Source organism: Heptranchias perlo, chromosome 12 (assembly GCF_035084215.1).
Source record: "Heptranchias perlo isolate sHepPer1 chromosome 12, sHepPer1.hap1, whole genome shotgun sequence".
NCBI lineage: Eukaryota > Metazoa > Chordata > Chondrichthyes > Hexanchiformes > Hexanchidae > Heptranchias > Heptranchias perlo.
This window is the reverse complement of record NC_090336.1, coordinates 29,483,029-29,771,386: the sequence shown is the minus strand read 5'-3', so window position 1 is coordinate 29,771,386 and position 288,358 is coordinate 29,483,029. Positions and strand designations below refer to the sequence as shown.

The 288,358-nt window shown below is 42.8% G+C and overlaps 3 protein-coding genes and 2 long non-coding RNA genes across 10 annotated transcripts; 1 reads left to right on the top strand and 4 right to left on the bottom strand.

Moving 5' to 3' along the window:
* Positions 1 to 51,563: 51,563 nt before the first annotated feature.
* pik3c2a (phosphatidylinositol-4-phosphate 3-kinase, catalytic subunit type 2 alpha) lies at positions 51,564 to 183,694 on the bottom strand. 2 transcript variants are annotated; one of them, XM_067993875.1, is made up of 34 exons: positions 183,319 to 183,694; positions 181,770 to 181,824; positions 147,496 to 148,722; positions 135,793 to 135,893; positions 134,870 to 135,027; positions 119,986 to 120,106; positions 118,356 to 118,467; positions 116,975 to 117,054; positions 116,829 to 116,892; positions 115,422 to 115,568; positions 110,013 to 110,058; positions 104,894 to 105,116; positions 99,121 to 99,243; positions 96,265 to 96,432; positions 94,350 to 94,461; positions 91,434 to 91,573; positions 89,261 to 89,449; positions 85,103 to 85,196; positions 83,650 to 83,744; positions 76,486 to 76,666; positions 75,263 to 75,364; positions 72,934 to 73,026; positions 72,255 to 72,384; positions 71,091 to 71,227; positions 70,001 to 70,170; positions 68,902 to 69,058; positions 68,187 to 68,296; positions 66,683 to 66,890; positions 64,648 to 64,772; positions 64,432 to 64,549; positions 63,867 to 63,948; positions 60,787 to 60,896; positions 60,142 to 60,267; positions 51,564 to 55,056 (listed from the first exon to the last, which is right to left on the bottom strand). In XM_067993875.1, exons 3-34 carry the CDS (start codon positions 148,636 to 148,638, stop codon positions 54,874 to 54,876), a joined length of 5,148 nt encoding a protein of 1,715 aa, XP_067849976.1. In that variant the 5' UTR covers positions 148,639 to 148,722; positions 181,770 to 181,824; positions 183,319 to 183,694; the 3' UTR covers positions 51,564 to 54,873. The 2 variants fall into 2 exon arrangements, with proteins under 2 accessions (XP_067849976.1, XP_067849975.1); XM_067993874.1 differs by lacking the exon at positions 181,770 to 181,824.
* A 12,418-nt stretch (positions 183,695 to 196,112) lies between these two features.
* Positions 196,113 to 197,717, bottom strand: LOC137327703 (uncharacterized). The gene is made up of 3 exons (XR_010964527.1): positions 197,616 to 197,717; positions 197,000 to 197,145; positions 196,113 to 196,134 (listed from the first exon to the last, which is right to left on the bottom strand). It is a non-coding gene; the product is annotated as an uncharacterized lncRNA (long non-coding RNA).
* Positions 197,718 to 211,723: 14,006 nt separating this feature from the next.
* Positions 211,724 to 216,984, bottom strand: LOC137327702 (uncharacterized). The gene is made up of 3 exons (XR_010964526.1): positions 216,896 to 216,984; positions 214,182 to 214,340; positions 211,724 to 214,073 (listed from the first exon to the last, which is right to left on the bottom strand). It is a non-coding gene; the product is annotated as an uncharacterized lncRNA (long non-coding RNA).
* A 272-nt stretch (positions 216,985 to 217,256) lies between these two features.
* LOC137327928 (nucleobindin-2-like) lies at positions 217,257 to 266,813 on the top strand. Of its 4 annotated transcripts, none has more exons than XM_067993871.1 (13): positions 217,259 to 217,391; positions 226,428 to 226,565; positions 242,634 to 242,741; positions 248,747 to 248,873; positions 249,864 to 249,967; positions 250,287 to 250,472; positions 251,711 to 251,801; positions 253,546 to 253,604; positions 256,104 to 256,196; positions 258,470 to 258,559; positions 259,074 to 259,244; positions 261,879 to 261,963; positions 263,259 to 266,813. In XM_067993871.1, the coding sequence occupies exons 2-13, from the start codon at positions 226,428 to 226,430 to the stop codon at positions 263,369 to 263,371; spliced, it is 1,365 nt and encodes a 454-aa protein (XP_067849972.1). In that variant the 5' UTR covers positions 217,259 to 217,391; the 3' UTR covers positions 263,372 to 266,813. The 4 variants fall into 4 exon arrangements, with proteins under 4 accessions (XP_067849973.1, XP_067849974.1, XP_067849972.1 ...); XM_067993869.1 differs by having other exon boundaries at positions 248,747 to 248,879; XM_067993872.1 differs by lacking the exon at positions 263,259 to 266,813 and having other exon boundaries at positions 217,257 to 217,391; positions 248,747 to 248,879; positions 261,879 to 261,971.
* Positions 266,814 to 268,833: 2,020 nt separating this feature from the next.
* On the bottom strand, positions 268,834 to 287,985 carry si:dkey-10o6.2 (uncharacterized protein LOC100124608 homolog). 2 transcript variants are annotated; one of them, XM_067993500.1, is made up of 8 exons: positions 287,927 to 287,985; positions 281,825 to 282,006; positions 277,158 to 277,282; positions 276,600 to 276,666; positions 275,571 to 275,724; positions 274,728 to 274,873; positions 272,819 to 272,929; positions 268,834 to 269,116 (listed from the first exon to the last, which is right to left on the bottom strand). In XM_067993500.1, the coding sequence occupies exons 2-8, from the start codon at positions 281,975 to 281,977 to the stop codon at positions 268,913 to 268,915; spliced, it is 960 nt and encodes a 319-aa protein (XP_067849601.1). In that variant the 5' UTR covers positions 281,978 to 282,006; positions 287,927 to 287,985; the 3' UTR covers positions 268,834 to 268,912. The 2 variants fall into 2 exon arrangements, with proteins under 2 accessions (XP_067849601.1, XP_067849602.1); XM_067993501.1 differs by having other exon boundaries at positions 268,834 to 269,037.
* Between the last annotated feature and the right edge of the window lie 373 nt (positions 287,986 to 288,358).

The window sequence follows — 288,358 nt, the reverse complement described above, 5'->3', positions numbered from 1 at the left end:
GCCAGCTTTTCCTGCAAGGAAGAGGGACGTGTGTCAGTGAGAGTCCTGCAAGATGTTTGTGTGATGTGGTGATCCTGGTTCAATAGCTACCAGTCTGTGTGAACTGTGAGTTGTGGGTGCAAGACTTGCAACAATGCTAAGTGTGTGAGGCAATCGCGATATCGGGCCCCCTGCTGACACGTGCAGCCAATCAACAGCGCAGGTCGCTCTGGCAGCACACAGCAATCATTTAAAACAGCAGGCAGCACGAATGTAACGTGCTTCCTGCATTGCTATGAATGGATGTGGGTTAATCGTGTATCGCGATCCCCACGTCCATTTTCAGGGTTATTCAATTTAACCGCCAGTTTTCCAAATACATCCAATCATACTGCTTTTATCCCGTAGGCCCTGTCTTCCATCCTGGTCTTCTCCTTGAAGATAGGATAAGTAGTTTATTCCTGGATTATAAATATTCCTGGATACAGGTGTTCAGGAAAGATAGGGAAGGAAAAAAAGGAGGGGGCGTTGGCAGTATTGATTAAGGTTAAGGAGAATATTGCAGTGCGAGAGAGAGAGGATGCCTTGGAGGGGTCAAGGACAGGATCTATTTGGTTCGAGTTAAGAAATAATAGAGGTCCCATTCAATGTTCCCTCGAACTTTTATCGTCCATGTGCGGAATGAATTTGGGTTTGTGCACTGATATAAAGGGTGTGTGCGCTACCGTAAAAAAAAATCAGATCTTTATAGAAAACATTATTCAGGATACATAACAAACAGAACAAATGTACAAAATAATGGATCATTGTAACAAGGCGAGCTGTCAAGAATTTTTAATTGAACAAAACTGGTTATAGAAATCTCAGAAGTAAACACTGTTACCGGAGGAATGGGGACATCCTGATTGAGACCCAGAGTCTGTCGATGAAAGGCCAGATAATGGAGAAGAGGGTGGCTGTCTCTGGTTCAGATGTTTTTCTCTTCTGTCTCTTCCTGCCTTTCAGTGTTTATATATTTTGTCCAAGTTTACTTCTTTACTTCTCCACCACTTGACAGATGAAATTTGATCTGCATAAGCATATCAAGGTGATTTTCTTTCAAACCGTTTTGTGATTTTTGTTTTCTATTATTCTTAAGGATGAAGTCACGCTCACAATCAGCACTTGAAGCTTGAAACTTTGCACATATATCCACTAGTTGAGAAACCACAAAAATTGTACCATTCTGCATTTTTTAGAGTGAAAGTCACCGTGTCCCGAAATGTTTTCAATGACTTTGTTTCAATCTTTGCTGCAATTAAGTACTTGTAGTCATTGTATTGTCTCACAATGAGCTCCTTCTCATCCATGATGTTTTGCCCAGAAGGACTGACTTGAGCAAGGATCAGGATTTGTCTGTATTTGTGAACCAACTTTTCAACATTCTCAGTGCCAAATTCATAGCTGATTTGTTGTGGAGCAAGTGAAGCAAAGTTGAAAGCGGACCGTTCATTGAGTTCATTTTCTGGGAACCTTTTTTCCAGATGATCACACAGCAGGGATACGAATGTCAGAATGGAGTCTCCCTTGAATGGTTCATCTCTTGTACATGATGCAATGAGATTTTTCACTGTGTTGCACCAGAAGACTGTCTCAGCGAGATACTGTCCTCTGATCCTGCGGATCTTGGCCCTCGTTAAATGTACAGCTTCGATTGTTGTTAAACAGTTCTTCTGTAAGCATTTGCACAATTCTGCTAGCTCAAACAGAATATCATTCAATGCCACTATGGTGATACGGTAAGTAGAGTCTGAGAGCTTCTTCAGGCAATACTTGGCAACTGGGTCATTGTTCTCTGTTTTTTCATGTTCAAAGTATTGAAGAAGAGCATCGTAATTGCGCATCAGAGCACCAACAGCAAAACATTTCGATAGCCACCTCACTTCATTGAGCGATTGAAAGGACACAGCTTCACATTCTGTGACATTTGCAATTTCCTCAAATTGTCCTTTTTGAACTGAAGATCTGCAGAAGACTGGAAAAATGGCTCTCAGCAATGACTCGATTTCCTTTATCATTGGTACTTTTTTCCAGACATCAACTATTCCCAAATGGTCTCGATGGGCCACACAGTGTTGCCCTACGAAATGTGCAATGGACTGCTTAAGCCGTGTGGCACTGCCATTGTTTTTTCACAGCATCACAGAAATGTGTGCAATTCAGTAGCTGTAAAAGCATTGGAGGAGGATGGGGACGTGAATTTTTGTTCATTTGTGGCTGTGGCGAGCATAATTGATTTAGGTGGAGATTGTGTAAGATCAGTGGCTGCAGTGAGCAGCAGGGAGCAGTAAGGGTGAGGTGAATGTGGAGGATTCAAAGGAGAGGCGATGTGGAATGTGTCATTGAATGCAGTAGTAAGGATGAGGAGAGTGTGCGCGTGTCAGTATGTGAAGATTTGCCTGGTGAGAAGTGGGAGGTTCGTTCTCGATTTTATTGTAAAGACTGAATCATGTGGCTGGTTGAGGCGGCGGTATTGGACGTTGGAGGGAAAAGCAGTGCAGCAATTAAGATTTGTGTGGTGAGTGAGTGTGGAGGGATGGAGAGAAAAGGCAAAGTGCATGTTTGTGGAGGTGCATTTTTGTTTGGCGTCAAGCAAAGAATTGGAAAAGGCTGCGTCCCACTCTGTTGGTCAGGCTGCACTGTGGCATCTATTCACAGGTGCGATCCCACCACTGAGCAGCACGGGGGATTTGACCTGCTCCGTTTCCGACCTGGGCCGGTTCACCCCTCTTTATCAGACCTGGTGACCCCAGATTCTCCCAGGAGCACCATGTCGATGCTGATCTTAGTACGGACACCCGATCGACACAGACCGACCACAGCCCAGAACTCCTGATCTCAAACAATCCTGCAACCTCAGCCTCCCCGACGCTTGGATTACAAGTGCGTGCCACTGCACCCGGCAGCTCCCAATGGTGTTTCAGCTGCCTTCAGTTTAAAACAGCAGCAGCTGCTCCACTGCAGTTAATACTACAAATATGATGCCGTGCTTCATTTGCTCACCTGGTGACAATTATTGCGCAAGCTCATCCTCTCTTGTGGCAATCAGCGAGAGCATCAGCAGCACTCGAGCAAATGCAATTTTTTGGCCAGCTATAAAATTACTAATATATCCAGAGATACCACGTGCTTCCCCTACTCCCCATCAACTCTCCTGGCCTCCTGTTTGAGGATGGGTTAAATAGTGACGAATTTGAAAAATGGAGATGCGGGGACCTTGCAATGCAGCCTGGAGATGAATTGGAAATTAAAATGAAACTTTTACTGTGTCTCTTTGTGTTGTATTTTTAGTGGGAATAAGGGAGTCAAAAGCTACGGGAGTTGCTAGATTGGAAGTACAGCTAATGGCAGAAGTGAAAGAATGAAAAGAGCATGGAGCCAGATTGAACGTGAGTTGTTGCGAAGCGAAGTTCTGCAATTTCGATGTGGGTCAAGTGTGGGCGGAGGAGGAGAACATGAAGTTTGCGCTCTCTTGTGGCTGTGGCGAGCATAATTGATTTAGGTGGAGATTGTGTAAGATCAGTGGCTGCAGTGAGCAGCAGGGAGCAGTAAGGGTGAGGTGAATGTGGAGGATTCAAAGGAGAGGCGATGTGGAATGTGTCATTGAATGCAGTAGTAAGGATGAGGAGAGTGTGCGCGTGTCAGTATGTGAAGATTTGCCTGGTGAGAAGTGGGAGGTTCGTTCTCGATTTTATTGTAAAGACTGAATCATGTGGCTGGTTGAGGCGGCGGTATTGGACGTTGGAGGGAAAAGCAGTGCAGCAATTAAGATTTGTGTGGTGAGTGAGTGTGGAGGGATGGAGAGAAAAGGCAAAGTGCATGTTTGTGGAGGTGCATTTTTGTTTGGCGTCAAGCAAAGAATTGGAAAAGGCTGCGTCCCACTCTGTTGGTCAGGCTGCACTGTGGCATCTATTCACAGGTGCGATCCCACCACTGAGCAGCACGGGGGATTTGACCTGCTCCGTTTCCGACCTGGGCCGGTTCACCCCTCTTTATCAGACCTGGTGACCCCAGATTCTCCCAGGAGCACCATGTCGATGCTGATCTTAGTACGGACACCCGATCGACACAGACCGACCACAGCCCAGAACTCCTGATCTCAAACAATCCTGCAACCTCAGCCTCCCCGACGCTTGGATTACAAGTGCGTGCCACTGCACCCGGCAGCTCCCAATGGTGTTTCAGCTGCCTTCAGTTTAAAACAGCAGCAGCTGCTCCACTGCAGTTAATACTACAAATATGATGCCGTGCTTCATTTGCTCACCTGGTGACAATTATTGCGCAAGCTCATCCTCTCTTGTGGCAATCAGCGAGAGCATCAGCAGCACTCGAGCAAATGCAATTTTTTGGCCAGCTATAAAATTACTAATATATCCAGAGATACCACGTGCTTCCCCTACTCCCCATCAACTCTCCTGGCCTCCTGTTTGAGGATGGGTTAAATAGTGACGAATTTGAAAAATGGAGATGCGGGGACCTTGCAATGCAGCCTGGAGATGAATTGGAAATTAAAATGAAACTTTTACTGTGTCTCTTTGTGTTGTATTTTTAGTGGGAATAAGGGAGTCAAAAGCTACGGGAGTTGCTAGATTGGAAGTACAGCTAATGGCAGAAGTGAAAGAATGAAAAGAGCATGGAGCCAGATTGAACGTGAGTTGTTGCGAAGCGAAGTTCTGCAATTTCGATGTGGGTCAAGTGTGGGCGGAGGAGGAGAACATGAAGTTTGCGCTCTCTTGTGGCTGTGGCGAGCATAATTGATTCAGGCGGAGATTTTGTAAGTGCAGTGGCTGCAGTGAGCACCAGGGAGCAGTAAGGGTGAGGTGAATGTGGAGGATTCAAAGGAGAGGCGATGTGGAATGTGTCATTGAATGCAGTAGTGAGGATGAGGAGAGTGTGCGCGTGTCAGTATGTGAAGATTTGCCTGGTGAGAAGTGGGAGTTTCGTTCTTGATTATATTGTAAAGACTGAATCATGTGGCTGGTCGAGTCGGCGTTATTGGACGTTGGAGGGAAAAGCAGTGCAGCAATTAAGATTTGTGTGGTGAATGAGTGTGGAGGGATGGAGAGAAAAGGTAAAGTGCATGTTTGTGGAGGTGCATTTTTGTTTGGTGTCAAGCAAAGAATTGGAAAAGGCTGCGTCCCACTCTGTTGGTCAGGCTGCACTGTCGCATCTATTCACAGGTGCGATTCCACCACTGAGCAGCACGGGGGATTTAACCTGCTCCATTTCCGACCTGGGGCGTTTCGCCCCTCTTTATCAGACCTGGTGACCCCAGATTCTCCCAGGAGCACCATATCGATGCTGATTTTAGTACGGACACCCGATCGACACAGACCGACCACAGCCCAGAACTCCTGATCTCAAACAATCCTGCAGCCTCAGCCTCTCTGACGATTGGATTACAAGTGCGCGCTACTGCACCCGGCAGCTCCCAATGGTGTTTCAGCTGCCTTCAGTTTAAAACAGCAGCAGCTGCTCCACTGCAGTTAATACTACAAATATGATGCCGTGCTTCATTTGCTCACCTGGTGACAATTATTGCGCAAGCTCATCCTCTCTTGTGGCAATCAGCGAGAGCATCAGCAGCACTCGAGCAAATGCAATTTTTTGGCCAGCTATAAAATTACTAATATATCCAGAGATACCACGTGCTTCCCCTACTCCCCATCAACTCTCCTGGCCTCCTGTTTGAGGATGGGTTAAATAGTGACGAATTTGAAAAATGGAGATGCGGGGACCTTGCAATGCAGCCTGGAGATGAATTGGAAATTAAAATGAAACTTTTACTGTGTCTCTTTGTGTTGTATTTTTAGTGGGAATAAGGGAGTCAAAAGCTACGGGAGTTGCTAGATTGGAAGTACAGCTAATGGCAGAAGTGAAAGAATGAAAAGAGCATGGAGCCAGATTGAACGTGAGTTGTTGCGAAGCGAAGTTCTGCAATTTCGATGTGGGTCAAGTGTGGGCGGAGGAGGAGAACATGAAGTTTGCGCTCTCTTGTGGCTGTGGCGAGCATAATTGATTCAGGCGGAGATTTTGTAAGTGCAGTGGCTGCAGTGAGCACCAGGGAGCAGTAAGGGTGAGGTGAATGTGGAGGATTCAAAGGAGAGGCGATGTGGAATGTGTCATTGAATGCAGTAGTGAGGATGAGGAGAGTGTGCGCGTGTCAGTATGTGAAGATTTGCCTGGTGAGAAGTGGGAGTTTCGTTCTTGATTATATTGTAAAGACTGAATCATGTGGCTGGTCGAGTCGGCGTTATTGGACGTTGGAGGGAAAAGCAGTGCAGCAATTAAGATTTGTGTGGTGAATGAGTGTGGAGGGATGGAGAGAAAAGGTAAAGTGCATGTTTGTGGAGGTGCATTTTTGTTTGGTGTCAAGCAAAGAATTGGAAAAGGCTGCGTCCCACTCTGTTGGTCAGGCTGCACTGTCGCATCTATTCACAGGTGCGATTCCACCACTGAGCAGCACGGGGGATTTAACCTGCTCCATTTCCGACCTGGGGCGTTTCGCCCCTCTTTATCAGACCTGGTGACCCCAGATTCTCCCAGGAGCACCATATCGATGCTGATTTTAGTACGGACACCCGATCGACACAGACCGACCACAGCCCAGAACTCCTGATCTCAAACAATCCTGCAGCCTCAGCCTCTCTGACGATTGGATTACAAGTGCGCGCTACTGCACCCGGCAGCTCCCAATGGTGTTTCAGCTGCCTTCAGTTTAAAACAGCAGCAGCTGCTCCACTGCAGTAAATACGACAAATATGATGCCGTGCTTCATTTGCTCACCTGGTGACATTTATTGCGCAAGCTCATCCTCTCTTGTGGCAATCAGCGAGAGCATCAGCAGCACTCGAGCAAATGCAATTTTTTGGCCAGCTCTAAATTACGAATATATCCAGAGATACCACGTGCTTCCCCTACTCCCCATCAACTCTCCTGGCCTCCTGTTTGAGGATGGGCGAAATAGTGACGAATTTGAAAAATGGAGATGCGGGGACCTTGCAATGCAGCCTGGAGATGAATTGGAAATTAAAATGAAACTTTTACTGTGTCTCTTTGTGTTGTATTTTTAGTGGGAATAAGGGAGTCAAAAGCTACGGGAGTTGCGAGATTGGAAGTACAGCTAATGGCAGAAGTGAAAGAATGAAAAGAGCATGGAGCCAGATTGAACGTGAGTTGTTGCGAAGCGAAGTTCTGCAATTTCGATGTGGGTCACGTGTGGGCGGAGGAGGAGAACATGAAGTTTGCGCTCTCTTGTGGCTGTGGCGAACATCATTGATTTCGCCAGAGATTTTGTAAGTGCAGTAGCTGCAGTGAGCAGCAGGGAGCAGTAAGGGTGAGGTGAATGTGGAGGATTCAAAGGAGAGGCGATGTGGAATGTGTCATTGAATGCAGTAGCAAGGATGAGAAGAATGTGTACGTGTCAGTATGTGAAGATTTGCCTGGTGAGAAGTGGGAGGTTCGTTCTCGATTTTATTGTAAAGACTGAATCATGTGGCTGGTCGAGGCGGCGGTATTGGACGTTGGAGGGAAAAGCAGTGCAGTGCAGCAATTAAGATTTGTGTGGTGAGTGAGTGTGGAGAGAAAAGGCAAAGTGCATGTTTGTGGAGGTGCATTTTTGTTTGGCGTCAAGCAAAGAATTGGAAAAGGCTGCGTCCCATTCGGTTGGTCAGGCTGCACTGTAGCATCTATTCACAGGTGCGATCCCACCACTGAGCAGCATGGGGGATTTGACCTGCTCCGTTTCCGACCTGGGCCGGTTCACCCCTTTTTATCAGACCTGGTAACCCCAGATTCTCCCAGGAACACCATATCGATGCTGATCTTAATACGGACACCCGATCGACACAGACCGACCACAGCCCAGAACTCCTGACCTCAAACAATCCTGCAGCGTCAGCCTCCCTGACGCTTGGATTACAAGTGCGCGCCACTGCACCCGGCAATTCCTGCTGGTGTTTCAGCTGCCTTCAGTTTAAAACAGCAGCAGCTGCTCCACTGCAGTAAATACTACAAATATGATGCCGTGCTTCATTTGCTCACCTGGTGACAATTATTGCGCAAGCTCATACTCTCTTGTGGCAATCAGCGAGAGCATCAGCAGCACTCGAGCAAATGCAATTTTTTGGCCAGCTATAAAATTACTAATATATCCAGAGATACCACGTGCTTCCCCTACTCCCCATCAACTCTCCTGGCCTCCTGTTTGAGGATGGGCTAAATAGTGACGAATTTGAAAAATGGAGATGGGGGGACCTTGCAATGCAGCCTGGAGATGAATTGGAAATTAAAATGAAACTTTTACTGTGTCTCTTTGTGTTGTATTTTTAGTGGGAATAAGGGAGTCAAAAGCTACGGGAGTTGCTCGATTGGAAGTACAGCTAATGGCAGAAGTGAAAGAATGAAAAGAGCATGGAGCCAGATTGAACGTGAGTTGTTGCGAATCGAAGTTCTGCAATTTCGATGTGGGTCAAGTGTGGGCGGAGGAGGAGAACATGAAGTTTGCGCTCTCTTGTGGCTGTGGCGAGCATAATTGATTTCGGCAGAGATTTTGTAAGTGCAGTAGCTGCAGTGAGCACCAGGGAGCAGTAAGGGTGAGGTGAATGTGGAGGATTCAAAGGAGAGGCGATGTGGAATGTGGTAATTGAATGCAGTAGTCAGGATGAGGAGAGTGTGCGCGTGTCAGTATGTGAAGATTTGCCTGGTGAGAAGTGGGAGGTTCGTTCTTGATTATATTGTAAAGACGGAATCATGTGGCTGGTCGAGGCGGCGGTATTGGACGTTGGAGGGAAAAGCAGTGCAGCAATTAAGATTTGTGTGGTGAGTGAGTGTGGAGAGAAAAGGCAAAGTGCATGTTTGTGGAGGTGCATTTTTGTTTGGCGTCAAGCAAAGAATTGGAAAAGGCTGCGTCCCACTCTGTTGGTCAGGCTGCACTGTAGCATCTATTCACAGGTGCGATCCCACCACTGAGCAGCACGGGGGATTTGACCTGCTCCGTTTCCGACCTGGGCCGGTTCACCCCTCTTTATCAGACCTGGTGACCCCAGATTCTCCCAGGAGCACCATATCGATGCTGATTTTAGTACGGACACCCGATCGACACAGACCGACCACAGCCTAGAACTCCTGACCTCAAACAATCCTGCAGCCTCAACCTCCTCGACGCTTGGATTACAAGTGCGCGCCACTGCACCCGGCAATTCCTGCTGGTGTTTCAGCTGCCTTCAGTTTAAAACAGCAGCAGCTGCTCCACTGCAGTAAATGCTACAAATATGATGCCGTGCTTCATTTGCTCACCTGGTGACAATTATTGCGCAAGCTCATACTCTCTTGTGGCAATCAGCGAGAGCATCAGCAGCACTCGAGCAAATGCAATTTTTTGGCCAGCTATAAAATTACTAATATATCCAGAGATACCACGTGCTTCCCCTACTCCCCATCAACTCTCCTGGCCTCCTGTTTGAGGATGGGCCAAAGAGTGACGAATTTGAAAAATGGAGATGCGGGGACCTTGCAATGCAGCCTGGAGATGAATTGGAAATTAAAATGAAACTTTTACTGTGTCTCTTTGTGTTGTATTTTTAGTGGGAATAAGGGAGTCAAAAGCTATGGGAGTTGCGAGATTGGAAGTACAGCTAATGGCAGAAGTGAAAGAATGAAAAGAGCATGGAGCCAGATTGAACGTGAGTTGTTGCGAATCGAAGTTCTGCAATTTCGATGTGGGTCAAGTGTGGGCGGAGGAGGAGAACATGAAGTTTGCGCTCTCTTGTGGCTGTGGCGAGCATAATTGATTTCGGCAGAGATTTTGTAAGTGCAGTAGCTGCAGTGAGCAGCAGGGAGCAGTAAGGGTGAGGTGAAAGTGGAGGATTCAAAGGAGAGGCGATGTGGAATGTGTCATTGAATGCAGTCGTCAGGATGAGGAGAGTGTGTGCGTGTCAGTATGTGAAGATTTGCCTGGTGAGAAGTGGGAGTTTCGTTCTCGATTTTATTGTAAAGACTGAATCATGTGGCTGGTCGAGGCGGCGGTATTGGACGTTGGAGGGAAAAGCAGTGCAGCAATTAAGATTTGTGTGGTGAGTGAGTGTGGAGGGATGGAGAGAAAAGGTAAAGTGCATGTTTGTGGAGGTGCATTTTTGTTTGGCGTCAAGCAAAGAATTGGAAAAGGCTGCGTCCCACTCTGTTGGTCAGGCTGCACTGTAGCATCTATTCACAGGTGCAATCCCACCACTGAGCAGCACGGGGGATTTGACCTGCTCCGTTTCCGACCTGGGCCGGTTCACCCCTCTTTATCAGACCTGGTGACCCCAGATTCTCCCAGGAGCACCATATCGATGCTGATCTGAGTGCGGACACCCGATCGACACAGACCGACCACAGCCCAGAACTCCTGACCTCAAACAATCCTGCAGCCTCAGCCTCTCTGACGCTTGGATTACAAGTGCGCGCCACTGCACCCGGCAATTTCTGCTGGTGTTTCAGCTGCCTTCAGTTTAAAACAGCAGCAGCTGCTCCACTGCAGGAAATACTACAAATATGATGCCGTGCTTCATTTGCTCACCTGGTGACAATTATTGCGCAAGCTCATCCTCTCTTGTGGCAATCAGCGAGAGCATCAGCAGCACTCGAGCAAATGCAATTTTTTGGCCAGCTATAAAATTACTAATATATCCAGAGATACCACGTGCTTCCCCTACTCCCCATCAACTCTCCTGGCCTCCTGTTTGAGGATGGGCTAAATAGTGACGAATTTGAAAAATGGAGATGCGGGGACCTTGCAATGCAGCCTGGAGATGAATTGGAAATTAAAATGAAACTTTTACTGTGTCTCTTTGTGTTGTATTTTTAGTGGGAATAAGGGAGTCAAAAGCTATGGGAGTTGCTAGATTGGAAGTACAGCTAATGGCAGAAGTGAAAGAATGAAAAGAGCATGGAGCCAGATTGAACGTGAGTTGTTGCGAAGCGAAGTTCTGCAATTTCGATGTGGGTCAAGTGTGGGCGGAGGAGGAGAACATGAAGTTTGCGCTCTCTTGTGGCTGTGGCGAACATCATTGATTTCGCCAGAGATTTTGTAAGTGCAGTAGCTGCAGTGAGCAGCAGGGAGCAGTAAGGGTGAGGTGAATGTGGAGGATTCAAAGGAGAGGCGATGTGGAATGTGTCATTGAATGCAGTAGCAAGGATGAGGAGAGTGTGTACGTGTCAGTATGTGAAGATTTGCCTGGTGAGAAGTGGGAGGTTCGTTCTCGATTTTATTGTAAAGACTGAATCATGTGGCTGGTCGAGGCGGCGGTATTGGACGTTGGAGGGAAAAGCAGTGCAGCAATTAAGATTTGTGTGGTGAGTGAGTGTGGAGAGAAAAGGCAAAGTGCATGTTTGTGGAGGTGCATTTTTGTTTGGCGTCAAGCAAAGAATTTGAAAAGGCTGCGTCCCACTCTGTTGGTCAGGCTGCACTGTAGCATCTATTCACAGGTGCGATCCCACCACTGAGCAGCACGGGGGATTTGACCTGCTCCGTTTCCGACCTGGGCCGGTTCTCCCCTCTTTATCAGACCTGGTGACCCCAGATTCTCCCAGGAGCACCATATCGATGCTGATTTTAGTACGGACACCCGATCGACACAGACCGACCACAGCCCAGAACTCCTGACCTCAAACAATCCTGCAGCCTCAGCCGCCCCGACGCTTGGATTACAAGTGCGCGCAACTGTACCCGGCAATTCCTACTGGTGTTTCAGCTGCCTTCAGTTTAAAACAGCAGCAGCTGCTCCACTGCAGTAAATACTACAAATATGATGCCGTGCTTCATTTGCTCACCTGGTGACAATTATTGCGCAAGCTCATCCTCTCTTGTGGCAATCAGCGAGAGCATCAGCAGCACTCGAGCAAATGCAATTTTTTGGCCAGCTATAAAATTACTAATATATCCAGAGATACCACGTGCTTCCCCTACTCCCCATCAACTCTCCTGGCCTCCTGTTTGAGGATGGGCTAAATCGTGACGAATTTGAAAAATGGAGATGCGGGGACCTTGCAATGCAGCCTGGAGATGAATTGGAAATTAAAATGAAACTTTTACTGTGTCTCTTTGTGTTGTATTTTTAGTGGGAATAAGGGAGTCAAAAGCTACGGGAGTTGCTAGATTGGAAGTACAGGTAATGGCAGAAGTGAAAGAATGAAAAGAGCATGGAGCCAGATTGAACGTGAGTTGTTGCGAATCGAAGTTCTGCAATTTCGATGTGGGTCAAGTGTGGGCGGAGGAGGAGAACATGAAGTTTGCGCTCTCTTGTGGCTGTGGCGAACATCATTGATTTCGCCAGAGATTTTGTAAGTGCAGTAGCTGCAGTGAGCAGCAGGGAGCAGTAAGGGTGAGGTGAATGTGGAGGATTCAAAGGAGAGGCGATGTGGAATGTGTCATTGAATGCAGTAGCAAGGATGAGGAGAGTGTGTGCGTGTCAGTATGTGAAGATTTGCCTGGTGAGAAGTGGGAGTTTCGTTCTCGATTTTATTGTAAAGACTGAATCATGTGGCTTGTCGAGGCGGCGGTATTGGACGTTGGAGGGAAAAGCAGTGCAGCAATTAAGATTTGTGTGGTGAGTGAGTGTGGAGAGAAAAGGCAAAGTGCATGTTTGTGGAGGTGCATTTTTGTTTGGCGTCAAGCAAAGAATTGGAAAAGGCTGCGTCCCACTCTTTTGGTCAGGCTGCACTGTAGCATCTATTCACAGGTGCGATCCCACCACTGAGCAGCACGGGGGATTTGACCTGCTCCGTTTCCGACCTGGGCCGGTTCACCCTTCTTTATCAGACCTGGTGACCCCAGATTCTCCCAGGAGCACCATATCGATCCTGATCTTAGTACGGACACCCGATCGACACAGACCGACCACAGGCCAGAACTCCTGACCTCAAACAATCCTGCAGCCTCAGCCTCTCCGACGCTTGGATTACAAGTGCGCGCCACTGCACCCGGCAGTTCCTGTTGGTGTTTCAGCTGCCTTCAGTTTAAAACAGCAGCAGCTGCTCCACTGCAGGAAATACTACAAATATGATGCCGTGCTTCATTTGCTCACCTGGTGACAATTATTGCGCAAGCTCATACTCTCTTGTGGCAATCAGCGAGAGCATCAGCAGCACTCGAGCAAATGCAATTTTTTGGCCAGCTATAAAATTACTAATATATCCAGAGATACCACGTGCTTCCCCTACTCCCCATCAACTCTCCTGGCCTCCTGTTTGAGGATGGGCTAAATAGTGACGAATTTGAAAAATGGAGATGCGGGGACCTTGCAATGCAGCCTGGAGATGAATTGGAAATTAAAATGAAACTTTTACTGTGTCTCTTTATGTTGTATTTTTAGTGGGAATAAGGGAGTCAAAAGCTACGGGAGTTGCTAGATTGGAAGTACAGCTAATGGCAGAAGTGAAAGAATGAAAAGAGCATGGAGCCAGATTGAACGTGAGTTGTTGCGAAGCGAAGTTCTGCAATTTCGATGTGGGTCAAGTTTGGGCGGAGGAGGAGAACATGAAGTTTGCGCTCTCTTGTGGCTGTGGCGAGCATAATTGATTCAGGCGGAGATTTTGTAAGTGCAGTGGCTGCAGTGAGCAGCAGGGAGCAGTAAGGGTGAGGTGAATGTGGAGGATTCAAAGGAGAGGCGATGTGGAATGTGTCATTGAATGCAGTCGTCAGGATGAGGAGAGTGTGTGCGTGTCAGTATGTGAAGATTTGCCTGGTGAGAAGTGGGAGGTTCGTTCTCGATTTTATTGTCAAGACTGAATCATGTGGCTGGTCGAGGCGGCGGTATTGGACGTTGGAGGGAAAAGCAGTGCAGCAATTAAGATTTGTGTGGTGAATGAGTGTGGAGAGAAAAGGTAAAGTGCATGTTTGTGGAGGTGCATTTTTGTTTGGCGTCAAGCAAAGAATTGGAAAAGGCTGCGTCCCACTCTGTTGGTCATGCTGCACTGTAGCATCTATTCACAGGTGCGATCCCACCACTGAGCAGCACGGGGGATTTGACCTGCTCCGTTTCTGACCTGGGCCGGTTCACCCCTCTTTATCAGACCTGGTGACCCCAGATTCTCCCAGAAGCACCATATCGATGCTGATCTTTGTACGGACACCCGATCGACACAGACCGACCACAGACGAAAACTCCTGACCTCAAACAATCCTGCAGCCTCAGCCTCCCTGACGCTTGGATTACAAGTGCGCGCCACTGCACCCGACAATTCCTACTGGTGTTTCAGCTGCCTTCAGTTTAAAACAGCAGCAGCTGCTCCACTGCAGTAAATACTACAAATATGATGCCGTGCTTCATTTGCTCACCTGGTGACAATTATTGCGCAAGCTCATCCTCTCTTGTGGCAATCAGCGAGAGCATCAGCAGCACTCGAGCAAATGCAATTTTTTGGCCAGCTATAAAATTACTAATATATCCAGAGATACCACGTGCTTCCCCTACTCCCCATCAACTCTCCTGGCCTCCTGTTTGAGGATGGGCTTAATAGTGACGAATTTGAAAAATGGAGATGCGGGGACCTTGCAATGCAGCCTGGAGATGAATTGGAAATTAAAATGAAACTTTTACTGTGTCTCTTTGTGTTGTATTTTTAGTGGGAATAAGGGAGTCAAAAGCTACGGGAGTTGCTAGATTGGAAGTACAGGTAATGGCAGAAGTGAAAGAATGAAAAGAGCATGGAGCCAGATTGAACGTGAGTTGTTGCGAATCGAAGTTCTGCAATTTCGATGTGGGTCAAGTGTGGGCGGAGGAGGAGAACATGAAGTTTGCGCTCTCTTGTGGCTGTGGCGAACATCATTGATTTCGCCAGAGATTTTGTAAGTGCAGTAGCTGCAGTGAGCAGCAGGGAGCAGTAAGGGTGAGGTGAATGTGGAGGATTCAAAGGAGAGGCGATGTGGAATGTGTCATTGAATGCAGCAGCAAGGATGAGGAGAGTGTGTACGTGTCAGTATGTGAAGATTTGCCTGGTGAGAAGTGGGAGGTTCGTTCTCGATTTTATTGTAAAGACTGAATCATGTGGCTGGTCGAGGCGGCGGTATTGGACGTTGGAGGGAAAAGCAGTGCAGCAATTAAGATTTGTGTGGTGAGTGAGTGTGGAGAGAAAAGGTAAAGTGCATGTTTGTGGAGGTGCATTTTTGTTTGGCGTCAAGCAAAGAATTTGAAAAGGCTGCGTCCCACTCTGTTGGTCAGGCTGCACTGTGGCATCTATTCACAAGTGCGATCCCACCACTGAGCAGCACGGGGGATTTGACCTGCTCCGTTTCCGACCTGGGCCGGTTCACCCCTCTTTATCAGACCTGGTGACCCCAGATTCTCCCAGGAGCACCATATCGATGCTGATTTTAGTACGGACACCCGATCGACACAGACCGACCACAGCCCAGAACTCCTGACCTCAAACAATCCTGCAGCCTCAGCCTCCCCGACGCTTGGATTACAAGTGCGCGCCACTGCACCCGACAATTCCTACTGGTGTTTCAGCTGCCTTCAGTTTAAAACAGCAGCAGCTGCTCCACTGCAGTAAATACTACAAATATGATGCCGTGCTTCATTTGCTCACCTGGTGACAATTATTGCGCAAGCTCATCCTCTCTTGTGGCAATCAGCGAGAGCATCAGCAGCACTCGAGCAAATGCAATTTTTTGGCCAGCTATAAAATTACTAATATATCCAGAGATACCACGTGCTTCCCCTACTCCCCATCAACTCTCCTGGCCTCCTGTTTGAGGATGGGCTAAATAGTGACGAATTTGAAAAATGGAGATGCGGGGACCTTGCAATGCAGCCTGGAGATGAATTGGAAATTAAAATGAAACTTTTACTGTGTCTCTTTGTGTTGTATTTTTAGTGGGAATAAGGGAGTCAAAAGCTACGGGAGTTGCTAGATTGGAAGTACAGCTAATGGCAGAAGTGAAAGAATGAAAAGAGCATGGAGCCAGATTGAACGTGAGTTGTTGCGAAGCGAAGTTCTGCAATTTCGATGTGGGTCAAGTGTGGGCGGAGGAGGAGAACATGAAGTTTGCGCTCTCTTGTGGCTGTGGCGAGCATAATTGATTTCGGCAGAGATTTTGTAAGTGCAGTAGCTGCAGTGAGCAGCAGGGAGCAGTAAGGGTGAGGTGAATGTGGAGGATTCAAAGGAGAGGCGATGTGGAATGTGGTAATTGAATGCAGTAGTCAGGATGAGGAGAGTGTGCGCGTGTCAGTATGTGAAGATTTGCCTGGTGAGAAGTGGGAGTTTCGTTCTTGATTATATTGTAAAGACTGAATCATGTGGCTGGTCGAGGCGGCGGTATTGGACGTTGGAGGGAAAAGCAGTGCAGCAATTAAGATTTGTGTGGTGAGTGAGTGTGGAGAGAAAAGGCAAAGTGCATGTTTGTGGAGGTGCATTTTTGTTTGGCGTCAAGCAAAGAATTGGAAAAGGCTGCGTCCCATTCTGTTGGTCAGGCTGCACTGTGGCATCTATTCACAGGTGCGATCCCACCACTGAGCAGCACGGGGGATTTGACCTGCTCCGTTTCGGACCTGGGCCGGTTCACCCCTCTTTATCAGACCTGGAGACCCCAGATTCTCCCAGGAGCACCATATCGATGCTGATCTTAGTGCGGACACCCGATCGACACAGACCGACCACAGCCCAGAACTCCTGACCTCAAACAATCCTGCAGCCTCAGCCTCCCCGACGCTTGGATTACAAGTGCGTGCCACTGCACCCGGCAGCTCCCAATGGTGTTTCAGCTGCCTTCAGTTTAAAACAGCAGCAGCTGCTCCACTGCAATAAATACTACAAATATGATGCCGTGCTTCATTTGCTCACCTGGTGACAATTATTGCGCAAGCTCATACTCTCTTGTGGCAATCAGCGAGAGCATCAGCAGCACTCGAGCAAATGCAATTTTTTGGCCAGCTATAAAATTACTAATATATCCAGAGATACCACGTGCTTCCCCTACTCCCCATCAACTCTCCTGGCCTCCTGTTTGAGGATGGGCTAAATAGTGACGAATTTGAAAAATGGAGATGCGGGGACCTTGCAATGCAGCCTGGAGATGAATTGGAAATTAAAATGAAACTTTTACTGTGTCTCTTTGTGTTGTATTTTTAGTGGGAATAAGGGAGTCAAAAGCTACGGGAGTTGCTAGATTGGAAGTACAGCTAATGGCAGAAGTGAAAGAATGAAAAGAGCATGGAGCCAGATTGAACGTGAGTTGTTGCGAATCGAAGTTCTGCAATTTCGATGTGGGTCAAGTGTGGGCGGAGGAGGAGAACATGAAGTTTGCGCTCTCTTGTGGCTGTGGCGAGCATAATTGATTTCGGCAGAGATTTTGTAAGTGCAGTAGCTGCAGTGAGCAGCAGGGAGCAGTAAGGGTGAGGTGAATGTGGAGGATTCAAAGGAGAGGCGATGTGGAATGTGGTAATTGAATGCAGTAGTCAGGATGAGGAGAGTGTGCGCGTGTCAGTATGTGAAGATTTGCCTGGTGAGAAGTGGGAGTTTCGTTCTTGATTATATTGTAAAGACTGAATCATGTGGCTGGTCGAGGCGGCGGTATTGGACGTTGGAGGGAAAAGCAGTGCAGCAATTAAGATTTGTGTGGTGAGTGAGTGTGGAGAGAAAAGGCAAAGTGCATGTTTGTGGAGGTGCATTTTTGTTTGGCGTCAAGCAAAGAATTGGAAAAGGCTGCGTCCCATTCTGTTGGTCAGGCTGCACTGTAGCATCTATTCACAGGTGCGATCCCACCACTGAGCAGCACGGGGGATTTGACCTGCTCCGTTTCCGACCTGGGCCGGTTCACCCCTCTTTATCAGACCTGGAGACCCCAGATTCTCCCAGGAGCACCATATCGATGCTGATCTTAGTACGGACACCCGATCGACACAGACCGACCACAGCCCAGAACTCCTGACCTCAAACAATCCTGCAGCTTCAACCTCCCCGACGCTTGGATTACAAGTGCGCGCCACTGCACCCGGCAATTCATGCTGGTGTTTCAGCTGCCTTCAGTTTAAAACAGCAGCAGCTGCTCCACTGCAGTAAATACTACAAATATGATACCGTGCTTCATTTGCTCACCTGGTGACAATTATTGCGCAAGCTCATCCTCTCTTGTGGCAATCAGCGAGAGCATCAGCAGCACTCGAGCAAATGCAATTTTTTGGCCAGCTATAAAATTACTAATATATCCAGAGATACCACGTGCTTCCCCTACTCCCCATCAACTCTCCTGGCCTCCTGTTTGAGGATGGGCTAAATAGTGACGAATTTGAAAAATGGAGATGCGGGGACCTTGCAATGCAGCCTGGAGATGAATTGGAAATTAAAATGAAACTTTTACTGTGTCTCTTTGTGTTGTATTTTTAGTGGGAATAAGGGAGTCAAAAGCTACAGGAGTTGCTAGATTGGAAGTACAGGTAATGGCAGAAGTGAAAGAATGAAAAGAGCATGGAGCCAGATTGAACGTGAGTTGTTGCGAATCGAAGTTCTGCAATTTCGATGTGGGTCAAGTGTGGGCGGAGGAGGAGAACATGAAGTTTGCGCTCTCTTGTGGCTGTGGCGAGCATAATTGATTTCGGCAGAGATTTTGTAAGTGCAGTAGCTGCAGTGAGCAGCAGGGAGCAGTAAGGGTGAGGTGAATGTGGAGGATTCAAAGGAGAGGCGATGTGGAATGTGTCATTGAATGCAGTTGTCAGGATGAGGAGAGTGTGCACGTGTCAGCATGTGAAGATTTGCCTGGTGAGAAGTGGGAGGTTCATTCTCGATTTTATTGTAAAGACTGAATCATGTGGCTGGTCGAGGCGGCGGTATTGGACGTTGGAGGGAAAAGCAGTGCAGCAATTAAGATTTGTGTGGTGAGTGAGTGTGGAGAGAAAAGGCAAAGTGCATGTTTGTGGAGGTGCATTTTTGTTTGGCGTCAAGCAAAGAATTGGAAAAGGCTGCGTCCCACTCTTTTGGTCAGGCTGCACTGTAGCATCTATTCACAGGTGCGATCCCACCACTGAGCAGCACGGGGGATTTGACCTGCTCCGTTTCCGACCTGGGCCGGTTCACCCCTCTTTATCAGACCTGGTGACCCCAGATTCTCCCAAGAGCACCATATCGATGCTGATTTTAGTACGGACACCCGATCGACACAGACCGACCACAGCCCAGAACTCCTGACCTCAAACAATCCTGCAGCCTCAACCTCCCCGACGCTTGGATTACAAGTGCGCGCCACTGCACCTGGCAATTCCTACTGGTGTTTCAGCTGCCTTCAGTTTAAAACAGCAGCAGCTGCTCCACTGCAGTAAATACTACAAATATGATGCCGTGCTTCATTTGCTCACCTGGTGACAATTATTGCGCAAGCTCATCCTCTCTTGTGGCAATCAGCGAGAGCATCAGCAGCACTCGAGCAAATGCAATTTTTTGGCCAGCTATAAAATTACTAATATATCCAGAGATACCACGTGCTTCCCCTACTCCCCATCAACTCTCCTGTCCTCCTGTTTGAGGATGGGCTAAATAGTGACGAATTTGAAAAATGGAGATGCGGGGACCTTGCAATGCAGCCTGGAGATGAATTGGAAATTAAAATGAAACTTTTACTGTGTCTCTTTGTGTTGTATTTTTAGTGGGAATAAGGGAGTCAAAAGCTACGGGAGTTGCTAGATTGGAAGTACAGCTAATGGCAGAAGTGAAAGAATGAAAAGAGCATGGAGCCAGATTGAACGTGAGTTGTTGCGAATCGAAGTTCTGCAATTTCGATGTGGGTCAAGTGTGGGCGGAGGAGGAGAACATGAAGTTTGCGCTCTCTTGTGGCTGTGGCGAGCATAATTGATTTCGGCAGAGATTTTGTAAGTGCAGTAGCTGCAGTGAGCAGCAGGGAGCAGTAAGGGTGAGGTGAATGTGGAGGATTCAAAGGAGACGCGGTGTGGAATGTGGTCATTGAATGCAGCAGTCAGGATGAGGAGAGTGTGTGCGTGTCAGTATGTGAAGATTTGCCTGGTGAGAAGTGGGAGTTTCGTTCTTGATTATATTGTAAAGACTGAATCATGTGGCTGGTCGAGGCGGCGGTATTGGACGTTGGAGGGAAAAGCAGTGCAGCAATTAAGATTTGTGTGGTGAGTGAGTGTGGAGAGAAAAGGCAAAGTGCATGTTTGTGGAGGTGCATTTTTGTTTGGCGTCAAGCAAAGAATTTGAAAAGGCTGCGTCCCACTCTGTTGGTCAGGCTGCACTGTAGCATCTATTCACAGGTGCGATCCCACCACTGAGCAGCACGGGGGATTTGACCTGCTCCGTTTCCGACCTGGGCCGGTTCACCTCTCTTTATCAGACCTGGTGACCCCAGATTCTCCCAGGAGCACCATATCGATGCTGATTTTAGTACGGACACCCGATCGACACAGACCGACCACAGCCCAGAACTCCTGACCTCAAACAATCCTGCAGCCTCAACCTCCCCGACGCTTGGATTACAAGTGCGCGCCACTGCACCCGGCAGTTCCTGTTGGTGTTTCAGCTGCCTTCAGTTTAAAACAGCAGCAGCTGCTCCACTGCAGGAAATACTACAAATATGATGCCGTGCTTCATTTGCTCACCTGGTGACAATTATTGCGCAAGCTCATCCTCTCTTGTGGCAATCAGCGAGAGCATCAGCAGCACTCGAGCAAATGCAATTTTTTGGCCAGCTATAAAATTGCTAATATATCCAGAGATACCACGTGCTTCCCCTCCTCCCCATCAACTCTCCTGGCCTCCTGTTTGAGGATGGGCTAAATCGTGACGAATTTGAAAAATGGAGATGCGGGGACCTTGCAATGCAGCCTGGAGATGAATTGGAAATTAAAATGAAACTTTTACTGTGTCTCTTTGTGTTGTATTTTTAGTGGGAATAAGGGAGTCAAAAGCTACGGGAGTTGCTAGATTGGAAGTACAGCTAATGGCAGAAGTGAAAGAATGAAAAGAGCATGGAGCCAGATTGAACGTGAGTTGTTGCGAAGCGAAGTTCTGCAATTTCGATGTGGGTCAAGTGTGGGCGGAGGAGGAGAACATGAAGTTTGCGCTCTCTTGTGGCTGTGGCGAGCATAATTGATTCAGGCGGAGATTTTGTAAGTGCAGTGGCTGCAGTGAGCAGCAGGGAGCAGTAAGGGTGAGGTGAATGTGGAGGATTCAAAGGAGAGGCGATGTGGAATGTGTCATTGAATGCAGTCGTCAGGATGAGGAGAGTGTGTGCGTGTCAGTATGTGAAGATTTGCCTGGTGAGAAGTGGGAGGTTCGTTCTCGATTTTATTGTCAAGACTGAATCATGTGGCTGGTCGAGGCGGCGGTATTGGACGTTGGAGGGAAAAGCAGTGCAGCAATTAAGATTTGTGTGGTGAGTGAGAGTGGAGAGAAAAGGCAAAGTGCATGTTTGTGGAGGTGCATTTTTGTTTGGCGTCAAGCAAAGAATTGGAAAAGGCTGCGTCCCACTCTTTTGGTCAGGCTGCACTGTAGCATCTATTCACAGGTGCGATCCCACCACTGAGCAGCACGGGGGATTTGACCTGCTCCGTTTCCGACCTGGGCCGGTTCACCCCTCTTTATCAGACCTGGTGACCCCAGATTCTCCCAGGAGCACCATATCGATGCTGATCTTAGTACGGACACCCGATCGACACAGACCGACCACAGCCCAGAACTCCTGACCTCAAACAATCCTGCAGCCTCAGCCTCTCTGACGCTTGGATTACAAGTGCGCGCCACTGCACCCGGCAGCTCCCAATGGTATTTCAGCTGCCTTCAGTTTAAAGCAGCAGCAGCTGCTCCACTGCAGTAAATACGACAAATATGATGCCGTGCTTCATTTGCTCACCTGGTGACAATTATTGCGCAAGCTCATCCTCTCTTGTGGCAATCAGCGAGAGCATCAGCAGCACTCGAGCAAATGCAATTTTTTGGCCAGCTATAAAATTGCTAATATATCCAGAGATACCATGTGCTTCCCCTACTCCCCATCAACTCTCCTGGCCTCCTGTTTGAGGATGGGCTAAATCGTGACGAATTTGAAAAATGGAGATGCGGGGACCTTGCAATGCAGCCTGGAGATGAATTGGAAATTAAAATGAAACTTTTACTGTGTCTCTTTGTGTTGTATTTTTAGTGGGAATAAGGGAGTCAAAAGCTACGGGAGTTGCTAGATTGGAAGTACAGCTAATGGCAGAAGTGAAAGAATGAAAAGAGCATGGAGCCAGATTGAACGTGAGTTGTTGCGAAGCGAAGTTCTGCAATTTCGATGTGGGTCAAGTGTGGGCGGAGGAGGAGAACATGAAGTTTGCGCTCTCTTGTGGCTGTGGCGAGCATAATTGATTGCGGCAGAGATTTTGTAAGTGCAGTAGCTGCAGTGAGCAGCAGGGAGCAGTAAGGGTGAGGTGAATGTGGAGGATTCAAAGGAGAGGCGATGTGGAATGTGTCATTGAATGCAGTAGTCAGGATGAGGAGAGTGTGCGCGTGTCAGTATGTGAAGATTTGCCTGGTGAGAAGTGGGAGTTTCGTTCTTGATTATATTTTAAAGACTGAATCATGTGGCTGGTCGAGGCGGCGGTATTGGACGTTGGAGGGAAAAGCAGTGCAGCAATTAAGATTTGTGTGGTGAGTGAGTGCGGAGAGAAAAGGCAAAGTGCATGTTTGTGGAGGTGCATTTTTGTTTGGCGTCAAGCAAAGAATTGGAAAAGGCTGCGTCCCACTCTGTTGGTCAGGCTGCACTGTAGCATCTATTCACAGGTGCGATCCCACCACTGAGCAGCACGGGGGCTTTGACCTGCTCCGTTTCCGACCTGGGCCGGTTCACCCCTCTTTATCAGACCTGGTGACCCCAGATTCTCCCAGGAGCACCATATCGATGCTGATCTTAGTGCGGACACCCGATCGACACAGACCGACCACAGCCCAGAATTCCTGACCTCAAACAATCCTGCAGCCTCAACCTCCCCGACGCTTGGATTACAAGTGCGCGCCACTGCACCCGGCAATTCCTGCTGGTGTTTCAGCTGCCTTCAGTTTAAAACAGCAGCAGCTGCTCCACTGCAGTAAATGCTACAAATATGATGCCGTGCTTCATTTGCTCACCTGGTGACAATTATTGCGCAAGCTCATCCTCTCTTGTGGCAATCAGCGAGAGCATCAGCAGCACTCGAGCAAATGCAATTTTTTGGCCAGCTATAAAATTACTAATATATCCAGAGATACCACGTGCTTCCCCTACTCCCCATCAACTCTCCTGGCCTCCTGTTTGAGGATGGGCTAAATAGTGACGAATTTGAAAAATGGAGATGCGGGGACCTTGCAATGCAGCCTGGAGATGAATTGGAAATTAAAATGAAACTTTTACTGTGTCTCTTTGTGTTGTATTTTTAGTGGGAATAAGGGAGTCAAAAGCGACGGGAGTTGCTAGATTGGAAGTACAGCTAATGGCAGAAGTGAAAGAATGAAAAGAGCATGGAGCCAGATTGAACGTGAGTTGTTGCGAAGCGAAGTTCTGCAATTTCGATGTGGGTCAAGTGTGGGCGGAGGAGGAGAACATGAAGTTTGCGCTCTCTTGTGGCTGTGGCGAGCATAATTGATTCAGGCGGAGATTTTGTAAGTGCAGTGGCTGCAGTGAGCAGCAGGGAGCAGTAAGGGTGAGGTGAATGTGGAGGATTCAAAGGAGAGGCGATGTGGAATGTGTCATTGAATGCAGTCGTCAGGATGAGGAGAGTGTGTGCGTGTCAGTATGTGAAGATTTGCCTGGTGAGAAGTGGGAGGTTCGTTCTCGATTTTATTGTCAAGACTGAATCATGTGGCTGGTCGAGGCGGCGGTATTGGACGTTGGAGGGAAAAGCAGTGCAGCAATTAAGATTTGTGTGGTGAATGAGTGTGGAGAGAAAAGGTAAAGTGCATGTTTGTGGAGGTGCATTTTTGTTTGGCGTCAAGCAAAGAATTGGAAAAGGCTGCGTCCCACTCTGTTGGTCATGCTGCACTGTAGCATCTATTCACAGGTGCGATCCCACCACTGAGCAGCACGGGGGATTTGACCTGCTCCGTTTCCGACCTGGGCCGGTTCACCCCTCTTTATCAGACCTGGTGACCCCAGATTCTCCCAGGAGCACCATATCGATGCTGATCTTAGTGCGGACACCCGATCGACACAGACCGACCACAGCCCAGAACTCCTGACCTCAAACAATCCTGCAGCCTCAGCCTCCCCGACGCTTGGATTACAAGTGCGCGCCACTGCACCCGGCAATTCCTAGTGGTGTTTCAGCTGCCTTCAGTTTAAAACAGCAGCAGCTGCTCCACTGCAGTAAATGCTACAAATATGATGCCGTGCTTCATTTGCTCACCTGGTGACAATTATTGCGCAAGCTCATACTCTCTTGTGGCAATCAGCGAGAGCATCAGCAGCACTCGAGCAAATGCAATTTTTTGGCCAGCTATAAAATTACTAATATATCCAGAGATACCACGTGTTTCCCCTACTCCCCATCAACTCTCCTGGCCTCCTGTTTGAGGATGGGCTAAATAGAGACGAATTTGAAAAATGGAGATGCGGGGACGTTGCAATGCAGCCTGGAGATGAATTGGAAATTAAAATGAAACTTTTACTGTGTCTCTTTGTGTTCTATTTTTAGTGGGAATAAGGGAGTCAAAAGCTACGGGAGTTGCTAGATTGGAAGTACAGCTAATGGCAGAAGTGAAAGAATGAAAAGAGCATGGAGCCAGATTGAACGTGAGTTGTTGCGAATCGAAGTTCTGCAATTTCGATGTGGGTCAAGTGTGGGCGGAGGAGGAGAACATGAAGTTTGCGCTCTCTTGTGGCTGTGGCGAGCATAATTGATTTCGGCAGAGATTTTGTAAGTGCAGTAGCTGCAGTGAGCAGCAGGGAGCAGTCAGGGTGAGGTGAAAGTGGAGGATTCAAAGGAGAGGCGATGTGGAATGTGTCATTGAATGCAGTAGCAAGGATGAGGAGAGTGTGTGCGTGTCAGTATGTGAAGATTTGCCTGGTGAGAAGTGGGAGTTTCGTTCTTGATTATATTGTAAAGACTGAATCATGTGGCTGGTCGAGGCGGCGGTATTGGACGTTGGAGGGAAAAGCAGTGCAGCAATTAAGATTTGTGTGGTGAGTGAGTGTGGAGAGAAAAGGCAAAGTGCATGTTTGTGGAGGTGCATTTTTGTTTGGCGTCAAGCAAAGAATTGGAAAAGGCTGCGTCCCACTCTGTTGGTCAGGCTGCACTGTAGCATCTATTCACAGGTGCGATCCCACCACTGAGCAGCACGGGGGATTTGACCTGCTTCGTTTCCGACCTGGGCCGGTTCACCCCTCTTTATCAGACCTGGTGACCCCAGATTCTCCCAGGAGCACCATATCGATGCTGATCTTAGCACGGACACCCGATCGACACAGACCGACCACAGCCCAGAACTCCTGACCTCAAACAATCCTGCAGCCTCAACCTCCCCGACGCTTGGATTACAAGTGCGCCCCACTGCACCCGGCAATTCCTGCTGGTGTTTCAGCTGCCTTCAGTTTAAAACAGCAGCAGCTGCTCCACTGCAATAAATACTACAAATATGATGCCGTGCTTCATTTGCTCACCTGGTGACAATTATTGCGCAAGCTCATCCTCTCTTGTGGCAATCAGCGAGAGCATCAGCAGCACTCGAGCAAATGCAATTTTTTGGCCAGCTATAAAATTACTAATATATCCCTAGATACCACGTGCTTCCCCTACTCCCCATCAACTCTCCTGGCCTCCTGTTTGAGGATGGGCTAAATAGTGACGAATTTGAAAAATGGAGATGCGGGGACCTTGCAATGCAGCCTGGAGATGAATTGGAAATTAAAATGAAACTTTTACTGTGTCTCTTTGTGTTGTATTTTTAGTGGGAATACGGGAGTCAAAAGCTACGGGAGTTGCTAGATTGGAAGTACAGCTAATGGCAGAAGTGAAAGAATGAAAAGAGCATGGAGCCAGATTGAACGTGAGTTGTTGCGAAGCGAAGTTCTGCTATTTCGATGTGGGTCAAGTGTGGGCGGAGGAGGAGAACATGAAGTTTGCGCTCTCTTGTGGCTGTGGCGAGCATAATTGATTCAGGCGGAGATTTTGTAAGTGCAGTGGCTGCAGTGAGCACCAGGGAGCAGTAAGGGTGAGGTGAATGTGGAGGATTCAAAGGAGAGGCGGTGTGGAATGTGGTCATTGAATGCAGGAGTCAGGATGAGGAGAGTGTGCGCGTGTCAGTATGTGAAGATTTGCCTGGTGAGAAGTGGGAGTTTCGTTCTTGATTATATTGTAAAGACTGAATCATGTGGCTGGTCGAGGCGGCGGGATTGGACGTTGGAGGGAAAAGCAGTGCAGCAATTAAGATTTGTGTGGTGAGTGAGTGTGGAGAGAAAAGGCAAAGTGCATGTTTGTGGAGGTGCATTTTTGTTTGGCGTCAAGCAAAGAATTGGAAAAGGCTGCGTCCCATTCTGTTGGTCAGGCTGCACTGTAGCATCTATTCACAGGTGCGATCCCACCACTGAGCAGCACGGGGGATTTGACCTGCTCCGTTTCCGACCTGGGCCGGTTCACCCCTCTTTATCAGACCTGGTGACCCCAGATTCTCCCAGGAGCACCATATTGATGCTGATCTTCATACGGACACCCGATCGACACAGACCGACCACAGCCCAGAACTCCTGACCTCAAACAGTCCTGCAGCCTCACGCCTCCCTGATGCTTGGATTACAAGTGCGCACCACTGCACCCGGCAATTCCTGCTGGTGTTTCAGCTGCCTTCAGTTTAAAACAGCAGCAGCTGCTCCACTGCAGGGAAATACTACAAATATGATGCCGTGCTTCATTTGCTCACCTGGTGACAATTATTGCGCAAGCTCATACTCTCTTGTGGCAATCAGCGAGAGCATCAGCAGCACTCGAGCAAATGCAATTTTTTGGCCAGCTATAAAATTACTAATATATCCAGAGATACCACGTGCTTCCCCTACTCCCCATCAACTCTCCTGGCCTCCTGTTTGAGGATGGGCTAAATAGAGACGAATTTGAAAAATGGAGATGCGGGGACGTTGCAATGCAGCCTGGAGATGAATTGGAAATTAAAATGAAACTTTTACTGTGTCTCTTTGTGTTGTATTTTTAGTGGGAATAAGGGAGTCAAAAGCTACGGGAGTTGCTAGATTGGAAGTACAGCTCATGGCAGAAGTGAAAGAATGAAAAGAGCATGGAGCCAGATTGAACGTGAGTTGTTGCGAAGCGAAGTTCTGCAATTTCGATGTGGGTCAAGTGTGGGCGGAGGAGGAGAACATGAAGTTTGCGCTCTCTTGTGGCTGTGCCGAGCATAATTGATTTCGGCAGAGATTTTGTAGCTGCAGTGAGCAGCAGGGAGCAGTAAGGGTGAGGTGAATGTGGAGGATTCAAAGGAGAGGCGATGTGGAATGTGTCATTGAATGCAGTAGTCAGGATGAGGAGAGTGTGCGCGTGTCAGTATGTGAAGATTTGCCTGGTGAGAAGTGGGAGTTTCGTTCTTGATTATATTGTAAAGACTGAATCATGTGGCTGGTCGAGGCGGCGGTATTGGACGTTGGAGGGAAAAGCAGTGCAGCAATTAAGATTTGTGTGGTGAGTGAGTGTGGAGAGAAAAGGCAAAGTGCATGTTTGTGGAGGTGCATTTTTGTTTGGCGTCAAGCAAAGAATTGGAAAAGGCTGCGTCCCACTCTTTTGGTCAGGCTGCACTGGAGCATCTATTCACAGGTGCGATCCCACCACTGAGCAGCACGGGGGATTTGACCTGCTCCGTTTCCGACCTGGGCCGGTTCACCCCTCTTTATCAGACCTGGTGACCCCAGATTCTCCCAGGAGCACCATTTCGATGCTGATCTTAGTACGGACACCTGATCGACACAGACCGACCATAGCCCAGAACTCCTGATCTCAAACAATCCTGCAGCCTCAGCCTCCCTGACGCTTGGATTACAAGTGCGCGCCACTGCACCCGGCAATTCCTGCTGGTGTTTCAGCTGCCTTCAGTTTAAAACAGCAGCAGCTGCTCCACTGCAGGGAAATACTACAAATATGATGCCGTGCTTCATTTGCTCACCTGGTGACAATTATTGCGCAAGCTCATACTCTCTTGTGGCAATCAGCGAGAGCATCAGCAGCACTCGAGCAAATGCAATTTTTTGGCCAGCTATAAAATTACTAATATATCCAGAGATACCACGTGCTTCCCCTACTCCCCATCAACTCTCCTGGCCTCCTGTTTGAGGATGGGCTAAATAGAGACAAATTTGAAAAATGGAGATGCGGGGACGTTGCAATGCAGCCTGGAGATGAATTGGAAATTAAAATGAAACTTTTACTGTGTCTCTTTGTGTTGTATTTTTAGTGGGAATAATGGAGTCAAAAGCTACGGGAGTTGCTAGATTGGAAGTACAGGTAATGGCAGAAGTGAAAGAATGAAAAGAGCATGGAGCCAGATTGAACGTGAGTTGTTGCGAATCGAAGTTCTGCAATTTCGATGTGGGTCAAGTGTGGGCGGAGGAGGAGAACATGAAGTTTGCGCTCTCTTGTGGCTGTGGCGAGCATAATTGATTTCGGCAGAGATTTTGTAAGTGCAGTAGCTGCAGTGAGCAGCAGGGAGCAGTAAGGGTGAGGTGAATGTGGAGGATTCAAAGGAGAGGCGATGTGGAATGTGGTAATTGAATGCAGTAGTCAGGATGAGGAGAGTGTGTGCGTGTCAGTATGTGAAGATTTGCCTGGTGAGAAGTGGGAGTTTCGTTCTTGATTATATTGTAAAGACTGAATCATGTGGCTGGTCGAGGCGGCGGTATTGGACGTTGGAGGGAAAAGCAGTGCAGCAATTAAGATTTGTGTGGTGAGTGAGTGTGGAGAGAAAAGGCAAAGTACATGTTTGTGGAGGTGCATTTTTGTTTGGCGTCAAGCAAAGAATTGGAAAAGGCTGCGTCCCACTCTTTTGGTCAGGCTGCACTGGAGCATCTATTCACAGGTGCGATCCCACCACTGAGCAGCACGGGGGATTTGACCTGCTCCGTTTCCGACCTGGGCCGGTTCACCCCTCTTTATCAGACCTGATGACCCCAGATTCTCCCAGGAGCACCATATCGATGCTGATCTTAGTACGGACACCTGATCGACACAGACCGACCATAGCCCAGAACTCCTGATCTCAAACAATCCTGCAGCCTCAGCCTCCCTGACGCTTGGATTACAAGTGCGCGCCACTGCACCCGGCAATTCCTGCTGGTGTTTCAGCTGCCTTCAGTTTAAAACAGCAGCAGCTGCTCCACTGCAGGGAAATACTACAAATATGATGCCGTGCTTCATTTGCTCACCTGGTGACAATTATTGCGCAAGCTCATCCTCTCTTGTGGCAATCAGCGAGAGCATCAGCAGCACTCGAGCAAATGCAATTTTTTGGCCAGCTATAAAATTACTAATATATCCAGAGATACCACGTGCTTCCCCTACTCCCCATCAACTCTCCTGGCCTCCTGTTTGAGGATGGGCTAAATAGAGACGAATTTGAAAAATGGAGATGCGGGGACGTTGCAATGCAGCCTGGAGATGAATTGGAAATTAAAATGAAACTTTTACTGTGTCTCTTTGTGTTGTATTTTTAGTGGGAATAAGGGAGTCAAAAGCTACGGGAGTTGCTAGATTGGAAGTACAGCTAATGGCAGAAGTGAAAGAATGAAAAGAGCATGGAGCCAGATTGAACGTGAGTTGTTGCGAATCGAAGTTCTGCAATTTCGATGTGGGTCAAGTGTGGGCGGAGGAGGAGAACATGAAGTTTGCGCTCTCTTGTGGCTGTGGCGAGCATAATTGATTTCGGCAGAGATTTTGTAAGTGCAGTAGCTGCAGTGAGCAGCAGGGAGCAGTAAGGGTGAGGTGAATGTGGAGGATTCAAAGGAGAGGCGATGTGGAATGTGGTAATTGAATGCAGTAGTCAGGATGAGGAGAGTGTGTGCGTGTCAGTATGTGAAGATTTGCCTGGTGAGAAGTGGGAGTTTCGTTCTTGATTATATTGTAAAGACTGAATCATGTGGCTGGTCGAGGCGGCGGTATTGGACGTTGGAGGGAAAAGCAGTGCAGCAATTAAGATTTGTGTGGTGAGTGAGTGTGGAGAGAAAAGGCAAAGTGCATGTTTGTGGAGGTGCATTTTTGTTTGGCGTCAAGCAAAGAATTGGAAAAGGCTGCGTCCCACTCTGTTGGTCAGGCTGCACTGGAGCATCTATTCACAGGTGCGATCCAACCACTGAGCAGCACGGGGGATTTGACCTGCTCCGTTTCCGACCTGGGCCGGTTCACCCCTCTTTATCAGACCTGGTGACCCCAGATTCTCCCAGGAGCACCATATCGATGCTGATCTTAGTACGGACACCTGATCGACACAGACCGACCATAGCCCAGAACTCCTGATCTCAAACAATCCTGCAGCCTCAGCCTCCCTGACGCTTGGATTACAAGTGCGCGCCACTGCACCCGGCAATTCCTGCTGGTGTTTCAGCTGCCTTCAGTTTAAAACAGCAGCAGCTGCTCCACTGCAGTAAATACTACAAATATGATACCGTGCTTCATTTGCTCACCTGGTGACAATTATTGCGCAAGCTCATCCTCTCTTGTGGCAATCAGCGAGAGCATCAGCAGCACTCGAGCAAATGCAATTTTTTGGCCAGCTATAAAATTACTAATATATCCAGAGATACCACGTGCTTCCCCTACTCCCCATCAACTCTCCTGGCCTCCTGTTTGAGGATGGGCTAAATAGAGACGAATTTGAAAAATGGAGATGCGGGGACGTTGCAATGCAGCCTGGAGATGAATTGGAAATTAAAATGAAACTTTTACTGTGTCTCTTTGTGTTGTATTTTTAGTGGGAATAAGGGAGTCAAAAGCTACGGGAGTTGCTAGATTGGAAGTACAGCTAATGGCAGAAGTGAAAGAATGAAAAGAGCATGGAGCCAGATTGAACGTGAGTTGTTGCGAATCGAAGTTCTGCAATTTCGATGTGGGTCAAGTGTGGGCGGAGGAGGAGAACATGAAGTTTGCGCTCTCTTGTGGCTGTGGCGAGCATAATTGATTTCGGCAGAGATTTTGTAAGTGCAGTAGCTGCAGTGAGCAGCAGGGAGCAGTAAGGGTGAGGTGAATGTGGAGGATTCAAAGGAGAGGCGGTGTGGAATGTGGTAATTGAATGCAGTAGTCAGGATGAGGAGAGTGTGCGCGTGTCAGTATGTGAAGATTTGCCTGGTGAGAAGTGGGAGTTTCGTTCTTGATTATATTGTAAAGACTGAATCATGTGGCTGGTCGAGGCGGCGGGATTGGACGTTGGAGGGAAAAGCAGTGCAGCAATTAAGATTTGTGTGGTGAATGAGTGTGGAGAGAAAAGGCAAAGTGCATGTTTGTGGAGGTGCATTTTTGTTTGGCGTCAAGCAAAGAATTGGAAAAGGCTGCGTCCCATTCTGTTGGTCAGGCTGCACTGTCGCATCTATTCACAGGTGCGATCCCACCACTGAGCAGCACGGGGGATTTGACCTGCTCCGTTTCCGACCTGGGCCGGTTCACCCCTCTTTATCAGACCTGGTGACCCCAGATTCTCCCAGGAGCACCATATTGATGCTGATCTTAATACGGACACCCGATCGACACAGACCGACCACAGCCCAGAACTCCTGACCTCAAACAATCCTGCAGCCTCAGCCTCCCCGACGCTTGGATTACAAGTGCGCACCACTGCACCCGGCAATTCCTGCTGGTGTTTCAGCTGCCTTCAGTTTAAAACAGCAGCAGCTGCTCCACTGCAGTAAATACTACAAATATGATGCCGTGCTTCATTTGCTCACCTGGTGACAATTATTGCGCAAGCTCATACTCTCTTGTGGCAATCAGCGAGAGCATCAGCAGCACTCGAGCAAATGCAATTTTTTGGCCAGCTATAAAATTACTAATATATCCAGAGATACCACGTGCTTCCCCTACTCCCCATCAACTCTCCTGGCCTCCTGTTTGAGGATGGGCTGAATAGTGACGAATTTGAAAAATGGAGATGCGGGGACCTTGCAATGCAGCCTGGAGATGAATTGGAAATTAAAATGAAACTTTTACTGTGTCTCTTTGTGTTGTATTTTTAGTGGGAATAAGGGAGTCAAAAGCTACGGGAGTTGCTAGATTGGAAGTACAGCTCATGGCAGAAGTGAAAGAATGAAAAGAGCATGGAGCCAGATTGAACGTGAGTTGTTGCGAAGCGAAGTTCTGCAATTTCGATGTGGGTCAAGTGTGGGCGGAGGAGGAGAACATGAAGTTTGCGCTCTCTTGTGGCTGTGCCGAGCATAATTGATTTCGGCAGAGATTTTGTAGCTGCAGTGAGCAGCAGGGAGCAGTAAGGGTGAGGTGAATGTGGAGGATTCAAAGGAGAGGCGATGTGGAATGTGTCATTGAATGCAGTAGTCAGGATGAGGAGAGTGTGTGCGTGTCAGTATGTGAAGATTTGCCTGGTGAGAAGTGGGAGGTTCGTTCTCGATTTTATTGTAAAGACTGAATCATGTGGCTGGTCGAGGCGGCGGTATTGGACGTTGGAGGGAAAAGCAGTGCAGCAATTAAGATTTGTGTGGTGAGTGAGTGTGGAGAGAAAAGGCAAAGTGCATGTTTGTGGAGGTGCATTTTTGTTTGGCGTCAAGCAAAGAATTGGAAAAGGCTGCGTCCCACTCTTTTGGTCAGGCTGCACTGTCGCATCTATTCACAGGTGCGATCCCACCACTGAGCAGCACGGGGGATTTGACCTGCTCCGTTTCCGACCTGGGCCGGTTCACCCCTCTTTATCAGACCTGGTGACCCCAGATTCTCCCAGGAGCACCATATCGATGCTGATCTTAGTACGGACACCTGATCGACACAGACCGACCATAGCCCAGAACTCCTGATCTCAAACAATCCTGCAGCCTCAGCCTCCCTGACGCTTGGATTACAAGTGCGCGCCACTGCACCCGGAAATTCCTGCTGGTGTTTCAGCTGCCTTCAGTTTAAAACAGCAGCAGCTGCTCCACTGCAGTAAATACTACAAATATGATGCCGTGCTTCATTTGCTCACCTGGTGACAATTATTGCGCAAGCTCATCCTCTCTTGTGGCAATCAGCGAGAGCATCAGCAGCACTCGAGCAAATGCAATTTTTTGGCCAGCTATAAATTTACGAATATATCCAGAGATACCACGTGCTTTCCCTACTCCCCATCAACTCTCCTGGCCTCCTGTTTGAGGATGGGCTAAATAGTGACTGATTTGAAAAATGGAGATGCGGTGACCTTGCAATGCAGCCTGGAGATGAATTGGAAATTAAAATGAAACTTTTACTGTGTCTCTTTGTGTTGTATTTTTAGTGGGAATACGGGAGTCAAAAGCTACGGGAGTTGCTAGATTGGAAGTACAGCTAATGGCAGAAGTGAAAGAATGAAAAGAGCATGGAGCCAGATTGAACGTGAGTTGTTGCGAAGCGAAGTTCTGCTATTTCGATGTGGGTCAAGTGTGGGCGGAGGAGGAGAACATGAAGTTTGCGCTCTCTTGTGGCTGTGGCGAGCATAATTGATTCAGGCGGAGATTTTGTAAGTGCAGTGGCTGCAGTGAGCACCAGGGAGCAGTAAGGGTGAGGTGAATGTGGAGGATTCAAAGGAGAGGCGGTGTGGAATGTGGTCATTGAATGCAGGAGTCAGGATGAGGAGAGTGTGCGCGTGTAAGTATGTGAAGATTTGCCTGGTGAGAAGTGGGAGTTTCGTTCTTGATTATATTGTAAAGACTGAATCATGTGGCTGGTCGAGGCGGCGGTATTGGACGTTGGAGGGAAAAGCAGTGCAGCAATTAAGATTTGTGTGGTGAGTGAGTGTGGAGAGAAAAGGCAAAGTGCATGTTTGTGGAGGTGCATTTTTGTTTGGCGTCAAGCAAAGAATTGGAAAAGGCTGCGTCCCATTCTGTTGGTCAGGCTGCACTGTAGCATCTATTCACAGGTGCGATCCCACCACTGAGCAGCACGGGGGATTTGACCTGCTCCGTTTCCGACCTGGGCCGGTTCACCCCTCTTTATCAGACCTGGTGACCCCAGATTTTCCCAGGAGCACCATATTGATGCTGATCTTCATACGGACACCCGATCGACACAGACCGACCACAGCCCAGAACTCCTGACCTCAAACAGTCCTGCAGCCTCACGCCTCCCTGATGCTTGGATTACAAGTGCGCACCACTGCACCCGGCAATTCCTGCTGGTGTTTCAGCTGCCTTCAGTTTAAAACAGCAGCAGCTGCTCCACTGCAGTAAATACTACAAATATGATGCCGTGCTTCATTTGCTCACCTGGTGACAATTATTGCGCAAGCTCATCCTCTCTTGTGGCAATCAGCGAGAGCATCAGCAGCACTCGAGCAAATGCAATTTTTTGGCCAGCTATAAAATTACGAATATATCCAGAGATACCACGTGCTTCCCCTACTCCCCATCAACTCTCCTGGCCTCCTGTTTGAGGATGGGTTGAATAGTGACGAATTTGAAAAATGGAGATGCGGGGACCTTGCAATGCAGCCTGGAGATGAATTGGAAATTAAAATGAAACTTTTACTGTGTCTCTTTGTGTTGTATTTTTAGTGGGAATAAGGGAGTCAAAAGCTACGGGAGTTGCTAGATTGGAAGTACAGCTAATGGCAGAAGTGAAAGAATGAAAAGAGCATGGAGCCAGATTGAACGTGAGTTGTTGCGAATCGAAGTTCTGCAATTTCGATGTGGGTCAAGTGTGGGCGGAGGAGGAGAACATGAAGTTTGCGCTCTCTTGTGGCTGTGCTGAGCATAATTGATTTCGGCAGAGATTTTGTAGCTGCAGTGAGCAGCAGGGAGCAGTAAGGGTGAGGTGAATGTGGAGGATTCAAAGGAGAGGCGATGTGGAATGTGTCATTGAATGCAGTAGTCAGGATGAGGAGAGTGTGCGCGTGTCAGTATGTGAAGATTTGCCTGGTGAGAAGTGGGAGTTTCGTTCTTGATTATATTGTAAAGACTGAATCATGTGGCTGGTCGAGGCGGCGGTATTGGACGTTGGAGGGAAAAGCAGTGCAGCAATTAAGATTTGTGTGGTGAGTGAGTGTGGAGAGAAAAGGCAAAGTGCATGTTTGTGGAGGTGCATTTTTGTTTGGCGTCAAGCAAAGAATTGGAAAAGGCTGCGTCCCACTCTTTTGGTCAGGCTGCACTGTAGCATCTATTCACAGGTGCGATCCCACCACTGAGCAGCACGGGGGATTTGACCTGCTCCGTTTCCGACCTGGGCCGGTTCACCCCTCTCTATTAGACCTGGTGACCCCAGATTCTACCAGGTGCACCATATCGATGCTGATCTTAGTACGGACACCCGATCGACACAGACCGACCACAGCCCAGACCTCCTGACCTCAAACAATCCTGCAACCTCAGCCTTCCCGACGTTTGGATTGCAAGTGCGTGCCACTGCACCCGGCAGCTCCCAATGGTGTTTCAGCTGCCTTCAGTTTAAAACAGCAGCAGCTGCTCCACTGCAGTAAATACTACAAATATGATGCCGTGCTTCATTTGCTCACCTGGTGACAATTATTGCGCAAGCTCATCCTCTCTTGTGGCAATCAGCGAGAGCATCAGCAGCACTCGAGCAAATGCAATTTTTTGGCCAGCTATAAAATTACTAATATATCCAGAGATACCACGTGCTTCCCCTCCTCCCCATCAACTCTCCTGGCCTCCTGTTTGAGGATGGGCTAAATAGTGACGAATTTGAAAAATGGAGATGCGGGGACCTTGCAATGCAGCCTGGAGATGAATTGGAAATTAAAATGAAACTTTTACTGTGTCTCTTTGTGTTGTATTTTTAGTGGGAATAAGGGAGTCAAAAGCTACGGGAGTTGCTAGATTGGAAGTACAGCTAATGGCAGAAGTGAAAGAATGAAAAGAGCATGGAGCCAGATTGAACGTGAGTTGTTGCGAAGCGAAGTTCTGCAATTTCGATGTGGGTCAAGTGTGGGCGGAGGAGGAGAACATGAAGTTTGCGCTCTCTTGTGGCTGTGGCGAGCATAATTGATTCAGGCGGAGATTTTGTAAGTGCAGTAGCTGCAGTGAGCAGCAGGGAGCAGTAAGGGTGAGGTGAATGTGGAGGATTCAAAGGAGAGGCGATGTGGAATGTGTCATTGAATGCAGCAGCAAGGATGAGGAGAGTGTGTGCGTGTCAGTATGTGAAGATTTGCCTGGTGAGAAGTGGGAGTTTCGTTCTCGATTTTATTGTAAAGACTGAATCATGTGGCTGGTCGAGGCGGCGGTATTGGACGTTGGAGGGAAAAGCAGTGCAGCAATTAAGATTTGTGTGGTGAGTGAGAGTGGAGAGAAAAGGCAAAGTGCATGTTTGTCGAGGTGCATTTTTGTTTGGCGTCAAGCAAAGAATTGGAAAAGGCTGCGTCGCACTCTGTTGGTCAGGCTGCACTGTAGCATCTATTCACAAGTGCGATCCCACCACTGAGCAGCACGGGGGATTTGACCTGCTCCGTTTCCGACCTGGGCCGGTTCACCCCTCTTTATCAGACCTGGTGATCCCAGATTCTGCCAGGAGCACCATATCGATGCTGATCTTAGTCCGGACACCCGATCGACACAGACCGACCACAGCCCAGAACTCCTGACCTCAAACAATCCTGCAGCCTCAGCCTCCCCGACACTTGGATAACAAGTGCGTGCCACTGCACCCGGCAGCTCCCAATCGTGTTTCAGCTGCCTTCAGTTTAAAACAGCAGCAGCTGCTCCACTGCAGTAAATACTACAAATATGATGCCGTGCTTCATTTGCTCACCTGGTGACAATTATTGCGCAAGCTCATACTCTCTTGTGGCAATCAGCGAGAGCATCAGCAGCACTCGAGCAAATGCAATTTTTTGGCCAGCTATAAAATTACTAATATATCCAGAGATACCACGTGCTTCCCCTACTCCCCATCAACTCTCCTGGCCTCCTGTTTGAGGATGGGCTGAATAGTGACGAATTTGAAAAATGGAGATGCGGGGACCTTGCAATGCAGCCTGGAGATGAATTGGAAATTAAAATGAAACTTTTACTGTATCTCTTTGTGTTGTATTTTTAGTGGGAATAAGGGAGTCAAAAGCTACGGGAGTTGCTAGATTGGAAGTAAAGCTAATGGCAGAAGTGAAAGAATGAAAAGAGCATGGAGCCAGATTGAACGTGAGTTGTTGCGAAGCGAAGTTCTGCAATTTCGATGTGGGTCAAGTGTGGGCGGAGGAGGAGAACATGAAGTTTGCGCTCTCTTGTGGCTGTGGCGAGCATAATTGATTCAGGCGGAGATTTTGTAAGTGCAGTGGCTGCAGTGAGCACCAGGGAGCAGTAAGGGTGAGGTGAATGTGGAGGATTCAAAGGAGAGGCGGTGTGGAATGTGGTAATTGAATGCAGTAGTAAGGATGAGGAGAGTGTGTGCGTGTCAGTATGTGAAGATTTGCCTGGTGAGAAGTGGGTGTTTCGTTCTCGATTTTATTGTAAAGACTGAATCATGTGGCTGGTCGAGGCGGCGGTATTGGACGTTGGAGGGAAAAGCAGTGCAGCAATTAAGATTTGTGTGGTGAGTGAGTGTGGAGGGATGGAGAGAAAAGGCAAAGTGCATGTTTGTGGAGGTGCATTTTTGTTTGGCGTCAAGCAAAGAATTGGAAAAGGCTGCGTCGCACTCTGTTGGTCAGGCTGCACTGTAGCATCTATTCACAAGTGCGATCCCACCTCTGAACAGCACGGGGGATTTGACCTGCTCCGTTTCCGACCTGGGCCGGTTCACCCCTCTTTATCAGACCTGATGACCCCAGATTCTCCCAGGAGCACCACGTCGATGCTGATCTTAGTACGGACACCCGATCGACACAGACCAACCACAGCCCAGAACTCCTGACCTCAAACAATTCTGCAGCCTCAGCCTCCCTGACACTTGGATTACAAGTGCGTGCCACTGCACCCGGCAATTTCTTCTGGTGTTTCAGCTGCCTTCAGTTTAAAACAGCAGCAGCTGCTCCACTGCAGTAAATACTACAAATATGATACCGTGCTTCATTTGCTCACCTGGTGACAATTATTGCGCAAGCTCATCCTCTCTTGTGGCAATCAGCGAGAGCATCAGCAGCACTCGAGCAAATGCAATTTTTTGGCCAGCTATAAAATTACTAATATATCCAGAAATACCACGTGCTTCCCCTGCTCCCCATCAACTCTCCTGGCCTCCTGTTTGAGGATGGGCTTAAATGGTGACAAATTTGAAAAATGGAGATGCGTGGACCTTGCAATGCAGCCTGGAGATGAATTGGAAATTAAAATGAAACTTTTCCTGTGTCTCTTTGTGTTGTATTTTTAGTGGGAACAAGGGAGTCAAAAGCTACGGGAGTTGCTCGATTGGAAGTACAGCTGATGGAAGAAGTGAAAGAATGAAAAGAGCATGGAGCCAGATTGAACGTGAGTTGTTGCGAAGGGAAGTTCTGCAATTTCGATGTGGGTCAAGTGTGGGCGGAGGAGGAAAACATGAAGTTTGCGCTCTCTTGTGGCTGTGGCGAGCATAATTGATTCAGGCGGAGATTTTGTAAGTGCAGTGGCTGCAGTGAGCAGCAAGGGTGAGATGAATGTGTTGGATTCAAATTCTCCGAGGAGCACCATGTCGATGCTGATCTTAGCGCGGTCACCTGATCGACACAGACCGACCACAGCCCAGAACTCCTGACGTCAAATAATCCTTCAGCTTCACTCTCCCTGAGGTTTGGATAACAAGTGCCGGCCACTGCACCCGGCAATTCCCAGTCCTGTTTCAGCTGCCTTCAGCTTTTAACAGCAGCAGCTGCTCTCCTGCAGTAAATACTACAAATATGATGCCCGGCAGCTGGATTTCACTCAGCAATTTTGTTTCAGTTGCCCTCAGTTAAAAATTACAGCCGCTGCTCCACTGCAGTAAACACTGCGAACGGAATGCTCTCCTTCATTTGCTCATCTCCCCGTCTAGAATCCACTCCATGAAGCATAATGAGAAGTCTTCTCGTTTCTTCTTCCAGAAACTGGAGCGACCTCTGTGATCAGCAGCCTGGAGGTGAAGACAGCTCGCTGATGTCTTCACAGGCCGACATACTGTGGATCAGCAAGCCCTTTTCTGCCGGGCTGGATGACGGAAAGCTGACAGACAGCACGCCCTTCCAGTCCTTCCTGTCCGTTATCACAGAGTCTTAGAGTACAGCGAGTGGGAGAGAATGGATCGGTCGTGGACCTTGGACGAGCTGACAGAGGCTGTCCGGTCCTTCGAGAAGAACAGTCCTCCCAGAAGCGGTGGCTTACCGGGGAGAAATCAGAAATTGATAACACATTTCCTTGCTAAATGTCAACTACAACATTCTGTCTGAGGTCATTGCCAACAGGCCCATGTCTGCTCTGGAACTGGTGATCCACTCCGATCAGACCTGTGTTGTATCCAGCAGGAAAATCTCTGAAAGTCTTGCGCTGCTCAGGGATACGATTGCCTCCATGCAGGAAGGGCGGGGAGTGGGGGTGTCGGGCGGTGGTGAATGCCTGCCTCATCAGCTTGGACCAGGAGAAGGCCTTCCACAGAATATCCCACACGTAGATGATGGACGTGCTCTTCAAAATGGGGTTTGGGACGGGAGTCCGCGATTGGATCCGACTTCTCTATGCGGACATCCGTAGCGCAGTCCTGATCATCGGTTGTGAGTCTGAGAGCTTTCCGCTTAGATCTGGAGTCAGGCAGGGCTGTCCTCTCTCTGCGGTCTTGTTCATGTGTCGTATAGAACAGATTGCCGCGCCCATCAGGAAGGATGGAGGTATCAGAGGGGTGATGATCCTAGGCAGAGGAGGCTCTCAGGTTAAGGCCTCCCTGTACTTGGATGGTGGTGAGAATGGCCCTCCCAGTGCAGGCTTTCCAACACGCATGGAATCTCAGCATCACCGCGAGCTGCCCTCGAGGCTGCGGCGGGGACGAGACCATCATCCATTTCCTGATGGACTGCCCCTTTGCACAGAAGATGTAGGGAGAGATTTGTTGGTATCTGTTCCGGTTCATCCTCAACAGCTCGGAAACACAGGGCGCTGTGCTCTATGGACTGTTCCCCGGGACGCACATCGAGACAGATATCAACTACTGCTGGAAGACCATCTGTGAAGGAGGCCCTTTGGTCCACCCAAAACATGGCAGTCTTCCAGCTGAAGTAGCTGTCCACAACCGAGTGTTGCCGACTGGCACACTCCAAGGTCCAGGAGTACATGTTGCGGGACGCACTGAAGCGAGGTCCATTCTAACCAAAAGCTCCAAGGGGAAAGGCCACCGTATAAAGCCATCCCACCTTGTATTGTACAGAATGTATTAGAAAATATGTACTGTGTTTTCAATTGTAATGACAGGATTGGAGTGTGTACGATCCATATTGTATTGTTTTAAATTGTAGTTGCGTCTTAAATTTTATGAAATAAAGTAAATTTTAAATTTTTTTTAAAACTGGTACATTGCAGGCTTTTGTGACACTGAACAAGAACATCACGATTTCAGCAAATGAAAATTTTTGGGTAGAAACAAAATTCCTAATTCATCCATCCACATTCCACCTCAGCACAATTCTGTCAGTGCCGTGGAAAATGAGAGGTTGTTGTCACCTTTTAGAATGGCAAGCAGTGTGTCATCTGTCTGTGGGACTTTGAGTGAGTATCTCTCAGCTTCATGTTTGTTATTAGGATTCCAGCACGGAAAGTGCAGAATGATTTATGACTAAAAATTTCTCACTTTGAAACACAGTTCTTCCTAAGTGAAGCAGGCTCGGCACAATCCGTGGGTGCTGCATGTACCCCACGGCCCCTATCTTCTGCCCAGTCTGAAATCTTGACCACGCTCCCATCAAAAAGCTGTTGAAGCCAAATCACTTGAAAATTTCAATGGAGATTGATAGATATTTGGAGGGTAAACGTATTAAGGTTTCTAGAACCAAGGTGGGTAAATGCAGTTCAGATACAGATCAGCAATGATCTAATTGAATGGTAGAACAGGTTTGAGGGACTGAATGACTGACTCCAGTTGCAGGCCTTCTCCTTGAGGGTTGGACGGGTAGCGCCGACTTTGAGCAACGAATTGCGGTGATCTTACAATGTGATCGGGAGAGGAATTCGAAATTGGAAATTAAAATGAAAGTTTTGCAGCGTTTTTTCTGTTGTAATTTCTGTGGGAAGAAGGGAGTAAAAAGCTGTGAGAGTTGCTGGTTTGAAACTACAGTGAATGGCATCAGAGAATGAATGGAAAAGGAAGGAAAAGAGCAGAGAGCCTCATTGAGTGTGAGTTGCTGCGGAGTGAACTGTCTGCAATTTAGTTCGGTCAAGTGTGGAGGAGGAGGAAGACATGAGGTTTGGAATTTTATGTAGCTGTAACGAGCATATTTGTTTGAGCTGGAGATTATTGCAAGTGCAATGTCTTCAAAATTTCAATTGATCCAGCATCCACAACCTTTTGTGGGAGGGATCTGCACATTTCCACAACCCGTTTTGTGATTTCACTCCTAAGTGGCCGAGCTCTAATTTTAAGTTTGTTCCCCCTTGCTTTGGAATCTCCCCACCAGAGGAAATAACTTCCTTGTATCTATTCTATTGCATCCTTTTATTAATTTAAACACCTCAATTAGATCATCCTTCAACCGTCTACAAGCCAAGTTTATACAACCTCTCCTCATATTTTAACCTTTTAAGCCTGGTGTTATTTTGGTAAATCTGCACTATATCCCCTTCAAGGCCAAAATATCCTTTCTGATGTGCAGTGATCAAAGCTGAATGCAATATTCCAGATGGTGTCTGAGCAATGCTCTGTACAACTGAAGCACAACTTCTTCCCCTTTGTAATTGTAAGAAAAGCATTTGCTTCGGCTTTCTGCTGAATATATCGACCACCCAAGTTTAGGTTAGGCACCTTAATGCATAAACAGCTCACACTTATAAACATAAGATAGCTCGGAATTGTAGGATAGTCGCTAAGGATCACAAAATGGCCAAGTTAAAACTTACCTCGAATACAGAAGGACAGGCTGAGCAAGGTAATGCTGAAAACTGCTGAGATTGCAGGTTTCGAGCATTAATCGATGGTATTGAGAATATGGCGACCATGGGCATGTCAAGATGCAGGGAGTTTGTGTCTGCACAGACCCTGAGCAGTTCTGACAAGGGGACAAGTAATGTGAATAACAAATGTTTAAAGTATGAGTCATAGCCTGGAGACAGAGAGAATGATAGATGTGCGAGCCCAAGGCGGGGTAGTGGGTGGGGGTGGTGGGGCGGGGTTGGGGCGGAGGGTGTGCTCAAGGTACAGCAGAACTAATGTGTGATTATGTGTATAGAAGTTAGGATGTAAAGCGTACTTGTTAGAATGTTCTCAGAGCAAGAGTGGATCATTCAAGTGCTATCACAAGGACCTACGAGATTGATCACCTCAGAACCTCGGTGTTAAGCTTTGTCAGGCTGTATCCCAATGTCTTATTTAATATGTTATAATTGTATTTTTGCATTTTGACACCTTTACGACTTATATTGTAACTTCTTAATAAAACCTTCATACTTTGGAACAAAAAATCCTCTGGTCTCTTTGAGCAAGAGACCGATCCTTTAACAGATTACTCACATTTGGCAGGCAACGAGGAACAAGAGTTGCAGTTTTGTATGAAGTATATGTGTTTGGGTTGTTGTACCTGTTAAATAAGCTAAGTTGGGATTATGAGTTTTGGGTCGTGAGAGACCTGTGTAATAGTTCAGGGGTGGTAGCGGTGGGTTGTTTAGCATGGCAAGAGATTAGATCCTTGCACGGACTCATGATTTTGCAAAAAAATGTTTCTTTTTAAAGGGCGTGTGTTTAGCCACGGCCGATGAGATTGATAGTTATGGGAAGATGGGAGGAAAGCCAATAAAATCTCTGGTGGACAAAACAAAGAAGCACATCCAGGAGAAACGAGGAACTTGTGCCTTATTAATTAAAAACTGTCAGACTTTGTGTGAGGTTGAGGACAAGATGAAGGAACTGGTAAAGGAGAAGAAAATGAAAGAGGATGATTGGAAAGTGGGAGTCTTGTTGTTTCAACTCCAAGAGTTAGGGAGGTTGAGAGAGGAAGTTGAAGTTCTGAAGGGTTGGTTGAAAGGTAACGAAGAAAAGAGGAATAAAAAGGAGACAGAGGGGAAACGACATCCTGAAATGCTGCGGGGTTCAGTAACATACCCACAGACACAAGTTGTGAGCAAGACTCAGAAAGTCACAGAAAATAGGGCAGAAATGGTGGAGTTTAGATAAAAATGGGAAAAAGCAAAAACTAAAATAGATGAACTAATGGCGGCCGCTGGAACAATGGCTGGCCAAATGAAAAAGGGAAGAGAGGATTGTCAAAAGGGACCTAACCACGATAAATTCCACAGAGAAATCCAGAAACTTAGATAACAGCTTAATTCACACCGGGGTATGGTGCACATGGCTGTTGAGACATGGATGAGGGGAAGAGAAACAGTGTGAAGACTAATAGGATTGAATAGCCACCCAATTAATGGGAAGCGAGACAGATCATCGATAGTGGGATAAATTCTAGGAGTTCCTCGGAACAAACAATTTGAAACATGTCAATTGACTTTCTATTATGTAAATGCAAATAGCGTCACTTGAGAATAAGGAGTTTGACCAGCTCTGTCTTATCAAACAAAGGAAACAAAGATAATCTCATTGACTGTTGAGTTACTTTGGGCACCTTTGACCTTGTTACTTGATAAAAAAATCCCAACAAAGACGGTCAATCCAGGGAAAGATCAATCAAGTACAGGGAAGTCACACCTCACTCTAAACAAGCACACAGTAATTTGCAGAAGATCAGTGCATGGGAGGAATGTCACACATGGCTTGAGTGAACAAAGAAACAGCAATCTTTGTTGGGAAGTGGCCGTTTCAAAGCCAGTTGTTTTTGAATAGTGTTTGAGTGGCAAACAGTCTGTGTGTGTTCAATTGCTTTCGGTGGGCGTGTCCACGAGGAAGAGTGGCATGAAAAGACCACGTCTTTGGTTGTTGGTGAGTACAATACTGAAGGTGATGTCTCTACTGTCCCCAGAGACAGGCTGGAATTAAAGAATGCTTATCTACGTTGGATTGTACTCTGATCAACTGCTCTCAACGCTGAACTTAATAAAGGGTAGACTTTCTTTTAAATGGAAGAATTCTGTTTACTGCACATGTTCTTTAACATTGATGAGCCGAGCCCTGTCCTTTTATTGTGTGCTTTTCGAAAACACCTCGGGTGGTTGACACCGGATGGATAGCGACGATTTACATCACCGCGGACTCGAGCTAGACGAGCTCTGAGGGATAAAAGACCCACTGTCAACAAACATGCGATGCCTTCGTGAAACCACAGGACTTAGGAAAAAGGATATATTTTAGAAACATAGAAAATAGGAGCAGGAGTAGGTCATTCGGCCCTTCGAGCCTGCTCCGCCATTCAGTATGATCATGTCTGATACTCTATCTCGATACCATATTCCTGCTCTCTCCCCATACCCCTTGATGCCTTTTGTGTCTCGAAATCTGTCCAACTCCTTCTTAAATTTATCCAGTGACTTGGCTTCGGTAGTAGAGAATTCCACAGGTTCACCTCCCTCTGAGTGAAGCAATTTCTCCTCATCTCAGTCCTAATTGTCCTACCTCATATCCTGAGACTGTGACCCCTCGTTCTATACCCCACAACCAGGGGAAACATCTTTCCTACATTCAGCCTGTATAGCCCTGTCAGAATTTTATACGTTTCAATGAGATCCCCTCTCATTCTTCTAAACTCTAGTGAATACAGGCCTAGTCGACCCAATCTCTCCTCATACGACAGTCCTGCCATCCCAGGAATCAGTCTGGTGAACCTTCGCTGCACTCCATTTATACTCTGCCTTTCTGTTTTTCCTTCCGAAGTGGAAAACTTCACATTTATCAACGTTATACTGCATCTGCCATGTATTTGCCCACTCGCTCAACTTGTCTCAATCGCCTTGAAGCCTCTTTGCATCCTTCTCACAACTCACAATCCCACCTAGTTTTGTGTCCTTAGCAAAGTTGGAAATTTTACATTTGGTTCCCTCATTAAAATCATTGATATATACTGTGAATAGCTGGGGCCCAAGCACTGATCACTGCGTGCCACCCGGAAAAAGACCCATTTATTCCTACACTCTGTTTCCTGTCTGATAACCAATTTTCAATCCATGCCAGTATATTATCTCCAATCCCATGTGCTTTAATTTTGCACACTAACCTCTTATGTGGGACTTTATCAAAGGCCTTCTGAAAATCCAAATACACCACATCCACTGGTTCTCCTTTATCTATTCTGCCAATTACATCCTCAAAAAACTCCAGTAGGTTCGTCCAATACGATTTCCCTTTCATAAAACCATGTTGACTTTGTCCAATCCCGTTGATATTTTCTAAGTGTCCTGTTATCACATAATAGACTCTAGCATTTTCCCTACTACTGATGCTTGGCGATCCAATCTGTCGTTCCCTGTTTTCTCTCTCCCTCCTTTTTTTAAACAGTGGGGTTACATTTGCCACCCTCCAATCTGCAGGAACTGTTCCATAATCTATAGAATTTTGGAAGATGACACCAATGCATCCATTATTTCCATGGCGACCTCTTTTAGTACTCTGGGATGCAGATTATCAGACCCTGGGGATTGATCGGCTTTCAGTCCCATTAATTTCTCCAGCACGATTTTTTTACTAATACGAATTCCCTTTAATTCCTCCTTCTCACTTGATCCTTGATTCTCTAGCATTTCTGGGAAGTTATTTGTGTCCTCTTCTGTGAAGACAGAACCAAAGTATTTGTTTAATTGCTCTGCCATTTCCTTGTTCTCCATTATAAATTCTCCCGTTTCTGAATGCAAGGGACCTACATTTGCCTTCACCAATCTTTTTCTTTTTACATACTTGCAGAAGCTTTTAAAGTTTACTCTCATACTCTATTTTCCCCCTCTTAATCAATCTCTTGGTCCTTTTTTGCTGAATTCTAAACTGCTCCCAATCTATTTTTTCTGGCAATTTTATATGATTCCTCTTTGGATCTAATACTATCCTTAATTTCTTTTGTTAGCCGCTTTTCCTTTTGTGTTTTTGTGTCAGAAAGGAATGTATAACTGTTGCAATTCATGCATTCATTCCTTAAATGTTAGCCATCGCCTATCCACCATCATGCCTTTTAATGAAGCTCCCCAATCTACCATAGCCAACTCACTCCTCATACCCTCGTAGTTATCTTTGTTCAGGACCCTAGTTTCAGATTGGACTACTTCACTTTCTATCTTAATGAAGAATTCCATCATGTAATGTTCACTCTTCCCTGAAGGACCCCGCACAACAAGATTATTAATTAACCCCTTCTCATTGCACAATACCCAATCTAAAATAGCCTGTCCCCTAGTTGGCTCCTCAAAGTACTGGTCTAAAAAAGCATCTCATACACACTCCAGGAATTCATCTTCCACAGTATTATTGCTAATTTGGTTTGCCCAGTCGAAATGTAGATTAAAGTCAGAAGGCACAGGCTATTCTGCTCGGATGGCAGAAAAAGAAATAGGAAATATTGATGGCACTTCAAGAACAAGTGAAAGGGAAAAGTGTAGAGCAGCAGAAAGAAAATGTACTTTAGGCACTACAGATAAAGTGAAATCTAGACGGTGTAAAGTGATTAACCCAGCATCAAAGCTGAAGGACAGGCTAGAGTGTGTAGTACCCTTGTTACATGCATCTCTAATTTTCTGTTTGATGCCATCCCCTACATTACCACTGCTGTTTGGAGGCCTATAGACAACTCCCACCAGTGCTTTCTGCCCCTTGGTGCTTCTTAACTCCACCCAGACTGATTCTACATCTTGATTTTCTGTGAGTAGTACTTAAATAAGAGGGTAAAAAACATAAAGTTGCATAGCGTTATAATGTGATAGTGGCCATGATACTACTATACCAGTTGTACAATCCTCAACCTCTATAGATATCACGGAAAGAGGTATTTTTTTATTCGTTCATGGGATGTGGGCGTCGCTGGCGAGGCCGGCATTTATTGCCCACCCCTAACTGCCCTTGAGAAGGTGGTGGTGAGCCGCCTTCTTGAACCGCTGCAGTCCGTGTGGTGAATGTTCTCGCACAGTTCTGTTAGGAAGGGAGTTCCAGGATTTTGACCCAGCGACAATGAAGGAACGGCGATATATTTCCAAGTCGGGATGGTGTGTGACTTGGAGGGGAACGTGCAGGTGATGTTGTTCCCACGTGCCTGCTGCTCTTGTCCTTCTAGGTGGTAGAGGTCGCGGGTTTGGGAGGTGCTGTCAATGAAGCCTTGGCGAGTTGCTGCAGTGCATCCTGTGGATGGTACACACTGCAGCCACAGTGCGGCGGTGGTGAAGGGAGTGAATGTTTAGGGTGATGGATGGGGTGCCAATCAAGCAGGCTGCTTTGTCCTGGATGGTGTCGAGCTTCTTGAGTGTTGTTGGAGCTGCACTCATCCAGGCAAGTGCAGAGTATTCCATCACACTCCTGACTTGTGCCTTGTTGATGGTGGAAAGGCTTTGGGGAGTCAGGAGGTGAGTCACTTGCCGCAGAATACCCAGCCTCTGACCTGCTCTCGTAGCCACAGTATTTATATGGCTGGTCCAGTTAAGTTTCTGGTCAATGGTGACCCCCAGGATGTTGATGGTGGGGGATTCGGCGATGGTAATGCCGTTGAATGTCAAGTGGAGGTGGTTAGACCCTCTCTTGTTGGAGATGGTCATTGACTGGTGCGAACGTTACTTGCCACTTATGAGCCCAAGTCTGGATGTTGTCCAGGTCTTGCTGCATGCGGGCTCGGACTGCTTTATTATCTGAGGAGTTGTGAATGGAACTGAACACTGTGCACTCATCAGTGAACATTCCCATTTCTGACCTTATGATGGAGGGAAGGTCATTGATGAAGCAGCTGAAGATGGTTGGGTCTAGGACACTGCCCTGAGGAACTCCTGCAGCAATGCCCTGGGGCTGAGATGATTGGCCTCCAACAACCACTACCATCTTCCTTTGTGCTAGGTATGACTCCAGCCACTGGAGAGTTTTCCCCCTGATTCCCATTGACTTCAATTTTACTAGGGCTCCTTGGTGCCACACTCGGTCAAATGCTGCCTTGATGTCAAGGGCAGTCACTCTCACCTCACCTCTGGAATTCAGCTCTTTTGTCCATGTTTGGACCAAGGCTGTAATGAGGTCTGGCGCCGAGTGGTCCTGGCGGAACCCAAACTGAGCATCGGTGAGCAGGTTATTGGTGAGTAAGTGCCGCTTGATAGCACTGTCGATGACACCTTCCATCACTTTGCTGATGATTGAGAGTAGACTGATGGGGCGGTAATTGGCCAGATTGGATTTGTCCTGCTTTTTGTGGACAGGACATACCTGGGCAATTTTAAGAATATGGAGACCTTGGGCTTGTCAAGATACAGGGATTTTATGTATGCATAGACGCTGAGCAGTTCTGATAAGGGATCAAGTAATGTGAATAACAAGTGTTTAAAGAATGAATCATAGCCTGGAGACAGAGAATGATTGATGTGCAGGCCCAAAAAAGGGTGGGGGAGGGGGAGGCGGAGGCTTGAGGTACAGCAGAACTAATGTATATGTTGGGATGTAAAGCGTACTTTAGAATGTACTGAGTGAGAGTGGACCGCCCAAGTATCATCACAAGGACCTTCGAGTGATTGCCTCAGAATCTTGTCGGTGTTGTGCTTTGCCAGGTTGTATCCCAATATCTTTATTTAGTATGTTATAATTGTACTCTTAAAATACAAGATATTGGGATACAATATCATTGTAAAGAATATTACAACTTATATTGTAACTTCTTAAGAAAACCTTTATACTTTGGAACAAAACAACCTTTTTTCTCTTTATGGAAGGGACTTATCCTTTAACAGATTACTCACAGTATTCCAACCCCTGAGATAAAAGGCCAACATTCCATTAGCCATGGAAATAATACAGCACAGAAGGGGGCCATTCGGCCCATCATGTCCGCGCCAGCTGGAAGAACAACCAGGTGCCCATTCTTATCCCACTTTCCTGCACCCGGTCCATAGCCCTGCAGCTTACAGCACTTTAGGTGCAGGTCCAGGTACTTTTTTTTAAAAAAAAGAGCTGAGGGTCCCTGCCTCTACCATCAATTCGGGCAGCAAATTCCATACACCCACCACCCTCTGGGTAAAACAGTTTTTCCTCATGTCCCCTCGAATCCTTCCGCCAATCAGCTTAAATCTATGTCCTCTAGTTCTTGAACTTTCTGCTAGGGGAAACAGGTAATTCCTGTCTACTCTATCTCGGCCCCTCATAATTTTGTACACCTCAATCAAGTCTCCCCTCAGCCTCCACTGCTCCAAGGAAAACAACCCGCGCCTATCCAATCTCTCCTCTTGGCTGCAATTTTCAAGCCGCCAACATTCTTGTAAATCTTCTCTGCACTCTCTGCAGAGCAATTACGTCCTTCCTGTAATGTGGTGATCAGAACTGCGCACAATACTCCAGCTGTGGCCTTACCAGCGTTTTATACAGTTCCATCATTACATCCCTGCTTTTGTATTCTATACCTCGGCTAATAACGGAGAGCATTCTGTATGCCTTCTTCACAACCTTATCTACCTGTACTGCCACCTTCAGGGACCTGTGCACATGCACTCCAAGGTCTCTCACTTCCTCCACTCCTCTCAATATATTCCTGTTTACTGCGTATTCCCTTTTAATGTTTGCCCTCCCTAAGTGCATTACCTCACACTTCTCCGGGTTGAACTCCATTTGTCACTTTTCCACCCACTCCACCAACCTATTGATATCTTCTTGGAGTCTACAGCTATCCTCTTCACTATCAACTACACAGCCAATTTTTGTGTCGTCTGCAAATTTGCCAATCATGCCCCTTACACTCAAGTCCAGATCATTAATATATACCACAAACAGCAAGGGACCCAACACTGAGCCCTGTGGCACACCACTGGAAATGGATTTCCATTCGCAAAAACATCCATCGACTTTTACCCTTTATTTCCTGTTACTGAGCCAATTTTGGATCCAATTCGTCACATTTCCCTGTATCCCAGTCTGCCATGTGGGACCTTGTCCAATGACTTACTAAAATCCATGTAGACAACATCCACTGCACTACCCTCATCAATCCTCCTTGTCACTTCCTCAAAGAATTCAATCAGATTTGTAAGGCATGACCTTCCCTGAACAAATCCATGCCAACTATCCCTGATTAAACCATGCCATTCCAGGTGACAGAATCAATACTGAGATATAGGATAAACTAATAGTTTCCCCACCACCGAGATAAGACTGACCAGCTTATAATTGTTTGGCTTTTCCCTCGTACCCTTTTTAAGCAATGGTAGTACGTTTGCAGTCTTCCAGTCCTCCGGTACCTCCCCTGTATCTAGTGAGGATTGGAAAATGATCATCAGAGCATCCGCTATTTCCTCCCTGGCTTCCTTCAATAGCCTAGGAAACAATCCATCCGGCCCTGGTGACTTATCAACTTTCAAGGAGTCCTGACCCTCTTGTACTTCCTCTCTCGCTATGTTCACCTTATCCAATATTTCACACCTCTCCTCTTTAACCACTACGTCCGGATCATCCCTTTGTGAATAGGAGACAAAATATTCATTTAAAAACCCTACCCACATCCTTTGCTTCTACACACAAGTTACCCTTATCATCCCTGATGGGTCCCACCTTTTCCTTAGCTATCCTCTTGTTCTTAATGTACTGATAAAACATCTTTGGGTTTTCTTTAATCTTACGAGATAATATTTTTTCATGCCCTCTCTTTGCTTTCCTTATTTCCTTTTTTACATCATCCGTGTACTTTCTATACTCCTCTTGGCTTTCTGCAGTATTTAGTTTTCTGTGACAGTCATAAGCTTTCTTTTTCTGCTTTATCTTGCCCCGTATACTTCTAGACAACCAGGGAGCTCTAAATTTGGCAGTGCCACCCTTTTTCTTTGAGGGGACATGTCTGCATTGTACCTGTAGAATTTCACTTTTCAGTGCCTCCCACTGGCTTGCCACTGATTTCTCCTCAAGTAGTTGTGTCCAGTCCACTTCTGCCAAATCACCTCTTTAGTTCTGTAAAATTTGCCTTCCCCCAATTTAAAATATTTACTCCTGATTTAACTCAGTTTTAGCATTATTATGGAAAAGGACAAACAAAAACTAGCACAACCCGTGTGCTAGTTTTTATCCCTGTAGTATATAACGAAACAAATTCTTAGAGCTAAAAATTTAAAGGCGAGACATTTCTTTGGAAGGATTTTACTCTTTTTTTCTTAAATTTGCTGCGAACATCAACTTAAATTACTCCTCAGGTGGAATGGATTTCCACATATCTACTCAATATTTGCTGGACTTTCTAACAGCACAACCCAAGTCAGAAGATACACAAACATGGGATTTTTAAACTGACTTTATTAAAAACAAGTTACATATTTAACATAGTTATGGAGTCACATTTAGTCCATTAGGATGTGGACAGGATTTGGATAGAAATACTGTACATCTTCACTAAGTAAAAAGATAAACATGATCTGGACATAAATTTGGTTCTTGGAGCTACAGGTAATGTAGATCATTCAAGGCAACATTTTGTTCCCCAGTGTGCTTGTTCTGCTAACATTCACACTTAATACAGTCACAGTGTCAAGTAGTGACAAAATAAAACAACACAAAATCACCACAATAATGTGACCTCCCCAGCCCCACACAAGTCATTTTCAAAATGTCATTGTCCCCCACTTAACAACTCGTTTGCAAAGGTTTATTATGAGACAATCTCTGCAAATATTAATTTTCAATGATAGCATGATTAATACAAAAAGGCAGTTTGTCATACTGTTTAAGGCTAAAATTCAGTTTCTCTCAAGAGTCCTAAATTCAACCTACTGTAGTGAAAATAAAGTCTTCAATTGCACCATTCAGCTACTCTGAAGGGGGTTCTGTCAAAACCCTCCCATTTGAAACTTTCGTTACCTTCTGGGAAACATCTTCAAACAGCCAACTATTAATTTTAATGGAGGTTATTTCCTCAGTCTCCAATGAGGGTGAAGATTTAGAATTTTAAAATACAAGACAAGGACAAGACATCAGGTATTTACATTAAAAAAAGACGAGCAGCAACATTTCATTTTTGCCATACAAAAGTGAAGTGTAATGAAGAATTACTTGTACATGCATTCAGTTGGAAAGGTTGAGCAAGGCACATGAATGATTTTTACAGGTGGGATTTGTAGAAATGGTGCACCATTTCTCTTCCTGTTGGAGGGGAATCCTTTTGCTTGGATCTAAACTTCAGCTCGTCAAATTAAATCTACATTTTTTCAGCTCAGTCCTCTTTAAAAGTTCAAGGTAGTCGACATCCAATGGAACATACGCAATTTAAAAAAAAAAATTAGGCAAGTTGATCTGATTTGAATCCACAGGAGACTGAAATGTGCCACAACGTAGATCTGAATTTGGATGGTTAAAGACTACAGCCTGAAGAACCTCACAGAAAGAGACATCTATTTAAATAAACCACATGGAAGTTTCCACAATGTACATTAAGCTGCATTATATGCAACATCTCAATATTTCGGCAGAAGGGAATAAAGCAGCAAAAGAGCTATAGACTTCTCACATCAGCACAGTTGAAGAGGCATTTTACATAAATTGTTTTGCTGTTGATTAGGACAACCCTAGTTAAGTGAGACATTTTAAAGGAACAAACTACTGCATGGTCAGTTTGTGCAAATGGGTCTGATTCGGAGGTCCCCACGGTTACACAGGGCAAAACTGCAAGCTTGCAGCAACTATGCTAGTGCATAAACATTTACAGGCGAGCAGGCTGGAGTGAAGGCTCCTACCTGCCAGCATTGTATCCGGTTTGAACTCTGCTGCAAAGGAAGACACGTTGATGTGGATAAATACAAAGCCTGTCCAGTTTTCTGCAGTGAACAATTCTGCGTTTCCACGGTGATCTGCAAGTCTTGCACACGGAGCAGCAACAAGTGCAAATGTTGCCAAGGAGAACAGCCGACATTTATGAGAACTGAGCATCTTGTGCAAGGCTGTGGTAAAAGGACAGATTTTGAAGCAAAGAAGGTGCAATGAACCATTCTGGTGCAGCAGCAAATACAGTTTAAAGTATCAGCACATCTTCCCTGGACTTCCTTTACATCTTTACTGACTCTTGGAAACAAATGCACACATATCCCTCAGTTAAAACTCATTATGCTGAGTATTTCAATTGCATTTCTGTAGCTGGACAATCATCCCGCAGCTTATTTTTGTTGGGGGTGGGGGGAGGGGGGGGGGGGGGGGAGTCAACCCTAAAACGTTTCAGTCATATGTGTAAATCTCAGTGAAAAAGGGAACATGTGGTTTTCCATGAAATTGCCCATCACTCAGTGCCTCTTCACAAGTGGCGAATCTCAGCAAAAAAAAACGTACCCTCCAGGTGAGACCCACTTGCACTCATCTTTGATGTGCCTTTTCAATTATAACTGGTCGCTTTTATATTTAAAAAGCTTTGAACACTTAATTTTTAATTGGTTACATTTTACTTTTCTACATTGAGACAGTGCCCTTGACTGGAACATAGAAACACCTGAAAGCAAGATGGGAAAAAAAAAGCACGAGAAACCCACATTTCATTGAATAGCCAAAATCTTTTAAATTTTGCTAACAGTAATACTTAAATATGAGACTGCAAAGTCACAATATCCCTCAGCTCAGATTTGGACCTATATTAAAACGTACAACAGTACAAGATCTACAATTGAATTCATAATTCCACCCTAACCATTTTGCTGTTCATCATCCACTTCAGGGCACGACTAGCAGCTTCACCTTTCACACAATTGTGATTTCACGACCCATGTGTGAAATGGTGAGTGGTCGTGCAAGCCTTTTTATGTGTTCATTTTGTACCCGTGCTTGCACTTGTATGGAATTATGTTTGCCTGCAGTGGTCATTAGTTCTGGATCTTCTACAGTGGTGTTAACCACAGTAACCCCAGAGGCTGCATTACCAGAAATTAACAGTCTCCTTCACAGATCACAGCACACAGTGGGGTGGTTAGGTACAAAACTGAAACTTCAATTGGAAAAAAAAAATTACTGCAACTTCCAGATTAAAATTTGAACTACAGAATTAGAGGTTACCGAAACAGTATTTTCAAAATTTGAATCTTTATTCTACGTGTACTATACAAAAAGGGGCACTAAACCACTTTCATCTTTTTCCATTCATCTTAAAGCAGCCCAGTAACGTGCAATAACAGCAATTAATACCCTAGTGACTAATCTGATTTGTGCTGTTCCCCAGGAAAAGTTATGTGCCTCTGAGCAAGTCAGTGAACTTAGCACCTTTAATTCAATTTAGACCTTGCAGCCGCGACAGAGAAAGGCACCAATTCTAGTTTGCAAGCAGTGAAGTGCTTCAATATTTTCTTTTGGCGCATACAATTTCCCACCATTCTTTAATCTGTGATATTCAAAAATAGATATAAAATGAAAGCAACATTAAGTGCATGCAACCCTTTCTTTTTGTGTGAGATTTCATCAAACAGATTGGTCCACTGGTGATGTGCATCTGCTCGAATTTGCATTTGTCCACAGTTAAATTCTTCTTTTCAAGTAAAAAAAAAATTGCAGGAGTCTGGGTTAGGCTTTTCTTTGCAACTTGTTCTACTTTCCACACACTTTTTGTGAGGCGTGGGGCTTACCCATTGGACGCAGCAGTCAGTTTATACCAGTTAACCGTTTCCTTGCTTAAGTCAAACTCTTTCAGAGTTAACGTAATGCCACCCAGGTAAACATTTTCTCGTAATGACTCTGCGCTTAACACACTCAGCTGCAACTCCCTCTGTTTGAGTGATTCTTTACTGTATCCACTGTACACCAACTAAAGGAGAGACAAAAAACATTCTTTATAAAACTGGAATTGCACATTTCAAGTACACCTTAATATCTCCATATTCTGTGCCCATCAGCTAGTTGCAGGTTCTCTGTTTGGGAATCTTACAAGTGAACTGAAGAATGTTTCTCAAAAAAGGAATAGGTTGCAAGATGTTCCTTGGGACTTCCATTACGTGCACAGCTCTCTCCTTATGCAAGAAGTTTATTAGGATAGGTCGCCAATGACCTCAGTACAGCTGGAGGCCACCATGTACGCAAGGTGTAACTTTATTTTGCAGGGGCCATATGAGGGGAGTCCAACCCATGGCCAGTCGCACCAATCAATCAAAGTCTATTGAGTTTAGTTACAGCTGACTGGTGCTGTGATTATTAATGATGAGCAATCAAGTTGAGTTCATAGGCCAGAGATCGTTATTTTGGGTACACTTTCAAAAAGTCCATTTACAATGAGAAATCAATTTTCATTTACATAGTGGCTTAGTGTAAAAAATACCTCGAGGCTTTCTACAAGTGAGGGAGAGGAGATGCCGGTGATGGACTGGGGTGGACAAATGTCAGGAGTCGCACACCACCAGGTTATAGTCCAACAGCTTTATTTGAAATCACAAGCTTTCGGAGCTTTGCTCCTTCGTCAGGAGCAAAGCTCCGAAAGCTTGTGATTTCAAATAAAGCTGTTGGACTATAACCTGGTGTTGTGCGACTCCTTACAATTCTACAAGTGAGGGAGAGGAACAGCTAGTGAATAAACATAAAACCTTGGGGCCGAAACTCTGATGCAAGAGTGGCGGAGTGGAACGCATGGCTGCCCAAAAGGAAGGGAGTGCACCATGTCCTAAATTGTGGGGACAGGTCATTAGTATGTTTAGGTGGGTGGCCCATGTTTGTAAGGCTGCAGAGGTGCCTGCTGTGTTCCACTTGCCAGTGCCTAGCCACTCCTCCATGTCACCACCCCTCACTTCCCCCCCTCTCTCCCCACCCCGCACCCGAGGTGCGCTAAAGGATTTTTGATTGCAATGGGAGCTGTAACCCTTGACAGTATAAGATCGTGAATCCCCTCTGGGATTGATCACCTGACTTTTGTTAAGGTCTGGGGCACAGTCAAGGTGTCACTGGAGCCGAGAAACACAAGACTTTTTAAGGGCATAAAGGGTTTGAGAACCTTCTGTAATGCGAAGTGATTTATTTCCAAGTGAATTCTTTAAACCATTTTAGCAATTGGTATTAAATAATCTGAAAATAAAAAGCTGGTACCAGTAAAAGTGACCATGAAGCTGTGGGATTGTCATAAAAACCCAACTGGTTCCCTAATGTTGTTAAGGGAAGGAAACCTGCCATCCTTACCCTTCTCAAAGGGCAGCTAGAGATGGGGAATAAATACCAGCCTTGTTTGCAATGCCCACATCCCAAGAATGAATAAAAAAGAAAATGGGCCGCATCGTACAGTAAAAATAATGGTGAGGCTAACAGGGCTCAGTGTTATTTATGTGCAAATTGGAAAGCAACTTCTTGTGACCGCACATGCTCAGTTAAACATGGAAAATCCGGAAGATGCAATGCTCCTCCAAAAGCTGCACGAAAATGGCATCTCGCTGTCTGGCTCCCTGTTCAAATGCGTTGAACTCACCAAAAAAAAGTCAAGTCATTTCAAGTCTAAGTTCCATTTTAACGGCGTGGTAAATGTTAATTACTGCCAAACAACCTGTCTAGCACTGAAAATTAACTTTTACAAGTGTGGAGTCTCATTCCATCAGATTTTAATTGTTGTTGGAGATTTTTTTTTAAAATGTACTTTTTAAAAAAAAAACTTTTGCTTTGTCTTTTTTATCTCTCTCAATCCAATCTTTGTTTCCTTCTCTATTTCGCTTTCTGTACCTGATTTGACAGTGAATTCACTATTCTAACTCGATGCTATTAACGATTCGTCAATCTGATTGGTTATGGAGACACACAGCTGCTTGCCCTGTTCAAACAGGTTCCAGATGCCCTGTAGAGGGCACAGTGTTGAACAGCTGTCCCGTTGACAGTAACTTGCCGTGTAAAAACTCAAAGTTTATGGGCATTTGCAAGTCTAACCAATGGATGGCGCCACTAGACTGCCACTCACAGCAAAATCTGGCCTATTGTATTTTTTAAAAAATGGGATGCTGCAGATGTGCCACTGTAAAAGGGCTGGATTGGCCTAAATCCATAACACAAGCTGTATGAGAAAGTGTAAATAAGTTAGGAGTCTATTAAATATGAAGTCAGTTGTAAATGAGTTAAGAACTAAAGATTAGGTGACAGAACCAGGCAGTGGGCAAAGTATAATGAAAACTATTGACCCTTCTAACATAACAATGTGGTCAGATGACAGGAAAGCTGTAAACACTTCAGAAACTGCTACAATAGCTTGTTTGGAGAACCTTCCTCAAACATTGCAGCAGCCGCAGGGTTCTCTTTTGCACTTCCCTTTTCTTAGCCCCTCCCATGCAAGACAGTACGTGCAGAATTGTACACTCCTCAGGTAGGAATACGGTATAAAATGCTTGGCTTTCAGCCATCAGGTTTGCAGTCGGAACTGAGACCAGGCTAGATACTTCCAGGGGATGTGAATGCTGGCTGGAGCCTAACCCTGTGGAGCCTCGGGAACTGGGTAGAACCCAGCCCCTCGCCACCTGACCAACTGAGCGGGTAATATGTTTGCCTACTTGGGTTGTTAGTTACTGCTTAGCTATCATTGTATTGCAAATCAATCTGTTAATTTAATAAATCTGTTCTTCACCAATATGGAATCAAGTCGAATCATTGGATAAAGAAGGGGTATTCTCCTAGGTGAAATACACTTCTTACAGCTGGCATAAATCAACGAATTCAAACCAAGAGTGGAACTGCAGGCACTATGATGGACTAAGACTGAACAGGGATGCTCCATTCAGTTAGACAAAGGCACACAATTTACCAATAGCATCACTAGCTGCAGAGAGAAGCCTTGTCCGGCATGCAGGGAGTGGGAGACCAGCCAGCAAATTTCATTTTAAGGGAAGTGATTTGTCCCGGCAAAGGATTTCCAATTGGTGAGAAACCAGCATTTTCACCCCCGGCAGACATCATTTGCAAAACTGCTGGCCTCAGACAGTAAATTACACTACTTGAACTAAGGTCAGATAGCCACAAGGTGTTATCTCACGCTAAGTCACTTGCTCAAATTATGTGAAATTCTCAGGATCTTTGCTTTTGTTACTGCCAAACTCGACTATTTTTTTTATTCATTCATGGGATGTGGGTGTCGCTGGCGGGGCCGGTATTTATTGCCCATCCCTAATTGCCCTTGAGAAGGTGGCGGTGAGCCGCCTTCTTGAACCGCTGCAGTCCGTGTGGTGAAGGTTCTCCCTCAGTGCTGTTAGGAAGGGAGTTCCAGGATTTTGACCCAGCGACGATGAAGGAACGGCGATATATTTTCAAGTCGGGATCGTGTGCGACTTGGAGGGGAACGTGCAGGTGGTGTTGTTCCCATGTACCTGCTGCTCTTGTCCTTCTAGGTGGTGGAGGTCGCGGGTTTGGGAGGTGCTGTTGAAGAAGCCTTGGCGAGTTGCTGCAGTGAATCCTGTGGATGGTACACACTGCAGCCAGAGTGTGCCGGTGGTGAAGGGAGTGAATGTTTGGGGTGGTGGATGGGGTGCCAATCAAGCGGGCTGCTTTGTCCTGGATGGTGTCGAGCTTCTTGAGTGTTGATGGAGTTGCACTCATCCAGGCAAGTGGAGAGTATTCCATCACACTCCTGACTTGTGCCTTGTAGATGGTGGAAAGGCTTTGGGGAGTCAGGAGGTGTGTCACTCGCCGCAGAATACCCAGCCTCTGATCTGCTCTTGGAGCCACAGTATTTATATGGCTGGTCCAGTTAAGTTTCTGGTCAATGGTGACCCCCAGGATGTTGATGGTGGGGGATTCGGTGATGGTAATACCGTTGAATGTCAAGGGGAGGTGGTTAGACTCTCTCTTGTTGGAAATGTTAATTGCCTGGCACTTGTCTGGCACGAATGTTACTTGCCACTTATCAGCCTAAGCCTGGATGTTTGTCCAGGTCTTGCTGCATGTGGGCTCGGACTGCTTCATTATTTGAGGGGTTGCGAATGGAACTGAACATGCCCATTTCTGACCTTATGATAGCGGGAAGGTCATTGGTGAAGCAGCTAAAGATGGTTGGGCCTCGGACACTGCCGAAGAACTCCTGCAGCAATGCCCTGGGGCTGAGATGATTGGCCTGCAACAACCACTACCATCTTCCTTTGTGCTAGGTGTGACTTCAGCCACTGGAGAGTTTTCCCCGATTCCCATTGACTTCAATTCCAATGCTCTCCTGGCCGACCTCCCATCTTCCATCCTCCGAGCTCATCCAAAACTCTGCTGCCCGTATCCTGACTCGCACCAAGTCCCGTTCACCCATCACCCGTGCTCGCTGACCTACCATGGGTCCTGGTCCAGCAATGCCTCAAATTTAAAATTCTCATCCATGTGTTCAAATCCCTCCATGGCCTGGGTCCTCCCAATCTCTGTAATCACCTCCAACTCTGCAACCCATCGAGAACTCTGCATTCCTCCATTTCTGGCCTCCTGTGCATTCCCGATTTCCTCCGCCCTACCATCGACGGCCATGCCTTCAGTTGTCTCAGCCCTGAGCTCTAGAATTCCCTCCCTAAACCCTTCTACCTCTCCTCCTTTAAGACATTCGTTAAAACCTACCCATTTGACCAAGTTTTTGGTCACCTGTCCTAATATCTCCTAATGTGGCTTGGTGTCAAACTTTGTGTGGTAACGCTCCTGTGAAGCGCCTTGGGACGTTTTGCTATGTTAAAGGCGCTATATAAATGCAAGTTGTTCTTGTTAGTGTTATCGTCCTTGCACAGATCTCCTATGATTCTGTATTCGGCACTTAGAAATACCATTTCAATTACTGTTCTTCAGAACCTGCAGGCTTTGAGCCATCAACGTATTCAAACAGAGGTCAAAAGGCAAACCTTTTAAAAGGGACTGTCTAGATTATCTCAGGACTGAAGCTTTTGGAAGCACCAATATACAAAATGCTGATACTCACCATTTCATTGTAGGTTGGGTTTTGAGTTTTCCTTGATACCTTGGTTTTGTGCTTGGTTATTTTGTGTGGATCAGGAAGCAAATAGGTTTTTACATAAGGGTTTGGATCTGCTCCATCCTCAGTTACCTATAAAATATAATTACCAAAAAAGATACCAAGCAAAATACTAAATGTTTTGTCAGTTAAATGCTAGTACGAAACTGCATGCTTAATGCTTGCAATGACATTACGCAGTGCATTCCTGATAAGTCACTTTGTTGTTGAAAAAAAATGCAATTGACCAACAAGGTTTTCATTTCTAAAATATTTTAAAAGGCAGGAATAAAGAAAAAGCAAGAGTCATTTTGTGTCTAATGGAGAGCGAGAGCAAAATCAAGTGTGCGAGGTGAGTGAATGGAGTGAAAGCATGAGTGTAAGTTCGAGGTGAGTGAAAAGAGACAGCAAAGGTGCGCGTGACGAGTGGAAAAGGCAAGATCGCAAATGAGAGCAAGTGCGAGCACGAAAGTGAGCGCTCCAATGTTATTTGGTTGGCCTCAAGGGACCCAAGGACAAAAATCATGTGATTATCACATATGTACCAAGGGAAGAGGTGAGAGGGCCCTGCTGGGAGGCTAGTGCTCAGCTCTGAGCATGACTGTTACTTACCAGGTCTCTGATGTGCATTACCATGATGAATAGCGTACTGTTTCTGTATGAAATAGACAGCTTAACTTCTCCTCCCACTTGACCTGTGGTGGGACTTGGTGGAACAATTTCTGAGGAGATATCAATTACAAAATATGCAAATTACAAATGGGGAAAAAGCCCCACTGTAAATACATACTGAACTAATTAATCACAAAACATCGGGCCATAATTTACTGTAAGCAGTGAACAAACTACACCCGTTTGTTAGACTTGCACTTGTCCATAGACATTCCAATAGGTTTTGCACAGCAAGTTGCTGTCAGCGGGAGAGCCAAACAGGGCATCTGGGAGCTGTGTGAACAGGGCAAGCAACTGTGTGTCTCCTTAACCAATCAGATTGAACAATCGTTAATGAGCAGTGCAGAATCTGAACCAGGAAGTGTAAGTTAGAATAGTGAATTCAATGTCAATTCATGTATAGAAAGCAAAATAAAAAGGGAGGGAAAGAAAGATTGGATTGAGAGAGATAAAAGAGACACAAAGAAAAAGTTTTGAATAACCTTCTTTAAATTAAAAAAAATCTCCAACAACAATTAAAGCTGAAGGAATGAGATGCCATATTGGTAAAAGTTAATTTCCAGTGCCAGAGAGGTTGTTTGGCAGTAATTAAGACTTATCACTCTGTTAGAAGGGTGCATAAACTGGAAAGGACAAGCCCTAACATTGTGTGGCGAGTTTAGTCAGTATCTACGACAACAGTGCAGGAACTTCATGTGCTCAATACATTTGAATGGGGAGTCAGTCGGCGAGATGCTGTTTTTGTGCAGCTTATGGAGGAGCGGCCCATCTCAGAGAGCAACTTTTGGATTTTCATGTTTAATGGCTCATCTCTGCACGCCTGAAGTTGCTGTGCGATTTGTGCATAAATAATGGTGAGCACTGTTAGTAAAATCTGGCCTATCACCTTTAAACAAGATTGGCTACCCATAACCAGAGGATCCTGCAAGTCAAGTTTGTGTCGAAATAAAATCATTCACTGTTTTGGTTCAGAATAAAATTCCCTTTTGACCTAAAGAAATCTTAATGGGGCTTCGCTAAATGACTCAAACTGAACCGGACAGAGACTTGGAAAACTGCAAGTTATATCCTTAGCCTGTGCTCAGTTATCTGATCTCAACTGGGGAGGCAGGAGAGCAAAATTGGTGTCTGCATCCTGGGGAAGTGGTGAGGGAGAGAGAAAAAAGTAGTAAGAGAAGATAGGAGGAGGAGGAGGAAAGAAACAATAGTCAGCCATGGATCCTGCTCCTGATCACTCTCTTGTAACCTGCCCTGGATTCTGTTTGTGTCAATACTGGTCAAGGATAGGACTGGGTTAGCAGTGATGCTCATGTCAAATGGCCTGTTAAAACTCACTGTATGGGCTTAAAGAGTTTTGCCAGTTGGGTGAAGTGCTGTGCAGGTTACAAGAGCGTGCTCAGGGAAATGTACCCCAGCTTGGGCTATTGCCTGCAGGAGAACGGGCTGAAAATTGCTCAAAAAAATGTCAACAATTGGTATATGCTGCAGTGAATTGTGATTAAGCTGAAGTAAAAGGGGAAAAGTCAATCCCTCATTCAACAGGCTAAGCAAGATTTGGAATATGAAGAAAAGGGAATAGATTAACTCAAAAACTAAAAAAAAAACCTGGATAAACCTCACGATTCTTTTTCTCATTCCCAATTCTCCTCCTCTTCTTCCCTATCCTTTTCTGATCAGCAGTTTCGCTCCAGGTAGTTCATACCAGCCAGCATTCTTCCTAATTGAGCCGTGCAAGTACGAGTCCGAGTTTGGAGTGGAGAGGAGGGGATGAGAAGGGTCAGGGTTTCCAATGTTGACTGCAAACCATGCTAGGCAATGAGAGCAATTAGGGCAACCCATTGCTAATGTAATGAAAGCAATCTCCACTGTTTAGGATTCACCATTTTGCCTCCCTTCATTAGGCTGTAAAAGCAAAGCAGCCAGAGTTTCCCTTGAAACAAGATGGAAACAAGTCTCGGCAAAGGTTAAATAGCTCCCGTAAGATTAAAAGAAAAACAACTCTCCCTTTGGACAATTTTGCTTTACTTTTTGTTCCCATCTCTAGAGAGCAAGTGCTTTGTGACCCAAACTCCCCCTTTACTTCTGGCAACAGTTGCCAGTCTCCTATCGCCTTCAGGTTTCTGACAACATACAAAGACCCAAAAAGAGAGGAGGAGACAAATAGATATGGGAGATGGTTCATGAACTAAGTAATATGGGGGATTTAGAGTTAGTTCCAAGACTCCTTTGCAGGCTACTCATGTGCCAATTGAAGAGAGATTCTCTCAGAAATTCTGTGGAACAGAATCTAAAATGCTGTCAATCAATCATCTGGGTCAAAAGGTTACAGGAATGTAAACGCACAAGGCCAACTTTGCAATTTGAGCTTACTGCAAGAGCAGGCCTTAGTCCAACTGCAGATTTATTGACCCACATTTCTGTGGGTCTATCATGCTGTGGGTTCCTTGGAGGTCCAGTTTTTTGTATTTAGGAATGCAGCTTGACAGCAGAAGAACCAAACCTCTGAGGAAACTTCTCTAATGTAAAGTATTAAGATCTGACAACGTTGCCCATTGATTTCAGAACTGAAGGCATTATGCAGCAGTCACATTACTAAGAACACTGCTGCCTGAAGCAATTTCTAGGTGTACAAAACAAGCTCACAGCACACGATGACTGATCAGCAACCATAACGAGCTACCCAGAATGGCTAAGGTTTAACAGTGTTTCTGTTAGATGCTTCAGTTATGAATCTAGCAAACTTATGCCCTTTCATGCCCCTGTAAGATATGAAGTGGGATTTCTAAATACATCAGAAATTGTTTAACAGGTTGTAACACATTAGTGGATGTAACGACAATTTGTATGGAATTTAAAAAAAATTTAAATCAGCAAGTTCACATGTTGAGGCAAGCTATGATGCAAATGTTTAAGTTATTAAAGTTTGCATCACCAAATCTTGATAGGTGGCACAACCACACCTGAACAGAAAAACAAGGAACGCTTGTTTTGTCAGCAAAATAAAATTAGTTTTGCATTACCTGCGGGTTTCACTATTCCATCAATTCCTTCAGCCTTCTCATCCCGGCTCAGCGGGCGGAAAAAGGTGTAGATGAGATCACACTGAGGACAGTAAACAAAAATCAGTTTTTACGTTTCAGCTAAAAACATTTTATAGTGCACAGTGCGAGCGCAGCGGATACCGAGCGAGCAGACCACTAAATTTTACAATAATGTATTTGCTTAATTTAAATTGTGGAGAGAGTTATGATTCTCTTCTTCGAGCCTCTGCACTTTCCCCAATATGTTAGCTGATTATCTCTGTTCTTTAGGATCACCATCCTCAGTCATCTCAGTGATGCTCTTTAATCAACTGTCAGTCAATACACAGGAACGACTTATCTAAGAGATGGCTCAGCCATGTCATGCAGTGAATTTTGGGAGGGAATCCACATCCTACCATTTCATAGCACCAGCTTATTGTACAACTGAGTTAGATGAAGAAAACGGTTTTGAGTGCCTCTTGTATACAGGCCCAAACACAGGGCAACCTTTGAGAGCTGAAGCGTCTCAATTTTATTCCTAATTCCATTTTTTAATTCTTACCTCAGCTACTTCAGTTGAGCCATTCATCAGACACTGCACGTAATTATTGAGCTCCACCTTCCGCTTGGAGGCCACATCCTTAATGTGCGTTCGCCCAAGGACCACTTTGTTGGGGAAGCTGGAAAAACAAAGGCTTATTGTCTAACTTGCCATAAACAAAAAGGAGTTGTTCATAAATTGAACAGCATTTCTTTCTTTTTAAAAAAAAGAACCTACCCTGGAAGTTTCCACAGGGGGAAGAGGATGCCCAGTTTGTTGTGCAGTTCCTGGAATTCATCAAATGTTCTGAAGATAAATGTTGGAGCAATCTGTCCTTCCCGTAATACCCTCACCACATATATCTGTACAGTAAAAATGGCAGCGGTTAAACAATTCCTTATCCATCATCTCTTCAAGGTAGCGACTTATACTGGATACAGCTTCCAGGGTTGTAGACATTGCACCTTGCCAATTAGCAATTCCTTGCGAGTGTGAACCTCGATAATAAAAAAAACTATGACAGGGCGGCATCAGAACCAAATCTGATCCTCTCTTAATCCAACATCTACAGGCAAGTCACTAGAAAGCAAAGAGCAGCTCGGGTCCATGTCAACCTTTCCCTTCCTTAGACTGGAGAAGCTGGAGTTCAGCTCTTGTATCTTCACTGCCACTCTAGCCAGACCAGCACACTTTGGGGATGAACCTGATCCCTTTCTGGTTTGTGTGGCTCAACACCACACCACATGATTTATTTACTTAAAAAAATAACTCATCAGGAGCTCTTTGAGCCAGTTTCAGTTAAAACTACAGGATAGAACATCTGTAGCATTCTGCAAATAGCGGGGTGTTGAGTTTCCTTTTTAAAAAAAACAACAAAATCCCATTTAAAAAAAATACAAATAACCTATGACTTGATAATGAGATTACAGACACAGCATTTCTTTACTGGTTCACTACTAAAGGAATACTCCAGAGGAGGGCCCTATCCTTCAGTATTTGCAAATGAAGCCCTGCAAATTATTCTTAAGTTACACTTGAGTTTCAAAATTTACTATAAGTGTGGCTGCCTTCCTGCTCCCTCTCAACTGCCACATCAGGACCGTAACCTTGAGATTACATTTAGGATCATGATGTCACTTCTTAATGGCTCCCATCACCCCCACTGCTTAAATGAAAACAAGCGGTGGGGGATGTTGAAAGCAGAGGCTAAATGTCTAGTTTCAAAAGTGGAAAATGCGGGGACCCCGATCATAGGCCAGACATTTCAGTGTTGAGCTTTACAATTTTTTGAGCTTCTCTCATCAAAATTAGTAATGGGATATTTTCTCTCATGGAAGTTGAAGGCAAGGTCATTGTGGGGTTCTATCCTGGAGTATGTATTCCTTTAAATATTCTTAACTGACATCCTAAAAGTGAACAAGCAAAGAAATACTTCATTAGTAACCACCTTGACGAATATCATCTTCATGTCAATTGGACACACACATATATACGTGCGCAGATACACACACACGCACACACCACCCGACTTGATTAACTTAAAGGTTCTCATTCACCCTATATAGCCTTCAAGAGATACAAATAATTTCAAGAATCGCTTTTGTGCGCTGGTTCCAATATGTAATTCTGGAGAAAAAACAAGCACTATTGCCTTGAAAGTTTGTTAAGTTGCTATAGTCCTCTTAACCAATTAGATTTAACCAGCTGCTTTTACCCACGTCTCCCTACTCCCCTCCCTGAGAGCTTGTTTCGTGTACTCACTTCCAATAGTTTAACAGTTTTAAGCTGCATATTTGAGTACATAAACACACAAGCGTTATTCCCTTCTGTAGTCCTTGACCAAAATGGCAGACAGACAACCTATTACTACCCTTTACAAAAGTCATTCTTTAAAATGGCCTTGGACACGTGGAACCCAAAGCAACCCCGAGGAATGCCTTTCCTTCGTCTGCTGTCTCCCTACTGTGTCACCTCTGAGGTTGCGAACTATGTGGGGAAATTGCAGGCACAAACCTGTGTTCTATCACTGAAGTCTAAACCTGCCCCTAATGATATGAGATTACAAAATTATGTATTTCATGGAACTGAGAAACCGTGTGGTATCTGAATGTCCAAGATGGAATGACTGCGACTTTAACCAGCACGACATTAAATGTGTTAAACACTCACACTAAATGCTTGTTTTTCTCCCCCCCACTGTTTGGATCTGACACCTGGGTGTACTGGCAAATGAAAGCCATCTGTAGCATTTCAGAAGCTGAGTAATACTTACATAATATTTGTCAGGATTGTATCTCTTCTGATATGTGTAAACAGTCACTTCTTTGATTCGCCCATCTTGTTTTAAAGAATAGGTTTTAGGGGAGAACGAAAGGATAGCTTGTTCATTGGACGGTAACCCTGAAAACCGCAGTTGAGCCAAGTTGTGAATGAGAAAGTTAAACTTTGTAGCCACACTGCCTAAGCTGGACTCTATCAACCTGGAGTAGAAAAGATTAAAAAAAAACTGTCAAATTGCATCCATTTTAATTCAAGTCGAGACAGCTGGTCACATCTGTAGCATTTACTATATTCCAGGGGTATTCACTTTGAGCCAAGTGCCATAACTCCAAGAAGCGGCCTGCTGAAGGATCACGCCTACAAACACAAAGTAGCGGTAAGAGCAGTATCGAGACGAGCTGCTCGAGTGAGACCAAACTGCTACTCTCTGCCACGTCAATAGGACAGGAGCACTGTGCAGGAGTCATATTGACATACACCTTGCAAAAAAAGTCAAACTCCCAACTCCACAAAGCTTTCTGCAGCCATGTCTTCCATGGAGCCTGGAAAGCAACTGCAACTTAATCTGCAATAATCCTAACTCCGAAAAAGCAACTTCTCTTCCAATACTGCCCAGTAGAGCAGCCGGCAAATTCCTTTAAAAGTCCTGGAGAGCTCCTCCAAATAGCAAACCAATTCAAGAAAAGAAATCCCCATCCAACTCCACTTCTTGATCGATATAATTGAGCATCAACTGGTCTGAACTGGAGCAATTCCAGGAGTTCAACCAATCAATTGAGAATTGAATTGATCCCAAACTTCCATTGGCTGTTTATGGTCCCACAAGCGACTCATTCCATTTACAATAGGGAATCACAGTGGTGGAACTGGGTGATGAGATTGGGGGAAGAAAATGCAGGACACTGAGCAAGGCCCGCACAACGGAGGACAGATGCCATATAAAATTACAAGGTTGGACAGAAAACACACTAGCCCATTTAAAATTATTTTTGACAGAACAGATTTGATGCATAGTCAGCACAAAAATTTCACTTTCATTGCTGTTCAAAATGTTTTTCTTTTGCATAGTGTACAGAAATCCAAACCCCCTAAGTAATTAAATTGGGAGCATTAACCCATACTCAGTCCGTTTCAGGGTCAGGACGTCTCCCTCTCCTCTAAGGTCGATTCCTTTTAATGTGAAGTTGCTTAATTCATTTACTTTTTTTTTTAAAAAAGCACAAAATTCTGACTTTTCTGTTATTTACATTATCAGTTCAAATCACTGGATAAATTAAAAGTTTTTAAACACTAAAATATGACTTTGAATTATCAATAGTAGACTAGAAACTCCAAACCACCAGTGACCAAACTGAAGTTATAGAGCTTGAGTTTCTGTACATCTTATATGAAGGCATAGGATAAATTCAGTGTTCAATCATGTGTGTGACTCCTTATATAGTCACTTCCACCTCATTGTGCTTTAGTTTGGAGAGTTAATTTGCAGTTCACCGTACCTGGTGAAAAAGATGGTGGCTTCAGCATCAGTCGTCTGGGGCTGCAGAGCATCCTGGACATACTTCAGATCCTGCACATTAGTCAGTACTGGTAATCCAGAAGGCAGTGTCTGGAAAAAGGTCAGACGTAAACAGTAGTGGAAATGCTCACTATTTTATCACTTAAGAAAAAAAACACAATACAAATCGCCAGGACATCACCATGGAAGCTGGTCTAACAGGTATGAAACCATAGAGGCATATCAGTACCTTACACGAACCACCAGGAAAAGAAGTGACTGTAGTTATACATCGATACACAAAGGTAAAAGGAGGTGTAGAAAAAATTAAGTTGTGTTTTTCCTTCAACCGTATGATTTCCTGGTACCATAGTAAAGTCTTAACACAGAATTCAGATAACAGATCTTTAGAAAGTAGGTGCATTAAGAATCACAAGGCTGTAGTTTCTACAGAAGTCTTAAAAAGGTAACCAATGATTTAACCATCTCATTTCTTCTTCAATCCCATTAAGGGGCTAGCTTATCTTTGTTTTGATGTAGAGCCTACACCCAAAACATGAAGCCGTCTTTTCTCTTTTCAGACACTGACAGATCTGCTGTCAGTTTTTCTAGCATTTTGTTTTAATAGCTGAACTTAAGCTGGCTGCTCTATTTCACTCATTTCTTGGGAAGCTCTTGCGTAAATGAAGGACAACCATATAAAAAGTGTGCATTACCAGCGACAGGAGATTCAGGAAGTGGTTGGCATGCTTGCGGATGAGATTGTAAGACTGACAGCACAAGTCTACAAACAACTGAAAGCGGCTGGTTGGCTTCTCCCCACCGTTAATCACATAAGCCATGTCGGAGGTCAGCACAAATGGAGCTCGATCCCTGAAGGAAAAAAAAGATATGAATGAGTACCCACTTACAAAATACTACAATGTTTTGTATTTTTGTGCAACATTGTACCCCTTAACACGATGGCAGCGAACATAGCCAAGCCAGATCTTTATCTTCAATGTTATCACACGTGCACATCCTAGCAGGAATCACTGGCCGGTGATCAGGAGTGGAAACCCAGGCCGATTCGCCCTCGACATCTGCCTAAAGGAGCAGTGCGAACAAAATCAATTGTACCAGCTCTATTCAGTGTCCGAGCTGACTTTAGCTAACTCAGCCCACACTAGGGACCAAGCCACAGACCTGCATCACAACGTGCACCCTCGATGAGCCACCAATGCAGCTTGATATCAGGCCAACTAGTGCTTGATGCTAGCTCTGCGTGCCTGAAATAGATATAATTCTTAATCACCAACATCCCTTACTGTGTAAAAAAAAAATCAGAGAAAAAAGCAAATACTAAATCTAAAAAGGCTAAAAAAAACCTTCAAGTGCCTGTACCTCATTTATTTGTGATGTGGAGATGCCGGTGATGGACTGGGGTTGACAAATGTAAGGAATCTTACAACACCAGGTTATAGTCCAACTGTTTTATTTGAAAATCACAAGCTTTCGGAGGCTTTCTGACGAAGGAGAAAGCCTCCGAAAGCTTGAGATTTTCAAATAAAACAGTTGGACTATAACCTGGTGTTGTACGATTCCCTCATTTATTTGACCACTAGAGGGTGCAAAACTTAAACCAATCTTATTCACTTGAATCTTACTGACTTGAACTTGTGCTTACTCTTTGGTTTTGCTCACTTACGCAATACTTAGCACAAGATTTTAATGCAAATATAGCTATTCTGGGAATTGTTAAAAACACATTACATTCGTAAAAAAAAAATTTGAGCTGGAAAAGATTTTTTAGATTAAAATTGTAAAGAAATTCACCTTTTAAAACTTCCAAACATCTGTGCATGTCCAAGAAACTTCCCAAAATCTATATGGAACATGTGGCCGGTTGATCGGAGCATGATGTTGTCATTGTGACGATCACATATCCCTAGCACGTAGGTAGCTACGCAGCACCCCGCACAGGAATAGATGAAGTTTTCTGATGCCTGTAGAGTTGAGGGTTTAAGAAAGTTAATTTGCAGAATTATGCAAGCACACGTACTGAATAATTCACAAAATTTAAATTGTAATTCAGGTCGTCTTAACACAATAGTTGACTATTAATGCAATGACGCACACACCATCAAGGTAATGACGCACACACCATCAAGGTAATAACGCTTGCAGATCTGGGTGGTGTTGTGAGGCAAGGCCAGAACTTCTTCAACTCCAGCTCACATTTCCAAGATGTAAGTTTTTTCCCTGCCAGCTATAAGGGTTTTACACGAACTGGCTTGGAACAGTCTCAAGCCTGCTTTTAATGGTTTTGGATGCACAATATAAAGTGATTATAAGTCAGCACAATTAAGCAATCTCATTCAGCAGCCAGTCACAATTTCTGGTTGGGGCAATAATGGTACAGTAGAAGAGTTAAGGCACATTGCTGGTACAAAATAGAAAGAGTACCACTCTGCCATCTGGCAGATACTCGACTCGACCTGGCAGCATTCAATTGACAAGTCAAAAGGCGGCTAAACATTGCTCCATTACTGAGCCCTGCATTGACAGAAGTGTTGTGTTTCAGGTCAGAGGTTAAACAGAGGCTTCATCTGAACAAAGATCTCATGGCACTATCCAAACAATGGCAGGGAGTTTTCCCAGCATCCTGGCCAACATTCCTCCTTCAACCAACACCACCAGAAACAGATTAACTGGTTATTCACCTCACTGCTGCTTGGGGAGTTTGCCACCATACAAATTGACTGCTGTCTTTCCTGACATCTACATGGGTCACTAGGTTTCGAAAGAATTAATTGTACATGAAACAACTTGGGAGATTTTCAAGAGATGTGTTGAGCGTTATATAAAACTGAAAAAAATAAACCATGTGGAAATAGGCAGCTCTCTACTGCAAGCATTACTCCACCTTCTCATATTCTTCTTCAGTGGCATTGTACTTCCTCAGCCATTCTGCTAGTGGTTTGTCCTTGAAGGAGCCAGTCACTCCATACTCAACTTGGATTTTTCGAAGTGTTTCTGAAGCTGGTACAAGCTCAACCATACCTACAGACAATTGAACAGAACGTAAAAAAAGTCAGGATGAGAAAAGGCCTCTCAGTCCCTCACATCTCATCCCTCTCTCGGCATTTAACAATCATGAAAAATCTTGATTTGTATCTGTACTTCCTTGGTTGATAAATGATTCCCAACATTTATAACTGAAGAAACTTTTCCCTCCAACATCTGTTTGGAATTTACTTTTTGCAACAGTCTATTTACATCCTCTAATTGCACTTTCTGACCTGCTTTTAAGTATTTTACATACTTCAGTAAGGCCCCACTTAATCACCTTCTGTCTACATAGAATCACAGAAAGATTACAGCGCGGAACGAGGCCATTCGGCCCATGGGGGAAGCTTAAGCTTCTATAAATCGACACAAAAATGCTTTCTGGAAACTGGAGGAAGTTGTGCATGTCTCAGGGTTCAGGGGAAGTAAGCCACTCAGGCAATGCTCACATGCTTTAAAAAGGAACAAAGTCTTCATATAAAAAACAAAAAGTGTGATTTTGTTTTAATTTGAATGAGGGCTCCACAATATTTTAAGGCGTTTATCCAGTGAGTGGCTGAACTATACAGACCAGGAAGGTCCCGCATTTAATCCCTCGTCTGCTATATTAGCAGATTTCTGTGGAAAAATTGGCCCCAGTAGCCTAGGAGTGGGGGAAGAGTGAGCCCAACCAAAGAATGTGTATTTCTCAAGTAGATTGGTGTGCATTTGTTAAGTTGCCACACATCAACTGTCTTTGAAGTGAACAATGACCTCGTGACATTGAATTTACATGCTAAATCTGCACTAACATTTTTTCAGTCTCCTATGTTTTACTAGGATTTAAGTTTGTGTAAGATTCATTCCCTTCTACAGCTGTGCTAGGGGAAAGGTTTGCTCACAGAATCTCAACTGTAATTAGGAGTAAAAAAAAATGTTGGAGGTTTTATACAATTCGACGCAAGAAGTATGCAGCCTGTAGCAGTCCTTTGAAAGCCTACTTGTGCATCAATGTCATCTGCACAACCCAACTATGACATACCTCTGTCCTTCCCTGTGGAGATGCATTTGAAGATGACCATGCGCAAGTCCAACCCTTCCTGAAGCCAAATTTTGTCCATAATCTTGATCATTTGCAGTGCCAGCATGTCCTGTCGCAAATCTTCCCCAATCTGGGTGCAAGGGAAAATACTGAATCAACGTATGCTTCATTTACAGAGGAAAATTGTAAGCCTATAGATCAGCATTATTCAATTACTATAGAACTAACATTTATAAACGTGTGTTGGATTAAGCAGAAAGCTGGTATGGAGGCTATAGCATATAAAACTTGATAATGAGCACCTACTTAAATAAAAATGGAGCAGATTCATAGGCCTTTAGCTTCATATTGCGTTCACACCATTATCTGTCAGTACCAAACTTACAAAACTATTTCTCATGTATATGGGCTAGAGATTGGCAGGTTACAGAGGTAGACCAGCAACACAGAAATGAGCTTCCAGCACCATGGCACTTAAAATAGGGAAGCAAGAATAGTTTAAAAATGGTTGGGAAATGCAATTAATGACCTCGGTTAATGATGGGTGAAACAACAGCAATCCTAATCGGTGCATTTGTTTTCACTGACTTAAAGTGCAAGCCGCCACATCCTTCAGCTTCCTATTTCCTTCCACCCAGAATTTCAATAGGAGCAGGTCCCATTGTAAATGCCAACATACCTTAAACATAACATTGATTTCATCTCCCAAGGGGTCCGCATTCACCAGTGTTACCTTCAGTGGAACTGCATTGGAACTGAAGAAGGAACAAGCCTATAATCAAAAGAGACACACAGTCAGAAAAGAGGAAGTCATATTAATAACCAAAACCTTGAGGGAGATTATTTGGCACATTGCAGAACACAAAGCTAATTACACATGAGTTAAAGGTCTCTTCTGAAAGGCAGCAGCTCAGACAACGCAGCACTCCATCAGTGTGGGACTGAAGTGTCATTAGAGAATAGGTGCCCTCGCTCATAATGGGGCTTCAAACCACAATTTTTGGACTCAGTTGAGATTGCTACCAACTGAGCCAAGCAGCTAGATGAAACAGGTCCTCTTAAGGTTGAGGAATGGCATGTGGTGTAGATTAGTTAAAAGTGAGCAGGAAAAACGATCTGGTGGACAGGTGGGTGGAAAGTTACAGAACAAACACAAACTCGACTGCAGTACATACAAGGTGTTGAGAACCAGCACTAAATACTGCAAATCTTAAAAGATGACAAGCTACGTTCAGGTTTGGTTTTGTACATGGTGCACAATATAAGCTAAACATCTAGCCATGCATTGGTTGCAGAAGGTTGCCAAATTACTACAAAACAGCACACGAGTGGGCATCATGCACTATGTGCAGATTAGTACGATCCATGTCAAGGTGTAGCTTAGACGTAGGATTTTAACTGTAATCGACTTTGGGAAGATATCGCTTATGCAGCTTTTGCTTCCCCCAGTACCACTGAATTAAAATAAAAAAAATTAAGTTTTTTCAAATAATATGACAAGAATTTGGATTTCATTCAATGCTTTAAAATTTTCAGCAAAATATTATGTAGATTATATGGCAGAAAAAGGCAACACTTGGAAACAATCATTGCTTAAGAGGGTTAATCACAAGTACGCTAAACTGAAATGCCAATACCTGACCCCCAGTTAAAAAGTAGGAAGCAATTCATTACCTTGCAACTTTGATAAGATAACAGATCAAAAGCAAACTTATAGAAACTGGACGACTAAGTGCGAGAGAATGTCAGCAAGACTAAAAATAACCTTCAAATTCAAATTGTAAACAATTTTACAACACCAAGTTATAGTCCAGCAATTTTATTTTAAATTCACAAGCTTTCGGAGGCTTCCTCCTTCCTCAGGTGAATGTTGTGGAAATTCAAGGCAAATGTTTCCATGCAGCTACCAGAATCATCACAGTTACTATCATAGTATAATACAGCACAGGAGGCGGCCATTTGGCCCATTGTGCCTGTGCCAGCTCTTTCCAATTAGTCCCACTCCTCTGCTTTTTCCCCATCGCACGGTAAATTTTTTCCCTTCAAGTATTTATCCAACTCCCTTTTGAAAATTACTATTGAATCTGCTTCCACCACCCTTTCAGGCAGTGCATTCCAGATCATAACAACTCGCTGCATAAAAAAATGCTTCCTCATGTCACCTCTGGTTCTTTTGCCAATCACCTCAAATCTGTGTCCTCCGGTTACCGACCCTCTGCCACTGGAAACAGTTTCTCCTTATTTACTCTATCAAAACCCTTCATGATTTTGAACTCTTCTATCAAATCTCCCCATAACCTTCTCTGCTCCAAGGAGAACAACCTCAGCTTCTCCAGTCTCCCGGCATAACTGAAGTCCCTCATCTCTGGCACCATGCTAGTAAATCTCTTCTGTGCCCTCTCTAAGGCCTTGACTTCCTCCTAAAGTGTTGTGTTCAGAACTGAATACAATACTTCAGCTGAGACCTAACCATTGTTTTATAAAGGTTTAGCATAACTTCCCTGCTTTTGTACTCTATGCCTCTATTGCTAATGCCCAAGATCCCTTATGCTTTTTAACAGCCATTTCAACTTGTCCTGCCACCTTCAAAGGTTTGTGTATACACCCCCAGATCTCTGTTCTTGCACTCTCTTTAAAATTATACCATTTAGTTTATATTGCTTCTCCTCATTCTTCCTACCAAAATGTATCACTTCACACTTCTCTCTGTTAAATTTCATCTGCCATGTGACTGCCCATTTCACCAGTCTGTCTATGTTCCTGAAGTCTGTTACTATCCTTCACATTGTTTACCACAATTCAGTGTTTTGTGTCATCTGCAAACTTTGAAACTATACCCTGTATACACAAGTCCAGGTCAATAATATATATCTGCTTTCTGCCCCTTAACCAATTTTGTATCCACGCTACCACTGACCCTTTAATCCCATATTCCGTAAGGAGAACATAAAACTATGTTCAAATTCCATTAAAAGGAAGTTTTGATGAGTTATTCGATTTCTGCATACCTTAACATTTAATTCTTTTGCTACTAGGCTTGGATTGAGGGGCAGGCGACACTTATTTTTGAAGAATGATTGAACACGATCCATGCCTTCCTGAAGGACAACCTAAAACGAAATGAAAAATGCTAGTATTTAGTAATGATGTGAAGTTGCTTCACCCATTGCTGCTTTCAAGGATTAATATTCCTACAGAGCACAGAATGAAAACCATGTAACACCATCACTGGTTTGGTGCATTTTATAGTTGTAGAAGTACGGGTGAGAAAAGAATGAATAATGTGCAAAAAAGTAGGCACGAGTCTAAAGCAGATTTCCCCATTTTGTACACACACCAGTGAATGCTGTAAAAGTATTCTCCATAGACTTGCATTTTTGCAAGCAAATTAGTGTTGTTGAATATTCAACACAAAGCCAATGGTCTCTGGGGCCTGGAGGGAGGGTACAGATGGTCACGACGAAGGTTAGCAGCAAAAAGAAAAGGGAAGCTTCCAGGTCACAGCAAGGAAATAGTTTTATAGCCCAAATGTAAATAAGAGCTTTAACAATGGGTGAGGGCACGTGGTCTTTCTTTGTTGCAAGGGCCAGCTCACACAGTAAAACAATGCATAAAAGCCAACAAACATTTTTCCCGGCAGCAAAACACTTATTGGCTCAAATCAGGACTGTCAACTTGTAGCATGTGATCAAACAGTCTAACATAAGGCTCAAGGGAAAAAAAATATTGTATCTGTTTAAAAAGTGCAACAGCGGAAAAAACAGGAAAGAACTGAGTAGAAATAAAAATGCTCTGCAACTTAGATTTTATCAAAATATAATGAGGGAAAGATAGGTAGGAATTCCATATTTTGCTCTTGCAAAAGACATACCATTTATGTTAGTTCTTACAGAATACATGCTAGGACATGAGGTCTGGAAAGTAATGATCAGCTGTTCCAGAAATGGTCATCTGCAAATAGACTCTGTTCAGGCTGGTTATCTGTATGAAAGATTAAACAATTTTTTTTTTGGGGGGGGGGGCGGGGAGGTGCAGAGAAGAGAAAAAGAGGGGGGGTGGGGAAGCATGTGACAGGTGTAAATACAAAGAGTACTTCTTAAGATTCATACTATAGCAGCCTTATAGCTCACCTTCGCAATAATCCAGGCTGGTGAACTCAACACATAATACACCTGTCGAGACATGTACTGTATTTTGAATATTTGTTGATCTGTTGATATTGATGCCATACCTGCCTTGCTGATCCACTGACTTGGCGCACTTTTTCTGCTACCACTCCCAGCTTCTGTACCAGCCTGGTCTGTTTTTCAAACTCCTGTCGCAAGCCTTTCCCACACACACATAGCAGGGCACCCAAAAGGAGTTCATAGCGCATCCCAAAATATGGATCATGAAGTGCATCTTTCAGCAGCCTATAAAAAGAGTGGAATTAAATAAGCAAATAAGGACCTTTTGAGGTACAATAATACAAACCGTCCCAACAAGGTAATGTCACTACAAGCCCCAAGTAGCTCGTTAGCAGAGTTGGTTTGCTAAGTTATGGTGCAGAGTTTGTATCGCTCAGCTACTCACTCAATAAACTTGCAGATCCAACAGGCTAATCACTGACCTAATAAACGATCACCTGTTCAGTATTGTACTTCAAATTTTACAATGTTAAATGCAAACACAAAGAACATATATATTTAACAGCTCGCTAGGGTTTACGATTGTTCCCAATGGACTGGAGGGCGCCAATATTAAAAAAAGGGCGACAAGTTAGAAGTGGGAAGTTACAGGCAAGTTATAGGCAAATTGCTAGAAGGAATTAGAGGTACACTGTACTGCCATCTTGACAGAGATGGGACTATTAGAGACTATCAAAATGGCTTCAGGAACAGAAGGTTATGTTTTACCACCCAAAGGAAGTTACTAGAGTGGTGGATGCAGCTAGCCTGGTTGAGATCATCTACCTTGATTTTCAAAAGGCTTTTGACAAGATGCCACGCAGTCGGCTACTGAATTAGAGAGAGCCTTGTGGGATTGGCAGGCTGTTCCTGGGGTGGATAAGTAATTGGTTGCATTTGCGTAGGCAGCAGGTTGTTATTAATGGCAGCAGTTCTACATTTTTTTTTGAATTCGTTCATGGGATGTGGGCGTCACTGGCAAGGCCAGCATTTATTGCCCATCCCTAATTGCCTTTGAGAAGGTGGTGGCGAGCCGCCTTCTTGAACCGCTGCAGTCTGTGTGAAGGTTCTCCCACAGTGCTGTTAGGTAGGGAGTTCCAGGATTTTGACCCAGCTACGATGAAGGAACGGCGATATATTTCCAAGTCGGGATGGTGCGTGACTTGGAGGGGAAGGTGCAGGTGATGTTGTTCCCATGTGCCTGCTGCTCTTGTCCTTCTAGGTGGGAGAGGTTGCGGATTTGGGAGGTACTGTCGAAGAAGCTTTGGCAAGTTGCTGCAGTGCATCCTGCAGATGGTACACACTGCAGCCATGGTGCGCCGGTGGTGAAGGGAGTGAATGTTTAGGGTGGTGGATGGGGTGCCAATCAAGCGGGCTGCTTTGTCCTGGATAGTGTCGAGCTTCTTGAGTGTTGTTGGAGCTGCACTCATCCAGGCATGTGGACAGTATTCCATCAAAATCCTGACTTGTGCCTTATAGATGGTGGAAAGGCTTTGGGGAGTCAGGTGGTGAGTCACTCGCCGCAGAATGCCCAGCCTCTGACCTGCGCTTTTAGCCACAGTATTTATGTGGCTGGTCCAGTTAAGTTTCTGGTCAATGGTGACCCCTAGGATGTTGATCGTGGGGGATTCGGCGATGGTAATGCCGTTGAATGTCAAGGGGAGGTAGTTAGACTCTTTCTTGTTGGAGACATTGCCTGGCATTTGTCTGGCACGAATGTTACTTGCCACTTATCAGCCCAAACCTGGATGTTGTCCAGGTCTTGCTGCATGTGGGCATGGACTGCTTCATTATATGAATCCCTAAGGTTCACAACCACTCCACGAAGCTCTAGCAAAAGCTAAGAGTATTTGCACGTATTGTTAGGACTATCCAATACAAAACAAAAAACACCTTACTGTCCTTGTACAAGACCTTGATTAGGCCTCATCTAGAACACTGACTTGCTTTGGTCCCCTCACAGGGTGGGTGAACGAGGCCCTGGGAAAAGTTCAGAGGAGGGCCACTGCATTGATACCCATTTAAAGGCCCTTAGTCACTACTATAAATTTTGCAGCTTTCTGAATGTCCTTATTTTCACTTATCCTTTTTTTCTTCTCTTCCTAATTGCCCTATTTATTGCTGTAACCACCAACGGGTGGTGAGAAGCAGAGCGTCAGGAGTCAAATCAGTGGGGGTGAGACAGCACATCAGGAGTCAAATCGGTGGGAAGGGGCAGCAATGTTGGGTCTCAGATGGGCTTTAATTGCTCTTACTGCATTTCCTTTTCCTTCTGTGAATTTTCAGATTTGACAAAAGACCAACAGCAAGCTTCAGTTAAACTCCTTTTATACAGTTGCTATTTTAATTTGGATTCCAGGAGCCTGGCATCCATGAGCTAGCTCATGGCATTTATACCACTAAACCCAGCTTCCTTATCGTGGCAGATGTCATAGTTTTTGTGAGGTTATGAGTCTGCCACTGGAATAAGGAAGCTGGATTTAGCAGTGTAAACAACAGGAGCTGGCTAATGTATTCCAGTTCTCAAGAATCCGAATTTATAGCACCAGTAAAAAAGCAGGTATAGACTGTTGGAAAATACCAGTCTTTGCTTTGCAGACACTACAACTGTGAAATGAAACCTATTTATATTCTACAGATTATTGGTTCTATACCCCTTATCATAGTCCATTGCTTTAACACAATAGAATTTCACAGCGCCTTCCCATGGTGAAACAACAGACCATGATATAGTACTCAAGGCATAGTACTCTTAATCCAAATCAACACAACTAAGCCCCATTGATCAATAAAGCGATTTTAATAAGGAGTTTAGCAGGAGGTTTGATGCTGCTAGTCCTGAGGCGTGGGTTTTCGGCAGCTCGTGGCAACCCCAAATTAAACTTGGCAGATTCACACTTAGTATGCCGCTGGGAAGGACTAATTTAAAATGAAAACAGATCTTACCAGATTAAACAAATGCAGCAAGATTACATTGAAGTTGCCAGTGAATGTGCAAAATCCGCGCATCAGGATCTGGTGACATTACACTGAGCTCCAAGCTTAAGTGAACACACAGCTACATATGGGTTTTGGTGTTGGGATTTGGAAAGGATGAATCAATTATTACAAACAAATGATCACTAGAAGTAAAACCAAATTTTCACTGTATACCTTCAATATCAGGCCTGTAGACAATTTTGCTACTGCCCATGAAAGCAACTAAACTGGTTATGTTGGTGCTCAATAAGCAACAAATCTCCTTGTGCAGTTTACAGTTTTTTTGGCTTTGGGACAGTTTCTAAAAGAGCTACAGTGTCTTCATTGCTGGTCCCATAATTGGAATTTATCTGGAACAACAACAGTTCACACTTGAGTGATGAGTGATGATGGTGTGATTTCAAGTCTGGAGCAATGTGTACAAACAGGAGATTAATTTCAGGAAGCTGACCAGAAGGCACTCCACTCAATACCAAGTTTAGTTATACAGCCATGGAATTTCAAGCATTAAATTGTTTCAAGCTATTAAAAGGGGCAGTTCATGCAAGTCAAAGCTTAAAATTATCAACAAAAACTTGAATTTATATAGCACTTTTAGCATGGGAAAATGTCCCAAGTTGCTTCATAGGAACGTAATCAGACCAAAATTGACACTGAGCCAAAGGAGGAGATATTAAGAGGGGTGATTAAAAGTTTGATCAAAAAGGTAGGTTTTAAGAGAGGGTCTTGAAGGAGGAGAGAGAGTTGATGAGTTAGAAAGGTTTAAGGAGGGAATTTGAGAGCTTAGCTGAAGGCACAGCCACCTGGAGGGGGGGGGGGGGGGGGCGGAAAAAGAGAAGGAATATAGGAATTGCTGGACGAGAAAAGACCAAGATCCTTCTAATTCGCCTTCTACCATCATGGTAGTCGCGTGAAAAAAATGCTAATTGAGTTATTGATTAATCATACAAATCAATCTCTATCAATTAGTTTTCAACGCACCCAGACAAGACGCGAGGACAACCCCAGTGGTGGAGACCTTTGGGAGCCATAGGTCTAAAGTCACCTGTTCCTCCCAAGTATGCTACACTTACCAAGTCAAGTCTCAAATTATTCATGCTGTAAGCCAAAATGTTATTTTCCAAAATAAATCTATCGAATCTGCATTTGAATGAATCAATATTAAGTGCTTCCAACATCTCCCTAGGGAGCCTGCTCTATAGATTAACCACTCAAATATTGTTTCTGCAGACTAGTTTTGAATTTACCCCCCCCCCCCCCCCTCAAGCACAGGTCATGTCCTCTGGAAGGGAGTGGGGACTGCGTAAGAGGCCAAAGTTGGAGAGTTCTTGGAGGGTTGTAGGGCTGGAGGAGATTACAGAGATAGGGAGGAGGAAGGGGCGAGACCATGAAGGGATATGAGAAAGGAGCCGAATTTTTAATTCGAGGCATTGATGGACTGGGAGCCAATGTATTTCAGTGAGCACAGGGTGATGGACGAGCAGAACTTGGTGCGTTAGGATACGGGCAGAGTTTTGGATAAGCTCAAGTTTGTGGAGGGTGGAAGATGGATGCCGGCCAGGAAAGCATTGGAATAGTCGAGTCTGGAGATAACAAAACATGGATGAGGGTTTCAGCAGCATATGGATTGACGCAGGGGCCAAGATGGGCGGTCATGGAGGTGGAAGTGGACAAAGAAGATATGGAGTAGGAAGCTCAGCTGAAGGTCAAATAGGTCGAAGTGACGAGGGAATGGAGTTTGTGGCATGGGCCAAAGATAATGGCTTCAGTCTTCCCAATTTTAATTGGAGGAAATTGTGGCCCATCCGGGACTGGGTGTCGGACAAACAGGATGACAACACAGAGGCAGTGGAGGGGTCTCGGGAGGTGTTAGTGAGGTAGAGCTGGGCATTGTCAGCGTACATGTGGAACCTGACGTCACATCTTCGGATGATGTCAGAGAGGCAGCATGTGGATGAGAGGGGTGGGGGGCAGGGAAGCAAGGATAGATCCTTAGGGGACTCCAGAGGTAACTGTGCAGGGGCAGGAACAGAAGCCACTGCAGGAGATCCTCTGGCTATGACTGTATAGCTAAGAGTGGCACCAAGCAAGAGTAGTCCTACTGAGCTGGACAACAGAGGAGAGGTGCTTCAAGGAGGGATGGTGTGGGCTGCAGAGAGGTCAAGAAGGATGGGGAGGGATAGTGCGCCATTGTCACAGTCACACAGGATGTCATTTGTGACTTTTAAGTGTTGCAGCATGGGCTAATACCTGATTGGAGAGGTTCAAACATGGAATTGAGGGAAAAATGGGAATGGATTTGGGAGGCGACAACACATTCAAGGAGTTTGGAGAGGGAAGGGAGGTTGGAGGTGCAATGGTAGTTCGCAAGGACAGAGGGATCAATGGTGGGTTTTTTGAAGAGGGGACGATGGCAGATTTGAGAGGGAGGGGGGGGACAGTACCCAAGGTGAGGGATCTGTTTCCAATGTCAGGTAGCATGGAGACCAGGAAGGGAAGTTGGGTGGTCAGCAGTTTAGATGGAATAGGGTTGGGAGAGCACAAGGTGGGTGTCATTGTCAAGATGAGCTCGGAGACGGCATGATGGGAGATAGGAGAGATACTAGAGAAAGTGTTCAGAGCAAGAGAAAGGGGATCCTTGGAGAATCTTGACTTGGTGGGCAAGGGGAAAGGAGAAATGCAGTTGAACTGATGGGCTTTGTCACCAAGGTTGAGACCATGAGCTCCTTGCAATTGTTGGGAGCAAGGGTGGAGGGGGCAGGGCAGAGGGGTTTAAGGAGACAGTTAACAGTAGAGAAAAGAAGCCGGGGGTTATCTCTGCATTCCAGGGCGATCCTGGATTATTGAACAGTTCTGGCACAAAAGAGCAAAGCCCGATAGTGCTTGATATGGTCCAGCCAAATCTGGCTAAACCAGTTGTGCATCATAGGTTCACCTTGGCGCCCCTTGCACTTAAGGGAGCAAAGATCGGGTCTGCATCAGGGAGAATGACGAGGGTGGGAGAGAGTAAGCATTTTTTACTGGGGGCAAGGGACAAAAGGTGGAGGTGAGGGAATGACTGAGTAGACAGATAGCTGTAGAAGTATTGTGTTGAAAGGAGGGCCAAAGGCTAGACAGTTGGGAGTTTGAAAGTGGTATTCTAAGTGACTTGGGCAAGTTTTTTCCCCATGGGGCAGATTCAGAAGATAGTGGGGTTGGAAGAGGGCATGCAAGTGGTGAGGGATACAAGGAAGTGATCAGAGGTGGCCTTGTCTGTGATTGAGATGATGGGAATAGAAAGGCCATGTGAGATGGCATGGTCAAGGAGGTGGCCTTGATTATGGATAGGAAAGTTTATATGGAGGGAGAGTTTAAGGGAGAACAGGAGGGCAGTGAACTTAGAGGAAGAGAGGGCAAAGTGAATTAAGGTGGAGGTTGAAATTACCAAGGATGAGGAGTCACTTAGTGCAGAGGCTGAGTGAAGAAAGGAGTGAGGACATCTCCGAGAAACTCGTCTAGAGGCTTTGGTGGGCAGTAGAGAACAAGGATTTTAAAGGAGCGGCGAGGGGGTAGAACAAGGTGAGGTGCTCAAAATGAGAAGAAGGTGCCTGTTTTAGGTGTAGTACAAAGTCACGCAACATACACAGAAAATAATTTCGATTATTTCACCCAGATAGCTAGTAAAAGCTGCAGGTATTATTTTGGTTGATCAAATGAGAGTGTGACGTGAGTAACTATGTTCAACTTCAAGACCGAGTATAACACCAACAAAACTATGTGCATGGAAGCATACAATTTAGAGCCACACTACACACCGAGAATTGTGCACTCAAATGCTAAGACAAAATGGGTGCAAGATTTTACCACCATGCACCTGCATTCCTATGTTTAGAGGTATTTGTTTTTTGGATGCCGATCTTGATATCCTCTTTCATTCCTGCTGTGTTGTAAGTTATTCCTGCTTTAGTAGTTGCTAACTGATCTTTGTGGCATTAATAACTATTCAGTTAAGCCACAGTCATTTCAATTAAAAAATATATTTTTGTATTTCCAATTAACACTCAACACATTAGAATAAATTGAACTGGGGTTAATGCCAGTCCTCTTCTTTTCTATTTATTCAGCTGCAGCTGAAAGAAAATCATTGGCGGAAAACGGAAAATCAAATACCTCAGTACCAGAGCTCTGATGTGTGCTTGTGCTTGTATGTCAGCCAAGAATGTAATACTTATTACATGCATAAAGTTTAGAGTTAAAAGTTATCTTCTTACCAGTACAAGTGGTGTGCTACACAAACATTTCTCAGAGCTCGAGACAAAAGGAATTTCACTAAGGCATTGTCTAGGTAACACTCGTGCTTCACAGTCTATAAATAAAACAGGTAGCAACAATATAAATCCCACTGTGTTCAGCAAACATAAAATTCTAACCTCTTTAAAAAAAAAATAAACAGCATAAGCCCTATTGAGAGCTGAAGGAAGATTTACATAATCCAAAAAAGGCCAGCATTTAAAAAGATAATTTATTCTACAAATGATGTGTCACTTGTGTGAAATGTTTTGCCCTATTCTACTTTAAATTAGAAATATACAAGATAAAATTTGTTGAACTCTTCAATTTCACTTCAACAGAATTTGAATGCAACAAGATTAAAAGCCCAGAGGTACTATACACCAAATCAAGAAAAGCAAGAGGTGGATAATTGGTAGCAGCAGAATAGACCCAGAGTTCAGATCTACCTTGACTGGTAACTGAACAGTGTCATCGGATGCACAGATCAATTAACCAAAGTTCTGCCTTTTGCTGCGGTTCAACGAATAGACACACAGATAAACGAAAGCTGAAAATGGACCGTTAGTTATTCAAGGGTTTAAAAACTGGATTAACCACGGTTTATCAGATCCCCTTGTATACACAGAAGTGTTCTTACTCTGCAAATGTGCACAAGAGTGACATCGGTGTTCTTTTTCCAATACTTTATACTTCATGGATTTCAATGCATTTGATGAAAAAAAAAATCAAGAATTCCAATATAGCAACTCTTACAGAAAAAACTGTAAAGTGCATTTGCTTCAGATATATGCTTTTGAGAGAACAGATCCATTTAATTGGCATCAATATTTAAAGTTAAATAAATTCAATGTGTTGCTCTGTCCATTTTAAAAATCTGTTTGGACATATGAACATTATTTTTTTTTAAAATGCTGAAAAATTCACTGCCTAATAGAAGAAGCGAAGATTGATCCCTGGCCTATTTAAGTTATTTAGGCTCACATGTGAGGAATGGCCATCTGGACTCGATACTACAGGGCTGGCATCACCTGTGGAACCACACGCTAATAAGGTTTCAAAAGGGACCAGGAAAAAGAAAAATGGGAGGAAAAAGAACCCAAGTCAAGGCAAGTACTTATAACGATTAAGTTTAAATAAGTCAGTCCGAGTTTCTTTTAAGGAGCTCCACAAGTAATTCCTTTCCTCAGAGCAGTAAGCAAATTTTGGTCATGCTTTTAACATTCTCATCACTGCTGAGAATTTGGTCTTAATTCAGGCCCATTGCAAGCCGGTTCCATCTCCTCTGAAGTTTTGTAAAGCTCCATAAAAAGCCTCCAAATTAGCATGCATATAACAAGACATGCATCAGGAAACTGAATGTTGTTCAATACCCAATAGTTTGCATTGTTGAGAGTCCAAACGTTTCAGATGACGAACAAAGCATCAACATACCTGTACAAATTGAGGGAGATAATCGACCATTTCATCATCCGTCATTAGTTCAATCCAGTTCACTGCTGCACTCCGCACTTCCTGATCTGCATACCTACAAAGAGCCACCATGGTCAAAAGGTCCAAGCACGCCCTTTTAAACTACAGCAGAGACTTTGCATCATCTTTTATTTATAATTCCCTTTCAAATTATATTCTTCAAACTTCCAGTACTATTGAAACTTGCAGATACAACCTATAACCAACTATAAACAACTGTGATTATAAATTTAGGAAGTCACGAGGCATGACTGAAGCACTTCAATCCCATGAATTAAATGCTACGAAAGTGCCTTTCATGTGTAGGCACCATTGTTCCTTTTCTTCTCTCCTCACCCCAGCCCCCCACCTCCACCAATCTTCTGACAGTTTTCTTTTCCCCTCCTGTTGAGGATGTCCACTCCTTGGTATGGTACTGTTCCATTCAGGACAGTCACCATCCAGTATCTTGCACAAGTGCACAATGCTCAAGGGTGAACCGTGTAAAGGCCACCATAGGTCCATGAGGTGCTGTGGGCCATCAGCAGCAGCAGAATTGTATTCCAGCACAATCTGTAACCTCATGGCCTGGCATATTCCTCACTCTACCATTACCAACAAGCCAGGGGATCAACCCTGGTTCAATGAGGAGTGTAGAAGAGCATGCCAGGAGCAGCACCAGGCGTACCTAAAAATGAGGTGCCAACCTGGTGAAGCTACAACTCAGGACTACATGCATGCTAAACAGCGGAAGCAACATGCTATAGACAGAGCTAAGCGATTCCACAACCAACGGGTCAGATCAAAGCTCTGCAGTCCTGCCACATCCAGTCGCAAATGGCGGTGGACAATTAAACAACTAATGGGAGGAGGAGGCTCTGTAAATATCCCCATCCTCAATGATGGCAGAGTCCAGCACGTGAGTGCAAAAGACAAGGCTTAAGTGTTTGCACCCATCTTCAGCCAGAAATGCTGAGTGGATGATCCATCTCGGCCTCCTCCTGATATCCCCACCATCACAGAAGCCAGTCTTCAGCCAATTCGATTCACTCCACATGATATCAAGAAAAGGCTGAGTGCACTGGATACAGCAAAGGCTATGGGCCCCCACAACATCCCAGATGTAATGCTGAAGACTTGTGCTCCAGAACTAGCTGCGCCTCTAGCCAAACTGTTCCAGTACAGCTACAACATTGGCATCTACCCGACAATGTGGAAAATTGCCCAGGTATGTCCTGTCCACAAAAAGCAGGACAAATCCAATCCGGCCAATTACCGCCCCATCAGTCTACTCTCAATCATCAGCAAAGTGATGGAAGGTGTCGTCGACAGTGTTATCAAGTGGCACTTACTCACCAATAACCTGCTCGTCGACGCTCAGTTTGGGTTCCGCCAGGACCACTCGGCTCCAGACCTCATTACAGCCTTGGTCCAAACATGGACAAAAGAGCTGACTTCTAGAGGTGAGGTGAGAGTGACTGCCCTTGACATCAAGGCAGCATTTGACCGAGTGTGGCATCAAGGAGCCCGAGTAAAATTGAAGTCAATGGAGATCAGGGGGAAACTCTCCAGTGGCTGGAGTCATACCTAGCACAAAGGAAGATGGTAGTGGTTGTTGGAGGCCAATCATCTCAGCCCCAGGACATTGCTGCAGGAGTTCCTCAGGGCAGTGTCCTAGACCCAACCATCTTCAGCTGCTTCATCAATGACCTTCCCTCCATCATAAGGTCAGAAATGGGGATATTCGCTGATGATTGCACAGTGTTCAGGTCCATTCGCAACCCCTCAGATAATGAAGCAGTCCGAGCCCGCATGCAGCAAGACCTGGACAACATCCAGGCTTGGGCTGATAAGTGTCAAGTAACATTCGCGCCAGACAAGTGCCAGGCAATGACCATCTCCAACAATGTGGAGATGCCGGTGATGGACTGGGGTTGACAATTGTAAACAATTTTACAACACCAAGTTATAGTCCAACAATTTTATTTGAAATTCACAAGCTTTCGGAGGCTTCCTCCTTCCTCAGGTGAATGTTGTGGAGAAGGAGGAAGGAGGAAGCCTCCGAAAGCTTATGAATTTCAAATAAAATTGTTGGTCTATAACTTGGTGTTGTAAAATTGTTTACAATCATCTCCAACAAGCGAGAGTCAAACCACCTCCCCCTGACATTCAATGGTATTACCATCGCCGAATCCCCCACCATCAACATCCTGGGGGTCACCATTGACCATAAACCTAACTGGACCAGCCATATAAATACTGTGGCTACAAGAGCAGGCCAGAGGCTGGGTATTCTGCAGCGATTGACTCACTTCCTGACTCCCCAAAGCCTTTCCACCATCGACAAGGCACAAGTCAGAAGTGTGATGGAATACTCTCCACTTGCCTGAATCAGTGCAGCTCCAACAACACTCAAGAAGCTCTGCATCATCCAGGACAAAGCATCCCGCTTGGTTGGCACCCCATCCACCACCCTAAACATTCACTCCCTTCACCCACCGGTGCACTGTGGCTGTAGTGTGTACCATCCACAGGGTGCACTGCAGCAACTCGCCAAGGCTTCTTCGACAGCACCTCCCAAACCCGCGATCTCTACCACCTGGAAGGACAAGGGCAGCAGGCACATGGGAACACCACCACCTGCATGTTCCCCTCTAAACAACACACCATCCCGAGTTGGAAATATATCTCCGTTCCTTCATCGTCGCTGGGTCAAAATCCTGGAACCCCCTTCCTAACAGCACTGTGGGAGAACCTTCACCACATGGACTGCAGCGGTTCAAGGCGGCGGCTCACCACCACCTTCTCAAGGGCAATTAGGGATGGGCAATAAATGCTGGCCTCGCCAGCGATGCCCACATCCCGTGAACGAATATAAAAAAAAACATATTCTGCCATCACTAAATGCTCACAGTTGCACACTTCAGAGTAGGGGTTGTGAACAGCATACAGGAATAGCAGTTGTGGCCTGCCTTTAACCTAAATGCGTGAAAGCCAACTGTAGCACTCCTACTGCTGCACCATCTGAGATCAGCTAACTCAGCGAATAGCACAGATCAAACCTGGACCTTCTTGGTCTGTACTGTTCAGCCACTCAGTGAAAACATGCCGAGTGTTAAAGGGAGCTGTCATCGAGGAAAAGAGACAAGTCACAAATTTAGGAAGAGGAGAGGAGCACTTTGGCGGCAGGCATACTAAGATGATAATTCCGAAAGCACAGCCCTCCCAGGGGATTTATAAACTGGGAAAAATTTATTTCCCGGCAGACATTAGCTGAAACTTGTCATGAGGCACTCCTAGATTGTGAGGGGAGGCATCCCAAGCTGCCAAAGCAATGCAGGAGTTGGGTAATAACTACCAAAATATATACATGTGTAAATTTGTTTTCAAAGTTGCTTTTTGTTTTTCCTCAAAGTAACTTGAAAACTCTAAGGAAAGCCTCGTAAACGTGATCTTCCCCCACCCCAAATATTTTTCACTGGAGTTTGTCTTTGAGCAACGTGCAACGTGATTGGGTTTTGATTGTACAGCAGTTATTTCTCAATGTTAATTTTGTTGTTTCAAGTACACTAGTCAAGTTAGTGAAAGAGACAGTGTTTCAGGCTAATCTGGATTAAATACACTCAGTTCTTCAAATGACTATACAACACAACAGAACATATTCATTTGGCTTTTCAAAGTGTGGACCAGTACTGAGAACCTGTGCTGATGTATATAGCAACAATTTATATTGCATCACCATCACACTCTTCCAAGGAAAAAGAACACAAGGGAACTTATTTTTGAAAAAACATCGTTTTTCAATCTGTTAAGATGGTGGGTCATTCTGGGGTACAGTTCCATGGGGATACTTTAGTGCCTCGACCACAATGTCCAGGCTCACACCAGAAGAATAGTGATAGTCGGGCATCAAGCCGAGCTCAGTCCTGTTCTCATCCAATGTCTGCACTGATTGAACAGAGAATAGATCTCAGAGAATATTCCAGTTGCCCACTTTTCATTGGGAAACACTGGGCAGTCAACAGTAGCAGGGTCTCTGGCTGATGTTTACTAGCCACAGGCCAGAGGAAAGACTAGACTACACTGCAGTTGTGGTCTTTTTTTTAAAACTTCAATTCAGTCATGAGTCAGAAAGCTTACTTAGAATCCAGTAGTTCCAGGGCAGAGACAGGAGAAAGCGGAGTCCATTGATGGAGCAGAGAGTAGATCTCTGGTAAAGTATCCCAGTCCCAACTTGGAGCACTAGCAAGTATCTTGGGAAGGCTGTTATTGTGTGAAAAACAGTACTGTCTCTTATCCCACAAAAGTTCTTTATCCGCCTTGGAAAGTCTGCAGATAAAAAAAAGCTTTGTTTGAAATATTACTTTTACTATTCTTTCATTTTAGCTAGATACTACTATAAAAGTAAAATAATTCCCCCCTCAAACTTTTATCCCCATTACTCTCCAAGGTGTCAGCATGCTGCAGTACATTCCTCAGTCACAAGCCACTCTCTGATATCTCTTCCAGGTGACCTTTATTCACACAGCAACTGTCAGGAGGCTACTGGACTGTGGAAGGCATCACAACCGGTCCTGTTCCTGTCCTTAATTAATGTCCGCACACACGTACAGTCCAGCAGGGGTCTCTGCGTAATATTTAGAAGCAAGAATATATCAAGCCTGATACTCTCTCACCCGACCCCAGCTGGAGAGCCTTGGCATTTATAACTGGGGAAATCTATGTCCTGAAAGCACTCCAGCTTGAAAACAAAGACATGATTTATTCCAGAGTCATTCAATTTGCAGCAGCAGAAATGCACCAAATGTCCCATTGCAGGCAAAATATAATGGAATGTACACACTTGTTTGCTGCTGCAACTCATTTGGGAGGTGGTGGGGGTGGGTGGTGTCGAGGGGAAGAGAGGGGTGTAATGGGGATGGGGAGTTGCTCTGTTGCAGCCATTTTCAGATGGTTATAGAGAATGGCGGGCAATATAACTCCCCAATGGCCTGGTGGGAAAAGGTACTGTTTGATGCAATACTAAGTCATATGGACCAAACAACCCAGGTTTGATTTCTGGCCTGCACATAATTAGCTAAATCAACATCAGAGCAGCAGCTGAGGAGCCAAAGTCCTATGTAAGTGAGCTAGGACACAATGAGGCTCAGCTGTGATATTCCCCACTGACAAATAGATGCCTGAACACTTCATCTAGGCTCACGCATAAAGAATTGCTACTCAAGAAAATTACTGGAGGGCTGCTGGCACTCAGGGATATGTAACTCTTCTGCTGACACAGCAGAAATTTAAGCAGCACATTGAAAGCACCTAAATCAAATTCAAAATAATGTTAATAATCTTATGTCTTCTAACAAGCTTTTATCTGAACATGTATTTGCTGACTGCAAGACAGAGCATTAAATCAATACAGTAGTGCAGAAATCCTAACCAAAGTCAATAGTTAAGCAGGCAAGAACCTGTGCAGATTTCAAGCAAGTTTAAGTAACAGTGTAAATTTTCAAATCAGTCCTTTACATTAGAATTTCCTGATATGTTGGAGGTAAAGAACAGAAATGGAGCTCAGAGTTTGACACCATTTTTTTTTTAGAAAAATCTACCAACATCCACGCACGATGGGAAAGATGCAGAAAGGAAGGAAGGGAGGAAGGAAGGAAGGAAATAGATATGCAGTAGCTCTGCTACAAGCTTCTGGCCTCCGATATGGAAAATGATGCACTGAATTTATCCCCGGCTCCACCTTCTTTTCCTCCCCCTTGCTCAGGAATCAGTTTTTGTTCCACAACCAATCCAGCAGTTCAGATCAACTAACTCAGCACGCCAGGATGTGAACCTGGGACACTCTGACCTGTATGGTTCAGTGATATGCTGCGTTTACCAACAGCTTTCTGGGGAGCGACCCACTTTTCTCAGTCTTGGAGAAATGTCAGTTTAACATACGTTCTGCATTTCAGAACCAGGATTAATCTTTTCAGGATCAGAGTTAAAAAAAAAGTTGCATTTTTCTTCATTAAATGAACTTGAGGCCATCAGCCAAGTAAGATTATGAAAGAATTCATTTTGGAAACTGAGGCCACTACATTTGGCTACCATTTCACCTCTATTTAATCGACTGATAGCTTGAAACTTAAATGATGTACCAGATGAACATCACTTATTTGTGGCACTTCATGTATTCAATACGTGCGATGGCATATCGAAATTAATACAACCTTTCGTAAACTGAACTTCTCAACGTGTTTCCTTGAATGGGGGCTTACACATGGTAACAAAATCAAAATGAAACCCAAACATGTCTACAGGAAGAACCTACTCAAAAGTCATATCCTTGGCAAACACGTCAAGAAGCTGTTTCTGGAAACCTTGATCCAATGATTCAAACTCAAGCTCGACCATTCGGCTGGATTGCGGAGGACAGTAGACGATATCAAAGGCAAAGGATGGAAAGTCCACCTAAATTAAAAATGAAGCAAAATGTTAGAATCTGCTTCCGAGTGTTACCTGTTGTACACAAAGCAGATGAAAGATATCATATTTTTAAAAAAACAGGTGTGGATGTTTAACTGGTCCAAAGTTAGGGATTCTATATCTTGACCAGAATGCATCTTGCCCAGGATTTCTGCAGAGGCCCACCATGAAAGCCACCAAATGAAGGCACTGCATGCTCAACTTTTGCCCAAAGTATAATTAAATATTTAAAAAAATGCTTCAAGTAGGTGAGTTCTCTTGAATTAAGAATTAACATCCTGTTAAAATATTGATCACGAATGAGGCAACCACCATTATTTTCTGTGCTGAGCTGTATGAAAGCCTGAAAGCTAATTAAGTGTCCAAAAGGGCAAATGCAAAACTTTGCTACATGTGCACAATAAATGCAAAATGTACAAGCAACTTTCTGAAACTTGATGTTGCAATTTAAAGGTCAATACCAAAATCTATGGGCAGCTAGGTTAAGTTAAAATTTGACCCTGGCTACAGTGCTGTCATCTGGTTTAATTCAGTTCATCATGACAATCACAACTAAATTCTAATCTAGCTGTGACTGTGACAGGGGTGCACTATCCCTCCTTATCAGAGTGGAGCATCTGACCCCATATCTGACCCCTCCATCACGAAGACCCCCTACCTTCTCAAGGGCAATTAGGGATGGGCAATAAATGCTGGCCTTGCCAGCAACACCCACATCCCATGAACGATTAAAAAAACTTCCACCTCCATAACATCGCTCGTCTCCACCCCGAAACCATAATTCATGCTTTTGTTACCTCCAGACTCGACTATTCCAATGCTCTCTGCATTGTTCCAACTCTAGCCTCTTACACATCCCCATTCCCTTCGCCCCATCATTGGCAGGCGTGCCTTCAGCTGTCTAGGCCCTAAGATCTGGAAATCTCTTCCTCAAACTCTCTTGCTCTCCACCTCCTGAAAACCTCTCTCTTTGACCAAGCTTTGTGTTACCCCTCCTAATATCTCCTTTTTTTTTAAGGTCGGTATCAATTTTGGTCTGATTACATTCCAGAGAAGCACCTTGGAATGTTTTTCTACATTAAAGGCACTCTATAAATGCAAGTTGCAGCACATCTCTAATTTGGATGAAAGTATTTAAGAGTGGGAATATTTAACATCAACGTATCGTGTAATGATTAACAGATTTATAGTACTTAAAGCACAAAAAAAAACTTTTTAGGCCTCTGTAGGTGCCAGCTGTTCAACTGGAGCCATCTACTCAAATCCCATTTTCCAGAATTCTTTTTCAAATATTTATCCAATTCCCTTTTAGATAACCAAGATCTTTACCACTTGTGGTAAAGCATTCCATGTTCTAATAACCCTCTATTTTGGGAGGGGGGGATGGGGAGAAAGAGGGAAATAAAAGGATCGTCCCCCTTTGTCCTTCCGGCAATAATCCTCAATATGTTTCTCCTTGTTACTGATCTGTGAACCAGTGGAAACAATCTTTCACTATTTACTCCCTCAAAACACTTCAAAACCTCTATTAGACCTCCCCCTCCCAAATCTCCTCTCGCAAAGAAAAGCCCCATTTTTGCTTTAGCCTTTCTTGATAACTCCAAGTTCCTCATTCCTGACATTATTCGAGTGAATCATCTCCATATCCTTTCCAGAGCTGCAGTGCACTTGCAATACTTAGAAGCCCAGAACTATGCACAATATTCCAGCTGTGGCCTAACTAACATCTCCTACAAAGTAATCACTTTGTTGCTCTTATAGACAATACCCATATGTATAAAATCCAGAATTCAATTTGCTTTCATGGTCTTTTCTGCCTGTACTCATCTTTAACGATTTGTACATCTAATGTCTGATCATTGTGAACATTTAACCCATCATTTATTAAGAAAATGTCAATTGAATTCACCTATTGTAATACCATTTTTCAATGCACACTTCTATAGAATAATGAAACTGCACCCTATAGGTTATTTCAACTGAAACTATACTGGTTCACAGTCATCCTGTCCATGGAAAACATACAAAGACACATAGAATAAATCCGTTCATTACATAAATTCAGTTTCAACAATAAAAGCACTCTTTAAAAAGTTTATTTAATGATATTTAAAAAGACACCAAATCACTAGAGTTGTGTTATCTCTTGAATGCAGAGAGAACCATTATTTAAAGGAACAGGGTTATGATGGGAAATCTGAGTGTTGTTGGTTGGTGCCCAGTACAATTTAAGTCTGTTAGCAATGACTAAGGTCAACTGAGATATTTGTCCTCATAATTGGTCTCAGCCATACCCAGTTAGAAAACTAGGGCAAAAGCAAAATACTGCAGATGCTGGAAATCTGAAACAAAAACAGAAAAGGCTGGAAACACTTAGGCTGGAAACACTCATCTGTGGAGAGAGAATTCTAATGAAAAGTCATCAACCTGAAACAGTAACTCAGTTTCTCTCTCCACATATGCTGGCTGACCTGCTGAGTGTTTCCAGCATTTTCTGTTTTTATTTTAAGGTAGAAAACTAGGCCTAGTTACAGTAATTCATCCTTTTAAACAGTTTAATGTGTCTGAACACATCTTGCAGCCTATGATAACTGGAAAAATTAAATGTAATCATCTGCAATTTCAATTTGTAACACAGAAACAGAATTGCATGGAAAAGTACATTTATGAGCAGAAAATATGACAAAAACACAGCTTGAGAGATTAAATCTCTTGCAGAATGAACCTTAAAGAGCTTAATTGACCAGCGAGCTCCACTCACTTGCAACACAATTCTCTCCATCGAGCTCCCTTTTCTGTTCATGGTCCCACCACTTGGATTCAATAGGACAGATGTCCAGAGACTAAGCAGTTTTGTTCCACTTGTCAACATACTGGCAAGACAAAAGAAAAAAATGGGAGGAAAAATGTTGAAGTGTCAAATATAATACACCAAGAGAAATGGGGGACTTCTCCAAACAGTAGTAGGCCATTCATTCCAGAAATTAACTGGATCAGCCACATAAATACTGTGGCTACAAGAGGCTGGGTATGCTGCAGCAAGTGACTCACCTCCTGACTCCCCAAAGCCTTTCCACCATCTACAAGGCACAAGTCAGGAGTGTGATGGAATACTCTCCACTTGCCTGGATGAGTGCAGCTCCAACAACACTGAAGAAGCTCGACACCATCCAGGACAAAGCAGCCCGCTTGATTGGCACCCCATCCACCACCCTAAACATTCACTCCCTTCACCACCGGCGCACTGTGGCTGCAGTGTGTACCGTCCACAGGATGCACTGCAGCAACTCGCCAAGGTTTCTTCGACAGCACCTCCCAAACCTGCGATCTCTACCACCTTGAAGGACAAGGGCAGCAGGCACATGGGAATAACACCATCTGCACGTTCCCCTCCAAGTCACACATCATCCCAACTTGGAAATATATCGCCATTCTTTCATCGTCTCTGGGTCAAAATCCTGGAACTCCCTTCCTAACAGCACTGAGGGAGAACCTTCACCACATGGACTGCAGCGGTTCAAGGCAGCGGCTCACCACCCCCTTCTCAAGGGCAATTAGGGATGGGCAATAAACGTTGGCCTTGCCAGCGATGCCCACATCCCATGAATGAATAAAAAAGTCCCTCGAGCCTGTTCCGCTATTCAATTAGATCATGACTGAGCTGTATCTCACTCCATTTACCCACCTTTGATCCATATCCCTTCAAGTTAAATTTATAATTTCTTTCTCCCCCCCCCCCCACAGCAATTTTAAACAGATTAGGATGGGACTAATTTCCATCACGGGTGAGTAGTTAGCTGTCAGTTGAGTTCTGAAGAAACAAATTGCCTGACGTTATTAAGATACTGTGTGCTGCACTTGTGATCCAGTCATAAATTTGTCAATATTCTAGCTGTCATGATTAAAGTGAAAAAACAAAGAGAAAGAACTTTACTGAAAGTGGATGGTAAAATGGGACCGAGTGATAGAGGTAGGGGTGCACTGAGTGGATACTGCAGTCTCTAGGTTTAAAAAGAAGTGTGTTGGGGGGGGGGGGCAGAGAAGATAGAGTCATATTTGGGCAATTTCAACCAGTTAGAAAAAGCTTTGGTGGTGATGGTATGAAAGAAGACTCATGCACCCACCCTCAGTATTAGGCCAAGCAATAAATTTTTTTTAAAAATTGGGGTACGGTTGGGAAGCCTATCTGAATATCCACATAAAAATTGAAGGGGAAGAAAACAAAATGAGCAGAGCTCCTCTGATATTCAGTGGATAAATACTACGCTGTATAATCATTGCACTGCCCATCTGTGAAACAACTTGGGACATTTCCTATGTTCAAGATGGTGTACAAACTCAAGTTCTTGTTGGTACTGAGCGTTACAGACCTGGAAGATCACAGCTTCAACCCTGCTATATGTGCAGGTTGCTGACCCAATGTGGAGGGGTAGGTAATGAAGTTAAGAAAAAGTGGCCTCATCACTTCTTCTGGCCCCTGCTGGCAATTGCACATGGACATTCGATGAAAACAGGAGTTGGTGATAATATCAGGCTCTCTCCTCCACCCAAAGCCTGGTGACTCTTATTAACCGTGCTCACACATGAAAAATAAACACTTCAGTGAAATACCAGAGGGCCACAATCTAGTACAGCATTTCCTTCAGAAAAGGGAAAAGGAGAAAAAAACCTCTTACCGATTAAAGTCAAAGAGAGGCATAGAGACTCGACCAAGGTACTCTGGTCCCTTCCGTTGTTTGTTAGAATCTGGTGATCCAGCTGCTGAGGGATTCAGAACTCCATGCAAACTAAGACTTAGTATTGATTCAAGGGGCAACTGTGCAACCTGAACAGGGAAGCTGATTCTGGAAGGTGGAAATAAAACAAAAAAAGTTAGTATGGCACTACAAACATTGCAGACAATACTTATTTAACCATTGTGCACCTATTGGGTTGGTCAGATTGGAAGCTGGAGATAAACTTACAATGACAATTATGTCATAAGTTTTTCAGTATTATCTCTACTGATGAATTCAAATTGGAAAAGTAAATTAAAATCATAACTTAAGAACACTTGATAGGGATTGGAAAAAAAATCATCCTCCAAAGAAAATGAGGCGTGGACCAGTTTATTGGGAGACTTAAGCTGCTGTTATATGAACATTTTGGTGTTGATGTAAAGCAGTATTAGAAAAGCATCAACTCGAAAGTTGATCCGGCTCTCAGTATAGCAAGACTTCAAATCCCCTCTACTCAATAGTCCCACACTGTTTGGACTTCAAGTGCAGTCTAACTCTAGCCTGGTGCAAAACCTTAGGCCAGACTTTGCTATAAAAATAGCAGTGAGGCTAACAGTGCTCTCCGTTATTTCAGTGCATCTGGTACAACAACTTTTAGCGGCCACATATGCACAGTCAAAGCCGGAAATTGCTCTACCAGATGCCTCGCTCCTCCGTAAACTCCATGAGAATGGTGCCAGCTGACTCACCATTCAAATTAATGGAATGACGTGAAGTTCCTGCACAGACTTGATGGATATGAACTAACCTCGCCAAAAAAAGGTACATCAAATCATTTAAGTCTATGCACACTTTTAACAGTGTAATAAATCTTAATGACTGCCAAGCAAGCTTTCTGGCACTAAAAATTTACTTTTACAAGTGTGGAGTCTCATTCCTTCAGATTTTAATTATTGTTGGACAATTCTAAAAAAAAATTATTTTTACTTTTTCTTTGTGTCTGTTTTATCTGTCTCTTAATTCAATATTTCTTACCCCCTTGCCGCTCAGAGAAAAATCCAAGCCATTATTTTTAGGGAATCGATTGGACTTCTTAGGAATTCTATAAATTTACTTTTGCCTCTTTAATGTTATCAGAGAAATAGCACGACTGTCCTTCTCTTCAACATTAAAATTAGCTGTCAAGGTGCATACTCTGCATACTTTCCCAAGCATGGATGGTGGCACCCTTTTGTCATTGAACTCACTGCCTGGTCAGGCAGCTCCCTGTAAGTTGCCCTGACCTGCAGGGAGATGAAGCCCACATTATGACTAATCAATTATTCAAAAGGAAACAGCTGAACTGTTACTCACTGAAGATGTGGGTGGAAACTCTCACTGCAAGCAACTCCGATAGATCAAAAGAAAAACCACAAATATCTGTTTGTAGCTCTTTGTACCCTGTCATCTGTTCAAAATCTGGACATTATTTCAATACAAAAAAGTAGAAAGCCACGGGTAGCAAGCCAAACATGACCAAAGGGACCCAAGAAAATATCCTCTATTAACTAACTATAAGCGAACATTTTGTACAGACCAATGACAGTTTTGAAATGCACTGGGTCTGCAACCCGCTTGAGTGAATTTATCCCCTTATGTCACAGGGAATCAGTCTTCACTCTTTTTCCTTTTAAAGTCATCACTTTCAACAAGCTGTTCTCTCTCCTTCCTTTCCCCATCCCATCTCTCCTTTTATGGCCCAAAAGTAGACATCAGAATTCAAACTGCACTAACACTTCATTATGATTTTATGAAAGCATAAAAAAAAAATCTCATTTAAACATTCTAAGTTTAAAAAAGTTTAAACCTGGTATTAGTAGCCAAACGCCACAAATAGTTAAATAAGAATCTCCTTTGCAGGTATATTTGCATTTCAAGAGTTCAATTACATTTTTAAGAAAATATGGAACTGGTCAGTAAATAATAGACAATTTCAGAATATTGAAATATAGGTGGCAGGTTGAAGCTTAAAATGGACAGAAAAGAATACACCACTGTAGCTTTGATACGGATGACACCAGCCTGCAAAGAGTTCTACCTTTAGACCAAAGCAAAACGAAAACTGCCACAAAAGTAGCATTTCGATTGTCTTAAACAAGACTCATGATTTATCTGAACCCTTGACTGTGCCTTTGGGTTCCAGATCACCTCTTACCCAACAAGCCATCAACAGAACAAAACTGGAATCCTTTTTTCTTTCTTTTTTCCTCCTCCCCCACCTCCCCACCTTTCAAATTCTCCACCTATCCTGGAGGTGCTGACTCATGGAAGGGCATGGTTCCATGAGTGCCAGCTGAGCTTCTGATACCTTACCCAGCTGTCCATTCATCATTCAGCCACAAAAAGCATTACAGCTGAGCCCAAACCAGTCCTCATCCAACACATACAAACATGCACCTTCCAGCAAGAGGTTCGCGGATAGCGAACATGAATAGGAACTATGGCAAATTTTTTCTCCCTGAAACCCAAGGATGCAGAGGTCAACTGTAGCACCCCAACTGAAATAAGCTACCTCAGCATATAGCAGGCAGTACACCAACTTTAACCCACTAGACCATCAGGGGAATCCAGTGGGATTTCAATAGGGGAAAAAATAAAATTGCCTGCATTTCCAAAAGGGTTTCAAAAACATTCAACAGGTGTGCACTTGTACTGTATCAGGGAATCAAAGGCAAGCAGGTTGACTAAAGTAGCAATTTCCGACTGACTTTCGATTCCAAGTTGAAGTACTTACAGGACCCATTTGGTTCGCATAAAAGCAGAGGATATACTCACAGTTCATCCCATTTGATGTGGTAGAAAAAGCTGTGATACGTCCCAACTTTTTTAGATTGCACTGGTTTAAAAAGATCCTTCCCATTGTGTGTCAATGAACACATCAGAAAGTATTTCTCAAAACTGAGGAGAAAACAAGCAACAATTATCAGTAGAACTACATTTAACTGAAGTACACTTCTGATAGTTATTGATTTGGGAAATAGTAAAGATTTTCAGTAGGATTATTAATAAAAAAGACATTACTACATCGAATGTAGTGCATGAAAGAACAATTTACCAATTTCAGTACAATATAAAGAAGTAGTTCATGATAGATATGGTCAGTACATAAAACATTTTACTATTGCATATGTTGCACGTCTTTTTTTAAAATTTCACTGGGGGAGTGGGACTTGCTGGATTGCTCTTGCATAGAGCCGGCGAGGACTCGATGGGCCAAATGGCCTCCTTCCGTGCTGTAACCTTTCTATGATTCTAAGTTCTCACCAGGTGATGCCCATCCTCTTGACAATGCATATTGGGTACATTGTTTCTTTGCACCAGATTTTGTTATTTTAAAATAAAAAACATAGAAGGCATCAAAATGGATAAAATAAAACACTGAAAATCATTAGAACAGAGAAGATCCACTTATAACTAACATTGCACATCTTGCAATATTGCTGAGTGGTTTCTGCTTCATAGCAACACAAGATGAACATAACCGCAGTCAAACTGGGGTCAATTCAGCATCAGGGGAGATCAGCTCTTCCAGATGGTTTTTCATATCATTTTGGCTTTAAACTGCTGGAAGAGACATCTTTTGAGAATTTAAATTTTTAAGCTTAAAAGGAATGTTGAACATTTTTACTAGAAGTCTGCCACCAGTGAGCAGAAGGCAGGAAAGCAGAGTAGCAGAACTTGGCGCTGGTTGTTCAAATGTTACTGTACCCAACAGCGATGGACCATCAATGGTATATTGGCACTTGATTTTAATTTAAAGAACAATGATAAAATACATACTTAGCATATCATAAAACAGAGATGTAGCATAACTGTTGAATCAGAAAAAAAACTGCTTTTTAAACGACTGCATTTTTAAAAATTAATTTTGATACTGCTATCAAGGGACAAGCCCTATCAATGCCATACACAAATGAGCACTGATAATAGATCAGCACCGTCAGATGCAAGAGTGTAATCATCCACACCAAGGAGGGGAAGCAAGGAAGAGAATTAAACAGCCAAACATGAAGAAGAGTTTTTTTTTTAAAACAAGACTTCATTTACATTGACAGAAGATATTTAGAACTCTAATTGGGAAACAAACTTCATGAAGTTACATTAAGTATGAAACAGGACAAGAAAATGGCCAAGCTTGTGCTGAGGTCTGGCATATTAATGCTTAGCTCCATGGAATGGATGATGTTCAAAGCATGCTTCATCGAGTCTCTGATGTGAAGAGTGAGCAGTGTCAAGTGGTGAAGCGATAAGTGAGGGCTGTAGCGCCTCCCAATATCTGGGAATAAAAATTGGACGGGAGAGTCCCACTTGGTCGGTCTCTGCCACCTAACAGGGTGAATTGATTGGAAGTGGCTTGGAAACACACTATCTGGATGTCACTGAGCGGCTGCAGGACATTCTGAAGGGGGAGGGTGTGGTACATATCGGTACCAACGACATAGAGGTTGTGGTACATATCGGTACCAACGACATAGGTAAAAAGAGGGATGAGGTCCTGCAAGCAGAATATAAGGAGTTAGGAAATAAGTTAAAAAGCAGGATCTCAAGGGTAGTAATCTCAGGATTACTCCCAGTGCCACGTGCTAGTGAGTATAGACCAGATGAATGCGTGGCTGGAGGGTTGGTGCAGGAGGGAGGGATTTAGATTCCTGAGGAATTGGGACCGATTCTGGGGAAGGTGGGACCTGTACAAGCCGGACGGGTTGCACCTCAACAGATCCGGGACTAATGTCCCAGCAGGGGGGTTTGCTACTGCGGTTGGGGAGGGTTTAAACTAGAGTGGCAGGGGGATGGTAACCTGAGCGGGGAGTCAGAAGAGAGTAAAGTTGAAAGCAGCAAGAAAGGGGAGGACCCAGGGGAAATTTACAATACAAATAGTAGGTCAAGAACAAGTGAAAGGGAAAAGTGAAGAGCAGCAGAAAGAGAGTGTACTTTAGGCATTACAGATAAAGTGAAAACTAGAAGGTGCAAAGCAATTAACCCAGCATCAAAGCTGAAGGAAAGACTAGGATGTGTGGCCCAACTAAGAGTTCTATATACAAACGCGTGGAGTATAAGGAATAAATTAAATGAACTATAGGCACAAATTCAAATTGGAGGGTATGATATGATAGCTATTACTGAGACATAGCTGCAGGATGGTCAGGATTGGGAACTAAATATACTAGGTTATAAGGTCTACAGGAGAGATAGGGATAATGGAAGAGGGGGAGGAGTAGCCTTAGTGATTACAGACAAAATCACTTCAATGATAAAGGAAGATATAACGAGAGGTAAGCAGCCAACAGAGACCTTATGGGTTGAATTGAGAAATAGGAAAGGATCTAAGACTATAGTGGGAGTTGTGTATAGGACCCCTGGCAGCAGCTCAAGTGCTAGATTGCATAAATGCTGAGATTAGACAAGCGTGTAACAAAGGCATAGTGGTCTTAATGGGGGACTTTAACCTTTACATAGGTTGGGAAAAGCAGATTAGCAACTGTCAGAAAGGTAGTGAATTTCTTGAGTGTGTCCAGGACAGTTTTCTACAGCAGTATGTCCTAGAGGCAACAAGGGGGCAAGCCATACTAGATTTAGTAATGAGTAATGAACCAGATTTAGTTAACGGCTTAACTGTGTGTGAACATCTATCCAATAGTGATCATAACATGATCGAATTCAAGGTAGTGTTTGAAAGGGAAAAAAGTAAATCAGCTGCTAAGATTCTAGACTTGGGAAAGGCTGACTTCAATGGGATGAGACAGACTGTCCACAGTAAACTGGGCAAATCTGTTAATGGGTAAAATGACTGATGGTCAGTGGGAAATGTTTAAAGAAACATTTAACCTGATACAGAACCGGTTTATACCCGAGGGGCAAGAACTCTACTTGCCAAAAAAAACAGCCATGGACAACTAGAGGTAAGGGACAGTATAAGACATAAGGAAAGGGCATACAACAAGGCAAAAAATGGCACAGATCCTGGCGAATGGGAATGATACAAAGATCAACAAAGGGTCACAAAACAGATAGTAAGAGCTACAAAAAAAAGTATGAAAAGAAACTCGCAAGGGATATCAAAACCAATATAAATAACTTTTATGGTTATATTAGGAAAAAGAGGGTGATCAGGAACAGTGTTGGCCCCTTAAAAACTGAAAGTGGGGATATTGTCATTGACAATGGGGAAATGGCAGATATGTTGAATGATTACTTTGCATCAGTATTTACAGTAGAAAAAGAGGATAGCATGCCGGAAATCCCAAGAAAACTAATATTGAATCGGGGACAGGGACTCAATAAAATTAACATAAGTAAAACAACGGTAATGAAGAAAATAATAGCACTAAAGAGCGACAAATCCCCAGGACCTGATGGTTTCCATCCCAGGGTTTTAAAGGAAGTAGGTGAGCAGATTGTAGATGCCCTAACTATAATCTTTCAAAGTTCTCTAGATTCAGGAACCGTCCCTCGAGATTGGAAAATTGCACGTCACTCCGCTTTTTAAGAAAGGAGAGAGGGAAACCAAGGAATTATAGACCAGTTAGTCTAACATCTGTTGTGGAGAAAATGCTGGAGTCGATAATTAAGGATAGGGTGACTGAGCACCTCAAAAATTTTCAGTTAATCAGAGACAGTCAGCATGGATTTGTGAAAGGTAGGTCGTGCCTGACAAACCTAATTGAATTTTTTGAAGAGGTGACTAAAGTAGTGGTCAGGGGAATGTCAATGGATATTATTTATATGGACTTCCAGAAGGCATTTGATGAAGTCCCACATAAGAGACTGTTTGCTAAGATAGAAGCCCATGGAATTGAGGGAAAAGTATAGACTTGGTTAGGAAGTTGGCTGGGAGAAAGGCGACAGAGAGTAGGGATAATGGGTAGGTACTCACATTGGCAGGATGTGACTCGTGGAGTCCCGCAGGGATCTGTCTTGGGGCCTCAATTATTCACAATATTTATTAAAGTCTCAAATCTAAGTTTGCCAATGACACAAAGATTGGTGGCATTGTAAGCAGTGTAGATGAAAACATAAAATTACAAAGGGATATTGATAGATTAGGTGATCGGGCAAAACTGTGGCAAATAGAATTCAATGTAAGCAAATGTGAAGTCATCCATTTTGGATCAAAAAAGGATAGAACAGGGTACTTTCTAAATGGTAAAATATTAAAAACAGTGGATGTCCAAAGGGACTTAGGGGTACAGGTACATGGATCATTGAAGCGTCATGAACAGGTGCAGAAAATAATCAATAAGGCTAATGGAATGCTGGCCTTTATATCGAGAGGACTGGAGTACAAGGGGGCAGAAGTTATGCTGCAGCTATACAAAACCCTGGTTAGACCACACCTGGAGTACTGTGAGCAGTTCTGGAGGGACACATTGGCCTTGGAGGGAGTGCAGTGTAGGTTTACTAGAATGATACCCGGACTTCAAGGATTAAGTTACGAGGAGAGATTACACAAATTGCGGTTGTATTCTCTAGAGTTTAGTAGGTTAAGGGGTGATCTGATCAAAGTTTATAAAATATTAAGGGGAACAGATAGGGTGGATAGAGAGAAACTATTTCCGCTGGTTGGGGATTCTAGGAGTCGGGGGCACAGTCTAAAAATTAGAGCCAGACCTTTCAGGAGTGAGATTAGAAAACACTTCTATACACAAAGGGTGGTAGAAGTTTGAAACTTTCTTCCGCAAAAGGCAATTGATACTAGCTCAATTGCTAATTTTAAATCTGAGATAGATAGCTTTTTGCCAACCAAAGGTATTAAGGGATATGGGCCAAAGGCAGGTATATGGAGTTAGATCACAGATCAGCCATGATCTTATTAAATGGCTGAATGGCCTACTCCTGTTCCTATGTTCCTATCTGCACTCACTAACCTGCCTGTAGAACTCCTGGGCTACGTGGAAAATAAAGGGGATAAGATTATGGGGAGGGGGAAGAAAGAGAAATTACTGTACAGAAAAGACTCTTACTTTAAAAAAGCAAAAAGATTACTTAAGTGTGAGAGAATATTTAGTACAGTAATATTAAAGCAAACCCGCTTTAAAATGTTGAAATGCTTTTAATTTGTAGTTTTTGTAAGTTACTGTAGAGGCTGTGTGGTGCTTGTTTATGGGATAAATTCATCTAATTTGTTATTGCAGTTTCAAATATTATAGCTAACCAAAAGGAGATGCCAAACAGAAGCTGTGAAGATGGCAAGGATTATTTCAGAGCTCTACCGGGTCTCACTTTAAATAGACTGAATTCCAGCTCTACACCCAGGGCGCTTAGCATAAATTTTTGTTCTAGATTTTCATGCAATAGATTTTTTTTTGGCTGGCATTATACAGAAGAGATTTCAAAATCTAGGTCAAATTCCTTTATCAAAATAGAGTACCAATGATTGAACAGCACAGCAGATAACCTAATTGCATCTCATTTTCACTTTTCTAAAAAAAAATTCTTTTCCTTTAACCCGTTAATTTAAAACATTCGTTAGCATTTGCTTTATGTCCAGAGACATACATTTTCTGAAAGGCCAACACACGTGCTATTACAAACCTCCCTCAATACCCACCTGCTAACCCATGCTTTTGGAATCCTATGTGCCGCAAACAGTGTAAACTGCAGGTGTTCTGTGGCGGTCTGCGCTTCCTTTGTACACTTTGTGCTCTTTGGCAGATTCCCAGTGGCACCTGGGCTGGTGCTAAGAGAACTCAGGTACAGTTGCAGCAGATTGTGGATAGCCAACGTTAGTCCATGGATGCTTTCCTTCACAGGGTTTACAGCAAGTGAAGATCCTGCAATCAGAAGTACAATGTTTTTTTTAAAACCTGTGCAAAAAGGTTGTACAAATTTTTTGCTTTGCGTGAGGTGGGGGAGGAAAAAAGTTGGAAAAAGAAAAAAAAAAAAATCGCTACAACTTTGCGGATAAACCATATTAGTTATGTTGTATGAATCTGGATGTTAAAAAATTGTCCGACATGCTTTTGTCCCATTGCAAATGATTGTTATCATTTGCCCAACAGAAAAATAAATCCCTGGGTAGCATGAATTATATCAATAAACAAGAATCGTTAATGTCCATATTATGAGCAGAAAAGAGCATCTCCCCTCCAGGACTAGTAAGCAAGTCAAGTTTTGCTGTTCAATTACAAAAACCTACTCATTTTCTTGAGGTTTATCATCACTACACACACTTGAAACATGTAACAAATTTGCTGGAATACACACAATTTGCCTAAATTACCAATAACTTGCATTTATATAGCACCTTTAATGTTGACAAATGTACCAAGGTGCTTCAGAGATCTGTAAAAAATAAATGGAGGCCAAAGGAGGAAAGGTTAAGAGAGTTCAGAGGGTTGACCAAAAGCTTGATCAGATGTGAGTTTTAAATGAGGTTCGTAAAAGGAGGAGAGGCAGAGGGATTTATGGAGGGAATTCTAAGGCAGGACCTGGGTGGCTAAAGGCATGGGCATCAATAGTAGGACAAAGGGAAAGGGATGCACAAGAGGAATTGAAAGTTCTTGGAGAAGGTGGGTTGTAGGACTGGAGGAGGTTAGAGAGATAGTGGGGAGCAAGGCCTGGAGGGATTAAAACACAAGGATGAGAATTTTAAATGACAAAGCGTGTAGGACTGGGTGCTAATATAGGTCAGTAAGGACAGGGATGATGGAAGGGTGAGACTTATTGTGGGATAGGATATGGACAACAGAGTTTTATACAAATTAAAGTTTAAAGGATGGGAGGACTGGCCAGGACAGCATTAAAGGTGATAAAGGCATGGATAACGGTTTTAGTGGCAGGTGGGTTGAAAGCAGTTAGAATGTGGAACATGCTACCGCATGGAGTTATTGAGGCAAATAGCATAGATGCGTTTAAGGGGAAGCTAGGTGAATACACGAGAGAGAAAGAGATAGAAAGATATGCAGATAGGGTTAGACGAAGCAGGGTAAGAGGAGGCTCGTATGAAGCATAAACACCGGCATAGACCAGTTAGGACAAATGGCCTGATTCTGTGCTGCAAATTCTATGTAAGAGTGGAGGTGGGCAGTCTTTGTGATGGAGAAGATATGGGATCGTAAACTCAGCTCAGGGTGATGAGGTTATAAACAGCCCGGTCCAACCTGTGACAGCCCCATCCTCTAAGCCCACCACTTGAAGGCTGCACTTTGTCTTACTCCCTGTGCGCAACATTATTGGGAGATTGACTGGTAGGCCAGAAAGATAAAAGGAGTTTTACTCTGCATCGAACCGGGCTGTGCCTGACCTAGGAACTCCCAATGCTGACAAACTGGTGACAAAACTGGAAAATGTTCTATTCCTCAATACAGACACTAGCCTTTTTCATAAGATCCCTCCCCCAGAGGGATAAAGAACACACGTTTAAAAACATTACCGATCTGAAGGAACCTGCTTCTGTCCCGGTGGGTAAATAAGTTTTAAAAAAAAAACTTGAGGACCATGGCGTCTACTTTCTTACAGATAATACCAATGGATGTGAGGTGCTTAGTTATTGAATTGACCTGGCTAAAGCAGGTAAGTCTGCTACAAGGTATGCACCGAGTATCATTTCAGTCAAAACAGGATCCAAACTGACTATGGATATCCTGCCACGACACGGCCACACCCACAGTAAAGTCAAGCAGGTGTGATCATGTTTATTACCAAACAAGGTATATCAAGCATTCAAGATCTTGATTTCCTGCAGTATTTATTTTTCATTCAATACAGTGATAAATAGCATAAAAGACAATTACAATAAGTGGGCGAGCTAAAGGTCAAATATAATCCAGTGTGTGTTAGATTACAAAGTTGCTATTAAAAATCATGTGGAAATCAAACAGATTAGAAAACTGAACTGTAAGGATATTGTTTACTTCAAACGTACTTACCAAAAGAACAACCATTTATAGGGATAGTTCACCATTCATCACTTTCAAATAGGAAACTGGTCCACAGTTATAGGGAGTCATAAAATACTTAGAAAATAACACTGACGTAAAAAATCAGGGTTCAATTACGGCTGACTTGCTCTATTCAACGACAGTCTCTCGCAAATGTCTGTTAGTTGCACTTCAAATGATAACATGATAACATAGATATGGTGCAGCAGCACCGGCAAAGCTACTTCAGTAATAATTTATACACTTATTGGGATACTTCCGCTGACTAGAAATATGAAGAAATCAAGTCAGTAAATCATACTAACTGCATCAACGTGAACTTCACTTAAAGCAGCTCAATTCTATGAACTATGCAGTGAAGATGTTCAAAGAAGGGATAGTCACCACATGCAACTGCCTTCCAAACTCAATCTAAAAGTTTACAATCTAAAAATTGCATTTCCCAGCAAAAAGATATTATGTTGGTCTGAGGAACTTCCAATGCAACTCAACCAACAATAATTGAATAGCAGTTGGTGCAAATCATGCAGCAGATGTCAAAACCCAGAAAATAGAAATTAAAGCTGCACGAGTGTCTACACAGTAAAGCAATTCACAGGAAGTCATGTCAAGGACCTGTATCTATGAGTGAACATGCAAATCATCCCATGAGGGATTGGAATCCCTACAAGAGCCTTTACTCTACGATGGTTACAGTTGTGATCAGTGTTCACTACCACTCACAATGTAGAGTCCTTGATCTTCAGAAAGCCTGAATTGCATGCTTAATTCTACAGATATGCTTTAGAATAACTGCTCCCGATGTGCAATTAGGCTGGAAGGAAGATGGTACGCAAGCCAGCAAGTTAAAGAACCAACAATGTTGCTTTCGAAAGTCTTTCTGAAGACACCCTGGGTCAGGATGCTCAAACAGCCCATCCAGGTCAGGCTATAACCCCACTGAAGAAGCTGAGCTAGTACCTGAAGGACTGTCCTTGGAATTGTGGAGCTCCTCCCATTTATGTATTCCAGAACAGAAACCACCAGTCAGCACCAGTTTTGTTCACTCATGTTACACATTTGAATTTTAATCATGCTTTCCATTATGGGGTCAGAATTTTAAAGCTTATTCCAATTCATGCAAATATCAGCACTGTTGACTGAAAATGTGCTCCAGTCTGAATCTGGCTAGCTAGAATTTGGAAATGAATTCTAATATTTATGTCCACGGAAGGTAAATTTATCACTAATATCCAACCCAATTATAATACATCTGCAATCTTATCCTGGATTTATTGTATTTTACAATTCAATTCTAAAGAATGGTGGCGATGTGAGGAATTAACCTGATTGATGCTGTAATTTAGCTTTGGTCAGTCAGTACAGCATCAGATTAGAAACTCTGCAGAACAAATTCCATGAAAGGAGCAAGGTGGCAACTACTGCAGGTATAGCTACAGCAGTTGCAAAGTCACATCCTTCTATTTTTTATAAGATTAATTTTTAGAACTTCAGTGCAGTCCTGATGTTCTGTGCCAAGGTACTTTAACAATCATAATGGAGAGAACTATTTTTAAATAACCAATTTAGTACCAAATAAGTGGAAAAGTGATAAGTTGTACAAAAGAGTTTTAAAACTCATTAACTTCAAGAACAAAACTGTTCTTAAGCACAATAGCAACATGCAAGCCTACTTTTAGTTTCCATTCACTTTGTAATGCAGTGAAACAGTCATATAAATCTAGTTTTCACATGATAAACGGGGCACATTACTTACAGAGCCATGCATTTTAAATTAAACCTCATTACAAGTGCCTGGACACTTGTCAGTCACTGCCTTTAAAGTACCAATACAAGTTTGCAATTGATTTTTAAAAAAAAAAAGAATGAGGTTATGTGTGGGTGACACCCAGACAATCATGTTACACACCTGGCCTCAAGTCAAATTCCCAATGTATTTGTGACAGTACAGATATATAACATTATTGTATTTTCAAACTGAATATTAGTAACTCACTCAATTCATAGAATCATACAGCACGGAAGGAGGCCATTCAGCCCACCGTGCTGGTGTTAACTCTTTAAATTAGCTATTGAATCAGTGCCTCTCCCCTGCTTTTTCCCCAAAGCCCTGCAAATTTCTCCTTTTCAAGTATATATGCAATTTCCTTTTGAAAGTTATTATTGAATCTGCCTCCTCCACCCTTACGGGCAGTGTACTGTAAATCATAACTCGCTGCATAGAACATTTTCTCCTGATCTCTCCCCTGGATCTTTTACTAATTATCTTAAATCTGTGTCCTTTGGTCACTGACCCTCCATCCAGTTTCTCCCTATCTACTCGATCATAAGCCCTCATAATTTTGAATGCCTCTATTAAATCTCCCTTTAACCTTCTCTGCTCTAAGGAGAACAATCCCAGCTCCTCTGGTCTCTCCACATAACTAAAGTCCCTTATCCCTGATATCATTCTGGTAAATCGCCTCTTAACCCTCTCCAAGGCCTTGAAGTTTGGTGCCCAAAATTGGACACAATACTCCAGCACGGTATAATCAGTGATTTATAAAGGTTTAGCACAACTTCCTTGACATTATATTGAAGTGTTACGGATTTAGCATAATGTGCAGAAAAGCACAAAAACAGATACATGCAGTTTTTGGTAAGGGGGATTACAAAGGGAAAGTCTGTTAAGTCTCCAACAACTCAGCAGCTTTGACACTCTAAGCAAATCACAACATTGTGAAATATTTACAGTCACAACAGTCAATTCACAGACAATTGGAAAAGTTTGCCTGCCAGATGACTTACCATTCACTGCACCAGTAGAAGAATCACCATTATCTTTTGATTTGACCTGTGGATAAAAGAACAAATTATAATTGGTTTCACAAGTTAGGATGAGATATGCCCTTTTGTTGCACGTGACATGGGGAGCAGGAATGTAATGAAAGGATCATTGCAAGATTTAAAGCATGACAAATTCTCCGCACTCCAAAAAAGCATCTAGTTTAATAGTCTAAAAACATATTTAGCTCAACCTGTAAAATACTTTGCTTGACATGCACTAACCATTTTAATTTGATACAATTTGCATTTATACAGTACCTTTAACTGAGCAAAAAAACCCCAAAGAACTTGACAATTGAGGATCAGGCCTGAGGAGTGTTGCTGAAGGTGCTGTCCAAGAGACAAGTTTTAAGGTAGCTTTGAAAGCTGGGGGAGATGGGCTTTATGGCTGAAGACTCTGTCACTGATGGTAGAGTGAAGAACTAACAACACAGAATGGAGAATCAAACCCAGAGCATTCTGCTCTTTATGTCTTAGTGCTACTTAGTGCAATGCCTTTACCCAGTAGACCATTGGAGATCTCAATGTTGTAATGCTCCATAGAACACTAAGATTTTCAAAACTGAATTCCCAAAAACAGTAAAAACTCAGGAGAACCGCAGAAGTCTGAATACAGAACACCCATTTCAAAATTCTTTACAGATACTGTACTTCACTGAGTTAACTCATTTTAAATTGCAATGTCCTTTCTCTTTCCTTCTATTGCCTAATGCTCATGTCTAATGTGTTTAGAATGATTTCAAAAATACTGTTCTTTGATAGTCCCCATGGGGCATGCCCAATTAATGATTGCTGCAATTAAACTCGTATATCTCACTATTTTGCTCCGAGTTGAATCCAATATGGATTTAATTCTATGAAATGTATTATAAATACCGAGAATGAAGCTATGAAGCCAGTATTCTGTTCAAAGAAAGGGCACCAGCTTCACAAAGCATAAACAGTCTAAGCAAAAAGAGAACTTAATCCTGTGACAAAAGGCATTTCACTAAGTTAATTCACAATCAATCGCTTATTATTTGGATTTAAAAGTGCAGCACTTGGAGAAACCCCAGCCAGCAGCATTGCATTTGGTTTCACCAAAGAAGCTATTTATCTGCCTTCTGAACTTTTTGCCAGATTTCCTTGGTGAGGACAAGGAGATCCCAGGTGGGAAACACAACTTGATTGCAACACTATATCCCAAATGGAACCTTTTACAAGGAGAAATTTTCTACATTGAAGTCAGTTGGCAAGGAGAAAGACAGCAAGATGTTGCTGCTCATTGTAGTCAACCAAGCCAAAGGAGATATTAGGAGGGGTGACCAAAAGCTTGGTTAAAAAAAGTTGGGTGTCACAGAAACTCTTAAAAAAGGGAACAGTGAGGTGGAGGGGCAGAGGGATTTAGGGAGGAAATTCCAAAGTGTGGGGTCTAGGTATCTAAAAGGCACAGCCATCATAGAATCATAGAAAATTTACCGCACAGAAGGAGGCCATTCGGCCCATCGTGTCCGCCCTAGCCGAAAATGAGCCACCCAGCCTAATCCCACTTTCCAGCACTTGGTCCATAGCCCTGTAGGTCACGGCACTTCAGGTGCACATCCAGGTACTTTTTAAATGAGTTGAGGGTTTCTGCCTCTACCACCCATTCAAGCAGTGAGTTCCAGACCTCCATCACCCTCTGGGTGAAAATATTTTTCCTCAGCTCCCCTCTAATCCTTCTACCAATCACTTTAAATCCATGCCCCCTGGTTATTGACCTCTCTGCTAAGGGAAATAGGTCCTTCCTATCCACTCCATCTAGGCCCCTCATAATTTTGTACACCTCAATTAAATCCCCCCTCAGCCTCCTCTGTTCCAAAGAGAACAACCCCAGCCTATCCAATTTTTCCTCATAGCTAAAATTCTCCAGTCCTGGCAAAATCCTCGTAAATCTCCTCTGTGCCTCTCTAGTGCAATCCCATCTTTCCTGTAATGTGGTGACCAGAACTGTACACAATACTCAAGCTGTGGCCTAACTAGTGTTTTATACAGTTCCAGCATAACCTCCCTGCTCTTATATTCTATGCCTCGGCTAATAAAGGAAAGTATCCCATATGCCTGCTTAAGCACCTTATCTACCTTCAGGAATCTGTGGACATGCACTCCAAGGTCCCTCACTTCCTCTACACCTTTCAGTATCCTCCCATTTATTGTGTACTCCCTTGCCTTGTTTGCCCTCCCCAATTGCATTACCTCACACTTCTCTGGATTGAATTCCATTGGCCTCTTTTCTGCCCACCTGACCAGTCCATTGGTATCTTCCTGCAGTTTATCGTGAGGAGGAAAGCTTATCAACCACACGGCCAGTTTTTGTATCATCTGCAAACTTCTTAATCATGCCCCCTACATTTAAGTCCAAATCATTAATACACATCACAAAAAGCAAGGGGCCTTGTACTGAGCCTACTGGAAACTGCCTTTCAGAACCAAAGACACCCATCGCCCATTACCCTTAGCTTCCTGCCACTGAGCCAATTTTGGATTCAATTTGCAACTCTCCCTTGGATTCCATGGGCTTTTATTTTTTTTTGACATGTGGGACCTTGTCAAAAGCCTTGCTAAAATCCATGTAGACGACATCAAATGCACTACCCTCATCGACCCTCCTTGTTACCGCCTCAAAAAAATTCAATCAAGTTACTCAGACACGACCTTCCCTTAACAAATCCATGCTGATTGTCCTTGATTATTCCGTGCCTTCATAAGTGACTGTTTATCCTGTCCCTCAGAATTGATTCCAATAATTTGCCCACCACAGAGGTTAGACTGACTGGCCTGTAATTACTTGCACCCTTTTTAAACAATGGTACAACGTTAGCAGTCCTCCAATCCTCCGGCACCATGCCTGTATTCAGGGAGGATTGGAAAACGATGGTCAGAGCCTCTGCTATTTCCTCCCTTGCTTCTTTTAATAGCCTGGGATACATTTCATCCGGCCCTGGTGATTTATCTACTTTCAAAGATACTAATCCCCTTAATACTTCCTCTCTCACTAAATTTATCCCATCTAGTACGTCACACTCCTCCTCCTGAACTACAACGTCTGCTTCGTCCCCTTCTTTTGTGAAGACAGATGCAAATTCAACATCTCCACCTCCACACATAGGTTACCTTTTTGGTCTCTAATTGGCACGACTCTTTCCTTAGTTACCCTCTTGCTCTTAATGTATTTATAAAACATCTTTAGGTTTGCCTTGATTTTACTTACAAATATATTTCATGCCAATGGTGGTAAGGCTAGGGGGTGGGGGAAGAGAAAGATTAATGAGGAGGAAAGCAGATGAACAAGAGACCTGAGTTACAGGAATGTAAAGTTCTTGAGAGTGGGGGTATAGTAATGGAGGAGATCACAGAGATAGGCGGAAGAAAGGCCTTGGCGGAATTTAAAACACAACAATGAGAATTTCAAAATTTAAGGCATTGGGGGATTGTCAGCCAAGATAGGTCAACAAGGACAGAGGTGATGAGCGTGCAGGACTTGGTGCTAGGTAGGATATGGGCAGCAGAGTTTTGCAAGAGCTCAAGTTTATGGAAGATGCAGGATGGAGGACAGCTAACAGATCACTAATAGTCTGGAGGTGAAGAAGGAATGGATAGGGGCTTCAGCTGCAGATGAGCAGAGGTAGGAGGGTAGGTGATTTTACGGAGGTGGAAGTAGGCCGTCTTTGTGCTGTTCAGGATATGGGAGTTAGAGACGCAGCTCAAGATTGCGAACAGTCCCTAGAAACCCACACTATATCCCTCTATCTTTCTTACAGAAATGTATCCAACTGTCTTTAAACCCATTTATACGATTTGTTTCAATGGTCATCTCTGGTAATCTATTCTACAACTCTCATTACTTTTTGGGAGTTGTTCTGCCTGACTTCATTTCTTAATTCATAACTTCTTGATTTTTAAACTTACGTCACCTGGTACTTGAATCCATCATAACGGAGAACAATTTGTTGGGATACAAAATGCCATCATGCTTTAAAATGGTGAGATGTTCCTCAACCTACTGATCTTTTGATGAAGGAACATCCCTTTAGATAATTAAGCTAAAAATAAGAGGCCAGCTTTAGGGGATAATGTAATTAATTATGCTACGGCAGAAGAGGATTCACAACCTCCTGTTACTAATTAAATTAGAAATCGATGATAACGATTTCAAGGGTGCTTGGGATTTATAGAATGAACCAAGATTGGCTTTCTTTTAACATAAATCTTTCCCTTCTTAAATTAGCAGCCGAGGGGATTCCCTACGACTGGTAATAAATTAGACTGAAAGATTAATAGATGTTCTCTATCATTATGTTCAACATGGATGGATTGTTTCTCCAAATTATTTGCATTTTACATGGATTGAAAGCACTTTCATGTTCAGTGAAATGCTTGCACTACGTACATTGATGGGACATCAGCAATAAAAGTTGTGGAAAAAACACTCAACTGTGCTTACAATACAAATCCAATCTGCAGGGCAATCCCATCTGCTTCAACAATACAGCAGGTCTTCAGACATCGAGTGATACACTGTGATCAGGTGATGCCAGTCCAGCAACACAACTCTTACCACTATTCTGTGTGCCTTGGCACTTGAATTTTAAGGTTTCGAAGTTGCAAGACAGACTCTGTAAAGGAACTGCTTCACATGAATTGATAGAGATTGATGGTTATGACTAGTCAACAACTCCATTATCAATGTATCATGCTATTAGCAGGATGGGGATTACCAACCAATAATTCTTTTGGATGGCCAGAAAGAAAAAGGTTAAGGTAAAAAATATAAAATTCGACCCTGAATGACACAGTTACACTCTTCATTGAAGAGAAGTAGGTTCAGTTGAAGTTGTACTGAGTAAAAGTTCAGTGATTGAAGGATAATGGAAGGCCATCGTGTGCCCAAGGTTAAAGGCTAAAGCACCATGATCACCTGACTATAGAAAACCATTTGCTGTCGTATCTGATTAGACAAAGCATTATGCTAACAGAAAACAAATAGCTGTGCTCTGTACCACCCCCAAGTTGTTTTGTCCTTGGGCCCATTACCTGCCCCTCCTTCTTTCAGAAGGCAGCACTGCAATAGGTATGTGCAGCATGTATAAACTACGCTGTTCAAATACTACACTCAGCTGAACTCGAGAAACCCTGCAGAAATAGTGGCATTACTTTATTTCTGGGAAAGAAATAGATCACAAATCTAGCCAATTCAATAATAAAACACCAGCGGATAACATCACTTTAAACATTTCAAGCATGAGGAAATTACCCAGTCTTTTACTGAAGTAAGCCTATTGTAAGAGAAGAGTTATTTGTTTTTCAGTAAGTGGATTAATCAGAAATGCATGCAAAAAGCAGTGAGCTTACCTCAATGGTTTTACTTTTTGGTAGATTAACAGCACGTTTTAGTTTCTTTACAGCATCAGTGATAGCCTTGGTCTCTGCACCATCCAATGCATTGCAAATGTCCTTTACAGACCGGATAATCTGCTCCACCATTTTGTACTGTTTCCCCTGGTTAAAAGTAAATAGGACAGGAACATTGTACATGCTTGGATAGAGCTAATATTACACGGCACAAATGCAAAAGATAACTTCAATTCAAAAAAAGCTTAGGAACTCCATGTTCACATTTTTGTTTTAATATATTACGAAGGTGTAACCAAGATACTGGTCTACTTTCTATAGAAGAATGGCACACAAAATCAGCTGTATTGAAATGTCACTCATGCACAAGTGTTAATATGAAATAAACCAGCTAAACTTGGCTGATGCATTCCTTAGATTTTTTTTACAACACAAACAAGAAATTCTAATGCTAGCCAAGAAAATATCCCTTGCTTCTAAAAGGCACTCATACTTTTGCATCACTGCGGCTGAACAGAGCAGGTTGTTACTAGCAGTGACTGGAAATAAATTCTTGTCAGTTTCCCTTTACCTTGGAAGCACCAGTAACTGACAAGTTGGCAATCTCACATCTTTTGGACAAGCACTCGAGTAGAACCATACTGAATCTCTCATTACTAAGTTCCAGCCCACTACTGGGGTGTCACTCCCATTGGGAAACCGCCACAACATTGTACACTGGTCAACTAACAAACCACCTTCTGTGCATGGCTTTCCAGTTCTCAGCACTGTAGTACTGGATATCATTGCCTTGATCATCTGTCTGGATCCAGATATTTGGAAAATAGCCAAATCCAAAAAAATTATGTACTCAAGCTAATTTGGGAGAATTTCTTTGGATATGGACTCCCTATCTGGAGCATTACAAATTGTTGTCAAGATCAGAGCATCCTTGACACAAGAAAATCTCCACATGTTCTGTAACGGCTGTCGGTGATAGCACTCCTCAAGACTGCTTCTTTACCCCTTCATGATGAAGCGTAGCAAACCCATGATTACTCCCATTAGGTAATTGGATAATAAACTTTACTCCAAGAGGCACGTGGCTCCTATTTCTCTCCTTCCCATCCTTCTCTTCTAGAAGTGGTGAAAGAAACACCCCCGCACAGACCTCCAAACCATGGATGCCTCATGCATAACCACATTGAGATGCACATTCAATATTGGGTATTTAAGCACAGTTCTGCCTTCTGACACACACATCACTTCATTTAATTTCCTAGTCACTCAACTAGCTTAAGGCATGTGTAGGTCTAACATCTTGAACATTATTTGGTCATCCATCTATCAGCACCGTTGTTCATCCTTTGTATTCTAATATTTTAAAATGCCAAAGAAAGCCCTTCTCCATACCAAATTAATACTTACTTCTTTCTGAAGGCATGCCTCAGTCCGATTATGATAAACTTCCAGAAACTCAGCAAGACATTGCCTAGGCAAAAAATATATACATTTATAAGTGGACATTCAAGGAACTGGTGGATGATACTTAAATAAGTGAATGGGTATTTTACCTTGTAATAATTTCTTTGAAGGGCTTTTCCACCTGGCAGAGGTATTTCTCTAGATCTGTAGGTGTCTCATCATCATCTGCCTGTTCACGGTATAAATTCTTGTAAATAAATTGCTAATTTCCAAATGTTGAGAAGAGACTGCTAATTGTTGGCTACACCCCATCCTCAAGAATGAAGAGACAATATTTACAGAATATTCTCTCTATGGCATTTACAATGAATTTTACATTTAGGTTTTTAACTGGGCATTGATGCTTAAATTCCAATACCTTTGTTGCCTAGTTGAATAGCAGAGGCAGTAAAACTTGTACCCTCGCTCTGGGATCTATTTGTCAATTTGGACATCCTTTTTTTTAAACAGAAGAAATGGTCATCAAATAAGGTCGCAATAAACGCCAAAAAGCCCAGGTTGAAAACTGGGCTTGAATGAGATCAATTTGCATGACCACTCCTGCACCCACCCACCCCCCCCCACAACAAAACAATTTGTGGCAAATTTAAGGAAAGGGAACAAAATGTCCAGCAGCACCAAAGGGGTGACCGAGTCACTTAATGCAAATGTTACATCAAACCTATCAAGTTGAAAATACAGTGCTATGTACTGCAAGTTAGGACTTTTCACTCAAAATAGCAATACTATCGTGGAACTTGCAAATCTAAGATTTGAAAGCCTTGTGCTACTGTGGAATTCGCACAAGTTCATTGGTTCTCTGACTGCAAGGAGTGGTTAACAAAAGCATGGAAACCTAGAATATTTGGATCAAATTAAAAACATTTGTACAGGAGAAAAAAAAGTGGTAGAAAATAGTGTAGGTTTAATTTCAAACACTTAAATCTAATGCGTATAGTTTTTTTTAAAAAACAAACCTTTTTACAGTTTCCAAAAAAGGTAAACCTTGAGAAAAGCTTTTGAGTTTTGAAAAGTTTTCCTCCAATTTTTGGTGAAATTTGTGTTCAAGTGAAATGCACCAACACTGGAGATTAAAACACTTCTGCACTTTAGGGACCCATGGACATCATCAGGAACTACGAGGTCAGATATACCACACCCATACGCACAGTGAAGCTCTCACTATTCTGCCCCAAGGAGATCCCTCAGTTCCAAATTCAGAACAGACTCTCTGCCACATCAGTGACATTTCCATTTCCCAACCAGCCACTATTATAGGTTAGATACATTGGCTTTTTGGTGCAGAAATCCACTGACCATTAGAAACTGGGTTGAGGCTGCCAATTCACTATATTCAAGCATTTTCGTGTCAGGTCAGGTAACAAAACTGTAAAAAGTTTAAGCTAGTTTGAGTTCAGAGTCTGCATTACTTCCAAATAATATTGCACTCTCCAACGTAATGAGAAATGTGGAGTGATAAATTGTGCTCACCGTGCGGGCCAGAACTCTGCATATTGTACTGTGGTTTAATAGCTGTAGCTTGATCTCAGAGTCACACTTACGGCAATTCTGAATGTATTCATGGCTTCCTAAGCAGTGTTTACTGTAAGATACAAGAAGAAACGTCAGACATTTAAAATTACATTTCAGGTTTCTTTTTAAACTTAATGGAGGTGTCAACAGATACACCTTTAAGATAATTACTTCAGCAACAGCTGCACGTTCAATCTTAACATTAAAATGCAGACTGTACCCATACTTTGTCTGTAAGTTGACCTCTCAGAAAAACTCAGTTGATTCAGGTGTGGCAGTTAAAACTGAGATCTAAAGAGCATTTCAGGCCAGAGCACTAAGTTTTCACGATATAAATAATAAATCACATTTGTTCCACACCAGTTTTCCATTTTATAGAGTTCAATGCAGTCAATTTCCTTTTAAACAATTTCAAACAGCAAGTAAGTCCCCATATGCTGAGCTATTATAGCCTTGGATTTCGACACAGAATTTTCCAAAAAGGCAGGGCCATAAGTTAGTCAAGAACACAAAGCTAAAAATCCTAGGCTAATCTTTCAATCAGAACACAAGTCTTCATTGTTAACTTGAAGTATGTTTGCAGTTTTAATACAGATATAAACACATCGGTATCTCATTCGCTTAGCTTAATTTTCTTACAATGGTTCAAGCATAACATTTTAATCTACTACAGATAGATGGAAGAAACTTAAAGAATCTTCTTGAATAAGGCAATCCCATGACCTTATTCCCTAGTACTTATGCATAATTCTCAAGCCAACAGTTTAATTGAAGAAAAACATACAAGTTAATTACTTTTATCTTCACATGTGGAAGCTGGCCCCTAACAAGGCTACCAGTTACATCATTTCCAAGGCTCATGCAACATATTTCAGCACTCCAATCCAGCTCCTACCACCCATTCCCCTGCCACAATCATAGTTCTTAGTTAAAATGGAAAAGGCCAAAAGTTGAGGTCAGCTGCTGAAATTAATTAACACACCCATATCAAATATTAGAAAATGACAGCTCAATCATATGGTCCCTCAAGCCTGCACAACCATTCAATAAGATCATGGCTGATCTTCGACCTCAACTCCACTTTCCTGCCCAATCCCCCAATATGGCCAGCCACCACAAAAGTTATAAAAACTGAAGAAAAATTTGTAAGAATATTAAGAACATTAGGAAGCTCCACATTCTGTATTTCTTAAACAAAACAGAAAAAGTTCTGAGTACAATATAGGAACGTAGGCTATCATTCTAAATGAAAAATGAGCATAGAAGTTGGATTTAATTTGAAACTGGGCTTAAAGTTAAAGCTGTTTAAAACAGACGCCCATAAATTGACACAAGGACCTGTAGTTGAGGTTATGAATGATTATGTAGAGTGTACTGAGCCAAAACTAAATGTTGCCACTCATTCAAAAACTCAGACAAACAAGAAGAAATTTAAACAAGTCAAATGGCTAAATGAAGCAACTCAGACAAGTGTGTGTTTTACTGTCCAAATTAATTCCATTCTAATGGAAACACTCATTTCCTAATGAAAATGAACACATTAATGGTAATGCGGTGAAGCATAAATAAGTGTTTTTGAGCTTCTTACTTCTGCAAGACTTCCTCCTGTCCACAGACTTTCAGTATGTAGCTGCTGATGTCAACCTTATTTAGGTCATCATGAGCCCAGCACAGAGCCTGCATTATAATAAGCTCTACATGGGAGCTCACTGTAAAAAAAAAGGTTGAAGATTAGTATAAAACAATAAAAGGACATACAAAAATTACTTGCACCTTAATTCGCATTAGTAATTTTATACCAGACAGAATAGCTCAAAATCAGTTCAGGATTTTTCTCCTGGCCTGCAGTGCAATCTCCATAGTGATTTTAGCCCCCCACCTCTCCCACAGTGTGGTGTGCTAATTTGTTGTCCAAGTCTTCAACATAGTGGTTATATATTTTTTAACAAGTAACCTCCAGTTTAGCAGAAGTTAACAGCAGCCAGTAATAAACACTCCAAAGGGAGAGGAGTGGGGGAAGGACTGGCAGGAGACAACTATGGAGTGCTTGGTGATACACTGGATTATATACAAGCTTGATTTTAAAGAAATTGCTTATGAGAAACATCTGTACAGCTTTCTGACACTGGTATTAAACATGCTGGGCTTTGTATCAGACTAAATCATTAGGAATTGGACCTTATTCAATAGTTTATACTTTCAAAACAACAAATGAGTCACACAAATATTAGAAGTTATTTCTCTCTTTTGTGAATAACCAGTAAAATCTATTGATTTGGTGCAGCCTCCATCGATTCATGCAACTTCACCTAGAAATCTCTAGTGACTGAGACATTCTGTGGTTAAGAACCTGGTTACAGAATTTACAAAAATGAAGACCAATGTTACATAAAGTTGAGTAGGTCTTGGAGGGGGAAAAAAAAAATCCATGTGCACCCTGACCAGAGTACATAAACGACATTCAACTGCAACGTGATGGAGGGCGAATAATGCTGTAAATTCCATCAAATGTTTAATCCTTGGTCAACAAGTGAGCTTAAAACAAAACAGACAAACCTGCATTTGTTTTGAGTCTTGAACATAATAAAATGTTCCAGAAGTACTTTAGGGGAAAAGAGTTATGGCAGGTGACTGAGTGAATGGCCAGGGAGATGGGTTTCAATGTGACTTTTAAAGGGGAATGAGGGAGCAAGGCAGAGAGCATCTCAAGGCGTGCACATTTTTGTCCAAACTTTAGTCTCGCTTTCCTACAGTTGGCTAGTGACATAATAAATGAAGTATGCATGTTGTTTAATTGGCAGACCATATATATGTGCCTCCAAACATATACGCTAACGACATGACACTCTGCCAACTTACTGTCATTATATGAACGCAAGCAAATAAATTGCATGCCAGGTACTTTTGCTAAGTTATACATCTAGTTTGGAGGGTTACAAGTAAAAAATCAACTAATTAATTTTGAAAGACAGACATTGTGTTGCTGTAAATTATCTTCAGTACTTGAACCGGATCATTCAGATAAGGTCTTAAGCATCATGGACTAATTAAGCATCTTATTGATGAAGATCCTATACTAATCTATTGAACCCACAGATTCAGAAAGAATTCTTACAGGTGTTAATTCTAGTAGGTTTTCCAAAAAAATAGTTTCTCATGTGATATAACCACATTGCTATATGACAGTTATACAGTGAAGCAGCCAACAGCAAAATTATAATCAACACTTAACAGCAATACTGTATGCAAGGAAAGGGGTATAAAGTTTCATGAGCATCAAAACATCCAGTTTGGAACCTCTTGCAAAAGCAAAAACTCCAAAGCACAATGCTTCATTGTTGAGTGCACTTTGAAGTAAGTCATGGAAGACATCAAGTGATTAAAAGAAAATGTGATCTACCTGTAGTTATCAAAATTAGGTTGCGGGCTGTGAAAATTACATATACACTCACATAATGAACCTTAGTCTATGAATAGTTATTTTCAGTGCATCTCATTAGGAAAATACATTACTAATAAAAAAGTGGAAAATTGCTCGGGTATGTCCTGTCCACAAAAAGGAGGACAAATCCAATCCGGCCAATTACCACCCCATCGGTCTACTCTCAATCATCAGCAAAGCGATGGAAGGTGTCGTCGACAGTGCTAATCAAGCGGCACTTACTCACTGATGCTCAGTTTGGGTTCTGCCAGGACCACTCGGCTCCAGACCTCACTGCATCCTTGGTCCAAACATGGACAAAAAAGCTGAATTCCAGACGTGAGGAGAGAGTGACTGTCCTTGACATCAAGGCAGCATTTGACAGAGTGCGGCATCAAGGAGCCCTAGTAAAATTGAAGTCAATGGGAATCAGGTGGAATACTCTCCAGTGGCTGGATTCATACCTAGCACAAAGGAAGATGGTAGTGGTTGTTGGAGGCCAATCATCTCAGCCCCAGGATATCACTGCAGGAGGTCCTCAGGGCAGTGTCCTAGGCCTAACCATCTTCAGCTGCTTCATCAATGATCTTCTCTCCATCATAAGGTCAGAAGTGGGGATGTTTGCTGATGATTGCAGAATGTAGAGATCCATTTGCAACCCCTCAGATAATGAAGCAGTCCTGCCCACATGCAACAAGACCGAGACAACATCCAGGCTTGGGCTCATAAGTGGAAAGTAACATTCACGCCAGGCAAGTGCCAGGCAATGACCATCTCCAACGAGAGTCTAACCACCTCCCCTTGACAATCAACAGCATTACCATCGCCGAATCCCCCACCATCAACATCCTGGGGGTCACCATTGACCAGAGACTTAACTGAACCAGCCACATAAATACTGTGGTTACAAAAGCAGGTCAGAGGCTGGGTATTCTGTGGCGAATGACTCACCCCGACTCCCCAAAGCCTTTCCACCATTTACAAGGCACAAGTCAGGTGTGTGATGGAATACTCTCCACTTGCCTGGATGAGTGCAGCTCCAACAACACTCAACATCATCCAGGACAAAGCAGCCTGCACGATTGGCACCCCATCCATCACTTTAAACATTCACTCCCTCCACCACCGGCGCACTGTGGCTGCAGTGTGTACCATCTACAAGATGCACTGCAGCAACTCGCCAAGGCTTCTTCGGCAGCAGCTCCCAAACCCGCGACCCCTACCACCTGGAAGGACACGGGCAGCAGGCGCATGGGAATATCACCACCTGCACGTTCCCCTCCAAGTTCCTGACTTGGAAATATATCTCCGTTCCTGGGTTAAAATCCTGGAACTCGCTACCAAACAGCACTGTGGGACCATCTTCACCACACGGACTGCAGCGGTTCAAGAAGATGGCTCACCACCACCTTCTCAAGGGCGATTAGTGAAGGGCAATAAATGTTGGCCTTGCTAGCGACGTCCACATCCCATGAACGAATAAAAAAAAATCTGTAACAGCTCTACGATGATATTGTGGAAACAAATGAATCAGTGGAAATGCAGCCCCACAGGAACTGTAGATATCAGCTATTTCACTGAAAATATGATTTAAGAGGGATTACATTCTGGCCTTTTAAAAATAACGTCCATGAATAAAGCGTCACCATAACCTGACAAGTTTTGCATTCGTTTACAGAAACCAGCAGTGCTTTGATGAACTACCCTAAAATAGATCACAATGTGGACCACACGAGCGAAGAATAAACATTAAAGGCTAAGCATTACTGAGGAGGTGGGGAAAGAGGAAAAATTAAACCCAGGAGGAAGTGTTCTTCTTCCCTGAAGCCAAGTATACTGGTACAACACATTATTGCTGTGCCTCCAAATCAGTATCTAGGAACAGGAGTTGATCTGTGAATGTCCCAGTGGAGCTGCTGGTCCATGGGTTATGAATGACTTCAGCAGTGCAACTCCATCTTGTTGAGATCCAAAGTAAAGGAGCTCAAACGGTAAGGTGTGGGGTAGAAAGGAGAGCGGTACCCAATATTGAAATATTACTTCCTCTCTCCCTTCCCCCACCCCATTCAAGTAATTGTCTTAACCATAACGATTTGGAATTCCTCTGCCTCAATTAAAAGACAACTCACTCCCTGACCTAAATCCACCTCACAGCTGGACTTCAGCACTCTTGCCAACCACCCTACTTCTACCATTCAGAAACTACCAAATCCTGCAAAATACTCCAGTCCATCTCCTCACTCACACTAAAGCCCACATCATCACCTACCCTGAGCAAGTTCCAGTGGCTTCTTGTGTCCCAGAGAACAATCTAAGAATGTCATCCTCATCTAGTCCCTCCCGACTTCTGTGGTCTCCTCCAGTCCCATGTCTCTGCATGCACATTCTTGCTCTCTAACCTGATGACTCTGTGTGCATCTTTCTATTATTCTCCAACAATGGCTGACTTTTCATTCTCTGCTCCACCATCAGTGGCCTTTTTTTTAAAAAACACACCTTGTCGCTGCCCCTTGAAACTTGCTCAGGTTAGTAACTCTCACTTACCCCCACTCTCCCGGACTTTGAATGGCTCCTTCAAATCCTTCCCTGACAATGCTTTTACCCCCCTCCCCTCAGTTCCATGTCCACTCACTACTCATCACGCTTAAGACATCTCTGTACATGGAGCCCTATGGAAATACAAGTTGTTGAGTTTTGAGTTCCATGATTACAATCCATGGCACTAACCAATGTATCTGAATTTCACTGGTCCTATGTGCAAGGCATCTCATTTTAAAGGACAGCTAAAAATAAATCAAACTTTGCACAGTCAGCTGGACAAATCCCTTGCTTTAACTATCTTTTCCCCCCAGTAGCTGATACAAGAAAGGATAGAAGTAAAAGCAAGAGAGAGAGAAGAGTGCAAATACCAAAATAGGAACAAGATCACTTGAATCAGCAGCAATACCAAGTCTCAAAAGAAAGTGGAGGCTGAAACAGTCATAATATTTACAAGGAACTAGTAAAATGATATTTAACATGAACCATAACAGTTTTGTTTAGTCCCAATACTCCCCACTCCCTACCCTCCCTTACCTCCTGAAGGTGCAGATATGCTAGGATAAGCTTCCTATTGCCAGCCTGGCTGAGATCAGCTAGCTGAGCACAGAAATGGATCAAGACTGTGATTACTGGGTCACAGCAGTCACTGGGTTAGGATCCTGCAATTCACTACCTGATAGCATCACGAGAGCACTATTACCATACGGACTGCAACGGTTCAACCGGAAGACCTCTCCACTATCCCAGGCCAAGTAGGGATGGGCAAAAAAATGCAGCCTGGCAATCACAAAATGTAAATGAAGTAGTATTATTGAAATCTAATGCAGCAAGGAATAGATTTAAGCAACCAATCATTTTAAAAAGAATGACTTCCCACGGAATGATAAACATTTGGTGCTAAGCACATAGCTCTACTGCCAACATGCACTGAGACTTTCCAAGCTAAATAGGTTAGAATGAAAATGCAAATGGGCAGTTACCACCATCTTCAAGCACGAGGAATTTTCTCTCCTTTGGCATTTCTAATACATGAACGATAACTCAGCAAAAATAAAATAACTATTTTGCATCTATTATAAAATTAATACTTGCACTGCTCAAGTTATAAATACTGAAAACACAGGTGAAGTACAAACCAGATTCCACTGCCTAATTGCTTGCTCTGTGTATGATGTTATTTCTCCTCCTGTGGCCAAACTAGAAGCACTGAATCCACATGATCAACGCAACTAAAACGAGGGATCCCTGTATTCTATTTTTATATGACTTTAGATACACACAGCAGCATCACTGGAAACAGCTCACTTGGATGACCAATACACATACATATGCTGCATGGACACTCTCTGCATCAAAAAAGAGTTGCTTCATAGCTAGGACTGGCTGCTTGCAACATTAATGCATGTGGCTTAGCCGACCTGACAAATTCAATTACTCCAACTGTTGAAATATTAATGCATGATGCTTACAAGGAGATGGTAATAACCAAAGTAAATGCCTTTCCCCGCAAGTTGAGGATTGCACTGTTCAGGCTGCCTATGGACTTCAAAGTCATGGCATAAAAACAGCTATTGTTCGACCGTTCTGCCTCGGGATCATAACCCTGTCGATCGGAAATTCACTTCATCCATGTACAACTTTACATTGTGAGGGTCTGTGAAAAACTGCTCCAAGAATATTGTCCATCAAAACATGCAAGAAGCATGCATGGCAAATTGCTGAAAATAAAAGTTCAAATCTAGAATCAGCCCATTATGGACTGATTCTAGATTTTAACTTTTATTTTCAGCAATTTGCCAAGTTATATTGCTTCTGTTCTTCCATTTATAAATAAATGTATTAGTTTTAGCCTATAAACATTGGGGTGACAAGTGTGGTATTTTGGATGGAGTACATGTTGGACAAGTAATTTCTAGTGGCTGATATCACAATAAAAATGGTTAATGGTTAACTTTGGACACACTATCTCAAGACAATATGTATAGTATGTATTTAGGTTTCAGGTCTGCTTTTTTGCTGCAAACAAGACAAAAAGAGTTGGGAGAAAACCAATGTCCACATTAAAAGACTGGTGTATTTGAAATTTTCAGATTTACGTCATTGTAGTCACACAGAAAAGACCTTTCTCACAATTGATAAGGGAACAGCGCACCACTTTGGTATTTATTCTTGTATATTGTTTTTGCGTGTGCAACCTTAAGCACAAAGAGGAAACCACTTCTAGATCAGAGGGAGGCTCACAGCAGATGCTTCCTACAGTGGGGTCGGGGTGAAAGGAAAAAGAAAAGGGTTGGGAAAGAGCAAGCAACTGCAGTCCATATTCGTATGTAGTCAGCTACAGGGCGGAATAAGCATTGGCACTCAGGATCTAACTACTCTCAGCTTGAAAGGAAAACAACACAACTTAGCCTTTTAGTGGGGTTGTTTTTTAAAAAAAAAGTCAGTCCGGTATCATCACGGCACTTCCATTTTTACTTTACACTCACATAAGGAATAGTTATAGATTAAAGATGATAGCACTTTCCAATGGGTTTGTATTAATGGGGTAAAGCGATACAAGGCATGAAATTTCCTTGCAATACACCAGAGTAATTAAGAAGGGCAGGAATACATCATTGGGGAGTTTTCAATTCAACTGTAACCTATTTTTGTGAAACCAATTAGTTCTGTAGAATACATTTGGAATTAAGCACTAGTTCATTTACAGGCAACACACGTCTTCAGATTTAGGTATTGATGCTTTAAATCATCATGTGTATGTATGTGTGCATGTAAAACAGAGAAAAACATCCCAATGTGTTACACCGTGGTAATCAAAAAAAAAATGAATGCCGAGCCAAAGGAGGGGGTAACCAAAGGTTTAGTTAAATATGTTGGTATAAGGACGTCGTGCAAGAAGGTGGAGAGGGAGAGGGAATTTTGGATCATGAGGCCTAGGCGGTTGAAGGCCAATGGTGGGGCAAAGGGAACACTGGGGGAGGGGGGAAAGAGAGGGAGAATGCACAAGGACAGGACTGGAGAAACGTTGCAGGTCTGGAAGAGTTTATAGAGATAGGGAGGTGAGAGGTCATGTAGGAATTTAAACACGAGGATGAGAATTTTATATTTGATACGTTGGAGCACTCGTTGTGCTATAGGATAGGGGTAGTGGAGTTTTGGATGGGCTGAAGTTACAAATCATGGAGGGCGGAGGCCAGAGGCCAGAGAGACCGCTGGGTAAACCAGGAGGTGCCAGGTTCTGTCTCCACTCTGATGTCTGGAGGATCAGGATTGAGAACCCTGGCTGATGTCCTCTCTCTAACCATGGTTGCTGAGGCCAATTGTAGCAACCCAGCCAACCGAGCAGAGACTGAAACTTTCCTAAGAACATAAGAAATAGGAGCAGGAGTAGGCCATCCGACCCCTCGAGCCTGCTCCGTCATTCAACAAGATCATGGCTGATCTTCCACCTCAACGACATTTTCCTGCACCATCCCCATGATGCCTTCAATATCTAGAAATCTATCAATCTCTGTTTTGAATGTACTCAATGACTGAGCCTCCACAGCCCTCTGGGGTACAGAATTCCAAAGATTCACCAACCTCCGAGTGAAGAAATTTCTCATCTCAGTCCTAAATGACCTACCCTTTATTCTCAGACTGTGACCCCTGGTTCTAGACTTCCCAGGCAGGGGAAACATCCTCCTTGCATCTACCCTGTCGAGCCCTGTAAGAATTTTGTATGTTTCAATGAGATCACTGCTCATTCTTCTATAATTTAGATAATACAGGCCAAGTCTACTCAATCTCTCTTCAAACAACAATCCTGCTATCCCAGGAATCAGTCTGGTGAACCTTTGTTGCACTTCCTCCATGGCAAGTGCATGCTTTCTTAGGTCAGGATGCCAAAATTGTACACAATATTCTAGGTGTGGTCTCACCAAGGCCCTATATAATTGCAGTAAGACATCTTTACTCCTGTACTCAAATCCTCTTGTAATAAAGGCCAACATACTATTTGCCTTCCTAATTGCTTGCTGCAACTGCATGTTAGCTTTCAGTGACTCATGTACAAGGACATCCAGTTCCCTTTGAACATCAACATTTCCCAATATCTTACCATTTAAAAAATACTCTGCATTTCTGTTTTTCCTACCAAAGTGGATAACTTCACATTTTTCCACATTATATTCCATCTGCCATGTTCTTGCCCACTCACTTAGCCTGTCGATATCCCCTTGAAGCCTCTTTGCGTCTTCCTCACAACTCACATTCCCACCCAGTTGTGTGTCATCAGCAAATGGAAATATCACATTTGGTCTCCTCATCCTAATCATTGATATAGGTTGTGAATAGCTGGGGCCCAAGCACTGATCCCTGCGGTACCCCACTAGTCACAATCTGCCATTCTGAAAAAGACCCGTTTATTCCTACTCTCTGTTTTTTGTCTGTTAACCAATTCTCAATCCATGCCAGTATATTATCCTCAATTCCACGTGCTCTAACTTTGTTCACCAACCTCCTGTGTGGGATCTTATTGAAAATCTTCTGAAAATCCAAATACACCACATCCCCTTATCTAGTCTACTAGTTACATCCTCAAAGATCTCCAATAGGTTTGTCAAATGTGATTTCCCTTTCATAAATCCATGTTGACTGCCAAATCCTATTATTATTTTCTAAGTGTCCTGTTATCACATCCTTTATAATAGATTCTAGCATTTTCCCTACTACTGATGTCAGGCTAACAGGTCTGTAGTTCCCTGTTTTCTCTCTCCCTCCTTTCTTAAATAGTGGGGTTACATTTGCTACCCTCAATCTGCAAGAACCGTTCCAAAATTCTATAGATTCTGGAAGATGACAACCAATGCATCCACTATCGCTATAGCCGCCTCTTTCAAAACCCTGGGATGTAGATCACAGGTCCTTGGGATTTATCAACTTTCAGTCCCATTAATTTCTCTAGTACTTTTTTTTTACTAATACTAACTTCCTTCAGTTATTCATTCTCACCAGACTCTTGGTTCTCTAGTATTTCTGGTCTGTATAGCTCAGATATTCATCGTCTTAACTAGCTAAGCCATTGGGAAGCCAAAGATTTATTTTTAAAAAGCTTGAATGACTTTTTCCCTGTGTATCAAAAAGATGTATGTTCCCTTTTTTTTTAAAAAAAGGAACCAGGTATTTGAATTCTAGCTCAAACACATTTATGCTATAAAGCTCTTCAGCTGTCAAATTAGATGCCTTAAAATTTTTCAGGTATTTCTGTGCCTCAGACTTCTTCTGAATGATGCATTACCACTTGAGGGCCTTGTCATTTCAGCTTTAATTCAAAGATCAGGATAAACACAAATACTCATTCCATACATTCCTTTCATTGTTTAACATTCAGACTCTTGGTTCTATAGATATTAAACAGTTGAAGCCCATGTTCTTTGAAAGTTACACTAAAATAAAAAGCAAAACACTGGCCGCCAGTAAGTCTTTTCGGTTTAATTTTGAAATTTTCAGAAAACTATTCCACATCATAAAAATAATTCTCAGAAAGATCTCAAACTAGCCAACGAAGAATGTCAGGGGCTGACTCACCCTCCAAAAATTTCCTGCCCTGTAGGGAAGGGGTGGCCAAATATCATCTTCACTTAGTGTCTGCTCTCTCATGATCCTGTTTTGGACATGAAGTCAACAATTTTAACTGACCAAGCAGATTAATGGTATGGAGTCCTTCTCCAAAACAATCTGCAATCCCACAGGCTTCTTCAAAACATCCCTTGTCCTTTTAAACCGATCACTAGAGATGGATATTAATCCAAGATGATTTAGGCTAGAATGAAGAAGAAATCTATACAACCATGGCATGTTAAAAGTTTGACAGTTCTGATGAACTCCAAGTTATGTTACCACCGGATCCATCCCAGGAGTCAAGGAATCAACTATTTTCAAGCCCATTTTTCTATTTCACCTGGTAGTTGTCAGCCTGACTTAAGATTTTAAAATGATACCAGCTGCAAACACGGGAACCTTAGTAAAGAGAAATTCAATATTCCAATGCACTTACCAAAGAAAAAAAAAAGTCCTGTCGTAATTAAATTGCAACTCAGAGTAAATTCACCAGATGAATGGGCAAGGCCCAGCAGCACTCTTGAGCAGGAGAGTGGGATTATAACAGGTGGCTCACATGAAGAAAACCACAGAAACAGACTTGATGTGCCAAATGGTCTCCTTGCGTGCTGTAACAATGTGACTTTATAATTGCAAACAGTCAAGAGAAAAGTGCCTCCTTAGTCTGCTAATAAAATATAAAACTCAAAACATCCATTGTAACTTAGCTGCAGTGGGGGGGGGGGGGGGGAGAGGAGGGAGGGAGGAGAGATAATTCCAGTTTTTTCATGTATTGACATAAAACTGCAGTACTATTTATTGAAAATGATCCTGAACTACTTTCAGTCAGTTACCAACAATGACACTTTGCTACATTGAACAAGAAACAACAAAAAGGCTTTGCACTCTACAGAAATGAGGCTGGATTTTTAAAGAAAAATTTCCTTGGGGTGTGGACACCACTGTCAAGGCAGTACTTACTGCCCATCCCTGGTTACTTTGTGCATGGAGTATGGGACTGGAGTCTCATGTAGGCCAGCCATTTCTTTACCACATACACCATTGCAGTCCATCACACCAGCAATTTAACCTTTGGAGATAAAACCCTCTCCACACAATATGAGCACATCTCAAGGAAAGTAACTAATAATGAGAATGATTTTTCTTCATGTTGGGTTGGGATATAGGCTTGTGGTTTTATTGTTGCTTCTGCAAAATTATCAGTAAAACAGCACAGATTCAGAAAAGATAAAAAGGTGGAAATTATAAGTACGCATAGGGAGCCACGAAGGACACTAAGAGAATGTTGTATCTCATTTAAAAGAAAATATGCTCCAAATCAGAAAAGTGCGATTTCTCTTACAGTAAACCAGAACCTCAGGATAAAAAAAAATCCCCATTTGACTATTATCAAGTGCTTGAACTCCCATTATCTACAGTTCTTTGAAGCAAGCATCTTAGTTAGTATGTTATCAGACACAGGTCTTGTTATGTAATTGCACAGTCTGTTAAATGACATACAACTTAAGCCAGCACTTTCAAGTATTAAAGTATATAACAAGGCCCAAAAGAAAAATGCCAGCCCTTTTTCAGGAGAGCAGAAAATACACACCTATCTGGAATCAAAAGCTGCATACTAAACACTAGTCTTTTCAGCCAAATTGTCCAATGAACAATTGATGATACTGCTTTGATTTCACACCAATTCTCTTCTACTCAAAAAATCCAGACAATTGTTTGATTTTTTTAAAAAAAGGCCAAGTGCAAAGTGCTTTACGACAAAGTTTTGCATTTGTATTCAGGTGAAAATGTTAGTTAAGCCCTCAGTGCATTACAGATTTAATTGTACTTATATAATACTACAGTTTGGCTCCAATAGCTCCATAGGTAAATATACCACTCGGTGTTGTTTGAGGCCAGACCAGGAGGGTCCCAGGTCTAATTGAAGATCTGTGCCGAGTTAGATGACCTCAGCTACAACAGAGGAACATTACAATTGGAATCAATGCCTCAGGAGGAGGGAGCTTCTGATTGGTACCCAGTGATTCAGACTACAAGTGTCCTTTGTGCACAGGGATATGCTCAGCTTTCATGCCCCACAATTCAATTGCATACAGTCATTGTCTATCCAGGCTCCTGTGCAGAACAGCTGCCTGGACAAGTTACTATGGCCACCAGCATTTGAACTACACGTCAGCAAGGGGAGTGGGGTGGAATGAGATAACAGGGCACGATAGGGAAATTATATTAAAAAAAACACTACACACAGATCCTATAGCCATCACTGTACTCTTAAAAACCAGCAAGATTTGAGATTGTACAGAAAAATGTGTACCATTATATCCCAAGGGTAGATCCTTTCTTTGCTTACATGCTGATACCTATATATATGCCATTTAAAATGATGCACCAACAAGTCACCAATAAATTCACATATTGTAGGTAAGAAAGCTATGCAGATGAACCTATACAAATGTCACTACTCAGCAAATCCTATAAATGCTAAATTCTCAAAACCATTCCTCTCCATCAATATTTCCAAGTCCTGGTGAAAGCTGGACAAATTCAATAGAAATTAATGCTCACAGGTTCACTTCACCCTTCTGTAATTTGTTGCAGACTTCATCTGATCAGCTTTCCTTAATTCTGATTAAAGTTTTAGAAGGAAACAAAGGATGCTCATTTAATAAAATTGGACGAGAGTTTTTGGCAGATGTTAAACGATCATCCTTTATTGCTGCTTTATTTATGAACATCTCCGATCACAACAGCCAGCACACACTTCTGAAGAGGATAAATTTTGATATTAAGTTAATTTGTCATCGTAACGCCAGCCTAGCTGCTTTCACAAGCTAAGCAGAGACATAGTCAGACTGCTTTAGTATTAACGGCTTTTCTTCTCCAAAGTGAAAAGCGCTACACAAAACACATTCAAACATATATTTCCCTACATTACAACAGTGACTGCACTTCAATCACTGAGAAGCACTTTGGGACATCCTGAGGTTGTGAAAGATGCTATATAATTGCAAGTTTGTTCTTGCTTTCTTCTTTTTTCCTAATGACATACTGTCAGAGTAGTTAGACAGACCCAAAATATATTCATTAGACCTTTATATCAAACCAGAATTTAATAAATCGTATTGCACTCCATCCTGATCAGTGACTCAAAAACAGGATAGTGGAGATATCTTGTGTGGTTAAGCTGCACATATTTCTATCGGCCCATGGCCACGGGACCCATTTCAGTCACACATTTTATATGCCTTTATTTACGCATGTTATGACATGTGTTTAAAAACATCCATAAATAAACATTAGAAAACATGTAGCACAGAAGCACTCTTTCAATCGATGTTTTAAAAGTTACATGAGCAGACACGGGTCATGCTTATGTTATCTGGCTGGAACAGAGCCAATCAGAAGGTCAGAAATGGGGATGTTTGCTGATGATTGCACAGTGTTCAGTTCCATTCGCAACCCCTCAGATAATGAAGCAGTCTGTGCCTGCCTGCAGCAAGAGCTGGACAACATCCAGGTTTGAGCTGATAAGTGGCAAGTAACGCTCGTGCTAGACAAGTGCCAGGGAATGACCATCTCCAACAAGAGAGAGTCTAACCACCTCCCCTTGACATTCAACGGCATTACCATCGCCGAATCCACCACCATCAAAATCCTGGAGGTCACCACTGACCAGAAACTTAACTGGACCAGCCACATAAATACTGTGGCTACAAGAGAGGTCAGAGGCTGGGTATTCTGCAGTGAGTGACTCACCTCCTGACTCCCTTTCCACCATCTACAAGGCACAAGTCAGGAGTGTGATGGAATACTCTCCACTTGCCTGGATGAGTGCAGCACCAACACTCAAGAAGCTCGACACCATCCAGGACAAAGCAGCCCACTTGATTGGCACCCCATCCACCACCCTAAACATTCACTCCCTTCACCACCGGCGCACCATGGCTGCAACGTGTACCATCTGCAGGATGCACTGCAGCAACTCGCCAAGGCTTCTTCGACAGCACCTCCCAAACCCGCAACCTCTACCACCTAGGACAAGAGCAGCAGGCACATGGGAACACCACCACCTGCACATTCCCCTCCAAGTCACACACCATCCCGACTTGGAAATGTATCACCGTTCCTTTATCGTCACTGGGTCAAAATCCTGGAACTCCCTTCCTAACAGCGCCATGGGAGAACCTTCACCATATGGACTGCAGCAATTCAAGGCAGCAGCTCACCACCTTCCAGGGGAATTGGGGATGGGCAATAAATGCTGGCCTTGCCAGCAACGCCCACATCCCATGAATGAATAAAAAAGATTAAAGCAGCATTCCTGTTGCCTTACCACACTTCTATAATCATTTGTTTGTGCTTGTCATTTGCCCATGAAACTGGTTCTTCTATGGGTTTCATTCCGGATGAATCATTTCGTAGGATTTATTTCCATTGTCACGCTTTAGTCACCCACCTAAGAAATATTTGGACATTTGGAAATGCTTTGCACATTTGATAAAATGATCTCAAGTTATTGTGGTTTTAAATTTCATAAATTCATGTTCTACAAGAGTTGTATTTTGAATAATGCAAAATGTTGCACATATCTGAGTTGGGCCACTGTAGCTTAAACCATATCTCACTAAAATGGTGTGAAGTTGATTATCCGATTGCACAAAAGATTGCAGTGCAGACCATTTACGCTCAAACCCAAAAAGGCCCTGGACTCTCCCTCCTTTCTGATCCAAGCAATTTGCCATTATTTAATTTCAAACAAACATTGTCGCTGAGTCATGCAGCATCTATGCACAAAATTCCTTTATAAAAGTGCCATGCAACCTAATATAGTGCACATTTTGTAATGTAATACTTTGGAAAATAGGCTCTTCACACTGATTACTCAGAAGTGGTCGATGGTATATCTCACCATCGCAAGTGAACGTGACTGGCTGCTGAAACTCTTCAATTTCTATGGAGACCTTCACACTAGCATTTTCTCCATTCATGTCTCGATGAAGCATAACAGGACTCAAAACATAACCTGGGTTTGTGGAGTGGTCACTGTATGGAAATGTAGATCGTAACCTAAAAATTGCAAAAATCATTGAAGTTTAGTCAAGAATTTAGCTTCAAATTCCCCTTACATTCAATTTGGAGAGTCCAACATTCGAAAGCCATTTCTTGGAATGGTTTCCAATATTAAATTTGGCTATCAAACACAGCACTAACAAGAATATGAGGCATGAATATCCAGCATAGCACCGGGGCATTTACATTTAACTCATCAGATTTATTCAACTTCCACTTCAAAAGAACTTATTGCTGCTTTAAATTATTTTAAAACACACACAACCATCTGCTGAAGTTTATTAAAATGCCATCTCCACCAAAATCATTGGTATTTCACAGTTACATTTGCAAGGTCTGCAGTATCATTTCTGCAATATAAGAGCTGTTTCAACTAGCCGTAGCCCATGACACAAGATTCAGTTAGCATTGAGATACCAAAGAGGTCAACTAATATTGCTCAGCACTCTACAACTGATGTGGATATCTCCCACAATCCCATATGGTGGAACAACATATTCTCATGGAGTTTTATACATGTAAAATAAACTAGAAGAGCTAATGGCCTCGTCACAAGCCTGGACAGCACTGAAGCGGGAACCTTATCCTGATTTCTTTTTAAAAACCCAGTCACTTTATGGGCAATTCTCCAATTGGCATTTAAATCTTTTATCTCGGAGATATATACACACACATACCCACCAAGCATTTCAAATAGCAATTCAAAAAAAGTTGTATTTACTTAAATCCATGAAGTAACAAAAAAAGGTTGACCACTCTTACTTAATAATTTCTTGCCAAAAAGCTGCCACCGACCCATTTTGTGAATCGATTTGTTCCAGAATTTTTTCTCCTGTAAGATAATTACTGGTCCCATTTTCACCCTGTAATAAAAGCACAAAGCTTTAAATCAAATGATTTTGCAATGCATTAAACATATTAAGCATAATGCATAGCAGAATGTTGTATATCCACTCATGAAACCTAACACCTGGATGGAGACATACACATGAAGTATACATGTAAAAAAAACTAACATTTTGTATACAGGCTCTTCCGAAAACACCAAAAATTTGCCAAAGTTCAAGAATTACTAACCATGGAGCCAATTCAGTTTGCAGTAAAATAAAGTTACAATGTTGATAAGTTATACAGCAGGACATGGCATGCTTCTACAATCTTGTAGTGATCTAATTACACCTTAACCTACTCGGTTACAATGTCTCAAGGTTTTTGCACATTTCTTGAAGGTCAATAAAAATTAAAGTGCATAACTTTTCTTTAAAATGACTGCTGCAACATCTCACTGAAAAGTATAAAGGAAAAAGCATTGCAAAGAATATAATTCAGACAGCAATCTTGAAGCAGCACTGTACTAATGCAGAGAGCTTTAAGTGAGGGAGCAAAACGAGGTGATCTAATTACTCAATTTGCATTAGTCAACATTTGCAGAATATTCTTCGAGTGTACAATCACAGTGGATCTCCAAGTGGAAAATGACATCATACACAAAGAGGAACCAAAACAGAAAACTTTTATTTCATTTTCCCCATAGGTTACATTTTTTGAATATGCCAAGTAGGTCAGTTTATTATTTAAAATCACTTCTCAAAACCGTAAACCCATTGCAATAGAATGCCACTGTGGTTTAGTCTTTAAAAATTGAAATGCTATGAATTTTAGTTAGCTATGCTACTTAATTGAAGTGGCTATCCAATTAAAATAACTTGAAATGTAGAACAATGGCATGAATTGTCAGCCATGTATTGCATGATGTTTACAGTATAGCAGTGTTATGGGTTTGCCTGCTTCAAGACTATTCAGCTATACAGTGCTTCCATTATACCAATCCCATTTCAAAGCAGCACCCTCAACATTAAAATTGTTGGAATACATTATCGACCCACTGTACAAACCGTTCTTATCATCTCTTCTCTCCCCCCACCGCCAAAAAGTAATAGTACCACCGCCACCACCAGTAATCACTGAATGTTCAGGAGGTAGAGAGACTTCAATAAGTGGCACAACCATTACAAGAAGATGTTGGATATTTCTAATGGAAAATCAAATTAAAAACAGGTTTGAAATTGCAATTACTTTCAGTACTGTGAAACGAGAATATTTTCCAACTATTACACCACACACGTCAACATCAAAAATCTCTCAAGTCAGGAATAGCCCCAGTTACACAGGCTAAACCTCCCTCTGTTCTGCCAGCATGCAAATGGTATGGAAGGTTGAAGTGGTCAGAGCACTCAATTTTTCTTCTCTATGCTACCTTTGCTGTCTAATTTTCTGAACTGGCAGAAATAGGACATGGGATTTATACACTGGCTTCGAGCAGCCTCATGTCCATTTACACAATGAACAACAGGGAACAAGGCTGCTCCAAAACTCAGTGAAGTGGCAGCGCGGGACTAAAAACATCCTGGCTCTTCCTCGGAGAGGTTAAGTGCAGCCAGGATTATTTATTAAAAAGGAGGCCTGCAGAGTTCAGATTAGAGACACAGGCCAACAATTGGTCAAATTACAAATGCCTCCGTGGTAAACTCCAATAATAGGAGTCTGACTTCCACGACATACAGCAGTTACAATGAAACTATAGAGTCAACATTCCAGTCAGCACAATTCACTTTTCACAAAAGGAAACTGGCCTTGGTAGACAATTTGTGCTTCCATATTTCCTGCTTAAGCTGCGAAAATTTCCCGTGTTCGGCACAAGTCAGGAACCAGAGGATATAATAGAATTGTTACTCCATAGTGCAAGTCTGGTGGCAGGTGGTGGTTCTGGGTTTGATGGAGTTAAGGCTCATTTCAGACCCATGCATTAATGGATTCCAATTTAAGCAAATTTGGAAAAGGATTTATTTGTATGTTCCATCTGCACAGTCTCAAGCACCAGAAAATATAGCAAATGGATATATGGTTCTGCTGGAGTGAAAGTTGCATGGTGTTTAAGATAATTTCCCTAACTATTTATAGTTGGATTCCACTGATGCTTTATGAGGTCTAAAATGAGCCTTAACTCAGCTTTACCTCTTCATTGAACGCGACACTGCTGTTGTAGAATATTATATGGTCCGAAAGCCTAAATTAGGAATGGCCCCCACCACAACATGTTCGATGAAAATCTACTTTACAATCACACTTGTTTTGAGTTTCTTCCTTTCCTTAGGACCCTGCAGGAAACACACGATGCCCCCAGGCCTCGACAACAGATACCACTTGGTGTGACAAAATAACTGTAAACAATTTTACAACACCAAGTTATAGTCCAGCAATTTTATTTTAAATTCACAAGCTTTCGGAGATTTTCTCCTTCCTCAGGCAAATGTTTCAAGATCTCCTTGAAGCCTACGCATTTATACATATTGAACAATAATACATGGTGTTTACAGACTGCCCCTGCAACTGCCCGTTGCCAAGGCAATCACCGTGTTCAGACAGAGAGGTGTTACCTGCAGAACCTCCGAATACACATTCAACAAAAAAACAAACAGGGAAAAAAAACAGAGAAAAAAAAACACAGAGAGAGGCAGAAACATCCGGAAGGCAGAGAGAGCCAGCAAATGACCCATTATATTAAAAACAGATAACATTTGTTCGCTGGTGGGGTAACGTGTAGCGTGACATGAACCCAAGATCCCGGTTGAGGCCGTCCTCATGAACCATGCACCAGCAAAAAATCGCATAGACCTCCTCAGGAGACTAACACGGGACGCAACCAACAGAGTACCCTTTGTCGTCCAGTACTTCCCCGGAGCGGAGAAACTACGCCATGTTCTCCGCAGCCTTCAACATGTCATCAATGAGGACAAACACCTCGCTATGGCCATCCCCACACCTCCACTACTCGCCTTTAAACAGCCACCCAACCTCAAACAGACCATCGTTCGCAGCAAATTACCTAGCTTTCAAGAGAACAGCGTCCACGACACCACACAACCCTGCCACGGTAACCTCTGCAAGACATGCCAGATCATCGACACAGATACCACCATCACACGAGAGGACACCACCCACCAGGTGCATGGTTCATACTCCTGTGACTCGGCCAACGTTGTCTACCTCATACGTTGCAGGAAAGGATGCCCCAGAGCATGGTACATTGGCGAGACCATGCAGACGCTGCGACAACGGATGAACGGACACCGCGCAACAATCGCCAAACAGGAGGGTTCCCTCCCAGTCGGGGAACACTTCAGCAGTCATGGACATTCATCCACCGACCTTCGGGTAAGCGTACTCCAAGGCGGCCTTCGAGACACACGACAACGCAAAATCGTCGAGCAGAAATTGATAGCCAAGTTCCGCACCCATGAGGACGGCCTCAACCGGGATCTTGGGTTCATGTCACGCTACACGTTACCCCACCAGCGAACAAATGTTATCTGTTTTTAATATAATGGGTCATTTGCTGGCTCTCTCTGCCTTCCGGATGTTTCTGCCTCTCTCTGTGTTTTTTTTTCTCTGTTTTTTTTCCCTGTTTGTTTTTTTGTTGAATGTGTATTCGGAGGTTCTGCAGGTAACACCTCTCTGTCTGAACACGGTGATTGCCTTGGCAACGGGCAGTTGCAGGGGCAGTCTGTAAACACCATGTATTATTGTTCAATATGTATAAATGCGTAGGCTTCAAGGAGATCTTGAAACATTTGCCTGAGGAAGGAGAAAATCTCCGAAAGCTTGTGAATTTAAAATAAAATTGCTGGACTATAACTTGGTGTTGTAAAATTGTTTACAATTGTCAACCCCAGTCCATCACCGGCATCTCCACATCATGACAAAATAACAGCTCAGAACAAGTGTTCCTTTGCTTTCCTAATTACAGATGTTTGGGGCTGGGGAAGGGGTGGTGGAAGTGACGTGTCTGATCAGTGCTCAACACTTGACATCAAGGTAGTGACTAGAATAAACTGACATGGTCAAATTACCATGGTCTTGTCTCCTACAGCTCCGTATATGTATATCGTAAGTATTTATATAAAAGAAAATTAAGTGCAGACACAGACAAATTCCAACATTCCCATTTGTGAAAGAAACTGGGTCTCACCAGTTCAGCCAACTTCCACACATCTTCAAGACCAGTTATTCTTACAAGTAATAATAGGCTGTAACATTGAACTTCTGCCCAACCCTTTGAGTATGGTGGAGGTTTAGGAGGGGGAAAGAAATGAAGATCACCAGTCAAACTGCTAGCAAGGGTTAAGCAGAAGCCTTTTGTATTTAGATGTAAAACTATGAGCCAGTGTAACTTCAGAGTGAAAGATTTTTTTTCAAAGTTTTCATGTTTAATGACCCAGAACAGGAAATTTAAAAGCATCTGCCAATTTCCATCACCAACAGTCATTATCAGTTGTACCTATTTACATAAACGTAAGGAGTCTTACAACACCAGGTTATAGCCCAACAACTTTATTGGAATCACAAGCTTTCGGAGCTTTCCTCTTTCGTCACTTGACGAAGGAGGAAAGCTCCGAAAGCTTGTGATTCCAATAAAGCTGTTTGACTATAATCTGGTGTTGTAAGACTCCTTACATTTGTCCACCCCAGTCCATCACCGGCATCTCCACATCATATTTACATAAACTAAGAGGCTTTGTGTCCCTAAAAGGGAAGATCAGGTTAAACACAGTTGCATCACATTAGCATGTTATTCATTACACGGTACAACACTACCATCATTGAAAAGCAGATCAGATTTACTGCAAGCGTAGATCGGCTAGCTTTAGAAAACACATTTACTGATTGTGTTTCAGCTACATGTTTCCTCATTCTCAGAAACAGTAAGTGTTCACGTTAGAGCTTTTAAGTGGAACCAGATGCTGGACATTCTTCTGTGTTTTGCTCATTGCAAACAAAGCTTCCTTTTCTTCCCCATAGTTATACAAAATTTGTTGGAGATTTGACTGAAGATACCCCTAAGATAGTACCTGGAGGGAAGATCTATCTGACGAAGGTTGTCAGCTGTCAACTCATTTCATCTATATAAAAAAAAAACTGAACTTCAAGTGTAAGCTGCCTGTACAGTTTAACCACTTGTTTAGTGCCACATTGGACAACATTTACCTGGTTTTGATCCAGTTAAACAGCATGGGATGTTATGCCAAGGTGAAGCCTCACTCAACAAAAAGGCGACAAACAGGGGCCTTATAAAATCAGATCAATTGATCAGAAGAGGCTTCACTAAATCAGGATTACTTGAGTAGACGCAGAATATACAAAGCCCATTAACCTGCGCAATTGGTAATTAGGGGCATGATATGGGGATTTTGCATACTTACAAAAATATGATAAAATCAAAGGGGAGTGTGCAAAATAGAAATTAGAAAAAGACTGACAGAATAAGACATGGAAGAATTGGACATGTGCACCGCTCCCAATTCAAGATTGTTTGTAAAGGTGGGATTGGGTGTCAACGTGAACAATAATAGTCTTTTTAACTTTGGGATCTCTGTTTGAATCCAACTTCGCAAGTAAAGCCATAGTTTCCCAGACCGTCACTGACCTCATCGCCTCTAGATCGTCCCCCCGCTGCCTCCAACCTCATAGGCCCCCACAGCCTGCTTCTACCTCCTTTCCCAAGATCCACAAACAGGACTGCCCCGGTAGACCCATCGTGTCAGCCTGTTCTTGCCCCACGGAACTTATTTCTTCCTAGCTCAATTCTTTTTTCTTCCCTTGTCCAGTCTCTTCCGACCTACATCTGCGACTCTTCCAACATCCTGCGCCACTTTAACAGTTTCCAGTTCCCCGGCCCTAACCGTCTCCTTTTCACCGTGGACGTACTGTCCCTCTACAACTCCATCCGCCAACAGGATGCCCTGCGGGCCCTCCGCTTCTTCCTTGAATATAGGCCCAACCAATCCCCATCCATCACCACCTTCCTCCACTTGGGTGAACTCGGTCTTACGGTGAACAACTTCTCCTTTGACTCCACTCATTTCCTCCAAATAAAAGGTGTCGCTATAGGAACCCGTATGGGTCCTAGCTATGCCTGCCTTTTTGTGGGATACATGGAACACTTTGTTCCAGTCCTACTCAGGTCCCCTCCCTCACTTCTTTTTCCGGTACATTGATGACTGAATCATTGCCATTTCCTGCTCTCGCCCCGAGCTGGAAAATTTCATCCACTGTGCTTCCAATTTCCATCCTTCCCTCGCCTTTACTTGGTCCATCTCGACTCTCCCCTTCCTCAACTTCTCTATCTCCATTTCTGGAGATAGGCTGTCAACCAATATCTACTATAAGCCCACCGACTCCCACAGCTACCTTGATTACGCTTCCTGCCACCCCACTCTATTCCCTTCTCCCAGTTTCTCCATCTCATCTGTTCGGACGATGCCACCTTCCACCCCAGTGCTTCAGACATGTCTTCCTTTTTCTTCAAATGAGGATTCCCCTCCAATGTAGTTGACAGGGCCCTCGATCATGTCCATCCCATTTCCCGCACTTCTGCCCTCACCCCTTCCCTTCTGTCCCAGAACCATGATAGGGTCCCCCTTGTCCTCACCTTCCACCCCACCAGCCTCCACATTCAACGCATCATACTCTGCCATTTCTGCCACCTCCAGCACGATGCCATCACCAAACACATCTTCCTCTCCCCTTTCAGCATTCTGAAGTGACCACTCCCTCCGCGACATCCTGGTCCACTCTTTCATCATCCCCAACACCCGCTCTCCTTCCCACGGCACCTTCCCGTGCGAGTGTAGGAGATGTAATACCTGCCCTGACACCTCCTCCCTTCCCACCGTCCAAGGCCCCAGGCACTCCTTCCAGGTGAAACAGTGATTTACTTATAATTCTTTCCATTTAATATACCGTATTCACTGCTCACAATGCGATCTCCTCTACATTGGGGAGACCAAACACAGATTGGGTGATTGCTTTGTTTAACACCCCCCTTCAGCTCACAAGCGTGACCCTGACCTTCCGGTCACTTGCCATTTTAATTCCCCGTTCCACTCCCACTCTGACCTCTTTGTCCTCGGTCTCTTACACTGTTCTAATAAAGCTCAAGGAACAGCACTTCATCTTTTCATTAGGCACTTTACAACCTTCTGGACTCAACGTTGATTTCAATAACTTCAGATCATAACCACTGCTCCCATTTTTTCAGTGCTGGTAATAGTTCGAAGGTTGCCATTTACAGTTCCTCTAGACCCATCTTTTGTTTCTTTACTTGTCCCATTATTACCCTCCTTGTCTTGCACCATCATCCCTTTTGTCAGTTAATCACTCCTGCCCTTCACTCTATTATAGGTCTTCCCTCTTGTTCTTTCCTCTCCTCCATCACCCCCCCCACCCCACCCCCGGCTCTGTACTTGCTTAAAAGCTGTTCAATCTTCAACTTCTTCCAGTTCTGACGAAGGCTCATCAACCTAAGAACATAAGAAATAGGAGCAGGAGTGGGCCATACGACCCCTCGAGCCTGCTCCGCCATTCAATCAGATCATGGCTGATTTTGACCTCAACTCCACTTTCCCGCCTGATCCAGATATCCCTAGATTCCCCTAGAGTCCAAAAATCTATCCATCTCAGCCTTGAATATACTCAACGACTGAGCATCCACAGCCCTCTGGGGTAGAGAATTCCAAAGATTCACAACCCTCTGAGTGAAGAAATTCCTCCTCACCTCAGTCTTGAATGGCCGACCCCTTATCCTGCGACTATGCCCCCTAGTTCTAGACTCTCTAGCCAGGGGAAACAATCTCTCAGCATCTACCCTGTCAAGCCGCCTAATAATCTTATATGTTTCATTGAGATCACCTCTCATTCTTCTAAACTCCAGACAGAATAGGCCCATTCTACTCAACCTCATAGGACAACCCTCTCATCCCAGGAATTAACCTAGTGAACCGTCACTGTACCGCCTCCAGGGCGAGTGTATCCTTACTTAGATAAGGGCCTGAAACGTTAACTCTGTTTCTTTCTCCACAGATGCTGCCTAACTTGCTGAGTATTTCTAGCATTTTGTTTTTATTTCAGATTTCCAGTATCTGCAGTGTTTTGCTTTTGATTTAACAAATAGAGTTAAAAAAAGCACAAGACAGATGTGGGAGAATACAAAATGGCATATCAGCATAATTGTAGATTTCTTTTTACTGAGACGGAGGTGGAATGGAGTGGCTCTTGACTCTACAGCTGCCTGCGCTATGCCTAATGTGGTAGTGGCTGATTTTGACAGTAGATTGCACAAAGGAAAGGGTTCCATTTCCCAGCAGCAATAGTCACCTTAAAGACAAATTTATAAAATTTGAAGTCGCGAAGAGGAAAGCATCTTAAAATTCACACCTCATAGCTTTGCAAGCAGCACTGCGCACAAGTCACAACACATTCAACATCTCAAGCCACTAAGGAGTAAGAGATCTTCATTGTTTTGATGGCGTCTACTTCTGTCACCCAAAGTGGGAAAAATAAAACAGCTGGTTGCTGCTCTGGAATGCTAAAAATGCTAACGAGAGGCAATTAGATACTTTGGATGAACTGTAGAAAAGTATATAAAAACAATTCATTTGCCGGGAACTATTTTCAAAGTACATTTTATGTTGTGTTTTCCAAGCAGTCTGAAACAAACAGTTTTTAACAAAACAGGAAATGTGCTTGCTGCACAAGAGCTCACATTTGTTGAAAGGAATGTTTGCCGACTACAATGTGTGTATCATTAGTCAGGAAATGCTGGAGCAGTTTCTCAATTCCATCTCTGGTGGGGTCACATTAGAGAATGCGAGAGGTCACACTGAAGGAATGCAAAAACGTACTTTTTTTTTTAACGGTTCTACCAAGCAACGTAAACCCCATTTACATTGCTTCCGTACCAGACTGACCCCCGTTAAATCCAGAAACATGACAACTGTGCATGCTCAAGCCAAAAACGCCTTTACAGCAACTGCGCTGTGAACCTACCTAGGTCGGGATAAGCCCTTACAGGCCAACAATGTGCGATATACTGCATTGCCAGCCTGTAATGGCTGGAAGCCAAAATCACCTTACAAGGTGGCATTTCCTGCTGTGAAGGCATGCACGGCATCTCATTTATGTTAGAGCCAAATCTGAATATAAATGACAGAGGCTTGTCTGTCAGCTGGTACACAAACAAAAGAATGGAAATGGAGAAAAGCCAGCTCATGAGTGCTACAAAGAGATGACAAGTTTGGTGTTCACAACATACATACTGTCAGAGTGGTAGGACACGATGTTTAGGACACCAGTCTGCTCTGCCCAAGTACACCTTCTTGACCTGACTGCCACATAAAGCAAGTCTGAAAGCCAAACTTTTCACACACAAAGAGAAAGTAAATGCAGTTTAAAAAAAATTAGCCCAAGCCACTTCTGTAATGCTTCTGGCAGCAAATTCAACCACAGCATTTAGAGAGGCCTGTGAGTAGATTGCTGGCCTACTTTCTAGGCTTGGAAATGCTGGCATGCATGTACAGGGTGGCTTTGAAGAAAAACAAATTTGAAAATGGAAACAAAAACAGACAAATGGTCTCTCACCAATTTCATGCCAGCAGTTGAAACCGCTCTGGGGTTTATCAAGTGGCTTCAACTGTGAAATGGAGCACAGATATAAAACCACGAAACACAGTACAAGACTGGGCATCTTGAATGTGGAAGGAGGCAATAGTTCACGATATGCAAATAATGCACAACTTTTCAGCAGCTTTGAAATAACCACTCCTCTCTCCCCACAAACTGGTTTAAGTAGATTAGGTACAAATTATTCAGGTTGTTCAGGTTCCAAAACACAACAAATGCAGTTACTAACACTGGGCACCGTCAGGAATTAGTTCTGTGCATCTACAGTAGACATTATATTGCAATTTATAAAGAAAAAAAAATAGTAACATAGGAACAGGAGTAGGCGATTCAGCCCCTCATGCCCGCTCCGCCATTTAATAAGATCATGGCTGATTTGTGATCTAACTCCATATACCTGCCTTTGGCCCATATCCCGTAATACCTTTGGTTGGCAAAAAGCTATCTATCTCAGATTTAAAATTAGCATTTGAGCTAGTATCAATTGCCATTTGCGGGAGAGAGTTCCAAACATTTACCACCCTTTGTGTGTAGAAGTGTTTTCTAATCTCACTCCTGAAAGGTCTGGCTCTAATTTTTAAGACTGTGCCCCCTACTCCTAGAATCCCCAACTAGCGGAAATAGTTTCTCTCTATTCACCCTATCTGTTCCCCTTAATATCTTATAAACTTCGATCAGATCACCCCTTAACTTTCTAAACTCCAGAGAATACAACCGCAATTTGTGTAATTTCTCCTCGTAACTTAACCCTTGAAGTCTGGGTATCATTCTAGTAAACCTACGCTGCACTCCCTCCAAGGCCAATCTGTCCTTCCGAAGGTGCGGTGCCCAGAACTGCTCACAGTACTCCAGGTGCGGTCTAACCAGGGTTTTGTATAGCTGCAGCATAACCTCTGCCCCCTTGTACTCTAGTCCTCTAGATAAAAAGGCCAGAATTCCATTAGCCTTACTGATTATTTTCTGCACCTGTTCATGACACTTCAATGATCTACGTACCTGAACACCTAAGACCCTTTGGACATCCACTGTTTTTAACTTTTTACCATTTAGAAAGTACTCTGTTCTATCCTTTTTTGATCCAAAGTGGATGACCTCACATTTGCCTACAATGAATTCTATTTGCCACAGTTTTGTCCATTCACCTAATCTATCAATATCGCTTTGTAATTTTATGTTTTCATCTACACTGCTTACAATGCCACCAATCTGTGTGTCATCGGCAAACTTAGATATGAGACTTTCTATGCCTTCATCTAAGTCGTTAATAAATAGTGAATAATTGAGGCCCCAAGATAGATCCCTGCAGGACTCCACTAGTCACATCCTGCCAATGTGAGTACCTACCCATTATCCCTACTCTCTGTCGCCTTTCGCTCAGCCAACTTCCTAACCAAATCTGTACTTTTCCCTCGATTCCATGGGCTTCTATCTTAGCTAACAGTCTCTTATGTGGGATCTTATCAAATGCCTTCTGGAAGTCCATATAAATAACATCCATTGACATTCCCCTGACCACTACTTTAGTCACCTCTTCAAAAAATTCAATCAGGTTTGTCAGGCACGACCTACCTTTCAGAAATCCATGCTGGTTCTCTCAAATTAACTGAAAATTTGAGGTGTTCAGTCACCCTATCCTTAATTATAGACTCCAGAATTTTCCCCACAACAGATGTTAGGCTAACTGGTCTATAATTCCCTGGTTTCCCTCGCTCTTTCTTAAAAAGCGGAATGCCATGTGCAATTTTCCAATCTAGAGGGACGGAAAATTGCACGTCACTCCGCTTTTTAAAGAGAGGGGGAAAACCAGGGAATAATCTATTTTGTAAACCCACCAACACAAGTTACAGCACTCTGTGCCAAGTTTGCCCATCAGTTAATGGCCAATGAGGTAAAGCACAATTTGAGGTACAGTGCAAATTTTGACCGGATAAGATAGAAACCTCGTACCTGTGAAGCCTTGGTGTTCTGTCCTTGTATTCGGTGAGAAAGCTGTGAACTTGTGGACCGTAAATTAAGTGATAAACTACGTGTAACTGAAGCTCCAGATACAGATTTCCCATTTGGCTGCTTCAACGATGCCGCCTCGTTCTTCACATCGGGTTGGCTGCTGCTTTCTAACGGAGTCTGTTTTTGCAGCACTTGCTCCCAAGGATCCCCAGCCGCAGCACCACCATCTGCTTTCTGCTCAGTCACTGTTGCACTGTGCGAGAGCTCCAGGTTTTCGATCCTTGATTTGCTGAGTGGGTCAAGATCCAACCAGTCAAATTTGCTAACATCACTTGCGTTTTCACACACTGGCAGCTTAGGAACCATAGTGCTGGCTGATTCCAAATCATTGCTTGACTTACTATTTTTCAAGTATTCTGATGTGCTGGCTATTTTATCGTACAGTTTTGCAAGCTCAGGCGTGACAGTTGAATAAACAGGTAGAACGCCTGCAGAGTGTACAGGTGTAGCAGGCTGGAGTGGGAAGGACATGTACTGATGTGCATGAAGGCCAACATAAACTGGCTCTGAAGGTCGGTATGAAGACTGTCCTGGACCAAAGCCATTCTGAAAAGGATCAGGCGGTTGAGGATACGTCACAGGTGTTGCATGATAACCGGTTGTTTGGACTATAGGCCTCTGTAATCCACCTGCCCACTGTGCCCCGGAGAAAGGCGCCCGATTGTAAAACTGGCTAGAGAACGATGGGCTTACGAGAGGAGTATTTGGTAATGTGTGTGGTCGGGCTATTTTTTTGGGGCCAAAGTTTGTGTCCAACAGCAAATTTTCTAGTTCAGCCGAAGTCAGTTTTTCTATATCCAGGTCAGACAGAGCATCAGCAGCTTGCTTCTTTGAGTTCTCTGCCTCTGGGAAGTGAATGAGATCATACTCCTGTCTGGTACTTGGAGCTTTCTGGCATGCACCGCTGGCAGAGTTCACTGGATGATCTTCTTTTAGACCCTGGCTTCTCTCCTTCTGTAACCTAGCCAAGGCTTCAGCCTCCATTTGCAGGGCTTCTTCCTTGCCAACAGCTCGCTTCCCAGAGTGGCCCACTGTCGCAGGGGCAGACTGCTTGAACCCATTTCTACTGGATATCTGGGCCATGGCGTCAACTGGTAGATTCCCATTTATCAGAGCAGATCCAAGTGTTCTTAGCTGGGAAACCCCCAGCAATCAGAAGCTAGAGCCCTAAAAAGGGATTTAAAAAGAAATAAATTAAAAATACTATCCACCCGTGTAGCCTTTTAGCTAACCTACACTTCTCTCCTACATTACAACTAGAGTTACACAATTTAAGAACCACTTTCATACCAGGTTAGGTTCACTTCATCCAGGTGCTGTATATTTTGTAGCTTGAGGGTCAGACTTTTCAGTGAAACTACCCATAAAATTAGTTTTCCCAAATGCATGTTTCATACCGAAGTGTTGAGATTGAGTCTACCTCTGGCAGAGAGCCTGATTTAACAACCTGTTATTAGCTACCAATGTAGCCGTTTGGATAGCATCTCATCCCAAAAAACTTCCCTTCCTCCTTCTTCGCCAGAAATCAGGGCCCCTTTAATTTACTTCCAACTTTTCCTTATATTTCCCTGGGCCATGTATCACTCTGATTCAAAAAGGTAGGTGGTGAGTCGGACCCATCAGAGATTAGCTTCATTTCAGATCAGAGAGATTTCTGGGAGAGAATATACAATCCCACTGGTTGACACTGGTGGGAAGGTGGTGTCGTGACAAGAACTAAGCTTTTTTATCTGAAGTGTACGATATCCGTTTCTTTCTCTCACAGTACATACAGGGTTAAAGAAACAGGTTTGCTTACACAAAATAGCGCAGCTTTTTAAAAAAAATACAATAACTCCAAAATGTACAAGTTGCGTAGACACCAACAGAGGAAGGGCAAAACCATTTGATTCAATCCATGCATCAGTGTCTTTGTTTGCATACATGTTTGATTGACAGCTCTTGTATTCAATTTTATAATAAAATTTTAAATTTCTTCTGTCCCAGTTAAAATTTTGAAGTATTCCTCAGTCTATCTTGTTCCAATTGAGCAGTCCACCTGAAGCCAGAGACTAATAAACGTCAGCAAAATCCTGCATGATCAGCAAGATTAATGTTAAGGGATCTTACCAGTTCATTTCACACCGCAATTTATTGTCGCAGGTTTAATTAGCTGCCGACGTTGGCTAGTTAAGCCTGTAACTACTGTAAATCTACTATGTTACTGCTTCTGTTTATTTACCCATCTAATATTTAATAAATCTGCTTCATAATCTATAAACTAAGCCACAATCTAGTGAAGCATTTATTCTACCACAATAACCAGTAAGCCAAAATTAAAAAAGTGACCAGCGTTTTGTTCAACCTTGCAGCTCGTTACAAATTAACCAGATATTAGGCAGGTAGTTACACTCCAGTTCAGAAGGGAGCATGGGCTTATCTAAAACAGGGATGAAAAATGCTCAACCGGGGAAAAATATTGAACAGACCTTTCAAGAGGGCGGGCATAAATATCGCACGGCCATTCTGCAAGGCGTCAGTCAGGCAAACAGTACATCAACAAGGGTAGACTAAATGACCAGGTATCTCGAAGCAATAGCTTTCATGTAAGCGCATGTGGGCAATGTGGCGGACTCATTGTTGGAAATGTCCATTAGAGTCAAGTTCCCAGAGGAGATTTTGTTCAACCAGGTGGCTGAGCTTCCGGTTGTTTGTCATGTTAATTCTCCGTTCCACTCCCACCTCTGTCCTCCTACACCGTTCCAGTGAAGCTCAACAGAAGCTCGAGGGACAGCATTTCATCTTTCAATTAGGCACTTTACAGCCATCTGGCCTCAACAGTGATTTCAACAACTTCAGAACATAACCACTGCTCCCAATTTTTCAGACAGCAAGTTCTGCTGTTGCCATTTAGAGCTCCTCTAGATCAATCTTTCGTTTCTTTATTTGTCCCATTACCACCACCTTTTGCCTTGCACCAACATACCTTTTGTCATTTAATGAGTCCTGCCCTCCACCCGATCACAGACCTTCCCTTCTGTTCTTTCCTCCACTCCTCTGCCCCTTCTTTCCCTGGCTCTACATTTGCTAATAAACTGTTAAATCTCTATCCTCTTTAAGTTCTGACGACAAATCATCAACCTGAAACGTTTTCTCTCTCCATTGATGCTGCCTGGCCCACTGAGTATTTCTAGCATTTTCTGTTTTTATTTCAGATTTCCAATATCCACAGTATTTTGCATTAATTTGGGATAGTTTCATGTGCGGCAATGCCAAAGAAAACAACCTGGATCCATCATGTACCATCTTCAGGCAAACAGGCTAGTAGAGATTTAGTAGCACACTGATTCACAATGATGTACACATGTTGAGCAGAACCCCAAAAAGGACTGGAATAAAATGTTGCCTACTGAAAGGTACCCCCAACCATCGACAGGATTCTCACCATCCAAATGTTATACAGCACATGGCCCATTAACAAAAAAAAACAAACATTATTCTCTGACCATTTGCCTCCAATCTACTAGAACAATAAATTAGTGCAGTTTGGGGTCAAATTAAGAAATGATCTACTAGATTGTTCAAACATGCACAGGAGAGTCTTGAATGCATGCAGGATCACTAGAAAAGCTAGGACAACCACAGTGCCAAGTACTAGGAGTATCAACTGGGCCGCAGAACGCTCTTAGTTCTGCTACCAAAGTCATACAAGTTACAGGGCCGGTCCATGTATTGCGGCGGAAAGGCTGGTCTTGGTAGATTATACAGCTGAGGTAACCAAATCACTATGTAAACACCAAGTCTATTGCCCAAATATACTTCAAATCAACTGGGAGGAAAATGACCATATGCATCATGGCTGTCCCAAAGGAGGGCAAAGAAGTTGAGATTGTAGATCTTTAATCTGAGGGTAAAAAAAGGCCCCTTGATAGATTAGATTCTATCAACTCAGTTATGTCCCACACAGAAACACTAAACTGGGAAGATATTGCTAAGATTTCAGTCACTGTTCTCAGGCAAGCCAGATTACATGAAGCAGTTTGTGCATGAAGTAAACATTGGTGCACTGGATTTGAGTTGCCTATGCACATACCCCAAGTCATACTATGAGGGAACACAAAACTAGCAAAGTGCAGGAGATCTTGAACATGGAATAGATTATTCTGCATAGATTATTAGAAACTAAATGACCTGACAGAAGCTGCTGCCTACCCTATTCCTCACATGGTGGCCATCTTCAAGAAGCTGGCCATGCCAAATGTCCAATGACTCGACTTGTAAAAAGGCCTTTGGCATGTACTGTCATGGCTTGATCACGTTACGTTTAGTGCCACACCTTTTGGGATGAAGAATACATCAGTCATGTTTCAGTGGCTGGTGGATTCTGTTCCATCAGAGGTTGAGCATTACACCCTGACATATAGTGATGATATTTCATACATGGGATGTACATCTCACCAACATCATATTCCGCTTGAGTGAAGCAGCATTGATTTTTAAGACCAAGAATTGTAATCTTGATATGGCTGAGGTACTAAACACAGAGACAGCCCAATCAAGACATCCCAACATTCCTCCTAAACCAAAAACCGATCAACTGATCATTCATCTGAATGCTGCAAGCAGGATCTTTTTGTGTAAAATGGCTGCTATGTTTGGCTATATAACAGCCATTGTGCTTCAAATTAATTATATGTGGGAAGCATTGAAACATTTCTGAAAGAACCATATGATGTCAAGATTCTTTTTCAATTGAATGTTCTCAATAATGGCATTTCTGGAGGTACAAACTTCCACAATTAAGAACTTACAAGTCACTTATAAAATGAACAAGTTTGTAAACATTACCATTCTCAGTAATTTTACCCAGCAACAGTTAGTGGTCAACACTTCAATGGCATTTACCTTGTATGGACTGAGGACTATCAGCATTTTTAGCCTTGCTATGTTCGCAACCATTCCCAGTACAATGCAGCTAATTCATAGCCTTTTTGAAGTTGTATTAAATCCAACATTCTTGTCGTTAACCAGTATTCTGGCTTGGAAACAAATAGCTACAGAAAAAATTTAATTACACTGAAAAGAAAACAGTCTCTAGAGGTAAAGTTAAACAAATATCCAGAATTACTAAGTGGGTACAAAAGACTGCCATTTTGATGTACCCAAACTAATCTGCAACTGTGCAGCATTTCTCATGAGCTTTTGGCACAACACACAAAGCATATTGTGTTAAGTATGAAGCGATAAGGGAGGCATGGGGAACACAGTTAAGAGTTTCCACTGGGTCCTAAAAGCACCATTTTGCTGCTGCTATAGCTGAAGCAGCCTCAGAACTACTGTACCCACTTCATTTTCAATAAGGTTGGCTCAGTTGGTAGCACTCTCACCTGGGTTAGAGGGCTAGAGGCTCAAGGTCCACTTCAGGCCTAATCTACCCAGACTCTGCAATGCAGTTCTAAACTACTGGCAAACCACCCCAACAAGGTTCAATAAAACTTTAGGTTGTTCCAAGGTTCTTTCAGCATTCCTTGACTAAACACAAGAGTAGGTTATGCAGATAGCTGCATCAGTTTTTGTTAGAATGGGAGGAGATTAAGAGTTAAATTGGTAGTGGTGTTTAAAATTATGAAGGAATTCGACAGGGGTCTAAATGAGGGCACGTAGATGCACGGTTAAATGTAAAAGAATTCGGGCAGAGAGGACACCCTTTTTTTAAAAAAAGGGTTGAGAGGCTATGGATTGCATTACCAGAGTTAGTGATTGAAACAAAGACCATGTCAACATTTAAGAATAGGTTAGATAGTAGGTTGAAGTAAATGGGGATAAAGGGGCATGGGAACAGGCCAGGCACATGAGATTAGGACTTGTGCAGAGGATAAACACCAACATGGGCTGATTTGGCCAAATTACCTGTTTCTGTATTATAATTCCTATGATTGTGTGCACTTTAAAAATCCTGGAATCAAAAGTATAATTCAATTTACAATTCAGATCAGCACAAGTTGATGCCATCAAGTGCCTACTGGTCAATGAAGTTAAAAATGTGAACACTTGTGCACCAAGGACAACGTGGCAACATGTCCATCTTTTGAACACAACATTGTCATCTTAGAATAGCCAAAGGAATTTGTATTTAACAGGAATTAATTATGACTGCTTCATCGGGTTTGATACAACTCAAAAAGCAAATGAACTTTATTATTATGACTTTCAAAAAGCATTTGATTAAAAGATTTGCACATGCAGCAGAGTGAGGAACAGAACAACCAAGTGAAAGTAGAACAGTCACTGGTAACATATTACAATTCTTGCAGTTCCTCTCTCTCTCTCCTCCTCCCCCAGTACCACCTTGCTTTAATAACTGGAAGTATTAGTGGTTTATTTTTTTTAAAACATTAAGACGCACATAATTCTACGTGTTCTAGACCCTTTTAAAAAAGTTTTCTCATTCAACTCAAACACATATGCTGCTCACTATTAGCCCTGAAAGGAATTTTTAAAAATACATGAAAAGTTTAAGCAAATATGTATAAGTGCAACTTTTAGATGTAAAATAATGTTCTCTGGAGAGAATTGACAAGTTCAATCTACTGCCACAAATCAATAAAGTTCTTTTTTTTTTAAAGTAACTCTTTTCTCACAGTTCCATAGATTGTACTGAAACCATATTGTGTATCTATGGCCAGTGCGCAATGTGGATATTTACTTAGTGAACCTCAGCCAGGACCTCAAGGAGCAATTTGGGGGAGGGAGACAAAGAGAAAAGGGGAAACTCTATCCTTCCATTCAATTAATATATGATCAAGACGAGTCCACATCAAAACCTCAAGTAAATCAAGATTAAAAATCTGTACTGTTGCATCCATTAAAAATAGGCTGAATATTAATTTGAGGAGATGCACTGATAGTGACATTGTTGAGCTGGACAATTAAAGACCAACTGAACCACCCCAAATAAAAATGGCTGCAGACCCAGCAATACCTTTGTAAAAAGGTCTGCTTATATGCACTATGAATGAAGTTGGCAACATAAATAAACACTTTCATTTGTGCGATATTAAATTTCTAAACTGCAGCAAACATATTGATCTCCATCAATTGTAGGGATGGGTAATAAATGTGGTCTTGTCAGCATCACCCATATCCAAGAGAACAATTTTTAAAAATACCATGCATTATTAATACAGTGGTGATAAAAATCTCGAACGAAGTCACTCTTTCAATATTAAGCAGGCAACATTTAGGGAAACGCAGAAGAGGATTCCTTAATTTTAGTACTTACTGAGGAACCTCAATTCTTACTTTCACACTGCTTTTAAAATAGCTTGTTTTTATTCGCACATTATATACAAATCAATGGTGTTGCAAGGGGGGTGGGGGGGCGGGCGGAGAATACTGAGTTGACACCAAAAATTCAGTGATTAAAAAGAGATCAAAACTAGAATTGCTGTGGGATTCCCTATTAGCCATTCACAGCTTGGGAGCAGAATTAAAAGCAAAATTGATAACAGTGACCCAGTTTCCAATCGAAATGGATTGTTCAATGACGAATCTGCCTCGTCTGCAGGGTTTCACTAATGTGCAATGTTGGGTCCATCGGTTCATACTGCGTCTTCTTGAACATCCAATTGCCAAAACATTAAGGATGTAAATGGACAGTGTACATTTCAACCCAAGTATCACAAGGATTAAAACCAAATTACCTTTTTTCCCCCACTTGGATCCAAGGCGCTCAACAACAATCAACAAAAACAGAAAGACAGAACTGGAATACTAAAAATCCAACCTTGCTTTCTCCCACTGTTGGTTACACGTGAAACAAAGGCAGCAAAGTTAAAGACGGTTTCTGGAAGTCAAAAGTTACAGGAGTGTTTATATCGTGTTCATCTCTAAAGTGATCTGCAACTTGCCTGGATGAGTGCAGCTCCAACCACACTCAAGAAGCTCGACACCATCCAGGACAAAGCAGCCCGCTTGATTGGCACTCCATCCACCACCCTAAACATTCACTCCCTTCACCACCGGCGCTCTGTGGCTGCAGTGTGTACCCTCCACAGGATGCACTGCAGCAACTCGCCAAAGCTTCTTCGACAGCACCTCCCAAACCCGCGACCTCTACCACCTAGAAGGACAAGAGCAGCAGGTACATGGGAACAACACCACCTGCACGTTCCCCTCCAAGTCACACATCATCCCGACTTGGAAATATATTGCCATTCCTTCATCGTCGCTGGGTCAAAATCCTGGAACTCCCTTCCTAACATCACTGTGGGAGAACCTTCACCATACGGACTGCAGCGGTTCAAGAAGGTGGCTCACCACCATCTTCTCAAGGGCAATTAGGGATGGGCAATAAATGCCGACCTCGCCAGCGACGCCCACATCCCATGAATGAATAAAAAAAAAACTAAAGCAGCTAAAAAATGTAGCTCTTCTGTTAAAAACTATTCTCTCACTTTCTGGGGTATGCAGCTGGCACAGAACTTTTAAGGTTTTGTTTGGATATCAATTCATTCATCCTTCCTGAAGCTACTGAGAAAATAAAGTTTTGAATAGTTAAATCATTTTGCTCACACTGCCAGTCTCTGGACTGTCAGATAGAAGCAGATGTGAGTGAGACAGTTTTATTTGTGAATGTAGAATGCACTGCCAGCTGAGATTAATGTAGGTGCATATTGTAAAAGGTTTCAATTCACAAATTAACATTCATCTGGCCTTGGAATCTCAATGAAAGAAATAAGACCCTGTAAATTTGTATTGAAGCACCTTTTATTTTTAAAAATATATATTCAATCGGGATGTGGGTGTTGCTGGCAAGGCTGGCATTTATTGCCCATCCCTAGTTGCCCGGAGAACGTGGTGGTGGGCCTTCGTCTTGAACAATGAGCAATTTGATACAGCTGACTGGCTTGCGAAGCCACTTCAGAGGGCAGCTAAGAGTCAACTACATTGGTAAAGGACAGCAGGTTTCCTTCCCTAAAAAGGACATTAGTGAAACAGCTGGGTTTTTAATGACAATATTACAGCTTCTTGGTCACTTTTACTGATACCCAGCTTTTTATTTCCAGATTTAAAAAAAAACTGAATTCAAATTCTCAAACTGCCACGATGGGATTTGAACTCATATTCTCTTGATTAGACCAGGTTTCTGGGATTACTAGTCCAGTCACATAACTACCCATTTTATTTTTATACTTACATTATTACCCTTCAGGATAAGTTATTTTTTAGCTCGAGAGGCAGAATTACTGGTGGCCCCAAAATGGCATTGTGGTTACTTTCTAAAGTAACTAATGCAAGTTAGTTTGTCCCTGAAAATCATCAGGATTTGCTTTTGTAAAAGTTTTCCACATATAAACACACCTGGGTTTCAAACGCTATCTTTTCCAATTTAAAACGCTGCATATATTCCTAGCAGCAGACAGAGGAGCCCAAGTAGATGGAAGAATGCAAATATAATTATCAACAAGTCATTCATCATGCTTTACCTACAAATTGTTATGCACTGCAATGGCAAAACCCTATCAGTTTAAAGTATGTCCTCCAATATAAACCTGTAAAGGCGCAAAACAACAATCAGAATCAATAGAAGTGGCAAGTACATGGAAGAAATGGAGACGGCCACCTCACAATACGGCATTTTCAGACAGCCACTCTGTTCCAGTATTAATAGGACAAATGTGCAAGAGTCACAACAGAATACCAAAGACCCTTTAGTGTCAAAGGAAGGGGGTGAGAGAAAAAATAATACATTTCCATATGATGCCTTCATCAGATGATTCAATTGAAATTAAGACTATCTCTCTCCTTCCCCTTCCCACTGCACCCACCCCTCCCTCCAACATACCACAACAACCTAAATTGTGTAGAATTACAAGCTAGAAGTCAGATTCAACCATTCCTTGGCATACTATATATTTTTTTATTCATTCATGGGACATGGGCGTTGCTGGCAAGGCCAGCATTTATTGCTCATCCCTAATTGCCTTTGAGAAGGTGGTGGTGAGCCGCCTTCGTGAACCGCTGCAGTCAGTGTGGTGAAGATACTCCCACAGTGCTGTTACTCCCACAGATGATGAAGGAACGGTGATATATTTCCAAGTCAGGATAGTGTGTGACTTGGGGGGGGAACGTGCAGGTGGTGGTGTTCCCTTGTGCCTGCTGCCCTTGTCCTTCTAGGTGGTAGAGGTCACGGGTTTGGGAGGTGCTGTCGAAGAAGCCTTGGTGCGTTGCTGCAGTGCATCTTGTAGATGGTTCACACTGCAGCCACGGTGCGCCGATGCTGGAGGGAGTGAATGTTTAAGGTGGTGGGTGGGGTGCCAATCAAGTGGGCTGCTTTGTCCTGGATGGTGTCGAGCTTCTTGAGTGTTGTTGGAGCTGCACTCATCCAGGCAAGTGGAGAATATTCCATCACAGTCCTGACTTGTGCCTTGTAGATGGTGGAAAGGCTTTGGGGAGTCAGGAGGTGAGTCAGTCGCCACAGAATACCCAGCCTCTGACCTGCTCTTGTAGCCACAGTATTTGTGTGGCTGATCCAGTTAAGTTTCTGGTCAATGGTTACCCCCAGGATTTTGATGGTGGGGGATTCAGTGATGGTAATGCTGTTGAATGTCAAGGAGAGCTGGTTAGACTCTCTCTTGTTGGAGATGGTCATTGTCTGGCACGAATGTTACTTGCCATTTATCAGCCCAAGCCTGGATGTTGTCCACGTCTTGCTGCACACGGGCATGGGCTGCTTTATTATCTGAGGCTTTGCAAATGGAACTGTACACTGTGCAATCATCAGCAAACATCCCCACTTCTGATCTTATAAGAACATAAGAAATAGGAGCAGGAGTAGGCCGATCAGCCCCTCGAGCCTGCTCCGCCATTCAATAAGATCATGGCTGATCTGACCTTAACCTCAAATCTAAATTCATGTCCAATTTCCTGCCCGCTCCCCGGAACCCCTAATTCCCTTTACTTCTAGGAAACTGTCTATTTCTGTTTTAAATTTATTTAATGATGTAGCTTCCACAGCTTCCTGGAGCAGCAAATTCCACAGACCTACTACCCTCTGAGTGAAGAAGTTTCTCCTCATCTCAGTTTTGAAAGAGCAGCCCCTTATTCTAAGATTATGCCCCTTAGTTCTAGTTTCATCCATCCTTGGGAACATGCTTACCGCATCCACCCGATCAAGCCCCATGGAGGGAAGGTCATTGATGAAGCAGCTAACAGCTGATGGTTCAATATTATTCAATAATCCAACCAGCTGTACCAGTAGCTTATCCACAAATTAATTTTCTGCAATATATTTAACAAGCCCTTGCCTACCGAATAAATGTTTACATTGGTGTTGCATTAACCAGCATGTTATGCTTTCATTAATATTCTCTAGTAACCAAATGCTCTATTTTTCTCAATAAATAATTTACTTCCAACAAAGACAGATATACTGTAACCTAGCATTTGTGGAGTTTTTAAAAAAGTCCAACTTTAAACAGCAACAGGAAACTTGCTGTATCACAAGGTTCATGGTTACACAGAGAAAACAAAATGCTTTGGAGGGAGATGAAAGAACATGGAAATTTGTAAAGAAATGACTGGCTGGGTGCCCAAAGAACAAATAGGAACCTTCAATGTTACACTGTTCTTCCTTCACAACATAACGATAGCGCTATTTCCTTGACTGACACAGCATTTAAATACAAAGTACCCATCTAGAACTGATAGAAACAAATTCATGGCTAGATCAATTTGGAGAGATCAACTAAAACCTTAAAAAGACACATTCATTGTACATTCAAGTTTTTCTTGGAGCCCTCACAAGAACTAATCAAGATTAGCTTCTGTAAATTAAAAATGTAAGGAGAGGAGAGAGGAGACTGTGTAGTACAGGTGACACTCATCACTGAGATGGGTTTAAAAGTCAGCTCGGTTTGATTGGATGAAGTCTTTAGTCTTTGCTGGCTATAAGAATCTGCCAAGAGAAAAATCAGAAGCCAGCTCTTGGTGCACCCACAACTTGGGACAGAATATCACTCACTTAATAAATCATTTATGCTTTGCACATCTGATACTTAGGAGAAATTGATGCTCCAATTTATACTTTGCTCTCCATAGTCCAGACCTGCATACAGAACTAGCAGTGCCCAACTTCAGCTCTTAAAAGACAACAAGAAAAATCAATACTTTAAAAAAAACATGATAAACACAAGTTTAAAAGGTTAGTACATATTACAAGTGTCTGTCACAGGCAGTTTGCAAGAAGGCTGCAAGAGCAACTTTCTGGACTATGACAGCAGATTGCTGGGTAGGTCAGTGGTGCTGGATGTACATTGCCACCTTAGACTGGCTACACTTGTTGATCCATTGCAAAAATAGTGAGTGTTCTAATGGACCAGCGTTCAGGTGAAGCCATGAAAAAGAACCTACAGTATATGTTCTTAAGACTGTGGACAAGTCATTCAGTGGGGTAAACAACCCACTCAGATATCAGCCACTATAATGGGGAAGAGATAAAATCAAAACTTGCATTTATATAGTGTCTTTCACAACTACAGGATGTCCCAAAGCACTTTACAGTCACAGAAATACTTTGAAGTGTAGTCAATGTTTTAATGTAGGAAATCTCAAAACTCTATTTTTGGAAATAAGCATGGAATACAAATGCATACTGTTGACCTTTTTCAAAAAAAAGGCTGGGTAAAAGTGATTACATCTGAAAAATACAAATTTCAATATATTGGACTGCAATTCCAGACTTCAGCAACAATTTGCATTCATATAGTGCCTTTAACGTAGTAAAACACCCCAAGGCATTTCACAGGAGCATAATCAGACAAAAAATTGTCACCAAGCCAAAGAAGACATTAGGACAGGTGAACAAAAGCTTGGTCAAAGAGATACTTCTTAAAACCGAAGAGAGGTGGAGGGGTTTAGGAAGGGAATTTCACAGCTTGGGGCCTAGACAGCTGAAGACACAGCCACCAATGGTGAGGTGAAGGAAGTCAAGAATGCACAAGAGGCCAGAGTTGGATGAACGCAGAATTCTCGGAAGCCTGTAGGAGGTTACAGTGATAGTGAGGGGTGAGGCTATGGAGGGATTTGAACACAAGGATGAGAATTTTAAATTCAAGGCACTGCTGGACCAGGAGCCAATGTAGGTCAGCGAGCACAGGGGTGATGGGTGAACAGGACTTGGTGCGAGTTAGGATATGAGCAACAGGCTGCAAAATTAAGATACAAAATCCTACTTAAAAAAAAAATGAAGCAAGTGACTGCCTCAACATACTATACTCAATAAATTAAACCCAAGGCTGGATATTTTGCTAAAAAATAAAATCACTTAGTCGGAAATGTAGCTTGCAGATAAGTGTTTCAACAAAATCACGTACCATTCTAGACTTGTGCGTTTTCATTATTGTGTTGCAACATTGCAACACAATCTCATTAGTTGTACACAGCTAAAAGGCTTGACTTGAATAAATTAGGCCAATCGTCTCAACTCTAAAGGTAAATTCATTTTGCCATGGCATGCAAGGGCTGCAACTTAATAGAGTGGATTGAACACAAGATATCGTCTTTGGAAAGCCAGTTTTTCTTATGAGACAAAATTAATTCTCAGCTACTCTTCTCCCCCCTCCAATAAACTTCTGTGAATCAATTATCTCCACTTTCATTCATAAGCTCTCACTGACAGAATTTTGCCCAAAGGTGTTGTAGGTTAAAAGGCGTTTAGACATTGCAACATAAGTAGATTGCCCTCAGATTGTAATGTATTATGTCTGTTGAATGCAATACCTGCCACTGATCTAAAAGCATCTCAAGAAGTCTCTTCTAATCCTGCTTAAGATTTTAAAATTTTTTTAAGTCAAGAGCATTAAATATTACAAAGCACAATCAGAATAGGTTACTGAATACAACGTAAAATTTAAGTAAAAGTCAGGACAGTCTTAAGGAACGTTCGGCTTTTGTGCCGACCACATGGGTCCCTCGTTTATTCTGCACGGTCAAGGGTTAAACCGAGACAACTGTGTTAGCTAGAAAGATTACAGAGTCCCAATTCCTGAGGACGTGCAGCGCCAGTAACAATTCCTGTAAACTGAACAGCACAGCAAAAACATTGCAGAATTTTACTTTCCATCCCCACATCCTGTGTACACCACTTCCAAACTGAAAGGGTAGAAAGGCCACTTGGACTCAGTTATGCATCATTTATACTCGGCTCTACTATCAGGTGTGGAGCCCTACGTAACTAATTCTTTTCTGCTTTTTTTTTCAAAAAAAACTTTAAAGGTGTGTTGGCAAAAAAAAAATTCTGTACAGCTTTTGGTAAATACTTCATGATACAAAGACTGAATGTTCCTATGGGTTACTTCAACAGATTGAGGAGGTGGGGGAGGGAACAAAGGTTTAACAACGCTACAAGGGCATCTTAGAGAAACAACTGATCTACTGGAGCTCCAGCAGATCAAACCAAACAGGCACTCCAAGTTTGACCTCAGCTTGAATTCAGTTTGAAATCAAATTCAGAACTAAACTTACTCAAAATGCCACAGACCCATCATTGCTGATCTATCAATCCAGGTGCACTGTATTTCCATGAAACACCACTCAGACTTACAATTCAATTAATTAAATAAAATCTGGAATTAAAATACTAGTGTCAGTAATGGTGGCCATGAAACTACTGGATTGTCGTAAAAACCCATCTGGTTCACTAATGTCCTTTAGGGAAGGAAACCTGCCGTCCTTACCTGGTCTGGCCTATATTTGACTCCAGACCCACACCAATGTGGTTGATTCTTAATTGCCGTCTGAAATGGCCTAGCAAGCCACTCAGTTGTAAAATCTCGCTAAAAAAAAGTCATAAGAATAAAACCAGACGGACCACCCGGCATCGGACCACTAGGCACTGGAAACGACCACGGCAAAACACCAAGCCCAGTCGACCCTGCAAAGTCCTCCTCACGAACATCTGGGGACTTGTGCCAAAATTGAGAGAGCTGTCCCACAGATTAATCAAACAACAACCAGACATAGCCATACTTACAGAATCATACCTTTCAGCCAACGTCCCAGACTCTTCCATCACCATCCCTGGATATGTCCTGACCACTGTCAGGAGAGATCGACCAGAGGTGGCGGTACAGTCATATACAGTCAGGAGGGAGTGGCCCTGGGAGCCCTCAACATTGACTCTGGACCCAGTGAAATCTCATGGCATCGGGTCAAACATGGGCAAGGAAACCTCCTGCTGATTACCACCTACCATCCTCCCTCAGCTGATGAATCAGTCCTCCTCCATGTTGAGCACCACTTGGAGGAAGCACTGAGGGTAGCAAGGGCACAGAATGTACTCTGGGTGGGGGACTTCAATGTCCATCACCAAGAGCGGCTCGGTAGCACCACTACTGACCAAGCTGGCCGAGCCCTGAAGGACATAGCTGCCAGACTGGACCTGCGGCAGGTGGTGAGCGAACCAACACGAGGGAAAAACTGACTTGACCTCGTCCTCACCAATGTACCTGTCGCAAATGCACCTGTCCATGACAGCATTGGTAAAAGTGACCAACGCACAGTCCTCGTGGAGACGAAGCCAGTCTTCGCACTGAGGACACCATCCAACGTGTTGTGTGGCACTACCACCGTACTAAATGGGATAGATTCAGAACAGATCTAGCAGCTCAAAGCTGGGCATCTATGAGGCGCTGTGGGCCATCAGCAGCAGCAGAATTATATTCCACCACAATCTGTAACCTCATGGCCCGGCATATTCCTCACTCTACCATTACCAACAAGCCAGGGGATCAACCCTGGTTCAATGAGGAGTGTAGAAGAGCATGCCAGGAGCAGCACCAGGCGTACCTAAAAATGAGGTGCCAACCTGGTGAAGCTACAACTCAGGACGACATGCATGCTAAACAGCGGAAGCAACATGCTATAGACAGAGCTAAGCGATTCCATAACCAACGGATCAGATCAAAGCTCTGCAGTCCTGCAACATCCAGTGGTGAATGGTGGTGGACAATTAAACAACTAACGGGAGGAGGAGGCTCTGTAAATATCCCCATCCTCAATGATGGTGGAGTCCAGCATGTGAGTGCAAAAGACAGGCTGAAGCATTTGCAAGCATCGTAAGCCAGAAGTGCCGGGTGGATGATCCATCTCGGCCTCCTCCCAATATCCCCACCATCACAGAAGCCCGTCTTCAGCCAATTCGATTCACTCCACGTGATATCAAGAAACGGCTGAGTGCACTGGATACAGCAAAGGCTATGGGTCCCGACAACATCCCGGCTGTAGTGCTGAAGACTTGTGCTCCAGAACTAGCTGCGCCTCTAGCCAAGCTGTTCCAGTACAGCTACAACACTGGCACCTACCCGACAATGTGGAAAATTGCCCAGGTATGTCCTGTCCACAAAAAGCAGGACAAATCAAATCCGGCCAGTTACCGCCCCATCAGTCTACTCTCAATCATCAAAGTGATGGAAGGTGTCGTCGACAGCGCTATCAAGCGGCACTTACTCACCAATAACCTGCTAACCGATGCTCAGTTTGGGTTCTGCCAGGACCACTCGGCTCCAGACCTCATTACAGCCTTGGTCCAAACATGGAAAAAAGAGCTGAATTCCAGAGGTGAGGTGTGAGTTACTGCCCTTGACATCAAGGCAGCATTTGACCGAGTGTGGCACCAAGGAGCCCTAGTAAAATTGAAGTCAATGGGAATCAGGGGGAAAACTCTCCAATGGCTGGAGTCATACCTAGCACAAAGGAAGGTGGTAGTGGTTGTTGGAGGCCAGTCATCTCAGCCCCAGGGCATTGCTGCAGGAGTTCCTTAGGGCAGTGTCCGAAGGAACCATCTTTAGCTGCTTCATCAATGACCTTCCCTCCATCACTAGGTCAGAAATGGGGATGTTCGCTGATGATTGCACAGTGTACAGTTCCATTCGCAACCCCTCAAATAATGCAGTCTGAGCCCGCATGCAGCAAGACCTGGACAACACCCAGGCTTGGGCTGATGAGTGGCAAGTAACATTCGTGCCAGACAAGTGCCAAGCAATGACCATCTCCAACAGGAGAGAGTCTAACCACCTCTGCTTGACATTCAACGGCATTACCATCGCCGAATCCCCCTCCATCAACATCCTGGGGGTCACCGTTGACCAGAAACTTAACTGGACCAGCCATATAAATACTGTGGCTAAAAGAGCAGGTCAGAGGCTGGGTATTCTGTGGCGAGTGACTCACCTCCCGACTCCCCAAAGCCTTTCCATCATCTACAAGGCACAAGTCAGGACTGTGATGGAATACTCTCCACTTGCTTGGATGAGTGCAGCTCCAACAACACTCAAGAAGCTCGACACCATCCAAGATAAAGCAGCCCGCTTGATTGGCACCCCATCCATCACCCTAAACATTCACTCCCTTCACCACCGGCGCACTGTGGCTGCAGTGTGTACCATCCACAGGATGCACTGCAGCAACTCGCCAAGGCTTCTTCGACAGCACCTCCCAAACCCGCGACCTCTACCACCTAGAAGGAGAAGAGCAGCAGGCACATGGGAACACCACCACCTGCACGTTCCCCTCCAAGTCACACACCATCCCGACTTGGGAAATATATAGCCGTTCCTTCGTCGTCGCTGGGTCAAAATCCTGGAACTCCCTTCCTAACAGTGCTGAGGGAGAACTTCACCACACGGACTGCAACTTCACCACACGGCTCACCACCACCTTCTCAAGGGCAATTAGGGATGGGCAATAAATGCTGGCCTCGCCAGCGATGCCCACATCCCATGAACGAATTTTAAAAAAATCTGGTCCACACTGCCATCCAGATAGAGTGCAGTACAATGACAGTCTCTTCCCAGGATCAAAGACATGCTTCATAAATCAATCCTTGGCTAAGCATATAATGTAACAAATGTCCTGGCAGTGGTGACCCAAATCTGGACAAGAAGTTGTGGGTTAATTCTCCACTTCAAAACTCGAGTACACCCAAAAAGAGTTGGTTGACAGAGAGTTTAAGACTGTAATTCAGTTTAGCATTCTGCTGACAGTCCTAAATCCAGCATTGACTCAAGGCAGCATGACTGAATCGGTGTTACCAGTCTCTTTCTCCACACCCAAAAGTTGATATCATCAGAGTTGAAATAATAACTGGTCCAATTGATCCCCTACCAAAAACTGAATGTACTGGTCGGGCCTAGCGGAGCAGGGTTCATGAAAACTCTGCACATGGGGTAATACTGCATGGCCTGCTCTAAAACATACAGGATTCACCACAGAATTAACCCTAGTGTAAATGGAGAACAGTCCTTATTCCACAAATGAGAGAGATGGAGTTTCTCTGAAGAGGTAGATAGAGAGTCAAAAATAGTTCTATATAATCCACAAGAGAAATATGAATGTACAGGGCTTTAATTTTTTTTTAAATTAAAAAGGCCTCTAAGCACAGCAAGAGCAACCACTTGACACCATCTCTCTTTCAGGACAAATCAAACTGCTGCTGCACCCTTTCACCTCCATCACAAACCATAACTCCAAATGGCACTCATACCCACCAATAGCCATAATCTAAAACATTGTTTGATAGAGTGCGCAAAAAAAAGAGTTGGCTGACAGAGAGTTTAAGACTGTAATTCAGTTTTGCATTCTGCTGACAGTCATAAATCCAGCTTAGTTGCTGTGGCTCAGGACACCCACAAGAACCCTGCAATTTAATTACAATCCCATAACTCACTGCCAACCAAAATAAAGCCCTGCAAAATGCTCCTGTTCTGCAGCTTGTGTAACAGCATTTAGTCACATAGATCGCCCTTTCGTGTCAAGGCCCAATACTTCAGAAAATAAAACATAATTTTTAAAATCAACTATAAACCATGTCTTAATGCCATGATCAACTCAGACTATATAAGTACAGCCCCAGCTTTAAGAACTTGGACACGACAATTCCATTGTACAGCTTACAAGGAAACAGGCATCTATACATATAAAACTGTAATCCAAAACCAGTTTCCCCTCCAAACTCGAGTACATCCAACATTCAATCACTAAAGATCAGTTTTGTTCAGCTCCTAACTAATCAAGGCTGTGGGTTCAGATGGAGGCCTATTTTTGGTAAATTTGTTCAATTCTGAAAAGGTGCAATCAAAAGATATACATAGTTAAGAGGGTACATTTTTGTGATGAAGCTCCACTGGCACACATCACTAGTCCATCACACGCAGAGTTATCGCAAGCTGCTGCAGAGGTATGCAAGGGACGGAAAGAATGTCGAGTGATTTTTCATACAGCTCATACTCCTACCGATAGGCCAAGATCATCACTATAAATAAATCTAATGAGCATATTCAAAGTGTTTGAAGATCATCTGCTGGCAAAGCAGGAATGGGAAAATTCACTTTTATGATACAGGCATGCAAATTATATTGTGGAAAGTAACACTTACATATTGCTGCTGCTGAAAGAGGAAATTACTGGCCTCTTAATAAAACCTACACTTCTCGGCTACTGGCAAGCAGCAGTGCCTGAAGTGACATTGATACTAAACACTTCCCCAAAGAAATATTCCGCCATATTGTGTGCGAGGGGATCTCTCGTTCTCTGTGCGCTCAGTGGGAGGAGAATATATTCAAACAGAGGGAGGAGAGGAAAAAGTATGCAACATAGGCACCACAGCAGTTACTTCTAACCAACCCCACGTTCTTTTGTATATTTTCCAGGAATTCAAGTGAAAGGAAAAACAAATATTCTGGGATTTTTTTTGCCCAATTTAAATTTTCTTCCACACACACTGGGAACTAACAGTGGACAAGACCCTGCTCATGCTCCAAGTGATACACTTTCACCAAAGCACTTCTTGCCTTAAATCAGTTTTCAGTTTCAGCGCAAAGCCTAAATCCTACAACCACAGCAGAATTGGGGAAATGTGGTAATGAATTACTGTTGGGAGTGCGGCGACTGTTACAAAAGCAAATGCAGCAGCAGCAACATAACACCAAACAGTGAGGCGGGTAACCAGTGAATCTGTTTTTATGTTGGTTGCGGGTAGAAACGTTGCACAGGGTACCAGGAAAATTGCCTGCTCTTCCTTCAGTTGGACGTTAAAAGTCCCATGGCACTAGTTGAACAGGCAGATAATCAACTTTCGCTGGCACTCCTGAAAATGCAGGATGGAAAGTCCACAGGTGCTTGTTAAATGCAAGAAAACAAGTTTGGATGAACAGCTGCAAGAAATCTGGTACCAATTCAAATGTAAAAGAAAAGCATTTATTTTCTGTAACCAACTCAGTCACATATAATTGTCAATCAGTCACGATTTGCACAGCAGTAAGCTATCTCAGTGGTCATTCGCTTGACTTGTGGAGTTATTTAAATGCTCTGGGTCTTCAAACTGCCCACAAAACTTTATAAAATATTTTAGAACTTGTGCTACAATGAATTCCAATGCTGAATCCATGAAATTATCTCTCTCAAAAAGGTCTGGCACGTGTGTGCCTTGGCTCAGTGGCTACTTGCTCGCCTCAGTGTTAGAAGGTCATGGGTTCAAGCTCCATATGCATGAGCACATAACCTATGCTGCCACACTAACACAGTGCTGAGGGAGTGCTGCACTGAGGGAAGTACCGTCTTTTGGATGAGACTTTAAACCGAGACCCCATCTGCTCTCAATGGATGTAAAGATCCCACGGCATTATTCAAAGAACAGGTGTGTTCCCCCAGTATCCTGGCCAGCATGTATCCCTCAACCAACATCAGTAAGATAGAATGTCTGATACAACAGTGATGACATTTCAAAGTACTGGTTGTGAAGGGCTATGAGACATCTGGAGGTCATGAAAAGACACCATATAAAGCAAATTCTTTCTTCTCTGAAAAAAAAATCACTTGTATTTTTGTAGCACCTTTTAACGTATAAAAACATCCCACTGCACTTCATAATCTAAGAATAGATAATAAACCAAAGGAGAAGATATTAGGATCGGTGAACAAAAGTTTGGTACAAGGTGGCTTTTAAGGAAGGTCTTACAAGAGGAGGCAGAGGTGGAGAGACAAAGGGGTTCAGGGAAAGAATTGCAAAGTGTGAGCCTAGGCGGTTGAAGGCACAGCAGACAATCGTCAGGCAAAGAGAGGGGAAGATGCATCAAAGGCCAAAGGCAGAGCAATTGGAGAGTTCATGAGCTGGGGTGAAAGAGGTTACAGAGATAAGAGGTGAGGCCATGAAGGAATTTAAACACAACAACCTCCAATGAGAGCCTAACCACCTCCCCTTGACATTCAAAGGCATTACCATTGCCGGATCCCCCACCATCAACATCCTGGCAGGTCACAATTGACCAGAAACTTAACTGGACCAGCCATATAAATACTATGGCTACAAGAGCAGGTCAGAGTTGGGTATTCTGCAGTGAGTGACTCATCTCCTGACTCCCCAAAGCCTTTCCACCATCTACAAGGCACAAGTCAGGAGTGATGGAATACTCTCCACTTGCCTGGATGAGTGCAGCTCCAACAACACTCAAGAAGCTCGACACCATCCAGGACAAAGCAGCCAGCTTGATTGGCACCCCATCCACCACCTTAAACATCCACTCCCTCCACCACCGTGGCTGCAGTGTGTACTATTTACAAGATGCACTGCAGCAACTCACCAAGGCTTCTTCGACAGCACCTCCCAAACCCGTGACCTCTACCACCTAGAAGGACAAGGGCAGCGCATGGGAACAACACCACCTGCACGTTCCCCTCCAAGTCACACACCATCCCAACTTGGAAATATATCGCTGTTCCTTCATCGTCGCTGGGTCAAAATCCTGGAACTCGCTACCTAACAGCACTGTGGGAGTACTTTCACCATATGGACTGCAGCAGTTCAAGATGGTGGCTCACCACCACCTTCTCAATGGCAATTAGAGATGGTCAATAAATGCTGGCCTTGCCAGCGATGCCCACATCCAGTGAATGAATTTTTAAAAATTAGATTTTCAAATTTGAAGCATTGGAGGACTGGGAGTCAATGTAGGTCAGTGAGAAGTGAGCAGGTCAGGGTACAGGCAGGGTTTTGGATAAGCTGAAATTTATGGAGAGTGGAGGATGGATGGTGGACCAGAGGAGCATTAGAACTGTAGAGTATAGAGGTGACGAAGGCATGCATGAGGGTTTCAGCAGCAGACTGGCTGAGGTAGGGGCGGAAGCAGGCGATGTTACATGGGTGGAACTAGGCGGTCTTTGTAACAGGGAGAATATGGGGTTGGAAACTGAGCATGGGGTTGAATTGGATGCAGAGGGTGCAAAAAGTCTGGTTCAGCCTGAGAAAGTGGCTGGAGGTGGAGTTAGTGGCAAGGGTGCGGAGGTTATGGTGTGGGCCAAAGACGATAGCTTTGGTCTTCCCAATGTTTAGTTGGAGGAAATTGCGGCTTATCCAAGGCTGGATGTCGGAAAGCAGTTCCACAATACAGAGGCAGTAGAGAAGTATACCCCTGGGTGTCACCAGTGTACTTAGGGAAACATAAGTTGCTTGTATAAACTTCCAGTAACTCTTGCACAATTAAGTTCTACGGATACACCAAAATAGTCACATCACTGTTCCAAAGGAGACATCCATTAATGTTGAGCTCCATTTCCTCTCCTCACTTTGCCCTGGTAGTTCCAAACTAAAAATAATCGCACCACCCCCACCCCACTGTCAAAGGACATGAGAACAATGCTGGCAGCCAGATCACTAAGCATGACCACCATCCTGCTGCACATTGCTCTGGGCTACCCACAGCACGTCTGAAGCAGAAGAGTCTTATAGCTACACATAATTATTGCTCCAAGGTACATGCTGCATCCAGCATGCAGAGAATGGCAAGGGCATTGATTCATTCTATGTTTAAGTAAAACCTATCGATTTTGCTTTAACGGTTACAGAGTTGCTACCTATTTTGTATGTATTACTTAGCCAGAAATACTGATAAGATTGAATAGAATATTTGGATTTATTTGCAAAAATTCTCATCGGAAGAATTAAATTGCATTTTGGGTACTTTAGTTTCCACCAGCCCTTTTAATACAACTGATGGAATGTTTGGTGTAGTTGCAGCTTTATTCATGACAAACACATGTGCCAGTGATTACTTTTTGTAAGTCGTACATGAGGCAACTGGGACAAACAGAAAATACTGGAAACACACACTTCAGTCAGTATCTGTGGAAAGTACAGATAAGTTTACATTCCAGGTACAGACCCATCTGCTGTTCTGAAGAGCCTGTCACCTGAGTGTTCCCAGCATTTCCTACTTTGGTTTCAGATTTCCAGCAATTACACTTTCTTTTCACTTTTTACTTGGAACTAATGGGTTTCAGTTTTCACAGAAAAACTCATTAAAGTCCTGAAAGCCCAAAGTAATAAAGAGGAATTTAACATTCAGATACCTTGGAGGTTGTGACCTTACTCATCAGCCTTTATTGAGAGCTTCCACCCCCACGTTCTATATTGTTCCAATTGTTTGCCTTTTTGAAGCTATTACTCAGCTTTTCCGAGTGTGGTAGGTTGGCGTTTATGCTTAGTTTTACAACACACCTACCGAAGTACTAAATACACAAGGTACAGTTTACAATTCTGCAGGTGCTGCCATCACTAGCCCCGTCTGTGAATTCAGCATCAGGAACTGGTACTGCACTGGCACTGAGCTACTTGATAAGATGCAAGGCTAAATCAAATTCTCAAGTCGCTGCTGCAAGACTGAAAAGAGGCTCTATTCTGGTGTGCTGAAGTCTAACAAAGCCCACACTGTGGGCACTTTTACAGCAGTAAGCTGCAAATATAAAACTGGGATCCAAAGCAGGTTTTCATCCTCTGCCGCATCCAGGCAACAAGAATACCAACAAGTGACATCTGCAACCTCCAATATCACCATGGCACCATCTGTTCATCATCTTGAACATGTCAAGTTTCTGCGCTTGCTTCTTCTTTGAACTGCATTATGAATGCCCTTTTATAGTTAGCAGGATAACAAGTTTTGAAAAATAAATTACAAGCAGCTTGGAAGTTTTCAAAAAAATAAAAAATAAACAAGTATTCTTAGGAACAGGGGAATTAGCTAACGGGAGTTACTGAGCCCAATGGGGTGAAGAAGTTCAATTAGCACCCACGATGAAAGAGGTTAATTCGGCTCCCTCACAGGTTCAGCTCATTAACTACTGCAGCCCAGTCCCCCAAATGAAATCATTTCTTTTTGTATGTTTGTACAGAGGTTAAAAAAAACAAAAAGGGCTAAAAGTGATGATCTTAAAAGTCAAAAGACTGCAAATGAGTGCTGAAAGCCAGTTGGATGGGATAAACACAATTTCTTGTGCCAAGTGAAGGTCCATTTACTAGTTAGGCTAAATCACTAAATGGGTCACAGAAATCCAGAACCAATGCCCAATGACGACCCCCCCACCCACCACCACCACTCATTAAAACTTCAGGATTGAATGTAAACTAAATGCAGGAGAGTAAAAAAAATGATAAACCGAAAATGAGGGACAGGGTCAGAAACCACAAAATATGTTTTGTCACAAGCACTTCCTCTTACTCTGGAACAAAACTGGCACGAAAAGAACAAAGTACCAGTTTATCAACAAGCCACATCAACAACACAAATTTTCCCTTGAAACGTCTGTGTTCAAAGTTCGTGGTATTTCTTGCTCTCAAAACTTCCCCGTATTCACTTCCCTGTATTCAGCCCTTTGATACCCTCAGTTCTGCAATGCAAGTCCCATCAATAAACAGGTATTATCTGCACAGACATTGAAACATGAATCTTTCCCCACCCATTACTGTAAATTTCAGTTCTCTATTGCCCAGGTGGCTAAACTTCTACCTTTATGCATCACTTAAGTCCATATTATAGAGCCTCAGCGGTGACAAAGTTCAAGCTTTCATTAATTTGTACATCTCTAAAGTTGCTGATTCAAATAGATTTGTGTTTTGGTTTAAAATTTATCTGCCAATGGAGGTAACTGTGCTAAAAACAGTACTTTTCATAGCTCCAGGCCCACAGAATTCAAATAGAACAAAACAGCGCAAATAGGATGACGTTGCCTTGGTTTTGACAGCCAAATGACCCTAGAACTGCAGGTTGGACATTTCTGCTCTACTGTTTTGTACAGGAGGCAGACCCTAACTCACAAGCACTTACATTCCAGACAGCTTTCAAAAACTAGTACCAATTAGTCATTTTCTTGTCTGGTCAAGTTTGTTACCCATCATGGCATTGCAAAACGTTTTAAAATCATCCACGAGCCACTATTTTGAACAACATGGAATCGTGCACCTTGCAATAACCCAACACAGCAAGTGTGTAAAAGTCTAGCTGTCCAACTGAACATCCAATTTAAGACCAAAGTTATTTATTTATTTAACCCTGTAGTCAAAACAAAAGACAATCCTATTGACATTTTAAATCTCAGTGACTCATTGGTGCTCAGCCTACACAGCTACATCCTGTACGGGTTATATTTCACATTATTCAATAAAAATAATAGATCTGAAAATGGAGATAAAAGACAAAACTGCAATGCTGGAAATCTGAAAATATACAGAAACCGTTGAAGCTTTTGGAGAGAGAAAAGCAGATTAAAATTTCAGTTAAGCCTTTGTCAGAACTTGAGTCTCACTTCTACATTATCTTCATTTGCTATGTCCACAGACAAACCTACTTATTCTGCCATTAATCTCAGCTGTATCTTTACAAGCTGGAAGCAAATGATACCGCTCACAAGTCAGCCACGTTGTTAAAACTTCCACAATGCTGCAGTAGCAGTGGGGTAGGGGGGAAAAGAGAAAGAAGAGATACGCTTTCTCCCTGCCCCGTGTCACAGTTCAGAATACTTTGGCCATTTTTCCATGAAAAAGCTTTGGACATATTTGATTTTAAATGTACGTTTTGGGCAGAAGCTCACCTGAAAGGAAGTCATGTACCCAGACTGCTCCACATTGGGCTGGCCATTCATAAGCATTCGAGAGGCAATTTGAATGCGGGATGGACAGTTGTTTCATGCAGATCCCAAACAGTGGCATAGAGATCCAGTCCAGATCACCACAGAGTTGCATTGCTTCATTCCCCCATCCTGCTACTGGGCTAGCAGATAAAGGAGAGTGGGAGTCAACTGCTGCAAAAAAAAAGGAAGCAACCAGACCACTTGAGAGTGACTGACACCACTGAACCAGAGTAGATACCTGCAGCAGACCCAAATTGTAACACCCAGGTATAGCAGCTAATTGTAAACTGGTCAGCAAACATACATAGCACAGCCTGACGGGAACACACTACAGGTTATTGTTTCTCGGGATCAGGAGATTACTCTTTGAACTTTACCCTTTACTGTCATCCGAATTCAACTCACACCACTCCGAGCCAGCTCCTAAGATCTCTCTAGCAACAAAGCCCTCAATCTTTGCTCATCGAATCTTTAGCTGGTGAGTAGAAACAAATACAAGGCTTCATTGTGCTGAAAAAACCCCAGCGTTCTCCCCAGGTGACCAACAAAGCAATCTACAATCAGGTAACTTTTTGCTTATCTGCCTATTGCTCCCGAAATAAATATTTCAGGGTCAAACATGGTCACGAAATCCAATCCTTTCCTCTCAAGATGTTTGTAAGAACTATATCCATTTTACTGACACATATACACATACCTGAATTTGCTCACTTGTGTCAAAAAGTGGATCCCCATTAACCTCCCATCTAAGTTCTTGTTTATTATACAGTGAAACCTGTAAATTAGGGACACCTAAGGGGACTTGCATCAGGTGTCACTATTTTCAAAATGCTCATTGTATGTATAGTAAATTATTTGGAACTGTCAATGGGTGTTCCATTTTTGGAGGTGTCCTTTGTACAGGTTTCACTGTACTTCTAATGGGAAGATTACACTACACACCACCAAATTTCCCAGAGTGTTATCACAAGGATTTCTGTTACGTTTAATGGTTGGATGTGGGTGGTGGGCTGCAATTTTTTTGTGAAAACAGCCAACAATTGAATTCAAGATCTTGCACTTCCAAATATGGGCCCTGGCTGGAGTGAATATTTTCAGCTATAGTACACAAGGTCAGTCAGTAGTGGTGGGAACTAGGTAAAAAAAAATTGCTTTAAAACCTATGCGTATTGGCTGAAGCACGATTTTTCTTCTGTAATACACTATGCTAAAATGTGCCGAGTGAAAACACCATCAGCGTCGTACAGAAGCATAATTTGTAGAATAGGATGCAGCTACTGCCCTCTTCCTCTTCTCCCCCTGCCAAGCCTGGAAGGCTTGATCAGGCCACACAACATAAAGCTGGACAAGCATTCAACATAATAAACTTACCACTGGTTTCACTCCAGTTTCAAGCCCAGCTTGTGAAACCATTGCACAAGATTAACACCAGTCATGCTGGCCACTCACAGCAGCACTCTATGGTGCCTTGCGAAACACTCTTCATTTTTGGTACGTACATACATACCTCGACAACGAGAAGGACAAGAAAAGCAATAACTGCACAGGGAGTGGTTAGAATGTGGAACTCGCTGCTGCATGGAGTGGTTGAAGCAAACAGCATTGATGCATTTAAGAGGAGGCTTGATGCAAACACGAGGGAGAAGGGAATAGAGGCATATGGGAGCAGGGTAGGAGGCTCGAATGAAGTGTTAACACCAGTATAGACCAATTGGGGCGAATGGCCTGTTTCTGTGCTGTAGATTCTATGTAACGTGGGAACACCATCACCTCCAAGTCACACGTCGTCCTTGGCCATATAGCTCCACTCTTTCATAGGCACTGAGTCAAAATCCTAGATTTCCCTATCCAACGTCGTTGTGGGAGCACCATCACCACAAGAACTGCAGCCTAAGGAGAAGGTCCTCACTTTCTCAGGGTACCTTGTTGGCAATAAATGCAGCCTTGCCAGTGTTGCCCACATCTCGAGAGCAAACAAAAAGAAACATTGCGTTATCCTTTACCATAATGCTCCCTCTAACCATCACAGAAAGAAAGAAATCTTGAGAACATGATCAGAAGCAGAATATGAAAGCAGTTCTGGGATGCTGAAGGATAGTTTCCCTATAGCTGACAAATCCAGCTAACACTCCACGACTACCTCTTGGAAGCTGGAATCACGCCCAAGTTCAGATTTGGGGATAGCTTTAAGGAAGTACCAATGTAGCAGTACTCCTGCGTACATATAGCGTATTTAAGAGTGCAAGGTAGTTTGAGCAGCAACAAACTCAGTCTCAAAGATTCCTGTTTTCAACTGTTGTGTTGGTAGAAGGCACCAAGCAGAGATAGAAAAATACAGTTACCATAAAATGTGTAACAAAATACAAGTGAACAAAGGAAAACTGAAGAAAACTGCTCCCAAGGAACTTGTGATTTGCAAATCATGGAACAGAATCAATTACAGTGCAAAAACAGGCAGTCAGCCCATCAAGTGTATTTCTCCACAAGCCACTCAGTCCAATCCCACATTGTTGCTCACTCCCCGTATCCTCTTTTCTCAGACAACCTAGTCTACTCCTGTTAAAGCCAAAAAACCTTCAAATTAAAAAGTTATCCGGTAATTCAAGTTAAGCTATTTAAATAAACAGCACAGGAGCCGTTTTCTTTGCTTGAAAAAAAAAATTCAAATTAAAATAGGATCGGACTGTATCCAATTCTCTTCAAAATAATTTATGGACTCTGGTTCAACAGCATTTTGTGGCGGAGAATTCCACATTCTAATTTCCTCTTTAATTCTTCACGATTATCTTAAATTTGCACCCTTGTGTTTCTGTCTCACTGACCACTGGAAACAAATGAGACCAAAAAAACAAGCCAACTAGTGTAATCTCACCTCATAGTCCAATTACTGTCACCGCTAATTGATTAGAAGCTTGCCTGCATCATTTAAGACCACTAACTCGACACAGGAGGAATTCCACATCAACAATACAACACTTGCATTTCAATAACGTCAATAAAAAAAAAATCACACTATCCTGCTTTTTCACAACTTACACAGCACTGAGTCAGAAGAAAAAAATTTGGATCAGCAAAACATAAAGCATTAAAACAATGACGCCCAAGAACTTTGTCAAAAGTCTTAAACATTCTGAGCACATGAAAAATTAGGAGCGAAACCCATAGGACAGGGCAAAGTAGGATTAAAACTCTACTATTTTGTTTATAAATAAATACTTAGAGATTAAACACAAGGTTGTTTCTGTGTTTAAAAGTGCCAATATTAAAAGCCAGTTTGGCCTAGGGTCAAAGAATAAATGTATTTGACCATTCAACCTTGATTTCCTAACTTAAACATCTAAATTGCTTTAGTTTCTCAGAAAGCATTTTGGTAGGAGGCTAAAGGAAAAGCTCTCTTCTCATCTAGTTTAGAACAGTTGACAGTAAATAAGGAGGCCCAACTTGTAAAAACAGCTTAAAAATGGCCTCTTGTCAATAAGGGATAACCCCTGATCCCAGTTCAATGGCATCTAAAACAACGTTTTGCAATAGATAGAAAACTGTTAACTATTAGTGGAAATGGATTTCCAAGTTTAAGGAAGTGACCAGCACATCAAAGTGACTGAAGGTTTATTTAATTTTAAAAGAATACAAGAAAGGCAGTTTTACATTGAGTTTATATGTTTTTTTAAATATAAAAGTCATAGCCAGAGGAACGATTGCAGCTTGCTTGGAGCAGTTAAAAGAACTCAATTTAGTTCAGTTCAGGCAGAAGTTTTATTATTGCAGCAAGCGTTAAAAAGCAGAAGTTGATATCTGATGAATCAGGAATGAAGGACAGTTGTGAAGTATTCAAGGAATGCATAAATTTGATGCCATAATCAATGTAAGAGAGAGACAGAAATAGCAGGAAGATTTAACTTTGACTGTTTATGTAATTACTCCTGGAGGAAAGAGATTGTGAACCTTTCCATTAGTACACACAAACTTAAATAGAAACATATAATGTAATATCTGGTATGCTGCTTTACAAACTTTAGAGTGCGCTCAAAACCAAATGCTGAACTGAGAGGTGTGTCAAATGCCAAAGAGAAACTGCGTTAAATTAAACCCAGCTAAGGCTATGTCATTTTATCCAACACACCATGTTATAACTAATTATAATAATTATAACAGGTTGTTATTTAACAGGTGCTCAGAGTACTCAATAAATAGCATTAGGAGATACAACTCTTGCATTATTATGTTTCAAAATATCTGGTGAACCAAGAGTTCAATGATTTGCAAACAATGCTGCACTTTTCTCAGGCTGCTGGCAGAATTTTTAAATTCACATTATTCAGGTTGATTTAACGTAGGCCAACTTGAGAAAGCTAAATATGACATCATACATTAACTTTAGACACAATCTTTCCTACAGCACGTCATTGTTAATTAACTCGCAACTCTGCAATCCTGCATGCCTATTATCTCTCATGGTTTCTTGTATCACAGTAAGTTGATTTCAAAAGATCCTACACTTTTTGAAATCCCTCCACCTGACCAGAAACCTTCACCAACCACTCATACCAGGCCCCACCCTCAATTCCTTGGACTTTGAGTTACTGCTTGTATCCTACTCCCTCCACTACTTTACATCAGTCGTTCAGGAACTATACCCCCGCCTTCTGGAATTCTCTTCTGAAGCCATTTCACCTTGCTGCACATCTTGCTGCTTCCAACATTTTCCTTCAAACCTATAATTGACTACACCTTTGATCTTAACCCCAATCTCTCCAAATTCCTTCACATCCTACTCAGCACCCACCTTCCCCCTCAAAGTGCTCAGAAACATTCTTCTATCTGAGGAGTACCACTAAAAAGCGAATTGTCATATTAATTGCAGTATTAAGGAAAAAAATGAAAAATATTTGAAGTATTCAGCAAATAGCAGAGAATAATGGGTGGATGGGAATCAAATGATTCATAAACATCAAACGATGACCAATTCCATTAATCTTTTCTGATCTGCTTTATAATTCATACCTACAGTATTACCCCTTCTATCTCTTCCTCACCTAAAAAGGTGACTCACATTAGGTATAGTTCCATGAATTCTGGTATCTCTCTGGTACTGCAACCAAATGGCATACTTCACATGTAAAGCCAGCCAGACAGTGTTGGCAAGTATCACAACCAAGCCCCATACTGTTCTCACAAAATGTCCTTACAGGAGCCCTATCCAGTAAGAAAGTGATTAACAGTGCAACTCTGATCTGTTGAGAAGTTGGCCAATAGTGACACTCACCGTATCAACTTAGACCAAAGAATTTAGCACACACCAGAATTCAAATCTCAGATTTGCCTTGTGGCTCTGTACCATACCACACATCAGTTCTCCCCATTGAGCTAGGGGAAAGGGTGGAGGATAGGAGAGAAGCCATCTAAAAAAATATTTTGTCTCAAGCCAATTTTTCTCAGCAGTAACTGGGAGTGCCAATGTTAACTATCACTGTGTTTTGTATCTCTAATGAACAGAGACAGTCAGAAAATTGAAATGTGAACCTTGTCACTGCAGATCTATGAAATAGAGCTTCCTGCTAATTGAGATGCAAGCTGTTAGTATATTACTTCAAAGCAGTTAACACATTATGGGTTTCTGTTTCACTGAATTCCAAGATGCATTCTTCCTTGAAATGTAAATACATATTTAATTTAAAATCTCAAAGGAAATATTAGGATTGCAGAAATGTCAGCACAGCTGAGCAGAATAAATTGTATGTGTATCAAAACAACGCAATTTTATCCACCAAAAAATGTAGTACCTTGTACAAATTGCATTTCAAACCAAGCATATCGTTTTTAAGGACATAAACCATACATTTATATGGATAAATGTTTTCCAGTCATGGTGCCTACAGTACATTAGAACCAGTCAAGCTAGATTTAATTATATACTTAGTGGAGACTTGATTCTACAGAAATGCATGCAGGTGTGCAGGCTCCACTGCAAATTACCAAGAGTTATATATTCTTTCATTTGCACACCAATTTCATAATTCAATTGGATTATGCAAGATACATAAGGCATAGTCAACAGCAAACATGGAATACTGAAATTCATGTAAAAAGACCATTATAACTCGCTCTTGAGTCTTTGCTCACTCCTGCCTTATAAGCAGTCCATATATCAGGCAGCAAACAGCACAACTGAATGTTAATCAAATTCTTGTTACCCTAACTTTATTTTATACGGACTGCACTAAAACATTTACTGCACCTTCTAAATATTATCCTATCCATTTCCACTATATAAACATATAGAAATTGAAAAACAAGCATACAAAAAGTCTCCCTCCCCCCACCAAAGTTCATTACAGGTGACGAACATTTACTCCACCTGGGACAGAATGAATATTTCTTCGGCTCCCACCCCTTCCCCCAGTCAGTCTCCTCACTAATTTGAAACCCACTTTTACAAAGTAAGGGAAGCTGATAATTAGCAATGGTATAATAAAAAATGCAAGATCTTTGCATTCAACTAAAGTTATTTTTAGCTGGTATCAATCAAGAATGGCCAAGGGAGAAAAACAGACAAGACCATGGAAAAGGCTTATCCTGTAGCCAGGCTCCCTGGAATTCAAATATTTTTTGTGTGTACACTGTTAACTTCCTGGGAGTCTCGAAAATCAATAGAGCACAAGTTCACAAAAAAGAAAGCAAGAGAGGGTGAAAACACAACATACAATAAAAACATAGTATTCTGATCAGAGGAATCAAGTGGTAATGTACTGTAATTTTAAAAATCTAAAATATTAATTGCCCAACAAGTTACAAAAACAATAGGGATGAAAATCTACATTGGTGGATGCTGGATATGGAACAGATCAAGCCTCGATGTTCCCTGCATCTCCAAACACTCAAACACCAGAGTGCTTTCATACGGCAAAGGGTCTGTGCTCATCCTGCCAGCTCGAAATGCACAGATCTCATGCATCGAGTTGCAACCCAACAATAAATTTATTGGAATTCACCAATGTCCATGGGTGGCAAGACCCATTTTTACCAGGTCTTTCCAATCAGTTTACTTTTGGGTCGCAGCTGGCAGCGAGAGATCTGCGAGTTGGGGAGTGTGTGCCTTTAGCATTGGTGTCACACACGAGTTAAAGAATGGCCAACAGCACAAGGTCATGGAGACGTGCTGTTGCTGCTCATTGAGCCATACCTACTATTTTATTAAAATATTGGAAATATGTAGCAGGTGCATTAACAGAGCTCAAATTTGAGATGATCACAAAAAGAATTGAAGGAGAGGTTGGAAGAGGTCTCTTTACAGAGGGTGGCTGGAATACGCAATTGTCTGCCACAGACCATTGTTGAAGCAGAGCTCAAAGCACAATCAAAAGATTTGTGGGGTAATTGTTGGAGGATGAGAAATATTAATAGGTATAGGATGAGCAACAGTGTGGGATTAGACTAGGTGGTTTATGTGAAGAAAAACACAAGCAAAAACAACTTACATTTACAGAGCGCCTTTAACATAGTAAAATGTGCCAAGGCTCTTTCACAGGAGTGATCAAACAAAATTTGACACCGAGCCAGATAAGGAGATAATAGGACAGCTTGTTCAAAGAGCTTTTGAGGGGCGTCTTAAAAGGAGGAGAGGCAGAGAGGGGGAGTGTTTTGGGGAGGGAATTCCAAAGCTTAGGGCCTAGGCAGCTGAAGGCATGGCTGCCAATGGCGGAGCAATTAAAATCAGGGATGTGCAAGCGACAAGAACTGAAGGATCACAGAGAGTTGTAGGGCTGGAGGTGGTTACAAAGATAGGGATAGAAGCACAGACTTCATGAGCCAAATGGCCCGTTTCTGTGCTGTAACATTCTATGATCAGCATCTGAAAAGAGAAAAGTGCAAAACGCTACCAGATCCTTTTAGGTCTCTCCCCAAAACATTATCCTGTCTTCTCCCTTTCCAGGTGTTGATAGACCTGTTGTGTATTAACAACATTTTTTGTTTTTATTTCACATTTCCAACATTTTATTTTTCCCTTTTGAAAAGAAAATCCCAGCACTTTATTTCCTGCAGGGTTTGGGGTAGGGATTTAAAAGAGAAAAGAAAAAGATCAAACAAACAGTCAAATCCCCTCAACCAACAATCTGACAAATAAGTTTTAGATACTTGGCAACAATCCAAAAAAGATTCTTAAAAGTACTTCAGATTTATGCATTAGGCCAACTCATTGTCAAAAAAAATACATGTTGACCTTGCAAAATATCAAACGCATTTCAAATTTGCTCAAGTTCACAAAACCTATGACTTACAGCTGTTGTTCCTATGGATGTAACAGGATTCTCAGTTGAGGGAGGGGAAACTGTTCTGTGGAGGACAATACAGACACTTCAAGGATACCATAAAGCAGAACCTCATCAAATGCAAGATATCAGAATTGTTGAGTTGGAGGAGCTGACACATTACGACACTCCAAGCGCTACAATGTATTGAGGATCAGAACAAATAGAAGAATGAGAGAGGAAGGAGCAGCATAAATAATGCAAGGTTTTTGGCTGTAATAAACATGGGACGACCAACCAACCTTGCACTGTTTCTTTTTAATCATTAGCATTCCCACAGAAAATCAGAAATAAAACCACTAAAACCAAGTACTGGATACACTTATTCAGCAGTCATCATAAGATTCCATATTTCCGTATGGATTAAAATTTTCCCCATCAAATGAAGAAAATAGAAGCTAAAAATCTCTCCATTTTTAGAGCAGGCCCCTGCAGTAAACTCAAAAACCTCACGTTCATGGCGTTAGAGGAAGCCCCCGTCCCAGTTAGAAGAAACCTCTCCACTGAGCCCATCAGACCAGATTCCAAATAATTCCATTTCAAAGTATGTTTATAACAGGGCATAAAATATATTAACTGGTAATAACTACATCCCAAATTACAAATTAGTATTTATACATAAAAAGTTTTTAAAAAAAATAGTAAATTTGCCTTCAATGGTCTTTCAGAATAGCAAAATTATATTTGACCAAAACATTTGGCAGCATTGTTTCCATCAGGTGACTCGACCCTAAGGCAACAGACAGTAAAAGGCCCCAAACAAGTAATCTTGTTAGTCAGTAAACTACAATTAAAAAATGTTAAAGTTTGTGAAACATTCCAGCTTTTCAAAACATCCTTTGTAAATTCCCTCAAACATTTCAGTTGGAACACTACAAACGATTCATATCGCAGGCTAATTTCTGAAATCTATGCTCTTCGGTGACATTTGAAAAAAAACCCAACACTTTAACAGAGACTTCACAATCCTGACAGCAGCACAATAGATGCAACGTTGAGCCTGCTTTAGAATTAATCCATCAGAGAGAAAGAGTGAAAAATACAACCACTTGGTTTAAGACATGAATTAATGAATAAAGATAAACTCAAAAACTTAGAAAAGAAAAGAACTGACTTCAGAAACAAAAAATAATTCCACTGCACTGAGCCAACGCCGACGAGAGCTAAACCGTTACGACTGTATAGACCCAAACGATCACAACACAAGAGCCGCCCCAGCGCATTACTTAACCCAGGACACTTACTAACAATGCACATTTTTTTTTTAACTGCTTCTATTTCATCGAAGGCTCTCACGAATGCACAGCTCTGACCCGGTCCTGAGTCCCTGCAGCAGTCCCTCCGAACTTTACATTATTCCATGCATTTTCAAAGAGACACTTAAAGTAAAAGCCCATCCACGACACGGAGTCCACATAACTCACTGCATTCATCTTGACTGGTGGGCTTCTACCGTCAGAGACACTGGCTGTGATTATTATAAATTGGAACTGTGAAGCGCGCCCCCAACTCCACTCACCTCAGAGCCCAGCCGCCATCTTCCCGCGGTCTCCGGTATCCACAAAAAGGGGCCGTCACTTCCGGGAATCAAGTCGAGGCTAGGGCGCAGGATCGATGCGGGGGCCCTTTAAATCACCGCCCGGGCGAAGGGAGCCCTTGCTGGGCGACGAAGCTCAGCCGGGTGCCGAGCCGAGGGCGGCGATCAGTCGGGAGCAGTGAATGATCGAATCCTCAGCGAGGCAGCGTTCGGGGAGAACAATGGGATGGGGGGGGGGGGGCGCGGGGGGGGGAGGTTCGATCGAACCCCGGGGAGCGCGGCGTTCTGTCCGAACACTGGGAGGAGGATTCCGATCGAACCCTGTGGTCAGGCAGGGTTCTGCCCGTACAGTACGGGAGGAATCCTGTGTGATGCAGTGTTCTGTCTGGACAATGGGAGGAATTCCGATCGCGCTTCCTCGGAACGCAGCGACCCAGCCACGCAACGTAACAGTTTCTTATTGTTACAGTGACACAGGTCACCTCGGGCTACGATCGCGTAACACAAAAACCACTGCTCACAGCCTCGCCGCTTTCCAAATTGGGAAACACTTCGTTTGTCATCCTCGCTGTCCAGACAATGCCACTGAACGGTAAAGTCCTGGATTGCTTCAGATAGCTCAAGAAAGGAATTTTAATCCCGCCACGGCAGGTGGGGAATTTAAATTCAGCTAATAAAATACAATCTGGAATTAAAAAGCTAGTGTCAGTGATGGTGACTATCGGATTGTCGTAAAAGCCCAGCTGGTTCACGAATGTCCTTTAGGGAAGGAAACCAGCTGTCTGGCCTATATGTGACTCCAGACCCACAGCAATGTGGCTGATTTTTAACTGCCTTCTGAAGTGGCCGACCAAGCCACTCAGTTGTACAATCCCGCTACAAAAAGGCATATGAATAAAACCTGACGGACCACCCGGCATCGGACCACTGGACACCGGACTTGAAAAAAGCAAACCAAGCCCGGTCGACCCTGCAAAGTCCTCCTCACTAACATCTGGGGACTTGTGCCAAAATTGGGAGAGCTGTCCCACAGATTAATCAAACAACAACCAGACATAGCCATACTCACAGAATCATACCTTTCAGCCAATGTCCCAGACTCCTCCATCACCATCCCTGGGTATGTCCTGACCCACCGGCAGGACAGACCGACCAGAGGTGGTGGCACAATGGTATACAGTCAGGAGGAGTGGCCCTGGGAGTCCTCAACATTGACTCTGGATCCCATGAAATCTCATGGCATCAGGTCAAACACGGGCAAGGAAACCTCCTGCTGATTACCACCTAACACCATCCCTCAGCTGATGAATCAGTCCTCCTCCATGTTGAGCACCACTTGGAGGAAGCACTGAGGGTAGCAAGGGCACAGAATGTACTCTGGGTGGGGGACTTCAATGTCCATCACCAAGAGTGGCTCGGTAGCACCACTACTGACCGAGCTGGCCAAGTCCTGAAGGACATAGCTGCCAGACCGGGCTTGCGGCAGGTGGTCAGAGAACCATCACGAGGCAAAAACCTTCTTGACCTCATCCTCACCAATCTACTTGTGGCAGGTGCATCTCTCCATAACAGTATTGGTAGGAGTGACCACTGCACAGTCCTTGTGGAAACGAAGTTCCGTCTTCATACTGAGGACATTGTCCACTGTGTTGTGTGACACGGCATGCTAAATGGGATAGATTCAGATCAGATCTCGCAGCTCAAAACTGGGCATCCATGGAGGTGCTGTGGGCCATCAGCAACAGCAGAATTGTATTCCACCACAATCTGTGATCTCATGGCCTGGCACATCCCTCACTCTACCATTACCATCAAGCCAAGGGATCAACCGTGGTTCAAAGAGGAGTGCAGAAGAGCATGCCAGAAGCAGCACCAGGTGAACCTAAAAACGAGGTGCCAACCTGGTGAAGCTACAACAGAAGACTACATGCATGCTAAACAGCAGAAACAGCATGCTATAGACAGAGCTAACCGATCCCACAACTAACAGATCAGATCAAAGCTCTGTAGTCCTGCCACATCCAGTCATGAATGGTGGTGGACAATTAAACAACTAACGGGAGGAGAAGACTCCATGAACATCCCCATCCTCAATGATGGCAAAGCCCAGCACGTGAGTGCAAAAGACAAGGCTGAAGCATTTGCAACCACCTGCAGCTAGAAGTGCCAACTGGATGATCCATCTCGGCCTCCTCCCGATATCCCCACCATCACAGAAGCCAGTCTTCAGCCAATTCGATTCACTCCATGTGATATCAAGAAACAGCTGAGTGCACTGGGTATAGCAGAGCCTATTGGCCCTGACAACATCCCGGCTGTAGTGCTGAAGATTTGTGCTCCAGAACGAGCTGTCCCTCTAACCAAGCTGTTCCAGTACAGCTACAACACTGGCATCTACCCGAAAATGTGAAAAATTGCCCAGGTACGTCCAGTCCACAAATAACAGGATAAATCCAATCCGACCAATTTCCGCCCCATCAGTCCACTCTCAATCATCAGCAAAGTGATGGAAGATGTCGTCGACAGTGCGATCAAGAGGCACGTACTCACCAATAACCTGCTCACCGATGCTCAGTTTGGGTTCCGCCAGGACCGCTCGGCTCCAGACCTCATTAAAGCCTTGGTCCAAACATGGACAAAAGAGCTGAATTCCAGAGGTGAGGTGAGAGTGACTGCTCTTGACATCAAGGCAGCATTTGACTGAGTGTGGCACCAAGGAGCCCAAGTAAATTGAAGTCAATGGGAATCGGGGGAAAACTCTCCAGTGGCTGGAGTCATACCGAGCACAAAGGAAGATGATAGTGGTTGTTGGAGGCCAATCATCTCAGCCCCAGGACATTGCTGCAGGAGTTCCTCAGGGCAGTGTCCTAGGCTCAACCATCTTCATCTGCTTCATCAATGACCTCCCCTCCATCTTAAGGTCAGAAGTGGGGATGTTTGCTTATGATTGCACAGTGTGCAGTTCCATTCGCAACCCCTCAGATAATGAAGCTGTCTGTGCCGCATGCAGCAAGACCTGGACAACATCCAGGCTTGGGCTGATAAGTGGCAAGTATCATTCACACCACACAAGTGCCAGGCAACGAGCATCTCCAACAAGAGAGAGTCTAACCACCTCCCCTTGACATTCAACGGCATTACCATTGTCGAATCCCCCACCATCAACATCCTGGGGGTCGCCATTGACCAGAAACTTAACTGGACCAGCCACATAAGTACCGTGGCTACAAGAGCAGGTCAGAGGCTGGGTGTTCTGTGGCAAGCGACTCACCTCCAGTCTCCCCAAAGCTTTTCCACCATCTACAAGGCACAAGTCAGGAGTGTGATGGAATACTTTGCACTTGCCTGGATGAGTGCAGCTCCAATATCACTCAAGCAGCTCAACACCATCCAGGACAAAGCAGCCCGCTTGATTGGCACCCCGTCCACCACCTTAAACATTCACTCCCTCCACCACTGGCGCACCGTGGCTGCAGTATGTACCATCTACAGGCTGCATTGCAGCAACTCGCCAAGGCTTCTTCGACAGCACCTCCCAAACCCGCAACCTCTACCATCTGGAAGGACTAAGGGCAGCAGGCGCCTGGGAACAACTCCACCTGCACGTTCCCCTCCAAGTCACACACCATCCTGACTTGGAAATATATCACCGTTCCTTCATCATCACCAGGTCAAAATTCTGGAACTCCCTACCTAACAGCACAGTGGGAGAACCTTCACCGCACGGACTGCAGTGGTTCAAGGCGGCGGCTCACCACCACCTTCTCAAGGGCAATTAGGGATGGGCAATAAATGCCGGCCTCGCCAGCGACACCCACATCACATGAATGAATTTAAAAAATTAGATTATGTACTGGATGCAATATGGGATATGTATGTTTATTCTCATCCTAGAAAATTGTTTTCGAAGTGTTAACTGTTAACACTGTTTTATCATAAATGATATTTTCAGGGCTATTCCTATATTTCATGAATTAATAAAAGAGTAAATACATAAAGTGAAAAATGTGATCACAAGAGTAGTGCATAATTTATTGGGATCAATGCATTTGGTGCCATCTGGGATATGTTCAGTTAATCTTTGGAATAGCCCACAAACTGTGTGACACATCAAATGATCAGAGAGTCTCGGTATGTTAGGTCATTTGAAGTTACTCAAAGTCCACAGGGGGGAGAAAAGAAACATGGCATTGATTTTAACTAGACTGAAACAAACTATTACAATTAGCTTCTGAAACCAGAACCAATTGGCAAGACTCATTATAAATGCTGAATTAACATTGGCTCTCCCCTGCTGTATCATGTAATTTTCTATTTTGATCAATGATTCTCACTGATCTCTGCCTTAGATGTTATTGTCCAAGTTGATTAAACATTACAACCAAAGGCAACTTCACTATTTTTTAAGGATATTGTCAATTCTCATTACTTTCCTTCAGTAATGACTACCTTCTCATTCTTTCAGGTTATTAGGTAAACTAATGCATTGCAAAGGGTTTGATCCCACTGTTGGGCATTGGATGAAAGTGAAAATCTTGAAATTGTTCTGTTTATCCATGCTGGAAATATGCCAATTGCATAGAAGACAACATTCAACATCCTTCTGTTTTAGTCCATCTTTTTGAAATTTTCTTTTTCATATTTTCTCCTCAAGGCACTGACTCATGCTGGAGTACACCTGGTACCTTGACCAGGTGACCATTCTTCATGTGTGAGCCTGGATAGTGCATGTCAGCAAGCTATTTGAGCATGGAGGTACCCAATCCTGTCCTCACACATTGTTCATGCAAGTGCAGTCAGCACCGCTGGATAATGGTTAGGAGCGGAGTTTCAGGCTGAATTTTCTCTTCCCTAGCTCAAGGATACTAAGATTAATTTTCAGTGTCCCTGCTGCTGCCCCAGCCTAATCATTTTGCTTTAATAGTGAGTTGTGATGAAATAAGCAGGGAACTACCATAGAGCAGCTACTGGGTCCAAAAGTATGAAGGAACTGGGTTATTACACTGGCTAATATTTATGCCTCAACCAACGCCACTAAAACAGATTATCTAGTCATATTTTATTGCTGTTTGTGGGACCTTGCTGTGCACAAATTGGCTGCCACTGCCTACATTCCAACAGTGACTACACTTCAAAAAGTATTTCATTGGCGGTGATGTGCTTTGGGAAATCTTGAGATCATGAGAAACGCTATACAAATGGTCTCTCTTTCTTATTACACAACTAAAATTATATGACTGCTGAAATACTTTTGGGTAAATGACTATAATGCTACTGATGCCAATTCAGTCTCCACACACTGTCCAACTCAATAATTCTTTGAAGCCAGTTTCCTGATAATTAAATCAGCACTCACTGTTTAAATGAAAATATTCCAAGCTGCCCCCCACAAGACAGAAAAACAAAAGAACATTTTGAATTCATAAAAGATGCCCTAATAATAGTCTTTGACAAAAGCCATTTTGCTTAGTGGACATCCACTTTTTTTCTCTCTTTCTTTATGTTTATATATTTTGATGAACATCTATGCTTCTCACAGCTATGTGGAATGAAATACTTTGCTCATTTTTGTCATTCAGTGTCAGAATGGAGTATTCCCTGGTGTGGTATAGCTCCTTTTGTCCTGCCCCATTTAGTGTATTTTTGTTCCAGCTTTAGAAAAGCACCCCCGAGTGTATCAGTGTGAATTGTTTCCACTTTAAATACCATCTATGTATCTGTCCCAGATGAGTGAGATTGCCAGATGAATTAATGGCACAAATAGAGAAAAATGGGTTTGATCCAGTAGCCACTACTGAGACATGGTTGTAGGTTGTTCCAGGTTGTCCCAGGTACTTGACTTTTAGAAAAGACAGACAAAATGGAAAAGGAAGGCAGGGGAAGGGGGGGTTGCCCTGGTAATAAAGGATAAGGTAAAGGCAGTAGTGAGAAAGGATCTTGGCTCAAAAAATCAGGATGTAGAATCAGTATGGGTGGAGCTAAGAAATAACAAGGGGCAGAAATCTCTGGTGGGAGTAGTTTATAGGCCCCCTAACAGTAGTTATAGTGTTGGTCAGTGTATAAATCTGTAAATTAGAGGAGCATGTAATAAGGGTAAAACAATAATTGTGGGGGGCTTTAATCTTCATATAGACTGGACAAACCAAATTGGCAAAAGTAGTTTGGAGGACAAGTTCATGGAATGCATTTGAGACAGTTTTCTAGAACAATATGTCGAGGAACCAACTAGGGAACAGGCTATTTCAGATCTAGTATTGAGACAGGGTTAATTAGTAATCTTATAGTTAAGGCTTCTCTGGGGGAGAGTAATCATAATATGATAGAATTTCACATTGAATTTGGGAGTGATGTAGTTAAGAAACTAGGGTCTTAAATTTAAACAAAGCCAATTACGTAGGTATGAGGGGCGAGTTGGCTAAGGTAGATTGGGAAATTAGATTAAAAGATATGATGGTAGATAAGCAATGGTGAACATTTAAAGAAATAATTCATAATTCTCAACAAATATACATTCCCTTGAGGAATAAAAACTCCACAAGAAAAGTGATCCAAACGGTCTAACTAGAAAAGTCAAGGATAGTATTAGATTAAAAGAAGATGCTTACAATCTTGCCAAAAAGAGTAGTACACCTGAGGATTGGGAGGGTTTCAGAAATCAGCAAAGGGTGACCAAGAAATTGATGAAGAGGGAGAAAATTGAATAGGAGAGTAAACTAGCAAGAAATATAAAAACAGATTGTAAGAGCTTCTACAAGTATATAAAAAAGGAAGAGAGTAGTGAACGTAAACGTGGGTCTCTTAGAGGCAGAGACAGGAGAAATTATAAAGGGGAATAAGAAAATGGCAGAGATGATAAACAAATATTTTGTATCTGTCTTCACAGTAGAAGACACAAAAAACATACCAGAAATAGTGGGGAGCCAAGGGTCTGATGAGAGTGAGGAACGCTCGACATCATCCAAGATAAAGCAGCCCGCTTGATTGGCACCCCACCCACCACCCTAAACATTCACTCCCTTCACCACCGGCGTACAGTGGCTGTAGTGTGTACCATCCATAGGATGCACTGCAGCAACTTGCCAAGGCTTCTTCGACAGCACCTCCCAAACCTGCAACCTCTACCACCTAGAAGGACAAGAGCAGCAGGCACATGGGAACAACACCACCTGCACGTTCCCCTCCAAGTCACACACCATCCCGACTTGGAAATATATCGCCGTTCCTTCATCGTCGCTGGGTCAAAATCCTGGAACTCCCTTTCTAACAGCACTGTGGGAGAGCAGTCACCACACGGACTGCAGCGGTTCATGAAGGTGGCTCACCAGCACCTTCTCAAGGGCAATTAGGGATGGGCAATAAATGCCGGCCTTGCCAGCGACGCCCACATCCCATGAACGAATAAAAAAAAACTTAAAGTAATTAAGATTAATAAAGAAAAAGTACTGGGGAAATTAATGGGACTAAAAGTCAACAAATCCCCTGGACCTAATGGCTCACATAGTATCATAGTAGGTACAGCATAGGAGGAGGCCATCTGGCCTATAGTGCCTGTGCCGGTTCTTTGAAAGGGCTATCCATTTAGTCCCATTCCCCTGCTCTTTCCCCAAAGCCCTGTAAATTTTTTCCATTGAAGTATTTATCCAATTCCCTTTGGAAAGTTACTATTAAATCTGCTTCCACCACCCTTTCAGGTAATGCATTCCAGATCATTACAACTTGCTGCGTAAAAAAATGTTTCCTCGTCGCCTCTGGCTCTTTTGCTGATCACCTTAATTCTGTGTCCTCTGGTTACCGACCCTTCTGCCACTGGAAACAGTTCCTCCTTATTCAATCTATCAAAACCATTTATGATTTTGAACACCTCTATCAAATCTCCCCTTAACCTTCTCTGTTCTAAGGAGAACAACCCCAGCTTCTCCAGTCTCTCCACATAACTGAAGTCCCTCATCTCTGGCATTATTCTAGTAAATCTTTTCTGCACCCTCTCTAAGGCCTTGACATCCTTCCTAAAGCATGGTGCCCAGAATTGAACACAATGCTCCAGCTGAGGCCTAACCAGTGTTTAATAAAGGTTTAGCATAATTTCCTTGCTTTAGTACTCTATGCCTCTATTAATAATGCCCAGGATCCCAAATGCTTCTTAACAGCCTTCTCAACTTGTCCTACCACCTTCAAAGATTTGTGTATGTGCACCCCCAGGTATCTCTGTTCTTGCACCCCCTTTAAAACTGTACCATTTAGTTTATATTGCCTCTCCTCATTCTTCCTACCAAAATACAATCACTTCACACTTCTCTGTGTTAAATTTCATCTGCCATGCGTCTGCCCATTTTACCAGTCCGTCTTTGTCCTCCAGAAGTCTGTTACTATCCTCCACATTGTTTACTACATTTCAGAGTTTCATGTCATCTGCAAATTTTGAAATTATACCCTCGATAGTCCAGGTCATTAATATATATCAAAAAGAGCAGTGGTCCTAATACTGACCCCTGGGGAACACCACTTTTTACTTCCCTCCAGTCTGAAAAGCAACTGCTTACCACTACACTATGCTTTCTGTCCCCTAGCCAATTTTATATCCAGGCTCCCACTGTCCCTTTAATCCCATGGGCTTTAATTTTGCTAACAAGTCTATTATGTGGTACTATATCAAATGACTTTTGAAAGTCCATATACACAATATCAACTGCACTACCCTCATCAACCCTCTCTGTTACTTCATCAAATAACTCAATTGAGTTAATCAAACACGATTTTCCTTTAACAAATCCATGCTGACTTTCTTTCATGAGCTCATACTTTTTCAAGTGCCAGTTAATTTTGTCCTAGATTATTGTCTCTAAAAGTTCCCCCACCACTGATGTTAGGCTGACTGGTCTGTAATTGCTAGGTTTATCCATCCTAGGGTTTTAAAAGAGATGGCTGCAGAGATAGTGGATGCATTGGTTTTGATCTTCCAGAATTCTCTGGATTCTAGAATGGTCCCCGTGGATTGGAAGGTGGCAAATGTAACCCCGCTATTCAAGAAAGGAGGGAAAGAGAATGCAGGGAGCTATAGGACAGTTAGCTTGATATCAGTAGTAGGGAAAATGCTAGAATCTATTATTAAGGACTTAGTAATAGGGCACTTAGAAAATCATAATATGGTTAGGCAGAGTCAACACAGTTTATGAAAGGGAAATCGTGTTTGACAAATCTGTGAGTTTTTTTTGAGGGTGTAGCTCGCAGGGTAGATAAGGGGGAACCAACCAGTGGATGTAATATATTTGGATTTTCAAAAGGCATTCGATAAGGTGCCACATAAGAGGTTGTTACACAAGATCAGGGCTCATGGGATTGGGGGTAATATATTTGCGAGGATTGAGGATTGGTTAATGGACAGAAAAGAGAGTAGGAATAAACAGGTAATTTTCGGGTTGGCAGGTTATAACTAGTGAGGTGCTGCAAGGATCAGTGCTAGGACCTCAGCTGTTTACAATATATATCAATGACTTAAATGAGGGGACTGAGTGTAATGTATCCAAGTTTGCTGATGATACAAAGCTAATTGGGAAAGTATGAGAGACTAAGAAAGGTTGGTAGTCAATGGGATTTGGGTGTCCTTGTGCACAAATCACAAAGTTAACATGCATGTACAGCAAGCAATTAGGAAGGCCATTGGTATGTTAGCCTTTATTACAAGGGGTTTGGAGTATAAAAGTAAGGAGCTCTTGCTGCAATTATATAGGGCTCTAGTGAGACCTCACCTGGAGTACTGTGTACAGTTTTGGTCTCCTTCCCTAAAGAAGGATATATGTGCCTTTGAAGCAGTGCAACAAAGATTTACTATATTGATTCCTGGGATGAGAGGGTTGTCCTATGAGGAGAGGTTGAGTAGAATGGGCCTGTATCCTCTGGAGTTTAGAAGAATGAGGTGATCTCATTGAAACATATAAAATTCTTAGAGGGCTTGACAGAGTAAATGCCGAGAGGCTGTTTCCCCTGGCTGGACCGTCTTGAACTAGGGGTCATAGCCTCAAGATAAAAGGTTGGCCATTTAGGGCTGAGATGAGGAGAACTTTCTTCACTGAGAGGGCTGTGAATCTTTGGATGCTCAGTCGTTGAGTATACTAAAGATTGAGATTGATAGATTTTTGGACACTAATGGAATCAATGGATATGGGGATAGGGCAGGAAAGTGGAGTTGAGGTAGATCAGCCATGATCTTATTGAATGGTGGAGCTGGCTCAAGGGGCCATATGGCCTACTCCTGCTTCTATTTCTTATGTTCTTATTTGTGTTGAGTTATTCACAGTGTTATGCTGTACACCTCACAGTCTCACAGCTAGCTGAGAGGTGAGGCAGTTCCAACAACCTGAGACTCAGATGAGTCAAGCAAGCAGAAGATTCAGGTTGAAAAGTCACGCTAAACATCCTGATGATATCTTTAGTTTTATAACATTTATTGAGTTAGTTCTCTGTTTTCTGGAGAACTTAATCCCTCACACATGATAAAATCACGAGGTGGCAGCCCATATCGTATTAGGAAGTTGAAGGACTAGACCTTTAGAAAGAAAAGAACTTCCTCAGTCAATATGTCATTCTTATAAATTTATATTTTACCCAGAGTATTTCCCTTCTCAAACTTGAATATCTATGTAATAATATATTCAAAGTTGTACATTTGGCATACATTTGTTAGAATTATCAATTACTTCCTGCAACTATAAATGTGAACCTGTAAAACTCAGAAAAGCTGGTGAACAGCTTCAGAAAAGCTGCATTATAGGGCCCCAAAGAAGCTGAAAACTCAAATGATGTACATATAAAAACAGCATTGAATAAAGGCTGCTGCTTCAAGGCAATTTAATAATTTAAATTTCATTTTATTAAATTGAATTTCAAGATTTTTATTAGTGTTTTGAATTCCACAATTCTGTTTGTTTTTTTGTGAAAACTGAAATTCAATGGCATATAAAAAGTAGTTACAATGGGAGTGCAGTGGGACATGAACTTGTGTTACAAATTCAGGCCTGCCATAGATACCTTCTTGGGTTCAGTGACATCACTTCCTCCAATAAACGAACTGAATGTCTTACTTTTATGGAAGTTGACGTTCACTTCCCCATATCTATTTGTACAGTAATGTAACCCAGCGATGTAGTAATAGCATCCCTTATGATCTGGACCAGATATTTGTGTCTTTCGTACTTGTATTTCTTTAATCTCTCCAAAGGAGATTCAAGTGAACACTTGGTGAGGTAAGGCTTGATACAAATTGTTAAACTGCTTTATTTCACAATGAATGAACCCATACAGAGTCACAGTTATGATCAGATTCATTTCATTCAAAGATTTTTTTAAAAATTAACAACTTGTGAACTGCATGAACATAGATTTTACTTTTACTTGCTACAGACTGCTAGGGGACACTTTTGTCCCTTGTTTTTATGCAGTGACAATATGGATTTCTGGTGGGGTTGAAAAAAAGTCAAACAGAAGCTGGCTTTGGGCTTCTGATCATGTGATTGAGATTAGGTTAAACATTAGTGCTGTGGCTTCAGCTATGATAAAGTTTTAATTGGCTTCCGATTTTTTGAATAGGTACATTAAGTGTCCAAAGATCCCCAGTGGCTTAGTGGGTAAAAACACTTACCCATTTTGTGTAGTACTGAGCCCGATAGAAAAGTCCTATGTTTTGCTGAGTTAGCTGATCTAAATTGGGGTGATAGGATCAATGCTACAATCGGTGTTAGCCACCCCTGGGCTGAGAAGGTGAAAAATCAGCTAAAGTTTCCATTCCTGCTTACTATCCATTAACTCCTACCAAAAAAATGTGTGCACATATAAATGTAGGATGAGAAAGGGATCAGGCTTGATTGTTGTTCCCCCAGTGGTCCAACACTCACTGTCTAGGCTCCCATATATAGAAAGGACAATTGGGTATCAGAGGGCAACTGGCACCCATGAAAGTATCAGTGTCTTCAGGAGTGAAATGATATAACTCTCCCCACCCCCCCCCCCCCGCCACCAAAAAAAAGCAGACAGTAGGCTCAAAGAATCAGAGTAGCAAAGACTGAACTGGAAATCTGAGATACTGACAGACTGCAGCATGTTGAATACAGCATGCATTAAAATAAGAGCATTACAGGACCAATGTCTCAATGACTAGAACAGGAACACTTCCAAAAATTAAAGTGCAGTAGAGAAATGGGACAATATAATGAAGACTACCTGAGGTTTGATATAACAATGGATTAGAGCATAACAATAGCTAGGTACTACTATCTAATTACAGTACATCAAAAAGCTTAAAATGGCTGTAGTTTTAGATAATTAATGTGCATCAGAATGACATAACAGGACACCATATTAATGACAGTCTTAATTATGCAAGGTTTTTTTGGTGCACCAAATCTGTGTTATGGTCAGCAATACTGTGTTGTTATTAGAAAGGTAATGAGATAACTTTCCAACCGAGCTTATCAAAATGCAAATCAATAATGTTATTTACATTGCTAAGAGATAATTCCCATAGAAAAAATACTATAGCGTTGCAGAAACATCAATGTGTCACTTGCACCTAATGTCATTATAATGAAAATTACATTGAGCTTCACTGTGCTCTTTCCTGAAAATTTTGTTGCCCTTTTAAATAGGACATCCAATGCCAATGTAATTGAGTACATGGTCACTTTCTTAACATTATTTGCAGAGAAAAAAAGAGGTGGAAGCAGCACAATTGGCTTGAATGTACGAAGATTGAGGAGGGCAAAAAATCATCCCGGGTTCCTGCTCCTGATTATTATCTGGTGACCCCTGCTGGAAAGTACATATGAATGAAATAGGAACTGAGCTCATTTGTGATGATAAATAAACTGTTAACATTCATTCGCCTAGATTTTCCTCTTTTGGCATAGTTAACATCAGAATGACTATTAGGAGGGTTATAGACTCAAAATGGAAGTAGGCTGTTTACACCCAATTTTCCTAGGTCAATTCATTAACATACCTTTAGGTCTAGATTTGGAAGGTGGTAGCAGAAGGTTGTATGTCAATCAAATTCAAAGGGATGGAGACAATTGAAGGGAGTGTTACAATAGGGGGGCAAAAGTTCTGAAAATCTTTAGAGAGCATAAGAAGGCATCTCAACACATTAGCAGCCTTTGATGGGACAGGTAATTAAGAGGTAGGCATAAATGAAGGGAAAAGAAACCCATTGTGCAGGAATGTGTGGCAAGGCAACCCAGTACCCGACTTCCTGTTTGATGGCTACTGAAGAGGAAGTGGTGCTACATAAGATGGTTTCAAGGATGGATGCCTTCAGGGCCACTCCACTGTACATCTCCATAAATCAACACTGCAGCATTCCTGCAATGAGGTGGAGCAAAGTTTCAGGCCATTCATTACTGTCACTGCCTGTGCCAGCCCTCTGCTACAAGGTAGCTGCAGGTTCCTTACAGCAGATGGTACAGCAATACATCTGCCTCCCTGTTGACCCAGACTCTGTGAAGACAGTTCTCCATGGTCATTGCTAGAGCCCGCAGAAATGGATGGTGGCATCTTAATGAGTGTGGCTAATCACACAACGCTGGCTCTTGATCACCCTCACGTGCCTTCTTTCATGCAGTAGCATTTGAAAGCATGTCAAATTATGATTAGGTTGATTGCCCAGTATTTTTACCTCTGTCTGCAAATGTGGAAGTGTAGGTACTGGTGGATGAGCACGGAGCATCTCTCGTGCAGCCTGATCTGCTCGCCATCTCACTGTTGGTTTTCTTATTCTTCCATGCACATCACATCAGAAACCTGCTGGTGCCAATAGTTTTGCTGAGGTAAAAAAGATAATTTACATCAATTGGCACAAAGGCTCATGTTAGCATTGGCAACTCTGATTGGACATATTCCTGGAGGTGTCATCACATGACCTCCTGCCTCCAACTGCCCCGCCCCTACACTCCTTCCATTGGTTGCCCAAGATGCCCATATTCGTGGCACTCCGCCTTCCCATGCCAATTAGAAAGCGAACAGATTCTTCATTATCTGCTTGGAGGATTCCTGACTGTCAGCCAAACAGCCTTTTTTCCACATGTCCGATATTTACATTACTAATGAACAAAAGCGTTCAAAGAAAACTAAAACAAAACGTTATTTTTCTCTCGGGTTGCTCGCAACAGTGGCCTGGAGATTGATCTTTAATTCCTGGAGACACCAGGGCAATCCTGGAGGGATAATGAGAATTTAAATTGCAACAGGAAAAAAAGTGAAGAAAAACAGTTCATATAGCTAAATATACTTACCTTTATATTGCTGTCTCCTTTCCGTGACCTCCAGGATAATTACTGTCGCCTAGTTACCCTGGACGTCCATTTCAAATGGACATTCTGTGTGTCAGGCCTCCTGCATAGTAGAACACTAGGAAAAGGTGCAAGAAAGGTGCTAAATTAATATTAAAATGAAGCACCTGCTCATTTGAAGTGAATTTCTCTATCACTGCTGGTCCCACCCACCACAAAATGCATTGGGACACAAATGCATTGGGACCTTTGCAGCTGAACAGTATTTCTGCCTAGTTTCTATGGGCCCGATATTACCAGGGCGGCGGGTTCACGGCAGGGGGGGGCGATTGGGCGCGTGGGTAACGCGCCCAGTGAAATCAGTCTGCTCCGCAGGCAATCGCAGGCTGATTGGATCCATTTACCTCTTGTTCCGGGTTCCCCGCTGCTAAGCTGCATGGCGGGCAGACTGCGCATGCGCAGTGAGGTCTGTCAGCTGGAGGAGCTCTATTTAAAGGGGCAGTCCTCCACTGACTGATGCTGCAAGAAATAGGAAAAATTACAGCATGGAGCAGCCCAGGGGGAAGGCTGCTCCCAGGTTTAATGATGCCTCACTCCGGCTCTTATTGGATGGGATGAGGAGGAGAGGGAGGACAGAGATCTTCCCCCCGGCGGGTGGGAGGAAGCGGCCTGCCTCTGCCACCAAGAAGGCCTGGCTCGAGGTGGCAGAGGAGGTCACCTGCACCACCAACATATCGCACACCTGCGTACAGTGCAGGAGGCGCTGCAATGACGTAAGTAGGTCAGCCAAAGTGAGTACACTTACTCATTCCCCTACACTCCGTCTGCCACATCACCGCCCCCACCCCACATCTCCTTCTGCACTGCCAACACTACTCTATCACATCACTCCTCACACCCACTCAAACCTCATCCTCATCTTACCTGCACTTACTCACCTCGCCAGTACTCATCCCGCCACTACCACTCAACCCAATCCTCATACAAGCTCAGGGCTCTATCTCATACTCACCCTCTCATGCATCTCTCTCACAGTCAGCCTCACTCAAGCTGCCACTACCTGTGCTGCAGCCACTGGGCATGCATCACATATGTGCAGTAGGCAGCGTAAGGCAAACGTGTCGTGAGCATGAAGGGGATGCACAAGGGTGTTTGAGGGTTTGTCATGGTTTTTACTTCTATTTAATTTCTGAGCAACTCACATTACATATTATATTGTCACCACTACTGTCACGTCTTTGCGAATCTTCCCTGGTTTGTGCAATAATGCCCTTTCCTGAGGATCACTATGAAGACCCACAACTGATGTCACCCATTGTGTCACTGCAGAGTGGGTGTTGGTGTATTTGCAGGGCTCTTTTGTGCAGACGACTGAGAGACGTCGGCGATGTCCCCGGTGGCACCCTGGAAGGATGCGGAGGAGAAGTTGTTGAGGGCAGTGGTGACTTTGACAGCGACAGGTAAGAAGATGGCGCTCGGGCCAGCCGGGAGCAGCTCGGCATGAAGGAGGCTGCAGATGTCCACGACTACGTGTCGAGTGACTCTGAGCCTCCGTGTGCACTGCTACTCGGAGAGGTCCAGGAAGCTGAGCCTCGGTCTGTGGACCCTGTGGCGAGGGTAGTGCCCCCTGCGACGCATCTCTCTCTGCGGTTGCCCTCCCTCCTGCTGTGCAGGTGGATGTGTCACAGCACTGTGTTGTGGAGCTCCACGTGTCAGAGGTGGATGGCTTGGATGGTGAGGCTGGTGATGCTGTTCGCCCTCCGAGGAGGTCATGACTGCATCTACAGCGGCCCCCATCCGGAAGATGTACATCTGAGGGGGTCCGCAAGGTAGGTACATGTGTCTGGACACCGGGGTAAGTGTGCAAGTTGGTGAATTTTATTGTTAGGAGGAGGGTGGTGGAGGCCAAACTTTGTCCCAAGTGACAGAGTGGCCTCCTGCAATGAGTGAGGGTCTCCACCTGTCAAATGGACCTTTGCAGCTGCCACAGGCTGATAGCTGCAACATGTCCATTTGAACTGGGAGTGTTTCCCCCAGTACGGGAAACAGTCCCAGTTGTTTGTAAAATCCCAACCCTCCTGAAATATCTCGTTAATCAGATCTGTAAACGACCTGAAATACCAAAATAAATAGCTTAAGTGGCACCCCACCGGCTTTAATTGCCGGCGGGAGTCCCACATGCGGGGGCTGTGCGCGCATGTCAGTGCGTCTGTGGGAAACCCGGAAGTGGGCGGGTTGGAGCCGGGCTCCCGACCTGCCCTGGGAATCCCCGATTTTGGAGCCCCCCCACCGCAAGGAATGCACCCGATCGCGGGTGCTAAAATAGAGCCCTATATCTGCAATACCTTCCAAAAATTGGGCAATACAAGTTGGAAAATCTGCACTATGGCCTGGATTCAATCATAAAACATGGCCACTTGGGTAAAGTAATGGAGGAGTTTTTGTGCCCATGTAACTGAATTGCTGTATACTACTGACTAAATAAGCGGCAGAGAGAAAACAATAAAAGATGAAAATTCAATCATTTTCAATGGTGAAAGAAATCATTTTTTAAAAGTTTTGCTGCTTCAGCTGCATACTTCCAAAACTCATTCAACCAACTGAAATCAATTAGAGTACAGATCAAGGAATGAGTCCCAGTCTGAGCTTTTACATTGTTCCTACAATGAGGCTATTTCACATACTACTGATGCTTATATTTTTAAAAAATCTGCTGACTGTCAGAGTACTATTTATAAATATTCAGGTTTCAATCCAAATGAGCCACCTATGTTTTGTTTCCCCTAAATTGTGCCTTAAATTGTGGAAGACACATAGTAATTATGTTGTGTGGAGTTCAAATCAGGTCAGTATGTAATAGAACTTGAAGAGAATCAATACTCTAGTTGAAGATGTGGCCTCATCAATCTTTTTTTTCTTTTTAAGCCTGATTATTTATTTATTATGCAGATCAATTTTCACATACACAATGTTCCTGTTTTGAACTGCAACCCTTTTAAATTGTTAACCCTTAAAGACAGTAGCCAATAATTGTACAGCTAACTCTCAATTCAGTGTCGTTGGCAGTGTTTCCAGAACTTATACGACACTGGCCTGGAAACTGCTCATGAAATAACAGCAAGGCTGACAGGGTTCACCGTTATTTCAGGGCAAATGGAAGAGCAAGTTCTGGTGAGCGCACATGCGCAGTCAAACTCGGCGATCCGGAAATTGCTCTACCCTGCTCGCTTGAAAGATGTGCGGGAAGGACAGCTCGCCGGCTGAATGAATGGACCAGCATGAACTTGCTGCATTGCCCAGCTGGAAACGAACTAATCTCCCATAAAAAAGGAACGCTGGGTTTTTTAGGTCTAAACTAACTTTTAACGGCATGGAACGTCTTAATGATTGCTAAACAACCTCACTGGTACTGAAAATTAACTTTTAAAAATGTGAAGTCTCATTCCTTAAATTAGCCCGTGAATAGTTTGTGGTAAGTTTATAACTAATGAGTGGCCGACGAGGTTCGTTCGCCACTCAGTGCAATTTCCAGGCCATTGTCTTTATGACCTGGTATGGATGAACTGATTGCCTTGTCTTCCTCTGGGAGGATGGTGTTAGCCTTCTGAGACATCAGTATGATGAATCTTCATCTTTAGGGGTGATATCTGTTCCTGCTGGATCCTCTGCTCCTGAGTAAATTCACCTTCTGTGCTGGTGGCTGTATTTGGACTAGCTGGCTTAAGCCTCACCTTTCTTGATCTGAAGGAACTTGTAAATCCAAGTAAAGAACTTATATCTGCCTGTATCTAGCAGCTATAGCCATAAAATCTAAAACTATTATAACCTTTCTCTCTATTGGAGATGCACGTTCCAATTTAACAGAGATATTTTTCTACATGTACTAGACAAAGAACACCTACACCTTCTCCTACAAAGACTACTAAACTAAGAACTAAGGACTGAGAACTGAAGACGGAGGATCTTTGTGTCAAAAACGCCATCTTATCTCCAAAGAAACCTCCTCAATTCTATTGACCAATCTGACACATGTTAAATAATTTCAGACCTTCTGGTCTCAATCACCTCACATAGCTCTGTTGGTACCCATATTGACCTCCAAATCAATGGAACATCAGCACCTACACACGGCGGGTTGTTTGTTTACTCCCTAGTTTCTCAGATTTTTGCTAACAAAGGGGTCACACATAGGTCCAGAGAAGGACATCTTTACATCCCCCTTAATGAGCTATCTCTGGACCTGTGGTCGATGGCTTTTTTCTATCACTGATAAGGAATGTTTTGTTTGTACAAGATTTCATGGTTTAATTAGCATTGGACCTTTCCTTTCCTGCCGTTCAGTCTGACTACTGATTCGATTTTGAGCACACATTTAGGCAATTCTTTGGGCACTTCTCCAACTAGTGGAGATGGTGCTGCATGAGGTGGCTGTAAAGAGGGCTGCCCTCTGTGCCACTCCACTGCACCATCCCCATAACTGCAGCATAACTAGAATCAGGTCAAAGCCAGCTCGAGGCCACAGCTGACTGATACTTTCATGGGGTGTGCCAGCCCTATGGTGCATATTAACATTATGTGTCCTTACAGCAGATGGCACAGCTCTGTATCTAGTTTTCTGCTGACTCTGACCCTGTTAAAAACAGTTCCGCATAATTGTTGCTTGCAAATCTGGTTGGTGGTATTTTGGTTGGTGTGAGCAATCAAGCATTGCTGGTTCAGGATTAGCCCAGTATGCCTCTTTCAAGCAGTTCCACTTAAATAATGACATGTTGTGATTGGGGTGCATCTGGAGAATCATCCAGCATATTGGTTAGTCAGACCTTCACAGTTATCTGTACCGTTGGGTCTGCAATCACAAGCTACTTACAAAGTTGGAGCCTCTGAATGCATTGATCATCTGACAAAGTGAGATCTGGTCACCTTGGTCTGCATATTTGGAGTGCAGGTCTTGGCAGGTGGGCACAGAGCATCTCTCATGCAGATCAGCGGGGGTGGTTGTGAACTTGTGTGCAGAACTTGACAATCGTAAAGCTCTTTTTTCCAAGCCAATGGGGGGAGCCGATATAGCCTATAATCAAACCTCAGTACATGCTGCCCCCATCCTGTGAAAAAGAGCATCTTAGTTATTGTAAATTTATTGTGGGACCCTTCTGCCTTTCTCACTTTCTGTCTTTTTCTTACTGTTAATAGCAAACAAACTACAAATTCCTCCCCCCTCCCCGGCAATGGAGTATACGGATTTAATTCTTCATTCGGATAAGACGTTAAACCAAGTCTGCCTTATCAGGTGGACATAAAAGATCCTCTGGTGCTATTCGAAGAAGAGCAAGGGAGTTCTCCCGGTGTCCTAGCCAATATTTATCCCTCAGCCAACAACACTAATAACAGATTACTTGGTCATCATATTGCTGTTTGTGGGAGCTTAGGAACATAGGAACAGGAGTAGGCCATTCAGCCCCTCATGCCTGCTCCGCCATTTGATAAGATCATGGCTGATCTGTGATCTAGCTCCATATACCTGCCTTTGGCCCATATTCCTTAATACCTTTGTTGCCAAAAAGCTATCTATCTCACATTTAAATTTAGCAATTGAGTTAGTATTAATTGCTGTTTGCGGAAGAGAGTTCCAAACTTCTACCACCCTTTGTGTAGAAATGTTTTCTAATCTCACTTCTGAAAGGTCTGGCTCTAATTTTTAGACTGTGCCCCCTACTCCTAGAATCCCCAACCAGCGGAAATAGTTTCTCTCTATCCACCCACCCTATCCGTTCCCCTTAATATCTTATAAACTTCGATCAGATCACCCCTTAACCTTCGAAATTCTAGAGAATACAACCCCAATTTGTGTAATCTCTCCTCGTAACTTAACCCTTGAAGTCCGGGTATCATTCTAGTAAACCTACGCTGCACTCCCTCCAAGGCCAATATGTCCTTCCGAAGGCACAGTGCCCAGAACTGCCCACAGTACTCCAGGTGCGGTCTAACCAGGGTTTTGTATAGCTGCAGCATAACTTCTGCCCCCTTGTACTCCAGTCCTCTAGATATAAAGGCCACCATTCCATTTGCCTTCTTGATTATTTTCTGCACCTGTTCATGACACTTCAATGATCTACGTACCTGAATCCCTAAGTCCCTTTGGACATCCGCTGTTTTTAACTTTTTACCATTTAGAAAGTACCCTGTTCTATCCTTTTTTGATCCAAAGTGGATGACCTCACATTTGTCTACATTGAATTCCATTTGCCACAGTTTTGCCCATTCACCTAATCTATCAATATCCCTTTGTAATTTTATGTTTCCATCTACACTGCTTACAATGCCACCAATCTTTGTGTCATCGGCAAACTTAGATATGAGACTTTCTATGCCTTCATCTAAGTTGTTAATAAATATTGTGAATAATTGAGGCCCCAAGACAGATCCCTGCGGGACTCCACGAGTCACATCCTGCCAATGTGAATACTTACCCATTATCCCCACACTCTATCGCCTTTCGCTCAGCCAATTTCCTAACCAAGTCCGTACTTTTCCCTCGATTCCATGGACTTCTAACTTAGCTAACAGTCTCTTATGTGGGACCTTATCAAATGCCTTCTGGAAGTCCATATAAATAACAACCATTGACATTCCCTGTCCACTACTTTAGTCACCTCTTCAAAAAATTCAATCAGGTTTGTCAGGCACGACCTACCTTTCACAAATCCATGCTGGCTCTCTCTGATTAACTGAAAATTCTCGAGGTGTTCAGTCACCCTATCCTTAATTATAGACTCCAGCAATTTCCCCACAACAGATGTTAGGCTAACTGGTCTATAATTCCCCGGTTTCCCTCTCTCTCATTTCTTATAAAGCGGAGTGACATGTGCAATTTTCCAATCTCGAGGGACAGTTCCTGAATCTAGAGAACTTTGAAAGATTATAGTTAGGGCATCCGCAATGCGCTCACCTACTTCTTTTAAAACCCTGGGATGGAAACCATCTGGTCCTGGGGATTTGTCACTCTTTAGTGCTATTATTTTCTTCATTACTGTTGCTTTACTTATGTTAATTTTATCGAGTCCCTGTCCCGGATTCAATATTAGTTTTCTTGGGATTTCCGGCATGCTATCCTCTTTTTCTACAGTAAATACTGACGCAAAGTAATTATTCGACATGTCCGCCATTTCCCCATTGTCAATGACAATATCCCCACTTTCAGTTTTTAAGGGGCCAACACTGCTCCTGACCACCCTCTTTTTCCTAATATAACTATAAAAGTTCTTCATATTGGTTTTGATATCCCTTGCAAGTTTCTTTTCATACTCTCTTTTTGTAGCTGTGCACAAATTGGCTGCTGTGTTTCCTTACATAATGTAACACTTCAAAAGTACTTCACTGACTGTAAAACATTTTGGAACTCCTGAGATCGTGGAAGGTGCTATCTAAATGCAAGTTCTTTCTTCTTATTTCTGTTTTTTTCTCTATACCTTTAAATTAATTAATTTAATTGGTATGGAAATAACAACATCAAATGGTACCCCCTCACCGTTTACTAAATTGTCAGCCTGCGATACTTCCATTACGCTATACTTTTGAGACTGACTTCTTGCCATTAAGTTTCGAAATCCATTCATCATTGTGCAGTACAGGAGTCCTTGAGGCTACCTCAAACTTCTTTGTTCCAGTAAAAATAGAGGCAATATCAAGTTGTGATCTGGTACCACCTTGTATTGGCTGATTACAACTGTTAGTCGCAATCTCATCAGCTGTAGTTCTGAAGTTGAAATTCCAGATTAAAAGTCTTGATTCAAGTACAGGCTTGTCACCTGTCTGGTTTCGATTTGGTTTTTAAGTGGGCTGTCTAGAAATTTCTAAAATGTAAACCAGATAGCTAAAGTCATTACTTCTCTCCCTCCCACCATTTGGACACATCGCCCTGTTCCACAGGCAAAGTACAGAAGCAGCAGCTACCTGAGCAGGGTAGAAAACATTTTCTACTCCACAGTTTGTACTGCCATACTAACAAATACTTTTAGTAAGTTTCCTACAGTCAACATTACTCATTGAAGGAAGTAGCTGTTGCAGCCATTGCCAATTAAATCATTTCCTTTTTGAGATACGTAAATGAATTAAAGCTTATAATTATTTTGTGCCCTTGTGAAAGTCAGGCTTAAAAAGCAACTTGTTCATGCTTAAAAGAAAAACCTAAAATGCTGGCAATCAAAAATAAAAATTGAAAATGCTGGAAATGCACAACAGGTCAGTCAGCATTTTAAAGATTAAGAACATTCACATTAATAGTTGGTGCCTTTCATCAGAACTCACTGCTACTATTTCCTGTAACTATAGCAAATTCAACCTTTTAGGATGCATTTACACTGCAAGTTTAGTACTGATGTGACATCAACCTAAGCTGTGTCCTACCAACATAGATTAAGGCCTCGCTGGACTCTGAACTGTAGTGGAGTGAGACTGCTCCTCCAGGGATTCTCACTTTTTTTTCTCTAGTGATAGTTTGGGCCCAGTTGTGGTGTGAATGCACCCTTGGTTTTTAAGGTATGTAAATCGAAAATGTGTTGAGTTGAAAGCCTGCAATGTGAGCCTTTTCACATTAGTTATTCCTGTTTTGAAGGTGTTTACCTTTAACATCAAATCAATATGAATAACAGGTGATTTACATTGTCATGTTTTGCCCCCCTCTTGGATTTCTGGCAATCTCAGAGCCAGAAACCAGAGCATACGAACATATAAAAACGAAGGACAGGAAAAGACCAGCTGGTCCATTGAGCCTGTCCCATATGATCACGGTGCACTTATTTACACCATGACTCACACCCACCTCCTTCTCACCAACAACCACCCACGCAATCTCCTGGAAAAGGCTAAAGAGAAAAAAAACTTTAGGCCAATTTAGGAAAAAAATACTCTGCAAAACTCCTCTCAAGACCCCTGAAGGTGATACAACAAGTTCCAGGAGACCACAGTGACTGGGAGACACAATACCCAGCCACCTGATATACAGTTATGTCAGCCACATTCAGGAACTCACCCAGCTCCCTTTTGAATGTTTGCAGTGAATTCGCACTCTCTGCACAAACTTGTTGCATTGGTCAAAAACTCTGCAAAAAGAGGTATCTCCTGACATTTAACCTATTTCTGTGCTTAAGTAACCTATCTAACTCCAATAGCCTGTCTACATGGACTGAATCTAATCCTGTCATTATTTTAAAGACCTAAATCAAATCTCCTCAAAGTCTATGCTTTTCAAGAGTAAAAGCCAGAGCTACGAGTACATAAATTACATGTTACTGATATTGATCACTGCAGCAAAAATCTAAAGAGGATTATTGCCTGGTGAAGTATCTGAAACATGACAGTTTCTAAGCAGAGGACAGAGTAATGACATGATTTAAGATAATTGGCAAAAGAACCAGAAGCGAGACGAGGAGAAATGTTTTTACGCAGCGAGTCCTTAAGTTTCAGCAGATCTCCAACATCGAATGCCAAAGAATTGATCACAGGAAACAATGGGCTAGAATTTGCTGTGAAAATAACGGTAAGGCTAATGGCGCTCGCTGTTATTTATGCGTAAATGGTACAGCAACTTCAAGCGAGGAGCAGATGTGCAGCTGAGTGCGAATATCCAAAGGTTGCTGTGCGAATTGCACCGCTCCGCCATTAGCTTCGCAAAAAAAAGTCATTTAGCTGTCTGCCTCACTACTGAAATGCATTGAATGTCATGAAGTTGCTATATTTGCACAGTAGATGCGAACTAAACCCGCCGCAGATATTTAGGGCTAGTAATTAGTAGTGTGAATACCCTTTTAATAATGTGATAATTATTAATGACTGCCAATCAACCTCTCTGGCACTGAAAATTAAAAATTAGTGTAGTTTTGAATTTTTCAGGGAGATCTTAAAAATGTCAAATTTTAAATTTAAATTTTTTTTCTTACTTTTCCTTTGTTTCTTTTTTTTATCTCTCTTAATCCAATCTTTCTTTCCCTCTCTTTATTTCTCTCTTTCTGTACCTGATTTGACATTGAATTCACCCTCCTTCCTGTGTTTATTTCCCAATCCTTAAATCTCATTGGTTAAGGAGATAACTTGTTGATTGCCCTGTTCCACTTGCTGTGCCGTTATCAGATCGCACGTTCAGCAACTTTGTGGGCAAACATTTTTTTTTGAGCTGAAGGGTGCAGGGGCATGTCTAACTAAAGGCAGACACCGTTAGATGCCTTACTACAGCTAATTCTGCCCCTTTAGTTCAATTATTTTAGTCATTTTGTGTCAGTTACTGACCTTATTAAGTAAAACATTTTTTTGTCTTGGTTAGTGCCACATTTTGGACAGTTCTCTGCTTTGGACCTACAATAAAAAAAATGGGCTGAGACTGCTCATTTTATTTAGGTCTCATGAAGCTGGCAGTAGAGACTTTCACCACATTGGTCTGTGGCAGAATTCAAACCTCAAGTGCCAGAAGTGAAAGGCCAGTGTGCTACTCCACTACTCAGTTCCTTATAATTAGGGCAAGTGATTTGTTAGCGCTCTGATGCACTCAAGTGGTGCTTTTGCGGCATCCAAAACTTTTTATGCAAATTGCAGTACTTGGGCAGTAAGTCAGGCCACCTGCAATAAATGTAGAAATTTGATGCTTTGTTGCGGATACTGCACCAAATCACTTGCCCTATTTAAGATGAGCCTCATGTCGCGTCACGCAGCTTCACTAAAACACCTGGCATATCTGCAATAACATTGTTTTATTCTATTTTTAAATAATAGGCTTAAGGGCAACAGTTCTAACTAAAATACAGTCTCCCTGTGGAGACAAATAGGAGCAATTTCAAGCTTAGTTTTAGTGGGTGCCCTTTAATCCAGTGTGAGTTTACACTTGCACTCATTCTGTACAACATTTATTTTTCCTAGTGACATTTGCTGCAATGAAAGTGAATACAAGAAAACTAACATGTATTGTCAATAATAAATGGAATTAACAAAATCTTGGCAACATATTTAATATTACCTTCATGTGGTACAGCTGTATTATAAGGTTCTGATGAAATGTGATAGAAAACCACTTAATTTACACAAATTTTCAAATAGTTCCAAAAGACAGCCTCTGGATGGATTTAAACTTATTCGTCCACAGCTTCAGACTTAGAGGCTGTTTCATTATTCTTATGGGTGCTTTTGTTAAGGTACTAATCTCTCAGGATGGTCTCCATTTAAGCACTAAATGGGATTGGAGTCTTTAAACCTCTGCCCAATACCCTGTTGCTGTGATGACACATCCCCCTGGCACTGAGGGGGTTCATGAGAGAAATTTTAGTGCTGCACTGGGAAAACACCTGAATCAAAGATTTTGTGCAGTGGTGGGTCAATGGAACAGTATTGGATAAATGTAACACTAATATAAAGATAATTGATATTTATATTTATAATGTTAACTACACCACAGCAAAGGAATATTGATTTTACTCTGCTTGGTACAGGATGCATTCTCTCACAGATGTCACACTCATTTCACCAGAGAGGTCAGGCTCTGTTGTTATCCTTTGTTAGATCAAGGAAGCTCAGCTGTCCATTGCAATTATCCTAGCCACATATCAGACAGTGATTTTACAGCTCAATATTGATTTCAATAACTTCAGCTCATAACCACTGCTCCCATTCACAGCTGCACTAGACCGATCTTTTGTTACTTAACCTGTCCCATTACCACCTTCCTTGCCTTGAACCATCATCCCTTTTGTCATTTAATCACTCTTGCCTTCTACCCTATCACAGACCTCCCCTTTTGTTCTCTCCTCCCTTCCCCTCCCCTCCCCTGGCTCTCTACTTGCTTAAAAACTTTAACATCTTCCAGTTCTGACAAAAGGTGTTGGACCTGAGACGTTAAGTCTGTTTCTTTCTCCACATATGCTGCCTCACTTGCCTAGCTTTTCCACCATTTTCTGTTTTTATATTAGTGATTTTATAGCACTGGTTTAGTGGATTGCCTTGTTTCACTGACAAGAAAGGAGAATGTGAATCTCAAAAATATACATTGGTTCAAGAGTGGATTTAGAAAATGATGAAAGGGGCAAATTAGAAGCAAAAGTAGAGGATTTAGAAAAGACCCATAAAGCTAACCCAATAAATAGAAATACAGAGACCTGATTAAGGCCAAATATTCCCGAGAGATAACTGTTTCTGATCATGATGTGGAGATGCCGGTGATGGACTGGGGTTGACAATTGTAAACAATTTTACAACACCAAGTTATAGTCCAACAAATTTATTTTAAATTCCACAAGCTTTCAGAGGCTTCCTCCTTCGTCAGGTGAACGGTGTGGAAATGAGATTTTCGAATCCTTCGCATTTTAAAATCACAGAACAATGCCTGGTGATTACAACGGGCAGTAATCACCAGGCATTGTTCTGTGATTTTAAAATGCGAAGGATTCGAAAATCTAATTTCCACACCGTTCACCTGACGAAGGAGGAAGCCTCCGAAAGCTTGTGGAATTTAAAATAAATTTGTTGGACTATAACTTGGTGTTGTAAAATTGTTTACAATTGTTTCTGATCAAGTCAAGTTTGCCATGTACATGAATTGGTTATGCTATAAAGTATGAAGAGCAAGCTTATGGCACAATTTCACTACATAAAGAATTTTAATTTTGGCAATGCTGTCAGTGAGAGCTATAAATCAGACTAGACGCTTCCCCCAGGAAGGAAAGTAAAACGAGTGACAAGCTAGACACGGCTTTTATTGTGAACCTCGGATGGCTGGCAGAAGAGTAGCATTAACAGACATCAGGGAGAAAGTTGCCTGTCCACTGCCTTGACTGGGGATTGGTGAATGTTCTTAGGGGACCAAAAGTTAGCAGAGAATAATTTTTTTGGACAAGAGAGGCAGAATGAAAAGTTTTTTGTGTACCAGTTGAAAAAGGTAATCATCCTAGTCATATGCATGGTGGGTGGGGAGGGGTGCTTTGAAACTATTGATGCTATTGGAATGATGGATATTTAATTCAATTTATTACAATCTGTGCAGGTCAAAAGCCAGTGTACCGATATGATGAACACATTTTGGACAATGTTCAGATCTTACAAGTTAGCAGGAAGTACCAATTCTTTCAGCAGGATATTGAACTTTGATGAGATGCAGCTGACAAAGAAGCTTGTAGAATGGGTAAATCATTGAGAGAACATGTTTTGTCCCCAAAATGGGTTTGAAAGTCCTTGCTCACGTGCTTATGCTCACTGGTAAAGTTTAGTGTTGGACTGGGCTTTATAAGGTATGTGCAGATGTTGGATTCAGCTCCTCCTGCACCTTTTATTTTTACTTCTTTGCTGTGACAAACAGTACAGTTTGTCCAGCTTTCTAATTATCAGCACTGGATCCAACAGCCGTAAGTAGATATTTCTACTGTCCGGTCTTCATGCTTCATACTTCATAAAGGGCCAGAATCATCACATGACTATCTGAATAAATGGATTTGGTTCTATTGGTGTAGAAAGACTCCATTTCTCTCCTACTTCAGATAATACTGAATCTCATTTTACAGGGCAAAATGGAAAATAGCAGAGAGATCATGCTACATAATTGTACATCGCTGCTTATTACTGAATGGATTCACATTCTAGAGAAGCATGGTGCACATGAACATCACGGTCATTCCATATCTTCAAGGTTTGGTGTATAATTTGATAATATTTGTGGTTCTTTTCTATTTGCTGCATATTACTTTAAACCTTTTTTTGGCATCACTGTTGTTGAAGTGCAATTACTTTGGTTTGCTATCTTAGACATTCCTTAGCTGTAGCAAAATTCAAGACATCGGTTGAAAACAGAACTTTTAGATGATTTTGTGTTGTGTAATTGCGTTCCTGAAAGATGTGAAATGATCCCTACTTTCACAAGTGGAAACGTTAAAGCGGAAGCATCTTCTTGAAAAACTTTGTTTTCTTGAAAACCTTTGTTTTCTTGCAAACACACAATGTAATGATGTAAATCACATTACCATCTACTCCTGATAATTCAGTCATTTTTTGCAGTAAAAAAAATGATCTAATTACTTGAATTAAACAATGTAAATAATGTAGCAAAGTGAGAATTTAGTACAAAAAAAATTTGAATCAGATAATTTGAATTATGCAACTTTTAATTAAAGTAATACAACACAATAATGTGTTACACGTGCATCATAAAATAAAAATTAAATATAGCTCTTCCCCTGTCCTTAAAAATCTACATCAAACCTTTTTTCACCTCTGATCTCGAATTGATATCTTGTAGTTTTTTAATATATTCGTTCATGGGATGTGGGCGTCGATGGCGAGGCCGGCATTTATTGCCAATCCCTAATTGCCCTGGAAAAGGTGCTGGTGAGCCGCCTTCTTGAACCGCTGCAGTCCATGTGGTGAAGGTTCTCCCACAGTGCTGTTAGGAAGGGAGTTCCAGGATTTTGACCCAGCGACGATGAAGGAACGGCGATATATTTCCAAGTCGGGATGGTGTATGACTTGGAGGGGAACGTGCAGGTGGTGTTGTTCCCATGTACCTGCTGCTCTTGTCCTTCAAGGTGGTAGAGGTCGCGGGTTTGGGAGGTGCTGTCGAAGAAGCCTTGGTGAGTTGCTGCAGTGCATCCTGTGGATGGTACACACTGCAGCTACTGTGCGTCGGTGGTGAAAGGAGTGAATGTTTAGGGTGGTGGATGGGGTGCCAATCAAGCGGGCTGCTTTATCTTGGATGGTGTCGAGCTTCTTGAGTGTTGTTGGAGCTGCACTCATCCAGGCAAGTGGAGAGTATTCCATCACACTCCTGATTTGTGCCTTGTAGATGGTGGAAAGGCTTTGGGGAGTCAGGAGGTGAGTCACTCGCCGCAGAATACCCAGCCTCTGACCTGCTCTTGTAGCCACAATATTTTTTTGGCTGGTCCAGTTAAGTTTCTGGTCAATGGTGATCCCCAGGATGTTGATGGTGGGGGATTCGGCGATGACATTTAACGGCATTACCAAGGGGAGGTGGTTAGACTCTCTCTTGTTGGAGATGGTCATTGCCTGGCACTTGTCTGGAGCGAATGTTACTTGCCACTTATGAGCCCAAGCCTGGATGTTGTCCAGGTCTTGCTGCATGCGGGCTCGGACTGCTTCATTATCTGAGGGGTTGCGAATGGAACTGAACACTGTGCAATCATCAGCAAACATCCCCATTTCTGACCTTATGATGGAGGGAAGGTCAGTGATGAAGCAGCTGAAGATGGTTGGGCCTCGGACACTGCCCTGAGGAACTCCTGCAGCAATGTCCTGGGGCTGAGATGATTGGCCTCCAACAACCATCTTCCTTTGTGCTCGGTATGACTCCAGCCACTGGAGAGTTTTCCCCGATTCCCATTGACTTCAATTTTACTGGGGCTCCTTGGTGCCACACTCGGTCAAATGCTGCCTTGATGTCAAGGGCAGTCACTCTCACCTCATCTCTGGAATTCAGCTCTTTTGTCCATGTTTGGACCAAGGCTGTAATGAGGTCTGGAGCAGAGTGGTCCTGGCGGAACCCAAACTGAGCATCGGTGAGCAGGTTATTGATGAGTAAGTGCCGTTTGATAGCACTGTCGACGACACCTTCCATCACTTTGCTGATGATTGAGAGTAGACTGATGGGGCGGTAATTTGCCGGATTGGATTTGTCCTGCTTTTTGTGGACAGGACATACCTGGGCAATTTTCCACATGGGATGTGTAGTTCAACTTCATAGTAATGTAGATAATGTTTTCATAGTTATATTTTTCCTTCACATTCTTTTGTGGGAAAAGTAGTTGGATTTTTGGGTTTCTTTTACCTTTTTTTAAAAACGAAAGATATTTTTGGCCTTCACGTTTCAGACTACTCTTGTAGGTGAGCCCCAGCTCCCTATGTTCCAGAGAAGGTTTTCAATCGCCCTGATTTTTAAAAATTATTTGTTCTTGTCATCTGGGCGACACCGGCAAGGCCATACTTATAGTGCATCCCTACTTGCCCTGAGAAGATGGGGAGCCTTCTCCTTGAACTGCTGCAGTCCTTGTGGTGATGGGTGCTCCCAAAATGGCATTAGGTTGAGAATTGTAGGATTTTGACTCAGTGACAATGAAGGCACCATATTTCCAAGTCAGGATAGTGTGTGACTTGGAGGGGAACTGGGAGGCTCTGCTAAAGAAGAAACCTTGGTGAGTTGCTGCAGTGCATCCTGTAGATAGTACGCGCTGCAGCCATGGTACACTGGTGGTGGAAGGAATGAATGTTTAGGTTAGTGCATGAGGAGCCGATCAAGCAGACTGCTTTGTCCTGGATAGTGTTGAGCTCCTTGAGTGTTGTTGCAGCTACACTCATCCAGGCAAGTGGAGAGTATTCCATCACATATCCATGGTAGTATGGTTATCTTACTGGACTAACAACCCAGAGAACGTGAGTTCAAATCCCACCATGGCAGTTTGAGAATCTGAATTCAGCTTATAAAATCTGGAAATAAAAAGTTGGTATCAGTAAAAGTGACCATGAAGCTGTCAGATTATCATTAACCCATTGGTTCACTAATGCCCTTTAGGGAAGGAAACCTGCTGTGCTTACCGGGTCTGACCGATATGTGACTCCAGTCCCACTCCAATGGCCTCAAACTTGTGAAACTAGCAACTCTTCCCCTTCAGTTGCCATACACTTTGCTATTGCAATGCTACACTTGAGCCCAGCCTCTGTACACCAGGGCCCGTGAGCAATGTCACACATCAACTGTGAACATAAATAAAAGTTGAAGCTGTAAAAGTATAAAAAAAAGACAGGAAAGTACAGATTTCAGAGGAGAAATGAAGCTTTATGATACAAGATCACTATTACAGTGTTAAAGCTACACCTGACATCTGAATAGAATATTAATCCAGTTTCAGGGGATACTTCAAGAGATGCTGTGAAGCAAAATTCTGGAAACCTGGCAGGAAAAAGGGCACAAAATTCACTGGACCTACTGATAATCTAAGGGTTAACTTCTTCAACAATCTCCTTTTATGTGACCAATGCAATTGAATTAAAATCAACAGCTACTAGTGTACAAGTGTTCAAAATAATTCATCTAAATTATCTGCATGTTATCAGGACTTTATAGCCTAATTTCCCCCTTTGAAATGGAAGGGAACTGACACAACATTCCATTTTTCTTTGTCTTATTTCAAGTTCCACTTCATAGTATCATAGCAGGTACAGCGCAGGAGGCCATTCGGCCCATCGTGCCTGTGCCGATTCTTTGAAAGAGCTATCCAATTAGTCCCATTCCCCTGCACTTTCCCCATAGCCCTGTATATTTTTTCCCTTCAAGTATTTATCTAATTCCCTTTTGAAAGTTACTATTGAATCTGCTTCCACCACCCTTTCAGGCAGTGCATTCCAGATCATTACAACACACTGCCTAAAAAAAAAATGTTTCCTCATCTTGCCTCTGGCTCCTTTGTCAATCACCTTAAATCTGTGCCCTTTGGTTATCAATCCTTAGAATCATAGAATGGTTACAGCACAGAAGGAGGCCATTCGGCCTGTTGAGTCCGTACCGGCTCTATGCAAAAGCAATCCAGCTAGTTCCACTCCCTGCCCCCTTCTGCCACTGGAAACAGTTTCTCCTTATTTACCCATTCATGATCTTTAACACCTCTATCAAATCTCCCATTAACCTTCTTTGTTCTAAGGGGTACAATCCTAGCTTCTCCACATAACCAAAGTCTCTCATCCCTGGTATCATTCTAGTGAAACATTCTGCACCCTCTCTAAGGCCTTGTCATGCTTCCTAAAGTGTGGTGCCCAGAATTGAACACAATACTCCAACTGAGGCCTAACCAATATTTTATAAAGGTTTAGCATAACTTCCTTGCTTTTGTATTCTATGCCTCTATTAATAAAGCCCAGGATCCCATATGCTTTTTAAGAAGCCTTCTCAACTTGTCCTGCCACTTCAATGATTTGTGTATGTGTACCCCCTGATCTCTCTGTTCCTGCACCCCCTTTAAAATTATCACCATTTAGTTTATATTGCCTCTTCTTATTCTTCCTACCAAAATACATCACTTCACACTTCTCTGCATTAAATTTCATCTGACATGTGTCTGCCCATTTCACCAGTCTGTCTATGTCCTCCAGATGTCTGTTACTATCCTCTATATTGTTTACATTTCCAAATTTCATGTCATCTGCAAACTTTGAAATTGTACCCTCTATACCAAAGTCCAGGTCATTAATATATATCAAAAAGAGCAGTGGTCCTAATACTGACCCCTGGGAACACCACTGTATACTTCCCTACATTCTAAAAAAACGTTCACCACTACTCACTGCTTTCTGACCCCTAGCCAATTTCATATCCACAGTACCACTGTCCCTTTAAGCCCAGGGCCTTTAACCTCCCACCTAATCCTGCAAAAGGCTCTTCTCATAATTCCAAAGGGCATTCTTCTAAAGTCTGATGCAACCATACTTACAGTAATGTTATAATTACACTATCAAGTCATACTGATCACAAGACCTCATTTGTTCATAGAAACATAGGAAATGGGAGCAAGAGTAGGCCATTCGGCCCTTCGGGCCTACTTCACCAGTCAAAATGATCATGGCTGATCCTTCAGTTCACTTGTCATTCCATTTTTTTTCCTCTCCTCTCCTGAACTAATTCTTGCTGGCTTATGTTCAACTTGAATCAGCAGTGCTCAAGTACTTCTGACAAATATTGATTCTTCATGTGTAAGCCTAATAAACATCGGCATGCTGTTTGACCACAGGTGGCATCATAACCAAAGCCAATTTGGCTTCTGCTGATGTCCACACACTCATACTTTTCAACAGAGTCACTGGTACAGCAATCAGGAGTGAGAACCCTGGGTAACTTTTCTCCTTCCCAGTTTGAAGCTCACTGCAACCCAACCCAACCCACACCATTCGCTTGGGCTGGGATGAACAAATTCAAACCAGATTGAATTGGCACCTCCCTCATCTCTGTTGCTTAGTCCCAAACCCTATGCTGCATTTTTCCAACGAGCCTGTGAAGAAGCAGAGGTTGCTAATCGGTTTTGATGATACTCATTCTGATGCAGAATCTGTCCAATGTCTGTCGCTCATAAATAAACCCACAGCTCGAAATGTTTACATCTGTTTTGCAAACTGCATGACTCTTACAATTCATAAACATCCTCCGCCACCCCACAAACATTCCTTTAATGTTGATAACCATGGTATGAAATAATTTAACCAGAAAAGTCCATCTCTAAGCTTTTAGATTCCAGCAAAATGCAACACCAACAATCCCTTACCAGGTTGACGTCACATCCCCTCCAGGTGGAGTCTGATTCCCCAAACGCCACGTACCAGGGTTTACTTCACCTCTCAACCAACCCTGCTCTGAAGCCACGCCCATCTCCTCGATTGACAGCCAGGATCAACCTATGAGCATCGGGGACGAGCGTCAAGGGGCGTCCCAGCGGCAGCACTCAGCCAATGAGACTGAACGGAAGGCGGGACATGTGGGAGATGCTACTCGGGTAGGTTGCGGCGTTGACACACGCAGCTGGACAGTGGTGCATGGGCACAGTAGGTGTTTGTGTGTGTTGAAGGGTTGCAGGGTGGGGGGAGGGATATAGTGGCTGTGCATCTTTCAGCAGAGCAAAGGTACTGTGTGCCAGGGCGCGGCGGGGAGGAGGGGGGGAAAAAACCACTCCAGCCTCAGCTCATATATCCAACTTAACCATCCAAAGAGGGACTTCATTACCCAAAGTCCCGTCTGAAAGTAGGAGGTACCCAGATATCAGGGTAAGGAGCAAAGCTGCACCGTTACAATGATTCGTTGCGTTAAATTTGTTTTGCTATTAATATTTGCATCTTCGTGTGATTAACCGTCTATTTTGGACTTTAAAGTCATTAAAACTGCTATATCAGGCAACAGTCTCGTTCTTTGCATTGTGTCTGTGCCCTGTGGCAAAGTCTCTGCCCCAATCGTGAAACATGTTTGTTATACTTTTTTCCTGCAGGTTTAAATGTCTCTAATTGATTTTCACAGCACTTTTAAATTTTTTTTTTAAAAGACTTAAGGATTTAACTTATAAACTTTTTGTTATATATGTTTGTTAAAGGCTGATGACAACACAAAGGATAGATTTCTGTGGCATATCAAGTTGTATAAAATTAATATAAAAATGAATTCTGAACACAGAAATTAGAGTTCTGATCCTTAAATGCTACTAATGTTTATGTTTCTGTGCACGACGTGGAGTTATAAATACTACCTCTTTTGCTTGAAATGTTCTGCATCCTAATACTGTTAGTCATTCTACTTTTAATTTGATGTGGAGATGCCGGTGATGGACTGGGGTTGACAAGTGTAAGGAATCTTACAACACCAGGTTATAGTCCAACTCCAACAGTTGGACTATAAACTGGTGTTGTAAGATTCCTTACATGTGTCAACCCCAGTCCATCACTGGCATCTCCACATCACATATATTACCATATTACCAAACAGGTAGCAGAATGAAATTACATAATTTCATTCTGTTATCTATTCTGTAATATAGTAACTATGGGTAAGTACATTTGTGCACTTTGTAATGCTACGGACTATGTTTCAGCACAGATGTTTTGCTCTGAAACATTTTATCCAATTTGCAGAACATTTGGTGCACTCTGGAAAATGCTGTTCAGAAGAATTTTTGTGTTTGAGATAATTGATAAATATAGCTTATATAAATACTGTCTTAATACAGCCATATTAAATAGATGTATCCATTTTCATTGTATGGGACCCTATGTCTGCAGAGGGATAATTTACACAACACAGGGGTCCCAATTACATTTTTCTTTGCCTGAAACACCAGTGACCAGATGCTTATCACTGACAAATCAAAGGAAAAATTAGTGTTGCCAGAATGCATAATCTATACAGTAACAGAAATCTAATCAGTAAAAATGTGTAGTGAGTTAATGGCCCAGAAATTGATGGAGCGCAGCATCTCGCTGCAATCACCGTGAATTGGATTTTTTCACCTCACCCTTCAGATCGTATTATTTTTGCGCCGCAAATTGCTGGAAATGCGAATTGATAATGTTGCGGTGACATCAATGGGGCATCTGGGACCTCGTGAACGTCTGGTCCAGTGGTCTATCCACTTAACCAATGAAATTTAAGGGTAATGAAAGAAATGGAGTGAACGACAGAGAAGGGAATAGGGTGAATTGAGTAAAATTAGATACAGAAAGAAAGTGGATTGAGAAAAGAAAAAAAAAGGCAAAAGAAAAAAATTTTAAAACCCTCTAGGAACAATTTACTACCTGAAGGAGTGATACACTGCAGTTTCATTGTTCCTATTCTGAGCCTCCAAGGTCGAATGACATGTCACCACCAGGTCATTAACAAGGTCCTTGTGACCTGAATTACCAGCCCTAAATGGCTGCGGCACAATTAATTTGTATTAACAGCACAGATCCAGCTATTTCATGACAACCACAATAGGGAGGCTCACAGCAAGATGGTAATTGTTTCGGTTTTTGCTAGGCTAATGGTGGAGCGAATTGTCCAGCTATTTGTGGCAAATTGGAACTCGCGGCGTATCTCTTTGCCACAAATTGCTGACTTTTTTACACACTAATAATGGTGGGTGCCGTGAACTCGCCATTATTTATCTAGCAATTTTTGGGCCAATAGGCTGCCTAGTATAGAGATCTGTATAGGAGGATTGCTAGGAAACATTACAAACTGCCAGACCTACTTTACAGTTTTTCCTTTAACCATAGATTGTAATATATAATGTTTGAGAGCGCACTTGATTTAAATGTTCTCTGGAGCTTTGATACTGCAGTCTACATTATGTCGATGTAATTTATTCAATCTTGTTTATCCAGTTTATGCAAACTAGAATTATGTGTGTATGCTTACTGGTTTCCACCCCTGCCCTTCTCCCTTCCTGGTTTCACCAGATAAGGTGACGAGGCATTTTGTCACTGGCTAGAGGTCATTCTTATGTGTTCAGTTTTTTTAACTTTGTACTTTTTGTGAGATCCAACTGTTGTAAACTCATGCCTTATCACTGGATGGGATATGACATTAGTACCACGTAATTTGTAAGTGTTTAACTTACAATTAGTCACTTAATGCAGTGATTGTTACTTTGGGCAAGCATGGGAGTTATTTTGCAGATAGCTGTGAGATGAATTGATAGTTAATCTGTTTTTAGTGATGGTGATTGAAGTTGTAAATTTGGCCAAGATTTTCTTGTGATTTTTCTTGGGCTGTACCAATTTATTGTCATGAGAGATTATATATAGAATACTAAGTTAGGAGCTTGGCTAATAGTAATAATGTGTAGTAGGAATTCGATAAAATCAATGACATGCACCCTAGGCTGTTGAAGTAAGTCTGGAAAGAGGTAGCAGAGACTCGCGCCACAATTTTTCATCCTCCTTAAATATGCAACTTGTGCCGTGGGACTGCAGAGTCGCCGATGTAACATCCTTGTTCGAGATGGGAGAGAAGCATCAAGTGGGTGACTATAGATCAGTTAGTCTAATATCAATTGTGAACAAATTCTTAATGCAAGATAAAATTAGCAAGCATTTAAAAATGCAAGTGTTAATCAAGAGGAGCTATGCTGGACCTGTTAAAGACACAATTCGTTTAACCAACTTAATATAGTTTTCTGAAGCAGTGACAAATTGAATAGATCAAGGAAATTCATTAGATGTAATGTCAATAGATTTTCAGAAGGTGTTTGACAAGGTTTCTTACAATATTCAGGCATTTGATACAACAGTAGCAACTTCAATTTATATAGCACTTTTAACCTAGAAAACCATCCCAGGTGCTTCACAGAGGTGTAATCAGACAAAAATGTATGTTAAGACCAGGGGATATTAGGAGGGGTGACCAAAAGCTTGGTCAAAGAAGTGGGTTTTACGGAGGGACTTAAAGGAGGAGCAGAAGGTGGCGAAGCAAAGGAACGTAGGGTGGGAACTCCAGACCCTGGGGCTTAGACACTGAAAGTACAGCCACCAATGGTGAGGCAAAGGCAGGGGATATACACAAAAGGCTCAAGTCAGAGGAATGAAGAGTTCTTTGGGGAGGGTTTAGGACTTGAGAAGGTTACTGAGATAGGGAGAGGCAAGGACATGGAAGGGATTTAGGAGCGAACAATGAGAATTTCAAATTTGAGGCTTTGGGGGACAGGGATGAATGCAGGTCAGGAAAGGCAGGGCTGATGGTGAGTGGTTCTTGGTTTGGGATAGAATACAGGCAGCAAAGTTTTGGATGAGCTGAAGAATGGGAGGAATGGTGTTGCCACCCATGAGCCAAGTTTCAGCTAAAGCCAGATGTTAACGCACTTGTCCTCAATGAGATCGTGAATGGCAAGGGCCATTTTCACAAGTGAATCGACATTCTGGAGGGAAATGCAGAAAGGGGTGGTGATTTTTGGTCTGCTGGCTGTGTCCAAGGTGATAGTGGTGTGTAGGGTGAGCAGCATAGGAAAGAGCTTGGTAATGTTAACTACCAGTGGGTGGGAAGGTTGGTGAGAGGGGAGGGTGAGGCAATTTGGGTTGCTGCTCACAAGAAGGTAACATTGGGTGCCTCGATAGGCCCTTTGGAGAATGCCACGTGAGACATAGTGGGTAGCTGTGGGCTTATTGAAGTGGGATTCCAGCTTTGGACGGTGGCAGGTGAATAGGAAGGTTGAAGCGGGGATTAGGGGAGAGGGAAGAAAAGAAAAGTATAAGTGGCAGCATGAAACAAAAGTTGGTTGATGGACAGGAAACAGAGTTTGGGTAAATGGATGTTGTTTAGACTGGAGAAAGGTTAGAAGAGGTATACCTCAGGGGTTAGAGCTTGGTCCACTTTTTTGTTCTCGCGATATATATATATTGGATTCTCTTTTGCTCTGTTGCCAATTGAATCCTGAATTGATATCTTGGGATTAATTGATTCTACACCAGATGCTTTATGTTGAGAAATTTATTACAGTACAGTAAGGCAGGGGGAAGGATCTGGTGAAAATAACAAGTCTGAAGGTAAAAGAAATAGGAGATGAGAGTAAAAGTCAGGCCAAGGAAAGGAACAAGGGTTACATAAACAGTCAGGGAACAAATACAGTTATAGAACATAAGTACAAAATTACTGTTTAAAAATAGTGATTGGAACAAATTAAATTGCCTGTACAGCAATGTGCACAACATCCGAAACAAAACGGGGGAACCAGAGGCAATAATTCGTAGCAAGGAGCCAGAAGTAGTAGGGATAACTGAAACATGGCTACATAAAGAACAGAACTGGCAGTTAAATATTGCAGGATATAATGTATTTAGGAAGGTTAGGGAAAGAAGGAGGGAGGGGGGGTAGTAGCTGTACTATTTAGAGATAACATAATGGCAATAGAAAAAAGGGACATAAGGAATAAGATATAAACAGAATCCTTATGGATTGAGACAAAGGGTTAGAAGGAATCGATAATGTTAATAGGTGTATTCTACAGACCACCTAATGGTGGAGAAAGAAATATGTGGGCAAATCTATGAAATGAGTAAAAACATCAAATAATAATCATGGGAGAGTTCAACTTCCCCCAAATAAACTGGCAAGAGGTGGGGAATGGAGGTTTTACAGTTTGTACATGACTCCTTTCTTACCCAGTATATGAGAAGCCCAGTAAGAGAGGAATCACTGCTGGATCTAATAATGGGAAATGAACCAGAGCGGATAAGAGAAGTAAACACGGGGCGCATCTAGTCAATAGCGATCAAAACATAATAAGGTTTTAAAATAATAATTTGAGTAAGACAAAGACCAAAGTAATAGATTGGAAAGAAGTTAATTTTGAGTGGATGAGAATGGAACTAGGGAAGGTAAATTGGGGAAAAAACTTTGACTGACAGAACAGCAGTGGGGAATATTTAAAACAATGATCAATAGAGTTCAGGATAAAAAACAAGAACCAACTAGCCAATAATGAAACAGCATGGATGAATAAAGAGATAAGGGTAAAATTGAAACTTAAAAAAAAGACATACACCTAAGTACATAGACAAAAAGGAGAGGATGACAAAAGGGAATACAGAGAGGTTAGGAAGGATGTAAAAAAAATGATTAGGAAAGCTAGGAGGAACTATGAAATTAAATTATCAAGGATTATAAAAAGAAATAGTAAAGTATTCGACAGACACATAAATAACAAAAGAAAAATCAGGATATGGATAGGGCCACTAAGGGATGCACAATATAAACTGATCATAACATAATAAGGTTTAAAATAATAATTGGAAAGACATAAATAAGACAGCAAAATGGCAGAAATATTGAATATTTACTTTGCCTCATTATTTATCAGGGACACTAGCAAGGTGGGTATGACATTAGAAGAAGAGATCAAAAAAGGTATAAAGACATTTAAGATAGAAAGGGGTGAGATAATTGCTGAACTAATCAAACTTAGAGAGGATAAAACCCCTGCTCCGGATGGATTGTATCCATGCATGTTAGGGAAGAGATAGCAGAAGCACTATTACATATGTGCAAATATAAAAATCCATTAGAAAAGGGAATAGTGCCAGAGGACTGGCAGACAGCTAATGTTATTCCTATATTTAAAAAAAAGAAGATAGGTTAATGTCGGTGTGGGAAAGATAATGGAATCTCTACTCAAAGATGTAATAGAAAAACATCTAGAAAATGAAAATATAATAAAAAGTAATCAGCACGAATTTCGGAAAGGAAAGTCCTGCTTGACCAACCTTATTGAATTCTTTGAAGTAACAAAGAAGACAAGAGTAATGTAGTAGATGTAATATATTTGGATTTTCAAAAGGTCTTTGATAAGGTACCACATTGTAGACTCATGACAAAGGTCAGAGCATGTGGAGTCAGGGGACAGGCAGCAGAATGGCCAGAAAACAGATTAGCGTTTAAGGGTAGTTACTCAAATTGGCAAAAGGTGGGAAGTGGTGTTCCATAGGGATCGGTGCTGTTGTTCACAATTTACAACAATGATTTGGATTTTGGAATCAGAAGTAGAATTTCAAAATTTTGTGGACGACACCAAATTGGGAGTTGTAGTTAACACAAGGGAAGAATGCGTCAAAATGCAATAAGACATTAATAAACTTGCAGGATGGTTGTGTAATTGGCCAATGAATTTCAATATAGATAAGTGAGGTGGTGCATTTTTGTAGGAAGAATAAGGAGGCCATATATTGCTTGAATAAGAAGAGTCTAAATGGGGTAGAGGAATAAAGGGATCTTGGGATACGGATACACAAATCACTATAAGTAGTGATGTGGCTTAATAAGGCTATTTTAAAAAAGGCAAACCAAACACTGGGATTCATTTCTAGATGGATAGAATTGAAAAGCAGAGAATTTATGTTAAACTTGTATAGAACCCTGATTAGACCACTCTTGGAGTATTGTGCACAGTTCTGGTCTCCGCATTATTAAAAGGATATAGAGGCATTGGAGAAGGTGCAAAAAAGATTTACTAGGATGATACTAGAACTGAGAGGATATACTTTTCAGGAAAGACTAAACAGGCTGGAGGCTCTTCTCTAGAAAAGAAAAGACTATGGGGGTGACCTTTATAGAGGTCTTTAAGATAATGAAAGAGTTTGATAAGGTAGACATTGAGAAAATGTTTCCATTTGTGGTGGAGAACAAAACTAGAGGTCATCCAATATAAGATAGTCACTAATAAATCCAATAGGGAATTCAGGAGAAACTTGAGTGGTAGGAATATGGAACTCGCTATCATAAGGAGTATTTGAGGCAAATAGCATGGATGTATTTAAGGGGAAGCTAGATAAATACACAAAGGAGAAAGGAATAGAAGGATATGCTGATAACGTTAGATGAAGTAGGGAGGGAGGAGGCTCGTGTGGAGCATACAAGCTGGCATAGACCATTTGGGCCAAATGGCCTGTTTCTGCGCTGTAGACTCGAAGTAAAGCATAGTACCTAAAAAGTTACATTATCTGGTTAACATTTGGACAATCCACTCCGATGATCTAACTTCTTTGGCATCACATTACACGAAGCAAACAACAGCAATAATTTTCTTTTTGACTATTTTTAACGTAGAAATAATTCCCAACGTGCTTCAGAGGTGCAATTTTTAAAAAAATGGATGCTGAATCAAAGATGGAAATAACAGGAGGGGTGACCAAAAGCTTGATCAAGGAATTGGGCTTTATGGAGAGTCTTAAAGGGGAAGAGGGAGGTGGAGAGGTTTAGGGAGGGAATTCCAGAACATGGGGCCGAGGGGGCTGAAGGCAAGTCTGCCAATGTTGAGGTGAAGAGGGGGAGGGTTGCACAAGAGGCCAGAGTCAGGAATGGAGATTTTAGGGGTCTGTAGTTAGGGAGGGGTGAGGTCATGAAGTTGAAGTGATTTAACATGAGAATGTGAAATTTAAATTGGAGGTGTTGGGGAACCAGGCGTCAATGTCAGTCATCAAGGATAGGGTGAGGAGGATATGGCTACAGAGCTTTGGATGAGTTGAAGTTTAGAGTGTAGAAGATAGGAGCCCGGCCAGGAGAGCATTGTAATAGTCGAGTCTGAAGGTGCCAATGGCATGGATAAGGATTTCAGCAACAGATAGTCTGAGTTAGAGATGGAGGAGGGTAATAATAGGGAGGCTGAAGTAGGCGGTCTTTGTGATGGAGATGATATGGGGCTGGAAACTCTGCTCGGGGTCGAATATGATCCTGAGTTTGAACAGTCTGATTCATCTGAGACACTGGCTGGGCAAGGGGATGGAATCAGTGGCAAGGGTATGGAGTTTGTAACAGGGGCTGAAGATGATGGCTTTGGTTTTCCTAGTGTTTAACTGGAGGAAATTACAGCTCATGTTGGACAAGCAGTCTGACAAAATAGAGGCAGTGAAAGGGTCGAGCGATAGAGCTGGACAATCTTATTTTAAAAATTAAACTATCTTTCCTTGTTCTGAAGAAGCTGATTAATGTTGAGATTTGATTCTGTAGGTGCTAGCCATCCCCCACTACCTCACCCAAGTAGTTATTTTCACACATAAGCATGGACCATGAGTGCCAAAGGCATCACCACTGAGTCCAATCTTACCCTCATCTGGCATCCATACTTCCTAGCAAGAGTCATTGGTTAGTGATTAAGAGTGGAAACTTCACTGTTTGCCCTCTTCCCCAGCACAGGAGCATTGAGACCAATTATTATGGTTCTGTTGCTGCCTTGGCTGGGATCCAACTTGGGACCGTCCTCATCTGTGTGGTTCAGTTCCACACTCAATTGCATACTTACCAATAAGCTAAAACTGACACAGCAGTAAATCCATTTACTCCTCCAGTCCAGTCGACTATATCTAGGTGTCTTTTGTGCTGATTTTTCAATTGAAAAGCTTGGGATTTTGGACCTGCATTTTTTTTACAATGAAGTGTAGAGTATGTTCTTGTAAAGTTCATACATTAAGATTACAATTAGAATTTTATTGCTTCAGACTATGTAGAGTATGTTTGAATAATGAAATATCACATACTGTACTTCAGTGCAGTGCTTTATTATGTCAAAGAGCACACTTGTGACCACCATATTTATATCGATGAATAAAATGATTATATATTTTGAGTGTTCAACTCAACGGGTTCTGTGTTACTATGTGACTATTTACACTACGTCAGCAGAGAATGTAAGTTTGCTGAATTAACAACCGATTGTGATGTTTATAGGAATGATCATGTGCCATCCATTTTACTATTTGGTTGATTAATTGAAATACTCCAGTTGAATGAATAAATCTGTAATTGTTATGAGGAAAATCTCTGATATTGCTTTTCTTTGTACACTGTAGATGCATTGGAAAAGTGTATCAATGTCTCACTGTTGGCTGCTGCTCTGTCTCCTTGTTGCTGCTGAAGCTGTACCAATCGACAAAATAAAAGTGAAAGAAATAGAAGAGCCAGTTGTGCAGGCAACGGTTGAAACTCCAGTAAGTGGTCCAATCATTCTACAGGTCTAAAAAGTAAATAATATTTCTGAATGTTGGCTATTTATATATAGAATCATTGATGGTTTGTTTGCACTAGAGATGTTCAAAATTCTGCCTTTGTATATGTTTGAGTAATAAATGTATAAACTCAGGCCAGCGAGTGAACTGAATGTATCTTAAGTAATTGATCCTTAACAAGTTATGCAAGGCTTTATTCCCTCCTCCTGATACCCATGTCAATTTTATAGGAGCTGTCTGGTGTTTCGTAAAGGTAACCAAGAGTAATGAGTGGCTGATAGAACAGTATATCTAATAGTGAAAGAGTAAAATAATTAACATGTTCTGAGATAAGTAAATACAGTATCCAGGGGAACAAAATCATTTGTGTAATGGGTGCATATGTGTCCCAGTTTCATAAAGTAATAGTAGGAAGCAACAGTTGACCATTCTATTTGTCCTGAAGCACAGTATGCAGTGTTTTTTGGCAATGGGTATGTGCCATGGGGGGAAAGAAACAAAGGATTAACAGACACTACAGGATATAATGCAGTGTAATTCTGCCACTGAAGGCTCCTCTTGTGTTTGTGTAGCTTGTAAGCAGCCTTTTGAAGCTTAAGCTGTGTGCTACCTATAGGAAAACAAATGGATTGGAATGTGGCAAGCTGTTAATGCACTACGGACCATAGATGCAACTGCTGAAGGGGGAAGATGTATTTCCCCTCTTCCAATTTTTTTTGGCATGGGTTATATCTCCCTCCTCCCCCCCCCCCCCCCCCCTCTAAATTCTAGAATTCCTCTTGATGTCTCTTTCCTAAACTCTTAACATATGGTTGTGCCTCCGACAGAGTAGAAGTGAAGTTCAAGTGACTTGTCAATATCATTTAAACCCCAAAGTGTTCATGTAATTTTGGTATTATGTGAGTGGATAGTCGTGCTCAGCCATATGTTCTTTGGCCGGTGCTCAAAACTGCATAGGACTCGGACTGATGCTGTTCTTTTCTATTATATGACTGTTATTGTAATAACCATGCATTTCATTTGATTGAATGATACAGATAATAGCAAAATTTTGGATTCAGATCCTTCTCCAGTTTGTTTTGAAGTAACACCCTTTTTCTTCAACATGCATTGAAGCCTTTTTGTTCAGCTGAATTTAAAGTAATGATATGTCCTGATGGCAGTTGCATTAGCCCAATCATTATGTAGCTTGAAAAAACATAAGCTCCCAGGGGCGGGTGGGCGTTCCTTCCGTCCATCCTTCGTTGTGTATCCTACTTTAGGCATTATGATGCTGCTGTGAACACAGCCTAAAAATGCAAATTCTAAACGCATCAGCCTAGGCTCTCCGATTGGGGGTCCTCTGGCAAGGTGGGACTTCCACCTGCTCTGCTAATGTCTCCCTGACCCTGTCTCTATATCTACCCCTAGGATCATTTGCATACTGAAGTGGACTCCCCAGCTTGTGCCAGGGAATCCCACAAAAATCAGTATTAGTACGCTACGGAGGCCAGCCACTGCATGCAAATGCTGGCGGTCTCTGACCTGCCAGTAAAAAGTGTTTTTTTTAAAAAAACAAACACATTTCTTGCCCTCTTCTGGGCCTCTAGATGGCATTACTTGTAGAACCATGGCAGAGGCCCTCAATGTTAGCAACATTTTTTTTCTCCTTTCACTGATTTAAATGATGTGGCCTTACTGTGTCCAATCAAGGCAAATAGCAGGAAATATGGTGGAGGCCATGTTTCCTTAATTATGCTATGATTTGCATGCACCCTTCAGGAAACAGAGGAGGTGGGGATGTAGTAATGCACATTTCTGACCCTATCCACTCCACACTGGTGGAAGGGAGCCAGAAAGCCTAGGCCAACATTTCTCTCCAGTCTGTGGGTAAAATCTGTGTATTGTCATTCTGTGATCTTAATCCAAAACCATGACTAACTGCATAAAATTAATTTTGTTGTGGCTTCAAAGGGGATGAAATTCCTCCCGTGAATAACTTGTGAAAAATTACCGTTGTCAACTGTTTTGCTAAAATTACACAGAAGGAATTTTCTCCACAGAATCAATACAAAATATATTGCTGTGACCGACATCTTTTATTTGTACAGATGTTGCAGTTTTACTTTTGTTCTGATGGAAACAACTATTCCTTTTTCCATGAAACTATGAATTAATAAAATTGAACTTCCAACTACTATTGGCTGTTTTAGGGTGGAATTTGGTTGCATCCCCTTATTAACCATCTCTAGGTTGGCTGTATTGCAGGATTTGAAATTGTACAATAGTTACAATTGTAAATCCATAATTTATATGAGGAATATCAAATGTCATCAAATCATTCCTCCTCCTTCTCTTCCCATCTATCAGATGCACATTTGAGAAATGGGTTTGAATTTACCATTCATGTCCAGATTGGTTGCTTCAGCCTTGGCTGTTCTGCCTGCCACTTGGTGTCTGCAGTGATTCACTTTCCGTGGTTGTTGTCTGCTCTGGTTGTTTTTATTCTGGCTTAACTAACCGTTCACATACATTATCTCTCTCTGTATTGATATACTGCTATTTCACCGTCACACTGTGCTCAAGACTTGGAGCTAATTACCAACAATTCTGATGCACCTTTACAAGTTCATTTGTCAAATTAAACATGTAACCTTCTTAATATTTCAGCTTTCACACTTAATAATTCTTCTGCTTAAAAGACCTGTTTCCTAAGTTTCTTACAACTTTCTTAATGTTCTGTCTGTCCAAATCTTCTGCAAACTTTTAAAAACTATCTGCATCAGAGGTGAAGAGTATGATCTATTAATGCCTTTACTTCAACAAAATAAATCACTTTTTAGGATACTTCATTATTGATAACCAACCAGGATGATTCATTTGTTACATGGATCCATTTTAAGGTGTCATTCAATTTGATGGATGCATATCAGGGACTATAGTGGTCAGATTTTAATTAGTTTGATGCAGGCCAAACTTCTTCTTGGGTATGAAGCTCTTTTCCTGTTCCAGCATCTAAGTTACAATAAGGAGACATCCCAATTTGAGGGGAAACTTCCTTTGCTATTCTCTTGTGTACCATTCATATTCTATGCTCACCTCGCCTGGCAGTCCTTTAATTAGAAACACATGGGAGTTTCTAATGGGTCTTTTGTTTGCCTCAACTCTCCTAGAATTTCAATCTTACCCCTTTTGGTTTTCCTAGAATTCAGTAGTGTGGTTTGGAGGGCTGCTTTTTCTACAAAATGTTGAGTGGCACATGCAAGTTAACTGTTTTTAATTGATTGGCATTGCTTGTATAGAGTGACATGAGAAAAAGTCAGCCATGGGACATGAGTTTGAATGTGGCTAGTCGTAGAAACCAACCATTTAAGTCATGGGTGAACTTGGTTTGTGCAGCTATTTAAAAAGATATAAGAAAGTTAAACTTTCTAAAATCCTACATTTTGAATAATTTACACTTTCTAGCACCTGCACTCTGCTCTTTCTTAAGGTGTAAAGCAATCTCAAAATGGTGTGTTTCAGCTCCCCCTCTCTGAGAACATACCATATTCTGCACTTCCTCTCCAAGAACATACCATGTTCTGCACTATCAGCAACATGTTACTTGACATGCCAATTAGGCAAACCTGTGGTTGTCATTTGCAACCCAAACTTTAAGTGAACCATCATTCATTTGAAGATTACAGAGCAATTAGACCTGTGAGCTGTAAAGCAACATTCACCTGCATTCTATTTACATCTTCTGTTTCTCTCATTAAAATCGCACATCCTTTTTTAATGTACCACCCAGATGTTACACTTAATAAGAACAGGAGTAGGCCATATGGCCCCTCAAGCATGCTCTACCATTCGGACAGACAGTGCGTCCATCTGTAGACTCACCTGATAACTCGAGATCCAAAGCGTTCCCCATAGTTCATCTTCATGTTGATAATTCTGCTTATTTTTTAAATTTATTCTCTGGCTATGGGCGTCACTGATGAGGCCTGGATTTATTGCGTATCCCTAGTTGTTCTTGAGAAGGTGGTAGTAGGCTTTCTTTTTGAACTGCTGTAGTCCATGTGGTGAAAGTACTCTGACAATGCTGTTAGGTAGGGACTTCCAGGATTTTGACTCGGTGATATATGTCCAAGTCGGGATAGTGTGAGACTTGGAGGGAATGGTGTTCCTATGCACCTGCTACCCTTATACTTCTGGGTGGTGATGGTCGTGGGTTTGGGAGGGGCTGTGAAGAAGCCGTGGCAACTTGCTGCAGTATATCCTGTAGATAGAACACACTGCAGCTACGGTATGCCAGTGGTGGAGAGAGTGGATGTTTAAGCTGGTGGATGGGGTGCCGATCAAGCAGACTGCTTTAAAGTGATTGGCATTGAACTTCTTGAGTGTTGTTGTGGCTGCACCTATCCAGGCAAGTGGTGACTATTGTGCCTTGTAAGTAGTAGAGAAGCTTTGGGGAGTCAGGAGGTGGCCACTCGCTGCAGAATACCCAGCCTCTGGCATTTGAGTGGCTGGACTAGTTGAGTTTCTGGTCAATGGTGATGCTAATGCCATTGAATGTCAAGGAGAGATGGTTAGTCTCTCTCTTGTTGGAGATGGTCATTACCTGGCACTTGTATGGTACGAATGTTACTTGCCACTTATCAGCCCAAGCCTGGATGTTGTTCAGGTCTTGCTGTATGTGGGTATATCTGTACAAATAAATGTTTACAATTGTTTTGTTTGTTTGTACTTTAATGGTGCACAGTTTTTTGTGGATCAGCTCCATCGACTTACTAATTTGTGAGGTGCAATGAAGAATATAAACACAAGAGAACTGGATGTTGCAGACTAATGAGATTAAAGTCTTCTCTGTCTGTTGGTCATGAAATGAGTTTGTATAGTTGTAATCTAATTCGTCGTGAGCATTGGTAATAGTTGGCATTCTCCCTTGGAGGGAGGCTGTTATGGGAAAAAGGTTGTCACGTTGGTGCACTGGGGGTGCTATTCTAAGATTGGTATGGGAGAGTAGAGGGAGTTTTACTTATCACTGGTATAACCGTACTATAACTGATCTGGGAGTGTTTGATGACACTGGGTGCCCAAAATGCAATGTGTTCCATTCCCTGACATTTAACACCCCTCAACTTGATGGACATAAAATGCAAAAAAAAAAGTCCTCAAAAGAATGTCAGAACAATATTATTTAAAAATAAGCTTTAACTCTTGCTGTATGAATTCCCTAAGGCCCCTGAGATAGTTTGTTGAGTGGCAGACCTCAAATGTTTGACCTATAAATTATTCACTTTTCCAGAATGTATTCAATAGATAGATGCCTGGTAGAAAGATTAATGCAAAGTTCTGAAAGTACTACACTGGAGAAAATGGTGGAATAACCTCAATCTAGCTCTTTTCACTCAGTTACTTGCTGTCCTCCAGAGAATGATGCCCTGATTGTAGTCATTTGTCCCATATCCAGTTTGGCCTGGTACAGGCAGTGGAAATGAGAACATTTCAGTGTGTTCAGCCATGATTGCAGACATTTAAAAAAAAATACATGTGTTTATATTTTTTCTTTCTAGCCTTGGCCATATGGCTGGTGAACAATTATGTGTGTTTCTGTATAATTCCCAAAATACTCATGCATAATAGCATCACACAAGTGTCAGTATTACCAAAAAGGATCCATCCATTTTGTTCAGTCAGAATAGTTCTTGGCACATACTGTGTTTGTCTATTTTCCACTGTTTTACTGTAGATCAGTGTAATTTCAATTAGGACACAGAATCCAATGTGACTGGTCCTACAAAACCTCATTTATGTGGCGTCTGATTTTTTTTTGTTAAGGAGGGCTTCCCTTGGATCAATAAAGCCAATTGCAGAAACAGTGCAGGTAACAAAGGAATGATCAAGACCAGCTGAAAGTGATAGAGATATGCTTGACTTCTTGACCTATTTAACGAAACTGTTTGTACAGATTGCTGGAAAAGGTGTCTGAATGAGAAATATCTACATTAATGAGGCATTTAAACGGCACTGAAGCCTTTGTAGGTGAGTTGTATGTGTGGGCATAATTTCTCATTTATTAGCCTGACTCTTGCAAATGGAGTTTAACCATCTGAAAAGTAAATAAATTAAAACACATACTGAACCCATCAAAGCTGCATTATCATTTGCACTTTCAAGTTTGATTTGATATTCAGTTTTGCCATTTCCCCCAGATGTCATGGTATTAATAATCAAACACGAATGCTATGTTGTTAAAACAACACAGTTAAGTTGATGCTTCAAGGATTTGAGATGAAAGCATAGTAGGAAAATCATCAATTGTCATTTTCTCTTTTCTCCTGAAGGCAGTGACTTATTCTGGGGCACAGTTCCACAGGTGCAAGATGCCTTCAATCACCTTGCCCAAGTGGTTTATTCTCGATGCATCGGCTAGATAATGAGTGGTGGCCAGTTGTAAGTGGGTGCATTGTAGGCAAACTAGATCTGTCCTTACCTAATTTCTGTATAGGCACATCTTCGAGCAGAGGTCAATGGATAGTGATCAGATCTAGGAGCCCAAACTTTTTTTTTCCCCCCTTCCTAGAGGTCCAACTGAGATCAACCAACTCTGCTCAAATTAGGACTGAATGTATTGACTTTTCTGGTCTCTATGTCTCAGTTCCACAAAATTGTAGTGTATTTACACATTAAGCTACTGAAGAGCCCTTGGAAATAATTTTTATCCAAATTTATTAAGTTCAGGTATGGAGCTGACACCTGGGACCAACTCACTGTCTTTAGTCTGCTGGAACAGGTAGCCTTAATCCAATAGCAAATTTATACACCCACATTTTTGTGGGCCTGTGATGCTGTTGGTTTCCTGTAGGACTGACCATTTATACATAAGAATGCAGCAGAATGTGTTCAATTTGGCTACAGTCCTTTCCTGTAATAGTGGCTTTGAAGAGTCTTCGTTTAGAGAATACAGCCACTTAAAAGGGCTATGTCAAGGGGGTGGGCAGTGCAGTATATTAAACATTGACCTTTCACCTTTTGGCATTGGGTTCAAACCCCCAGATCAGAATGATGGGATAAAAAGCAACTGGTGGATGTAGGGTATGAACAGTGTTTTTTTCTGCCTGCAATCCCTCTAGCAGTCATCCTTCAGGGAAGGGTCTAATCTGTGGGGTTTCTAGGGGCAGGGAGTGCAGCATGTTCAGTGTTTCATCTTGAGTTGGCTCTAACCTACTTTGCATGCAGTGTTTTTTTTCATTCGTTCATCGGATGTGGGCGTCGCTGGCGAGGCCGGCATTTATTGCTCATCCCTAATTGCCCTTGAGAAGGTGCTGGTGAGCCGCCTTCTTGAACCGCTGCAGTCCGTGTGGTGACGGTTCTCCCACAGTGCTGTTAGGAAGGGAGTTCCAGAATTTTGACCCAGCGACGATGAATGAACGGCGATATATTTCCAAGTCGGGAAGGTGTGTGACTTGGAGGGGAACGTGCAGGTGGTGTTGTTCCCATGTGACTGCTGCTCTTGTCCTTCTAGGTGGTAGAAGTCGCGGGTTTGGGAGGTGCTGTCAATGAAGCCTTGGCGAGTTGCTGCAGTGCATCCTGTGGATGGTACACACTGCAGCCACAGTGCGCCATGCTTGTCTCCAGACCATTCTCCATTCCCTCTCTGCTGCCTGGTGGGCTAGGTCTTATTCCAGGTTTTCTGTGCTGTATTTTGAGGTAAACACCGTTCGTCGTAGGGTGGGCTTGATGGAGAAGGAAGGTATAATTATTGGTTTGTTGGTGGATGAGGGGTTAGGGCAGTTAGCTCACTGAATGTACGAAGCATTGCTGGTTCTTAGTTGTAATATAATATTTAATTTGGAGGTGACAGAAAGTGTCATGTTGGATGAGGTGGAATTTTGTCAGTCAGCTTGTGGGAAGGCCACAGTCTAGCCCTTGAGGAGGAGTTAGCCTGGCCAGGTGATTTCCTTCTCATACCAGCTAGAATTTGTCTATGGCAAATGTTCTTGAGAGCTCCCGGTTGTGCAGGATTGTGGAGAGAGCTGACCGACCTGGGGGGGGGTGCGTGGGGGTGCAGTCTTCAGAGGAACATAAGCCTTCATCCGGTATGATTTTTTTTATTGCTATTGCTGTTGTTTCTGGATCCCCACCAGCCTTTTTCTGGAAATCTATGAAAGGGCAGGCTCTGGTTTCTGCTTCCAACTATAAGTTACTTGAGTTGACCAGATTCCAGACCATGGCTCCCATTTTTCTCTTCCCCCCCCCCCCCCCCCCAGATTTAGGCTGCCTAATGTTACAATTGTTGCAGTTAGCTGCCTTACCCAGAGCTAGCAAAGCGAGGACAGCTGAGTTTGCATGGTAAAACAAGGCTGGAATTGAAACTTGAGACTCTCCATTCTTGGTTATTTTGCTAGAACTGATGCAACAAGATATTGACAGTTAAATGCCATACTTGCAAGGAAGCATCTTGCCCAACTGTTGATCAAAGATAATGTTATGAGTATTGGCAAAGATCCTGTAGATTTTGTGGATCCTTCATGGGTGGCCTATTTTCATATAAATTATTGGCCTGGTAGTTAAATATAATAGGTCCTGAAATTCATATCCTCTGTGGCTGTTAGGATATGGCTTTGATCATAAAAGTGTTTGGTTCAAGTAAACTGTACTTGCTGTTTGTCTTTGAAGTACATTTGTACTGTGGACTGTAATCCAGAATTGCTTAATTGATCCTGTATTGTGTTTTTCTTTGTTCTACTGTTACTTCTTGCTAGGCTGCTCTCTGCTCTAGGGTATATAAATTCCATGCAGTATGTGGTCACTGGTTCAACAAATGAATCATAGAATGACTCTATACTTGGAATATAACAGTCTCCTGTTATTATTTAAAGTGAAACTTGAATTTTGTTGATCTGGATGCGCGAAGTAGATCATAGAAAAATGTTCAAGTCAGCCATCATGCATTTAAGTTGGACTTGGCCTAATCCCATTTTGAAACATTTCTTTACAAGTACATTTTTAAACTACAGCCGTCAATTTTCTCTCCTTTCCAACAATTTAAAGGCCTTTAAAACCCAAGCTTGATGTCATCTAATCATTTACTTCTTGACTTATCTGCTACTCCTTTCAATCTTAATGTGTTGTGCACTTTAGGCACTGGCTCATTTTGAATTTAAAATAAACACTATAAACATACATGTGGTGCTTTATAGCTGTTTTGTTATTCATGATGTTCAGCATTCCTCTCTGGGTTACTTGGTCTTCTAAGCGTGTTCCAACAAAATCTTTTACTTTTGTTTATTTGGTTTAATTCTATTTTCTTTGGGCATACATATCATGTTATGAAGAAGCAGCTTCCTCTTTAACGGGTCATATGTAAGCTTAGACAGTTGAGGGGTTATTTCATCTTTTAGCGCGTTGCTTAACATGTTGGTGTTGGCCAACGTCCTACAAGAGGAAATTAAACTTAGCTGTTGGCCTTAGCAAATTCGGCAAGTTTACTTTGGAGGTGTCATTGACTGCAAAATACACAAGCATTGGGACCTGGCTATAGCAGCATGGCACAAAACCTGTTTAAAAGCAGCTTAAAATAAATGGGTTAATTATGCAATGGGATTTTTTGCAAGCATGCTTACCAGTGTACTACCAAATGAAATCATTCCTAGGTGTCAGCAGACTGATTTACCATCTACAAGGATCAAGTCAGGAGTGTGATGGAATATTCGCCTAGATTGAAGCAACTGCAACACCATTCACAAAGCTCAGCACCATCGAGGACAGGCTGTCTGCTTGATTCGTGCCCCTGCCACTGGACTCTATGGGCTCCATTTTAGCACCCGCTATCGGGTGCGTTCCTGGCGGGGGGGGGGGGGGGGGCTCTGAAAATCGGGGAATCCCGGAGCGGGTCAGGAGCCCGCCTCCAACCCACCCACTTCTGGGTTCCCCACAGACGCGCCGACGTGCGCGCGCAGCCCCCGCATGTGGGACTCCCGCAGGCAATTAAAGCCAGCGGGATGCCACTTAACAGTATTGATTGTGCTATTTCAGGTCATTAACAGACCTGATTAAGGGAATATGTCAGGAGGGGTGGGATTTTAGAAACAACTGGGACTGTTTCCCACACTGGGGGAAACACTCCCAGTTGAAATGGACGTGTTGCAGCTATCAGCCTGTGGCAGCTGCATAGGTCCATTTGACAAGTGGGGAGGGGAGACCCTCACTCATTGCAGGAGGTCACTCTGTCACTTGGGACAAAGTTTGGCCTCCACCACCCTCCTCCTGACAATCAAATTCACCAACTTGCACACTTACCCCAGTGTCCAGACACATGTACCTACCTTGCGGACCCCCTCAGATGTACATCTTCCGGATGGGGGCTGCCGTAGCTGCAGTCATGACCTCCTCGGAGGGCGAACAGCATCACCAGCCTCGCCGTCCACCTCTGACACGTGGAGCTCCACAACACAGTGCTGTGACACATCCACCTGCACAGCAGGAGGGAGGGCAACCGCAGAGAGAGATGCATTGCAGGGGGCACTACCCTCGCCACAGAGTCCACAGACCAAGGCTTAGCTTCCAGGACCCCTCTGAGCAGCAGTGCACACAGAGGCTCAGAGTCACTCGACATGTAGCCGTGGACATCTGCAGACTCCTTCATGCCGAGCTGCTCCCGGCTGGCCCGAGCACCATCTTCTTACCTGTCGCTGTCAAAGTCACCACTGCCCTCAACAACTTCTCCTCCGCATCCTTCCAGGGTGCCACCGGGGACATCGCCGACGTCTCTGTCGTCTGCACAAGAGAGCCCTGCAAATACACCTACACCCACTTTGCAGTGACACAATGGGTGGCATCAGTTGTGGGTCTTCATTGTGATCCTCAGGAAAGGGCACAAACCAGACAAGATTCACAAAGACGTGGCAGTAGTGGTGCCAATATGATATGTGATGTGAGTTGGTCAGAAATTAAATAGAAGTAAAAACCATGATAAACCCTCAAACACCCTTGTGCAACCCCTTCATGCTCACATGTTTGCCTTATGCTTCCCACTGCACATATGTGATGCATGCCCTGTGGCTGCAGCACAGGTAGTGGCAGGTTGAGTGAGGCTGACCGTGAAAGAGATGCATGAGAGGGTGAGTATGAGATTGTATGAGGATTGGGTTGAGTGGTAGTGGCGGGATGAGTACTGGCGAGTTGAGTAAGTGCAGGTAAGATGAGGATGGGGTATGAGGGGTGATGTGACAGAGTAGTGTTGGCAGTGCAGAAGGAGATGTGGGGTGGGGGCGGTGATGTGGCAGACGGAGTGTAGGGGAATGAGTAAGTGTACTCACTTTGGCTGACCTCCTTAGGTCATTGCAGCGCCTCCTGCATTGTATGCAGGTGGGCGATATGTTGGTGGTGCAGGTGACCTCCTCTGCCACCTCGAGCCAGGCCTTCTTGGTGGCAGAGGCAGGCCGCTTCCTCCTGCCCGCTGGGGGGAAGATCTCTGTCCTCCCCCTCCTCCTCATCCTATCTAATGATACCTGGAGTGAGGCATCATTAAACTGGGAGCAGCCTTCCCCCTGGGCTGCTCCATGCTGTAATTTTTGCTATTTGTTGCAGCATCAGTCAGTGGAGGACTGCCCCTTTAAATAGAGCTCCTCCAGCTGACAGACCTTACTGCGCATGCGCAGTCCGCCCGTCACGCAGATCAGCAGTGGGGAACCCGGAAGACCAGGTAAGTGGATCCAATTAGGCTGCGATCACGCGCGGGGCAGACTGATTTCACCGGGCGTGTTACCCACGCGCCCAATAGCCCCCCCCCCCCCCCTCCCCCCCCACCACCGCCGCGAACCCACAGCCCTGGCAATATCGAGCCCTATATCTCCATCAGCACAAGGACTGCACTTGGTTCAAGAAGGCTTACCACAACCTTCTCGGAAGCTAGGGACGGGCAGTAAATGTGCCTTGCCAGCATCGCCCATGTTCCAAGAACAACTAAACAACTGTGGTGACATCACAGCCAAACCTGATACTGTCCACACCTGAATTTTTATATGCTTGCACTTTTCATAAGGAGCTCTGGAAAGCGATCAAGAGTGGGGGCTATTTCTGATTTTTTTGCTTAGATTAACTGTAGCACCCTTACTGCAGCTCTGACTGACATCAGATACCTCCGCTCAGACCAGCGATTGAACCTGGAACCTTTTGGTCTGCACAGTCCGTACTGCATGGGAGAGCCTGATCTGAGTTGCTTTTGATTTGATTATCTGCCAGAATTCCACGTCCCTATTGCTTTTTGACACTGTGACTAACAATAGCACCAACAGTGACCATAGTGGGACCTTGTTATACAAAAAAACAGTTGTTAGAATTCAAATGTGTTATTTGTGGGTAATACTACCCTTTTGTGTGCCCAAGCCTGTGGCTCATATGGGAATGACTCCTGCTTCTTGCCATTGAGAAATTGCTGGCCACTGTTTGACACCACTCCGTGAAGCATGACTTGGATCAGGAACTCAGAAGATTGAGGGATCAAACCTGAATTCCACCAACATGCAATCGTTCCTCGGTGCATCCATTCTTTAGTCATGTACAGTGCAGTGCATGTTATATCAGGGCTTCTTGGCACCCACTGGTATTCCTGTCGTAGAATTTAGTTGAGCAAAATTGAAAATTTAGGTCATTAAAGAAATAAATTCTAAATTACTCTTGCTAATCTTTACACAGTGCTTTGTTCTCTCCAATGTTTTTGGTTGCTCGAACTCGCAAAGTGGGGTAATAGCATCGCAGAAGGTTTTGAAACCTGTGCTTCCACTTTCAGAAGTCTTCACCTACAATTAGACTCTGATATCCTTTGGTGCCAGTTTAAAAACCCCAGTCTGTTGGTGACAGCAGTGGTGTGGGATGACAACATTTCACTGCCGGCTTATTCCGCATTGCCGCATGTGCTGAATTCACTTCAGAATGACTTAGCAATGTAAATAGAATGTACTTGAGTCTCCTTAACCATTATTTATTCAAAGTAAGTGCTAGCTGGAAAATATCTCAGGATCTCATTACTGCAGCAGATAAACCAGCATTTGAGAGAATAGAAACAGGAAGCAGCTGTTAGGCCAACTAGGGATTCCTACACACTTTATTCACAAGGTGTAGACCTGCCTTTTCAAAAAAAAAATTCTTGAGATGTGGGCGATCCTAGCAAGGCTACATTTAGTGTCATTTGAACATACGAACATATGAAATAGGAGCAGGAGTAGGTCATACTGCCCTTGAGCCTGCTCCACCATTAAATAATCATGGCTGTTCTTTGACCTCAACTCCACCTTCTCTCCCGATCCCCATATCCCTTGATTTCCCCTAGAGTCCAAAAATGTATTTATCTCAGCCTTGAATATACTCAATCTTACAACACCAGGTTATAGTCCAACAATTCGTCAGGTTAAACCTGACGAAGGGGATAATCTCCGAAAGCTTGTGATTTTAAAATAGAATTGTTGGACTATAACCTGGTGTTGTAAGATTGTTTACATTTGTCAACCCCAGTCCATCACCAGTATCTCCACATCTTGAATATACTCAATGATTGAGCATCCACAGCCCTCTGGGGTAGAGAATTCCAAAGATTCACAACCCTCTGAGTGGCCATCCTTGGTCGCCGTAAGAAGGTGGTGGGCCACCTTGTTAAATGCCTGCAGTCTTTTGTGGTGATGGTGCTCCCACAATGGTGTTAGGGTAGGATTTCCAGAATATATACCCAGCAATGGTGAAGGAATGGCGATTATATGACTGGATGGTGTGTAACTTGGAGGAGTTGATGTTCCCACAATATTGCTGCTTGTGTCCTCAGTGGTAGAGGTTATTGGTGAGTTGCTGCAGTGCACCCTGCAGATCATACATACTGCAACCACGGTGCTCCAGTGATGGAGGGCGTGGTTCAATGGTAGGGACAATGGTCAAACAAACTGCTTTGTCCTGGCTGCTTGAGTGTTGTTACAGCTGCACCCAGCCAGGCACGTGATGAACATATCATTACTGTCCTCAGCTGAGTTTTTTTTAAATAGCGGAGAGGCTTTGAGGGGTTAGGAGGTGAGCCACTTATTGTAGAATACAGAACCGCGACAATGCTCTTGCAGCTACAGTGTTGATATTACTGGTTCAGTTAATCTTCCAGTTGGGGTGTTGATGGTGGGGATCTGTGCTATGGTGATACTATTGAAGGTCATGACGAGACACTTTCTTGTTGGAGATGGTAATTGCCTGGCACTTACGTGGTGCAAATGTTACCTGCCATTTGTCAGTCCAAGCCTGGATGTTGTCCAACCCTTGCTTAGGATGGTGTGGCTTCCTTTATTATTAAAGGAGCTGTGAATGGAGCTCAACACGGTCAAAAGATCAGGAATGGGGCTGTTCACTGATGATTGCACAGAGGGAATGTCATTAATGAAGTTGTAGAAGGCAGTTGAACTGAAGAACTACTGTGGTGATGTCACGGGGCTGCAAATATTGGCCTGTGACAACCACAGCCCTTTTCCTTTGCGTCAGTTATGATCAACCACTGGAAGGTTTCCCTTTGATCCCCATTGACCTGCATGTACTAAATAAGCAAGGGAAATTGAGGATTATTCTATAAGTTGAAGGATCTGATCTTGCCCTCATTTTTCCCAGTATACTATGCCGAAACATACGTTACTAAAGTCAGTGAGGTATCTTTTGGATTAGGAAATAATTACAGAAGTACTGCACAATTCCTCAGACTCTGTCATGCTCGCAAGTGGTGGCTCAGTGACTGAGCAGAAGCTTTTGTTATGGGTAGCGGGAAGTTAGCCTATTGGAAATAATGACAGCGCTAGGGAAGGGAACATTTCTTTCTGTGCATCCATTGGGTGCAACATGTCTTCTCTGCAGGAAAGATTGCTTAATTTTTGTTCCGTGGAGCTTCCTTAGTGTCTCTGTGGGTAAATGCTGAAGTGACCAGATAGAATGCAATGGTCTTCTGGCTCTACACATTCCTATGATCTAGGTTCAATCCATGGTTTGTGTTAGGTTGGCTGATCTCACTTATATTTCATTTTCTGTCCTCCTGTGGGGCTAAAAGGGTCCAGCACCAATTCCTAATAGATGTGCTACACCATACTCATTTCTGCTGAGGTTTTCCTGTAGTTTTGAAAAATGTATGTTACATGCATTTAGAAAAAAAATCTGTGTGGATTGTTGTCATTATAGTACCATCCAAAACAATCTGTACCAATGTGCTTTAGTGTAAAGTCAAACTAGCACCTAGCTGTGTGCCTTTTCCACATTGGCCTATCTGAGTAAACCTATGGGATTGTTATGAGGCTTATTTAGCTTATTGGTACCAATGCCCGTTAAATCAATGCACTTAAATCAATGTACACTAAGTTAAGAATCAAGTTTGTTGTACCGCACTCTTTATAAATCACCTCAAATTGCTCCCATAACTACCATCATTAGTGACCGACCTGTAACCACCAGACTTCATCCAGTCCTACATAGCTCAAAATTCTCTCTCCAAGCACAACCCATGTTTGGTAGTACAGAATCTATACGTGTTCTGCGGGTTGTTTTTTCATAGTTCAAAAGAACACAGCATGATTTCATATGCCCATTATTTGCTTTCCTGAAATCCTAGTAACAACATTGACTGGATGATTAATACTGAATTACAGGTGTTTTTCTGCAGTGGTTTTGCATACACTGGGAGTTCATTTGGAGAGCAGGCCGTCAATCATCGCAGACCTGCACTCTGGAAATTTCTTCCTAAACCCTTTTGTCTTGCTGCACCTCTCCCCACTTTCCAAAGCTTCCTGAAAACCTGTCTCTCTGACCATACCTTTAGTTACCTCCCCTAACTAATTCTTCCTTGGTGTTCAATTTGGCCCTTTGAGGAACATCATGAGACATTTTGTTTTCAAAGGTATTGTGTAAGTTATCAGTATTTGGCTGCCTGGGAGGTAAACAGGTTATGTTTTCAAAAAAAATCTGCCTCGTGGCATCACAATGGGCCGTAGGCTTCAGAACTAATAACAATCCAGTTACTTTGCTGGAGTTCTGTACTTTTAACAAATTCTCATTTCTTCCTCTTTCCTGCAGGACACTGGGTTGTATTATGATCGTTACCTCCGAGAAGTAATTGATGTGTTGGAAACAGACAGGCATTTCCGTGAAAAACTCCAGACGGCAGATATAGAAGAAATCAAGGTATGCTGTGTGTTGAATGCTGTTAATAATTCTGCTCTATCCAGTCGTAGCCAGAGAATCTCCTGCAATGGCTTCGCTCCTCACTCCCGCACCGTTGCCTCGAGTCCCCCAAGGATCTGTCCTCGGCCCCCTCCTATTTGTCATCTACACGCTGCACCTCTGTGACATAATGCGAAAACACAATGTCAGATTCCACGTTTACACTGATGACACCCAACTCTACCTCACCACATCTCTTGACATCTCCACTGCATCTGATTTGTCACACTGCTTGTTTGATATCTAGTACAGGATGAGCAGAAATTTCCTCCAATTACATATTGGAAAGACCGAAGCCATTGTCTTCGGCCACCACAAACTCCGTTCCCTAGCCACTGATTCCATCGCTCTCCCTGAGACTAAACCAGACAGGTCGCAACCTCGGCTTCCTATTTGACCCTGAGCTGAGCTCCCAACCCTATATCCTCTCCATCACCAAGATCGCCTACTTCCACTTCTGTATATGGCCTCACTGTGACCCTGCCTCAGCTCATCTGCTGCTGAAACCCTCATCCATGCTTTTGTTACCTCCAGACTTGACTGTCCCAATGCTCTCCTGACCGGCCTCCCATCTTCCATCCTCCATAAACTTCAGCGCGTCCAAACCTGTGCTGCCCACATCCTAACTTGCACCGCATCCCTCTCTGCTCGCTGACAACATTGGTTCCAGTCCAGCAATGACTCGAATTTAAAATTCTCATCCTTGTGTTCAAATCCCCTCCATGTCCTCGTTCCTCCCTATCTCTGTAACCTTCTCCTTCCCTACAACCCTCCAAGAAATCTGAATTCGTCCAATTCTGGCCTCTTGTGCATCTCCAGATTTCTTCACCCCACCATTGACTGCCATATCTTCAGCTATCTAGGCCCTAAGCTCTTGAATTCCCTCCCTAACCCCCTCTGCCTCTCTATGTCGCTCTCCTCCTTTAAGACACTCCTTTTTTAAAAAAAAACTACCTCTGACTAACCTTTTGGTCACCTGTTCTAATATCTCCTTATGTGGCTCTGTATTAAATGTTGTCTGATAACGCTCCTGTTAAAGGCGCTATATAAATGCAAGTTGTGTGTTAATAAAACAGTTGCAATGTTCAGTTTTAAAATATTCAGTTGTTAATGTTGTAGCTATGGGAAGCTTGTCTCTGGATTTGAAACGTTAAATGAGAGAAATATATATCAGACATAAGTAGCACATTTACCAATGTCGTCTTGAAGAATTTTTCGCCTGTTCAGAGATGTACAGTATTTTCTATGCATACATGCCTTTTTAAGATTGTTTTTTAAAATATAAAGCAGAGCTTACAAACAGGGAAAAACTTGGAACTCTTGACTTAACATCCTGCTTAACAGTGGGTTCCAAGATAGATTTATGTGTGTAAAAGTTTTATTAATCAGGAGGGCAGATTTTCTCTGCACTGCTTGTAACAAAATCAAAGCTGGGCTTCCAAGCAACTTATTTACAATCCCACTGCAATTGGTGAACAGATGTAGTGCATACTTGTTTGTGCTGCAGCTATTCTCTCTACTGAGTACTGTTTCGGTATGTGGGTGACACTTCCAAGCGTATCAATTCACAAAGTGGAGGTGGGAATAGATGGATACTTTTTTAATTATCTGAATATAGGTATGCAGATAGGATAGTGAGGAAATATAAACTTCTGTTCAAAACGCTTTTAAAAGTAGCTGCAGTGAGATAAAGCAGTTCCACGAAGCGATTATTCATGTTTTGAATAAAATTCTGTACTTGGAATTTTATTTTCGTTTTGGTCACTAATGTCAGATAACTTGTATCTCACTTTAATTTTATAGGCATGTTTGGAATGAGGAATTAAGGAAGAGGTGGAAAGCATGATTTTGATATTGTTTTCCAATATAAACTTAATATATCAAACTGATCTGCATTGAACAAACTGGAGCTTGTACTGTGCAGATAGTGGTACCATCTGTAATAATCTAGTGAACAGAGCCTTCCTCCCCTCCAGCATGCAAAAACATTTTATTTACTATCTGAGCAGACTGGTGTTGTCATTCGTTTTATTTTGGGTTTATGCGTGAAAATTCGCCAATTGTAAAATTTACCATTTTTTCTTTGTCCGACTGTAAATTCTCAATACAGCACAGAACTAGATTAATAAAATGTTGATATCGGCTGTAATGAGAGGTTTACACTGTAACAATATGAGATCACTATATTCCACGGGACAGATTCCAACTACTTATCAATTTAGCTACAAACCTTTTTTAGATAAATTTATATATTTTTTGGTGGGGTTTGGGGCAGCAAATTCTATACTAAACTTATGTTTGGGGTAAGGGTAAGATTTTCTCGTAGTCCTGTTGGGATGACTGTAGGGTGCAGGCTTGTTCTTGTCAGTACGTAACTGTCTAAACAGGAAACTGCTGTTTTTCCCCTGGTGATTTGACTGAAATACATTTTCTGCTGCGGAATAGCTAAGTCTGAGTGTTGGTGGGGTCTGGGATGGTTTGTGGGACCATTGGTTAAGAGTCTATTTCCTTTCAACCACCTGTACCGGTCCTTCTTTATTCAACGTACTAGCTATTTAAGGGGGGAAAAAAACAGCAGGGGCAACACAGGATATGAAATCATCAAGGGCAGTATTAGACAGAAGATCTGATTTAAATACAGATTAATTTATTCACTAAGACTGAATCTCTCCTTTTGAAATTCATACATCAGTGATGAGGAAAGCGAGGAAATTACTTTATGTTCCCACTTTCCTCCCTCACCCCCGCCCTCCCCCAATAAACACTGGAAAAGTTATGGGTAACACTTCCAATTCATAACGTGGGTATTGGGAGAGGGAATATGTGATGCTTTTTTTCTGCCTTTGCTCTGATGAAACATACAAATGGGATTGTGTTTTTAGTAAACTTTTGTGGAAAATGCTTTTAAAAGAAGCTGCAGTGAGATAAATCCATTTTAGGAAGTCAGCTGCTGTGTGCTTCATGTTTTGAATGAAATTCTGTACTTCAGACTTTGTTTTTGTTTTGGGTCCTAATGTCAGATGGCCTGTTGTTCAACAAACTCTTGATTCATGGACATAAGAGCCACCCTACGAGCAGATGCCTTGGTTGGAAAGTACCTGCTTCGGTGTCCTTCAGAAAGGCATGATCACTCAGGCTTCTTGGTCCTAATCGCTATTGTAGTCACTCCTGGTGGAACATGTGTGTCATCACCAGGTGAGGACAGGATTATAGGCTTGACTGTACGCCCCCCCCACCCTGTTATGGAATAGCTGTTCACCACTCACTATCTAGGCTTGCACATGAAGAAATGGGCACATGAGTGAGGTATTAGATGGTGACCCGCATTATTGGAACTGTATCCAGCAAGAGTTGGTGCCCTCAGGAGATATGGGGAAAATAATTGGAAGACGACTGGATGATATAACTGTCATTTAAAAACAAAAGTAAACACATACATACAGGTTTTTTTTAAAAAAGTTCAAATTTGGAATTTTCGTGAGGGGGGATGTCCAAGCTGAGGAATGGAAGACCGTATCGATGGCATACTGTCCTGGGTCAACTCGCCAAGGCTTCTTCGACAGCACCTCCCAAACCCGCGATCTCTACCACCTAGAAGGACAAGAGCAGCAGGCACATGGGAACAACACCATCTGCATGTTCCCCTCCAAGTCACACACCATCCCGACTTGGAAATATATCGCCGTTCCTTCATCGTTGCTGGGTCAAAATCCTGGAACTCCCTTCCTAACAGCACTGTGGGAGAACCTTCACCACACGGACTGCAGCGGTTCAAGAAGGTGGCTCACCACCACCTTTTCGAGGGCAATTAGGGATGGGCAATAAATGCTGGTCTTGCCAGCGACGCCCATGTCCCATGAACGAATTTTAAAAAAAAAGTTACAGCACTGTTAGATGAAGATTAAAGCTCCTGCTACCCTGCCTCAACAAAATAACTCTGACCCAACTTCAGTGTAAATCATTCTGTTTCTCACACTAGCTACCCTTGTAGGTCTGTGACAGATTGCCAGTTAGTGTAAACATAAGGATCACTTTCTACTTTAGATGCATGCCTATTAGAACTGTCCATACTTATTTCATGGAGCTCCATTAGAGCCAGCAGACAGGAAATTTTCATCTCACTTTTGTGAGCTGGATTGAAAACAGAATTCTGGGGATGAAAGGACATTGTGCTGTTTTACATATTGTAATGCTGTGTCTTAACCAAGGTAAAAATACATTTTGGCAACCTAATGAGAGTACAAATTGTTCTTCATTAGATTTGTATTGGTGAAGTCAGTCTTCCATGTATTTAAAAAGCAGTATTACAATGTGTACATGAAGACCAACATTATTGTGGATAATTCTTCCCTATATAAAGTTAGATTTTAAAAGCATTCTTTTATAAGAACAGATTAACACAAGCCACAAGAGCTACAAGTGTATATTTTGAAATGTAGTCCAGAATGGTTAGGTGCCAGCATGAAATTAGCCAGAAGTGCAGTGTGCTGATTGCGCACAATTCTTTTTTGTGGTCAACTCATCTGAGGCTCTGTTGCAGTTTTGGCTTTGTGCAAAGAAATAGCCTAATGAGGGCACCTGACAATCATGCTTTAGATGAAATTTAAAAGGATGTGACCACTTGGAGCACGAACTGTGTATGTCCCACTTGAATTGTAATGCTATGAATTGGACCTATATGAAAATAACCTAGTAAATGGCAGCCAATACAGATTAAGAAGGAACAGTCCTATCTGACCAATCTCCTTAACTTTTGGAAAGCCCTGTGACATAGCATAGCTGGACTTCCAGAAAGCTTTTGATAAAGTTTTGTGACAGGCTTCTGCACAAGCTGAATATGGTGGGTATCCTGGTAAAAGTTGGAGGCGGATAGGGAATTGTTGAGAGGAAGTAGATGCTGCTATTTAGGAAAGTGATGTCAGGCTGGAGAGCTGTGCTGGATCGGGTGACTGGGATTGGTACTAAGACCCTGACTCTTTCTCATCTACATAAATGACCTAGATTCAGAAACTCCGTCAAAGCTGATTCAATTTCCTGGGGGGGGGGGGGGGGGTGGGGGTAGCACGAGGAATTAGAGGAATATTTGCAATTGGGTAGAACTATGGCAGATAAAATTCTATACAAATTAGTGCAAGGTCTTGTGCATTGGAAGAAAGAAAATGGGAAACACACTTAGTGAATGAGTCCAATCATTGCAGAGGACTGATTAACAAAGCAAGCGGAATGCTGAAATATTTTGCCAAACTGGTAGAGTATAAATCTGAAACATTCATGCTGAAGCTGTACAGTACTCTGTTCCTTGAGTACTCTGCTCAGTTCTGGTCACTGAAGTGTAAGTGGTGCAGTGAGGTAACGTTCAAAGATTAAGTTATGCGAAAAGGCTAGGAAAAACTAAAGGGTAGATCTTTTGTCTTTACTGCCTGGGCTTTAAGCATTGCCTGGGTGGAGTCCAGAAAGGAAAATCTAGCAGGGAAGATTTCACAACCCATACAGAACTCTCCTTCAATTAATTTTGATGGAAGGAAAATCCAGTGAGTCCTGGTATAAGCATGTGATCCCCTCCCAGATTTTCTTTTCTGCATGTGATGCTTAATGTTGAGGTATATAATTTAGTAAGTAAAACAGAAGAAATTAATCCTGAGCACTTTTTTTCAAGGTAGACCACGACTGCGGGGGCAACAGTGCATGGGTACAAACTGGAAAAAGTCAAGTTCAGAACTTTTTCACAAAGAGCGATTTTGATACCTAGAATGAGTGGATAATCGGTAGAAGAGGAAACGACTCTGCAGTAATTCAACAAGCCGTTGGATGCTGTGGTGGGGGGGGAATTGTAGTCTTCTATGGAAAGATGAGCCAGAGGGACTGAATTGCCTCCCTCATCAGTAAAACTTTTGTAATCCTTGTGATGTTTAATTGGTTCTTTGGATGATTCTCTGATGATTTTCTCTTTTTTTTCTTTAATGAAGAGTGGAAAACTGGCTAAAGAACTAAACCTAGTCAGTCATCTTGTGAGAACTAAATTGGATGAATTGAAAAGACAGGAGGTGTCCCGGCTACGGATGCTTATTAAGGCTAAAATAGATGCACAACAAGGTAAAGGTACTGTATAGAAACAGATCGTTGTCTTGTTTTCCACCATGTTCGTCTTTGTTAGAATGAAGGACATTCGAGCTAGAATATAAAATGGTGGTTCACTCTGCATCCAGAGATGGTATCGAGTGTACTCTCTAAACAGGTTTTGTCAATTGGATTTCCTGTAGAGCCACTCCCACATTACCCCAATGATGGAGTAAAATCCTGAACTCCCACTAATGTACTGGTGTATAACATCCAGTTCTTAGTCTCACTAGCAGGGCCCTTCAAATTATAATTATGATGACGTCTAATACCCTTTTTTTTTGTCAACTTGTTGGATAATTTTGGTTAAACGGAGAATACAGATAACCTTAATACAGATAACCCTATCAGGGCTACTGGCTTGGAAAAATAACTGCAGATGGTGGTTTGCAAAAGCTGAATGAACAGACACTTGATGCTAAAGCATCCTTGTTTCATTGGTGATCTCTACTGATAAGTCAGTTCTTACACATGATTGGCTTCTGAGTTTGTATTCAAAAAATTGGACAGAAAAAGACAGTTACTGTTGATCACTGATTGAAATATGACTGGTATGTCCTGGGGTGAATTTGACCAATTAGTTATGAGTCTTAACAGCCATCAGACAGAGGAGATCTCAAATCAATTTGTTCTGAACTGGATCTGAACAGAGGACCCCAGAAGAAAGGAACTTGCTGAACTCATGGAATGTTTATTGAATTCAGAATGTATACATGGCCTCTAGTGGATAGTTTCTTATGGTAACCAACTGGGCTGTCACTTCTGGGTACAGTTGTACCTTGACTTAGATATATTTATTTTATAAATTTTTAAATGTGCATTTAAATTTTAAATTGTGTTCTTTGTTTTAGAGAAAATGCTGCCATCAGTTACAAAGAATTATCAATATCGGTGTTTTTTTCTTTTTAAATTTAAATGTTGACGGTCTGCGCAGCAAACTAATCTCTTTTCTCTTTAACCTGTCAGATGCAGGAATAGACCATCACGCTTTGCTGAAGCAATTCGAGCACCTCAATCACCAAAACCCCCATAGCTTTGAGCCTGAGGATTTGGAATTACTGATTAAAACTGTAAGTGGAAACACTGGTACCAGACTCAGATTTTCTATGATATTAAAAACCCTCTATTAAATCTCCTTCACCTTCGCTGCTCCAGTTGTCCTTGTATGTTCAGTCTCTGTTTGTTTAATTTGCAGTGCATTATGTAAATGTGAATCTGATCCTTCAAAGTATTTATTAATGTCCTATTTATGTTAGAGACCATCCTGCTTGTGCTCTGGAATCCATAATGTTCCCATTTCTGCCCTCATTCCCAGGCCTCACCAGGAATTTGGGGGCTATTGTGCTTAGTGCAGTATAAATTGGTTTGATTTGTTTTTAATACACACAGGCCACCAGTGATCTGGAAAACTATGACAAAGAACGGCACGAAGAATTTAAACAATACGAGATGCTGAAGGAACATGAGAGGAGGGAGTATTTAAAAACATTAGATGAAGAAAAGAAGAAACAGGAGGAGGCTCGATATGATGAGATGAAAAAGAAACACAAGGATCACCCAAAAATTAATCATCCAGTAAGAGAAACCTCACTGTAAATTGGAAAGAAAAGTAGATTGTATTGCTGTTGGGGTTCTTGCTAACTTAGCTTGAATTAAATTGGACATTCTTCTTAAATTGAGAAAACCAGGTGAAGGGCCAAGGCCCAAAGTTAGGGCAAGTGACTTGTTGTGGCATGTAATATGTAATTGTTTGGATCCTCTCTGGTACCAGTATTTTCACTGCCTCTGGGACTTTTACGCAAAATTGCGGTAATTGGGTAACAAATCACGCTGCATACAGAAAGTGTCAAAATTCATAGGATATTGCAGGGTGAAAAAAGCACTTGCCCTACTCATAGGGCAGGATACTATTTAAGTTGAAAAGGAGGAGTGAAGTTGAGATGAATCAAGTAATGATTGTGCTACTAGTTTTAAAAACCTATAGATTGTAAGCTGGAGGGAAGACTGAGGAAGATGAGTTCCACAGTTTTGAATTCTTGGGGAAATAAAGAGATGTGTAATGGGTTTCGATTTTGCTAACGTATCCTCTTGGAGGTAGAATAGTGTATGTTGTAAGAGAAATGGAAGCGGTGAGAGTGATATAACATAAAGATACACAGTCGTCCATTCATTTGCTCACCAATAGTCAGAATAGCAATACAACATCTGAAGTGATGAAAATGATCTTTTTCTAATACACATTGCTTTTACCGTAATCGTTATTACCGTTGCACATCTAATTCATTTTTCATAGAAAAGAAATAAAGGTTAAAGTGGGCAGGATGCTGCGATGGGGCTTAATCCATTGTTGATAAACTGCCTTCAGTTTTAATCAGTGCTTACAATAACTTGAAAATCAAGACATTGTATAGTCTCCTACTTTAATTTATCTTTCCTGAGGCCTCAGAAATGCTAAATTCTTTAACACCCTCAATCTTCCTGTTCTCCTGCAATCTGGGTTTTAAAAAAATCCATAATCTTTGCTTCACCTAACCACTGTTTCTTGGTTTACCTCATCATCTCTCCTATTCTTTTTCAACCTCGGTTGTATCTTGCACTTTGGTTCCCACATGTCACAGCGATTGACAGCCTGTCCTCTGCTTTGAAATTGTGTGACTGTTTACTAAACCGTACTTTTTCCAACTGCAAAATGCCTTGCATGTGAACAGAATTTGGTGATCATTCGGAAAAATACCTATAATTTCACCCTCCGTTAGGTGCTACAGCTTTAACACTGAACAACTTTTACCTGCTGTGTGCCTTATTTTTCTCAGGGAAGCAAAGATCAATTGAAAGAAGTCTGGGAGGAAACCGATGGCCTTGATCCTGAAGATTTTGATGCTAAGACATTCTTCAAGCTACATGGTAAGACTGTGACCAATCATTTTTTAGCCTAAGGTATCTGGGCCAGATAACACTTGTGAGAGCACCAAGCAATTGAGATGGTGTTTCTGATGTAAAACACATTTTCCCTTGGTCTTGAATCTTCTGTGCTCAAGCTCAGTTTTGAGAATAGAGTAGGCCTGGTGTGGAGAAATTATCACCACTTGGGTTGGTAATGTATGTAGCTGATCGATCAACTGCTGGCTTCCTTTTTCTTTCCTACCAGGCCCAGGTGGCCATTGTTTTTTCTCCCCATCTCTCTTGAAGTCGCATCTCCTGTTTGGAGTATGGCTTTAGGAACTGCATGGCGCCTTGTTCAAATGGCAATTCCTCATGTACGAGACCAAAGATTGTGGTGAGCATCGAAGCTGAGCTCGATTCTCTCCTCATCTGTGATGCACGCCGACACACATTAGAATGTGAAATCTGGCTCCCCCATCCCATCCTTAGGCCAGTTGTAGCAACATAACTGCTTCCCTGACTGAGATCAGGTAACTCGGCACTGACCAGAAATCGAATCAAACCTTGGAACTTCCTGGCTCGGTATTGCACTAGGCAGATTACTACCACTCCCTTTTTATGTGTCTTGAGATTTTTCTAAAGTCAATATTTAACAGTCGTGAGCTGCAATTTTGCAATGGGTAGAAGTTTTTATAAATGTATGCCTGGAGTTTCTGCTTTGGGCGCTATCGGTAAATTGTGTTGGCGCAAGTTATGCCCAGTTGCCGCTAAAATGCATTAACATAATCACAAATGTAAAATCTACCCATGAATCAATGCAATTTTTCAGCTTAACAGCGTAATCATTTCTTTTTTTTTGCAATCAAAAATATTCATTGATGTATTTAAGGGTGGTAACCTGGTGCAGTTTTATTAATACAGCTGAAAATGAGTTTATTACTTAAAAAAAAATAAGCATTTTTAATAAAGGTGTCCAGTCCTCCACCTGTGAGTAACCTGATTTTAAACTCACTGAAAATGATTAAAAAAAAATACTATACTGAACCATTTCCTACTTTCATTGGTGTATAGTAGTCAGTTTCTTAGTAAATTTATTTTTTTTACTATTTAACAATGTTTAAACCATGCCTACTAGTGCCTTTGCGCCTAAGAATACTAGCTTAATTTTAAAACCCTCCTCGAAACGCCACAGGCGGGCAGAAGCTCACTATCCTCATTGTTTCGAGCGGGGGGCGTGGCCAGTTTTGCAGGCGGGGCTAGTTTTTTTTGCCAGCGCATAAACTCGAATTACGTTGGGTGCAAATTACACCCGGCATAATTCCAAATTTTGGTGGTGATCAGCGCTGATTCAGTCGGATTGCGCTGAAAAAGCCAGAGCAATCTAGCAGAAATTCTGGGTCGTAGTGTTTATGACTGTGAGAGAGACTGAACTTGGAACTGTAAAATCCTCACTTGAATTAAAATCATGATGTGCGTGGTAACTAACATGTTAATTTGTTTATATAGAATCCTTTTGCCTGCTTTTTTTGAACAAAGATGTTAGCTTGTTCATTTTAAACATGTTAACATCTTTAAAATAGCAGACAGAGAAATATTTTGATATATTAATAATATTGGACAGATTGATTTCAACCCCTAAGTTCCATTAGGTTGCTCGAAAAGTTTTGAGGAGAGGGTGAGGACATTAGTTTCACAAGTTTCTGTTTGTGTGGTTATGGAGTATACTTGTTGAAGAATTAACTGCAAGAGATATTTTTCCTCTCAGATACCAATGGTGATGGTTTCTTGGATGAGCAGGAGATGGAAGCCCTATTTACCAAAGAGGTATTAACCAATATTCTGTTCATTTTTGGAAAACATTGGGACAATATTTTTAGACTAAAACAGGCAAGAGTAGGTTAAATTTGTAAGTCAATGATCAAATTCACAACTGGAATGGAGATTTGGGTGTTTTGGAGGCACCTGTCCTGCTGGTGAAACAGTGTTTATTGCAGGACGAGAAAAACATGCCTGTCACCAGTTCACTAACCTCCCACTCATTCTACAAGTGAATTTAATACCGCGTGCCTTTCATTGGGTTCTTCCTCTCATTATTAGGGTGGACAAACTGGAGGGTGCATGTGTGGTTTTTATATTTTTTAGCTCCATCTTCTAATGACAGGAGTAGTTAGGTGAATATAAGTCCCATTACACCAATTGCAGGAATGATCACACTCCTTTACCCCACATCCTGCATTAATGAAATTAATCACCTGCCCTCCAACCCTGCTTGACCTGAATATAGCACTTGTTCTTGACTTGCTGGTGCGACATCATGGGAGACCAGCTAGTAATATATTCAAAATGTAGATGGGTCACCACGTTCTATTTCAAAATATTGCAAACTCCTATGTCACCTGACCTGAGAAAATTCAATATAGGTGTTCAGATTTACCAGCGATACCTGTTATACAGTAGATATAGAAACAGGAGTAGGCCATTCAGCCCCTCGTGCCTGCTCCGCCATTTGATAAGATCATGGCTGATCTGTGATCTAGCTCCATATACCAGCCTTTGGCCCATATCCCTTAATACCTTTGGTTGCCAGTAGATGGCACTGAAGGCCTTTACAATAGTCACAGAACATTAGGTCCAAAACAGTAGTTGCCACTGGATATAGAAGTGGTGATTTTTTTTATATTGGGTCTCTGAATCCAGAGGTGACACATGGCCCATGCTCAGCACTTTGTCGTATGCTAGCGCCCCACCACTTGTGAAGTCCTATGGTCTGGTATTAAGTCCTGATTCTCACCTGACCTCCCCTATTGTGATTCTCCACAAATGTATGGGAGAATTCCTCTGGTTGATGACACAACTCCCACCCTCTTGATAACATCCCCTGATGTTCTGACAAATAAATATCTTGGCAGGCCCCTCCTCTGCTGGGACCCCCCCCCCCTTACTCAAGAGGTTACCAGCCCTTGCTTACAGAGCTTGTTGGTGTTGTGATAGTATCCCTGCCTTTACTTCCCTTATTGCCAAACCCTCCCACTCCCAACCTTCCTTACTCTTTCCCTCTCCACTTCTGTTTTTCCTGCCCCATGTCCTCCTCTCCTCTTCCTCCTCCTCTCTCCATCTTCTCTTAGTGATGGCTGAGGAGCCCCAGTTTCTCAGATATTTTCTTATAATTCAGTTCTCTGATGCTAGGGATCAGCCTTGTAGTTTTTCTCTGCCCTGCCTCCAGACTTTGAATATTTTTCTTTTTGAATGTCTCCTTTGTTGCTTAGTGACCCTATCAGTTTCCCCTAAAGGTACCCATACTCTGTGACCACACTGCAATATGTTGATATCTCTTAAATGCTTTTACAAATGTTGATTGTTGGTCCTCATGCTGATGTAAATCAGGAGTCTTCAACACCCACACTTACATAATTGAAGGATGGAATATATTGATCTGTTTGCTATTGATCTGTTGAAATTGAGTGGAGATGCTAAAGACTTAATGCATATTATCCTATAAAAGTCCTAACTTACAATTTACTAAATAATTCATGAAAGCACTTCTACTGGCACTGCGTGTCTTCAAGTGTGTTCGCAAGTAGAGTGACTGAGGCCGAATGGTATTATTTTTACATTGATATTATGCCATTGATGGGATGTACTGCCAGTGGCCTCCACCCATGTCTCTGATATCATCCAGCACCCACATTTTCTTGTACTCTAAAATCTGCAGTTGAATTTGGTGCAAAATGCAGGTCTCCTCCCTATTGATTCTGTAATGGGCACAATCACCAATAGCATCATCACTTGAAAATCTATACTGCATAAAATAATTTGAAATCGTGAAAACTACTCCTGAGTAGCCTGTACTCTGAAAGAATGCCGGAGGTAGATTTATTCACGTCTCCCTCTGCTACGTTCAGTGAACATACTAATGTGATTGCATTAAATTCCGAGCTGCACTATTTTAATGCAGTTGTTAACCTGACTAACAACTCTGCGAAAGTAGTAGAAAGGAATTTAAAGTGATCAGTGTGTTAACAAGAGTAGTGTCTAACTCATCGCGCCACCCTATCCCCTAAGGTTCTGCATGTTTCTCTATCTCTCCACTTTTAAACACTTCAGTGAATGCAAGAGTGTGCAAAAGATAAGTTTAAAGCTCTTGGCTATCTGGTAGGTTCTTTCAGTTCTCAAAATTGTTAATGACAAAGTGCTATGCTACAAAAATTTTCCCTATCGGCTTCCCCTAAAGGTGCTTTAGTTGGCTTTGCTGATTTCCGCTGAGATGAGGGGCAAAATGAGAAGAATCGTTTTAAGCTGCTTCCTCTTTTTTTAAAACTGCAGCTGGAGAAGATTTATGACCCTAGCAATGCGGAAGATGATATGATTGAGATGGAGGAAGAACGGTTGAGGATGAGGGAACATGTTATGAAAGAGGTACAGCATTTTATGATGAGCAGAAACCGATTGCTGTGTGCTCCCTTTTTCCTAATTTAAAAAAAAAATAAACAAACTGAAATATGCTTTTCAAGTAATTTCTAAGTGTGGCATGAGCTGCCTTTTTAAATGTGACTTTAGTCTAAGATGTTTCAAGATCTTAAAATGGGTAAATTAAACTCATTTATTTATTTTTGTCCCTTGTCCAAATGGCTTTGAGAGTTGTGTTAATGAATTTCAATTAAAAATAACTTGTTTGTTATCAAATTACATATCGAAGATAGAACTGCAATAGATGTCACATCATCGTTACACCTTTTGTGTTATAAATTCATGTAGCCATATATCTAGAATAAGAGTCTAGACCTTTGCTCTCTAAATCCAAGGGACGCAAACTTGAACACGACTGGAGAATGGCCGACCTCGCCATTCTTCAATAAATCTGATTCATCAAGCTCTCCCCAAACACTCTCCTCAGCTAAATCCTCCTATTACTTCCACATTACCCAAGTGGGGAAGGACAACCTTGTCTTTTCTTCATGTTGCAATGCCTTCTCAAACCTTTTTCCCTCACTTCATCCACCTCTAAGTGTGAAGAGACCGTGGATTTCTTTTTCTCCTAAGATTGAGATATTCTGTGTGCAGCTGCCTTGGCTGCCATTTTCCCCTCTTTTATCCTCCCGACAACCTGATCCCCTGTCCCTCTAGTTTCTTTCCGATCTCCCATGCCCTCTCCAAGCTCATCTGTTCCAGAGAGACCTACTTCTTGCTTTTTTGATCCTTTCCCCACCCAATCCTGGCCCACTTGCTTGTGGATATTATCACTAGCTATTTTTCCTTAGGCACTATCCATATCCCTTTCAAAATCACCATCACCCCACTTCTCTTTTTTAAAAAAAAAATCCACCATTGACTTTTCTGTCTTGTCCAACCACTGCCCCATCTTGAATTCCCTTCTTGACTGTCTTAGATATGCCATCCTGGCTCTATGCCCATCTTACCAAAACTCACTTTAGTCTGGCTTACGCTTTACTCACAGCACCAAGACCATCCTGGCCAAAGTCACAAATTATATATCCTGTTGCTGTGATGTGTTGTCCCTCCTTGTCCTCCTTTTATATCTCCATAGCATTCAACACAGTTGATTATGCCATCCTTTTCCATTGCCTCTCCTCTTGCCCTAATCCATGGAGTTGCTCTTGCATGGTTCCACTGCTACCTGTCCAAACAGAGCCATTGCATCTCCAGCAAAGGCTTCTCTTCCCACCCCTGTATGATTTCTGTGGTGTACCAAGGACCTATCCTTGGCTGCTGGCATTGCTGCCTCCTCTTTCTCTTCATCTACCTGCTGCCCTATGATGACATGATTCACAGGGATCAGTTGCCATGCTGACAATGCCCAGATCTAGCTACCCGCCACTTCCCTTGATCCCATGACCATCTCTGTGCTCATGTGTCAGTCAGAATTTCCTCCAACTGAATGTCGGGAACACCGAAGCCATTGTTTTAAGCCCCTGTTGTAAACTCCATTCCCATGTCACTGATTTTGTTAAACGTTATTTAACCCAGGGTTGAGTTCTAAACTCCCAGGTTCTATTCACCAAAATCCTTACTTCCCCCTCTTGTACATCACCTGCCTCTAGCCCTACCTCATCCCTACTGTCACTTAAATCTTTATCCATGCTCTTGTTGCCTCTAGACTTGATTTCTTCATTGCTCTTGTCGCTGGCCTCCACTTTATAATAAGCTCCAAATCGTTCAAAATTCAGTTACATACCTTGACCTGACTTGGTTCTGCTCAATCATTACCCCATCCTCGCTGATTTACACTGCTCTCAATGCACTGAATTTAAACTCAATGGGCCTGATCTTCAAATAGTTAATGTCCTTACCTCGGCCTATCTTGGCAACCTTCTCCAGCCTTGTGTCCCCTCCTGCTGTTCTGGTCTCCAGCTCTGGATTTCTGTGTAAGCCTTCCCTCCCACCTTTGGTGACGGAGCCTTCAGCTGCTTGGCCCCACTTTCTGGAACTTTGCCTCACTACTTCCTGTCATTAAAAGCCTTCTTAAAACCCAACTTCTCAAACAAATAAACTTTTGTTCACCTCTCTTAACTCTCCCACCATGGTTCAGCATCTGTTCCTTTTTAAAATTTTTCTCCTGTACCCTTTGGTAGGTATTTTTTAAATGCTAAAGGTACTATATAAATGCAAGTTGTAGTTGTATTTAACACGTGCTAAACTATACATATTGCACAAATTCATGTCCTTTCCAGATTGATACCAACAAGGACCGCTTGATATCTGCTGATGAATTTCTAAAAGCTTCAGAAAAGAAAGAGTTTGTGGATGCAGAAAATTGGGAGGTGAGGAGTCATGTGACACAAATGGCAAAAGATCTGTGTAAAGTCGGGGGGGGTGACAGTGCAGCACTTTTTCATTGTTTGAATGGAAATGTGATACCACTGTAGTTAGAAGTTCTATTTTCTGTATGTCTAACATTTGAGCTATAGCCCAGTTTTCATTTTCCCTTCATGCTCTTTGCTAGAGGTAAGGTGTTACTGCCAGTCTCAGGGAAGGAGCAGACTGTTGGAGAATACAGCAGGGTGGAAGTGCTACTGCTTGATCTCTTGGCTTCTTAAACCTTTTTTGTTACAGATGAGCCCAGACAGAGACAGGCTTTGTATTTGCTGCCACCATTTTGCTTCATTATTTTAAATGTGCCAGCAATTGTGCCCGGGTTTGATTTCAGAAAGTGTAATTCAAAATAATAATTAGTAATAGCTTAACTTTTCCCCTCCCATAACAAGTAACTACTCCTAGGTTAGAGATGCTTGCTAATTTGACTTCCCTGTGCTTTTGTCATGTCTTGTTCTGCAGACTCTAGATGAGCAGGAACTTTATTCAGAAGATGAGCTGCAGGAATTCGAGAGGCGACTGTCTGAGCAGGAGCATGAACTGAGGATGAAATCGGATGATCTGTTGAAACAGCGTGAAGAGCTGCAGCTTCAACAAGACCAGCTCCAGGCCCAGAAATTTGAGTTCCATCAGGTACCAGCCACTCACTCTCTGTTTTTACCAATTCCGATACCCCATTTGGTATCTATTCAGAAAGGGAAATTCCCAGTTGGTGGGATCAGTTCCCGTTGGCACTAAACGAGGTCTGTGAAATTGAATGGGAATTCCTTTTTCCAGATCCCCAAGTGATTTGCAAACCAGCTTAAATTGCCCCCTCACTAAATGTATTAAAATTGATGTAATTATGGCCTAGCACGATTTCCATTCCATTTAGGATGGGATTGCCCACCTGAAATGAATGTAAAGATAAGTTCCATGTGCAAAGGAGCAGAGGCTGTTTTGTATTTTTTAAATTTTTATTTTTTCTATACTTTTTTTTTAACTGCTTATTTTGAAGGGAGGCGTGGTTGTTTCTTTGGTATCAAAACAAGTAGTAAGTGTTTAGATGGAAACAAAAATAGCCAAGTATTGTCCTCAAAATCACTGGCAAGTTCAACCAAAAAGGCCTGGGTTTGTTGAACCAAATGCCTTTTCCTGTTTCAAGAACTGTGACTTGTCACAGATACAGATGACTAAAGTGGCCAGGCTAGTTCAGAACTGACAACAATGGAGTAAATGGGTGAGAATTTAGTAGTAGTAGTCACTTTAATACATTGGCATCAGTCATAGGTCTATATTCAGGGTTGTTTTGAGTTTTCAGCATTTTTGGTGGGGGGGCATGTTACCTTTTTCTGAAGCTGTTCACCTGGTTTTGAGTTTTGTAGGTCAGTATGTATGATAACAGACTCCTGCACCTCCATCTGCATCCTAACCGTGGCAGTGATCCAGGTGGACTATACAGTCTCTTTGCTGTTAACACTCCAAATTTAGTAATAAAGATTCCATTTTACCATTAAACTATCCCACACAACCGTACTATGTTCCCCAATATGGGATTTTCTGCTATCATTTCCTATTTTCATTTAATTTTGGGGCAATAGTGTAATGAGCAAAAACCAATCCACTGATTACGCAGTGAACATTTTTTGAATTCCTTGAGTGAAAGATCTGAGACAAATCAGCTCTTGCTCCTGATTGCTATTCAGTGACCACTGCTGGAAATGGATATATGTAATGTAAGGTGTGGTAAAGATTTGGGTTAGTTGTCAAAGCTCACGTGAGGTACCATAGGGAGGCGGGTGCCCATGGAACTGTACTTCAGTCAGAAATTCAATACCTTCAGGAGGGCAGAGGAAGGAATAAAATTAGTCATGGGGTGGAAAAAATAACTGTTTCTGGGGATGGAGGTATATAACATGAGAGCTGAAAGGTGGGATTGAGATTGAGATCTGTCCACAAAGAACCTTACCTGTAGCCTGCCAAGACAAATTAATGATCACAACTCTGAAATACATCCACTGTGACCACTAAAGTAATTGAGCAAAAACTTCTGACAGAAATCGAACATTTCAATGTACATTATTCAGACCTGCTGGTTGCATTCCACAGGTGACCATTTCTATCATCTGGAGCAGAGCTCATTGTTTTCTATGGAGTATATGATCATGAACATCTATATAATTTTTAAAAAGTCAGTGCTATTCTAACTAGATCGTTTTCTACATTTACCAAACTAGTATCAATTGCTATTGATAGTTTTGCTGATCAGTGTCCATACTCCCTCCAGCGCACCCACACACAAGCCTCTACAATTTGTTTGTGAAGTTGAGTTAAATTAGTAAAATAGAACCAGACTGTGCAAGCTTCATCATTGTTAGTTTATGATGTTTTAAGTGCTTCTGTTCCAGTTAGCTGGAAATGATGTTGGGTAAGGGAGAAGAGAGTCAATTTCTTCACTCTTTTTGAAACTAATTTATTTGCTATTTGTTAGTTTCGCCATTGGTAATCCTTTTATAAAATCAAACCATTGCAAAGAATTTGGAGTAAGGTTTGTCATTGAAGATGCCTGCACTGAAACATTAATGGACATGTGGTGTTCCTTATGGGACTTGTCCAAGGATCAGATATCCCCTACAAATTTATTTGTACAATAGAGTTGTTCCTAGTAATTGCAGTGCGATTGAGAGATTCTATTGGGAGCTGGTGACTATCCAAGTAAAATCAGTCTGTTATTGCTGATGGTGAGACTTTCTCTTGCAAGATAAAAAGGGTGAAGCGAGAACCACTGGGGGACTGGCTGGTGTGACATCATGGGATAGTATACTGCCCTTTCACACGCGGTACCTGGATAGTAATCCATCCCACACTTATGGATTGGAGATTCCCCTCTCCAGTCCCAACTTCTGGTGTGGGTCCACAGCCCAAGATTCAGAGTCTGTAAGAATGCCTGGTGCAGGAAATTGAATAATTAACACAAAGTAGAGGAAACTATACTCAGCCCATGTTAAAACACATTATTTGGACCAATTATTGGGCTTTATTTAGTCTCTACCTTCATCTGGGAGTGCTTGATACTGAGCATCAAAAGTGGAAAAGTATTTCCATGCCCAGTGCTTGTGTTCCTTACCTTGATACGCCCAAATGGTTGATCCCAAATTAGTAATTGGGGGGAGAGGGTCTTTGTTGTGCTCCCTGTGACTTCCAGTTAGCTCGGTGAGCAAAAGCAGCACTAAGTTTAACGCTTTTATTTTTAAGAGTTTGACTTTTTTTTAATATCAAATCCAATAGGCTGTACAGCATCTGGAGCAGAAAAAACAGGTGCAGCAAACTCATCCCCCGGCAGGACCTAATGGAGAACTCCAATTCCACCAAGGTTTGTAGTTTGTTGATGCAGATCAGTGTAACAAATGCCATGTGTGATAAGTCAGTCCAACTCAATCAGCTTTCATTTTTATAATCATCTATAAATCAAGTGGTTATTTATATCTACCATGTGATGCAGGATTTTCCTTTATCTTTTATTTATAATCACCAAAATCAAATTATTTTGCCATGAAGTTGGAGGGAAAGAGATGCCAAATACTATTTTCACTAAATCAGTTTTATTTTAAAACAGAATCTTTTTGGCAAGAGACTAAGAACTGTGGGGAGCAGAGATTTAGGGTCCAGGTACACAAATCACTAAAAGCTTAGTGCACAGGTACAAAAAGTATTCAAAAAGGCTAATGGGATGTTGACCTTTTATCTTCAGGAGGCTGAAATTCAAAGGGAGGAAGTGATGCTTCAGTTGCACAGAGCATTGGTCAGACCCCATCTGGAGTGCTGTGTTCAGTCTTGGGTGCTGCCCCTCAGGAAGGATATAGTAGGCATGGAGGGGGTACAGTGCAGACTAACCAGAATGATACCAGGGCTTAAAGAGTTAAATTATGAGGCTCGGTTGCCTAAACTCGGCTTGTATTCCCTTGGGTTTAGAATGTTGAAGGGTGATCTAATTGAGGTGTTTACCCTATCAAATCCTTTTAGGATTTTAGATAGAGAAGCTGTTTCTTCTGTTGGGGGAATCCAAAACAAGGGGGCACAATCTTAAAATCAGAGCCAGGCCATTCGGGAGTGAAATCAGGAAGCACTTTTTCACACAAAGGGTAGTGGAAATCTAGAATTCTGTTCCCCTAAAAGGCTGTGGATGCTGGGTCAATTGCGATTTTGAAGACTGAGATCGACAGATTTTTATTAAGTAAGGGTATCGAGGGATATGGATCAACGGTGGGTAAGTAGAGATGAGGGTACAAATCAGCCATGATCTAATTGAATGGAGAAACAGGCTCGCGGGGCTGAATGACCTACTCCTGTATCTATGTTCCAAGCTAGAGTGTTTGGTGCATTCCATTCAATGGAAAATAATATCAGGCAGTGTAAAATGGACAGCCGATGAGCTAGCCCCCATTTTGCACTCCCCCAATAAGACCTGGGAATTTTGTATTCGGTTTTCAACTGGTTCCATGAGACCCAAGCTTCAGGAGCCACCAGTGCAAACACCACACTGACAGCAATGTTGAAGGTCCCTGTGTTGCATATTTTGTTGTGTTGTATTCCTCTAAGTACTGCTTCTCTTCCTGAAACATTAGCTTCCTGGCTGGTTTCAGTTGTGTTACATATTTGTTTTCATAGATACAGAACAAGCAGCTCCTCCGGGAAATACCCAAGATATGCCTCCAGGCTATGATCAACCACAAGACTTAAATCAACCTGCTGCGCCTGGACAGGATCGCCCTCATCAGTAACCATCTGTGCCGCCAGGATTTGACCTGACACAGGAGTTCCTGAGTGTCTTTTTGGGTCCAAATGATCATTGCTCCAATCCAATAATTTTTGTTGCTGTTTAATCATGTTAATGTCGCACAATATGTGGAGACCACTGTATTTGCAAGCATTTTGTTCAAGGAGGTTACTGAAACTCTCATGTGCAGATATTTATTTTTCAGACAAAGGTGATTTACTAAAGATAGTGTGTTTGAACAGAGTCTTGAGCAGTATTTTGCTTAAACGCACCCCCCCGCCCCCCGAAACTTGATATGAGATTTGCTTGTGAATTGAAACTAAAAAAACTTAGCTCCAATTGGGCTGTGAGCAGCCTGTAAAGTATTTTCATTCTGTTATGTGTAGTTATATTTTGGGGGCTATGGGAGAGAATGTTTAGTGTGTTAGTAATTAAAGTTGAGATGGTTTAAGGGATTCCATTACTAACTACAGGACAAGAAATTTAGGTTAGTATTTTGGGGTTGAAAGTAGGAGGTGTGTTCATCTTGTATGTGAGTCATTGTGTTAGAGATTCTAGAGCATGATCACCCTGCTCCTAGTCAGTCCCACTTTCCCAATTGTCCAGTGCCAGTGACCTATCTCCAATTCTTCTTTCTCAGGTTCTCTGTCTCCTGTGCCATGTCTGTGTAGGGCAAAGCTACTGCATAGAACAGAGGGTGCATTATTGTCACATTTGCTGCATTTTAGGAGCTGCAGTGGATGATGTGTTTTATATGTGCATCATTGATTTTTTTTGTAGGGGGGGGGATTATTTTGGCTGGAAAATAGAGGGGTTTTTCTTGTATGTGAGTATCATATGAAACTTTCCCACTGCCTTTTAAAAATTGTTTTATCATTGGTGGTGTTAGATTTTGGGGGATTATTGGGAGTGATGCTTGAAATTGTGTCCATACCTGAATACTTCAACATTTCCTTTTAACCTCTACTCCATTACTAAGATCCGACAATACCACAGGTACCCTACCAACCTGATGTGTTCTGCAGACAATCGTCTTAATGAAAATATTCTGAGACCGTCTTTTTCCATGGGCTTTCCCAGGTTGGACTTAAGTTCATACCATCACCATGAGTGACTGTATGAACCATCCAAATCAGTTGATAATCCACTAACAAACCAAAAATTCTAAAGGACTGATATGAATTACCAAATAGCAGTTACTGATTCAGCAACTGCCAGCACATATTCTTTTACTATACAAATAAGGTTACTAATATTTTAAAATAAAAAAAATATTTATGTTTAGTCAAAAAGTATTGAATTGGAATAAATGCTAGTAGAATGCTGAGTTTTTAAAAAATGTTGGACTGCCTTTACTCATGAACTTGAAGCAAATTTAAATTCTCGGCATTTCAGACTTGTTAAAGAACACCAGTATTCACTGGCTAACAGTAAATTTTCACTTACGTACAAGTGTTCTCAAAGCTAAATGTATGGTCCTTTTTAAAAGCCAAGTTTGTAAGTGCAACATTAAAATGTAATCATACATTTTTTTTGTTAAGCTTATTCAGAGATTAGTGTGAATTGAGTATCATCCAATCATTCTCTGATTCTATTTTATAATATGCAGCATTAGAAAGTTACAGAAAATAATCCTTGGTTAATTATTGGAGTGAAAACCTGTACAATGTGCACCCTGTATATGGTAATATTGGTGTATCTGTATTCAGACAAGGCAAATGCTATTTGTGTGGGAGTCACACACTGTCTAAGGTACCAGAGAAATCAATCCCAACTCCACCTTCACTCGCACAGCTTGGCTTCCTAAATACTTTTCTGCTATTATGGGAATACAAGTTGCCCAGTTTACAGTATACAGATACTAAGTATGCAGTAGCAGGTGTTTGAATGTTGCATTTTACTATGTGTATACTATTGATTGATTGGATAACACTAAAGGCTTGAAGGATTATGGACTGATTTTTATTTTAACATTTTAAGTTTTATTTAAATTAAAAAGCTGCTTCTCAGAGCATTTACATTCTGACAGATAATGGGTGTCTTAATGAACCTCATTGTTTTGCTTGAGGTAATATAGTGATGTGACACTTTGAATCACCAATGCACCATACCGTAAAATCTGGTGGGTGTGGATTTGCACTTTGCACTCCCTCCCCCAACATGCTGGATTTAGCTGAGACTTTTTGAAGTGGTGTCAAATGGAGACCAGTTACTCATATACACACACACATACACACACACACACACACACACACACACACACAGAGGCCAGGTTCAGAATGGCTCTGGCAGAGGCCCAGAAGCTCATCTTCCCTCAACAGCAAATGCTGCATGGTGGCCAAGAAAGGAAAATATTTTTTATATATTACAAAATTTTGATTTCTTACAATTTGTTGCCAAAATGATCTTGCTGTCATTGGTGCCTGAGCTGGGTTCAAACAGAAGACATGAAACATTTAAAGCCTAAGAGCTTCTTGGGTGAGAATCTGCCATCAGTGGGATAGTTCTTTTGAGAGTGGAGGAAACCACAAATTTAACAAAAGGGAAGGTTGAGTTCAGAACACTAGACTTCTATTAAGTGATACCAGGAATTGAAGTTTTCTATTAGTGGGGGCACTGGGTGACTCACTAGGTTGTGTTGTAGCCTTTCACCTTGAGATGTGGGCTTGAATCCAGCCCAAACTGAAGATCTGCTGGTCAGTAAGGATCCTATGTGAAATTAGTTTGGCAATCTTGGCTCTGTTTCTAGTGGACGTAGACCCACAGCACAAAGCTGCCCCTACTGCAACACTAATTGGTACTCTTACTCACTGGCTGATGTGGGAAATACAAAATGTTTTACAAATACTGCCGAAGGTGCTTGTGAGCCTTTGGGTGAAGATATATTATTGGGGCATGTAAGAGGGAGCTCTATTCTGCATCTAACTATATTGTTCCTGACATGGGACTGCTTAATGTTGGCACTGAGTATTTGAACTGGGAAAGTGTTCAAGACCCTGGCACCAACATCCTTCATCTTAAGCATAAAACTAATTTAAATTAAAAATATTCTATTTGTGACCTGGGGTAGAAATGTCCTTCAGTCTGAATGTATTCACATTTCTTGATTTTAATAAGCGCATCGTTTCATTGTCTGCTTATTCACCCAATACAGCCTGTCCAAAGGGAACTCTGCCACTACTATGTGTACAGGTATTCCGCTGCAATTTTAAATCTGTTAAGCGTTAACTTGCAAATTTAAGTTCATTGTTTTAGCCCTGAAGGGACGGTTCTGAGAACATATTTTAAAATGTGCTGCAGTTTTATTTTTTGAATATTGTACTGTTTTCATTTTTTTTGTGGTGCAATATTTGTAGATGAAAAGGTTTCAGTTCTCTGTTAATTTCTTTGTAAAAGTTGGTTTATAAAAGAATTACATTTGAACATAAAGCAGAATATTTAAATTACTGATGTGCTTTCGTTTTGTTTATGCGAGTCTATACTTCAGTAAATGCCTCTCACCACCAGTACGTTTTTTTCTATAAATTTTGTTGTAGCTGTACTGGAACAGCTTGGCTAGAGGCGCAGCTAGTTCTGGAGCACAAGTCTTCAGCACTACAGCCGGGATGTTGTCGGGGCCCATAGCCCTTGCTGTATCCAAAGCACTCAGCCGTTTCGTGGAGTGAATCGAATTGGCGGAAGACTGGCTTCTGTGATGGTGGGGATATTGGGAGGAGGCCGAGATGGATCATCCACTCGGCACTTCTGGCTGAAGATGGTTGCAAAAGCTTCAGCCTTGTCTTTTGCACTCACGTGCTGGACTCCGCCATTATTGAGGATGGGGATGTTTACAGAGCCTCCTCCTCCCGTTAGTTGTTTAACTGTCCACCACCATTCACGACTGGATGTGGCAGGACTGCAGAGCTTTGATCTGATCCATTGGTTGTGGAATCGCTTACCTCTGTCTGTAGCATGTTGCTTCCACTGTTTAGCATGCATGTAGTCCTGAGTCGTAGCTTCACCAGGTTGGAACCTCAATCTACAAGGCTCAAGTGATTAGAATGCTCACCATTAACCTGGATGACACTCGAAGCCCAACATCATCCAGGACAGAGCCGTTCACTTGATTGGTGCCCCTGCCACTGAACTCATTGCCCACCCCCTCCACAACATGTGCACTGTTGCTACAGCATGTATGATCTACAGGATGCACTTCAACTCTCCAAGGCTACTTCACCAGCACCTTTCTCGCCTTGCTACCAAGAAGGACAAGCACAGCAATGTCATGGGAACACCATCATCTCCAAGTCACACACCATCCTGACTTGGATATAAACCTTAATTTCTTTATCATCATTGGGTCAATAATCTGGAATTCTGTACCTAACATCATCGAGCGAAGCACAATCACCAAAAGGACTATAGTGGTTTGAAATTTGTTATGGATCCAGTGCAAGACAGAATACCAAAGTCACTAGTGCTTTTTAATGTTTTCCACATGTTCCCCCTTCTGCTCTTGCAGCCTTCGATACCTTGCTCAAGGTACCATTCTACATGTGCAAGTTGGGACATTGAGTACTGTATCAGCAGGCTATATGGTCATGGACAATATATTGTCCAGCCTAATGCCACTTCTAGTCCATATCTGCACATGCATGTATATTCAAACATACACACATAGGTACACACAAATATTTGCCCAAGGTCCACTGTATAGCATATTGGAGCAGAACCCTTGGCCCAGTGCGCACTGCATTCTGTTGTAGAACCCATCACTGCCCTCGGATAATTTTAGCACATTTAACTGCAATAAAAGGAATAGAATTATAACGTAAACTGAAGCATGGACTCGTGCTGTTTTGAAGTTATTTGTTCAAATCTGCACAAAATATTTAAGATGCTTCTGTTTTAAGGAAACTTTTATTACTAGACAACACAAACGCAAATAGTGTGATAAAGGAGGGGAATTAATTACCAGAATTTTTTTTAAAGTACAAGTGTTGTAGCGAAGCATTTGAAGATGTATTACCCTTTAATTTCTCTCTCTCTACCTACTGTAGCTAAGATGTGGAGATGCCGGTGATGGACTGGGGTTGACAATTGTAAACAATTTTACAACACCAAGTTATAGTCCAGCAATTTTATTTTAAACGTTCACCTGAGGAAGGAGGAAGCCTCCGAAAGCTTGTGAATTTAAAATAAAATTGCTGGACTATAACTTGGTGTTGTAAAATTGTTTACAACTGTAGCTAAGATGGCAGCCTTTTCCCAACAGTCAGGAATTGCCTGACAATGGCTAATCTTCTCTGATCTTTCTAATTCCCTAGTCCACACCCTTGCGAACAAGGCTGATGAAGTAGTGCTGCTGAAGTTGGGAATTCAACAAAAGGAAGAGATGCAACCTACCTTGAGGTGTTGTGCTTTAGTATTGCATTGTGCTGAATTAAGGTGCTGCCAAAATTGTGGTTCTAATAAACACATTAATACTTTTGATAAGATCCTTTTTAATTCATTTGACTGTGCAATTTGGAAAGCCTTCACGTGCGTCTGCTGGTTGCCATCCTGTTCAATTACCGGATGGATAGTATTCCTTTCGAAAGATCCTGCTGAATTTCTCCTTTAAGTACTGGAGAGAATTGATGGGCAGGTACTTGTCCGATCCATCACAGCATGCAATTGTTGCATCATGATCTGGATGAACAAAGAAAGCCAATGACTGTCTGGTGCTGTTCAACATGTCGTCAGACTGTGGAATTAGGACTCGATGTTTCTGAGGAGAAGAAATAACAATTTACCTGAATTGTATATTCCTCATTGGAAATACCCGTATAAAGTTTTCTGTAATAATGAGTTCAACCAGTGGGAACTTCAATACTTTCAGATGCACCAGGCCTCAGGACAGTAAAAGGCAAACTTTGGGCAGATGTGAAGAAATATTTCTTTGCAGAGAATAGTCAACAATGGAACAAGGTGCCAGGAAGGGTGGTTGAAATCAGGACAATAGTCATTTAAAAGAATCAGCCAGAAGCTGTTAATAGAACGACTGTAGCTTGAATATTTTGGAAGGTTGAGATCAATTGAGCTTAAGGGCCTTGTTGATTTGAATTCATAAGTGATTCCAACCGAATGACAGCTGATAAATTAATTGTGTGTGTGTGTGTGTGTGTGTGTGCACGCACGCACGCACCCCACCACCACTGGAAGGTGGCATATCCTGCTTTATCTTGGGATGACAGATAAAAGAATCTTGTCTCTTTTATTCTTTACAGTTTTATTCCCTGGTTTCTTTCTGCAACTGATGACTTGGTGGAACATTACAGCTCTTTGCAACCCTATTGATCAGCAACTCATCTGTGTAGTTGTGAATTTAATTCCTTTTCAGGATCCATATCTTGGAGAAAGATTTCCTTCGTGTGCTTATATATAATGAATTTGCAAACTTGTTTCCGAAGAGCAGGGCTGTAGCCCAGATTTTGCTAGAGTGGGGCATCTCACAGCGTGCCCTGTTAGTTATTCTTATTTGTACACATTTAGGTTTTCATATTTTTTGCCCACAAAGTTGCTGGAAGTACAAGCTGATAACGGCGCAGCGAGGGCAACAGAGCATTTGGGATTTTGGTGGACAATGAGACAAATAGTATATCTCCTTAACCATTGAAAAATAAATGGAGGAAGGACTGAGCAGGAGGGTGAATAAGAGTGGGTGAATTCAATGTCAAATCAGGTACAGAATGAGAAATAAAGAGAGGGAAAGAAAGATTAGAGTAAAAGAGACAGAAAGGAAAAGTAAGAAAAAAAAATAATTTAAAATTTGACATTTTTGAAATCTCCTAAAACAATTCAATCTGAAGGAATGGGACTCCACTCAGCATTTTTCACTTTTTGGTCGAGTGGTTGATTGGCATTCATTAACAATTATCACATTGTTAAATGGGTACTTGCGCAATTAATTACTAGACTTAACTTTCTGTGATGAGTTTAATGGGCAATTAATGTGCAAATGCATCAACTTCATGAAAATCACGGGGAAGTTAAGCGCAATAGCTTTGCGAAAATGGCATAACTTCAGCGGCGCCAATCGGGCAGCAACTTGTGGTGATTCACAATTCACTGGGTATCTGTAGCTCGCCACAAGTTGCTGGCCGATTTGCACGTTAATAACGGCATACGTCGTTCATACGCTGTTATTTTTGCAGCAAAGTCTGGGCCAGGGACTATGTTACACTTAGTGCAGAGGAAATCTCTTCCCTTCTGGTTAAAATACACGGAGCAGTTCTTTTGATGGGTAAACATTTAATCTGTAGGCTGTCAGCAGGTCCTGGGAAATTCTAGACTCTATATTGGCCCTTTTTAACTTTTCAGCTCACAGATAATGTTAAAGACAATGAAAGGTGAAGTGCACAAATAGGGCCATTTAGCCAGTTGAACTTGATTCCCCCTCCCCACTGCCTGTATTTCATCCTGCCCTGATTAGCCTCCAACTGCATATTAAACTCCTAATGTCTTTAATTCTATTACCTTACCATGGGCATTATTCCAAATATTTATCTCCCATTGAAATTTTTCACAAGATCTGTTTTAAATTTCCTTTTTAGATGTCAGTTGGGCCCAGTGGTGGGACACTCACCTCTGAATCAGAAGGCTGTAGGCTTACACCCCATTCCAGAGACTTGAGTACATAATAGGGTAACACTAAAGTAGAGTAATGAACTATTTAGTGGAGGTGCTGTCTTTCAGATGAGATAAACCAAAGTGCTGTCAGCTCTCTCCCGTGGATGTAAAAAAGTCACGCTTTTCAAAAAACAGCAGGGGAGATGATCTGGCCAACATTTATCCCCCAAGCACCATCACTAAAACAAAGAAAATGAAAGAGCTTGCATTTTTGTAATGTTTTTCACAACCTCAGCATCTCCCAAAGCTGGAGTTGCCAACTCTGGTTGGACCTATTCCAGGAGGTTTCATCACATGACCTCCCACCTCAACCCCAGGCTCCCGCCATTGGTCGCCCGACCCATCCATCCTCGTCGCAAATGATCTCCCCATGGCTGATTGGAAAGTGAATACATTTTTTGTTACCCGATTGGATGAATCTTGACTGTAAAACATCCTTTATTCCCATCTCCAATATTTTTATAACTAATAAACAAACTTGTTCAAAGAAAGTTTTTTTAAAAAACACCATTTATTTTAATGCCCCTATGAATTTTCTCCTTGTTTACTCGCAGTGATGTCCTGGAGATTACTCTAATTCCTGAATACTCCCAGACAATCCTGGAGGGTTGGCACCCTATCCAGAATCCAAAGCACTTTACGGTCAATTAAGTAATTTTGAAGTTTTTAAAAATTCATTCTTGGGATGTGGGTATCACAGGCATCGCCAGCATTTATTACCTATCCCTAGAAACTGTGGCTTACTATGTTATTTTAGAAGACAGTAGAGAGTCAATTACATTGGTGTGGCACTGAGGTTGCACTTAGGCGAGACCAGGTAAGGACCGCAGGTTTCCTTCCCTAATGGACATGAGTGAAACAGGTGGCTTTTTAACAATGAGTGGTATCTTCATGGCCAACATTTGTGCCTCAACCAACACCTAAAACTGATGATTTGGTCATTTATATAATTGCTGTTTGTGGGACCATGCTGTGTGCAAATTGGTTGCCATGTTTCCTACATTATAACAGTGACTAGACTTTGAAAGTACTTCATTGGCTGTAAAGCATTTTGGGACATTCTGAGGTCATGAAAGCGTTATATAAAATGCAAGTCTTTTTTTCTTGATTGCTGCATTTCACTTCTTTGGTCTCCAATGGCTAATCCATGAAAGGGATTGTTGTGTTCCAAACCATTTTTATTTACAAAACTGATTGCACTTTAAGGACAGCCAGAAGCCCTTCATAGTTGCTGGCACCCAACATTCCAGCTCCTGGCCCCTTATGGCGCTTTAAACAATATGAAGTGAGGTCAGCGCAGTGGGGCACAGGTGCATTCCTATAGCTAAACAAAGTAAAAAAAAAGCACAACCCCACTTACACTGGAATTACTGGAACTCTGTCTTTGGTGTTTTCTTTTTACGAAAAACACATACATACTCTCATGCTTTTCTACTCTCTTGTGCACTCACACATACATTCTCCATACACACACACTCACTCTTCAAGCACCATTTTTACAGACATACACGTACACATTTGAGTGAATGATTCTGGATATGCACTTTTTTCCAAGGCTGCCACATATTTGCAGAAACAAGGAAACATATCTTAGGGTAAACAGGAATTGATGAATTGCTATCTAAGCCATACCTATAATATTTAATATACTTGTCGATACCGTTCTCTAAATTAAGAAATGTATTAAAATAATTTGAAAGTTGGTCAAAACTTTTAATTCACAAAAAAGAATAAAAGTCAGTTACTAAGATTATTTTAATTTTCAAATGACTGTATTTTACCAAAACGAGTGCCATCTCACCGTGGAAATCAATGTGTCAGATGTCCACCTCTGCAGAAGGTCTGCTATGTTGAGAAGAACAGTGTTTGGGATGTAGGGGGCAGCAACATACTGGCCAGACTTGTGCATAACCTGAAATACAGATATTGTAAGTGTTAAACACCACCAGCAGTCACATTAAATAGCATTTTCTGTTTGGTTCATCCTTTTCTCCCAATTTTCACTTCCTCTTCTCCCAAGATGCTGATTCTTGGGGAAGGATTCTGCAGGTCACTGGCAGCCTCATTACCAAGTGGCCATTTTTCACATGTCAGCCTAGACAATGAGTAGTAACAGGTTATTCAACTATGAAGGGCATCATGGCCAACCTCAATCTTTTTCTTATCTGACAACCACACTTTCTAGTAAAGGTCAATGTATAGCAATTATGTGTGGCTGGCTTTTTCTCCCCTCCCTTTCTAGCCCATTGGTCCTGTGGCTAATTGCACTGCCCCTATTGTCAGCTAACAGACCAGGAATTGGACACGGGACATTTCTAGTCTTGTATGGATCACTGCCACATTGGATAGTCACGTTTTCCTCTGAGCCATTCCATGACCTTGGCAGTTCCTGTTTTTCCACTTTTTTATAACTTGTGACCACCCCAACAGACATCGAACATTTGTTAATGAATAAAGTTAAATAGATGGTAAATCACTTGGTTCACTTATATGCTACCAACATGTCAATGAACCTTTACGTTGAATTAAATACAGTTCAAGGGAGCATCGTGCTCAAGGGTGGCACATCAAGTGATCCAGAATCTCAATTTTTTGCGCCTGTGCTTATCGCTGTCTGCGCCGAATATTATAATTCTAGGAGCCAAAGGCATATTCAGGCCTTGATGTGACAACATTCCCTGCCAAACTGTCTTTATGTGAACAAATCCAATATTGGGAGGGGGAAACAAAATCTGTTACAAAATGAATATGTTTGCTCACAAATGACACGCAGAAAGACACCAACATAATGCTGTGCACGACAGCTCCAGAAGGTCATTTACATACCTGTAATTTATTTAAATCAGAGGAGAAGTATGAGAGTGTATTTTAAATTATTGTTTGACAGGGTGAATATCTGGTTTGATTACGTAATATATCACATCCGTAGAATTGCATAAGCTGTAAGTGTGTAATCCGTTGGCCACAATCTCTGCAAGTATGCTGGGATCACATCGCTGACCCTGCTGGAGTGGAGGGGGGGAGGGTGGTGGCAGAGTCAGTGGGATGTGACCTCATTTGAATGCCAATGGTGGGCGCCCGCACTCGTAGGGGTGCACCTGCCGCTGTCCGACGGGGGTGCTGGAATCCTCCTCAGAAAAAAAGATTAATTGGCTCCGTAGCTCACTTTATAATTTCAAAGCAAAACAAAAGCCAATAACTTTGTATTGAGGGATCCAGGCTGTGAGCCAGGCCTGGGCCACGAGGGGGCCCCACTTCTGCCAGGGTAGCAGCTGGTATGCCTCTTCTCACTTGATGTATCAATAACGTGGTTTCACCAGGCAGCTAAGAGACCAAGGTTGTGTGACTCCCAACACAGGCAGTCCCTACCCCTTCTGCATCATTGGCCATGTAAGGGCTGGGCAGAGGCTCTGCCCCTTACATGTCCCATGGGAACGTCTAGTGCAGGCCAGGACCTGAAAACGTTGGATCCCAGCCTATTTTTGGCCCTTCAGCTGCACTCCTGCTGGAAGTGCGCTGAGCACTTTGGGATGGTTATAAACATGCATGTACAAGTTACTACCAACATGCTCACATCTTGTGAAGTGAACTGTTCCTTTCCTTCAAGGGCAAGGTTTGGGAACATGCAATATCTAATTCAGTCATTTGTTGTAACACATAGAAAAAATGGAATCTGAAAGAAGGATCACACTGTAGAGATTTACGTTTACCTCTAAACCCGCACTCTTATCTTGGAAGAGTAAAGTGAATGTTCCATAATCGGAATGCTCTCCACATCGGACCTGATGTTCCTTCACAGAGGATTTCTGTATTGGTGGGTAGTAGGAAGCTCTAAGGGTTGTAGGATTTTGATTACCTTTAACAGATTACACAATAAATTATAATGCAGACATTACTATTAATTATTCTGAAAGGCAAAGTTATATTAGAAATCTCCTTATAAACCACCAACAACCAAAACAGATGATGGTAATTGTCATTTTTCTATTTCCTGTTGAATTCTTCAAATATTTTCTGTTTAAATAATCATTCTTAACCAATTTTCCTCTCATTTCAAATTTCCATCCTTCCTCATATCTCCTGAAGCTAGTCTAGAACCAAGGGGCATAGTCGCAGGATAAGGGGTTGAACACTTAAGGCTGAGATGAGGAGGAATTTCTTCACTCAGAGGGTTGTGAATCTTTGGAATTATCTACCCCAGAGGGCCGTGGATGCTGAGTCATTGAATATATTAAAGGCTGAGATAGATAGATTTCTGGACTCTAGGGGAATCAAGGGATACGGGGATCAAGCAGGAAAGTGCAGTTGAGGTCAAGATCAGCCATGATCTTACTGAATGGTGGAGCAGGCTCGAGGGGTTGTATGGCCTACTCCTGCTCCTATTTCTTATGTTCATCTTTATTGGGGTATGGTTCTACAAACACCAGGCACCCTCAGGCACCTTGACTAAGTGGCCACTATTCACGTGTAAGCCATGACTATGAGAGCTGGTAGGCTATTCAACCATGAAGGAAATCACAACAGATTTTGCTATTGTTGAACCAGGTACTTACAGCCCATCATTTTGTGCTTGTTGATAAAGAAATCACTCTCAACCCTCAGGCCCAGTGCAATGACTTTCATTATTCGGACAGTCAGCTGCTCACAGATTTTGAAGAATGATTCCAAACATTTTGAAAACTCAGGAGCATGTTTGACAGGCCATTTCTAATATAAATAAAAACAATTGGACTTGGTAATTCATATTTTCTTTACTGAAATAAGAAACAGAAGAAATAAGTATGTAATACTTTCATTACTTAACTTTGAAATTAATTTAAAAGAATTTTGGAATGCAACATAAAGATTCAATTTATATTTCAGATTTGCAGCATCCGCTGTATTTTGCTTTTATTTGACTTATCCATTGATTTGTCCAAAAAGGTTATAACGCTACATGTACAGAGCTACGTGAGATTGTATTTGGGTTCCATCTTGTGCTGATGACTCCATTTTGTGATTAAAAGACAGTGTTTGCCGCAAGCTGCTGAAGCAGGTAGCATCCGGAACATATCCAGATCAGCTCAGACCGTCAAGGCCTCTTCGTGCTGGAATCATAAAGATAGATGTTTGTTCTTTGTGTAGTTCTGACGTTCTGGTAGATAAATCTATCTGCCTTAAACCATATAAGGAGTTGGTTGTACTCTTTCATTTTAGACAGGCCACTTATATTCCCACCATTGACGTAGATGAGTGAAGGCCGTGGATCTCTACCATAGAGATAATGAGTCTCTAGAATGCTGAGCTAACAGAAGCTAATGTAAACTAAGGGTAAAGGTCATGGAAGGTAAATTATGTAATGGCCTGAACCCGAGGGTATAATGGACTATTGTAACATGAAGTTAGGGAAATCGAGGATTGGCCACCCTGCTACTAAAACATCAGGTTCCCTGCAACCTTCGTATCGTTGCGTGTGTATGTGAGTATCATTTCCTCCAGTAAAGCTATAAGTGAAAGACTCTGCATCTAGGATTCTCATTCCTGCCACAGAGACAACAACATACAATACAAAAGCAATCTAAATCTAAATTTTGAGATCTTACATCACTTGAAGTTAATGTTGACACATTAAAGGCTTCCTTCAGGTCTCCAGGACGTGTGGGATTTAAGCTGTGAAGAGCAAAATATTTACATTTATTTATTGTACACAGCCATGCAGAATTAATACTTAGTCCATCTGGCCCTTCAAGCCCACTCCTTCCACAGGCCATGTCAAATTTATCCATAATCCACTCAATCAGTTTAATCCACTGAGGAAAAGTTTTGCATTAATTTTTCCTGGTCCCTGAAAGCAAACTAAAGTCCATAATATATACTTATTCCCACATCTCACTGTTGATTGTTAGAGAGATATAACTTAAGTGATCCTGGACTAGTTTGTTTAAGAGAATAATGAGATAAGCAAATATTAATGCATGAATTTCAGCTACTTTGTTAATGAGTGGCTGTGGTATCAAAACCTCATTGTCTGTGGTGGTAAAATAATCTTCAGAGGATCAACCCAGTGCAACGTCCATTCAGGACTCTTTATTTTCAGATCATGCACTTGGGATTGATGTAGGTATGGGTTGTGCTGGAGGAAATTTTTCAGGGAATCTTACCTTTCTGCCTCTGTGTCAACCCACCCATGGCTTGGAGTTTCAGAGTCCATTGAACGGGTATATTGTTGTTTAATTTCACTTGGAAGTAGAAAGAACTTCTTGCAGGTGTCCATCACTTTAAGCACCTAAAGAGCAATTGTTTTAAAGATTATAAAATATGTGCTGTATCTTCGATATAGTAACACTAGGGTTTCACTAGATTTATAAACCTTTGCATTTGCACTTTTATGAGCACAGGACACTGGTTACTTTATTGTGTCCCTCAGCTCATCTTCTCTTTCTGCTCTGTGTCTTTTCGTTTTGTTTTCTCAGTGATTCTTTTCAGTTTCCCCAGTTTTTCCCTCTTTAAGTTCCTATCTTCTCTACTTTCAGGCAAAAACAAAATGGATCATGAGTAGAAACTGGGAAATTGTAAGACAATAATTCCTCTGGTTGCTCTGTGTAGTGATATTGTAAATGCGTTTGTGAAATTTTTCTCTGATTGGTATTTCCAGCAAAATTGAAAATATGTTCTTTTAGTAAGTGTTTGCAATTTCACTAAATTAGCAAAGACAGAGTTTTGCAAATTTTATGATGTCGGAAAGAAGGGAGAGACTGCACCAATTATCGGGTCGATTTCCTGATGTTGTGCTTAGGGAGTGCCCCTCATACCCATTATGGAATCGGGCAGGTAGGGTGCAGTGGTGCTGCACTCCTGATTCAGTGGCAAAAGAAGAACAACATTTTTTGAGGCAATTGGCCAAGTAACTACATTCTCCAACCCATGCACATCTAGTTGGCCAGATCTGAGGAGACCTGCCTTCGCCACCTCTCCTTCACGCGGAGGATGTGACAGAGTTATGCTGTCTACTGGCGCCTGACCTGCAGACAAGATCTTTAGCAGAAACAGGCCTTCCTGTTGCTGTGAAAGTAACCTCAGCAATGCATTTTTACACCAACAGATCCTTTCAAGTTACCACTGACATTTGCCACATTAGACAGTCTTCAATCCACGGATACACCTTTGCTGTTGGAGAAATGCTTTGTCCCTTTCTCCATGGAAAGGAGGCAACAGCATGAGAGGGGGCACAAGCATGGACAGTAGTAACGGCAGTGGGAATTAATAGTGAGGAAGAAATTAAATCAGGAATTTCACTTAAAAGCTCCATTTGGGGCCCTGCATTCACAGTCCTTTGGTCTTCTCTTCAGTACACTAGCCCCATTAACAACGTGGAGTCAAATCCCCACTACCTTTACTACTGTCCATGCCCGTTCCTCCTCACCTGCATATTCAGATGTCCTTTCTGACAATAAATCTACACAGCTTCAATATTGATAGAAATAAAAATCAGGAGAAATGTAAAAGGGGCTGCCGACTTGCTATCACCCGTTTCATACTATCGAACAAAGTCAAAATTACTTCCACAGACTCTTCAAGCTCACAAACGCCTGACTTCCACTTTGATCAGGGATCCTGGCAGCTGCTCCATCTCATAAATCTTAGCCTAAGTCACACAAAGTGCACTGGCAGTATAAAACCAGGAAACTCACAGCTGCTACGCTACTGGCTTTCACTCTGACATATGGATATGAGGCCAGCAAGGACATGGGCAGTTTGTAGTAAGGTGCAAAAAGCATAAGGAAGGGTTTTACAGGTGCATAAGTGACAGAAACAACTTCCACCCAGATTTCCTGCACCATGGGTACCCTGCTAATCATAGAATCGTTACAGCACAGAAGGAGGCCAATCGGCCCATCGAGCCTGTACTAATGTACTAAAAATGGTGAGGAAGTTCCCCCATTTAATTTTTAGTCTATATCCCCATATATAACAAAATTATTGGGGGGGGGGTAGGGGGAAAGCATTTTTAAAAATATGTTGAATAATTTCACTGGTTCAGCCTTCTCCTTGCTTGTTACTTTATTGGTGACCATGTGCTGACTGTTGATTCTTTGCTGGAGGTTTTTCTACCGGCTTGCTACTTTTTGATCGATACTTTCCGTACCTGCTTGCTGGCGTATCATTGCTGGGTACAATTTTTTTTTTATTCGTTCATGGGATGTGGGCGTCGCTGGCGAGGCCGGCATTTATTGCCCATCCCTAATTGCCCTTGAGAAGGTGGTGGTGAGCCGCCTTCTTGAACTGCTGCAGTCCGTGTGGTGACGGTTCTCCCACAGTGCTGTTAGGAAGGGAGTTCCAGGATTTTGACCCAGTGACGATGAAGGAACGGCGATATATTTCCAAGTTGGGATGGTGTGTGATTTGGAGGGGAACGTGCAGGTGGTGTTCTTCCCATGTGTCTGCTGCCCTTGTCCTCCTAGGTGGTAGAGGTCGCGGGTTTGGGAGGTGCTGTCGAAGAAGCCTTGGCGAGTTGCTGCAGTGCATCCTGTGGATGGTACACACTGCAGCCACTGTGCGCCGGTGGTGAAGGGAGTGAATGTTTAGGGTGGTGGATGGGGTGCCGATCAAGCGGGCTGATTTATCATGGATGGTGTCGAGCTTCTTGAGTGTTGTTGGAGCGGCACTCATCCAAGCAAGTGGAGAGTATTCCATCACACTCCTGACTTGTGCCTTGTAGATGGTGGAAAGGCTTTGGGGAGTCAGGAGGTGAGTCACTCACCGCAGAATACCCAGCCTCTGACCTGCTCTCGTAGCCACAGTATTTATATGGCTGGTCCAGGTAAGTTTCTGGTCAATGGTGACCCCCAGGATATTGATGGTGGGGGATTCGGCGATGGTAGTGCCGTTGAATGTCAAGGGGAGGTGGTTAGACACTCTCTTGTTGGAGATGGTCATTGCCTGGCACTTATCTGGCGCGAATGTTACTTGCCACTTATGAGCCCAAGCCTAGAATTTGTCAAGGTCTTGCTGCATGCGGGCTCGGACTGCTTCATTATCTGAGGGGTTGCGAATGGAACTAAACACTGTGCAATCATCAGCGAACATCCCCATTTCTGACCTTTATGATGGAGGGAAGGTCATTGATGAAGCAGCTGAAGATGGTTGGGCCGAGGACACTGCCTTGAGGAACTCCTGCAGCAATGCCCTGGGGCTGAGATGATTGGCCTCCAATAACCACTACCATCTTCCTTTGTGCTAGGTATGACTCCAGCCACTGGAGAGTTTTCCCCCTGATTCCCATTGACTTCAATTTTACTAGGGCTCCTTGGTGCCACACTCGGTCAAATGCTGCCTTGATGTCAAGGGCAGTCACTCTCACCTCACCTCTGGAATTCAGCTCTTTTGTCCAAGTTTGGACCAAGGCTGTAATGAGGTCTGGAGCTCAATGGTCCTGGCGGAACCCAAACTGAGCATCGGTGAGCAGGTTATTGGTGAGTAAGTGCCGCTTGATAGAACTGTCGACGACACCTTCCATCACTTTGCTGATGATTGAGAGTAGACTGATGGGGCGGTAATTGGCCGGATTCAATTTGTCCTGCTTTTTGTGGACAGGACGTACCTGGGCAATTTTCCACATTGTCGGGTAGATGCCAGTGTTTTAGCTGTACTGGAACAGCTTGGCTTGAGGCGCAGCTAGTTCTGGAGCACAAGTCTTCAGCACTACAGCTGGGATGTTGTCGGGGCCCATAGCCTTTGCTGTATCCAGTGCACTCAGCCGTTTCTTGATATCACGTGGAGTGAATCAAATTGGCTGAAGACTGGCTTCTGTGATGGTGGAGATATCGGGAGGAGGCCGAGATGGATCATCCACTCGGCACTTCTGGCTGAAGATGGTTGCAAACGCTTCAGCCTTGTCTTTTGCACTCACATGCTGGACTCCGCCATCATTGAGGATGGGGATGTTTGCAGAGCCTCCTCCTCCCGTTAGTTGTGATTATTTTTAACGTATATGATATTTGAGCCAATCAGATGGAACTGTAACATACACTTTGCATATATGACACTTTCACGCATGACACTTTTAAGTGTAGCATTTCGAGGTGTGAAGGGTTATGGGACACTTTGTGGTTATGCATGTTAAATGCAAAACTTTTAATTGTATTTACTTAAGCAGATTAACACCTCAGAATAGTGAACAAAGAAATTTCATGTGAACATATTAATATTCAAATGGCATAATTTTAAAGCATAATTGTTAAAATATTGATAGTCACTACATGATTGTTCGCCGTGGCTCATTTGGTAGCACCCTTGTTTCTGAGTCAGAAGGTTGTAGGGTCAAGTCCCACTCCAGGGACTTGAGCACAAAACTCCAGCCTGACACTTCAGTGCGGTATTGAGGGAGTACTGCACTGTTGTCTTTTGGGTGAGATGTTAAAGCGAGGCCCCATTTGCCCTCTCAGGTGGACGTAAAGATCCTATGGCATTATTTCAAAAAAGAGAAGGGGAGTTCTCCCTGGTGTCCTGGCTAATATTTATCCCTCAACCAACATCACTCAATAAACAGATTATGTGGTCATTATCACATCGCTGTTTGTGGGACCTTGCTGTGTTCAAATTGACTGCTGTGTTTTCTACATTACAATAGTGACTACACTTCAGAAGTACATATTTGGCTGCAAAGTGCTTTGAGACGTCCTGAGATCATGAAAGGTGCCATATAAATGGAAGTTGTTCTTTTACATAGCAGAACAAGATTGCTCACATTACTTCACATAGCATGCATTGGCATACAGTTAGGGAACGATGTAAGTAGATATAATGAGACAATAAAATGGATACACACGTTTTGTTCTTCGATCCCAGTGTTTTTGAGGTACACAAACCCAAGGTCACTGAGGGCCTTTATGATCTCTGTGGATAATCGTTCCATTTCATCGGCTGAGGGTTTAGCTTTTCCTAAGCCAAATGATCCAAAGTCCACAACTGCAATGCTCATCTTTTCCAAGGGTTCTGGCTTCTTAAGAGCTTTCAGTAAATAAAAGTAGAACAAAATGATTTAAATAGAAATGCAGAAAAGTGAAAATTGAACTAAGTTTGCTTAGAAAACATTGCAATACAATACTTAAACGTAAGTTCAATCAGATCTGTTGAAAATTGTCACTAAATACTGCATTTTCTCCTAGATTTTCTCTCTAGCTGGTTAGTTTTTTGATGTAAATCCTTTTCTTCTGCTATGTATTCCTGTATTATCCCTGTAAGATTTTTTTCCCCCCGGTAACTTCCTCTTTCCTTTCTTGGGCAAGGGGGAGCAGGAGCGGGATGGTAGAGCAGGAGCAGGAGGGTAGAGCAGGAACAGGGATGGAGCAGGAGCGGGTGGGGGCAAGGGGGTAGCAGGGGGAGGAGTGGGGAGAGGAGCAGGAGTAGGGGGTTGGAGTGGAGGTGAGCAGGAGCAGGGGGAGGAGCAAGAGTGGGGGAGGAACAGGAGCAGGGGGAGCAAGAGTGGGGGTAGAGCAGAGGGGGGAGAAGCAGGAGCCTGAGGGGAGGAGCAGGAGCGGGGTGGGGGGGGGGGGGAGGAGCAGTAGTTCTGGATGGAGAAGCAGGAGCATGAGGGACAGGAGCAGGAGTGGGGTGGGGGGAGCAGGAGTGGGGGGAGGGAGAGAAGCAGGAAACCAGGGAGAGGGTGTGGAGGAGCACAGTGGGGGAGAAAGCAGGAGCATGGGGTGGGGGGAAAATAATTGCAGGAGCGGGGGGCAGCAGGAGTAGGGGAGGAGCAGAAGCACAGGGGAGAGGGAGGGGGAAGCAAGAACCCGGGGGAGGCGGGGGCAAACAACAACAACAACAACTTGCATTTACGTAGCGTCTTTAAACAGTGAAACGTCCTAAGGCGCTTAACAGGGACGTTATCAAACAAAATTTGACACTGAGCCACATAAGGAGGTATTAGGACAGTTTGGTCACAGAGGTAAATTTTAAGGAGCATCTTAAAGGAGGAGAGAGAGGTAGAGAGGCGGAGAGTTTTAGGGAGGGAATTCCACAGCTTAGGGCCGAGGCAGCTGAAGGCACGACTGCCAATGATGGAGCGATTAAAATCGGGGATGCGCAAGAGGCAAGAATTGGAGGAGAGCAGAGATCTTGGAGGGTTGTAGGACTGGAGGAGGTTATAGAGATAGGGAGGGGTGGGGTCAAGGAGGGATTTGAAGACAAGGATGAGAATTTTAAAGTTGAGGCGTTCCTGGACTGGGAACTTGGTGCGAGTTAGGATATGGGCAGCAGAGTTTTGGATGAGCTCAAGTTTATGGAGGGTGGAAGATGGGAGGCTGGCCAGGAGAGTATTGGAACAGTCAAGTCTAGAGGTAACAACGGCATGGATGAGGGTTTCAGCAAAAGATGAGCTGAGGCAGAGGTGGAGACGGGCGATGTTAGGGAGGTGGAAGTAGACGGTCTTGGTGATGGAATGGATGTGTGGCTGGAAGCTCATCTCAGGATCAAATAGGATGCCAAGGTTGCGAACAGTCTGGTTCAGCCTCAGACATGGCTAGGGAGAGGGATGGAGTCGGTGGCTGGGGAACAGAGCTTGTGGCGGGGACCGAAGATAATGGCTTTGGTCTTCCCAATATTAAATTGGAGGAAATTTTTGCTCATCCAGGACTGAATGTTGGACAAGCAGTGTGACAAATGAGAGACAGTGGAGGGGTCGAGGGATGTGGTGGTGAGGTAGAACTGGGTGTTGTCAGCGGACATATGGAAGCTAATGTTGTGTTTTCAGATGATGTTGCCAAGGGGCAACATGTAGATGAGAAACAGGAGGGGGCCAAGAATGGATCCTTGGGGGCCTCCAGAGGTAACGGTGCAGGAGTGGGAAGAGAAGCCATTGCAGGTGATTCTCTGGCTATGAGTGGATAGATAAGAATGGAACCAGCCAAGCGAAGTTCCACCCAGCTGGATGACGGAGGAGAGGTGTTGGAGGAGGATGATGTGGTCAACCGTGTCAAAGGCTGCAGACAGGTTGAGAAGGATGAGGAGGGAAAGTTTACCATTGTCATAGTCACATAGGATGTCATTTGTGACTTTGATAAGGACTGTTTCAGTACTGTGGCAAGGGTGAAAACCTGATTGGAGGGATTCAAACATGGAGTTGCGGGAATGATGGGCACAGATTTGGGAGGCGACATGTTCAAGGACTTGAGAGGAAAGGGAGGTTGGAGATGGGGTAGTATTTTGGAAGGACAGAGGGTTCAAGGGTGGTTTTTTTTGAGGAGGGGGGTGATAATGGCAGATTTGAAGGGGAGGGGGACAGTACCGAGGAGAGGGAACCGTTAACAATATCAGCTAACATGGGGGCCAGGAAGGGAAGTTGGGTGGTCAGCAGTTGGGTGGGAATAGGGTCGAGGGAGCAGGAGGTGGGTCTTATTGTTAAGATGAGCTCGGGGAGGACATGAGGGGAGATAGGAGAGAAACTAGACAAAGATGCAAGTTCAAAGCTAAGGCAGGGGGTATCCTTCGGGGAAGTTTAGCTTGGTGGGCTAGGGGAAGGGCAGGAATTGGCAGAGGCAGCTGAACGGATGGTCTCAATCTTAGTGACAAAGAAGTCCATGAGCTCCTCGCATTTGTTGTTGGAGGTGAGGGTGGTGAGGGGCAGGGGAGAGGGGTTTAAGAAGATGGTTTGTAGTAAAGAAGAGAAGCCTGGGCTTATCTTCGCATTCAAGGATGATCCTGGAATAGTGAGCAGTTTTGGCAGAGGACAGCAGGACCCGATAATGTTTTATGTGGTCCAGCCAGATCTGGCAATGAACAGCTAAACTAATTGTCCACCATAAACTTTCAAGGAGCCCGGAGGGAGCAGAGCACAGGGAGAGCAGGGAGGGAGGGAGATCGTGATCCAGACGGGGAGATGGTTCATGTTCTCCTCCTTCCCCCCCCCCATCCCGTTAGACCTGGATCACGCTCTTGAGCATGAACTGTAGCGAGTTGATTTCTCGGAAAGCCCGGCACATGCGCGGCAAGTGACGTCATCGCACGGCCTGAAATCCAGAAGTTAGGACACAGTGTCACTATCCACTTTGTAACGTAAAAGGTGACTCCCCCTTTCTACCCAACAAACCTGAAAACAATCCATGACCCACACACAATGCCCCATCAGTCACCACAGCTCTGTGTTTAGTTTGATGGAGTAATTGGTGACGGTGTGGGTACTTCCGGTTTTCGATCAACATGTGACGTCATCCTTCTGCGCATGGTCCGGGCCACCCAATGACATCACTCTCAGTGCATGCTAAAAAGCTGTGGCTCTGTTAGTGACATCACTTACAATTACATCACCCTCACACCTTCTTGTTGAATGAAATGCGCCTCACTAAACCAACCTTGCAGCTTATATTATGTAAAATAGTGTGGGGATTTGTCAAATTCAGCCTCCCATATATAGCATCCCATATGATCATGCAGTGCCCATTCATGGTGTCACATATTTGAAGGGTTCCACAAATCAATTGCTGGGTTGGCCTGGCATGGAGTGTTTTCAGAGTCAAAGTGAGGTGGGAGGCTACACAATGTGGAGGCCTCACTCCTCCAGCAGACGGGAGCTTTGTGCGAGTTTTTACAGATCATGTTGATAATGTGCTATGCATGACTCCAGGTTCACAATGACTGGCACAAATTGGTGCCATGCAGCCCTCTGTAAAGTGAGGCCTGGCTTGCTAGACTGGCCAGTCCTGATAGCTACTTAATTCACTTGCTTGTCCGTTTGGTCAGCCCTAAACCAGGGAAGTAGCTACTGTGCTGCTCCTCCACCTGGCCACAGAACTAGTTTTGTGCCTCCTCACTGAGTTCTCTTAGTACCTTGGTGCCTAACACTTCAGCAATTACCACCCACCTCTAGCTGGGCAAGGGCCAGACTGCATCAGAGCAGTCTGGTGCCTCCACAAGGACCCTTCATGCACCTAATCCACCCATTCTGTGAAGGCATCTTGTTTACTCGAGCAACAGCTCAGATACACCCATTCAGGGAGGTGGTATTCCTGACAAACACTAGATATTACTGGGTGGATCCCAGAGCAGCAGTGAGCAGGAGAAGCTGGTAGGCAAATTTGGGGAGACATCTGTCTCTGCTCAGAGGTGACATTAGCAAGAGTGCTCAGCTGAGGAATCCGAGACCAAGATCTCAGTTGTCTAGGCTGTTAAAAATCAATGATTCTGGAGCAATGGTCTCGCATGCAGACAGTGGAGACAGTCTCTTGCTCGTGGTTCTGATGACAGGACAATTGGAGGAGTCCGGAACCCACATCTGCAATGCAATGAAGGAGGCAGGACATGAAGTGAGGAAGACCTTGGTGACTGGCAGACCAGGAGATCAATGTAGCTGCCAGCCAGGCATTAGGAGGAGGGGGTAAGAGCTGTTGTCACTTCTGTACTGGCAACAGTTACTGCCTGGATAGATGGCAGTCTTACAATGTAGCCTTGACTGCTTAGGAAATGCAGTTTCAATGTGGTAGACGTGACTCCCAGTCAAATCTGTGTTCTGAATCACACCCCTGTCTGCTTCCATTTAGGCACGTCCCCCATCCCCTCCAGTTTCGAGTCATCTGAAAACTCTGAAATTATACCCTCTATACCCAAGTCCAGGTCATTACTATATATCAAAAAGAGCAGTGGTCCTAATATCGACTCCTGGGGAACACCACTGTATACTTCCCTCCAGTCTGAAAAACAACCGTTCACCACTACTCTCTGCTTTCTGTCCCTTAGCCAATTTTGTATCCACCCTGCCACTTTCCCTTTAATCCCACGGGCTTTAATTTTGCTAACAAGTCCATTATGTGGTACTTTATCAAACGCACTTTGAAAGTCCATATACACATCAACTGCACTACCCTCATTAACCTCCTCCATTACTTCATCAAAGAACTCAAACAAGTGAGTCAAACACGATTTTCCTTTAACAAATCCGTGCTAACTTTCATTTATTAACCCATACTTTTCCAAGTGCCAATTAATTTTGTCCTAGATTATTGTCTCTAAAGGTTTCCTCACCATCGACGTTAGACTGACTGGCCTGTAATTGCCGGGTTTATCCCTCGCCCCTTTTTTGAACAGGGGTGTGACATTTGCAATCCTTCAGTCCATCGGCACCAACCCCATATCTAAGGAGGATTGGAAGATTGTGGCCAGAGCCTCCGCAATTTCCACCTGTACTTCCCTCAGTAACCTAGGATGCATCCCACCTGGGCTGGGTGACTTTTCTACTTTGAGTACTGCCAATCTTTTAAGTACCTCCTCTTTATCTATTTTTATCCTATCCAATATCACTACTACCTCCTCCTTTACTGCTACAAAGGTACAATCCTCTTCTCTAGTGAAGACGGATGCAAAGTATTCATTTGGTGCCTCAGCCATGCCCTCTGTCTCCAAGAGAAGAACTCCTTTTTTGTCCCTAATTGGTTCCACCCTTCCTTTGACTAGCCTTTTACTATTTATATGTTTATAAAAGACCTTTGGGTTCCCATTTATGTTAGCCACTAATCTATTCTCATACTCTCTCTTTGCCCCTCATTCCCTTTTTTAAATCTCCTCTGTACTTTATGTATTCAGCTTGATTATCTACCCTATTACTGCACTGTATTCCTTTCTTCCTAGCTGCTAAAAATAGAGCTCAATTAAAAACCGATTTCCAATTTGCCATTTTCTGCCTTTGTTCCAGGCTTCACAGGGAGTTTCAGATTGATTCTTCCAAAATTCATTCATTCGTTTTTTGGAAGGTTCCATTTTCAATAAGACGATTCACAAATAAGTAAAACATGCCATACTTTAAATTATGTTTGAAACAATTATAATCTAAAAATTGCAGCATAAAAACAAATTTCCCTTCATTGATGGCCAGAAAACATTAAACCTTTAATTGCAAAATATTCAAACCTTTGACAAATTATGATTTCTACTCGATACTCACTGTTGAGATCTTTAAAAAATCCTTTTAAACCTTTCCTGAACCCAGAGTTAGCTCTCAGCTTGCAGATGACGTACTTTACAGTTTATAAAGCTGCGTATCAAATATTTAACCTGCACTGAGTTGATAGGAATGATTAGTGGAAAGTAAATAACCAATCAGACACTGGCTCTTCAAGAGCTTTGGTTGCTTTTTTAACAAGAACACCAGCCATGTAACCAAAAAGATAATTAATAGAGTACATTGTATAATTTAGCGTTTTTATTTCTGAATGTGATTTTTAAAAAAGTAGACTTTAAAAATTATTGGGCTGAACTTGGAAGGATGTTAATGGTGGGAAATGGAACAATTTACCATATCAGGCCTCTGGTGTCAGCATCAGGCACTCCCAGATCAAGTACAGCACAGGGTAAACACACTGTAAAAATCTCTCCA

Bases quoted from the DNA above. Each gene is read 5' to 3' on its own strand.
- pik3c2a (XM_067993875.1), bottom strand. From the start codon at position 148,638: ATGGCCCAGATATCCAGTAGAAATGGGTTCAAGCAGTCTGCCCCTGCG. The intron at 117,055-118,355 runs GTGAGCACAATT...TACCGTGAACAG, and splicing joins GCAGAGTTCTGGCCCGCACG to GCAGATGATGATGAGACACC. The intron at 55,057-60,141 runs GTGAGTATCAGC...TCTCTCCTTTAG, and splicing joins ACCCAACCTACAATGAAATG to TTGGTGTACAGTGGATACAG.
- LOC137327928 (XM_067993869.1), top strand. From the start codon at position 226,428: ATGCATTGGAAAAGTGTATCAATGTCTCACTGTTGGCTGCTGCTCTGT. The intron at 242,742-248,746 runs GTATGCTGTGTG...TCTTTAATGAAG, and splicing joins CAGATATAGAAGAAATCAAG to AGTGGAAAACTGGCTAAAGA. The intron at 249,968-250,286 runs GTAAGTGGAAAC...TAATACACACAG, and splicing joins TGGAATTACTGATTAAAACT to GCCACCAGTGATCTGGAAAA.
- si:dkey-10o6.2 (XM_067993500.1), bottom strand. From the start codon at position 281,977: ATGAGCATTGCAGTTGTGGACTTTGGATCATTTGGCTTAGGAAAAGCT. The intron at 277,283-281,824 runs GTGTGTATCCAT...ATTGCTCTTTAG, and splicing joins CTGGGATCGAAGAACAAAAC to GTGCTTAAAGTGATGGACAC. The intron at 272,930-274,727 runs GTAAACGTAAAT...TCTGTATTTCAG, and splicing joins ATAAGAGTGCGGGTTTAGAG to GTTATGCACAAGTCTGGCCA.